Source organism: Trichosurus vulpecula, chromosome 7, assembly GCF_011100635.1.
Source record: "Trichosurus vulpecula isolate mTriVul1 chromosome 7, mTriVul1.pri, whole genome shotgun sequence".
Classification (NCBI taxonomy): Eukaryota; Metazoa; Chordata; class Mammalia; order Diprotodontia; family Phalangeridae; genus Trichosurus; species Trichosurus vulpecula.
The window spans coordinates 101,677,776-101,966,133 of NC_050579.1; the positions used below are offsets into that span (position 1 = coordinate 101,677,776).

The following is a 288,358-nucleotide window of genomic DNA, read 5'->3' on the forward strand; positions in this document are numbered from 1 at the left end:
TTCCTGTTCCCTGTAGCAGAGGTATGTTTTGCTAAAATCATACAAACAATTTCCATCTAAATTTGGGCTAATCAGGAACCGTGCCCGTTTGAGGATCATAACTAGAGCAGGAGCGTTGCTGAGTTTTTGGAGGGGAAAACAAAATCATTGACAATAGTCTCAGGCTCACGTGATGTCAGGACACAATTCTTTTCATGGCTCCATTTCTCATCCCTTTGTTGGTGTTTGCTCTTTCTCAACACAAGGCTGCTATAGTGCCAACGCTGGCAACCAGTGAGTGGGAAATCCATATAAAATGACCCGATTATTTTCCTTTTTGGCAGTGGATGACTCGAGACAGACTTTGGGAGATAGTTACTGAAAAGGCTGTTATTAATGTAGTAGTGAGTTCTTATGTCTTCAAAATGAGTCTTGCTCGGTTTTTTCTCCTCCTGAACATTTTCCCTCCTGAACTAATACCTGCTCATCTTGTCTAGAGTCTAAAATTATTTCCTTTCTTTTATCTTTGACTCTCTTGGCACAGTAGCTTTGTGAATACTTAATAATAGTTTTTTTGTAACTTGCCTTGATCATGACCTTTGACCTAGGTCAACAGTTTTATATAGGTGCCCCCCACTGTCATCTTTCACACTGAGGCAAAAGTATTACCTTATCACAGATGACCAGATGAAGGTTCTGAAGATTTTGTGCCAAAGTATGGCAGTTTCCCCCCTACCTTTTCTGACCATTATCTTGATAAAGCTTTTTGGATACTATCAGTATCAAGACATGCCCAGAATGCCAATTTGTAGGTCATGATTTTGCCATTTTTGGCTTTGCCCACTTACTTGGCCAATTATCTTTGGCTTTACCTTTCTAATGGCATCATTTGGAAAGTGAAGTGATTCTTGTGTAAAAAACAACAATGGGGCAGCTAAGAGGCACAGTTAAGTCGAGCACTGACTCTGGAGTCAGGAGGACCTAAGCTCAAATCCGGCCTCAGACACTTGACACACTTACTAGCTGTGTGACCTTGGGCAAGTCACTTAACCCCAATTGCCTTGCATTCCCCCTTCAAAAAACAAAACAACAAAACAATGCAAACTAGCAAAACCAACAGAAACTTTAGAATCTTGAAGAAGAAATTATAAGTTTGCAAAGCAGCAGAATAATTTTTAAGGTCTGTCTTTTTATTCCCATATTTGGTATAGGTTATCTGGTAACAGTTAAAAGCCTCTTTCAGTCCCTGCATTTTACTTGTGATGCTAGGGTTGTTTAAAATCACATAAAAGAGTCTGCCTTCCTTAATAATAATAGATAATATGCATGGATAGCTACAATGTTCTGAACGTTTTAGTGCAGTTTCATTGATAGCTTAAAATGCACTAATACTTTTGAAACATCATATGTATGTCAATATTAAGGCTCACAAAGCATATGCACCACCGCATTTTATCCTCACAACAGCTCTGTGAGGTAGATGATGCAGATAAAATTATTCGCATTTTACAGATGAAGAAAATGAGGCTGCAGAGAGGTTGTCTCGTGTCTATGGTAGCATAGCTTGTAAATGTCAGAGGTGGAAATCAGAACTTGCTGTACTCATTATACCCATTTGGACCAAAGAGAGCTTCATTGGGTTTTTTATTCAAGTCAATTTGAATGTGGTTAATTGAAGATTCAGCCAAAGTCATGATATATTTGAGGGAACTACCCAGTCTTGGGATCATTGGGTCATCAATTTAAAAATGATTTTTTTTGTGGACAATACATTTTGTAACATCAGGAGTTCTGGGTCATATTGTCAGAGTCTTAATTACTGCAAGGTGAATGGGGCTTTGACCCAAGGCATTGGCATCAGATGGGGCATACTTATTCTCAGCATCATCTTCAGGACATTGGAATTATAGTATAGCTGCCACTCCCATGGTTACATTGCCATGGCACCTCTCTCTCCTACCTTCTCTTCTAACCCTGATGGAAGCATGGATGTAAGTATCAGACTATGGCTTCTCCCAGTGTGACTCTACCTGTGGTTGGACTGTCTTTTGCCCCCAAACTCAACTGTGCTAACCTCAGGTGAAAACATTTCTAATTTTGCCTCTTAGGACCCCCATTATGTTATCACCTCCATTGCTATTATAAGAAACCAAGGAAACGTTTCATAATGTAGCATTTCAGAAAGCAAGTCCGCCCTTTACAAATTTGCACATGAAAGTGGCAAACAATTTCCTAAGTCAGTGACCCATAGACATGTAGGATATCTGGGAGGCAATATTAAAGAGACATTAAGTAATTAGCTTCTTTTAGTAGCTGGTGGCTCCTTGTCATGACTTCTCTAGCCTAATATGGTATTTTACGTGTTAAGAGGTTATGTCCTTAGGTTTCTATCCTCTTTTCCCTGTTTGCAATATGGATCCTATGGATTGGAGAGCTTTTGGGCTGTGCCAAAATAAATGTTTCTTGTTCTGTGTCTTATCTAAAGCAAACAACAGGAAAAAGAGAAAATGATAAATGAAAGTATTCCAAAAATCTCTTAGTCAGTTTGATTGGAAATAAAAGTGAATATAACAATTTCTTCCTCTTTTCTTCCCTTAAATATATTGAGTGTCTGGGGTTTATAATGTGGGAAGGGGAGATGTGTGTTCATTTAGTTGAACAGAGGATTAGGGCTCTGAACAGAGAGAGAGAGTTCTTTTTGTCTGATTTTTGAAATCATCTTAGGCTTCACTGATCTTCTGGCTATTGAGTCTGGGTTCCCTGAGCCTCTCTAAACATGGATTATCCTAAATGAATTTACTGCATGTTTTTCTCCTCAGCTCCACATATTTTGGCACAATGGGTGGTGCTCCAGGAGAGCAAAGGGGATGAGCAAGGCCTTTTATTGAAAAGGTGACTTTGTTATTGGCCAGCTCCAGTGAAATGTGGACTTTGTAAAGGTGCTTATCTTTGAAGGTGCATGGCGATTTTGAGTTACACTTTGTAATGCTTTTGGAATAATATATTGCTCCCCAAAGAAGTTGCTTTGGTCAACAAGAATGCATTTATCCACTTGTCAATCCAAATGAGGTAAAGTACTTGCCATTTAAGAGTGATTTTATGAAGAAAATATTTATAGATCTTCCCTGATCTACTTCTCTTTACTCCCACCTTCATGTATTTGTATTTGTTGTCCTCCATGCCTATACCAGACCCCATTCACATCTCTGCCTGTTAACATCCTTCCTTTCCTTTAAGGTGGAACTCATATGGTACCCTTTTCAAGAAGTCTTCACAGATTATTCAATCATTCAAGCCATTTTAAGTGCTTATTATGAGCAAGGCATTCTGCTATGTATGGGGAATATAAATACAAAATAAGTCAGACTTTGCCCTCAGGGAGCTTATCTTTTACTAGGGGGAATATATCATGTTCAGAGAGAAGTGAATATTGGATATATACAACATAAAATACATGCCAAGATTTAGGAGGAGGGAGGAGAACACCAAACTGTGGGAGAAGGGAAAAGGTCCCTTGACTTATTTGACACTTGAGCTGAGAGTTGAAGAGAGCCAAGAATTGCAAGAGAAAGAGGTGAGGAGGAAGAGCATTCCAGGCATGGATGAGAACCTCTGCAAAGAAAGGAAGACAGGAGATGGAATGGTATACACGGGCAACAGCCAAAAGGCCAGTTTGGCTGGAACACAGAGAGGAAATAATATACAATCACCCTGAGCCCGTTTGTGAAAGGTTTTAAATGCCAAACAGAGTAGTTTTTATTTTAGCCTAGAGGCAATGTGGAACCACTGAATCTTTTTGAGCAGAGAGAAACATGGTTAGGTCTGCATTTAGGAATAACAATTTGGGACATATGTGGAAAATTGTCTGTAGAGGGGATATATTAGATGGAAGAAGAAAAGTATAACAGTATTGTGATAGCCCAAGAGGTGAAGGCCTAGACTAGGGCAGTTGTGGTGTAAATAAAGAGAAGGGGATGATGATGTAAATGATACTAAGGAAGTTAAAGCAGCAAAATTTGTCATTACATTGGATCGGGTGGAGCAGGTGGTGAGTGACAGTGAAAAGGGAAGGACGATGTCTAGGTTCTGAACTTGGGGTGATAGGGGGTATGATGGTACTCTCCCCACAAACTGGGTATTCAGAAGGAGGAGTGAATTTATGAAGAAAGAGAATGAGTTTTGTTTTGGACATATTAAATTTGAGACGTCAATGGCACATCCATTGTCGTGCTAAGCAAGCAATTGGAAATGTGGAAGTAAAGCTCACAGCAGACATGAAGACTAGATTATTAATTTAGGAGTCATTTTCATAGAGATGATAATTGAATCCTTGGGAGTTGAAGAAATCACTAAGAGAGTACAGAGAGAGAAGAAGAGAAGGTACAGGATTCAACCTTGAGATCCACTTATATGTAGCAAATAGGATAATGATAACAGAAAATATTTACACGGTACTTTACAGTTTGAGAAGTGCTTTACATGTGTATATTATATATATTATATGTATATATTATAAATATATATATATATATGTTTATTCTCACAACAATCCTATGAGGTAGATACTGTTATTGATCCCATTTTGCAGATGAGAAAACTGAGGCAAACAGAGATCAAATGACTTTCTTCAGGTCACATAGTTAGTACGTGTTTGAGGCAGGGTATGAACCCAAGTCCTGCGCTCTAGCCACTGCCCAATAGTGCCTGCTATGGAATTGGATGATGATCTTCCAAAGGACACTGAAAGGAACTAGTAAAGGATATAGAAAGAGAACTATGAAAGCATGGTGCCCAGGGAAAGAAAGCCCAGCGAGGTGAGATCATGTAGAAAGAGGGGGTTGCCAATAGTATCAATTTCTGCAGAGAGGTTAAGAAACTGGAGGACTGAAAATAGGCAGTTGGATTCAACCATAAAAGAGATTGTCTCTGATCTTGGAGAGAGAGAGTCATTGAAGTCAAGCGGTGGGAATGGAAGCTGGCCTGAGGAAGCTGAGAAGTGAATGGGGGATTAGAAAGGGGAGGCAATGAGGGTACTTTTTTCTAGGAGTTTGACTGTGAAGTAGAGTATAGGTGTAGGTTAACTTGAGGGAATAGCAGGGTCAAGCGAAGGTTTTTTTTTAAAAGAATAATAGAGAGCCAGGCATGTTTAAATGCAGCAGAGAAGGCACCATTGGGTTAAAAAAAGGCTGAAAATTGAAGAGTGCAGGGACAATTTAAGGGGCCAGTTGCTGGAAGAGGCCAGAGGGGATGGCATCAAAGACACAAGGAGAGGGTTCGTTGCAGCTAGACGTGAATGTCACACCTCTTTGATCTGTCTTTTGCAATGATGCCATCTGACCTTGTTTTACAGTTATTTGTATGTATATCTCATCATTCCCTATGACATTAAGTTCTTTGAGGTCAGTGATTGAGAATTTTTTTTTCATCTTCATGTCTCCCTGATTCCCTTCCCTTCCCTTAACTGAAAATGATCTTTTTCTTTCCATATTCTCCTAGAGCACTTTATTTAAACCTCTCTTTTAGTCTTACCACATCCTCCAACATGCTATAGCCACCTTATTAGATTTAAAGCTGCCTGAAGGCAGGCACAATGTCATTTTCTATCTTTGTATTCCTAGTACCTAACACAATACCTTGCACAAAATATATACCTAATAAATGTTTGTGGGAATTGAATTGGGCATAGTTGGCACTTTGTAAATGTTTCTTGAATTGAAATATATTCATCCACACATATTCCTAGCGATTAACCACAGGGAGTGCCATGAGAAGAACCAAAAAATGTACTACAAAAGCAGAAGGCAAACAGTTTTTTTTAAGCTAGAAGAATGAAATCAATGGTTCCATTGCCTCTGGAAAGGACATGCTCATTGGCTCTCCTATTGTTCCACTCACCCATTCTGTGTCTTCCCAGGTCATGTCTTTGAGACTTGTCTGAGTGGTAGATGAGTAGGGGAGGTGAAGGAGAGGACTTGTCTTATTTTATTTTTATGTCCTTAGTACTTGTCACTGCGATTGGCTCACAGTAAGTACTTAATAAATGCTTTTCATTCGCCCATGATTTTACTTGACAACACAGTCACCAACCTGAAGAACCTTACGGACCTGGAGAGTAATAAAATATCAAGAGGCAGCTTGGTACGGTAGAAAGAACACTGACTTTGGATTCAAAAGACTTGGGTTCATATTCTACCTTTGATACTTACAATTGCACGTTTACGAGATATGTGACCATTGGAAAGTCACTTAACCTCTCCCAGTCTGTTTCCTCAACTGCAGAGTGAGGGGGTTAAATGCAATGGCCTTTGAGGTCCCTTTCAGCTCTAGATATAAGATCTTATATTCTTGTTCAGTCATTTTTCAGATGTGTCGGACTCTTCATGACCCCATTTGGGGTTTTCTTGGCAAAGATGCTGGAGTTGTTTGCCATTTCCTTTCCCCATTCATTTTATAGTGAAGGAAACTGAGGCAAACAGGGTTAAGTGACTTGCCCAGGGTCACATAGCTAGTGTCTGAGGCCAGTTTTGAACTTATGAAAATAAATCTTCCCAATTCCAACCCTGTGCTTTATCTACTGTACCACCTAACTACTCTAAGATCCTATACACATGTTCACAAATACTTAGAATATAGAATGTCATCATTGCAAGACTGAGATCTAGAAGAGATGCCTGAATGAACCACGTCTAGCTGGGGTAATTTCAGAAGGCTTTTTGGAGGAAATGGCCTCTGAGCTGGGACCTTAAGGAAGAGAAGAATTTCAACAGATTTTCAGGTGGAGAAAATCCAATTCTAGGCACAGAAAACAAGACGTATAAATGCACAGAGGTGGTAAAGGGCAGGATGAGATAAAAAGTTATCAATTAATGAAATGAATCCAACAAACCTTAAAGAAAAGTCAATGTTTAATCTAGGCTTCATGACTTCTCAGTTTTTATGTACACCTAGATCCTGAGGGCAAACACAAGGGCTTATATTAGGGCAGACTTCCTGGTGCTGCCCACCCTTTGGACCTGCTGATGGCGCTCACAGACACTGCTTAGTTCTGGGAGTGATCTGCAAAGGCTGTAGAAGCTACTGATCTCTGGCATAGATAAAATCAGACTGTGGTTTCCTGTGACATCTCAAGCTTAAGCTTGGAGGTCAGGCTTAATCATTTTATTGCTATGAGGTTTTGAAGAGTTGTTAAATATGCTAGCTTCTTAGACTCAGATCAGTTCTCTGTCACTGACACATGACCTTCTGGAAACCCACACTTGATCCAGCCATCCCCCAAAATGATTGTCCTATATCTCTACTCTTTTTCTCTGGCTAGATTCCCTGAGAAAGCTGTTTGTTATTGGTGCCTCCATTTCCTATCTTCTAAACCTCTGCATTCTGCCTTCTAAGCTCATCATTCAACTCAAACCGTTCTCTCCGATGCTACAAATGATTTTTGAATTGCCAAATTAAGTGACCTTCTACCTATTGTCCTCCTCTTGGCCCTTCTGTTGCCTTTGACACTGTTGATTATCCTCTTTTTCTGGATACTTTCTTTTCTTTAAGTTTTGATTCCCCTTCTCTTTCCTGCTTCTCCTCATACTTAGCTGACCATCTTCTTCCTCTTTTGCTGGATCTTTTTCCAGGTCATACCCACTAACCATGTGTGTCCCCCAAAGATGTGCCATTTACCCATTTCTCTTTTCCCTCCATGCTATCTTGCTTGGAGAGACCACTAGCTCCTGTGGATTCACTTATAATCTCTGTACAGATGCTTCTCAGATCTATTTATCCAGCTCTGACCTTCAGGCCCACATTACCAACTGCCTACTGGACATCTCAAAATCAATATTTCTTCCCACATCCTCCCCTCTTCCCAGCTTCTCTATTAATGACAAGGGTACCTCCATCTTCACAATCACATAGGCTTGAAAGTTCCATGTCATTTTCACATTTATTCACACTCACCTACGTATCCATTCTGATGCCCAGTCTTGTTTCACCCAACAACATTTATTTTTTGTATATATCACCTTCTCTCTACTCACACAGTTGCTACTCTGGTATAGATCCTCATCACCTCATGCCTGATCTATGGCAATAAATTACTTGCTGGTTGATCTCCTTTTCTCAAGTCTTTCCCCATTCCAATCTATCCCCTACACTGCTGTCAAAATCATTGTTCCTAATCCTAGGTCTATGTCACTCACTTTCCAGCTCAACACTTCTTAGTAGTTCTTTATTACTTCTAGGGTAAATTCTTTATCTAAAACCCTTAACAGTTAAGCTCTAGACTAATTTTCTAGACTTATTTAGGGTAAAATGAATATTTTATAATATTCAATAGTTCAACACCAAATAACATCAGAAAAATGAAATTGACTACATTTCAACAGGAAAAATTTTGTTACTTTACTCTTTAGTAAGAAATTGTTTCCAAAGATGACAGTGGGTTAGAATATAAGCTCATTTCTAACATCTTACTAAAAAGCATGATGGGTTGTTGTGTGATGAGCAGAACCAACTCATAAAGCACTTAGGACTAATGGATGATAAAGCCTTCTTAAAGAAAGTTTGGCAAGATAGCCAGTGAAGCAGAGTCAATCCCAAGGGCTTTCCAGGATGAAAATGGAAGGACTACAAATGTAAGAAAAATGGAAAAGTTTTGTAGGAACCAATTCAAAAAACTGTTTTTTTCATCAAGAATAGTAGAAAAAGCACCTTTGGAGCCTAACATCATAGTCCCTGAGGTGCTTAGATAGGAGGTAGAAATGACACTGAAAAAAGAAAAAAAAACAAGAACAGGAAAATCAATCAGGTTAGATTAAGTATATGTGTAAGAGATTTGCACTGAAGATAAAACAAATGTGAGGGCACTGAGGGACCAATTAACAATGTACCTAAAGGAAGGGAAGATACCAAAAGTGTGGAAAAAATCCAAGACCCTATTAATGCTGAAAAAGGTGGCCAAAAGACCACCACTAACTACTGAACTATGTGCCCATTCTTCCATGTATATAAAATTTTAATGAGTTATCTATGTATTAATTGAGGGCATCTTCAATGAAGACATTTAGAAGGAAATAAGCAGACTTTCACAAGTGATATTCAACAATGAATCACATATTCCTTCACCAAAGTACTACTCTATTTACCTAAGTGTGGCATAGACATGTCCTTGAACCATTTGTAAATTCTGGTAGGCTTCAAGAATGGACCAGCAGGGGTCTCCGTCATCTGAGACTAGCCTAGGGACAGGGAACCTGCGGCCTTGAGGCCACATGTGGTCCCTTAGGTCCTCAAGTACAGCCCTTTGACTGAATCCACCACATGTGGCCTCGAGGCCGCAGGTTCCCTGCCCCTGGACCAGCCTCATTTAACTTGAGGAGGCTTATGACTAGACTGTTCATACCAAGAGATTAGTTTTTTTTTGACTTCAGATTCTCATGTAGGTTGCCTTCTAAGGGCACAAAGAGTCACTGATCTTTCAGTGTAGAGAATTCCTGCACCAATGAAATAACAGATTCTGGAAGTATCAAAGGAAGGAGCATACTTTGAGTGAAGCCCCTTGTCACTCTTTACGTGTAAAACCTCTGAGCAGGAAAATTCAATTAGAAAGGAAATAGAAATGGGAACGTAGAGATCCTGTCCCTGCTGAAGGTGGTGAACAAAAGCGAGAAAGAAAGAAAACAAATCAAGAGATGAAGAGCCTGATAAACAAAAGTTACAAGACACAGCATACACCTGACACTTGCTCTTTGATTCTAAAAAACTGTCTTAAAACCACTCTTAAAAATAGAGTTGTGTTCTACCATTTTCTCCTTTGGTGGTATTGAATGTGGTCAGATTCTTCTGGTGCTGCTTTGCTTACCTTGATTTTCCATTCTTTACAACCTACTCTCTGTTCCGTGTTTAAAAAGCCTCTTTTAAGAGTCTAGTGTGCCCAGTGCAATAGTGTTAGAAACTGATATATGTAGATACCAGAAAAAGAATCTTCTAGTCTTTCCACTGAGCAAGAGGAAGGAAGAGGTTAAAAGGGCAGCCCCTAGTAAATACCACCATATAAAGTGCTAGGGAGGTACCGTCATTGAGTGGTTCATTCAGATGCGAATTTCAGTGGATTATAGAGGTAGAACTGGAAAGACCGAGAGGTAATCTAATCCAATCCTTTCATTTTTACAGAGAAGGGGAACCGAGGCTCAGGAAGGTTAAGTGACTTGCTTGTGGTCTCAGAGGTGTGAACTTCAGATAGGCTATATTGCTAGATTATAGTGGGTGTTTAATAATTTCTTATCGATTAATTGATTTATGATTTAATCACCTTGGAAAAATCGCTGAATCACTTTGTGTGATCAGTTTCTTCACTTTTAACAAGAATGATGCTCCTTCCCTGGGCATTTTTTTTTGGTAGGGATGCTGTGAATTTATGTGATTAAATGAATGGCCAAAATATAGACAACAGAGAGAAAAGAAACCTAGGTTTTATATTCAATTTAGTTCAATCCAATAAACATTTATGAAGTACCTGTTATGTGCCAGGCACTTAGCTGGGAATACAGAAAGAGGCAAAAGACAATCCCTGCCCTCAAGCTCAAGGTACTTACAACCTATTGGAGGAGACAACACACAAACAAATATACATATATATATATATATACATATATACATATATATGTATAAAGCAAACCATATACCAGATAAATAGGAAATAATTAACAAAGGAAAGGCACTGGAATTAAGAGGGGTTTGGAAATGCTTAGTTGGGACTTAAATGAAGCTAGGGAAGTCAGTAGTCAGAGTGAAGGAGGGAGAGCATTCCAGGCATGAGGGACAGTCAGAGAAAATTGGTCAGAGCCAAGTCTAAAATAACTATTATTTTATTTTTATTTTTGTTGAATCTCTGATCAACAATTATGGAGATACCATGTTCCATAACTGGCATTCTCTGGGTACTAGAATAAAAAGGCTGCAACTTAAAAAAAAAACCCCAAGAAACTATTTGAGAGACATTGTTATATCGTGACCCTTGAAGCCATGAAGACTTGGGTTTAAACTTCATCCCTGATACAAACTAATTGTGTGACCCTAAATAAGTCACTCAATGTTCTAAGCAACACTCTAAGATTCTAAGTTTCAGAGAAGGACCTAATCTACCTGGATAGTGAGCTTCCTCACTGGGTAGTCCTTTTATCAATGAAATTATAGGTCAGATCTCTATCCCAAACTATTCCTTGCATAGTCTTTTCTTTATTGAATTTAAAACATAGTCAAGCTACCTTACTTGTTCATTGCTGATTATTCCTTTCCTCTCCCTTATTATTAAGGATTGCAAGAGGAGTGGGCAAGGGGAGAGCAAAATGTGAGGAGAAATGAAAAACCAGATTTCCAAGATGATTCCAAAAGTAACACACAGAAAGGCCGACAGGTTCGGTTCAGTTTTAAAAATAGTAGTCAGGGAAAGAAAGTGTCAAATGACTGTAGCACGTTTTATCATCTCTCAATAAATAATGTGCTTGTTTAAAATATGATTGGCCTCTTTAAACAGGAAGTTGAGAGGATCAGAGTGAATGTTTGTGCCTGGCTTCGAAATTCTGAGGGTACTAAGAATGATTATTCCCTGTGAGCCAAGAATTCTTTTGCCTTTCACAGGACCAGGTCATTCCTGAGGTTGTCCATAGAGTCATGAGACAGAGTTCAGGCACTTTTCTATCAGAAGGGACTTTGCTCAGACATAATCACAGTAATCTTGGAGTTGCATACCAGAAGTCAGTTGTTGTTCTTGGAGGCTTTTTTATTTAACTAGGATTTTTTCCCCCTCTTCCTTTGGTATCTCGCTTTAATTATGAACTTTTCAAACGCTGATAAAAAAATAAAGCAATGCACAAGGAATGACCCATGCTGAAGTCTGGGGAAGGCTGAGGGTGAGAGAGGTTTCTGAGGTGGGGGAGGAAAGGGAAGAGAAAGGCCATGGGAAGAGTCCAGCTTCACTTCTATTTTTTCTCTGTGATACCTCATGTGTAGTGAGGAAATGATGTTTTAATCAAATACCTTTAAAAAATGCTTAGTAGGCAAATGTTTTTGACATGTCGTCATGATGAAAAACACATGCAGATGCTGTTAAATCATGAGAAATATCCTGAGTTCTTGCCTGTGTACCTCGTATGTGTGTAAATATTTAACTAGAGGAACAGTCACATGAGAACCACTCCAAAGCAATCTTGGAGGCAGGAAGCCACAAATGATAGGTTTGAAATTTACCATGCATGGCTTATGTGTCCAGATAAGTACAGCCAAATGAAAAGGCTCGGGGAGGTTTATAAATAGCAGCAAACTTGGGTGGGAAGGATTAAAGGGAATTTTAATAGACTTTTCTCAAGTATAATCTGGGTACTTGGTATATAGACCAACCTGAGCACAAAACCTGTATACGAGTGATTTGTTCAGCTATGTGTTTTGAGTCTTGAATGTATTAATCTTTCAGTTACACAGGCAGCTAAGGCACCACTGCAGGATCATAAACGGGCTTATAAGATTTTTTTTTTTGGACTAGAAGAAAGGGCTTTAGCAGTCATCCAGTCTAGCCCTTTTATTTTATTTATTTTTATATTAAATTTTTTCTCTCTCCCCTTCCTAAATTTACCCCTCCCCACTGGGAAAAAAAATAAAAAATCAACCCCTTGTAACAAATATTTGTAGTCTCTTCCCTTCTTTCCAGTCTTCTTACTTCTCACTTCCTGACATATATTCTTCAATCCAGTGATACTGGTTTCCTGGCTGCTTTAAGAACAAGAAGCATCTCTCAGCTTGTGACACACACACACACACACACACACACACACACACACACACACACACACATATTTTTGACTGTTCCACATGTCTGGAACGCTCTCCCTCCTCCACTCCAATTACTGACCTCCCTGGCTTCTTTTAAATTCCATCTTCTGCAAGAAGCATTACTCAAGCCCTCTTGATTCCAGTGACTTCTGTCATGTAATTATTTCCCATTTATCCTGTATATAGCCTGTTTTGGATATATTTGTTTGCATGTTGTCTTCCCCCATTAGACTGTAAGCTCCTTGATGGCAGGGACTGTCTTTTGCCTCTTTTTGTGTCCCCAGTGCTTAGCATAGTGCCTGGCACATAGTAGGTGCTAAATAAATGTTTATTGATTGATTTAACTGAAAATCAAAGGAAGCCAGGGAAAGGAACTAGAGAGTATGTAGCCCTAAATACTGAGACAACCAAGCTATTCTCTGGCTATTTCTTAAAGTTTCAGTGAGGAATACATATTCCTTGCAAACTCACAGATTTCCCTTTTTATGATTTCTTCATTTGTTTCCTGGTAAAAATTCCTTTCAAAACACCCAGTTTACTTCACTTAAAGAGTTTTTTTCACATCTGGATCTCCATTCTGTATATTGAAGTGGCCTGGTTTGATGATTACAATAGGAATGCTTCAGCTGCATATTCCAGTTCCAATGGGAAACCACGAAGCTGGGATGGAGATAATATGAGAACCCAGGAAAGAAGAGGATAAGGGGAGGGGGGTCAATCAAAGAGGATGGACCTTACCATGATGGTGCATTCCTTTAAAGGAACTATTCCCATAGGGTCTGCTACCTGGCCTTGCCTACCAGGTCATTTTCTTGCTCAGAAACTGATTACAGATTTCTGCCATTTGATGTAAGAGATTAGGATTATTCCTAGTTTGTTTCTGTCGTGTCTCCAAGTTTAAAGGAAGTTAAAACTTCATTTTCTCAACTTTATTCCAGGTATATGGGGCTGGCACATATGTGTTTTGATGTCAGTTGTTAATGCTACATCTTTCTTCAAATTACATGTTCACTCATCAGTGATTATCAAAGGGTGTTCCATGTCTGGAACGCTGGCTAGGTGTGCCTCAAGTGAAACATAATTTATGCTTTCATTTACATGAGCATGCATTATTCTTTGTGGAAAAAAGAAAACAAAAGAAAACAAATGGAGAACAATAGTGTACAAGTTAATAATAGTAACAGATATTTAAATAAGTGATTTACATACACTCTCTCCTTTGAATGTTACTTCTCTTGGTCGACTATAAGCTCCCAGAGGGCAGGGGGAGGATTTTTATTTTTATCTCCTCATTTTTAGCAACTAGCATAGTGCCATGCAGATGGAGTACTTAATAACTTTTCATTGGACAAGTTTTTAGTTGCTGACCTCCAAACTCACATCTCTAGTGGCCTTCTAGAACTAGGTATTCAGTAAACATCTTAAACCTAACATGTCTAAAGTGGAACTCATGATCTTTCCCCCCAAATCCTTCCCCTTCCTACCTTCCTTCTTATCGTAGAGGACACCACCGTCCTCCCAGTCCCTCAGGCTCTCAATCTAGAAGTCATCCTGAACTCCTGTCCAATCTGTTGCCATGGCCTGTCAATTTCACCTGTGCAACTACTCTTGAATATGCCCCTTTCTCTCCTCTGACGCTATCATCACTCTAGGGCAGGCCCTCATCACCTCACGCCTGGTCTATTAATAGCCTGCTGGTAGGTCTGCCCCCAGTCTTTTCCCAGTCCAGTCTCCATTAGACTACTATAATGATTTTCCTAAAGCACAGGTCCCATGATGTCACTTCCTTCCCACCCCCACCACTCAATGGCTCCCTGTTGCCTCTAGGAACAAATACAAAATGCCCTGTTTGGCATTCAAGGCCCTTCATCACCTAACTGTCTCCTATATTTACAATCTTTTTTACTTTCTTCCCTCTTCAATCCAGAGCCTCTAGACCTTTCCATAAACAAGGTACTCTCGCAGCTCTGGCCCTTGCTTCAAATGATCTCCCTCCTCCTCTCTACCTGCTGACCTCCCTGCTTCCTTTAAGAACCAACTAAAATCTCACTTTCCACAGGAAGGCTTGCCCAACCCCTCTTAATTCTAGTACCTTTCCTCTCTTAATTATTTCTTATTTATCCTGTATATAGCTTGCTATGTATATCTATGTATGTATATATGTTCATATATATGTATGTATATATACATATATACACATATGTGTGTGTGTGTGTATATATATATATGTATATATATATATATATGTATGTATGTATATCTGGTGTTCTTCAGGTTGTAGGTTGTAGGTTCCTCACAACATCTCCTGCATCACCAACCTCCTTCTTTCCACTTACACAGCTACTATTTTGGTTCAGGTTCTTATCACCTCTTGCCAATCAATCTTCCTGTCTCAAGTCCTTCCTTATTCCAGTCTGTTCTTCCAGTCTATTCTACACATGGCTGCCAAAGTAATCTTTCTCAAGTGCCAATCTGACCATGTGATTCCCCTACTCAAGGAACACTAGTGGTTTCCTACCAACTCTAGGATACAATAAAAGTTCATCTATTTAGCTTTTAAAGCTCTGATAACCTGACCCCACCCATCTTTCTAGCCTCATTGGTCATTGTTCTCCTTGTCCCCCCACCTTGCCTTCTATGATCCAGCCAGATCTGTGCTTCTCACACAAGACATTCCATCTGTGTGGTTTTGCTCTGACCGGATCCCACATACCTCTAATTTATAGGGTCTTTCTCTTCCTTTAAGATGCCACTCAAGCATCATCTGCTGCATGAAGTCTTTCTAGATCTGCCCAAATGCTAGTATGCTACCTCCCTAACTACCTCGTATGTAGTTATATTTCTTAACTTTGTATGCTCTATGTTATAGATATGGAACTTCTCAAAACTGAGTGGGGCTGAACCAGATTAAAATGTAATTGGGAAATGTTTGACAAAATAAGTAAAAATACAATCCAACATAGATAATGTTAATTTGTAGTTTTCTAAGTTAATATGTGGCCAGAGGGATCCATTTCTATTTGAGTTTGATACTACTGCTATATATGTTTTTATATGTATGTGTTATATCCTCCCTTAGAATATAGGATCATGATGAGTAAGGGTTATTTCATTCTTTGTGCTTGTATCCCTAGCACAGTGCCATACACATAGTCGGCACTTACGAAATACTTGTTGACTGATTGATTCTAGTCCTGGCTCTCCTTCCAGATTTCTGTGTGATCTTAGGTAAATTACATCACTTCTCTGGGATTAGTTTTCTCTTCTATAAAATAAGATTCTGACTGTATGAGTCTAGGAGAAGACATAAGGTAGCATGGGCAGAACACCAGTATGCCGGAAGAGGCAGCAAAGTAGCACAGGAAATTTATGACCGTATATTGCACAATGTTACAGAAAATGTGTCAGTGAGTATGAGGCCACCCTTAACTAGAAATTCTAAGCAAGCTAGAGACTTATGTAGCTAGGTGGCATTTTCACTTGCTTGTCTATTAAAAAAATGGTTCTTTAAGTTTGATTTAGTCATTTCAGTCTTGTCTGACTCTTTGTGACCCCATGTGGGGTTTTCTTGGCAAAGACATTAGAGTGGGTTGCCATTTCCTTCTCCAGCTCATTGTAGAGATGAGGAAACTGGAGGAAACAGGGTTAAGTGACTTGCCTAGGGTCATACAGCTAGTAAGTGTCTGAGGATAGATTTGAACTCAGAAAGATGAGTCTTCCTGACTCCAGGCCCAGCAGTCTATCCACTGTGCCACCTAGCTGCCCTTCATTAAGTTCTTTCTGCAATATTTTGTTCTGAGTTAGATAATCCTTCGTAGGTTCAATCATTCTATCTCCTTCATCCATTTATTTATTTACTAATTTATTTATTTGTTCATTCATCATGTTTATTTGTTCATGTATGTATGTATTTATTAATTTACTTATTTTAAAGCTTGAGTTTAGATCCTGCTTGAGGTACTTAGCCCCTGTATGATTATGGACAATTTATGTACACTCTCTCAGACTCAGTTTCTTCATCTATAAATAGGGCTAATGATAGCCTCTAGCTCACCAGGTTGTGTGAGCCAGTAAGGGGGCTCGGTAGATAGAGTGCTGAGTCTGGAGTCAGAAAGACTCATCTTCCTGAGTTCAGATCTGGCTTCAGACTCTTACTAGCCATGTGACCCTGGGCAAGTCACTTAACCCTGTTTGCCTTAATTTCCTCATCTGTAAGTAAGGTGGAGAAGGAAATGGCAAATGACTCCAGGACCTTTGCTAAGCAGACCCCAAATAGGATCATGAAAAGTCAGACACGACTGAAAGTTACTGAATAAAATGTATGATTTCATGCAGAATCTTTGCAAAACATTTCATTCTCCAACTTAACATAATTATGAGAGAACAACAGGGAAATCTTTTCAGTCTCTCAAGGATATTGTTGAGTGCAAACGTTTTTCCAAAAAATTCACCCATGTGTGTTTTGAGGATCCAATGAGATAACGAATGTAAAATGTTTCATATACTTTAAGGCATTGTGTTGATAGTAGATTTTGTTATTGTTGTCCTCCAAAGAAACATACTGTTCTCTGTATTATATGCTTAGCATATTATTATAACTATCATTTGTAATAGCGATAGCAACAAAATCTCCACGAGCATCCTCATTTTTCCCCCCTCATTATGGCACGGAGGTACCGTAAGTTTCAAAAGACCATGACAGGACCAAAAGCTTTGGCAGGTCTAATCAAGTCTGAAATCAAGAAATTTCAAGTATGGGGCCAGTGACCTGTTTTATGTCTTTAGCCTGAGGACAAATTCAACTGAATTAATTCAACAGGGATTGATTAGGAGCCTTTTGTGCTAGGCACTGTCCTGCTAGGGAGGGGAGAAGGTAACTGTGTTTGAAGTGGTCTCATCTCCGGAAGGTCGGATACTAGGTAATTATTTTTTTCCTTCTTTTCTGGTTTCATTAGGGAATTACTTTTTCCAGTCATAGTAACTCAAGACTATCTCTGGAGGGCTTGGGGAAGCAGGGGTTGGAATGGAGTGGGATATGCTGGCTGTACATGAGAAGTGAATACTCAGATCATTAAAATTCTACATTCTTGAATTATGGGTGGATGATCATAGATTTAGAGCTAGAAGGATATCAAAGAGGTCATCTCAAGTCCTTTCATTTTATATATGGGGAAACTGAGGCTCAGAGCATTTAAGTGACTTGCCCACTAAAGTGACAGAGTCAGGATTTGAACTCACTTCCTCAGATACCAAATCCAGCATTCTTTTCACTGTACCACTGCTAGTAACAATAATGGTACCTGGAATTAGCATGGGACCTTCTTCTTTCAAATGTGCTTTATTAACTTTCTTTGACCCTTACGGCAAGGCTATCTTTATTTTCTGGATGAAGAAACAGATACAGAAAGGTTAAATAACCCAAAGTCAGACAGCAAGCTTGTGACTGAGATGAAATTAGAATCTGTTTTCTTTTCCCTCATCCTCTACCCTATCTAACAGATACAGATGCTCACAATTTATTCACGAAGGAGGAATCATAGGTAAATCTTACTGCTGGTGTTCTTCGAAATTCATCTCAGGCATCTACTCCTGCATGAGACCTTTGGTGGTCACCCCATCTCTCTATACCCTTTGAGCTGCTAGTGCTTTTCCCTCCATAGCTACATTGTATATACTATATGTGTGCTTTGTCTATACCTATATACGTAGATTTCTCTGCTATATTAGATTCTATTATAGACTGTATGTATATATATATATACATATATATGTATATATACTGTATTATATTAGACTGGAGGGCAGGGCTATTTTGTCAGTATCCTTGTTGGTACAGATATTTTCTTATCTATATCTCTTATAGAGACAGAGTACTTGTCTCCATGTGTTTTTATTTACTCTCACAGATCAGTTCCCAGTGATTGCATAGTCCACAGAGGAGACAAACATACTGGGTTGCCTTCTCTTTTTAATGCAAAGAGAAATAGAATTAATGATTTTAGGTGACCATAGCTGATTCAGAGGGTCAGTGGTAGAATGATGTTTCTGGTATTTTTTAGATATTTATGTAAGGACATATCCTGCCTCTTTGACATATAACCTAAGTACTTACAACACTAGTATTAACTTACTCTTCCAGTAAATAAAGCCGAATCTTATTAATTCAGACTTCTCTAATCCTTATCAATGATAAGTGGAGCAAGGGTCATCCTAAAATTTTTATTGGCTAAGTAAAACTTTTCTTTAGAAATATAGTATGTCAATTTTATAATGTAGGAAGGATGCTTGAAACTCTTAAGAGAAACGACTTTTCTGGCATAGTCATCTGTTTTGGAAAATTCTGCTTTCACGTAAACTAAGGCAATGATAATTACAGGTTATTTACTTATGGTCATTAAAATGGTTCCCCTAAAACCTATACATACAGGACTATAGAATAATTGATCCAGAGCTGGAAGGGATAGTAGAAGCCAAGTAGTCCAATTGTCTCTTTTTATAGATGAGGAAACTGAGGTCCAGTGTGGTGAAGTGTCTTATCTATGTTCACACAAGGAGTTAGGTAACGGAGGCAGGATTTCCATAATCTCACTCCAGATTTTGTTAGTGTGGACTAATTACTTAAGGCTGAAAATAGAACAAAATCCACATTTCTGTTAAAAAAAAGAAAAAGGAAAATATATCACATAATTCAGGTCCATGCCTCCATTTAATTTAAATTAAGTAGCCTGTAGTGATTATTTACAAAACCCACTCATATAAGTGGGTTTGAATTTCGGATAGTCATATCACTAACATATTACTTAATGTACCCTCTTAAGACAGTCTCAATATAATTTAAAAAACAGTAAATATTTTGCCCCTATGGGGCAGTTAGGTGGCACAATGGATAGAATGCCAGGCCTGAGTTCAGGAAGACTTCTCTTCCTGAGTCAAATCTGGCCTCAGACACTTAATAGCTGTGTGACCCTGGACAAGGCACTTAACCCTGTTTGCCTTAGTTTCCTCATCTGAAAAATGAGCTGGAGAAGGAAATGGCCAACTCCTCCAGTATCTTTGCCAAGAAAACCACCAAAAGGGTCTCAGAGTCAGACACAAATGAAAAACAACAAGAACCAATCTTACCCCTAAATCACTTTGCAAACCTTGGCTAATTGAAGGTATGTCCATTCTGCAATAAAGGTGTTCCCCTTTCCCCCCCTTTTTTGGTCTATAATTTGAACTATTCTTAGTTTTCTAATTACCCAGTAAAGGTCAAATTTTTGGTAGGTTGTACCTGTGTTTTGAATATCACAACTGACCTTCTGGTTAAAAGAACAGAACCATGTTGAGTAGTAGTAAGCCAGGCACAGAAACTCAGGATAAATATTCTAAGGCATTGCCATCTTGTGGCCTATTGAGAAATGACAAATTCTTTCCCTTTGATCTTCGGTTTCTTTCTATCTCTGGCTCCTTTCCTATTGCCCATTATCATGCCCAGAGCTCTGCCATCCTTTAAAAAACCCTTCACTTGCTTCTACTATGCCCTCAAACTCTCTCTTCTACTTTTCACAAATTCCTGAGAAAAGGCCACCCACATTCATTGCCTCCCTTTCGTCACTTCCCTCTCCTTTCCAAACCTCTGGAAATCTGGCTTTTGATGCCAAAGCTCAATTGAAATAGCTTAGTTCAGGAGGAAAAGCAAGTACCCTGGACTTCAGAGAGAATACAAACAGAAATTACAAGCAGAAATTATAAACAGAGAAAAATAACACAAATCAACAGACAGGCTTCTGTCTGACCATAGCAATACATACATAGTTATCAGAGAGAGAAGCACCAACATCTGAGTTTTCAAAACAAAAAAACAGCAAAAAGTCTCACCCTGCTTACCATTATACATTGGCACATTTTTTTTGTGGGAGAAGGGAGTTTGGAGTCAGTTGTTAAACATTGATTAGCATATCCCTGGATGGTGGGGAGCCCAAAAGGCAATGAAATTGATGTCTAGAGGTTATAGAAGGCTGAGGCATGATTGACTTACCCTTTTATCATCATCAAGGTAGCTCTGTCCTAAGTCCTAGCTCCAATGCTAATTTGACTATCGTTTAAGTAAACTTATGTTCTGAGAAGGAACCTGGCTGCTTTCTGCTAGAATTTTTTTTTAAAATGATAAAGTTATTCATACAATTTTAAATTCTTTTTTATCTTTGGTCCAAAAGAGGAATGTTTTAGAAAGGGCCTCTCTATTCCTCTTTAATTTGAAAATAAGCACATATCAGCCTTTTCTTTCCTCTCTCCTTTTTCATGCAAGAAGGTTCACATCTGACAGACAGGTTAAGGGAAGAATGAATTAAATTTTCAAATGGTTTGGATGCAGTAGGTGAAGGGAGTGATAGAGAAGATTTCAAATCCTAAGATTTCAAATCTAACAGATGAGGAGGGTGGTACCTGATCATTTCTGAATGACCTTTCATAAACTGCCCATATACATAGAGCTCAAGTTTTCTATGGGTCATAGTTGACCTGATTATGCACACATAAACACATTTTAATTGGGATGCAGAAAGTGGTGGTGCACTAGGCGTTTACCTTCTAATTATTCATGCCTCTTCTCTTAAGTTGGATTGGTCATACATGAAAATTAAATGAAAGTTTTTTCTAAACTGAAAGTGCAGGTGGAAAAACAGACTAATTGAGAAGGATTTTCCAGAAGTACTGATGGGATTGATGTGGAGAATCATGACACTTTGAATGAGTCCAATTTTCAGGACATAGTAATCTGTAATTTTGGATTGGATGATTTTGGCCTTATTTTCTCTTCATTTCTAGCTTCTGGGCCAGAAATTCAGTTAAACAAACTTTGATTAAACACCTACATACAAGACACTATGTGGGATGCTGGGGATACAGAGATGAAAACAAAGTGGTCCCTGCCCTCGAGAACCTTATTATCCTGAGGGAGGATGCTGAGAGGTTGGACATGTACATTGTTAAATATAATACAACATAAAGTGTGAAATAAACTAATGAGGAGATGAAAATGAAAAGAAAAAGTAAGACCATTCTACGAAAACACTATTGTAACCTTGGGATATTACAGAAAAGTAAGACATTGCCTTCTTTCAAGAAGCTAGTATTTTAACAGGGGAGACACCTACTGGAGATTTCAGCTGCAAGTCAGATGGAAAGGTCCCAAGGATTGTGGTGACAAGAACTTCCTTTCCTGAGTCTTCAGTAACTATTGGTGCTCAGGGAGGTTACTGTTGCAGCACCAAAATGAGCAGTTTCCAGAGCCTATCTCCCCAGGGGTTGCTTCCTGGGATGATGGTTTTGCTAACTGGGCTGAAAGTAGAACCAGTGGCCTGGGAGTGATGTCATTCCCTGAAATCTGAGACTTAACCTTCCTATCTGTGGCAATACTCATTGGTTAGGAGTGGCAAGGAAAGTGGCCCCCTTTTTCATAGTGTTTGCTCTCCTCTATGCTGGCATAATGTTCTAGGAATATCTGAGGAAGGAGAAGACACTTTCTGACGGGGAGAATAAGGAGTTTCAAGCTCACATCATTTTCCCAGTTGCAGACTTTATTCCATTAATGAAATGAAAAGGAAAATGGTTGAAATACTTTGTTTCACTTCTACACTTTTGCGGGCAGCAAGTTGTACAAAAGTAATTTCACTAATGTAGGCAACTATTGGTAAGGACCCCTTATCTACCAATATAGATATGTACTCTTCTGGAATTTCTAGTCTCTAAATATTTTGTTCAACAAAATCTTGTAACTTTCCACAATATTTTATAGGTTATCTAAATCAGAACAATGACATGTTTGAATACAGCTTTGCTGTGCTTTATATACATTATTTGATCACTTGATTACTCATAAAAAACTGATGTAGACAATACAGGTATTATCCCTATTTTATAGATGATTAATTTCCTCATTGTGTTGTCATTCATAAGTGTCTAAGGTAGGATTCAAACACCTGTCTCTACTGACTCCAAGTCTAGTACTTTTTCCATTATACCACCCTGTTGTAGTTCTATGGCATTCTAGAGTATATGGGGAGAAAAAGTGTGAGATACCCTAGAAAAACAGAGAATGACAGGAAGAGGAGCTTCAGCTTTATTTGATAATCAATAGAGAGCTACTAAAGAGTTGAGGATGGGGGTGGTTCAACTAGATCTATTAATAAGGAAGAAAGTCTGGTAGCACTGTGAAGGATAGATTGAAGAAATGAGAGAATGTAATCAGAAAGGCCAGTTATGAGATTTTTGTAATTGTCTATGTCAATGATTATAAGAGCATGGACCAAGGTGATGGCAGTGTAAATAAAGAAGAAGGAAGAGAAAAGAGGGTTATTATGGAGGTAGAACCAGCAGTAGCTATGTGTAGACCAATGAAAGAAGAAATAGATGATATGGTGGGGCAGTACTATAGATCACCCATCAAGAAGGAGGAAATAGATGATATGTTTGGGAAACAGACCATGAACCAGATTTAGAGGCAAGATGTAGTAGTGAAGGCAGATTTCAATTAGCTAGGCATCTGATGGAGCTCTTCCTCTGCTGAACACAGAATAGCCAATGCATTCTAGACTTCCTTTCATAATAATTTTATTCTTTAGAAGGTGAAGGAAGTGACAAAGGGAACTTCTATTCTGGACCTGATTCTAATGCATATAAAGGAACTGGCTGGAATGAGGAAAAGCTTAGAAGAAAGTGACTACTGTACCTTAGAATTCATGAAAAAAAAAAACAGGAAAGATGGGCATAGTTTCCCATATAGGCTGGAATGGTGTGTGGGTGGCGTTGCATTTCAAAGATTTTGGAAGAAGGGTAAGCAAGATTTTATGATGCAAAATTCTACAAAGGAAATCATCTTAAGGCAAGGCAAGCTCTCAACTAAATTCTGGTTTCAAAAATACATTATTCTGATGAGGAAGTAAAAGGGAAACTGTCTAAAGAAACTGATGTCCATTTATATAAAACTCGTGGACAAGCTTAAAATAGAAAAAAAATTATAGTAAGGTCAGGTTACTGGGGTTATATGCAAAAGGATGTCATGGTCTTCTAAGAATAGTATCAGGAGGCAACTAGGTGTCATAGAGGCAAGGAAGTGGCACACTGGCTAAAGTAGTAAGTTTGGAGTCCAAAAGATCTGAGTTTGAATCCTGCCTCAGACTCTGGGTAAGTCACTTAACTTCTGTCGGTTTCTTCATGTGAAAAAGGGGACATGTTAAGAGATAACTTGGCTGCCACTGATGAATTCAAGTCATTAGTTAGAGAACTATATCCTCTGGGTTTTGAATGACCTGAATGATATGGCTGGAGAGCTGTTGTGAATGATCTTTGAAAATTCTTGGCATGCAGGAGGAGTTCTGCAAGCCTCGAGATGAGTAAATGTCCCATTGGGGTTTGTTCGTTTGCATTTTTAGAAAGAACACACTCTAGGCCAGTGAACTTGATTTCTATTTCTGACAAAATTCTAGAATGAATTATTAAAGAGATAGCCCTGAATTTTTAGAAATGGAAATGATGATAACTAAGAGCCAGCATGACTTCATCAAGAAGAGCATGCTATGCCAGGCTAACCTCATTCCTTTCTGACAGGGTTAATAGATAGGCAAATAAGGGCAACTCCATAGATGTAGTACAGCTGAATTTCAGCAAAGTTTTTGACAAAGCATCTATCTGATCTTTGTAGACAAAGTGGAAAGATGTGGGTTAGATCAGAGGTGTCAAATGTTCAGTCCACAGACCGTATGTGGCCCACAACACTCCAAGTATGATGGATGAGATGAAAATGTAGTTGGGAAATATTTAACAAAATAAAAAATATAATAAAACATAGATAAAGTTAACATGTGACTTTCTAAATGTAGCTTCCAAGGGTCCTTATATATGGAATAATGGCCTTGTTTCTACCACCGAGCTAGATGATCATGCTGTTAAGTGGATTTGTAGCTGAGAAAAAATAGTAATAAATCAGGCAGTTTGTACAAGTTTTAATCTTGTTAGAAAAGATCCAATATATGGGAAAAGATCTCTCATAAATACATACATTTAAAAATATATGAGCGTACACACATACATAGGTCTACGCACATACATGCATACATATACAAACATACATTTAAAAAAAAGAAAATCTATTGGTGCTTATGGGGATAAATTCTCAGCTATTCAGAAAACACTGTTCTGAAGGACTCTTTTCCCTTGGGTTTCAAAGGGCTAACATTTTACTATACCACATTTTTAACCATGACTTTCAATTTTCTTTCCCACCAAAACTTTATTCAGAGTGGTTATGAAGCAATTGTACTGATTTGGGTTTCACTTCTTTCTTCTACTGCCCATGCTATGGTAGTGGTGCTAATGAGCATGGGAAAAAGTAAAATAGAGAGGAAAGAATCGGAAGAAAGTAAATGGGATCATATGTAAATACAATGATGGATTTCTAAGAGTTGAGTTGGTTATATTTGCCTTCTTTTGCTCTGGACCTATGTTCATATGCAGAACTCTAGTGTGAAAAATTCCTGTAGGGATACACATTGGTAACCTGTCCGCAAAATACAGTTTTAGAAAGCTAAAAATCTGAGGCCTCTTGCTCAGGGTCACAGAACTAATATATATCAAAGGTCTTCCTGTCTCAAGGAAACCTTCTAATCACCACTAGAAGGATGCTTTTGTATTTTTCAATACTTTTCTTATTATGAATTTAATATTCATCAATAAGGATGAGCATTTCCATATACGAAGGCCAAAAGATGAGGATCACACATGAAATAACGAATCTTTTGCAATAGAGCTTGCTGTTTTTGCAAAGAATATATAAAATTTAACATGATTGTACTAACACTGCTCTTCTTGTCCTCTGAACCACTTCCTTCTGCTCTCTTTAGGGCATTTTTGAAAGTTTCATTGATGTCCTTTTCTTTGTTTTTTTTTTTTTTGTATTATCACTTTTTTGTATTACTACTTTAACAGACCCTCCATATTATGACACTTTTACAATAAATGTGTAAAATCAACTTGTTCTTTTCCTCTTTAATAATATGGGTTCATATCCCAAATTTTACAGCATTAGTGAATATTTTTCAACATGTAAGAATGAAAATCTGACCAATGTTGGAAGGGCTATGGGAAGACAGGGATATTAATTCATTGTCCATAGAGCGATTTGCTTTTTTCCTCTTAAATAATATAAATTCATACTTAAAATTATGCAGCACTGTTGAATATTTTTCAACACTTAAGAATGAAAGTCTGACAAAAATTGGAGATGCTGTGGGAAAACAGGCATGTTAATTTACTGTTAGAACTGTGAACTCGTCTAGCCATTCTGGAAAGCAATTTGGAGCTATGCTCAAAACGTCTGGGTATACCTTTCGACCCAGCAATCCAGCTACTAGATTTATAACCCAAAGTGATCAAAGAAAGGGGGAAAGGTTCCACAGGTACAAAAATATTTATGGCAGCTCTTTTTGTAGTGGCAAAGAACGGAAAACTAAGGGGATTCCCGTCAATAGAATGGCTGAACAAATCATGGTAAATGAAAGTAATATAATACTATTATGCTATAAGAAATTATGAAGAAGGATGATTTTTAGAGAAGTCTGAGAAGAATCATATGAACTAATAGAATGAAGTAAGAAGAACCAGGAGCACGATTATTAAATATTTCCAATTTATCTTTATGAACTCTGATTAATGCAATGACCAGCCATGATTCTAGAAGACCAATGAATAAGAATGCTAACCAATTACTCACAGGTGAGGAATTCAAGGTGTAGAATGAAGCATATTTTTTGGACATGACTATTGTGGGAATGTTTTCTATGTATATTTGTTACAAGAGTCTTTTTCCCAATGGCAGAAAGGGAGAAAAATAGATTTTTGTTCATCGGAGTTCTTTCTAAAGAATGAAACTCTAAGAACCAAGCTAACATTAATTCATATTTTTAAAGCACATCTGTATGCCAGGTGCTATGGTAGGTACTGAAGCTACAAAAACAAAAATGAAAATAGCCTCTGACCTCAAAGAGCTTATTCTACAGGGTAGGAAATAATATGGAGATAGATAGGAAAACAAATCCAAATTATGTACAAAGAAAATATGTGATTGTTTTTGGTGGGTGGGGTTGTTGTTGTTGTTTCTTCTTTATTATCAAAGAGGACCATGACATCAAGAAGTTGATGCCATGACTCTTGCAAATGAATTGGATTTAAGAGAGGGAGGGCTATGCAAAGTCACCAGCCTCACCTTCTCCTCAAGAACCATCTGTGTCCAACAGCAAGATGTAGTTCAGGACAATGGGAGATGGCATCCAGTGAGTGGGTAAAATGGAAGAAGGTTTAGGAAAAACTTCCACAGAAACTGGCCCTTGAGCTGATTGTTGAGTGAATCCTAGGTGTTTTAAGATGGGGGAAGGGAGGAGAAAGAACATTCCAGGAATGGGGGACAGCCTGTGTAAAGTTGCAGGGATGAGAGATAGAATTTAGTGAACAGAGTACACTGAGTAGGGCATTTTGGCTAGAGTATAGAAAATGTGTATGGGAGTAAAGGGAAATAAATCTGGAAAGCTAGCTTGGAGTTAGAAGTGAAGGTCTTTAAATGCCAAAGACAAGTGTTTGTTTTTGATCTTAGAGTTAGCATGATATGATGGAAAGGGCATTAAATAAAGGGTTTGACCTGGGTTTAAATTCTACTTCTGATACTATGTGACTTCTGACAATTCACTTAATCTCAGTCTCAATTTCTTCATCTGTAACATCAGGGATTGGATAAGAAGGTCTTAAAGGTCCCTTTCAGCTCATTAGATTGTAAGTTCCTTGAGGGAAGGGATTCTTCTTTTTCATATTTATAACCCCCGCACTTAGCACAATGCCTAGCACATATCAGGCAATTGAATGTTTATTGACTGAGAGAGACTTGTGACAGGAAAACCAATTAGGAGTCTACTGCAGTAGTCTAAGAGAATGATCACAAGCACCTGAATGTGAATAGTACAGATATGATATAAATGAAGAAGACAATGGATGCAAATTATGTCATGGAGGTTGAACTGACTAAACTTGGCAATTGGCTGGAACGGAATATGGGATGAGTGAAAGTTAAGTATTAAGGAGGATTCCAAGATTCTGAACATGGGTAACTGGAAGGATGGTGGTACCCTACCGTTTTAGCCTTATTAGATATTCCTCCCTTTTCTACACTTTGCAATCTATCCAACTGTCTCTCAACAAGGACATACTTTCTGTCTCCAAGCCTTTCCCCTGACTGTCCAACATGCCTGGAATATAGTCCTTCTCTTCCTTTAAAACACAGTTCAAGGTCTCTCTTATGCATGAAGTCTTTCCTTGTCCCACCAACTGCTAGTGCTTTCCTTCCCAAACTACCTTTTATTTGGGCATTTGGTATGTATTCAGTTATTCAGTTCATATTTATTCTGTATACACATGCATATTATTACCTTACATATTATTTGTCTTTTCCATTAGAATGTAAATTCCTTGAGAGAAGAGAATGTTTCATTTTTTTTGCTCTTGCATCCTCAGTGTTTGGAATATGGTAGACGCTGAATGCTTGCTGGCTGATTGACAGAAATAAAGAATTTAGGAAATAGTGGTTTTTTTTTCAAAAGGAGGGAATGGATAATGAGTTTGTTTTTGGACAAGTTGGATTTGAGATACCTAAGGGACATCTTAAGACATCTAGGTAAGGTATCTAGAGGAAGTTGTAGGTGTGTGAATATGCAGATTTGGGAGTTATCTGCATAGACATGATAATACTTATCTATCTCCTGCAGTGGAATGTAAGCCTCTTGAGGGCCAGCTCTGTTTCACTGTTGTCTTTTTATCCTTAGGACCTAGCACAATGCCTGGAATATAGTAGGTGATTTAAAAATGTTTGTTGATAGAATGAGTGATTCATTGTGTCCTCTCTGCCTCCTAGTCCCATGTTGGCTAAATAGTGGGCAATGAGAAAATAGTTTATGGATGGACTGATTCGGAAGAAGCAAGGATGTAAGCATTGATATTATCTTCTTAAAGGACAGAGAGTTCAGAACATTTCTACTAAAGAAACATCTAGCTTTTCCAAGAGCTCTCCTGACAAAGTGCTTGACTAAATAGAACACTGTGGTTTACTCCTCCTTTGATACCTGTATGTATGTGTGTGTGTGTGTGTTATGATGCCTGGTCACATTAGTAGGTTACTTGTGTGCTGTTCAGGAAAGGAGAAGAAACCCTTCACTGGTGTTCAGTGCTGACAAGGAGATTGTTTTCCTCTTTATTCTCTTTCAGTTTGCATTGCTATTTAGTTCAATTAGTTGGGCACAGTCCGTTTCTGCTATGAACAAATAAAAATAGCCTCTTCATCTGAGTTAATGTAATTGACTCAAGTAATTCACAGGGTATTAAAAGACTTAGGAGCTATTAGAACTTCCTTCTATTTCTCAAGATTGTTGTTAAGACAGTCTAGATAATTGAAGTAGAAGTTTCTGAATCTTGTCTTTTCCCACTAATAGTGAATTGTAGCTTCAATAATTCTTCACCTAAGTCATAGTGTTTGTGGTTACTGGAGTAAATTAGCATTTTGCCTTTTATGCAGGATTTTCCAAAAGAACTTGGGGTCTTAAACTATCAAAATAGTAGCTATGTACCTTGATAACCGCAGCTTTGATAATATTGTTGATTTGTGAAAGGGAAGTGTCATTTTGCTTCCCATACTAGTTGTTAAATTTAGAAAAAATAATGGGGAAGTATTTCTATGGGCCTCTGCACTGATCTGTCCCTTGAGACTGCATACTCAGCAACTGAGATTAGTAAAGAATGATCTTGAAAAACATCGTAATGCATTGGTATGCTCTCCAAAAATCTGCAGTATGCTGGATAAAGTTGAGGAGATGATAGATAATGCCTCTGCTAAATTAAATGAATTGTACATGACTTAGAGGATTTAGAGATGGGACCATTAAAATCACTTAGTATAACCTCATTTTTAGATGATGAAACTGAGCACCAGAAAAATGTAAATGACTTACCCATGGTCTTTAAGCAATACAGGTAGGATTCAAATCCCAAGATTCACAGGGGACAAAATTCAAGAAAAAGACCAGTAACACAAAGCCCAGGGCCTCTGATGTCTATGCACAAATACATAAAATATGGCTAAGAAGCAAGAAAAGCTGAAAACCTCAATGCAAGTAGGCAAATTTTACATCATATGGAGTACTGAAATTTGGTGCAATCATGACCGGAAGATGACTTTGGAAGGTATGACATTCAAAATTATCCAATAAACAGATGTATCTTAGGTACCCAAGTATAGCAATTGAGTTTGGAGTATAAAAGGTAAATCAAGAGTTACTAAGAGAATATCTGACTGCCTTTGATGAATTCACATTAAGCCTCAGATGACCTATATCTCAGGGTACTGAAATGACTGGCAGATATGAAGCAACTATCAGTGGTCTTTGAAAGACTGGAAAAGTCATCATGGATTGGAGAAGGGCAAATGTCCCAATTTTGGGTGAAGGGAAGAGAAAGGAAAACTACAGGGCAATGAACATGATTTGGACCCCTGAGAAAATTCTAGAAGATGTGATTGTTAAAGGGATAGTTAGGGAACCCTTAGAAAAAAGAAGCAGTGATCAAAGAGCTAGCCATCAAGAACAAGTCATAATGCCTCATAATAACCTGGAAAGACTTATATGATCTGATGCTGAGTGAGGGGAGCAGAACCAGGAGAACATTATACACAATTACAGACACACAGTATCTCTGATGACTAACTTTGATAGAGTTGGCTCTTCTCAGCAATACAAGGTTCAAAGACAACTCCAAAGGACTCATGATGGAAAAAGTGATTCATATCCAGAGAAATAATTACAGAGTCTGAATGCAGATTGAAGCAAACTATTTGCTCTTTTTTTTGTTTGTTTTTGCTTTTGTTTCTGCTTTGTTTCTTCTTTCTCATGGTTCATTCCATTAGGTATAGTTCTTCTTTACAACTTGACTGTTGTGACAATTTGTTTAGTATGAAGGTATATGTAGAACCTATATCAGATTGCATGCTGTCTTGGGTGGGAAGAAAATTTGAAACTCAAAACCTGAGGAACTGAATGTTGTAAACTAAAACTAAAAATTAATTAATAAAAAGATAAAAGGGAAAAAAAAGAATTCATAATGGACTAAACTTTGTTTCCTTTTTTGGAGGGGGGCAACAATCCAAAATTGAGGTACTAAGGAAATAGGACTGATCTAACTGAAATCTAGGTTTTAAACAAAACATTTGGTAAAGTCTCATGCCATTCTGGTAGAAAAGATGGAAAGATGTCCACTAGATGATAATACAATTTGAAGGATTCAGAATTCATTACACAGACACCATTAAGGGTGGTTATTAATGGTTTGATGTGAATTTGGAAGCAATACTTTTATCAGGAATTTGGATAAAGGTATAGTTAAGGGTAGCTAGTTGTTACAGGGAATAGAGCACCAGCCTCGAGACAGAAAGACCAGAGTCCAAAGCTGGCCTCAGATACTTACTGGCTGTGTGACTTTGGGCAAGTCATTTAACTGTGTTATTCTCGGGTTCCTCATCTGTAAAATGAGCTGTAGAAGAAAATGGAAAACCACTGTGACATCTTTGCTAAGAAAAACCACAAATGGAGTCACAAAGAGTAGGACATGACCGAATATCAACAACACAGGCTCTTTGGATATAATTTCCCACCAACTTCACTGCTTTTGGACTTTTTTGGATTTCTCCATCATACCTTCCTACTCCCCACACCCCTTCAGCTTCCTTTTGTGTCCTGTCTTCCCCCTTGGATTGTAAATTAAATTACAAACTCCTTGAGGTCAGTGACCATCTTTTTTTAAACTTGTGTTTGTATCCATATTTTAAGGAAGTGCCTGCCACATAGTAGTAGTCAAATATTTATTGACTATTTGCTAAAACAGTCCCTACCCTCAAGGAGCATATACATATACTTATATGTAAAATACACAAAAATCCAAAGTAGTTTTGAGGAGGGTGGGAGTGTCACCAGCAGTTGGGATGATCAGGAAAGGCCATATATAGGAGGTATTGACCTGAGCTTTAAGGAAATTAGCAATTTATTTTTCTTTGAGTCTCCTTCAGAGGATATCATAGGATTTCCAGCTAGATGAGACCTTAGAGATAGTCCACTCCAACCCTCTCATTGTATACATGAGGAAATGAAAGTCCAGAGAGCTAAATGATTTGCCCAAAGTCACGCAGTTAGGAGGCACCGAAACGCTAACATTTGGGTATTGTTTACGTCTCTCTATTATTCTGTTGATACAAAGAGAATTGGGAGATAAAGTGAGTTAGGGCTCTTTTTTTGGACTTGGCAATGGGAAATCTATATTCATAGACTAGAACCACAGAATGCCAGAGATGGAAGGAGGATCAGAGGTATCCAGCCCAGTTGGGAGTAGAGCAAGAGTTCCTACTACATCATTCCCTACAAGTGGGCGTCTAGTCTCTAACTGAATACCTCCAGAGCTAATAAATTTTGAGGACTACAAGCCTGTGAGATAGAATGACCAAAGTAGGACTCAGACGCTTGTCTATTCCTTGCCTCCCTCCTCCACCCTCCCTTTTTGTTCTTCCAGCTTTCACCATTTATGCTTGTTAACTCACTACTCATGCCAAATTATAAAAGAATGGCAAATCACCATTATTAATATTTAAAACATTAAGAGCATCAGAAAGCATTAAGGAGACATACCATATGGCCTTTAGGCACAGCTATGCAAATATTAAATATAGTTATGATATCATAAGTGTTTAAAGGGGTTTTGGCAATTTAATGCTATGTGACATGGTGAAAGGTAATTTGGCTGTTATTTCCAAGTGAAGGTACCCCACGTGTGGGCTTGTGGGAGAAGGGCAAAAATTAAAATTAAAAATTAAATCTTAAGTGTGTTACTTGAGCAACTTAAAAAACCCCAATGCCATTGTTACCATTTTCTTAAATCTGAATCTGTTCCTTTATTCATTAATTTATTTTTAACAAGTAAAAAACTGAGTTTTGCTGTAATTTCGTACTTTGGGAAAGTTGTAAAAATTAACATTAATCACCCAGAGAGAGAGAAGTTAATGTATTGTTAGAGTAATTTTAAAAACAATTTTGAATTCACATTCAACAGGAGAACATAATGGAAATTTCATGCAGCAGGCTGTGCAGTCTTTAGTTTCATTCCATGGGAAATTACAGCTGTTAAATTAGCAGGAGCTAGCCTCCCCCGTTGTTCCCTGAATGTAATAAAAGTCTGCTAAGAATTAGCAGAAAAAAAATTAATAAAATATGTGCCATTAAAGACTTCAGAACTCAAATATACCCTATTGCTTTCTGTTTCTTGCATGGAAAACTTGGCATTGAAGTTCCACTGATGTTGCTGTATTTAACCTGTAAAACTAATTTAGATGAAGAATGAAAACAGTACATTCTTACTGAATTAGCGGAGTTTTTGAAGGTACTGTCAACATGCTAGAATTCCATGTGAAAGCTGAAAGATGCTACAATTATTTTCCTGGCTGGGTATTTTAATAATCAGACCCATTATTTCTTTATGAAGCTCAGTATTCAGGGCTAAAGAAAAATGTCACTATCATTGCCCGATTGCATAATTCCATAGGCTGGAATCTATGTATCGATTTGAAAAACATCCGTAGATCAGGAAGTGTAAGGGGAATTGTACTAAGATGAAAAGGATAAATGGTTCCTGAACTGACAGATGAATTCAAGTTAACCACCTACATTTTTACACCTGTGTTTGACACCTCACAGGTTGCTTTCCTGGAAGGAACCTTGCTGTGCTCAAGATTTTGTCAATGAATTTTTTTTTTCTTAAAGGAATGCTGCTTCCATAGTTCCTTTAAGATTAGATTTCCACATATCAACTTTGTAAACCCAGACAATTTGGAGAGTACATCTGAGTCTAAACAAAATTCCCCTAAGTCTCCGTGTTATACATGCTAATCTTCTCATTAGTCAGAGGAAATAGATCTGGGAGGAACCTTAGAATTTAATCTAACTTAACAGGGGTAGAGAACTTGAGGCCACATGGGGCCCTCTATGTCCTCAAGTGTGGCCCTTTGACTGAATCCACTACTTTTTCTTCCTTGGTAATCTCATTACCAGATTCCTGACTGACTAATAGATTAAACTATCACCTCTATGCTGATGACTTTCAAATACATCTCTATGTTCTTATTCTTGTTCTCTCCTGTGCACTAATCCCACTGTACATCTAGACCTCCATGTCCCAGAGGCGCCTCAAAATCAACACATCCAAAGCACAATTCATTATCTTTTCCTCTAAATTTCATCTTTTAATAATCTTATTTCTCTCAAAAGTAATATTATTCTTCTAGTCACTCAGGTTAGAAGCTTAGGAGTCACCCTTGACCCTTCACTCTCTCTCATCCCCAAGTGACTAAGTAGTATCTTATACTACCAGAAGTAAAATCTTCTTGATTCTGCCTCTTCAATAATTTTTCATATTCATCTCTTTTTCTCTATTCACACTACAACTAACCACTCTACTTTAGGTCCTCATTACCTCTTGCCTGGACTATTTTATAGCTCCTAATTGTTCTCCCCATATCCTGTTTCCCCCCTAATCTCCCTCCTCAATTTATCCTCCATGTAGTTGTCAAATTTCTATTCCTAATTTGCAGGTATGGACATGTCACCATTGCTGAAGAAATTTCAATGGCTTCCCATTGTCTCTAGGAGAACATGCTAACTATTTGGCATTTAAACCCTTCACAATCTAGCTACAGCCTACCTTTCCAGGTTTATTGTTCTTGACTCCCCATTCTGTACTCCACCTATCAGCTTAACTAGCTTACTTGGTGTTCTCCTTACTTGACATTTCCTTCCTGCCTCACAAGTGATCTCTAATGCCTGGGACATACTCATTGCTCATCTTGCCTCTTGGAACCATAACTCCCTTCAAGCCTCAGCTCAAATGCCACCTCCTGCAAAACCTTTTTTCCCTTATTCCTTCAATTGTACGTGTTTCTGATTATGCTTTATTACTTTGATCAAATATCATTTATTTACTTACCCGTGAACTTGTAAGCTCCTTAATGTCAAGGACTGTCTCATTTGTGCGTTTTAATTCCTAGAGCCTATCCCAATGGCTACCATATTGTAAGTACTTAATAAATACGTGTTGATTAATTGCTAAGTTGAATTGAACCAAATTGTCTAGTTCAAGGACACTTAAATAACTAAGTATCAGAGCCATTGACTCCGTCCTGAATCTATTTTAGTACACTGTTTGCCTTTTATTACGCCATATTTCCTATCTCATCCCTTTCTGAGATGCTTAATTAAATAATCTCAGTATTCCTAAATTTCACCTTCCCACCTACCATCAATTCCTTTGCTCATGCAATGAGATAATCTTTAGGATATGATCTGTGTTTCTGAGCAGGTTGTAGCCAAGTTTAGTTCTGGTAGTTACAGAGTATCTCAGATTCACCTTTTTTTTTAAACTCTAACTCCCTACTGTATATCAATGAGGACTTATGATTTTAAGGCCTACAATGGAACTAAAACAGTTAGTACCTATTTCTTTTAAACAATGAAGTTCACTCATAGCAATGATAATTTCCATATGAATCATTAACCTCCTACTCCCATGTCTCTTGTTGCCTAGGTGATTCTTTCTGGGAAATCAGGCATGAGGAGAAGCAGGTTGTAGTGAGTTACTGGTATGACTTCAGGGTATCTTCTTTTAGCTTTGCTTGTGAATAAAAGAGACATTGGTTCTAGAGTTGGTCTCCTTACCAGTTGTCTCGTTCCCCATCGAAAAATCTCTGCATTTAGCTAAAGGAACATGTTGGGGAGCATGTCTTTTACTTTGTATACTTTTCCATACTTCTAGTGCCAGTGACACTTTTTGGGGACATGACTACAGGTTACGTACTAATGCTTTGGCATTGTGACTCCCACAGAATACATTTTAGTAGATGGCTCCATTTTCTCTCCTGAGGATGGGAGTACTGGGAATGTACACTAGGTTGTATAACATTTGTGACTTCATAATGATTTTGTCCTTCACAAAATAGCATGTTTATGAAGCATTTATTATGTTCCAAGCACTGTGCTAAGCACTGGAGATACCAATACAACCAAATGAAAGAGTCTCTCTAATGGAGAATTCTAATTCTACATTCTAATGGAGAAAGGCAACATATATAGGGTTCCTGGAAAATCCACCACACTTAAAGTCTCTGACATTTTACCATCGTTAATTGATATTACCACAGTAAAGGAAATGGTTCCTATTTTAAGCAAGTACAATTTAGATTTGGTAGCACATATTTCTTCCAGAAAATACCTTTTCTGATGTCTGAAGAATGTGTTTATTAAGTCATCCCATAAAGCATGTGAAAGCTTGGGAAGGCATGTCCATTCTTGGTCCTGTTTTCTGACTTCAGAGGTCAAATCTGAACTGGTTGGTGCACAGTTAGGCTTTTCTAGTGATGTGAACTTTGTGACTTCTGAGATGACCTTTTAATTTATATATGGAAGATATGGTGGGAGAACATACTATTGAGTTCTACTTTTCCCCACTCTAACTACCCCAAGAGAACATTTATGACATTATGCTTCCCTAAAAACCTATCAAGAAGCTTTGCCCAGTGGCTGGGCATCATGGGAATTTTCTTGGCTGGTTGGAGGTAGTTTGGTTTTAGTTGTCTTTTCCTCCCAGTTCTACCTCAGTCTCAAAATCCATTATAATTTAATTTCAAAAATCTTTTGATTTTATTGCATTTTTTCCTATTCCATAGTCATTTCCACTTTAACCTCCCCCATTGAATCCTTCTTTGCAACAAAGTAAAAGACTGATCATTACAATGGTTGAGAATTCAATTGCCTTTTGGTGTTACAATTTGTATCATTGTTGTTATTGAATATATTGTTCTCCTGATTCTATTCACTTTACTCTTCATCAGTTAATACAAGTCTTCAAATATTTCCATGCACTTTTCATATTATTCATTTATTTTTGTCATTTGTCTGGACACGGAATTTCATCAGTGTAGGGAGCCCCTCAGTAAGAAAGCTTACTCTTCCAATGCATATTAATAATGATTCTGAAATTTATTTTATTTATTTATAAAAATAATCTTTAGGCTGTTTCTTGGGGTACCAAGCAGATAAATGATTGGCTAAGGTCACACAGCCCAGTAGGTCATCCTGACTCTAAGACTGGCTCTCTATCCATGTTGATATGCTGTCTCCCATAATTTCTTACAATCCAATAATATTACATTGCATTCAGATATCACATAGATATAGTCATTTACCAATTGGTGGGCTCTCATGGTTTCCTGTGTGTGTATGTGTGTATGTGTGTGTGTGTGTGTATGTGTGTGTGTGTGTGTGAGACTACAAAAGCTTTTATAATTAAATACTGTACCATCTCTATAGAGTAAAGATAAGGGGAATCCTAACCTAGAAGAGGGACAATAAGGGTTGGGGGTAGAGTGAGAGTGCTAGGCTGGTAATGGCATGAGAGTGGGTTGCAGAGGGAGAGACAAATGTGTCAATTTAGCCTACAAATGAACTCACATTTTTGGTCTACTCGGGTGATTAGATGATTTGTTTACTGGAAAAAGGATTCCAAAAATGAATTGGCACCTGCCACAGTGTACTGCCTGAAGTAGATACTCAGAAATCATTTGCATATTTAATGATTGTTACCAAATACTCAACTAGAATGCTGGACTTAGAGTTAGGAAAGCCTGAGTTCAAATATGGCCTCCAACATTTATTACCTGTGTGACCCTTGGGCAAGTCACATAATCTCTATTTGCCTCAGTTTCTCAATTGTAAAATTAGGCTAATAATATCACTTAATCCTCTGAGTTGTTGTAAGGCTCAAATGAGAAGATAATTGTAAAAAGCATTTAGCAACAAATAATAATAAATAATAATTCCTCAATAAAAATAGCTTAGCCTGTAATATAGTAGGCACTATATAAATGTTTACTCCTTTTCCTTCACCTATAAGCAGTTAAACAAACAAATTGACCAACCAATCAAAAGAATTCAGCTAAAGTGTCTGTAAAGGCAAAGTCATTTGGAAATCCATTCCTCTAATGACTGTATTCTTCTCTCTGTCTTTAGTTTGTTTTTTGATAGTCATCTCCAGTTGTCCTGATCTATATCTGGCCACTGGACTCAGATGGCTCCAGAGGAGAAAGTGAGGCTGGTGATTTTGCACAGCTGTCTCTCACTTAAATCCAATTTACTTGCAAGCCATGGCATCACCTTCCTGATGTCATGGTCCTCTTCGAGAATGAAGGACAAACAACAGTTTGTCTTTCAAAGCCTATGACCTAGCCCTCTCCAACCTTTCTAGTCTTCTTAAACCTTCTGGTACTTTCCGTCCCTTCGCATACTCTGTGTTCCTGTGAAAACTTGCCTCTTTGCTCTTCCTCACACATGATGCTCCATCTCCCTTCTCTAAGCATTTTTACTGGCTGTCCCCCATGCTTGTATCTCTCTCTTTCTTCATCTCTGCCTTCTAGCTTCACCAATTTCCTTAAAGTCTCAGCTAAAACCTCATCTTCTGCAAAGAGCCCAGCCCAGCCCAATTTGTCCTTTTAAATATCTTACTTGTATATAGTTTGCATGTTGTCTCCCCCATTAGACTGTGTGCTCTTTAAGAGCAGGCACTATTTTTTAACCTTTATTTTTTACCCAGTGCCTGGCAGATAATAAGAACTTAATAAAGGCTAGTTGACTGACTGACTCTCCTCTTTCATATTGGGCATAAATACATGGATTTTGAAAATAGTACGTCGTTATAGCACCTTATTCTTCAGCCATTGTCTAAGAAATAGCCTGTATGAATACAAGGTGGGGTTATCACAATTTTAACCTTTCCTTCCCAGTGTTAAAAGCCTCTACAAAACAGTTCTCCTTTGTACATGATGACACATTGATAGATGCAGAGAAAGGAAGATCTGAATTCATTCACATACTTTTCACGAGTGTTATAAGCTTTGTGAAAAAAGCCATGGAATTCAAATAGAATTCGAAAGGATTAAAATGTTTATTGCATTCTATTTTTTTTTCAGAAAACCCTCAACTCTGAAGAAGTATCAAACTTAAGTGTCTGAGATGTATACCTAGCCATCTAAGCTTCTTTGAGATTCTGTTTCCATAGCTACAGAGTTTTCGAGTTCATCCTCCTGGTAAGATATTGGGTAGTTACGATGATCAGTTTACCACTGTAGAGTAAGGAGAGGAATTATGGCACAGTGGGAAAAGCCCTAGCTCTGGACTACAAAGACCAGTGGTCAAGTTCTATCTCTGTCATATAAACCTGTATGACCTTGAGCAAATCATTTAACCTCTCTGGACCTCAGTTTACTCATCTGTAAAATGAGAAGATTGAATTAGTTGGCCTCTAAGATTCCTTCTGTCACTAAATTTATGACCCTATGTTGACTCATCCTGCTAGTGGGAGATTTATATTTCTCTTTGGGCAACTAACTGTATCCAGGCTGATAGCTTTAGTAAGAACTTACATGCTTTTTCTTGACTAGATCAGGAGTAAGCAGAATTAGAGTAAGACAGGTCATAACTATGCTTGGATTTGGGATATGTAACTGATTCATCTTAAAAATTAGATAGAACCAAATTTGAAGACTGAGGAGGAGTTAGAGAACAGAAAAGTTCTGACACCTTTTTTTTTCTCCCCCCTCCCCACTTTATAGTGTTTTTTCAAATTACATGTAAAGATAGTTTTCAATATCTACTTTTATAAGATTTTGAGTTCCAAATTTTTCCCTCTCCTTCCTCTTCCCTCCTCCCTCCCTGAGACAGCAAGGAATCTATCAGTTATAAGCATACAATCATATTAATCATATTTCCACATTAGTCATGCTGTGAAACAAGAATCAGAACAAAAAGGAAAAACCTTAAGAAAGAAAAAAACAAACAAAAAAGGTGAAAATAGTCTGCTTCAATCTGCAAACCCCATAGTTCTTTCTCTGGATGTGGACAGCATTTTCCATCATGAGTCTTCTGGAACTGTCTTGGACCATTGTATTGTTTGAAAAGAGCTAAATCTATCATAGTTGTTAATCACACAATGTTGCTGTTACTGTGTACAATGTTCTCCTGGTTCTACTCATTTCACTTAGCATCAGTTCATATAAGTCTTTGCAGGTTTTTCTGAAGTCCTCCTGCTCACCATTTCTTATAGCACAATAGGATTCCATCACAATCATATACCACAACTTGTTCAGCCATTCCCCAATTGATGGATATCCCCCTCAATTTCTAATTCTTTGCCACCACAAAAAGCTGCTATAAATATTTTTGTACGTGTTGGTCCTTTTCCCTTTTTATGATCTCTTTGGGATACAGATAGCAGGGGTATTTCTGGATCAAAAGGTATGCAGAGTTTTATAGCCCTTTGGGCACAGTTCGAAATTGCTCTCCAGAATGATTAGATCAGTTCACAACTCTACCAACCATGCATTTGTGTTCCAATTTTCCCACATCTTCCTCAACATTTATCATTTTCCTTTTTTGTCATATCAGACAATCTGGTAGGTTTGAGGTGGTACCTGAGAGTTGTTTTAATTTACATTTCTCTAATCAATAGTGATTTAGAACATTTTTTTCATATAACTGTAAATAGCTTTAACTTCATTTGAAAACTGAGTTCTGATATCTTTGGAGGTAATTTCCATGAATTATTACTGGAATACTCTCCCAGACTATCTTCTGGAATATTGGGTTTGTAGATTGTGACTAAAAGCAAAAAAGTGTCCATAGGCAACAAATTGTCCCATCCTCCTAGACTTTTCATGTTCCCTTTGCTTTAATTCCTTCAGGAGAAGTATCATAGCTTTTCCAATTAAAATCAAATTATGAAAACTACAGAAGGGATTGAATTCCCTTGTGATATATTAGCTCACTCCTAAAATGGAAACATGGAGTACAGCTCAAAGTAATCCTGAAGTTAATTTTATTAATCATTATTAAGGCACATGATTCTTCTTTGATGAAAGTTTAAATGAAAATGATTCATTGGGTTGTGTGATTATAGCCCATGAGAATCTAATCACCTTTGGATCTAGACTTAGGTTCAAATTGTGATGATATAAGAGTGCTATTCTTTCACTTCATGGTCCGCAAACTATGTTGGTTCACTGTAGGAATAAAAGATGAGTTTTGGGTCCTTATTCAGTATAGATTAGCTGATTGCATCTAAAGTGAAAACAGGTCTAAACAGTCAGTTACAGCTTTTTTCTTTTTTCTTCATCAGCTTTTCTCATCAGCCCCAGTTCATCCAAAGCTTTTTTTTTTTTTTTGCTTTTTGGCAGGGCAATTGGGGTTAAGTGACTTGCCCAAGGTCACACAGCTAGTACATGTGTCAAGTGTCTGAGGCCGGATTTGAGCTCAGGTTCTCCTGACTCCAGGGCCGGTGCTCTACTCACTGCTCCACCTAGCTGCTCCCCATTCAAAGCTTTTGCAATCTCAAACACGATTCTTAGAGGATCCTGCCATGTTTTACTTTTTCATTTATAGTCACCCCTCCCTGAGGATTCTCCTGTATTCTTACAAGCATCTTTCATCTCTGCCTTTGACACAGGTCTCCACTAATTCTTTTCCTCTAATTTTAGGGGCCAAAGTACCTGATTTCATTTAACCCTTAATAATTAGATTAACTTTTTAAGAGGAATATTTACTTTAAAGGTATAACAATAATAAACATACAAACATTTTCCCCCAATACCTGGGGTACAAGGTTCACAGCTAAGCTCATTTTTTAATATAGCATTGGTCCCACTAAGCTCCAAGAACAAAATCCCCCTGGCTTCTCCAGGCTTCCCTGCTGAGCTGGCAGCAGCATCTGGCCCGGAATTCTGGGCTTTCTCATTGCCATGACTTCCTCTCCCAGGTGTGAGATTCCAGTCCTTGTATGTCAAACTGGAAAAGAACAAACAAAACAATACTCAAATTCCAAGACTATTTATTGGGACCACAGGTCCTAAGTGGGAGGGGAAAGTGGATCTTTTTCATACCCAGCTTAGTCTATGGTCCCTATGCTGTGGGTAACTGAGACCTTCACCTCTGGATGCCATCAGAGAGAGTGACTGTGCCTCAGTCAGGTAGATTTAAAGAGGCAGGTTGTTCTGGCTGTGGAGCCAATGTAAAACTTCTCCCACACAAGTGGGAGTATCTCTATCTTAGGTGTTCTGGGTACACACAAAAGCCCCATTACATGTATATGTATGTGTGTATAGCTAGATAGATAATCAAAGGTAAGAAAACGAAGATCTTGGAGTGCAGGTTACTTTGCTCACTGCTGACCAGCAAAGGCTGGTTAAAAGGTTAAAAAAGAGAAAAAATATGCCTTGAAAGTTAGCCTCTGGTTAAGAAGATAATGTCAGAAAATGCAATTTGGATTCCTTGACCGTGATATGAATGTAAGAATGGCAGACTCCTGGCTAGGGTTGGAATGTACCCAATAAGAGCTGGTAAGAATGTATTTACTTTCCACACCCTTTGACCCATTCACTCTACCGCTAGGCATATGCCAAAGTCAAGGATAAAAAAAGTTTTCCATGTACATCAACATATTTATAGCAGCTCTTTTTGGAGTAACAAAGACTAGATATTAAACAGAGGCCCATTGATCAGGAAACATGTGGTACATGAATGTAAAGCAATATTACTGTGTTATAAGAAATGAGGATGGTGAATGCTAAGAAACATGGGAAGACTTAAAAACTGAAGAAAAGAGAAGTAAGCAGAATCTGCAAGTTTTATAAAAATGTAAATGGAAAGAACACAAAGGCAATTGAAACAGAATGTTCTAAAATTATAACAAACAAAATTTGGCTCCAAAAGGACCTCCCTGGCCCCGTTCTTTGAAGATGTGGGAGACTATGGGAATGGAACACTACAGATGATATCAGATTAAAAAAAATTTTTAAATGTGTTAGTGAACTTTGTTGAAGTGGTTTTATTTCCTCTTTTTTATTCTTTGTCACATTGGACAGCTCTTCAGAGGGAGTTGGGGAGAATACACTTGAGTGACATAAAACAAAATACATCAATAAAATTTTTATTTTTTAAAATGAATGTTTTTGCCCAGAGTCTTACAAATCCAATCATAAGAGCTTTAAACTAAAAAAAACAAGCAAGGGGAAAAGAACTGCTATAGATAGATAGGTGGATGGATGGATGGATTATAGATAGATTGATAGATAACACCTTCAGGCTACTTCCAATACTCTTGCTGTGGTGATTCTCAAATACTAGGTGTCTCCTGGGGAGAAGGCCACCCCACTCTTTTCCGTGCCTCATTACAAAAGTATAGTAACTTCATACATACTTAAGGGGGGTTGTATTTGAAGAACTCCATGGAGTGCTGTGTACAGAGGGGAGTAGTTGGGGAACCAGTATATAGCAACATGGATAAAGATAATTCACAGTCCACAGTTTACAAAGCATATTTTTAAAAAGCACATAGTAGGCATTTAAATCTTTGTGGATTTGACTGTTATTTACTTCTTTTCATTTAACTTGTCATGTAGTCCACATTGCTCCCTCTTTTCTATAAGAATACTATGAGAGGCTATTTTTTTCACCTGTAAATTGAAGAGATTAGGTTAAATGGGTTCTACAAGACTATGAGGTCAAATCCATTATAGAAAATGATCTTTATGAAACAGTAAGATTTGTAAGCTTTTGCTTATGGCTCTCATATCCAGCAATACTTGTCACAATAGAATTTTAGTATCATGAAAAGAAATCTCAGTCATGCATGGGAATATATTATAGGAAAATGTAATCATTGTGTACAGATGAATGAAGGTATTTTGAAGAGAAAGAGAAAAATTGGGAAGAATAAGTAGATAGAGGGAATGGGTAAAGACAGGAAGCTAATTAGAAACAGAAAATGAGGCACGAGTGCAGGAGCTGGAGTCAAGAAGGTCGAAGTTCAAATCCACCCTAGACACTTGTTATGTGACCTTTTTCTGCCTTAGTTTCCTGATCCATAAGACGAGGATAGCAATAGCACCTACCTCAACAGGGATGTTGCGAGGATCAAGTGAAGCAACACATATAAAGCACTTTGAAAACTTTAAAGTGTAGCATAAATATTGGTCATTATTATTTCTATTATTATTATCTTTGGCTTTATTTAAAAAGCAACTGGGAAACCAGAGAACATTTATATCAAAAGGAAGAAATAAAGAAAAGTTGCATACTGAGGCTGAGCAGGGAGGAAGTAGATTAGTTAAAATGTATCATGGTAATATTTGTATTAGCTCTTAATTGTGGTCGAGGTGGCAGAAATTAAATGGCCCGATAAAAGATAATTCATATCAGATCACAGATTCAGAGCTGGAAGGCACCCTAGAAATCATCTTGTCCAACCTCTGATGCTCATATAAGTTCTGTTACCTCAAAGTCACAGAAACAAATATTTTTCTTTTTCATGTACAACTTAGGTTTAATAACATCATTGTTTAGAAAATGCTCCAAAATGAATTCAATTCAGATCATAGGATCATAAATTTAGAGCCAGAAGGGACCCTAGAGACCATTTAGTTCAACCCTTTAATTTTACAGATGGAAGTTAAAGTTGTTGTTTCGCTTATTGTTTGTTCTTTGTTCTCAAAGAAGACCAGTGACATCAGCAGGGTAATGCCTTGACTTGCTAGTGAAATGGATTTAAGTGAGGCAGAGCTGTGCAGTCATCAACCTTATTCTCTCCTCCAGTCATCAGAGTCCAATGGCAAACATAAGTCAAGATGACTGGCAATGGCCCAGCATGCAGAGGGAAACCTTGGCCTTTTTAACTGGAAATGAAAGCCCAGAGTATTGAAGGGACTTTCTCAAAGTTATACAACTGGCAAAGCTCAGGACTTTAATTCAGCTCCTCTCACTTGAAATCCAGCTGACCTTCCACTGTACATGGCAGTGTATTCACATTGGGTTTCCAGTAGAAATTTGATTCAATTGAACAAATATTTTAAAGAACATTCTATGCACCTAGTGCTCAGAGTGCTGGGTGCACAGATAACAACATGGCAAGGAGGTAACAATATAGTGGGGATAAGGGAGGAGGAAGAAGAAAGGATAAGTTAAGACCTGTGCAGAAATAAACGTGGTACAAGGTACAATATTAGAGGAGCAAAGGAGAGAGCTGGATAAAGTGTTTTAAGAACATTGAGCAGAGATTCCGATCACTTTCTGTAGAGTGGAAATAGATTAACCAAACACATAGTAGACATTTAATGAATATTTGTTGATTTGAATTATGAAGAATAGTTAAATTTAGTATCAAACTAAATACTGTACTTAATTTTTTTAAACCACTAGGTGGCTCTTTGGATACACTTAAGGGTTACAGGGAAAGCTAACCTTTTAATGAAGGCATCAGTATGAATTCATTAACAATGTATTTCCTGGGTATCTTACTAGATATTTCCCCCAAATTCTCCCTAGTGAATGAAAAAGGACAACCAGAATAGTCCCTATTAAAAGCATCTAACTATAGATGCAGGTACCAGAATCGGGTTTCTGGCTGTTGTGCACCATTGCAGGTTTCCTGGCTGCTCCCTGATGAGCCTTGGAAAGGATCCCTTGCTGGAATCCTAGCAAGGAAGCTAATTAGAAGAAAATACTAAGATCACTGTGCTGGCTATTATGTATAGAAAGTCTTAGCAGCCCAGCAATTATGCTGAGGGGAAACCAAAGCATCAAGTTTAAATCTCTTTCAAATGAGAATGGATCATAAACAGAAAAAGGAGTGATGAAGCCACTCAATTACAATACAGAAAAATCTATTGGATGTTATTCAGGCAAAGGTAAGCCAGTTTGCTGACTTCCTTTTTTTATGCTCTAATTGAAATGTGTATGAAATGCTCTAATTGAAATTTCTCCAGAAAAGGATTAGAAGAGAGAAGATTTAAGTTATCGGTAACTGTGGGAAAGGGTCCCATGACAATGGGTTGCCTGCCAGTTCTATTTGGCCAGGTGAGGATGGGTCATTGGGATACTCCTTAGGCAACCTGACTCCTAAAGAAGCTAAGCCAGTGTCAAGGTCAAGTGATCCTTTTGAGAAGCGTTCAGGAAGCCTTCCTTGAATGCATGGCTGTTTCAGATACAGACCTGGAAGACCTACTCCAAGCAATAAGAGACCTGCTTACAGCAGGGATTGTCTTCTGAGATCTAGGAAAAGGATGAGACAAGAACAATGATTCCAGGGTTTTCCTGAGAGTAATAACTAACTCTTATAGATTCTTCAGAGAAGAGGGAGATCCTATACAGAACAAAGCACTGGAGTCTAGCACTGACAACAATCCAGGATTTCTTTGGAATAGGAGCTAATCTGATGTAGAAAGGCCATTCCTGAGGTAACTGCAGGGTCTTGCCATTCTACTAATGTAGATCCATGGGTGTAGAAAATGGGGCCCAGGCTCAAAGGCCTTTCTCCCATGTCAGCCCCATCCACAGCTAGCTCAAGGGCATGATGGGAATTGTACTTCTGACAATATTTGACGCAAAGTTCACTGCTTTTCCTTTATCTTCTGTTGTGTTGTTGTTGTTCAGTCATTTCAGTTATGTCCAGCTCTGGGTTTGCCATTTCCTTCTCCAGCTCATTTTACAGATGAGAAAGTGAGGCAAGTGGGGTTGAGTGACTTGCCCAGGGTCACACAGCTAGTAAGTGTCTGAGACTGGATTTGAACTCATCCTCCTGACTCCAGGGGCAGCACTCTATCTAGCTGTGCTACTGTGGTACTAGCTGCCCTGTAGCTCCCTTTTGTAGGGAAGAAAAAATCAAAGATTTTGTCAGGCGCTTAATGAGATGCCTTGTGCTTCACTCTGTGGCAAGAAGTTCCACGATGACAGGAGTTGAAATTGTTTGGCTAAAACCAGGTTTTTTAGATTTGTGGATTTTTTTTATCCATTTCTAGATTGTCAAGAGATGACAGCTGAAGTGTAAATTATGAAGGACAAGTGTGTGAGAGCCCTGCTAATCTCTTAATGTGACGGATTACAGTATGTTTATTGCATTGGAAAGTATTTTTAATCATCATAGTTTTTTTAAATAAATTCTTCATGCCATCTGCCAGTTCATTGTTGGAGTATGGAGTCAGAAGAAAGGAGAAACAGTAAAATAACCAGAGAGGACAATAATATAAAAGAGAAAAAGTAGTGAAAAGGAGAGGATAGTTTCTAAAGCAAGTAAAAAAAAAAGAGTCATAGCGGAATATTGGGCTTGAATCAAATGAAGAGTTGGAAAAACATGGATGACACCATGTCCCATGGCCCAAAACATCGTTTTCTCATCCTGTTTCTATTTATTACATAGGATGGAATGTTAGAGTACTAGTTGAAATTCATACTGTGGGCGAACTGACCCAAACTGCTTTTTGAGGAAAGGAGGAAGAGAAAGGAGAGGAGCGGAGCATTTATTAAGCACCAAGGCTTTATTATGTGCCAGATACTATGCCATGTGCTCTACAAATATCTCATTTTATGCTCACAGCAATCCTAGGAGGAGGTAGGTGTTATTATTACCTACATTTTACAATTGAAGAAACCGAAGCAAGGAGTGATTAAGTGACTTGCCCTGAGTCAAACAGCTAGTAAGTGCCAGATTAGATCTCGGGTCTTCCTAACTCTAGACCGAGTGCTTCATCCACTGCACCACCCAGTTAGAAACCTCTGCCTTTAAGGGTAGGGGCTATTTAATTTTTATCTTTGTAGCCATGATGATTGGCACAAGGCCTGGTGAATAATTGGTACTGAATAAATGCTTGTTGATTGATTGCCTGATGCTGGGAAGATGCCAATTCAAAAGATCCATGTACCCAAACTGTAATTCCCACCCACTGAACTCTTGGTTATATTCCTGTTAATGGAGGGATCCCTAGACATTGTGCTGGTGAATGGATTCTAACATATTGTAGTTTTCAGTCTTCTCCTCACCCTAGCATGACAATGGCATGTGTAAGAAGCAGACTTGTTCATTGATTCCCTGTCCTTTCTTTTTCCCTTTCAGGGGAGGTGAATTCTCTCTCTCTCTCTCTCTCTCTCTCTCTCTCTCTCTCTCTCTCTCTCTCTCTTTCTCTCTGTTCCTTTCTCTCTCTTTCTCTCTCTCTTCCTTTCTCTCTCTTTCTCTCTCTGTTCCTCTCTTCTCTCTCTCCCTCTCCCTCTCTTCTCTCTCTCCTTCTCTCCCTCTCTCCTCTCTCTCTCTCTCTCTCTCTCTCTCTCTCTTTCTCTCTCTTCCTTTCTCTCTCTTTCTCTCTCTCTTCCTTTCTCTCTCTTTCTCTCTTTTCTCTCTTCTCTCTCTCCCTCTCCCTCTCTCTCTCTCTCTCTCTCTCTCTCTCTCTCTCCCCTGAATTACTGCTTTCAACTACACCACAACAGTGACGTTCTACTCCTTTTGCCTGCAGACACTCACATCCGGATGCTAGGTCTGCAGCTCCATTTATTGCCACACACGTTATGGGCTTGTTGATCTAAGGTAGTTCTGCTCTAAGAATGACTAGAGCTTTCTGTTTCCTCTTTCTCTGAATTCTCTGATGAAGAGTAACACACTTTACCTAAATGGCTTCCGTGAACTTCGGGCAATTTGTGTACCTGAGTGAGGTCTTAATATTAGTGCTGTAAGTTTAAAGAATACATTGTTGATGGGTTTTCTTTATTTCTATTTTGGTGCTACATTGCAAGGTGCAGAAATGAAATCTTCCACATTTCATTTAAAAGAGAAAATATTTCTAGGCCATACAAACTACCTATCATTGGTGTTGTTTTCATTTCGAATTTGTTTATTACTTTTAGAAACTTGGGTTGAATTTGTTCTGTGCAAAATGTCCTTCATTCCTTCTGGCTATGTGTATGGATCTACTGTTTTTCATCCTATATTTTCTAAAATAAATTGTCAAATATCATTATTAAAAGAAGATGGCTTTTCATAGGATCATAGGTAAGAGCAGGATATGGGACTTTATAAATCATCTAGACTAACCTGCCCATTTTGCAGATTAGGAAACTGAAGCCCAGAGAGGTGAAGGGATCTGACCCAAGTCATATAGATTTATTATCTATAGCGGCAGTGGCAAGATTTGAAACTAAGTCCTTGTACATATATGGAGTCTTTACATATTGTAGTTGTGGTAATTGGAATGTTTCTCCATAGAGTTTTGGAAAAGAAAAGTATCTTTCTCTAAATTCATTGTATTCTTATTTAAAAATGAAATTTTACTGTCATTTCTTCAGTGACTAGTGTGGCCCAGCCCAAGATACTCTGAATCATTGAAACCTATTTATAAGAGCCAATTTTAGAGCTAAGTCTTTGGCTCTGGCTTCCTTCTTATAGCAATGTTTGCTTTCAACTCATTTTTATGAAGAATACATTGAAATGTACTTAAGCTAGACATACCAATAGACTTTAACCCCCAAAGATTTTCAGTAGAGGAAATAATTACTGAATTTTCAGGATCAATGTCGTTCCCTAAAGAAGATCGCTGTTTATATTACTGGGATACCTTGACCCTCATGTTCTCAAATTGGGCAAAAATATCCATTCCTGAGAACACATTTTATAAAGTGTAAAAGAAACAACTTTCAATAGTAAATGACACTTAAAATTGAATTAAACCAGATAAGCCTGGTATTGAGCCCTCTTGTTCTGTTTCTCTGTTCCATTATGATCTCAACCAATCTTCAAAGTCCTGTGTTCCAAAGGAAGTGTAGAAACTCATTATCCATATGTTCTATCACAAGGATTTTTTGTAGTTTTCTTTTGTAATTATCAGTTTCTGAAATTTATTCTCTCTTCCTGAAAATTTGCTGCTGGAAATTTCCTCCAGGTCTCTCCTGTTTTTCTACGATTTCTTTATATATGTCTGGTTTAAGACATGTGGCATGGAACATATGAGTAGGCTAAATCAGAATCACAAACCCCAGAGGAAGCATATGAGACCAAATTTGTTGTATATGATTATAAAACTGTTTTTCAACTTATTTCTCAGGAACAATGATGCTCAATTAACTGAAGGAAGTCTTCTGGTGAAGAGGGACCATTTCCTTGAGAAGTACCATCACTCAAAGGTTGGATCCTGATTGCCTACAGACCAAATTCCAGTAAAAGTTAATGCCTCATAATTTTCTTCATTGTAGTAGATTTAAAAAAATAACTATAAAATATCATGGGAAGTAAGTTATGAAGTAAAATTGTACTTTTTTGGTTATACTGAGATTTTTTTGGGTATAATGACTTTTAGCCAAATGAAAATTTACAAAGGAATATTTATCTTGAATTAATCAACCCCAGGAAAAATGCTTTTTTTAAAGGCACTCTCACATATTGCAGGGTTAGTTGGATTCTACCAGAGTTGGATAATAATTTTAGCATATAACCTAAACATGTACTAAAATGAGAAGTAGCTAGTAAATTCCACTTTAGAGAATACTACCCATAATCTAATAAGCATTTTTACTGAAAAAAAATGACAAAGATTTGAGTTTAATTTCTTCTTTTTAAAAATGGTTTCATTAACTGGGTGCTTTTTAAAAACTATATACTTGGTCCATATAAATAAATTATTTCTATTACCCACAGCCTATATAAACACTGTTTTGTTGATGTGGTTAGGAGAATTCTGCACCAACTAATTCTGAAACAAATATTTTCTTCAGTCCTTTTCCTTATACAAGTCAATGTCAATGAAGAAAGTGCCTGATTGTATACTATTTGCAATATATTTAGAAAGAAAAGAGGAGAGATAATTTTTTTAAAAAATGGTTCTTTTGTTTTGCCATCAAGTTTCTCTTAGATTCCCTATGCCTATGTCCCTTCTTAAAAACTATTTTATTCATTTATTTATTCAATAAAAATTTATAAGTGTCTACTATGTGCCAGGAACTTAACTAGGTGCTGAGGACATAAATACTGCCCTTGCCTTCAAGGAATTTGTATTCCACTGGGAAGCGGGGAGTAGAATGCCATGTTCACAGAGAAGTCAATGTAAAGTCCACACATAGGAATTTTAGTGGAGGTAACACTAGCAACCAGACAATCCATGTGTAGCTTATGTTGCTCACATAGCCTCATGAGCTGAGCCTTGAAGGATACTGGGGATTCTAAGAGACTTAATGGAAGAGGGAATATACTCATGGCTGCAGGATGAAGGGAGGTGGCCTGTATAAAGGCATGGAAATCGGATATGGAAGGTTATGTAAAGGGAATAGTAAGTTGGCCAATTTGATTAGAGTGTGTGTGTGCGTGTGTGTGTATGTGTTTAAGAACACCTAGAAAAGTAATCTGGAGCAAGATTGGGAAGGGCTTTAAATGCATAATGGAGGACCTTGTATTTTATCTTAGTAGCAGGAAGGTTGTTGTCCTTTGTTCTCGAAGAAGACCAAAATGACATCACTATTTTAGAGTTAAGTTGCAATGCGTCCAAGTGAGACTAATCAGACACATACGAACTTGGAATGCTCTCCTAGAGGTCAGGCATAAATAGTGAGCAAATGTGAACATTTGGGGTGGATTCTCTAAATTTGCACATCTCCAGTTTCTTTTGAGCTACTTCAATTCTACTTTGTTCATAGAGCACAGTACCTTCTCTGATGAGGGCACACCATGCTGTGTGGTCCTGTGCCAGTGAATCCCATGTCACACAATCAATTCCAAAGTTCCTAAGAGAGATGTTGAGAGTGTCTTTGTAATGCTTCTTCTGACAACTATGTGACCTCTTGCCCTGTGTAGCAGGACAGTAGTAGCTCTAGGGCAAGAAAGTTGCAAGATTGGTTCTGTGCTTAAGGAAGATCAGCTTCACCACTAGATAGTAGGTAGATGATTTGGAGAGGGGAGAGGCTTGAGACAGCAAAGGTGATGTGAGATTCAGCTAAGCAAGGCAACCAGCATTTATTAAATTCTTAAAATGTGCTGGAACTCTGAGAACACAAATATAAGCAAGAAGACAGTTCCTATCCCCAAGGAGTATACAGTCTAATTGAAGAAGACAACTCACAAAGAGAGCTGAGAAGTAGAATGGAGGTGGGAATATGGAGAGTGGGGAGGAAGATTGGAGGCACCCAGATGGGGCATGGTGTTGAAGACTGGAAAGTCAGCAGCACCACTGGAAGGGCATGAAAACTGGTCTGCCTGAACCCTTTCCGAAATTGGAGGCCCTGGGAGGAAGCAGCTCATCAATGGGAGAAGGAAGCTGGTATTTATGGTACCTAGGGCGAGAAGGCTATAGGCATCCATTGAGTTTTTGGGGTGAAACTGTAACAGTCATAAAACTAGGGTGGAAAATCTCAAACTGCTAGCCCAAACAAAACAATAACGAAGAATGGCTTGAAAGCTAGGAGAAGCAAAGATATGGTTATAGCTATGAGCAGCTGAGGTTATCTATATGTGATGCCTTATTCTTTATTGACTTCAAAACGTTTGTTTTCACTTGCTGATTCACAACAGAGGGGGTGAGAATCAGGTTTGTTCCATCTCTGCCTTCTGCCGATGGGGCAGCTGATTTTTCAACTGTGTGGTGACAAAATTTTAAGATAACAAAAAGTGCCGGTTCCATTATAATGAGGGGATATGTCTTACTTGAAATTTGGGTGGGAAGCATCAATATCTTGTAAAACAAACGTTCAGAGAAAGTTTATTCCTAAATTTGCATCAAGTGCCTGGGAGGTGAGAGGGAAAGTTCTTCCCTGAGATAATCTTAGAGATGTGCATGAAATGTGGTAATTACAGAGTCAAGAAGGGCAGCTTGGTAGAAAAGTGGATAGAGTGCTGGGTTTGGAATCAGGAAGACATCTCCATGAGTTCACATTTGGCCTCAGACACTTATTAGCTGTGTGACCCTGGGCAAGTCGCTTCCCCCTGTTGCCTCAGTTCCTAATCTGTAAAATGAGCTGGAGAAGGAAATGGCAAACCACTCCAGTATCTTTGCCAAGAAAACCCCAAATGGAGTCACAAAAGGGTCAGATAAGGCTGAAATGATTGAACAGCAACAAACAAATAGACCTCATGATAGAGAGAGGATTTTGGAAGGGTATTGCTTTGACAAAAGTGAATAAAGGATAGAATGGAACAAAAATGTAGCATGTAAAAATTATACTCAATAGATTGACCTTGAGGAGATGATTTAGGCATAGACTTTTGTCTTGGTCTCCCATCAAATCTCTAGATTGTTCATCTTACCATTGCCTTTGTCTGTGTTCCTGGTTCATTGATTCCCCCTCAGGACGTGGCAAAAATGCAAAAGTGAGGTATGAGTAGTTGAATTTACAAAGTCAATGGGGAAAGAATTAAGAAACTAAAGCGTGTTTCAAACTTTAAGTGGATATTTTTTGTTGTTTTGATTTACTTCAAACCAAGCTTCAGTGAAAGCCTGGGGTCCTCGGGCCACCTTAGACCCATTTTTGAGAATGGCTTTGATTTGGAGCCAGAGCTGGTGATTTTTAAAAATGCATAAAAGTGTATGTAATGCCTATTGGTATGGATAATAGCAACTGATAATATTCGTATTGGTATAGATAATAATGTATAATAGATAAATAATGAAAAGCAGTATCAACAGTTGCTAGATTCTGCACTAATAGCTGCTCACAGAGAGAAAGAACACAAACATCAGAGAGGAATTCTTGTAATATCCCCCAACCTCTTATTAGCTCAGTGTTTGTTTCCCCTTCTCCACCCCTCAGGGCAGCACTTTCTGTAGTGTGGTCCCCATCAGCTGCCCCAGCCTAGATATCAGCAGGAATCCTCTTCCTGTTTTATACTCTCTCAAGATTTGGTTTTCTAAGTGAGCAACTAGATCCACTTCCTAGGAGCTGGGTAAGGAACTTTGGTCTGATTCAGATTCCAAACAAAGCTGGACATTCATGCACATTTAGCTGCAGTGAAGTTTTTGCAGATTGAGACTGTCATAAATTTGAAAATAGAGTAAAATATTCTTGGAGGAAAAAAATAGCAGATATCCCTTCTGGTTCATGTTACACATTATCCAGGCAACAATGATGGAAATTAGATCACTTTGGAAATTTAATTGTAACATCAACCTACATACAGAGTTTAAGTTAATAAAGCTTAACACTACACTAAGACTTTGAGACATCATGTATTTCTAGTTACATTACCAATACTACTACTACTACTACTACTACTACTACTACTACTACTACTACTAGTATTACTATAGTATCACTACCAACATGACCACCACTATTTACATTGATTCCAAGGTTTGCAAAGTGCTTCATACACGTGTAACACACACACACACACACACACACACACACTCTGTGTGTGTGTATGCCTCATTTGATACTCAAAACAACTGTGTCGGGTAGATGCTATTATGATCTCTGTTTCACAAATGAAGGAACTGATTCTATCTGATCACTCTTGGCTGAACAGTTTGGGTAGTCTGTATCAGGTTGTCAACATTCAGAGGTTAAGCGCCTTGCCCAAATTCACACAGTTAATAAGCATCTGAGATGTGGTTGAATTTAGGTCTTCCTGACTTCAAGTCTATCTCTCTATTCACTATTCATTATGCCCACTTTGTAGAAAAACTATCTCAGACTCTGTGCATGCTGTGGAAATTAAGTAGGAAAAAGGAAGGAATATACTTTGTTGGAAAATAAAATTAGAAGTAAATATTAATTTTGAACTGTATGGTTTGAGGCATAAATTTGGTTTGGAAATGAAGCGGAAAGAAACATGTTAATGCCAGCATGTTGATTCCTGTTGTCATTGGAAAATTTTTGTTTTTCTTACATAAAAAAGGTCACACTATGCTAATACCCTGGTTAGAGTTTCAGAACTCTCTTGATGTTCCATCCTTTTCCAATGCTCTTCAGTTTGAAAATGGGAGGTTTATTTTTCCCTTTTACACTTGCTTTTTCAAAGTTAAAAGTCATGTTGTACACATTCATTTTTTTGGTAACCCACACTCTGAACTAATGGAGGTGGATCAAGAGGGCTGTTCTCTCCATTTCAAAGGCTGGGAGAACTGAGGCAGAGCAAACCGTGACCTTTCTGAAAGCTTCCTGAAGCTTCTTTACCCTCAGGGCAATTTTCCCTTTCTCTGTTACTTTAGCAGTATCAACAGTTGCCAGACTCCACGCTAACAGCTACTCACAGAGAGAAGGAAGAACACAAACATCAGAGAGGAATTCTTGGAATTTTCTCTTTTTAACACTGAAAAGTGTAATAAAACATTTTATCTACAGATCATATTCCTTGGCTGTGGACCTAAAAGAATATTGTACAGACATGTAAAGGAGATGCTCCCATTTTTACCAATTCATTTTTAACTTCTGGGCAGGTCCACAAATTTCCCTGATCATAAAAGCCATTGTATGATTTTTTTTCTTGCAAAAGTAATCAACCCAGAATGTGACATGCTTCCCCCACCACATATTTGCAAGCTATTATGAATATTTTACTTCATATTAATGAAATATCCTTTCTTTGCAGCTTTTATTTCTACTAATTTGACCTCACCCATGGCTGCTGATGGCAATGATATCGTAAGTACATTTTTAGAAAGTCTTAGCTAGAGAGATATTAGTGGTCAGCCGGATGCAGAAGAACACTTAAAATCATAGCTGGATTGATTGTGTGCTTCAATGACTATTTTTTCTCAATTCATTAACTACAATGGAGCTAAATGATAGTATCATTAGCTTCCAGAGGTTTTAGATTCACCAAGTGTTTGATTAGGCTCTCCTCTTTAGCAATCTAATTATCATCTGGCAGTACTGTATATCTGTATTGTATTGTCCTTTGTTTTAAAGTTGGTGTTACTGATGGATGACCTTATTGTGTGAATACAAAGTTCGGTAGTACTAGTACTTTTCTTTCCATTGAGTTACGTTTTCCAAAGTGTTTCCACGTCCACTATCTCACCTGGTCCCACAACTGTGTATGGTTAATAGGGCAGCTGATAGTATCTCTCTTTTACAGATGAGGAAACTGAGGCATAAAGAGGTTAAGAGAATTGAGATGGAACTTATGTTTAGAACAGGACAACTGAAAACTATTCTTTGCTTAGAAGGAACAGATTTGATGAAAACAGGAGGGAAAAGTGAAATGTATGCTAAGGTGATGAAGAAAGAAATGGCAAATCACTCCAGCACCTTTGCTGAGAAAACCCAATATGGGGTCACCAAGAGTCAGATGTGACTCAACAACAAATGCTGAGTTGAATGAATCTGAAGCACAGAAGCAAACTGGAAAACATTGGATTGAGGACAAATAAAGGAAAAACAGATATGATACAATATTGGGAGTACACTACAGATGATCCAAACCAATTAGAGGATCATAGATTCAGAACCAAAAAGGAACTTGGAAATTAATTTTAGTGATCATCCCATGGTCATGCCATTCATATTCCTTGGTTGTAGCTTTAAAAAGAATGCTTTATAAATATGCAAAAGGATGCTTTCACTTTCCCTAATTTAATTTAAAAGTTTGATTTTTCCTCTGGGTTCCTCCCTGAATCCCAGTGCAGAACTAGAATCAAAATCTGGGTCTTTTGACTTCAGATCTAGTATCTTTCTATCATGCCACACTATTCTCTTGAGGAGATGAATAAAGCTTTACTAATACTGATTATAAAGTCAGTATCTAGATATCTACTGTCAGTCTCACGGACAAAAGCAGGGGGTCTGGTTATTTCTTTGCCTTGCTGATAATTTCATTTCTTGCAAAGTAGAAAAAGCAATGAAAGGAACTGCTTCTTTGGATTTAGTTCTGACTATTGAGGAGAAATTGGTCCATGAAGAAGAGTGGGAAACTTAGAGGGGGAAATGAGTTTGCTATTTGGAAAGAAATCAGTTATGCAAAGCATTTATTAAGTGCTTACTGTATACTAGACTATATGATAGGCATTTAGGTGGTACAGTAGATATAAATGAAGAACTATGGTCTAGATGATGGCTACAGTTAGTTGCCTCCTGAAGCTGGTAGAATATCCATACCCAAAGATGATTAATTAATGAATAGATTAATGTTGGAACTGGAAGAAATCTCTATTGGCAGGCTTTCTTATTTGTACTTTGCTGTTCAACATTTTTGCCAACAACTTGAATGAGGATCTAGAAGGTGCACTTATTAAAATTTCTGATTAAAAAATCTGAGCTAACTAAAAAAAAAAACCAAGAACAAAAACAATGTAGTTATGTTAATGGATGACAGAACCAGTATTCAAAATTATCTCAATAGGCAAAAATGATGGTGATATTGTAGGGGTATGTATGAGTCATAGAATCTTGTTCTCTGAAAAATTAAAGTTGAGTCACCTGAAGTGCAGTGGGAAGGTTCAGGGTGGGTATGAACAGGTCATGACACAATACCGCCCAAGAACTGATCAAAAGATGCAGCATACAGGAGGTGATGAGAGGCGTATGACCAGAAAAGAATGTGGGCTGGTCACATGGTGAGAGCAAGGAAAAAGCAATGGACAATGCATTGGGAGGGAGGTGAAATTAGGTGACTTAAATCCACAGGGTCGTAGACATGGAAGGACTACTGGAAGCCATCTAGTATATCCCCCTCATTTTATAGATGAGAAAACTGAGGACCCCAAAGTCACACAGGTGGTAAGTTCCAGAGTCTATATTCCAGTTCTAGGACTCAAAACCTAGAATTCTTTCCAAGGTACTGTGCTCCCAACTCCAAGATTCTATAACTGAGGTCACATAGGAAATTAGTAGAGGTGCATTATTAAAATTTTTAGAAGCAGCTAGGTGGATAGAGATCTGGACTTGGAGTCAGGAAGATCTGAGTGCAATTTACTGATTGTGTCATCCTGGGAAACTCTATTAACTTCCATCTCCCATAACTTCCTCACCTTTAATATAGGAATAATAGTAGTACCTGTCTCTCAGGGTTGTGGCAAGGACAAAATGACATAGGATTTGTAAAGCACCATGCAAACAAAATAAAGCTGTTCTGAATGGCTTACTCAATACAAGTAAATGGTTTCCAGTTTTGGTTTTATTTTTACTTCTTCATCACCATCACCATCATCATTATCATCATCATCAAAAGCCGGGCGGGACTAGAACACGGATTTTTTTACTTTTAGTGCAGGGATCTTACCATTGTGATACATCGTCTGCTTTCTTTTCCCACTGAGCAAATATATTATCTATCAGTCGCTCATTCTTGTAGGGTGGAGAGCTGTTTGTCACTTTTCATCTTATGAGTGTTCTAGGTCAGAATAAGTCATCCTGACTCTGACCTCTGTGTTAAGTTGAGAGATCCATTGTCATTTCCCTCAGCAGCTGTTGTTTGTGCTTCACTAATTTATGTTCTTCTACATTTCTTCTCTCTGCCCTCCAGCAATTAATCTATTCTAGCTTTTTAAAAAATAATTTCCAGGGTTTTTAGAATTTCCTACTGTCTCCTGTCCTCCATACAGTTCAGGCATCAGATCTGTGTTCTGGTTAACAGAGCTTTTGATTTTAGAACTTTGATTCTAGTAGACTGATCATACCTAGAATTTTATTTGTCATGATCCTGTCTTGTTCATTTAATTTGGAGTGGTTAACAATGCTGATGAAACTACTCAGCAACCTTGATTCTATAGATATAAAACAGAGCAGTTGGGATCCTGAAGTCATATTTTTTTTGGTTTGAATACAAGTTTATCATGTTATCTGTTTTGTTTTCTTCATCAAAGTAGCTAGCAGAGTTTTTCAAAGACCAAAACTACATGTAGAACCAGGTGCTTTTAAATATATATATACATATATATAAATATATGTATATATATATATATAATTTTTCCCAATTACATATTAAAACAGATCTTTAAAAACATTTTTTAAAAGTCTTGAGTTCCAAATTCTGTCCTTCCCTCCATCCCTCCCCATCCCCTTCCCTGAGCTGGTAAAAAATCAGATATAGGTTATAAATATGCAATCATGTAAAAAATTTCCATATTAGTCATTTTGTACAAGAAGAATTGAATAGAAGAAAAAGAAAGTAAAAAATAGCTTCAGTCTGTATTCAAACAATAAGAATAATAACAAAATCCATCTGGAAGAACAAAAGGTCAAGGATATCAAGGGAATCAATAAAAAAATGTGAAGCAAAGTAGTCTAGCTGTACCAGATCTCAAACTCTATCATTAAATGGTAATTATCAAAACAATCTGGTACTGGCTAAGAAATAGAGTGGTGGCTCAGTGAATTAGATTAGGTACACATTACTTTATTGTAAATGATCATAGTAATCTTGTATGTGATAAACCCAAAGATCCAACTTTTGGAACAAAAACTCATTATTTGACAAAAGCTGCCAGGAAAATTAGAAAAGAGTATGGCAGAAACTAGGTATAGACCAACACCTCACACTGTATACCAAGATTAGGTCAAAATGGGTACATGATTAATGTGTAAAGGGTGACACCATAAAAAAATTAGGAGAGCATGGAATAGTATATTTGTCAGATCTTTGGAAAAGGGAAAAATTTAAGACCAAAGAAAATATAGAGGGTATTACAAAATGTATAATGGATAATTTTGATTATGTGAAACGAAAGTTTTTGCACAACAAAACCAACATAACCAAAATTAAAAGGAAAGCTGAAAACGGGGTGGGGGGCAGAATTTTGCAACACGTATCTCTGATAAAGAACCAGATGCTTTTAGAGATCTCAGGGTATTGGTCGTCTATAGGTTCATTATGAGTCAACAGTATGATTTGGTAGGCAAAAAAGGTTAACACAATAGCTTACATTAAGAGAAACATAATGGTGCCTAGAAGAAGAGAGGTAACACTTCCATTGCACTTTTCCCTGGTTAGACCACTACCAGAGTAATGTGTTGAGATATGGACTGCAGAGTTTAAGAAGAACATTTCTTCTAGCTATCGACCTGGGTCATCTCACCAATTGCCCTGTCCTGTTGCCACTGTCCCAACTCTCCCTACCTGGACCAGCACTCTGTATTTTGCACTAACAGTCCTCTTGTGGACTTTAGACATATCCTAATTCCTGAGGAAATTAATCCATGAAACTCTTGAACTCTCACCCTGTGAGTAAACCATCTTGCTCTGGGACAGAGAAACTTTAAACTTACTTACCCCACTATATGTAGGTGGCTACCATACCATACCTAACATCCTGTTTGGCCTTTTTTTTGCTGTAAAGGATTTTATTTATAATAGAATCTTATGTGCTACAAATGCTACAATGTAGAAAAAAGACTAGAATACAGTTTTAAATGGAATTTCAAAAATAAGTTAATATCAATTTCAGAAACAATTATAGATTTGAATGATACACGCTATTAAAATCTCTTAAATTAAACCAAATAAGTGATGTCTAATCATTCTGGGTGTACAAGAATACAATGATTGAAAATGCCTAATGTGAAAATAAAAACCATGAATTGAGGAATTTAATGCTTTTGAAAATAAGGCCAAGATTACGTATGTGATACAAAATATTTCATATTCCTTAGTAAATATTTTCTCACTTCTCATGCAGTACCACTTTTGAAATACATAACCTCCCCTTATCCGAATTCTAGCCATACTAAACTGTGGACTTCAATTTTAGTATTTTATGATGTATTCAAATGTAGCCATGAGTTGGAAAGGTAACCTACTAGGACAGAGCCCATCAGAAATGTAGTTTCTGCTACCACCTTGACCTATAAGCTCATCATATCTGTACATAATTGTTATTTTTGTCACCATTTAGCATTAAAAATCCCTGCACTTGATAAGCAAACACTAGTAAATACTTCAGTACTGTGTATATGAACCAGAGTTTGTCTTTATGAATTACTGAAGTAGATGTAACAACTGTTTTCAATCAAGATTAAGAGCACGGTGATTAGGTTTGCTGATGAATTTTTTTTCTTGGTAATTTGTGGAGTGAATGAAAAGAATCTGGTCACCAGTATTTAAATTTACAGCTGTATAATGAATTCTCCACTATTTGAAAAGTAGGAAGCTGAAACTCAACCTTCATTTTCTGGACTCCATACCTAGGAAAGAGATACCCTGATTGAACTTTTTATTTGGCCTTCATAATCCTAAAAGGTTAAAGTTCATTTGCATTAAGTAAAAGCCTTATTACACTGGTGTAGTCATTACCCCTGTTATATATAGGCTTTGTTTCTTAATATCAGCAATTTTCTATATAGCCACTACATACAAAGAAGACATCATTTGACTACCAATAAAATTGAACTCACAAACTATTAAGGTGCTTTATGCCAGGTTCTTACCATTAATTCCACATATTGTCCCATAAAGATTATTTTGATTGCTTTTTTTATTCGTCTAGTTTTTGGGGGGGGGGAGAGCAGAGTGGAATAAATTTTGCCATGATCTTATTTTAATACATTTAAATAATGATTTATTAATGTAGTAAGTGAAAAGTAAATTGCAAAGGAAGCTTTCTCAGCTAGATGATTAAGTACAGTGCTTCGGATTGTTCAAAAGTATATTGTTTGACTATCCCTAAGTTTTCACAGCCAAAGCTATCTAGTACTGTGGTTACTTATTGACAGCTTGGCTAAAGTTCTTAAAAATACTGCAAAAGCTATACCTAACAATCTTCTGTAATGGTTTAAAAGAAAAGTACCACTTAAGTTGAATGACAAAAACAGATGTGCAGATACACTGATATGCTAACACGATTGCAATTTATCAAAAGACATGTAAGATCAATTCTTATGTATTCAAGAGTTATTAAAACATTAGTGTTTTGGCCAAGCCATATTTATAAACAGAAGTGGACAATGCAAAATAGTTGCATAACTGATAATGCTAGACAGTCATGATATGGTAGGTTCAGTTAACCCCATCTGTCCAAAACTTACAAAAAAGTAAAACCCCTAAAACTACTTAGCTAGCTTAGCAATGCTAGCAATACAGTTCGATTACCTGTACTATTTGCCTAAATTTCAGTACCTGCTATAATAATTGTTCTAATATTTAAAACCACATCTAAAGGATAATGCATAGCCATCTACTAATTGGCATATTTGTTTATTTCACATTTAGATAAAATGTCTTTATTTTACTTAAGTTGCAAAACAAATTTCAACTCTGATTGCTTTGCAATGAACTTTACAGTTCTCAACCTGCCTCCCTACCACACAACATGCTATATGAAAAAAGTTACTAACTGAACTACAGATATTAAATACTGAGAAAGTTAACAGGTTCTTGTAATTTATTTTATTTAACAATCTAGGAAGTGCAATTTCAGGTACAATAGGAATTCAGGAATCTCTGTAGAGCTGTTGGTGTAGAGAACCTTGTAGGTAAATTACATACATACTTTTGATAGAACATGTGATGGAATTTCTCTAAAATTAACCTCATTGGTTTCATTTTCAGCAAACTGACCAGGGCCACTTAACATGGCCTTTATTGTTCCTCATGTTAAAGCATGCTCCCTTTGTATAATAAATTCATGACCATTGGAAGATATCAATTTCACATACATAGCATCTGGGCCCTCACATCTGCTGTATGTTTTCTCTTCTCCATCCATTATCTCCTTATGAAATTATATTTTGTTTCCATAGGAATTTTAACAAAGCACCTTCTTGTCAGTTCTGCAGTGGCCGTAGCTTGGTCCTCACTCGCCACCACAGTCCCTGCTCCCAGGGCTGTCCGCTTTCCCCTGACCATTTCCCTAGGCCATGTTGCTATGTGCATATCCCACTCCTTCTCTCCCCCTACCTTTTTACTTCTTGACTTAGGCGTGGTAATCAAATCTGTTTTATCATTATTTCAGGAAAGAGGATTGTCAGTTGGCTGAGTTGTGGATGAACTTGCCATCTGTGATTCCTTTGATGGAATGACTCTCTAGCTCCCATTCTCTGTCTCCCCTGTTAGAATATAAGCTCCTTGGGACCAAGGACTGTCTCACTTTCTGAACTTGTATCCCCAGTATTTCCTAGAACCCTAAATTAGCATAGTGTTTAGTATATAGCAAGTGCTTAATAAATACTTTTTCTTTGTGAAGGAATAATTATAAATAATAAATTCTAAATAATAATAAAAGTAATAAATCATTTTTCATTTCATTATGAATGAATTCAATTTGCATCACATGAAGAATAGGGTGACCAAGATGGTAAGGGTATTGTAGGACACGTCATATAAAAACAAGTTTAAAAAAACTGAGGATGTCAAGCCTGAAGAAGAAAAGACTTAAGGGCCACACAATTGCAGTCTCAAGTATTTGGATAATTGTCATGTGATAGAGTGGTTATATGTGCTCTGTTTGGCTCTAGGTTTGAGAAATAGGAACAATTAGTTATCCTTTGATTACAGAGAGACAGATTTAATCTTGATACAAGAACAGACTTACTGATAATTTGTTGCTGTCGTTGAGTTGATTCAGTTGTGTCCAACTCTTCATCACCCCATTTTGGGGTTTTCTTAGCATAGATATTAGAGTGATTTCTTGTTTCCTTCTCCGGCTCATTTTACAGCTAAGGAAACTGAGGCAAACAGGGTTAAGTGACTTGCCCAGGGTCATGTAGCTACTAAGTGTTTGAGGCCAGATTGGAACTCAGGAAGATAAGTCTTTCTGACTCCAGGGACAGCACTCTATCCTCTGCTACCCCAAAGTGAAATAAACTGCTTCTTGAGGTTATGGAGTTCTCCTCATTAAAGGCCAACAACAATAGGCTGAGATGATTACTTGTAGTAGCAATTCTTGATCAGGTACAGTTTAGGCTAGTAGGTCTCTGATGTTCCTGTCATTTCTAAGATTCTTTGAACTCTTTAAGAACAAATTATATCCTTTAGTGCATTGGAACAGGACTTTTTAAAAGCCTAAGAGTCCACATATTCATAACACTGATGAAGAGCTAAAACCACAATCTAATGGACTGTTAGAAGTGGAAATTCCCCTAAGTGCAATCTATATAATCTAATGATCTCATTTTAGATATGTGAAAACTGCCCGTAGGAGAGAGAAACATGACATCCTAGGTCTTGCTGGGAGTTAGTGGTAGAGCTAAGACTGGACCTCGGTTTTCTTGACAACTCCATTCTCTTTCTACTATACCATACTGTCTCAGAGTGAATTTATTCATCTATAGGTTCTGGATCTTCATGCAAGGAAAAAAAATGTTATTATTATTTTGACATTGCTTATAAAGGATTTTAAGATATTCATGATATTCTTAACTCCCATTTACTCCATCAATATAACAACACTAATTTTGTGATAACTATATCACTGGAAAAGAGATGAGCAACTTCCTATATCCTTTTGTTCCTAAAAAACTATTATTAGAATTATTTAGTCCAAGACATGCATTAGTAAAGGGATACTTTAATTATGAAAGGAAAACACAGACTCACTTCAAAAAACATGGGATCCAACAGGAATTTGAGACATTACCTATTCAGTCTCATTGCTGTCATTTTCTTACTCTAAGTCTAGCACCTCCCAGACTTAGTCTTGCCGTGGAGACATGCCACACTGAAATGCCAATACTGAAAGTTGCAAGATTTTAGCATCTTAGATTAGAGTTCAACAGTAATTACTGAAATAAAATTCTATTTTTGAGGAAGGAATTCAATCGCTCCATTTCCTTTAATTAAATCAGTGGCTTGTATTAAAGTTATTAAATATTGGAGGTTGTGAACAATGTGGATGGTGGGGGGAGGAGCACATTCTTGGTGAGGGTAACAGCATGGGTAAAAACACAGAGGTGGGAAAGTATGAGACTTATTCAGGGTACTCTGAGGTTTTCTTTCCTTTTCCTCCTCCCACAGATCATTTTACATATTTTTTTCAGTATAATATGCTTATAATGTCTGTTCTTATGTTGATATTTAAGTAGCAGAACAGTGATAATAATAATATTAAATATAGTTGCATCTTGCATTTCTGAAAAGTTGTATGTGAATCAAATGTTTGTAAATTATTATTTTGAATGCACTTGTGAGCTTTTTAAAAAGATGTCCTGTTTTTCATCCTTTTTGCAAACTGAAAGATTACATTCCAATCCAACTTTTGTGTAAGTCTGGAATTTCATGTATTGAATTTACATAAAGCAGGATGGGTTTTTTATATTTTTAATAACCAATACTATGGCAACAAGAAGGGGTTATGAATCAACCAGTCAACAAAGCCCCCTGTTGTTCCAGGCATCGTGTTAGACACTGGGCATATAAAGACAATAGTGAAAATAGAAGTTGTCCCCAGTGAGCAAAGAAAGTGTATGCATACATTGGCACAGCAGGAAGGGAAGCATCAAGCCTTTAAATGAGCCACTTTGTGAACTTCTTTTTCTCTCTTTGGTAGGTAATTCCTCTCCCCCAACCCCACCTCCTTTTCCCCTTTTTGATGACCTGGAGTTAGAGCAAGCTTGTGTACGCAGGGATGCTTCACTAATATGGTCCTATTCACTTTAAAGAGGCTCACACATCTGGAAGGGGATGACACCATACCCTTTCTTTTCTGCTATGTCACCGGCTGACTGAATTGTCAACTGCCATCAGACTAGCCAGAGACAATTTAAATTGGTGGCTATATCCAACTAGTGAATGTGATTCTTTCTGACAGTTCAGCCATCATTGACCCGGGATGGAGGAATGCTGAAGGATGCTATCCAAATCCTGCTGTCCTCTCTCCCTTTTCCCCTCTGCTTGTCAGACACAGGAAGAAGGTTGCTGGCAGCAGACTGAGGATGTAAAGCCCTGAAATGCCAAAGCACAGGCAGACATTACTGAATTCTCAGACTTCTGATGCCGACTCCCTCACTACTGGTAGGTACCTAGAGGGAAACAAGAAAAATGTAAGACAATACCTGCTTGTCCTCCAGTAGCTTACCATCTAATTATTTAATTGAGGAGATAACAAACAAACATAGAGCTACTAGAAAATTCAAGGATACATAGAACTAAGTCCTAATAAGAGAAGAGGTCTTCGAAAGTATGTTTATATCCCCATTAGAATATGAGCTCCCTAAAGGCAGGGACATCCTTTCCCCTCACCCCCCACTGCACCAGTCTTTGTATTCTCAATGCTTAGTGCAGTGTTTGGTTATAGTATGTGTTTAAAAGACAGTTGACTGACAAGTGGAGGTGAGGCAATTTTTAAATGCCATTTCAAAAGGAGTTAGTTGTTGCTTAAGTGGAAGTGGGTAAAAGTGTAGGCTGTGGGTAAATGACTTATCTTTTCCACTTAACTTTTCTTCCTTTGGGAGATGTTTACAATTTCATGACAAGTTAAAGTATGTGATAACAATTCTTCTTAGCCTTACTGCTAAGTTAGCAAAAAAGGCAGAACTTAGACTGCAGAGTACTTAATGGTACATGACAAAACCAGAAAGGAAATATATAAAAATAAAGTTAGTTCAGTGATTTCACACTCCTCTGAAGTGTTTAGGACACATATTCAGCAAATCCTATCATAAAAGCCAGGAAATACAGCATCTAAAGTACTTAGAGCCCCATAATGTAACCTATATGTCACATCTCATTTTCCTTTGATTAGACAGAGTGCTATTTCTTAATAAAGCATTTATGGAATGAGGAAAAGTACACGCTACTCAGCAAGCCATCTTTCTTCATTTATAGTAGATAAGCCGTTGAACTGAGAGTCTGGAAGATCTAGTTTCAAAGCCTGCCTTTTATACTTAGTGTTCTCTATGACCCTAGGGCAATTCACTGCTTCACTATTCTCTTTTGTAAAATGAGGGTACCAGTATTTCACCGCATAATCGTCGCAGATTTTGTGCCAACTTTTTTTTTTTCAAAAAGTGAGGTGAGAACCATTATGTGAAGCTTTCTTTAATTAAAAAAAATTGTGCTGGCACTACTTAAAAATCATTTATTACTAAACTGCATTGATAGCAGACAAACTGTACAGTTTAGCTAACATGGGAAGATGCAAGTCTTGCCATATCACATGACTTACTCTTGGGCGCTTCACCTACCCACCCACTCCCCTTGTGCCTATAGGTCTTCATTGGGTTGAGTGATAATACTCTTAGTACTGCAGCACTCTAAACAAACCATTCAAGTGACTTTCGGAAATACATTGACAATGCTGGTGGGATGAGAATTCTAGGCTGGCAGCTGGCAATGCGCTAGAGATAGATGTGTATCCATATGCCACTGGTGAATGTGTTGCTGCTCTGTTTACCTTTTAAATGACCTGATGAACATAATTTTATCATGGGACAATTACTCAATGAAAGGTTATAAACCAATTTTTGGGCTGAAAAAACAGGAAGCAAGATTATGTGGTGAAATACATTAATAACAGCTACCTCCCAGGGTTGTTGTGAGGATCAAATGAAATAATATATTGTGAAGAACTTTGTAAACTTCAAAGACTGATATAAATGCATTACTATTACTGTCCTTGATTGTCAGAGCCTTTAATTGGAAATAATAATTTTCTTTAAAATATATATATATTAAAACTTTTTACATTTTTTAAAGTTTTGATTTCCAAATTCTATGTCTCTCTGCTCCCTTCCTCTCCCCCACTCCTTCAATCAGATATAGGTTATTCATGTGCAATCATGTAAAACAGGAAATAATAATTTTCTTTATCAGAATTTTCTATTTTAAAGGTAGATCCTTAGAGCTATTGAAGAGTATTCATGAATATCTATATTTAATTTTGTTTTCTTTGTAATCAATATGCATATATATATATATATATCTTTGGTGTCATTGGGGTACAGATTGTGGACTTAAATCTTTTCCCCTCCCTTGAATGCTTATTATATTGACTCAGAATATGCCTACATGGTAGTGAGTGAGGGCCTTGGGAATATGTAATTGTAAAGTTTTGTTATAAGTTAATGAATGATTATACAGCCTATGTGTGAAAATCAGTCTTAGTAATATACAGTCACAACTTGACTGTGGAGTCAGCTAAATTGGGAGGTGCAAGACAAACAAACACAATTTTTGTGCCTGAATTATTCAAGTGAGTTTTATTCCTGTACTTTGACCTCAGTTATATACAGGGGTACCACTGTATTTTGAATCATCTACCTTTGAGCAATGACTAAACTTGGAAACTTCACAGAATCACAGACGCAGAGTGGGAAGAGACCTCTATCCCATCTTGTCCAATACATTCCCTGAAGAAGGAACCCCTCTATAAAATAACCTATGGATTAATGGTCACTTAATGGTTATCTTGTAAACCTTCAAACAACAACAGCAGCCAACCATAACAACCAAGAACATAAATAATAGGAAACATTGATTATTTATACAATGATTCCATTGTGATAAAAGGTTTGGCATTGCCACAGTGTCTCGTACTCATCAAATCCTCAATAAATGCTAGTGTACAAAAAAAATTAATAAATTACACTGTAAAGTTTAATCTTAAGGTAGCTGGGTGAATCCTTTCTGTTTTGTCTATAATGTTTCCATTGAGAAGAGGGAGCCTCGAATCTGGACAAGGTTCTGGCAATTAGTTGTGATCTTTGTTTGAAAACCATTATTGCACAACATCTCCTATCTGTCACAAACCCACAAGGGTGACTTACTTCAGACTGACACTGAGTACATTGGTTCTACTTCCTGTTTTGAGAAATAAGATGTAGCTGACATTCACTGAAGTTCTTAAGACAGTATTTTGTTTTCCATCTGAACAAATTCAGCTTTCAGGTCCTTGGAGTATAATAGTAGCTAACATTTACACAGTGCTCTAAGGTTTTCAATATGTTACCTCACATATATCTCACAATAACCCTGATACTATTATTATTCCCACTTTCCAGATAAGGAGACTGAGACTGAGTGGGGTTCAGTGACTTGTAATAGTTCATACAACTAGTGAGTGCCTGAAGCAGGATTGAAATTCAGGTCTTCCTGACTTAAAGTATGATACTCTATCTATTGGACCACCTGATTGCCAATTGGAAATTCCAACCTGATTGGAAATTCTATGATTTTCAACTTACAAAAGCCTATTAAGGATGGTAGGAGGGGTATTGTGGGGAGTTACAACCAGTTGGAGAAGTTCTTTGGATTATATACAAGCTTGGATTAGAAGGACCACTACCAGTGTGGATCAAAGTTTAAGGCTTCAGAAAAGAATAAATAAAATGCCATATGTATTTAAGAAATTAATCTGTAAACACCAACCCAATTCCTGATTGGAAGACCTGGGTTCGAGTTTCACTTCTGATACTTTTTGGATTTGTGACCCTGATCAAGTCTCTAAGTTGATAGGTGTGGTGACTTATAGGCAACTTTGTAGTACTGTAAGATGCAGAGAAGGTGCTAATCTATATTGGTAGAGGGAGTTTCTTCATTGAGAATTCTTTATACCAGTGCAATGATAGGTATGGAAAAAAGTATAATTTCCCCAACGCAAGTCAGTCTGCTCTCTTTCCCTCATTGATTTCAAGGTCCAGCTCAAGGTCCATCTTTAGTGTCTGAGAAAAATGGCTGTGCATTGGTGAGAACATTGAACTTGGAGTCAGGAAGTTCAGTTCATTGTTGTGTCTGACTCTTTGCGACGTCATTTGGGGTTTTCTTGGCAGATACTGGAGCAGTTGGCCATTTCCTTTTCCAGCTCATTTTCCGGATGAGGAAGAGGGTTAAGTGACTTGCCCAGGGTTACACAAGCTAGCAAGTGCCTTAGGCCACATTTGAACTCTGGAAGATGAGTCTTCCTGACTCCAGGCTCTGCACGCTCTGCACCCTGCCACCCTGAGTTCAAATTCTACCTTACACACTTAGCTGTATAACCCTGGGCAAGGTACTTTACCTCTTCTAGCCTTGGTTTCTTCATCTATAAAATGTGATAATAATAGCATCTACCTCACAGAGCGATGAAGATTAAATGAATTAAAGTATGTATAGTGCTTTGTAAACTCTAAAGTGCTATATAAATGCTAGCTATTATTACTATGGACTAATTCAATGGGATGACCATTCAACTGCAGGTCACAATATGGCTAATGTACATTTTGCATCTACTTGGTTTTTCTTGAGTCGATTAATAGGCCAATCAGTTTCAAGTGTCTATGAATCTAATTGAGGAAGTGCTTTAGTATTCTGGAACTTCATTCAATTTATTAATTCCATAAATATTTTTAAAGTGCCAGCTATGTACAAAGCGCAGTGCTAGGCTCAAATACCAAATGCTCAAATGAATCTGTGATTTCATCACTGTAGCCTCCAACGAGGATCAACCCATCCAGGCTTGATCCTCCTGTATTACTCTCATCCATATCGTCCTATAAATTTGCTGTCAGGCACTAGAGTGGAGTGACCCAATGTGCTGGTCTTTGAGTTTTCTTGACATAGAAAGAATAACATTGGAGTGCTTAAACTGTTCATAAGTTGCTTGGCCTATTTCTTTTCTGCTTGTGCATTTCTTTAACATAATCTGTACCGCTTCTTAATTCCTTGTACATAATATGTCCAGCTTGTTTATACTTACCACGTGCCTCTCCATTATGTTTTGAGTGATCTGCAGCTTCATCCAGAGAATGTAATATTCTTCAATTCATAGTAATGTAACATTCCCAAAAGATTAGGATTGAAAGGATTGACACTTATTTCAAGGAGAAATCTGAGAGAATTAAAAATATGACACAGTTTGCTGAGGGTAATCTCACCTGCTGTCTTTTTGCTGATCAATTATGGATGGATGAATCACATTGTCCATTTTCAGTGTCTGTCTAAGATGTGTATACTGATGGATAAATTCTATAGGTTGTCTGCCCAATGGGTTTTCATAATCAGAATTATAGGCATTCCTTATCCACTTGTTTTTATTTTCTGTGGGAATTGTTAGGCCAAACATGTTAAATGGTTTTGAATCTCATTTAGAAAGTTCTGAACTGTTTCAAGGATTGCTGTAATCCGCATAATGTCATCTGTAGAAAGAATCATCTGGAGGATTTTGCCATATATAACAAAACCTTCAACTTGGACTGTACATTATTTTTTCCTCCACATCAATGGCATCCCTTTAGTGATCAGGTATCTTTAGTGAACAATTGATATAATGTCCAGACAGTGTCAGACAAGGTTATTTCTGTTGCATTTTTCATGGAATCTTGTATAATTTTGTCATATGCATAGGAGACCCCTTATAGGACGTTATACTTTAAGAAGGTATTTTGCTGGACCCAAACAAATGCTCTTTTTAATAATAGAAAACAATTAGCATAGCGAGATCCTATATTATTTACATCTTTCAAGTAATAATAGATTGTAAAGATGTAGTCTCCTGTAAAATATACCTTGTAAGAGTCTTTCTGTTGCTTTTTCGTACCTTTATAAAGAGTGCTCCAATGACTGCGTAGCCCATCTATTTATTGCTCTCTTATCAGTGATCATCCTTCTTGGATTCTTTTTTATTTTTACATTTTATATTTAAATTTATTTTTATTCTGAACTTAAATAAGTGGAACATTTTCCTATACATTGTAGAATTGTAGAGCTTGCTTTTCTTTTGAAGTATATAATAAATTCAATACAAAACTTTGAAAACTGTCCTTATTGTGATGACTTCTGGTTTCCCTCCTTTCTTTTTTTTTGAAGGAGTATATGAGAAATACTCTGTTGCAATTTTCCTCTCCCTTCAACTTACCTCCCAAAATGAAAAAAAACCCAAACCTTTGTAATAGATATCCATAGTTAAGCCAAACGAATTCTGACATGAGCTGGGTCCAAAAATGTGTTTCATTCTGCGTTCCAAGTCCAATACCCCTTTGTCAAGGAGCTAGGTAGCATGTTTTTTTCATCAGTCTTCTGCATTTATGGCTGGTCATTTCATTGCTCAGAGTTCTTAAGTCTTTCAAAATGATTTTTCTTTTTAAAGTTGTTAATGTATACACTGTTCTGCTCACTTCTCTCTGCATCAGTTCACATAAATCATTCCAAGTTTCTCTGAAACTGTCCCTTTTTGTAATTTCTAATGGTGTAACAATATTTAGTTACATTAATATACTATCATTCTTTTCCTAATTGATGAGCACCCCCTTTAGTTTCCAGTTCTTTGCTACTGAAAAGAGCCAGGTATAAATATTTTGTACAGCTCTTTCCTTTTTCTCATTCTTTGATCATTTTAGGGTACAGGCCTAATAGTAGTGTTGCTGGGTCAAAGGTTATGCCTTCTTGACTTCACTGTGACTTCTGACTCTATTAGTCAGAAGTTACTCTTTCCTTCTGGACGCACTCTCCTCTCTGTTTCCATGGTACTAATCTATCATGGTTCTCTTATTAACTCTATCACTAATCCTTCAAATTCTTTCTGGCATGATTATCATCAGTGCTCCCAAACCCCACCCCCTTTGAGTGGTTATACCACAGGGCTCTCTCCAAGGACTCTACTCTCTATCTCTTTGGAATTTCATTAGTGCCCATGAATTCAATTATTATCTTTGTGAAGATGATGTCCAAATCTCCATTTTAGCCCTTATCTCTTTCATGATCTCTGTCCCTTCTTCTCTATTTGTTGGTCATCTTTATTTGAATGTCCCACAGGCATCCTAAATACATAATGCCCAAAACAGAACTCATTATCTTTCCTTTAAATTTTTGCCTCAACTTTTTGTTTTTGCTGTTTTTGTTGGCATCACTATTTTCCCAGTCACCCAGTTTATAAACTAGGAACAATCCTTAATTCTTCTTTCTCATTCATACTCCTACGTTGCCAAGACTTGTTGATGCTACCTACACAACATCTCTTGTATCTGTCACCTTCTCTCCACTCCCATAGTGGTTCAGGGCCTCATGAACTCTCCCAGGGAGTACTGTAATAACCTTTTAAAAATTAGATTTCCTTCTTCCATTCTCTCCCCACTCCAATCTTTTCCCTACTCATCTACCAAATTGATATTTCTAAAACACATTCAACTTTGTCCCTTCCTAATTTAAGAAACTTCAGTGGCTCCCCATGGCCTCTAGGATCAAAGACAAACTTGTCTGTTGGAACATTTCAATCTGGCTTCAGCCTATCTTTTTAGGCCGATCACACATTGCTCTCCCCAAAGTAACTACATGCTTTTCTCCATAAATAGCTTTTCATTTCCTGCCTTCATGCATTTACGCTCTTCTATCTCCCTTTTATTACTTCTCCCTCTTGGAACCCTTACTGTTTTTCAAAGCTCAATCCAATGGCCATCTCTTTGGAAATACCTTTCCTAATTTCTCTGATTGACAATGTGCTCCCATTTCTACTAATCTGCATTTATTTTGTATATTTAACATCTTGTTACAATAATTAACTTGTTTAAAGCCTGGGGCAATATAATGACCTTTAAGGCCCATATAGTTCCCTCTTCTGTACTTTTAGGGAGTTTATTTTAGATTAAAAGTTTTGGGTTCAATCTTTGAGCCACTAGTTAGTAAAATTCAGGGGTATTCAGGGAGGACTAGCACCTCTGCTGCGAGGGCTTGCTGAGCCCTTTCTAGGGTCATCTACTTGTGGTGTCCAATTTCACCCAGCTCTCACCTGTGGCTCCAAGAAGTTGTAGCATGTGTAGTGGTCATGGTAAGCCATCTGGGCAGATGGGCTAAACCAGGCTTGAAGATAACCAACTGGCCTCAAACTTGTAAATGAATCAGGGAGATGTCTACCCTAAGCATGTGAAGACTTCCCCCCAGTGGAAAGGGCAGATGAGAACAATTTGTTCCAACAGCCATGAAGGTAGTTAAAGCAAATACTGTGGACTGCTTAAAGCCTGATCAGGCATCTAAGATGCCAAGGTCATCTACTATATCCTAGGCCATTGCCAGTTGTCTTGACTTTTGTTCTTGTCATTGGTCTTCAATTGCTCAGGAAGAGAGAGTTAGGTTGATGACTTTATGCAAATTCCGCCTCACTTAAATCATAATTCACTGCAAATCAAGATGTCACTTTTGATGTCATTAATCTTATTTGAAAAATAAAGGATGAACAAATAAAATTTGTAATATTTAGACAGAATTTGGGCTCTCTGCCTAAATTTACATTTCTTTCTAGTTCTAGTTAACTCTTGGCCAATTTGTGGTTAAGGAAACATTTAGATTACTGGAAATATTTATGTAATGAACTAGCAGATCATGTCATATCTGTAGAAAGAAAATCACTGGGAAGGAAAGTTGGAGAAAGAGTAGATTTTTTCTTGGGAACTCCCCCAGTCCTTGAGTAAGTGGCATCAACTTGGGTGTTTTGCCCTGAGATGTCTATCGAGTTAATATTCCTTGATATTGTCCTTTTCTGCCACAGCTCAGTCCTATCAACTCTCTTTTCTCTGGTTGCCCCAAGACTGTTGGGTTGTTTTTTGTTTATTTGTTTTTTTGCCTTAACTCTGTATAAAGTGGCTTCTTCCTCTCCCCTTCCAACCTCCAGAATCCCTATGTGGTTCTGAGATAACACTTTCCCTTTATACAAATTGCTGAGGGGATGGCCAAAGCTATCAAGTAATGGATTTGATTGATTCCAAGCAGTGAATAGGTCTTGTTCACATCATCGGTTTAATTCAAGAAGTATTCTTACTTAATAAAAGTAATCACTTGTAAGTGAGGGAGATAATTAATTGAGTCCCACCCTTACATATCTATCTATCTATCTATCTATCTAATATATAGCTATATATCTATCTATCTATCTATCTATCTATCCTTTACTTGTTTGTGGACATGCTCTATCCCCACGCTAAAATGTGATATCCTTGAAGGTAAGTAAAGTTTCACTTGTGTATTCCTAGCACATATAATAGTGCCTTGTATATTATAGGCACTTAATAAATGCTTGATGATGTTATTAAATTATTCTCAAAAAAGTTTATATAGATGGGAAAGTAGGCATATCTGTCAGTAGTTCTCAATATCTTCTCAATCCCTTTTATTTTGGCAATAACAAAGTCTGTAATTTCTTCCCCCCACGCCTTTAGGATATTTAGAATATTTGCCTCTTTCAGGTACCTTGCCCATTAATGCCTTGCTGTCCTCAAAATTGTGTCACTCCCATCACAGATCTCCTCTGTGTATATCTGACCTAGTTCAGATGCTTTTCCCATTTCAGTTTTTTTTCCAGTGCTATTTCCCCTTCCTATCTAATCACATCTGGGATTGTGATGCATGCTGGTTTTGCTGTCCAACGGTGAAAAGAGTTTGTTGGAAAAATCTTTACTGATATTTTACACCTTTCTTTGGTTCATTATTCTTCTTCCCATTTCATCCTCAAATGCCTGATGGATGGAATTACTTACTTTGGACTATTGCCAAGCTTCCTTTAAACTTTTTCCCTCTGTGGCTTCTTGATGTTTTACAAGGTAATAGTGCTCATAATCTTTCACCATCCATCTTTGTAAGAGATTTAGTCTTAACTGATATTGTACTTGGTCATCATATTTCTTTGCTTGTCAAAGAAATTAAATAAGTCAGGCACTAGGACTAGGGATATGAGGGTAAAAACAACACCACCTCTGCTGTCAAGGGATTCATTGTCCTTACAAGGTTATCTATCCCTCAATAAGAGTACTCAGAGTGATGAACCCTATCAAACATAAATCACTGTTTCCTTTGGATTTTGCACCAGACAGCTGAGTTCTGGTCTTACACCAAAAGGCAAAAACATGGTCCTTGCCATCAAGGAGCTCATATTCTAATGGGAGGTGACAATGTGCAAAAAATTGTACTTTCAAGTTATATACAGTGTAAGTGTAAGTCTTTATATCCTTTGTAGGCTCTTAATAAATGCTTATTGATTGAACAATTTGTTGTTTAACTGAGTGTGAATTTTCAGGAAGTTAGTAAAAATTAGAAAATATATTTTTGGATTTAAGAAAAAAATATGAGAATTATCAGTTACTCAGAAGCTTTATATCTCTCTATCATGAAAACTTCCTTCAATAAGTTGTAGGACACTGAACTTGGAAGCACCATACATCCCAAAGAATAAAATTTACTATAGTTTAATTTCAGAAAAGGACTGGTTTCCAATTTGGGATTCTGCCTTCCCACAGTCAGATTATTGACTAACTAGAGCAAAGGTCAAGAACAAACTCAAATTAGAAGAAAGTATAAAGCTCAGAAGATACTGCATGAAATTGCAGCAGTTTCAACCTGACCTATTTAAATAAGCTATTGACTCTGATAAAAGGGAAATGGATGTGGATTCTGAGTATTCATTTCTCAGAATAGTTAGCCAATATGAAGGAGGCCCAAAGGACTCAGATAAACCTTGGTCCCCTTGCCAAGTGAAGAGACAAGTGCCAAGACCAGTGCCATAAGCCAATTTTCAATACATTATGGAGAGCAATGGAAGTTTATGAATGGTCAAAAGCAGTGGAAGGGAAAATAAATCCATAGAAAGCTTAGCATGAGACCCAGATAGGCCAGATTATCCCCAAGGGTATGTAGAAATGAAACTGAAAGAACAGCAAGTATCCATGAAAAAGAACAGATTTGCTAATGTTTTATAAAATGATTTATTCTCATCATTGATGACAATGGAACCACCACTTTTGGACTCAACACCTCAGTATCCCATGTGCTATACAAAGAAATGGACATAGTGTTAAGAAAATGAATTTGGGAGGAGTTGATAAATCTGGTGAAATATATACAGAAGAAAACCATATTAGAGGTGACAATTTTAGAAGAATGCAGAAATATATTTTAAATATCTCAAAAGTTATCCAAAAATATGAAAAAGGATAACAGATGGTATTATTACTAAGAAAATGGAAACCCAGGAGACATTGGCAACTTAATAACTCATATGCCTACTTTATCATCTTAATAAAATCTTTAATTGGATAGTCTATGCATGTAAGAAGGGTATCTATGATGAAAATATAAGAAGGAAACAAGGTAGACTTTCATGGTTAATATTCCACCATATATCACATCTTCTCAGTTATGCAATTTATTGAGTGTTATAGAGAACACAAGATTGTACTGTGCCCATCGGGCATCGTATTGCTTATTGTTGCTAAATAACTGATTTCAACGGTACCAAAATTATGATGGGTATAGGATTGGGAAGTATAAGAATGAGGTGTGATTTTTCCATTGTATACTGAAAGGTACTTTGTACATAGTAGGTCCTTAATATTTGTTGAATAAACAACTGAATGATTTTTTCCCCCTGGCTTTGTGCTCCTCAGAAATGGCTCTTGCTTACCTCTTTTTGTCATTCTCTTTTGCATTGTTGGCATTGTAGTGCCATTGCTCTTAAATCCCTCCCCTGAGAGCCACAATCTTTTTTTCTAGCCTCCTTTCCATTATGAATTCTATTTGTCCAGGAGCTTGTTCAAAGCTAGGTTAAATATACTTGCCTTACAGGGGTGTTGTGAAGAAAACACTGTAAACCTTGAAGTTCTGTTATTATTAACCAATCTAATGAACTTATCTGGGCCAAAGTTTTAATGAGTGCTAATCATTTCCTGTGTTACTTCTCTCCTGTAATTTGTTGCATCTTAATGGAGGACTCCTGGAGACAATATAAAGAATGAGTTCTCACTTTTTTTTTGATCTAAGAACCCCTTTACACTCTTAAAAACTGAAGACTCCAAAGACCTTTTGTTTATTTGTGTTATTTCTATTGATATTTATTGTCTTAGACATCAAAACCAATAAAATTTTAAAATTCATTTTAATTCGTTTAAAAATAACAATAGACTCTCTGCTACATGTTTACACAGATAACAATTCTTAAATGAAAATTACTACATTTTCCAAAACAAAAAAAAATTAGTGAGAAGAGTGGCATTGTTTTACATATTTTTACAAATCTCTTTGAAGCTGATCTAATAGAAGACAGCTGGATTCTTTGCTTCTATTTTCAATCTGTCGCAATGTGTTATTTTGGTTGAAGTATATGAAGAAAATCTGGTCTCACATAGATATGTTATTGGAAAAGGAAGGTTTATTTTAATAGCCTCTACAGATAATTGTACACATTTTTCTTTGATACACCAAAATTCTAGGAGTGGTAGGTAGTTCCTTAAAGGTTCATTGCAATGTGGTTTCTGACGTTTCTTAGCATTATTATGAAAATTTTTTTGATGTCATGGACCCCTAAAAAAGTCTCCAGGACCCCCAGGGGTGGTAGGACTATGCTTGGAGAACCACTGATCTAAAGTAATTTCCTTACTGGTATGGGTTTAACATCAAGTTGACTAGTCAGTGGGGATGATATATCAAGGGTAATGGGCTTGGCAGTGGCTTTGAATTAGCCTCAGAACACGTGATTGCTCAGAGAAGCTCTTATCCTGGTAATAGTACTACTTACATACATACGTCTCAGGGAACTCATAAAAAATAAGCAAATTCCTTTGTTGTTGCTTGTTCTCAAATGGCAAATCTTGGGATTTCGAACTGGATAGAGCACTGCACTTGGAGTCATGAAGACCTGAGTTTAAATCTGACCTTAGAAACTTACTAGCCTTGTGGTACTGGGCATGTAGCTTCTCCTCTGCTTGCCTCAGTTTCCTCATCTGTAAAATGGTAATGATTATAGCATCAGTGACCCTGGGTTGTTGTAATGACAAAATAAGATCTTTGTAATGTGTTTTGCAAACCTTATTGTGATAGATATTATAGCTACTTATCTAATTCAAAATTGTTTTTTTGTGTTTATTTCTTTTACTAGCCTTAGAATAGAAATGCAATATATGAATATTAAAAAAGTCCAGGAAATTGAAACCAAGCTGTTTATTTTCATTATCATTGCTGAAAGAAATATGACTTTGAATTTCAGAAAGCGACTGAGTCTTAAAATATTTTTAAAAAGTTCAAAGCATTCATGTCTATTATGCCTACAAGCATCTTGTGTCATGCACCTGATACTTGTACAATACAAGAATACACATCACAGCAAACTGTAAAAAATTACTTACGAATTTCTCTCATTGAATCTTCAGTTCCTGAGATTTTTCTTTGGGCTATGCATATTCCACACTTATTAACGTTAAAGGGCAAGTCATTACACATATTGATTCTGTATAAGTAATGCTGAACAAATGCAAATTTTAAAAGTGGGAGTTTCCCAAAGAAGGACAAATGAAGGACATTTGCTATAGAGAGAAGTTAGAGGAAGACAAGAAGGGAACTATTGGCTAAAATAGCTTTTGTGTTTTCTACATTAATGATAACTGGGACTTTAAAAAATTGAATCATATATGTGTGTACAACATAATTACATCTCAGATAAATTTGAAATGCAATAAACCTTGTCCATTTTCATATAATATCTATATGTACATATATAATATTTGAAATAATATTTTAAGGTAGAGGTTGACTGTGAATTTATCCTTTGTAGAATATATTTACAGCAATGAGTCTCATATAAGGAGAATATAAAAGGAAATAGGTTTCAATTACAACAGGAGAGGTTAAGTTCAAATATGAAGAAGATTTTTTGGATAGGAAAGTTGGATAAATACAGATGTGTTACCAAGGAAGACTGGAATTTCCCTTTCTGGAAGTTATTTACCTGATGTGATTTTAGTACAACCCTATAAGATGTGGTTTCAATGACAGTCCTGTAATTGCATAACCTGTCTTGTAACCCTTTCAATGTTTATTTAAAAGCCAATAAGCCAATCAGCACTTAGAAACTTTAAGTAGTGAGAAGGGTTAAAGGGTAAGACTTCATTTTCCCAGCTCAGGAGAAAATGAAAAGTCTTTATTATTATAAATACATATCCGTTTATATATTTTCCTTTAAAGAACAGTATTACTCTCGACTCAAAAGTACTAGTGAGAAAAAACTGCTTGTGGGTGGAAACAGGAAACATTAGTGATAAAAACAAAGTAACATTTTTTTTTCACGTTCAACTCTATGTACCTCAATTCTAATTAGCCCTTTTTATGCTTCAGCTGGTAGCTTTCCTTTATCTCCAAGTGAAGAATCGTTATTGTATTTTGTATTTATTTTATTGTTTTTGAAGATTCTATCCTGCACGTGAACACCACCACCTCCTCCCTCCTTCTCTCCTTTACAAATGTTACAACATAATCAGAAATTTCCTCTTTTCTTTCCTTCCTGCACTTCCTGCAGGTTCCCTTGCGTCAGAAGCCGAGGAAGAAAACTCAAGGTATTGTAATAAGAGCTCTCATTTGGTCCTTTATTATTTATGGCCATTATTATCATTTTGGATGTCTTCTTTGGGATCCGATTTTTTTTTTTGCCTGTCTGAATATCGTGAGCCTGGGCTAGTTGGCAGGCAGCTTGACTCGTGGTTATTTTTCCATCGCTTCTGAGAAATGACGACATGCTGTTCCTTTGGATTAATCCCTTGTGGTATGTCAGTAGGGCTTGGAGATAGTAGAATTGAGAGCCTGGGAAGTAGCTTTACGCTTAAATGGGCATTAGCCCGCACACTTCTATTGCATAACTGCAGCTCTGGTGGCTGGCTGCATGCGGCTAAGCTGTGCAGTCATATGCCGGGTGGTCTAATGCACTTTATTTTCTAATTTACCCTGTCCAATGGCATGGAGTTTTTTTTTTTTTTTAAATACCACTCATATGCTGAGCACTGTTCCTTCCTTGTTGTTTCATTTGTGATACCTTTTATATAGAAGGGATGCATTTTGAAAGCTAAGGCACCCAAGGAGGTGGGAATTTGTATGGCTCAGACTTGTTCTCCAGGGAACTCTGGGGTGCGTGATATAGCAACTTAGAGGCATTGGCTTTAAGTAATTGATTATTTGAACAGGATCTTTCTCGGGCTTCCCTGAGCACAGAATAATCACTTCATTCTTGGTTTGAATACTGTGCAGGTTTCTTCACAATGAGCCGGAGGAGGATATCCTGCAAAGATCTGGGACACGCTGACTTCCAGGGGTGGTTATACAAGAAAAAGGAAAAAGGCACCTTCCTCAGCAACAAATGGAGAAAGTTCTGGGTTGTGCTCAAGGGGGCATCGCTGTATTGGTACGGCAATCAGATGGTGAGTGCGCTTTCCCCCTAAGCCCCTGAGCTCTGCTACCTGAGAGCTGCTGCTGGGGCAGGGCATGGCTCCAGGGAGTCCAAGGGCAGGCTCCACTCTGAGCAGAGGAAGTGATTCCTCAGTGGATTGACTGACACCTTGTAGAACCCCTTCTGCATCAGTAAAATTGTGAGAAAGGTAATCTTGTTTTATCAAGACAAAACCTCTCCACCGTGCTTTTGCCTTAAAACTCTAAGCCATTTGTGGATGGGGCTTTCAGATTTCATCAGTTAATTCTGGAAACGATTTCCTTCATTTCAGATGAAAGATACTCAAGGATGATAAATAGAAAAGGAAAGATAAGAAGAGCAAAACTCCCGGGGGGGGGGGTGTCTCTGCCTAATGGGCGCATGGCATGTATGTTGCAGATTGTTGATTTAAGAGAGACAGTTACAGTTTATACATTACTTTTGCTCTCCTCTTCCTCCTCTTCTTCTGTATTGTGAAACTTGTTATCAGGGTAGTTAACAGCTATTTCAACTTTGTGTTTTGTCCTGTTGTTTAGGGTTTTGTCACAGATGGATGGCATTAAGCCACACTGTCCCTTTCTTGTAACATACTGCTTTGCCTGCTCTTGATGAAATGCTTGGGAATTCAGTCAGCCTTTAACAGCTTGATTAAAATATTATGGCCTGCTTCACAAACCAGATTTCAGTTGTATAGGGCCAGAAATAAGTATGTTTTAGAAGGAGTCAATATTTAGAATTTACAGTTGTGTAGAACTCTGTTTTCCTCACTTCTGTCTTGCTAGGCTGATAGTATTATTTCCGTTTTATGGATGAGAAAATTAAGGCTCAGAGATTAGCTGGCATATCTACAGTTACATAGGTAGTATTAGAATTTAGAGTTTAAACTAGGTCTCCTGACTTCAAGTAGAATAGTCAAAAGATCACTGGCTTTGACTTCGGAAAACCTGGATTAGAATTCCACCTCTGACAATTACTACCTTTGTTAATTTGGGCAAGTCATGTAACTTCCCTGGGCCTCAGTTTCCTCTTTTGTGAAGTGGAGGGGGATTAGATGACATGGCCTCTGAGGTCCCTTTTAGATCAGTGATTTTATAACTCTAGGTCTAAGGTTCTTTCCCTTATATCATGCTGACTCAGAGGGAAGGCATCTTTTTTCCCATGAAATCGTGAGCACCTTACTTATATGTTATTAAATGCATATATTAGCTATAAGTCTTTGGAAGATAGCATCCGTTAATTAAAAAAAGCACCCTTCTCTACCAAACATTAGGAATTAAAAAAATAATGCTCTCCAGTGGTTATGTCTATATTCATATGCATGTGTTAAGCTTCCTAATTTTAGAGCATGAAACTTTGTACATGAGTTGATGGATTTCCAACAAAATGCTAGTATTTGATTGTGGGCAAAATCTTGAGCTGACACACTTCACTTACCAGGTACCTATAAAGGATGTAATTTTAAGATATTATATTTCACTGGATTAGAGATGATAATAACAGCTCAAATTTATAGACATTTTAAGACTTACAGAGTGTTTTTCTCAGCACAATCCTGTAAAATAAACAGTTTATTTTACAGATGAGGGAACTGAGTCTGATAGAAGTGAAGTAATTTACTTACATTCACACAGCTAGTTACGTAGTAGATTCAAGACTTGAATCTAGATCTAACCTCAAAGCTAATGGTCTTTCTATTATACTATACTGTCTCAGTCAATAATCTAGATTTTACAGATATGCAAAAAATATATTTTCCAGGAGAAAATAGGTTAGTGGGAAACTTTGCATTCTAAGGAATATATATGAGAAAGACAGAGTGGCTTAGTGGATATGGTACTACACTTAGATACAGGAAGATCTATTTTCAAATCCCACCTCAGGCACTTATTAGAAGTGTGACTTTGGGAAAATCAGTGCCTCAATTTCCTTATACATAAAATGAAAGAGTTAAATTTGATAGCCTCTAAGATCTTTTCTAGTTCTAAATCAAATCTTTTGCCTATTGCTATAAATGTGTTCTAAGCCACAGGGATTAGAGATGTGCTCTGGCTGGTCCACCACTGACTCCTTTTGCTTTGATTTTTCCTTATAAAAGGGCTGCATAATTTTGGGTAGCTATTCACTGTTTTATGTGTATTTAGCTTCTCTTATAGAGTTGATTAATTGGGCCATAGGTTTGAAAGAGCCCCTCATTGAGGAAGAAAGTAAGTTCACAATTGTCCATATACTTTTCTTCCCTGTCCCTGATGTTACCCTAATTTTTCAACCTGGAGGAACAACACTCAAGTTCCAGAACATTAGCTTGGATAGTTATGATGACCAGTTTCAGACAGAGATACTGCTAGCACTTTTGTGGGATTTATTACATTAAATTGGTCATTTATAGAAAAGATACCTCCTCCTCTGACCCCACCCTAATTATTTTTTTTTCTCATGGAGGAAGAGTCACCAGTGAATCATTAGTTGACATTCATAATCTGGCCATCAAGTATTAGTGTAAAGTACAAAACAAGAGTAGAAAACACATGCTTTGTCAAAGGTTACATTTATTTTCAGCCTCTAACAGAATTCAGTTTTAGTAATGTCGTTGGGAGCTGTTCTTTTGGTACCTCTGATCAAGTCATTAGACAAGGTCCTGAGCCACCTTCTTTCCTGTTTCCTTTCAAATTCTTTATGTTTGCCCAGTGATGAGTCCTGTCACTCACTGGTTCGTTTCTGGGTTGGTTGAGAGAAATGAATCCTTCTTTCAGTTCAAGTTTAAGTAAAAGGATTAAGGTCACCATGATTTTTCTCAGAAGTTTTATGTTTAAAAGCAAGAGAAGTAGAACTGAGGTCTTCCACAAAAGCCCCAATTTTCCCAAGAATAGCCCTGACAGAAAGTGGTACATGTAGCTTCTCTAGGGAGGTTTCTTAAAAATTTGCTGTGCTTAATTCTTTCAAAATCCCAAACCTTGATGGGTTCATAAGGATATGGCTTAAATTGGGGCACTATTTCTCAGTATCCCAGATCTAAGATTTTTTTTTTTCCTTTTCTGCTTGCATGGTGTAATTGGTTGGGGAGGTTCAAGCATATATGCCATGGAATACAGTCTCTTTAAAATGGTTGTGTTTATGGAATAATAGAAAGAGCAAGATTTGAAATCAGAGGAGCTGAGTTCAAATACTACCTCCACCACTTAGTATCTGTGGGAACTTGGGAAATTGATTTTGTATCTCTTTCCTTTCATTTCCTCATCTGTAAAAATGAAGGGAATTTGGGATGGGGGGAGACTAAATGACCCAAAAACTATAATTTTTTAACTTAAAGGAGAAAAAAACTAAACCAAACCAGCTTTGCAGGGTACTCCCCATTTTTTAAAAATAATATCCCATGAAGGTCCCAGATATAGAAATTTACATGAGTTGGATAAAAATGTCGCCTTTGTAAAACTCTTCTTGATCCTTGGTATATGGGGACTTAAATGGGTTTTGTATTATAATCTAGACCAGTGATTCTCAAACTTTATGGGCTCAGGTCTGCTGTAAAATCCTTCAAATTATTGAGAATCCCCCAATAGCTTTTGTTTATATGGGCCATAATTGTTGATATTAACTGTGTCATAAATTAAAACATCTTGGTATTATTGTGAAGATAATTTTGACCTTGTTGGTTCCCCTGAAAAGGGTCGCAGGGACCCTGAGGCATCACATGCTGAGAACTGCTGATTTAGACAATTTTTAAGCTCAAATTTACCATGGACTTTCCAAAACTTGAAAATGACAGCGGCTACAGGGCCTACCCTCCCTATCTAGTAGAACTAGGCAATGAAGATGGATTTGAGAACATGAAAACAAGGATTTGGAAAGAAGGAAAAGTGAAACTACCTAAATAAGCATACGTCATTCCCCTTCTTAAAAACTTCTAGTAGTTTTGTATAATAGAAACTCCTTAATCTGAATTTTAAGGACTTTTACAATCTGACTCCCACATATCTTTCTTCTAGCAATTCATACTACTACTCTTCACAAATTCTAAATTCTAGCCAAATTAAATTATCTTTTTCACACCATTCTCTAAGTCTGGAATATATCCCTTCTTCATAGCCGACTCTCAGAATCTTTCAAGGCTTAGTTAGGGTGCCACTTCCTACAAGGAGCCTTCCTTGATTCTTCTAATTCTTGGTGCTTCCTCCTTACTCAATTTTTAGTATCTTATATTTATTTGTGTGTATTTTGTTCCCCCTTCCATCTCCAGGAGAACATCTTTAAGGGCAGGGACTGATTCTTCTTTGTTTTTAATCCTCAGCAGCTAACTCAGCGCCTGGCACATGATGTGTGCTTACTACATTTTAGTTGAACTGAGTTGTTGAATTGTGAAAATAATTAACCATTTGACCAGCATTATTAATCACTTGTTAAATGCCAGATTTGGTAGTAAGTACTAGGGATAGAAGGTACAATGCAAGAAGTCCCTTGCTTTCAAGTAGTTTCTATTTTGCTGTGGGAAACAATATATTCACAGTTAAGTAAATGAAGTGTATGTATAGAATAAATTTAAAGTGATTTGGGAAAGGAGGGAGGATTTTACCAATGATGAGAGTCAGGATGAGCCTCTTAAAATAGGTCAGCCAGTCAGTCAACAAGCATGTATTAAGTGTTCGCTAAATTCCAGACGCTTGCTGGGAGCTGGCAAGTTGAGCCTAGCCTTGAAGGGAGTTTTGGGTCACAAGAGGCAAATGTGAGGATGAGATCATATTGGGCATATGGACAACCTGTGCCTCTGCAGAGTCAGGAGATAGAATGTTTTATAGAGAGAACAGTAAGTAGGTCAGTTTGGTTGGACTATAGAATTGGTGATAGTGGACAGAGAAGTAATGTTTAATCACCTGGAGAGACAGGTTAGAGTCAGTTGGTGAAGGAAATGTCAAAGAAATTTGCATTTCATCCTAGAAGCAATGGGGAGCCCCTGGAGCTTCTTGAATGTGGGATTATCTCAGTTATATTTGTGCTTCAGGAATATCAATTAGGTAGGGATATCAATCTCTGAGTAGAGAAGAGATTGAAGAGGGAGCAGACTGGAAGCAGGGAGGCTTACACTATCATGATGAGACTATGGGGTGGTTGCAACGGGAATGGAGAGAAGGTGACCTATAACAGGGATGTTGGGGAAGAAGAATTTATGAATCTTGTTGATTGATTAGAATTGGAGTATACATATATATTGTGAACCTGGGTGACTAGAAGAATGGTGATGCTATTAACAAGAATAGGGAAATTAGGGGGAGGTGAAAATTTAGGGGGAAATGCAGTGGGTAAAACTTTGGACATGATGAGTTTCAGATGCCTTTGGGTCGTCCAGCTAGAAATGTTAATTAGGCAGCTGGAGATGTGGAATTAGAGCTCAGGAGAGAGAACAGGACTGGTTAAGTAGATCTGGCATTAACATAGAGATGATGGTTGAATCCATGGTTCTTGTTCAGACTCTTTGTGAAACTATTTGGGATTTTCTTGGCACAGTAGATAGAATGCCAGGCTTGAAGTCAGGAAGAATCATCTTCATGTGTTCAAATCTGGCCCCAGACACTTAAAGAGGAGTCTTCTGTCAGGCCTGACATTCTATCCACTGTGCCGCCTTGCTGCCCACCAGTGAGATTACCTGAGTGTAAAGAGAGGAGAAGGTACAAGATTGTATTTTAGGGTATATCCATAATAGGGTGTGGAATATGGATAAAAATCTTACGAAGGAGACCAAGAAGGATTGGTGAAAGAAGTAGGGGGAGAACTGTGGGAGAGCAGTGTCACAGAAACCCAGAGGCGAGAGTATCTAGAAAGAGTGGGTGATCAATGGTATCATTTCTTGCAAAGGCCAAGAAAGATGACAATTCAGAAAGGTCATTTCATTACAGATTATTGGTGACCTTTGCGCAACTTCTGTTGAGTGGTAGAAATGAAAATCAGATTACAAGAAATTGAGAATAGGGTAAGAAGTGAGAATTTTTATTTGCATTTCATTGACGTTACTTGCTTCTCTGTAGCTGGAGTTCTTAATTTGGACTTGCTTAAGTAGTCAGTGGATAAATTTCCATGGGCTCCAGGAACTTGGGTGGGGAAAAATAGCTTATTTTCAGTAATAGTTAACTGAAATTCAGCATTTAGTTCAATCATTTAAAAACATTATTCTGAGAAGTCCATAGACTTCACCAAACTGTCAAAAGGGTCCATGACAATAAAAAAGTTAAGAAGCTATGTTCTACATGGCATTTTTTTTCAGACAATAGAGAGACCCAAATAGGAGATAACACCTAAAATCTTCTTATGGTGAGTGCCATTCATCCCACCCCATTAAGGCTTTGTGTTTGGCCCCCTTCTCTCTTTATACTTTCTTCCTGGGCAATGTCATGTGCTTTTATTATTTTAATTACCTTTTCTTCTTGGATGATATTTGATGTAATCTTTTATCAGATCTATCTATCTATTTTTCTATCATGTACCTTTCTATGTACCTCTCTCTATTTATATATCTATCTATATTCATATCGTTCTATCTTTCTTTCTATCATCTATCTACATCTCTCTCTCTGTCTCTCTCTCAATCTCTCTCTCTCTCCTATCTCTAGCCATTGTCTCTGTCCTGAACTCCATCACCAAATTCCTTTTGGACCTTTCAAACTGGATGTCCTGTAGGCATCTCAAACTCGCCATGTCCAAAACAGAACTCGACATCTTTCCTTCAAAAGCCATCCCACTTCTGAACTTCTCTGTTTTTGGGAAGGGTACCACAATCTTTACAGGCTCCCAGGTTTTCAATCTCTTATCTTTGACTTCTGCACTCTCCATATCTAATCAGTTGTCAAATATTGTCATTTCTACTTCCATACCATGGCTCTCATCTGTCCCGTTCTTGCTACTCCCATGGTCACAGCCTTAATTTAGACCCTTATCATTTCTTAGCTGGACTATTATAATCACTTTGGTCCTCACACCTTAATTTCTTCTCTTCTTCAATAACTGCCAAAATGATTTTCTGTTAAGTGTAAGTCTGACCAGAACAGGCTTACCTAATACATAAATCTTTACTTTCTAACTCCTCTGTTTAGCTTTCTAAGTCCTTTACCACTTGGTCCCAACCTACCTTTCCAACCTCATCATATCTTACTCTCCTTCCTTAGTATTCTAGCTGTGCTAAACTAGCCATCTCTCTGTTCTTCACATATGGCTCTCTTCCTTTTCCTTAATTTTATACCACTTGTCCCACATGCTTGGCTTCATACTCCCTCTTCACTTCTGCCTCACAGGGTCCTGAATTTCTCCCAATATTCAGCTTAGGCACCACCTAATACATCAAGTTTTCCCCAGAATATTGCCCTTCTTTTCTAGAATGTCTTGTATTATTATTTTTTCTATGTATACTTCTACAGGTGTGTGTTGTCTTCCCAGATAGCATATAAGTTCCTTGAGGGCAGAGAGCTAGCTGATGCAGTGGATAGAACACTGAGCCTGGAGTCAGGAAGATCTGAGTTCAAATTCAGTCTCAGATACTTGTTAGCTGTGTGGCCCGGGACAAGTCACTTAAACCTCTGTTTACATCGGTTTCCTCAGCTGAAAAATGATGATGATAATGCTTACCTCCCAGGGTTGCTGTGAGATTCAATTGAGATAACATTTCAGTTTCAGCACATAGTAGTGCCGTATAAATGTCAGCTATTACTAGCAATATTATTTTTGGTCTTTGTATCTTTAGTTCCTGGCACATAACGAGTAGGTGCTGAATGAAGGCTTGGTGATTAAACAGGGGCAGCTGGGCCTGGAGTCAGGAAGACTTGAGTTCAAATCCAACATCAGACACTTACTAGCTGTGTGACCATGGGCAAGTCACTTAACCCTGTTTGCCTCAATTTCCTCATCTGTAAAATGAACTGATGAAAGAAATGGCAGACTACTCCAATATCTTTGCCAAGAAAACCTCAAACAGGGTCATGAAGAGGTGGACCGAAATGACTGAAAAACAACAAATCTTCAGTGCCTGCTACATAATGAGTGGGTGCTGAATCAATGCTTGGTGATTAAATAATTCCTTGATTATGTATGTGTTATGAGTGTCTGTACTTACACAGTGTGTATACATATACACACACTCCCATTACATATTTTATTGTTAAAAAATTAATGTTTTAAAAGACAATGGAAAGGAACCCTACTCTGTTGTTAATTGCTCTGGGTCTTTTTTGGGCACCTATGGAGCCATTTAAGCAAACTAGTCTTTAAAATCACTTTACTCAAAATGACTTCTAAATTCTTAATTACATTAATTGAGTGCATTTGTGATGTCCATTGAAAACAGAAAGGCAATCTATTCTAGTTCTTTCGTTATAGGTGAGAAATCTCACTGGGACACATTGAAATTAGTCCAAATTAAAAAAAAAAATCAAGTCGCCAGGATCACTCAGTACGAGTAAATATACCAAATCCCACAATATGCATTTCTACCTCAGTGCATCCTGGGAAGTTATCCAGAACTTGGTAGGAGGACCAGGTTGTTGCTGTGGGATGTAGCTAGAGTAAGTAATGGGTAGGTGGTGGTTAGGTTAGCCAGGGATCCTAAATTTAGCCTTTAGGAACACAGTTAAAAAGGGTTAATGGTAAAACTTATTATATCTTCTATAACTACTAAAGACTTTTAAGGCTGTTTGGGAAAGTAAGGTGTAGGAATGACTCTGGCTACCTCCACCACTTCCAACATATAGCTCAACTTTCCCAGTTGGCAAAACCATGTTATTTTTTTCTCCCAGACTTGTAGTTCTACCTTTCATTCATTCTGTGAATAATTATTAAGTGCCTGCTCTGTGCAGAGTGCTATGTTTGGTGCTAGAAAGCATATAAAGATAAATAAGATCTTCCCTGTTTACAATCTATTAGGAAGGAATAAGACATGATGCAAATAACTTTAACCTAAAATACAAGTGGGTAAAAGGTACAAATAAAGTACTGTAAGGAGGTCAAGGATGAGCTGGCCTTCACATCCTTATTGGAGGGCTAAGGGGAGGCTTCATAGCTTAGGGATCGTTTGGACTGGGTCTTGAAGGATAAATGGGATTTCAGTAGGTAGAAATAAGGCAGTAGGGCAGCTAAGTGGTGCGATGGATAGAGTGCCAGGCCTGGAGTTAGGAAGATTCATCTTCCTGAGTTCAGATCTGGACTCAGAGACATACTAGTTGTGTGACCCTGGGCTAGTCACTTAATCCTATTTGCCTCAGTTTTCTTCTCATCTGTAAAAATGAGCTGGAGAAGAAAATGGGAAAAGTATCTGTCAAGAAAACCCCAAATGGAGTCATGAAGAGTCAGACATGATTTTAAAACAACTGAACAAATAGAGGGAGGGAGTATTCTGAGTGTGAGGAATACGTGAACAGAGGTGCAGAGGTAGGAAAAAAGCTAAGCTATATTCAGAAAATTTCAGCAATGAGCCAGGGTTGTATATTCTAGAAATAAGTAGCAATTGACTGAAATAAATTAGGTGTGGACAGACATGAAGGTGCATTACAACAATATTGCCTTCTAACTATACCTGTAATAGGCATTCAGATTTTTAGGTTACATTTTTATGCCTGTGATTTCCAATGTCCATCGTAAGAAGGTTGTCTAGTAAAGTTGTTTGCAGGAAAGCAGCTTGGTGAATGGGAAAGAGCATTGGATTCAGTTATGAAAACTGGATTTGATGTCAGAAGAACTAGGTTCAAATCTTGACTCTGACATTTACTAGCTCTATGGATGGTTGTGTGGGGGAGGGGGGAAAGAAGGGGGGAGAGAGGAGAGAGAGAGAGAAAATATGTATTTGCTGATGACATAATGGTATACCTGGAAAATCCTAGGGAACCAGCAAAAGAACTGAACCTATGACACTGGTATAAGAAACTTTAACTATTAGTGTTGACTGGTACCTTCTCTGTAACTTAGAGACTGAGAGACTTGTCTAGATCACTGAGGGGTTAAGTGATCTGCCCAAAGTCATGTGACCAAAATGGGTCAGAGACAGGACTTGAAAGCAGATCTTTCTGGTTCTGAGACTCTCTCTATCCACCATGCCTTGTAATCTTTGCCAAATCATTTGTTGTTGTTGTTTAGTTGTTTTCAGTTATGCCCTCTTGGGTTTTTTTTGGCAAAGATACTGAAGTGGTTTGCCATTTTCTTCTCCAGTTGATTTTACAGATGAGGAAACTGAGGCAAGCAGGGTTTTTACAAAGCATCAGTTACCTTATCTATTAAATGAGAGCAGTGGACTAGATGATCTCAAAGGTTCTTAATCTCTGAGCTTCAGTTTTGTTATCTTTGAAACAGGCATAATAATACCTGCCCTGTCTACTTCATGGGGTGGTTGTAAGGGTCAAATGAAATGATCTCCTATGTAAATCTGTTTTCTAAATTTCCAAGTACAGTAGAACATTTTCATGATTGCCACATATATCAAGAACACTTTAATATATGTCTAGTAGAGATAATAAAGTATATTTACATTCATGCCAATGTATTATATAAGATGCCTGTCATCTGCTTATATTCAGAAAATGTTACAGATTATGCTAGTTCTTCCAGCTGGCATTTTACCACCTCATATCACTGAGGAACATATGTAGACCATCACAGGGTGTCATCAGAGTATATACATGGATATGTCTCTGAATCATTCCCTGTAACAAATAAGCCTTCTCATTGCAAAGTCTGTGTGATTGCAAGGAATGGTGAGTAGGCCAGGATTTTGTTTTAAATGATGCAAATTCTGGAACAAGGGTATCCCTCATTTAAAAAAAAAGTAATCTGTACCTAGCACTAAGTTAAATTCTACACAAAAGAAATAGTGGAATGGAAGCTCCCTGAGGTCAGAGATTGTTCCATTTTGGTCTTTGGACCTTCGCTCTGACCATAATTTCTGGCACATCAATCAGTAATCAGTATTTATTAAATAATTAATACAGTTGAATTTAATTTACATTACAATCTGTAATTTAATTACAGATTAATAGAGTATTTATTAATACTAAGTATTTATTAAGCACTTACTGTGTGCCAGGTACTGTTAAGCCCTGGGGATACAAAGAATAACATTTAGAGGGTACTACATTGATAAACATGCATTGAATTCAATTGAACCGAAGTAAACATGGCCCCTAGGTTAGAAAGAGCTTAATAGCAAGTTGGGGATGAGCTAGACATAAATGAAACAGAGACTAATTCAAGGAAACCAATATATATGAGTCAGACTGTATATACCAAGTGCTGGAGGAATTGAATAGGGGAAGAATCATTGTGAGGTAGATGCGAGGGCAATGTGGCTGCAATATATCCAGTGCTGTGCTGGGAAATATTTAACAACTGGCCTTCTGCAACAAAATACACATGTGATACCCTTTTCAGTTTAAACTGCATTATTAACATTTACTGTGTCTCTTTATTAAGTCCAGAGTCCAGGGGTGGGGAACCTGTGGCCTTGAGGCCACATGTGGCCCTCTAGGTCCTCAAGTACAGCCCTTTGACTGAATCCAAACTTCACAGAACAAATCCCCTTAATAAAAGGATTTGTTCTGTAAAACTTGGACTCAGTCAAAAGGCAGCACCCAAGGACCTAGAAAGTGGCCTTCTATGTCCTCAAGTGAGGCCCTTTCACTGAATCCAAACTTCACAGAACAAATCCCCTTAATAAAAGGATTTGTCCTATAAAACTTGGTTTTCCAGCAAAGGATGGGTGAACATTTATTGGTTATGTTGTAGAGGGGATTCTTGTCTGGGTATAGAAAAAGTGGGGGTGGGTGGGTGGGTGGGATGTTTTTTGATAGGGACAACAGCACTAGGAAAGGAATGGAGATTTGAATGAGCCAAGTATTTGTAAGGAGTTTGACCTGACTGGTGTGGAGGGATCTTTTGGAGACTATTGGGGGATGACTTGAATGAGTTGGGAACTATTGATGAAAGGACTTCAGTGTTAGACTGAGGAAATGAATCTCAGTCAAATAAGCCATTCCTTTTTAAAAAAGGGCTCTACTTAAAATCTTGACTGGTATGTGACTTCTGCAGGTGTGCCTTCTGCAATCACAAACCCTTTTAAACCTTCCTATGTGTATTTTTTTTCTGAGCTGCTGTGGTAAAAACAAAACAAAAGAAAACACTGGCACTTGGTCTCCAATCCTATGATAATAAGCTCCTCTGTTCCCTAAATAGACTAATCTGAGCTCATACTTAAAGTCTTTCTAGATTAGTAGATACATAAGTAAGTACATAATGAGAAGACAGGACTCATTGGAAAAGACCCTAATGTTGGGAAAGTTTTAAAGCAAAAGGAAAAGGGGATGACCAAGATGGTTAGATGATGTCACGGAACCAGTGAACAAAAATTTGGATGGACTTCGAGAGATAGCGGAAGATGGAAGGGTCTGGTGTGCTATGATCCATGGAGTCACCAAGAGTCAGATATGACTGAATGACTAGACAGCATAAACTGGCCTAGCCTTTGAGAACCTAGGCTGCACTACGGTGTGTCATCAGAGTTAATGGAGGAACAGAGGCATGTAGGATAGACTGGGGTAAGGGAGGTGGGGGTGGGGAAGAGAAGCTATGGGTGGGAGACCAGTTAGAAGCCCATTCCAGGAATACAGGCATGAAGTGGTCAGTCAGTTAGCCAGCAGGCATTTATCAAGTGCTTACTATGTGCCAGGCATTTTTCAAAGTGCTGGGGATACAAAAAAAAAAAACTAAAACAGTCTCTGTGCCCCAGAAGCTCACGTTTTAAAGAGAAAACACCATGAAAATAACTGTGTACATACAAGATAGATAAAAAGTAGTTGGAAGGCAAAGGAGTTGGAAAGTCCTCCTATGGAAGCTGGGATTTGAGCTTTGTCTTGAAGAAAGATAGCAGAGCCCACAGGTGAAAGTGAAGAGGAAGAGCATTCTAGGCATGAGCAACAGCCAGTTCAAAGTACAGACTGGAGACAGAATTTTGCATGTGAGAAGCAGCACACAGATCAATGTAGCTGGAATATAGTGTGTGGAGGAGACTGAAGTATAAGAAAAGTATTTTTTTTTTTTGGTGGAAGCAATTGGGGTTAAGTGACTTGCCCAGAGTCACACAGCTAATCAGTGTCTGAGGCTAGATTTGAACTCAGGTCCTTCTGATGCCTTGGCCAGGGCGGTGCTCTATCCACTGCATCACCCAGCTGCCCCATATAAAAAAACTTGAAAGGTAGAAAGAGGCCGGAGCTTTAAATGCCAAATACAGATAGATCCTGATTAGTGTGAATAATGATCCTTCCTGAAGTGGTTACATTATTCAAATCCACACTATATTTCCATTGGACTGGAATGAATTACCCCATTTGAAATGATTATAACTTCCAATAATGTGAATTCTAATACATGTGACTACTAGAGGGGATTCATTATTTGCCGTTATTGGGACCTAACTCTAGAGGACTTTTTGATCATGCAGGTAATAGAGACACACCAGAGTTTATTGAATGGTGGTAGAACAAACATAGTCAGACCTATCACTGGCAGCTAGATAGATGATTATTAGAGATGAGAGATACTTGAGAAAGGGATCTAAAATAGAGGGCTATTGTAGTAGTCCAGGGGAGAGGTGAGGAAGTCCTGTACTAGAGGGGTGGCTAGGTGATATACTGTATATGAGACATGCTGTGAATGTCTGGGACTGAGGTGGTACATAGGGGATTTGAGAGAACACTCCAAATGTAGAACCAAATAGGACAGAGTAATGAATGGGATATAGGAGCGGACAAAGGGATAGAGGGTGTTTCAAAAATCTGGCTAGCAGCTTCTGTGGGGGTTTAAGATCCACCCACAGCCAGCACCCAGAAAGCTGCCAACAGCACAGGTTCTTTGGATCTGCTTAACTAAGGAAAGCAAGGTGAAGGGGTTGACAAGCTTACTTTAATTCAGCATACAAATATCATTCACTTAGCTCAGGTGAAAAAGACCAGCACACTGAACTTCAGAACAAAATACGACCAAATTACAAATATCAACAGACAGACCTTGTCTGATTCACATCCCAATACATAGTTACCAGAGTTCAACAAAGTCTCAGCATCTGGGTTTACAAGCTGAAGGGCTCCTTAGCTACAGCTGCCCGGGAGTCTCCTCATCAACACCATCTAGAGAGCCCTGCACAAATGGCTCTGTCCTCCCTTCTTATAGGGCTTCAGATGTCATCAAACGTCATCTGGTCTTCTGAATGACCAGAACTTAGGCTGCTATGATTGGCTCCTGAGTTGGCCCCTCCTCTTAGGACCCTGGGAGATTCGCATCCACATAGGTTAGGTTAACACCTAATAGGGCATGGCTCTGGAGTTAGCACCTCCCTTTAGCCAGCCCCACCTTGGGCCCCACCCCAGTCACCAATCCGCACCCACATAGGTTCCACACCTAATAGGGGTTTGGGCCTGGGGCTTAGCACCTAGTAAGGCTCAATGAAATACACTGAATTACTCAAAGCAAACAAAAGCCAAACTCTTCAAGGGCACTAAGTGCTAAGGAGTCCATTTTGCTTACCAACACAGAGGGTGAAGTTTATATAGGGGCAGCCTGGTAAAACCATGGCAGAAGTGAACAAGGTCCTTATTAGGCTGAATGAGTGAATGAGTGAAATTTGACAACATGAAAAGTAGGGACTGGTTATACTTTTTATCACTGCTGTCATTTTAATTGCAGGCAAGTGGGAATGAGTGTTTTAAAAACTAGCTGATAGTTTGTTTAGTTTCTGCAGGGAACATGAATCTGCTACAGTGTGCTAATTATTCTTCTGCTTAATGGATAATTGACTGTCTCCCTTTACTAATGACTTACAATGCATTACAGTTTGCTGTGTCAGGACAGTCTCTGAAAAGAGGTGGAGGTTGATGCAGGCCATTCTTTAAACTCTGAATAATGTGAGAACAGATTGCTTATTTTCAGATTTTGCATTTGTCTCTTTTCAACTGGATAACTATTGTTTCTCCCTAAATTTTCTAGTGAATTTTTTTCTTTAGCTTTCTTGAAACATTTATGTTATTAAGTCCCTGTTTCTTTGTCTCAGCTGGGAGGGAGGGAGAGAGGGAGAGAGGAAGAGGGAGAGAGAGAGAGAGAGAGAGATTTAGAAAAAAGAATGATATAATAGAAAGTTATTGGATTTAGTGATAGGAAAGAATGAGTTCAAGTCATGTTGACTCTGATTCTTTTTAAATATTAATTTTATTAATATCTTTTGGGTTTTTTATATTGTCTACATTGCCTAATGTATCCTTCCTTTCTCCCTCTCCTACAAAGCCATCTTGTATTAAACCAAAAGAGGGAAAAAAAAAGTCCGGCAAAAATATAGACCACTTCTGTAAAGTCTGATATATAGAGCATTCCATACCTATTCCACCCCCACCTCTGCCAAGAAATGAGGGAAGTTCCTTCTCACGTATTTTCTTAGGGAGAAGCTTGCTTATTATAATTTTATTGCATTCCATTGCAGTTCCTTGGTTGCTATTGTGTTATTCATTTGCATTTTTGTAGACAATGTATAAATTATTTTCTTGGTTCTGCTTACTTCAATCTATATCAATTCATTTGTCTTCTTATGCAACTTTATATTCATCATATTCGTTGTTTCTCACAGCACAGCAATATTTCATTATATTTAAGTACTGTATCTTGTGTAGACATTCTCAGGTTGATGGGCATGTACTTTGATTCCAGTTATTTGCTGCTACGAAGAATACTGCTGTAAATGTTTTTATGTATATGGGACCTTTCTTTTGATCATTCACTTCCTAAGGGTGTATACTTAATATTTTGCCACTTAATATCTGTTATGTTTTGCAACGTACTAAATCCTCCTCCTCTGTAAAATGAGAGGCCTAGGTTGACTTGATGTTCAATGTTCTTTCCTACTCTAAATCTATGACCTGATGATTTAACTGGCACTATTTCCTTATACTATACTTATACTTATAAGGAAAGTATTGTACATAGAAAAGTCATTATTTTTGCATTAATAGAAACGGGATTAGGTACTTGATCTGATAAAGACTTCTTGATTTGGTGGTTAGGAAGGGCTGTAATAGGGCCAATTTACAAGTAACTGCATGGAATGCTTTGCTATTTCTCCTAATCTTGGAGCTCTGTAGAACATCAGGGCATTCTGTTAAGCTTTTAAGGTTCATTCTCTAGTATTCTATGCTGATTCTAGCAGAATCCATCTTCAACTACTTGTAACTGGAATGGCCTTTGTTTTCTTTGAGCGACTCAGCTTACCTCATTGAGCCTCTGGACGCTGTGGCTTGCTCTCCCGGGGCAGGAAGTCCAGCGAACATACCAGGAATCAATTTCCTGTGTGATGAGTCATGGGGCTGGCTGAGGGGAGGTGTTAGCTCCAGAACCCGGTCTACGCTAGGGGAGGGGCCAAGTCAAGAACCAATCGGCTCTGGTCATTCAGGTGGCGCTTGATGATGTCAAAAACTCTATAAGAAGGGAGAGGACAGCTTGAAGCTTTCTCTTTCCTCTTCCGGTTGGTGTGGGAAGCAGCGGCAAGCAAGCGTGACTCTGGGCCAGCCCTTGCTCTCAGGCTGAGCCCAGATGTTGGTAACTATGAATTGTATTGGGTCTGTCTGTTGATATTTGTAATTTCTTTGTATTTTGGTTTTGAGGTTTGGGGTGCTGATTTGTTTTTCCCCCGAACTAAATGAATGTTTTGAGCCTCAGGGTGCTGGTTTTTTCCCCTGAAGTAAGTCAATGAATCTATATTTGGTCTGTCTCTTGATGCTTGTCTGTATGCTCCCCTGAACTCACCGAATGCTAACTGAATGCTGGCATTTTCCCCTGAACTAAATGAATGTTGTCTGTATGCTAAGTGAATGGTGGATTAAAGTAAGCTGGTCAACCCCTTCACCGTGCTTTCCTTGTTTAAGCAGATAAAAAGAACCTGTGCTTTCCCCGGCAGCCTCCTGGGTCCCAGCAGCCCCCTGGTGCCGGCTGTGGGGGAGGGATCTTACTCCCCCAGAGAAGCTGCTAGCTGGGTTGTTAAAACACTACTTTTCATAGCCTGTACATTAGCTATTCATCTTTCAGAACTTTTCTTCTTGTCTGGAGACTCCCATCATATCACACAACCACAAAATTACAGGATTTCAAAGTCAGAAGGGACAAAGTGGATTCCAGCTGAATCCATACAGGAAAAGGAATCTCCATTCTAACATACTCAACAAGTCATCATCTAGCCCCTTTCTGAAGACCTCCAAGGAGGGCTGGGGGTCCACCACCTTATCGAGTAGCTCTCTCTACTTCTGGAAAGCTCTAATTTGGGGGAATTTTTTCTTGGCCTCTTGACAACTTCCACCCTTTATTCCTGGTTCTGTCCTATGGGGGAAACAGAACAAGTCCAATCCATGATAACCCCTTAGATACCTGAATACAGCTATCACACCACCCCCCTCCCCCATGCCCAGCTGTTTAACTAATCTTTATATGTCATGAATTTAAGGCCCTTCATTAGCCTGGTACTTAGCTTTGTGGATAGTCTCCAGTTTATCAATCTCCTTAAATTTGATACCCAATATTCCTGATGATGTCTTTCAAGGGCTGAATAAAATAAGATTATCACCTTCTGGTTTGTGGAAACCATTCCCTTTATAGGGCAGCTAAGTGTTGCAGTAGACTTGGAATCAGGAAGGCTCATCTTCCTGCCATCCTGGGCAATTTGCTTAACCCTTCTGCCTCAGTTTCCTCATTTGTAAGATGAACTGAAGAAGGGAATGGCAAACTCTTCCTGTATCTTCGCCCAGAAAACCCCGAATAAAGTCATGAAAAGTCAGACGTGACTGAATACCAACAACATCCCCTTCTTAATGCAGGTTGAGATTGCATTAGTTTTTTTGGCTGTCATATCACACTATTGACTCAAAATAAAGCTGTTTTTCTAATTGTAGGAATGTCCTTCTTTTATTCAATCCATAGACTTTATCAACTCAGAGAATGTTTGTGTTGGGGGAACCTTAGATACCTTCTTCATCCACTTCACTATACAGATGAGATATCTGTGGAACTTGAACCCAGGCCTTTTGCCTCTTGACTTTAAAACTAAGAGAGCAATCTGGAGGTGGTGGCCAAAGTTCCTATTAACTACTTTAAAAATATCAATTTTTTTTAGATGTTTCCTCTTAGGGACTTGAGAATGGTGACTGAATGAGATGGAATGGAGTTTAGAACCATAATTTGGAATTTTTGCACACGGCGTAAAGGGAGAATCAACTAAGTTGGGATGGTTAGGAGGAGGCAGCATGCCTCAGGATGCCGGGAAATCGCCATGCTGCTGAAAAACTGGCCACTGCTGGAAATGCTAATAGAAGCAAAAGGACCTTCAGAGTTTAGCCATTGGTTGGCACAAAGTGTGTCTGGAGTTGGGGCTGTCTCAACCTTTAAATTTTGGACATCCTGGAAAAAAATATTTCAGTTATGGCTCTGATATAAAAAAAGCACAGGACTGGGGGTCAAGAAACAATCTATGTTTGAGTCTTGGGTCTTCCCCAAATTAGCTTTTATGCATTTAACCCTTCTTGTGCTTTTGACTCATCTGTAAAATTGGTATAATATTTCCCTGCTTTACCACATGGAGGTTTTATGAGGATCAGATAAGATAACTTATATGAAAATCTTTGAAAAATTCAAGGTCTTGATAAATAGGCAGCATTATTGTACCTGAAGAAGAGGTGTGCTTCTGAGCGTTGGGTGCACGAATTATTTTTCTAATGATTTTTATGTAATAGAACGAATTTCTGCAGGGCAGCTGTGGTATCTCCTATTTTTCACTATTCTAAAACTAATACCCTTGTCCATCTATATAGGATGGTTTAGTTCAGCTAACAAGAGTATAGATGAACTGCCTCTTAGCATCACCCCCATGTTGTCATTTTTAATCAAAAGGAAGTTACATGTCATACATTTTTCACTGGCAAGATCGATGCACATTCCTCCAGACCCAGAGATGAAAAGTCCCCAGTGGGATACATTCTGAACTTTTACTGAGCTCTGATGGCTTTATTGAGGGGTAATCATTTGGAGAAGATTTCCTGCACCTTTGGATCAAGCTGTATCACACATGAGGGACACAGCTGCTTTTCCAGCTGAGCTCACTGATAAATTTGTCTGTGATGGTTTGGTACATTTGGCTTGTTTTTAACCACCCACCTGATCCTTTCCCTATTTCTCAGCATGTTTTAAAGAGATTTTTAAAGAAAACAAGGGTAGCAGAAGACATGCAAAACAATGAAAGTGTTTAAAAGGCAGTATTTTAGGAGGAAATTAGTTTCAATACAATATACATTCATTTGCTATTTATTAAGCACTATTATGTGCAAAAGCTTAATGCCATATTCTGAAGAAGATACAAAGATTCTCTGCCTACTCTTTTTAAAAATTTACTTTTTTATTTTTTGCTTACCCTGTTGAAGCTTATAAACTAAAATTTAGCTAAATGAATGAAATAATTTTTCCTAGTCATCTGGTCAGTAAACATTTATTAAATGCCTACTATATGCCAGTTCTGGGGACAAAAATAAGTCTAAAGATGGTCCTTACCTTCAAGGAGCTTACAGTCTAGAGGAGAAGACAATAAGCAAACAAGTATGTACAAACAAGCTATATATAAGAGAAATAGGAAGTAAATAAAGGAGGGCATTAGAATTAAGAGGGGTTGGGAAAAGCAGAAGATGGGATTTTTGTTTGGACTTAAAAGAAACAGGGAAGCCGCTAGACAGAAATCAGTAGGGAGAACCTTCCAGACATGGGGGAAAAGCTGGAGAAAATGCCCAGAGCAGGGAGATGGAGTGTCTTGTTTGTGGGACAGCAGGGAGGCCAGTGTCACTGGATCAAAGAGTTCATGTAGGGGAGGAAAGTGTAAGAAGATTAGAAACATAAGAACTTATTATGAAGGGCTTTGAATGTCAAAAAGAAGATTTTTAATTTGATCCTGGAGTCAATAGGGAGTCACTGGAGTTTATTGTTGGGTGACATGGTCAGACTTGTATTTTAGGAAAATCACTTTGGTGGCCAAATGGAGTGGGAAGAGACTTGAGGCAGTTACACCCACCAGCAGACTATTGCAATAATTTGGATGAGGTGATGAGCCGCCCTGCACCAGAATGATGGCACTGTTAGAGGAGAGAAGGGCGTATATTCAAGAGATGTTGCCAGGATGAAATCCGCAGGCCTTGGCAGCAGATTGGATATGGGGAGCAGGGGTGAAGAGATAGTAGTCTAGGATGACTCCTAGGTTGCAAGCCTGAGAAATGGGAACAATATATGGAATATGTGTGTTCTAGAGAAGCAGCTTTTTGAGTTCAAAAGCAAACTGAATTGGAAGTTAGAAGAATATAATTCCAGTGTCAGTATTGTTCCCAACCAGCTGTGAGACCCTGGACAACTTCTAGCCTCTCTGGGGCTCTGCTTCCTCCCCTAACTCCGAGCCTTAAAATTTGATGACAGGCAGGGCAATTGAGGTCACACAGCTGGTAAGTGTGTCAGGTGTCTGAGGCTGGATTTGAACTCAGGTCCTCCTGACTCCGGGGCTGGTGCTCTACTCACTGTGCCACCTAGCTGCCCCCTTTTAACAATTATCTTTTTAACTTTTTATTTATTTATTTGATGAACTTCTTAAAGAAATTGCAAAGAAGGGCATTGACCGCATTTCCCAAATCAAGGAGGATATGTTTGCCCTTCCTCACTAACAAGGTTAATCACTGGAGTACTTGAACATCTGTTCATAACCCTTCTTCTTCTCTTCCCCAGCCTCTTCCCCCCCCCACCCCCATCCCACAGATGGGCCTTTTGTCCTTTTGTGGCAAACATAGATCTGAAGACATTAGAGTTCTCATGTCACATTAGAACCTGTGAAAACAGCTGTCTTTGACAGATTTGAAAATTGTGATTAAGATGCAAATGTAAACGTGTGAAGACAGGTGTCAGTGTTACCCTGAACACTTCATGCTTCCTCTTTTCTTCCCACAAGTACTCTTTTGTTTTCTCAGTAGCTTTTATTTCTTGGGTCCTCTGTTGCTACCAATGATGGCTGCTTGTGATTTATTCTGAAGCACAGGATGTAATTTATACAGCAACTGGGGAGTTTAATCAAATTTGCTCCTACGCATTCAAGATATGTACGTCTCATTTAGTCTTTTATTTGGCAGCTCTCTCTTCACATCTTTCCTACATGGCCAACCTGGTGACTGTCGTTCTACTAAATCAAAGATGCTCATATCAATTTATTTGGTACGATTTAGTGAACGCACAGAGCTGGAAGAGTTTAACCATGTGTAAACTAATTTTTTTTGAAAAAATAAATACAGATTGCAGGATGGTTCATCATGCCATGTACATATAGTTCTTTAAGGATTAGGAACCTTTTTTTTTTCTTGTGGCAGCCCTGTAGATCAGTAGTACAAATGTTATCATCCCCATTTCATTGATAAGGAAACTGAGATTTATGGAGATAACTCGCTCCTAGCACACAGCCATGGGTGGCAGAGCTTATGCCACCTATATGTGAATATGAATATCTATTCATTGTAGCATATGAATTCAGTTAGGAATATGTTGGTAAATGTTTAATACTTATCTCCAAAAAATTGCACACAACACACTTTAAAGAGTAATCTACATTATTAACATTTTCTCTGTCATTGAAAGTCTAGACAACAAACAGAACAATGAATCAAGTCTTGATTTGTAGCTGTTCTAAGGTATAAATGTTCATTTTCAAAATGTAACAATTGATTCTCTCAATTAAATGGTATGAGCTGGCTCCAGCACATCCCTGAATTCCAACCATCTGGATTCAAAGGTCCATTCTTTCTGCTGCTATACTCTCTGTCTGTCTGTCTGTCTCTGACTCTCTCTCTGTCTCTTTCTCTCTCTCTCTGTCACTGTCTCTGTTTCTCTATCTCTGTCTGTCTCTCTCTCCCCCTTTATTGAAGATATAAAGAAAAGGGGCGTTTGTCTACTGTAGTTGAAGAGGCTAGGGTCTGAATTCCAAGGGTAAAGAGACTATACGTGCTTGGATACCAAGGTATCTTCCCTGCCTTCTGTATTACGGTAGAGGTCAACTTCATCCTCCCAGTCTGTCAGGTTTGCAGCCTAGGAGTCATCCTGGATTACTCACTCTCTCTTACCCCTCCTGTTCAAGCTGCTGCCCAGGCTTGTGGATTTCACCTTTGCACCATTTCCTGAATATGCCCCCTCCTCTCCTCTGACACTGCTACCACTCTAGCACAGACCTCATCACCTCACACCTCGATGACTGCAATAGCCTGTTAGTGGGTCTGCCTGTCTTAAGTCTCTCCTGTTCCAACCCATTCTCCATTCAGCCACTTAAGTGATTTTCCTAAAATGTGAATCTGATAACGTCTCCTCCCCCACCCCAATTCAGTAAATTCCAGTGGCTTCCTTTTGCCTGCAGGAGCAAATCCAAAATGTTCTGTTTGACATTCAAAACCTTTAATAACCTAGCCCCCTCCCACCTTCTATTCTTCTTCAACCTTACTCCCTAACATGGAGTTTTCAGAAATATTTGACACTGGCCTCCTTCCTGGCCCACAAACAAGACGCTCCATCTTGGTTCCAGGCATTGTCTCTGACTGTGGCCTGTGCCCAGAATACTCTCCCTCCTGCACTCTACTTACCTCTCTGGCTTTCTTTAAGTATCAACTGAAATCCTACCTTCGGCAGCAGCCTTTCCCAACCCCTCTTAATTCCACTGCTTTCCTCTGTTAATTATTTTCTATTTACCATAACTTGCTTTGTATTTATTCATTTGTATGTTGTCCTTGCACCCCACATTAGAGAGTAAGCTCCTTGACGTCAGAGACTGTCTTTTGACTCTTTTTGTATCCTCAGTGATTACCACAGTGCTTAGCACACAGTAGGTGCTTAATGAATGTTTATTGATTTGAATTGAATTTTATTTATCTGGATCTTGTAGTCAACATGTGAGTCTGAACTTAGAAGAAGTAGTAGATCTGTGATTTCATTGGTATAGGGAACTACCTTCTTCGTGGGCAGGTTGGTTCTTTCTCTGCAACATTCTGTCTCAGAGAGTGGGTCAATGGGGTCTCCACTGACAGTTTAAGAAGTGCTGAAGGGATCTCGAGTGGAAAAAGTTTAAGAAGCCCAGAACTCTAAACCACTGAGAGGTTGAGTGACTTGTCTAGGGTCACACAGCCAATACTTGTCAGAGGTAGTACTTGGCTTCAAGCTTAGCTCTCTACCCAGTCCCTGAGGCTGCCTTGATTTGCATTTACAAAATAGATGAATTAGAAGATGATTATGAGAAACTTCTTTCAGAGTTTCGCAAAGAGATTTATTGTAGACTTCCTTTACAAGGTAAGGTCTCCAATTGACTTTATTTCTGAGGAGGATGCTATATTGGAGGTGATTATGATCTACATGTGCTGATGAGGTTGAAAGACCAAGTGTAGCCTTAATTATTTAACATATTATTCAGTTTAAAAATTTAGATTTCATTTATAGCTTTTCCAGGAATGCAAATTCATTGTGTGGAGTGAGCATTCTTCTCTCTATTTGATGTTCACCAAATAGTTGTAAGATTTTTAATATTCAGACTTTAAAAATGAAAATTATAAACATATCAGGATTTGTTGGGTTTGAAAAAATTAGGGTTCACATAATTAAGCAAGGATATCTTTGAAGCCAAGTGGATTGGTTATAAGGTGAGAACTATCTGCCTGTGGGCTACTTGGTTAAATCTAGTCTAGTTCAGTTGAGATACAATTGTATCCATTGCATGATTTTTGGTAGGAAATAAGACAGAGGCTTATGGCTACTCAGCAGAATTACCTGTGTTGTTGGGCCCCATTGTGAAGTCTATGACACCCTATTTGAGGGATACTTTCTGGGCTTGGTTTTTCCAGACCTTTCTTTCCCTGTCCTGAATGGGAACCTATTCACCAACACCCTCACAATTAACATTAATTTACTCTCTTTGTCAAGGTTTGGTGAGGTGTATGGAAAATGAAAATGTTTACTGTATGAGTATAATGTTCTATATAGAGGCAGCTAAAGGAAAAGGTATGATTGAAACACGAGGAAAAAATGAATCCCGAGTTCCTGACTTGTGGCTATCTGTTATATCCCCTTGACCGTGTTGTAGCAGGCAGTTATTTTTTTTTAAATTATTGTTCAGTTGACCCGGGGTCCTCTAAATTACTATAATTCTAAAGATGCTATGAAATCTCCCAGGATTAAATGCCAATAGGCAGGGTATAGAATTTTCTAAAATCACTCTAGCTCTTCTAGATTCTCAGGTTAAAAATATTGAATGGGGAGGGAAGGCTGAGGCTGCAGATTGGGAGGTGGGAATTCTGGTTGCAGGGAGCTAAGTGGATCCACTTGTCTACACTAAGTTTAGCATTCCTGTGGTGAGCCCCTAGAAGTTGGGAGGTACTAGGTTGCCAAAGGAGGAGTGAATCAGCCCAACTCTGAAATGAAGCAAGTTAAACTTTGTGTGCCAATTGTAGCAGTGCTGGCTGTGAGAAGCCCCTTGTACTTCCAGCAAGGGAGGGATAGGGAAACCTAGCCTTTAAAAATAAAAACAAAAACCAAACCAAACCAAAAGGCCAAGGCGGGTGGGTGGGTGGGTGGGTTGGAGCAGATATTGAAAATAAGTAAATTGTGTAACAAATCAGTGTGTTGAAGAGCAAGCCACTGTTGTGGGAAAGGGAAGAATGAGAATGATTAAAAAACCAACCCTCCCTTGGTCCCTCCCTCCCTTCCTTCCTTCCTCCCTTCCTTCCTATACACCCTTTCCTCATAGTTGTAATTTTACATAATTATAAAGTTGAATTTTAAAATACAGAAGTAGGGCTTTATCTTTATTCACGTAAAACTTCACCTTATCTGTCTATCTATCTGTTTATCTGTCTGTCTGTTGATCTGTCTATCTCTCTATCTACCTACCTACCTGAAGCCACCTGGAATTTAGGTGAAGATAAGCAAATATTTTATATTAACACCTGTACCCAAGGCTTCCATCCCTTAATGATTAATCTCAAATTACCATATGATGTCACATTTTTATAAATACTAATTAAACTCAGTGTTATGAATGTTATATTCAAGTGGCATAGACTCCAAATCATCTTATTTCAGAATCAGTAATTGCTACATCAAGAAATCCTTTCTTATATACCCAAAGCTTTGTTCCTAATTTTTTTCTATTATTTTCATGTTCCTCTGTTTTCTCACTACTAGAACTATTTTTTCTACCTTTTAAAATTTTAACTCTAGAATGTCAGTCAGCAAATCAGCTGAATTCCTATTGTGAGGTCAGCATTCCAGTATGTATTGTGGTAGAAATGAATAAGGGTAATTCCTGTGATATCACAGTTCCAGGGGCCAAATAATATTCTGCTTTAAAAAAAAGTGTCGAGGTTAAAATGTTTGTACTAGTGAAACTGGTATTGTTAGCCCATTTGGTTTCTAGAACTTTCCTGCTATTTGTACCTACAAGTCTCATTTCACTGTAAAGGAAAGAAAATTAAACTTGGAATCAGAAAACTAGTCAAGTTCTATCTTTCACTTTCTGTATGACCTTGGAAAAGACTCTTTGGGGGCAGCTAGGTGGTGCATTAGATAGAGCACCAGACCTGTGTATCAGGAGGACCTGAGTTCAGATATGACCCAAGACTCTTACTAGCTTTGTGACCTTAAACAAGTCACATAACCCTATTTGCCTCAGTTTCCTCATCTGTAAAATAAGCTGGAGAAAGAAATGGTAAACCACTCCAGTATCTTTGCCAAGAAAACCCCAAATGCAATCATAAAGAGTCAGACTTGACATAAACAAATGAACAAACTACACACACACACACACACACACACACACACACACACACGCACACAAAATCTCTTCACTTTCCTCATCTTTAAAATCAGGGAGTTGGATCAACTAATCTCTAAAGTTCTTATCAGCTGTAAGTTGTGATCTTCACAGAAACTTAATAAGAAAAAAGACATTTTTTAAATTACCCCTACTTCTACAAATGAACGAATTGAGGCTGTGAGAAGTTTTGTGGCTTACCCAAGTTTCCATAGCTAGTAAATAATAAAGACAGTCCAGATCTTTGAACTCCAAGGACAGTTCTCTTTGCTGCACATCACACTGCTTCATAATAAAGCTTCCTTTATTAAATCTTCTAAATTCTAAATTTAATAAACACCAAAATGAAAAAAGAACACTTGCATATACAACGTGAACAGCAAAATAATTTATATGTGAAGCTACAGAGCTCTATCATATATATCTATATAATACTGTTTAAAAAAAAGTTGCCATTCAGTAACTCATCTGGTGATTAATTAAATCTACTCCTTAGAAACTGCTTTACTAGTAAAGCACAGGAAATTAGCTACATCAGGAAGAAGGAAAAAACCCTTTAGAAAATCTATGGGGAAGTCTGAGTAATAAGTGGTTTTAAAATTTTATTTAATTTTTCATTTTTATAGTGGGCTTTAAACTGTAGTAAAAGCTTTCTTAGAAGGGCTTAGCAATTTCGAATTTGATTGCTTTGGTGAACCTTTGCCTATAAAAACACCTTTCGATGAACAAGTATAGGTTATTGGAACTTCTGTTTACCCTGCTCAAAAGTTAATTACAAATAGCTCCTTTGCATAGTTATTAGTTTTGTTGACATCTTTAAATTTCTTGCATGTCATCCTAGCAAGGAAATCTCAGCATTGCTATTCTAGGAAAGGATGAGAAAGAATTGGGTTGTTCATGCTAGTGCTGGAAAGACAACATGGTTGGGGGTCAAGGGAACAAGATTAAACCCTGACTATCCAGCCACTGGATGGATGTTGTTCTCATTGATATAGTTTCTTTCTTTTTATTCAGTCAATCAAATATTTAGTATGTGCCTATTATATTTCCTGGCTCTGGAACTAGGCTGTGATACTATATGGCCAAATCATTCAGCCTCTCAGAGCCTTAGTTCCATCATTTGTAAAATGGGAATAATGATACTTATATTACCTAATGACAGATTTGATGTGAGAAAAGTCATTTTAAACTATGAAGATGTTATATATCTAGTTTTAAAGCTGGAAAGGATCTTAGAGGCCATCAAATTTAGAGCTCTCATTTTATATGTGAGGAATGAGGTGAGTAGGTTACTGGGCTGATAGATGTTAGATTTCCCAGGTTTGAGCACACAGCTCCTAAGAAATCTAAGACAAAATTTGAACTCAGGTCTTCTTGACTCCCAACACAGCACTAGGCTACACCACTTAGAATGCTATGGATTTCAGGGAGAAATTGGGAAAAGTTCTGAAATGAGAAAGAGTAAGTAAGGAGGATTTTGTTATCCTTTTTAGAGTTCGATTTCTCAGGATCCATGGCCATGGTAATGTCTAGTTTCCAGGTGCTAGATAATAACTCCTAGGATAGTCTCAAGGATCCTAGTAGAAGGTAATTCCTAGAATCATAGTGGTAGACAGTCTTACTGAGACTGCGCCATGAGATATGGGGGTGACATAATTGGTATTTACTATGCTTGCAAAGAATGATGACATTGCTAAAGTTCACCTGTTAGCTAAAGGTTAGCAAGATTCCTTCTTTGTCTGTTGCCAAATAAAGTAAGTGGGCACTGGTCAGTGAGTGGTGAAACCAAGGGGAACCCATAGGGGAATATGATAGTGTGATGCTGTGTGTGGCTCATCCGGTGCCCACTGAAGCTTGAGGGGATTTAGGAGAGTGCATGAGCTGTGCCTGCCTCAGTGGACCCTATCGAGACACAGGGACAACTTGATTCTATATCAAAGAGCCTAGATATCATCTTTCAAGAAATTATCAAGGAAAACTGCCCTGATATTCCAGAGCCAGGAGGTGAAATAGAAATTGAAAGAATCCACCAACTGCCTCCTGAAAAAGATCCCAAAAAGAAAACTCGTAGGAATATTGTTGCCAAATTCCAGAGCTCCCAGATCAAGGAGAAAATACTGCAAGCAGCCAGAAAGAAACAATTTGAGTATTGTGGAAATACAATCAGGCTAACACAAGATCTAGCAGCTTCTACATTAAGGGATTGAAGGGCTTGGAATATGGTATTCAGAGGTCAGTGGAGCTAGGATTAAAACCAAGAATCACCTACCCAGCAAAACTGAGTATCATGTTCCAAGGCAAAATATGGATTTTCAATAAAATAGAGGACTTTCAAGCTTTCTCAGTGAAAAGACCAGAGCTGAATAGAAAATTTGACTTTTAAACACAAGAATCAAGAGAAGCATGAAAAGGTAAACAAGAAAGAGAAATCATAAGGGACTTACTAAAGTTGAACTGTTTTGTTTACATTCCTACATGGAAAGATGATGTGTGTAATTCATGAGACCTCCATATTAGGGTAGCTGAAGGGAATATACATATATATATAGACAGAGGGCACAGGGTGAGTTGAATATGAAGGGATGATATCTAAAAAAATAAAATCAAATTAAGGGATGAGAGAGGAATATATTGAGGGAGAAAGGGAGAGAGAGAATGGGGTAAATTATCTCACATAAAAGTGGCAAGAAAAAGCAGTTCATTGGAAGGGAAGAGGGGGCAGGTGAGGGGGGATGGGTGAATCTTGCTCTCATCGGATTTGACTTGAGGAGGGAATAACATACACACTCAATTGTGTGTCTTACCCCACAGGAAAGGAGGAAGGGGATTAAAAAAGGGGGGATGATAGAAGGGAGGGCAGATGGGGGAGGAGGTAACCAAAAGCAAACACTTTTGAAAAGAGACAGGGTCAAGGGAGAAAACTGAACAAAGGGGGACAGGATAGGAGAGAGCAAAATATAGTTAGTCTTTCACAACATGAGTTTTGTGGAAGTGTTTTACATAATGATACATGTGCGGCCTATGTTGAATTGCTTGCCTTCTTAGGGAGGTTGGGTGGGAAGGGAAAAGGGGAGAGAATTTGGAACTCAAAGTTTTAAAAGAAGATGTTCCAAAAAAAGTTAGTTTTTACATGCAACTGGGAAATAAGATATACAGGCAATGCATCATAGAAATCTATCTTGCCCTACAAGAAAGTAAGGGAAAAGGGGATGTGGGGGAGTGGGGTGACAGAAGGGAGGGCTGATTGGGGAATGGGGCAATCAAAATATATGCCATCTTGGAGTGGGCGGGAGTGTAGAAATGGGGAGAAAATTTGTAATTCAAATTCTTGTGGAAATCAATGCTGAAAACTAAAAATATTACGTAAGTAATAATAATAAAAAATGCCCATTGCAAGTACCAGTTTTTTTTTCTTGAACAATCTGTCATCCATGTCCTGTTTCTTTCTATTAGTTTGACTAACTGAAGTAAGAATATAGTTCTTAATTTTTAATCATAAGAGCCACTGGATACACAAAGAGATTCTCTCAGGGTTGTCTGGTCTGTCTAGCTGATGTTACTCTCATTCCTATAATTTCTCCCACTTCCTTTGCACCTCACAATACACTTAAAAATTAATTCATTTAAAAAATTGTTGCATGGTTGTATGCCACAATCACTCTCCTTAACTACCACTCACCTCACTGAACTGTATCTTATAATAATAACTGGCTAGCATTTCTGTAGTGCTTTATGGTTTGAAAAGTACTTTTAAAGATATCATTTTATTCTTATACCACCCCTGGGATACTGTATCAACAATGTTGCTAGCAGCTATTGTAGGGGTGAAAGACCCAACAAGACCAACAACGAGCACACAGGAGGGCTGCTAGCACAGTTCTTTGATCTGCTTTTCTAAGGAAAGCAACTTTAAGGGGTTAACAAGCTTACTTTAATTAAACATACATATATCATCCACTTAGTTCCGGGGCGGGGGGAAAGCCAGTGCCTTGAACTTCAGAGCAAATACAAACAGAAATTACAAACAGAGACAATATAAACAGATGAACATTTCTGTCTGACCAAATCACAATACATAGTTACCAGAGAAGCACCAACATCTGGGTTTTTCAAAGCGATGGGGCAACTTCAACCAGAGTCTCATCACCAACACCCTTTCAATGAGTGTGCCCCCAAAGGCAACATGCAAACCTCTGAGTTTATATACGCTTCTTCAGGTTCAAAGGGCGTCACAACAATGTGACTCAAACCCATGACTTAGGCCTTCCCTTGAAGTAAGCAGGTCATCAGAAACTCAAAGGCACTTGATGGTCTCAGCATTCCAAAAGAGAAGACAACAAAAAAGTCCTACCCTAATTACCATAACAGATGCTGTTATCCCCACTTACAGATGAGCAAACTGAGTCAGGTAGAGATGATGGGGTCTTGCCCGGTGTAACACATTTAAGGAATGTCTGAGGCAGAATTAGAACTCAGATCTTCCTGATTTTAAATCCTGTGTTCTAGCCAGTATGCCACTTATTTCTTCAACTGTTGCCTAATTTATAGGTGCCCAGTTTCTTTTCAGTTGTTATTTTTTATGTGGTACTAAAGTGCTGCTATAAATATCTTGGTATGTTTTGTGGTTGTTTAGTCATTTCAGTCGTGTCTGGGGTTTTATTGGCAAAGATACCAGAGTGGTTTGCCGTTTCCTCCTCCAGCTCTTTTGACAGATGAGGAAACTGAGGCAAACAGGTTGAAGTGATTTGCCCAGTCACACAGATAGTCAATGTCTGAGGCCAGATTTGAACTCAGGTCTTCCTGACTCTGGACCTAGAGCTCCATCCATTGCATCACCTAGCTGTCCATCTCGGTATGTAGAGGACTTTCATTCTTTTTTTGACTTCTGTAGGGCATATGTCCAGTAAAAAGTGGCATCATCAGTTAAAGCCTCCCACTGCCTTTAGCGTACCTACTTCTAGCATCCTGGCTACTTTTTCAGGGTTCTTGCAAATGCTTTTGCAGCCTCACTATGAGAGTCTTCATGTGCTACTGTGATTTAAAATAGTAACAACCACTATCCCTTGCAGGCCAGTCTTCTGATGATAGGCCTGTGTGAGCCGGTCATTGAGACTGGTAATCTGATAGCAAAGCTTATTGCTGAGTCAGCTCGATAGAGACTTTCAGAGCTTGGACTTTTCCTGGCAAAGCCCTCAGGAACCCAGGTTGCCTTCATCCCATGATGAAATCCCAGAGCACAACCTTGGTAGAGACTTACAATACACATAGAGAATTGAAATACATATTGTGGTGACTTGTTTCATTATGACATAAAGATGACCCTGAGTTATATCTATAGCAATACATGGAATTGCAATATATGCTATAACATTATACATATGCATACATGATATAGCTATAATATATATTGCAGTACATGCGGTCGAGATGATTCATCGTGAATGGGTCATCATGTCATGCAGGTGACCCTCAGTTTTATGTGCATATAAAATAATACACATATAGTAGAAACTTGCAATATATTGCAGGATATATGCTGCTGCATATACTATGCATTACATATGCATGTTATATGTATTTCAATATATGCAGTGTAGCCTTAATGGACCTCTGTGTATATAATTGTATGTATAGTTTCAGATACGTATTTTTTTATTTCGTTGGTTTAGGGAACCTCCAGTGAGGAAACTCCTTCTGCTAATGAAGATCTACAACTGTGCTCAGAAAAAGTCTTAAAAAGTTGTTTAGTGTTTTGTGGCTTCGTTGTTTCAGTTGTGTTCAACTCTTCATGACCTCATTTGGGGTTTTCTGAGCAAAGATGCTGGAGTGGTTTCTTTCTCCCGCTCATTTTACAGATGTAGAAATGAAGGCAAATGGGATTAAGTGACTTGCCCAGGGTCACACAGCTATCACATACCTGAGGCCATCTTTGAACTCAGGTCTTCCTGACTTCATGCCCAGCACTCTATCCACTGTGCCATCTAGCTGCCCATTGCCTAGCGTAGCAGGAGGTTAAGTAATACCTGTCTAGGATTATACCAGGATGTATCAAAAGCAGGACTTGATTTTACTGACTCAAAGGCTGACTCTGCATCCACTCTGCCAAGCTGCCACTCATTTGTAGTACATAAACTACTTTTAGTAAATCAGAATTTGTTCCCAACACTAACATTATTTTGAATTCTAATTTCAATGCAAATTAAATGCGTCCTTGTGCCAGCTTTTTATTTCCCTGAATGGTTGATAAGATTTTTCTCAGTTCCTTTTCTTTGATTTTATTCTTATAGTTTCATTTCATAAACGTTAGTTTGAATATTTCTGAACCTAGTTTTTCTATTATAATTTAACAAGACCTTGTTCATCAAAATTGGACCATATTTCAATTGTTCATGTTTTAGTGAAAGACCATTGAGTCCCAGACCGCTTGGAGATCCTTTTTTTTTTCAGCTTTGGATTGCTATGGGGTTAGGTGATAACTTGTCTGAGAATCACTGGCACTATCTGCAACAGGGGTCTCTACTCCAATTCATTTAATTCCATTACATTCAATGGGCATTTATTAAGTTCCTGCTGCATGCATAGTGTTATGCACAATTACTATTTGGGGGGCAAATACAAAATTTAGAAAGATATGATTCGTTCCTTCATTGATGGCATCTCAGAATGAGCATTCGATTGCCTGCCAGCATCTGGAACGTAGGAGGGGACAGGCAGAAATTTCTTGTCTCTCAAATATTAACTATCTTATTCCTGCTGATTATATTTGGAGGCTTATGTTGTGGGTCAAATTACTACTAGTGACGATAACATTATTCAGTCATTCGTAGCACTTCACAGCTTACGTTCCCATTCATTCATTATCTTAATTGATCTTTACAGTAATCTTGTGAAACATGAAGAGCGGAGGCGATTCTCATTTGACAGATGACCAAACTGAGTCCCAGAGAAATAGAATGACTTACCCAAAGACATGCAATAAGTGGGGTTGAGTGTATCACAGTGGTCTCCTCTGGCTTTTGTGTAATCTATTGCTATGCCTGTCCAGAGTAGTTTGGCTTCATTCGAGTCTGTAGGAACCAAGAGATGGGATGTGTGCAGACTCTTGAGTTCAGATATCATTCAGGAAGTGGAAAACACCCCATTCACCATAGCTACATCCAGTGGACCAAAGTTTGAATTTATTTTATATTTTTAAAGATTTGAGATACTATATGGAAGGACCTAGCATATGGGTCATATTTAGCAAGGAGACAAAAGCAGGCATAGGTCCTTCCACTTGGATCAGATTGGGTGGGCCATGTCTTACTGTTAAACTGCAATCTTAAAATATTAATTTTAATGTTAAAAAAACTATAAAGTAAAACAAGAGGAAATGCGTGTTGTGCTGATTTTGAAGTCAGAGCACCTGATTCAGATCCTGCCACACACTTCAGTGTATGACTGGGGGTAAATCATTTTCATAGAGTTGGACGGGCTAGCTTCTGAGGTCTCTTCCAGTTTTAAATCTATGATCCCAGGAGTTGATTATAGAAGACGAATACTATTTTCCATTAACAAAGTGTAACATCGAAAACTTTCCCCATAGTGTGACAGCATAATGTTTGGTTTCTTAACATATACTCCATGAGGAAAAACCTTAATATCTTGATGCTTTCATGCTCCTGAGTGTCTCTGCCTAGCAGATACTAGAAGGCTTTAATGTTTGTAGATAATAAGATATCTTAGCATATAGTATTTAGTGACATGCTAACTTGTATTTGTGTTTGTGTGATGTTTCTAAGATTTGGAAAGCACTTCATGTATATTTTCTCATTTGATCCTGGACAACCTAGATTTTTTAACCCTCATTTTACAGATGAAGAAACTGAGGATGAGAGAGATTTGGTGACTCATCCAGGGTCACACAGCTAGTCAGAAAAAGCATTTGAACCCAATTATTCTGACTTGATGTCCAACATTCTATTCATTACAACATATTGACCTTCATTAAGATTTAATCGTATTGCAGCCATGTTTCCTTATATTTACCCTCCTTCTTAAAGTCAGATTGTCTAATCATAATAAAACACACTGAGGATAAGTGCGTCTAATTCAGATTTGTGATTTGTACTTCTTTCAGTCAGAGAAAGCTGATGGATTTATCAACTTGCCAGATTTTGCTGTGGACAGAGCTGCTGAATGCAAGAAAAAGCAGTAAGTCATCACACATCACAAATTCCTGCATGGCTCCACATTAATATTCACCTAATTCATGTTCATTGTGCATTTGGCTGGGTGGGATCCTGACTTCAGAAAAAGTGTGGTGGTTTAGAAGTTAATAAAGGGAGCAGACCTGGAGCCTGGAAAGGTTGACTAGGAATAGAAGAGTTTCTCTTCATGTGTATTGGACATTGGCATTCCAAGAGAACTGACCAGCTTTTTAATAGCCCCCCCATACAATTCTATGGTGGAGCTCTGTGTTCTGTGATGCAAGGGAACTCCATAAGCAAGTCCTTCTACAGAGGTCAGGAGACCAGATGACAAGGTTCTATGCTAGTTAGTAACTGAGATTCAGCAGACCTCCCTCCACATGATTGTAGGCATGAAGACAAGTAAGACCAATGCTGTTTTCTTATTTAAACTCTTTGTGAAACTATTCACAGCATGAATTGTCACTTATCTTCCAAGCCAGGTCATAAATCTTAGGCTAGCTCTCTGCTGAAAACAAGTGTTTTGAGTACAGGTACTTCACTGGAGCTGGAAAAGGGACTTAAGGACATCTAGTATATGCCTCTTATTTTGCTGACAAGGCCTAGATAGGTTGTGTAGCATGTACAAGATTACAGGACTAGGTAAGATGCAGAACTGAGACAGGAACCAAGTTTCCTGACTTCCGATACTCTTCCTTTTCTATCCTAATGTCTCACTAATGCTTCCCTCATGATTCCTCCTCCTTTCTCCTCCTTCCCCATGCCATTTTCCCCATTCTGTCTTTCGCTTTCAATTAATCTGTTCTCTAGTTCTATCAAAAGTAAGCATTCACCAATGGTAATAGTTATCCTAGCTTATAATACAGTGTTTCAAGAGCCTACCCCAGGTTTTAAACCTTTAATGGGGAGGTTGCGCTGCGTGGAAGGTACTAACTACCCTCTAGGTGTTGGGGGCTTTGCTGCAGCAGGATGTGTGAATTTTTGCATTGACCTAGGTGGCTTTTGGTTAGTTAGCAAAGATGGTCTGGCCATATGGCCTGGGACTTCCGGTTTAAAAGCTAATGTGGAAATAGCCACTGAAAAACTTTTGCTGATTAATTTCAGCATTTCAAGCTTTAATTGAAACTGAGATGAATATCAATTTTATTCTTTCTTTTTGTTAAAGTGTGTTATGTCTGTCATGAGTTTAGGATGTGTAGAATTGGTTGTTACTGAATAATTAAGATATGAGAATTTTATATCTGTTTGTCTACCCTGAACTTTAATTACAGCAGGTTGTAATACATGTATTTTTTATTAATGGAACTCCAGAAATTATTATGTGACCCATGTCAAATGTGACTAACTGGGCAAGGCTTTTAACTTAGGACCCTCCCACAAGGGTCTGAAAGACCCTTTTGGAGTTAGGGCCCTGAAACTCAGGTGCCTTTCCAAATTTCCTGTGTATGTTGGAGGGATCTTGATTGAAAGATTTGGGACAGTTATTCTAAAATGAACCTCCTTCCCCTGAATCTTTTCATTGTCTTAAACATTGACAAACAATATACTCTTGACCAAATGCAAATGGTATAATCTTATTTTAAAGAAAATGTCTTAAGTATTAATTAACATGATTTATTCTCTTGATGACAGGAGGAATTGACTCATACCTTTTTGTGGAAGCCAGTGAATGGAATAGGCAGCATTTAATTTGTCTGAATTACTTTTTAAACTGGAAATAGAAAGGTGGAAGTAGTATCATTTTTGCTGGTATAGCTATGAATCCATCAAATTTTATTCTACATTAACTTCTCATGTATCTTTGTTGTTTTCCCTTCAAGTGCTTTTAAGATCAGCCACCCGCAGATCAAGACTTTTTATTTTGCAGCAGAGAATATGCAAGAAATGAACATGTAAGTAAATAAAACAGCTGCTTGTGAGTTTTTATGGGCATAGACAAATTTTGGTGACATTTTGGCATTTTGAATGCCAAACAAGGGTCAGGTTTTTTTTTTGTTGTTTTTATTTCTTAAAATTCAGTTTTTTTAAATTAATGAAAATCTAACTTCTCTTCTTCTTGTTGAAAACAAATCCTTGTGATAAGATATGTATAATAAAGCAAAACAAATTCCTTCATTGGCCATGTCCAGGAAATTATGTGTATCAATCTGCACTTCGAATCCATTACCTCCCTGTCAGGAGGTGGGTTGCATATTCTTCATGGGTATTTTGGAGTCATGTTTGGTCATTCCATTGTTGTTATTGTATACATTGTTCTGCTGGTTCTACTTAATGCACTGTGTATCAGTTCATACAAGTCTTCCCAGGTTTTTCTGAAGCTGTTCCCTTCATCATTTTTACAGCACAATAGTATTCCTATGGGTCAGTTTTGATTTTAAGTGTATTTCATATTTCTGCTGCTTCTGATATTCCCATCCTTGTCTTTTTCAGAACCTATCTGTTGTTTTCATATTCTTTCTCTAGAGTCTAGAGTATGGAGGCCTAAGGGCTAGAAAAGAAAGTATAGCTGAAAATTAAGTTCTTTCAAATTAACCTATAGGATACTTCTGCAGGAACAATAAATTAGGAAAGAGGAAATAGTGGCCATTTCAAGGTGCCACTGTTGTTAATATTATATAAGCTGTGAAAATCAGAGAATTAGGAAAATGAGACTAAATGGAACCACGAGTAAATTTCCCTGTTTTCAGCAGATGCTATCTGTGACATCTCAGCTGGTATCCACCATAGAGCCATATGGAAGTGGGCATTTATTAAATACTTTTTGGTTGTCACCATGAAATGCTTGAAGATTTTCTTGGCAGAGTACTCCACAACCTTCTGCCATATCCCTTTGACAAACTTGCTGTCAGAAAGATTTTACTCTTAGTATAAATTCTTTTCTCTAATTTAAACCCATTTCCTTTTTCTGTCTTTTAAAAATGTACACAATAGATACTCAGATGGTAGTATCTCTCTGGTTAATATCAGTGTGCAGCTAGAATGGATTTTAATTGATTGTGAACTTATAGGGTGCGGCAAAATTTGTAAGATGAGATTGCCTTACTCTCTTCACATCTGACATTTGTATATTGCTTTTATATTTGTACATCATTTCACCTCCTTGCTCCCAACACATCATATCTGATGTTTGTATATTGCTTTCTTATTCTTTTTGTTTTATTACCTGTTTTTTGCTAATCACCCAATCAACAAGCATTTATTAAGCATTTATTTATGCCAGGGATTATGCTAGATGCTGTACAAATACAAAAAATGAAACAATCCCTACTTTCAAGGAGCTTCTCTAGGTTCATCGTTGGTTGTCTCCAGAGAGACCAGAATGGTGAAGGACCTTGAGATTATTCTATATGACGATTGGTTGAAGGAAATAAAGATGTTTAACTTAGAGAAGAGAAAATTTAGCGCATGGTAGAGGAAGGACAAGACATCAGCTCCATGTATTTGAAGAATTATCATTTGGGAGAAACATTCATTTTTTTCTGCTTGGCTCTAGAGCTAGAGTGGATAGAAGTGGTAAAAATGCAGATTTAAGCTTAATGTAAGGAAAATTTCCTCACAATTATGGCCAACCTAAAATGGAGTAGGCTGCTTTGGAAGGAAGTGGGTTCCTACCAGTAAATGTTTAATAGCTGGCTCTTCCAGCCTCTCTCCCCCTGCCCTGGGCAAAAAAATCATGGTATCAACTTTTAAGTTTAATTTTCATCGTTAATATTTTTGTCTACCACTTTCTCAAGTCTAACTCACAGAACAATAAATCAAGCCCCAATTTGTAACCTTTGCAGATTTCTGAGGTATAAATTTAGCAGTTTTTCCAGAGCCAGTTTGAGCTGGGCTTCCCCTCACAAGAGGGGATTTGTTGAGAGGATTCATGTTCAGAACTAGGAATTCAGGGCTTCTTAAACTTTTTCCACTTGGGACACCTTTTTGCTTTTCAGCAGCATTGGTTGACCTTGTGTGGCCTGAGGGCATGCGCAGTGCAAAGTATACATACTTTGTGTTCTGAACCAAGACTGCAGTGAAGTTGTGCTACGCAACACAGGGGTAACAACTGCCAGAAACACCTTAGATTCATTACGAATTAGATTTTGAATTAATTTTTGGTCGTTGTGTGTTCAGAAACCTTGTACTGTTGCCAAATTTTTCATGACCCCATAAGGGGTTATGACCCACAGTTTAAGAAGCTCTGAGAGATACCTGCCAACTCTCAACATTCTATGATTCTATGACCTTCCCCTATGGTCTCTTCTTACACTGTCCCCACCTTCCTGTCAAATATCTGCAAGGGAAAGTAGTAAAGATATGGCTTATATCTTCTGGCTTGCCAACAACATTTACTTGTTAGTACACTGAATGCAGGTCACACACTTCCTGATTGTTACCTCAACTGTCTGAGAATCAAGTTTTCTGGTCTAGAAAATGAGGGGATTGGACGATGAGCTCTAAGGTTTCTTCCTCATCCAAATCAATGATTGATTTTATGACCTTCCCTAATATAGAATAAAGAATGGTCCCAGACTGTTTTTTTGGTCTTGTTTAGCAAGCATGTCGTACTCTGAAAAAAGGATAAATCAATGCTATTAAGTCTAAAAACAAAGCATAGAAATTTTTTAAAAATTAGGAGTTATTACTATTATTAAACAAATTTATGGATGTCTTTGTTTTTACATCACATCTTTCCAATAAATTCTTATTCTCTTTGCTTCTAAAGTCTTCCCTTGCAACAAAGATTAAAACAAGAGGAAGAATCTAAAATTAAAAACAATTCAGTGAAACTGACCAACCCATTTCTCATATCTGACAGTAAATTGATTCTTCCACGCCCATATTCTCCCACTTCTGCAGTGGAAGGAGGGGAGTGCATTTAACAATTCTTTTCTGTGTTCAAGCTTGGTCATTATAATTACAGAGCATTCAGTTTTTTAAAAACCTGCTTTTATTGTTTACATTGTAGCCATCGTGCCTATTGTTTCTTGAGTTGTTTTTTTTTAAACATCTGAATCAGTTTACATGTCTCTTCATTTCTCTGAATTATTTATATTTCTCATTCAGTTAGTGGTATTCCATTAGATTGAGGTACCACAATTTGTTCGCCAATTGAAGGAGACCTGGTTTTATTTCTTTTTAATAAGCAAAGTAAAAGCAGGAGTCATGAAGAAGGCTTGAATGTTAAAGTGCTTTTGATTTTCGAAAGAAATCTTAAGTACCATTTGCTAGCTTTTGCTGGCTAAGGAGCATATTCTGTGTACTTGAAGGTTGAAGTTACTCTATAATAGTGAGGGGCAGCCCTGGACAAAATGCTGAAATAGATGAAATTTGCATTTGGTTCCCTCTAACACTAGCTTCGATCCTCAATGTCCATAATCTCCCCATGATGCCTCTCACTTGACCACACTGGCAATATTAGGATAATGATAACTACCCTTCTCTTACAGGGTTGATTCGAGCTCCCCTGAAATAATGTCTATAAAGGATTTGGGAACAATATAGCATTCTGCATGTATTGGTGATTATTTTCGTCTGCTACACAAAGCTCCGCATCCCCAACTTCCTTTTCCCCACTTTCAGATTGACCTGTACTGTCTTATTCCTTCAAGAAATCTCTTTTCCGTGGACAGTGGGTATCAGTTTGCCAATCAGATAAACAAATCCCTGGCAATGTTTTAGCAAGATCAGAGGCAAGGGATGTTTATTCATTAAAAGAGCAAAAGTGCCCCAAGGAGACCCCATTAGATCAAAGACTATTGTGGCCTGTGGAAATTATATGTGCCGTTTAAAAACAATGATCATATTTCTTCCATAATGTATTTGTTCCAAAGCAAAGAAAAATGCTGCATTCTATCACATTTACCAAATTAAAAAAATTACTAAAAGAATGTAAGTTAATGACTTTTTAGAAAAATGTTGTATTTTCTCATGTTTACCAAATTAAAAATATGAAGAAGCAAGCACGTTTTAACGATTAAAAAAACATCCAACATCTGCTTTTTATGAACTAAGGACTTAATGTTTGGCTCCAGCACTGTAGTCTCTAGCAACAACTGGTTTTCTTTCTTTTTACCAACTTATTTTTACCCTAACCTTAACAAACATCAAATAAAATGGGCATTTTGACATACATAACAGAACAGAATAAGGGTAATATACATGAAACTGTAGATCTCTATTTTTTAGTTTTCGTTTTAAGCATATAAAAAAGAGCAACTGTCATGTGCAAAAGAAGGCACATTTAGATTTGAGTCATGTCTGAAAACACTGATTCACAATCAGGTTCCTACACTGCATGGCACCTGCGTTAAGTGGGGAACTAATCTTGCTGAGTCTTGTGAAACTGTATTAGAAATATTGTTGAGATGGCAAAGGGGAACCAGCCCCGTCCCCAGTCTCCAGCACCACAGCTGCCACATAAAGACACCCAAGCATCAGAACCAATTTATAAACCTCTTTTCACTGTCATGTCAAAATATCAAAATAATTCTAGTTTATATTTATTTATATAAATATATATTTATTATGCATATTTATATATATATTTCATATATATATATATTTTAGTCAGAAAGATAGCACTGAAAATTATTGTGGCTGCATGTGTTCCCTCACTCTGAGGAGCCAAATTAAGGCATTTTTTCCCCCAACTCTAGGAAGGCCATAAAGGAGTAAAATAGCCTGAGAGCATAAGCCTACCCAGGTCATATGGTATTATATGATCCTCTCTCCTACTATTTTGTCTGTGATATTTAATAAGTGATTCAGTGATAATTCTGAGACTGAAGAGAATCTAGCTCATTTTGTAGTGCCCTGATTTTTAACCAATTGATAAAATCTTCACTAAAGTTCTCCTCCAGGCCTTCATCAGAGTGTGTAGCATCAGGATTCAGAGTTGATGTTGGCTTCTTGTATGCTAGGCAAATGAAGCTTACACTTAGAAGGTACCACTTAGGTTCAAAGGTTTTAGTAACTGATCCAATGACAATAGTGTTGTCTGACACCTACCTTAGCTAAGCACTGAGAAACTCATCACTAGATTTGCCAGGCATGGGATGATGAATCTTTTCAGCTTCCACTGTTATCAAGGTTTACCAGGTCACGGAGGATTTATTATGTGTAGCAGTGTAGTAGATAACCGTATCGACAAAGTCACTGCATTTTTGAAGCATCGATGTAGAAGAAGTAATGTAAATATTTCTTCAAATCAGAACAAATACACTTAACAAGAAATAGAGACCACTTTTAGGTGTCATTTCCACTTTTGGAGCTTTGTCTCCATGGGTAACAGCTTTGTTTGAGTAGCTGCATATCTATTCTAGGGGCTGGAGGGAAAAATACTTAAGGTTAATAGAAACCCTTCCTGTTTTGCAGTTACCCTCAATTTAAAACTACATGGGGAAGTAATTGCAATGGGAAGAATCAGTTTCTAAACTCAGTCTGGGGGTAGAAGCAGGCTTTTCTGCCAGTATCTGAAATAAGAATGCTTGGATTTTGTGCGTTGATGTCTCAACACCCGTGCTATGCTAGCACACACATTCACATCAAAGGAATGTACAACAAACACCCAGGAAACATCTGTCATCTTCCCTCTCCATAACTGTGTGTCCTTTTGTGTAACCATTCATTTAGCCACAAATAGATGCTTTCTTATAGCCTTAATATTTTAGAAAATTCTTGGTGAAGGGAATGATCTAAGTCAGTGAGTTCTAGAAGCTCAGTAGTCAAAAGCTTCTAATCAAAAGCCTATTTCTTATAATTGGTTTTGTGTACATTGGTGATTGAGGCTGCAATGTACTCTCTCTCTTTCTCTAAATATATATTATATATTATATACATTATATATATATACATAAATATAGTATACGTATACATCCATTATATAAACATAATGGATAGGGTGCAGATGGTGTAGTGGATAGAACACCAGATGTGGAGTCAGAAAGACATGAGTTCAAATCCAGTCTCAGATATTTGTTAGCTATGTGACCCTGGGCAAGTCACTTAACTCTGTTTGCCTCAGTTTCCTCATTTGCATAATGAACTGGAAAAGAAAATGGCAAACCACTCCAGTATCTTTGCCCAAAAACCCCCAAATGGAGTCATGAAGCAGTGGACACAACTGAAAATGACTGGAAAATAATAACAATAATGAATGGGGATGGACAGATGTATGGTGTGGTGGTTGTTGTTTTTTCTGTTGAAGCTCTAGTAGATTAGTGTGCTTTTATGAATTGGGAAACCCCTTCCTTATTTCTGTGAACTCTTCTCAAAACTTGAGATTCTTTTTTACCCTTTCAAGTTTTAATCGTTTCATCTACATTGGATGAAATGAAACAAGACTCTCACATTATCAGTAAACTCAGATTTTTGCCATTATGGAGTTCTAAACAGGCTAATCACATGTTACCTTAACACTCCTGAGCAGAAAGTGATCAGGCTCCCATGTCACCATGTTGGTGCTGGCGTCAGTTTTCTCTTTAAATGTCCGTCAAAGTGATTGCTCTCTCTGAAGCCTAGAATTTGTGCAATTGCTATTGTTTCATTTGTTGTATTTGTACCTTATAGCTCCTTGGACAGTGTCTGGTTCATGGAAAGTTCTTAAAAAATGCTTGTTGATTGATGGATTATTAAAGTCTGTAGTCCTACGGAAACCGCCATGGTTACCTTTACCCTACTGCTGGCATGATTCAGGATTGGCTACAAATGATAAGATGTGGAAGACAGAGCTTATTTGCCATGATATTGAATCTCTTGGTTTCCTTTCTTCCTTCCTTCCTTCCTTCCTTCCTTCCTTCCTTCCTTCCTTTCTTTCTTTCGGGTGTTTTGATAAGCTCCAATGTAACATGGTACTGGAATGTTAATAAGCATAATCCTAATTGAGTCTGACTATGTCTAGCATTATCATAAAATTTTAGATTTTAGAGCTTGAGGAAAACTCTGAGATTATGTATTCTAATTTTTCCCTCTTATTGATCTGAAAACCATGATGTGGAGAAGTCAAATGACTTTCCCAAGGCATCATACAGGTAGTAAGTGACAGGGCTGAAGTCTTAATCCAGGTCATCTACTCTAAGAAAGTGTCATTTTGTTTACAGCTGAAATTTTTAAAATGAGGCAACTGGGGAATGTTCTCTCATAGAAACATATCTCTGCTTTAAAAGTAAATGGAAAACATGATCTCCAAATGTTGGCATTTTAACTTTTCAAAAACTCTTATCTTTTATAAATTAAGGGATACCATAAATTAAATCATAGTCATATTTTAGTAATTAAATATGGAAATATCTTTTTAAAGTACTATATACACCCCAAATCTTTCCAAAGAGAACCATCCAGTCATTTGTAGTCAAGGAGATGTAACTTTGATGATCAACCGAGTCAAGTATTTAGAACTTAAAGTGATAACAAAATATTTGGAATGGACACTTTCAAAGAAAGTTTTATTTACTCTTACTTAGCACTTAGAATGCCCTAGAAATACAACTTCATTACTGTTCCGAACCAATGGGCCAGTTATTCACAGTCAAGGATGGCCTGAATACAAAAGTTATAAGAAAGCCTTAGGCTCCCATTTTGTAGGATTGTATGAAGGTTGTATATCTACATCAATGAACTACCAGCCCTTCTGGAAAAAAAATCGTCTTGAATTATTTTGCCTCTTTCTATTCCCATGCAGATACTGGGTTGAAATTGGGATTCACTTTAGCACCAGGACTGAAGTAATCTCTTGCTGCAGATGTTTGGGGAAGAAGACTCAGTGAGGGGGTTTGAGGCTGGGGTACCAATTTGGTGTGGGGGCATTGGGCTTCTCTATGATCATTAAAGTTTGCCATCAAATTTTTTGCTTTCTATTTTGCATTTTAGGTGGTTAAATAAGCTCGGGTTAGCTGTAATCCGTCTTGCATCCACAGGAAAAGAAGAAGGTATGCTCTATTTTAAACCTATGGGTATTTATAGTGGGAGGTGATTAGGGGATGAAAATAGAATGGGCTCTTATGCAGGTAAAATGAACATAACACATTTGAACTTCCCTAAAAATTAGGGAGGAAGAGAAGAGGAAGAACAAAAGGAAAGAGGGAGGGAGGAATAGAGATGAAGAGAGAGAGAAACAAAAGGAGCAGATAGATGAGTGTGCTGAACTGGCCAGTTTGTATTGGCTATAAGTATGTTTTTACCCTTACTTCACCCACATAGTAGCTGTAGATTTCATTGGCACTGAAAGCAATTGCCAGTATAAATGTTTTATTTCCCTACTTCTGTAGTTATGACAGCTCAGACTCAGACAGACACCCCTTTTACTGATCTAGTCATGCTCTCAACCCGACAACATTCCATCCTACGGTTTCCTCTCTTGTATTTTAGCATATGTGCTAGGTGGGTATGCTGCTAATTCCTGAAAGAATGGACTAATAAAGGGATGCCAGAACCTGAAATGATGCTAGTGGGAGGTCTCATCATATGGGTCTGCCTAGAGCTTTCATACTTCAGAAGACTTAAGAGTCTCTAGTCCTTTCCAAGTAATCACTAGATTTTAGTTTTTAACCTGAGGTCTGTGAAACTGTTAAATTTTTTTCCTAGCTATATTTTCATGTAATTGATTTCTTTTGTAATATTACACATTTTATTTTATGCATTTAAAATATTATTCTAAAAAGGGGTCTGCAGGCTTTACCTGACTCCCAAAGGGGTCCATGATGCAAAGAATATTAAGTAGCCCTGCACTAGAAGGAGCCAAGAACAAAATTTAAACTTTTAAATGAAAAGGGTATAGAATCTTCAACCTAGAAATGGAAAGATTCTCCCTCTTCTTATCCATGTGCTGCAACTACCTGTTCTAACCTGATCTTAAAACCATTTGGAGAAAGCCAACAATAAAACCAGCCCACTCGTCCTCATTTTTGTTTCTCCCTCTTCGAAGTAGGCAGCTGCCTAGGCATGGCATTTTGTGCAGGGGGAATGAATTTTGTGTGTGTTGACCTTTGTAAGAAAATTAGCCAGAAAACTATCTTAGCTGATGCTTTATGGAATAAGCAGTGGTGAGATATATATATATATATATTTGTGGCTATATACATATGTATAGCTACATATATATGTATATATAAATCAAACCCCCAAAACAATTGAGTACTTCCATTTTCATTGCAGAATGCTACAGTGAAAGTGAACATGAGGATCCCGAAATAGCTGTGGAGACGCCACCCCCTCCCTACTCTGCTGAGCCTCCATCGCATTTGGTGTGTGTAATAGTAATTAGCCTGCTTGTCATAGCTACAGTGGCATTAACGTCATTCCACCCTCTTTGTGTAATGTATCGATGACTAATAACTTTTAAGTGATGCAGTAAGTTAATGTGTCTACCAAACGGGCAGGTGTTTATTTAGTCATTTATAACCCTGGGGTCCTCCTGGATGCTGATTTGCAGCCTTCTCCATGGCAACACACTGATATGACAAAGTCAGCATCTGTGTGCATAAGTGAGTACCTCAGATATGTCATTATTTCTAAAATGAGAGTGCAGAGGACTCAGACCAGAATATTAAAGGCTTCCAGGTTACCAATTCAAATCCACATTAGATTGTTAATGAAGAACCCCAGTACTGAAAAATGTATTCTTATCTGGATCACACTTGCAACATGTATTAGAAGGGATGATAATAACTGCTTATTTGTGTGACAACAAAGTGCAAGTCTCCAAGTTCAAGGCTTAATATGCATATTTAAAAATAGATTTTTTATCAGTATCTTTTGTTTTTCATTTTCTTTATTGCTCAGTAAGGATTTAGTAGGTAAATGTAGGTTTGCGTAGAAACAGGCTTATGTGTGTTTTCAGTTGCCCAGCTATACTTACCAAATCAATTCCTCCCTAACTTGCTCCCAAGGCATTATATTACTTGTCTAAGAAAACAGAGCTTTATATCAAAACCCATATACACTTAGACTCCATCTCCAAATAAACTCTCATGTGCCCTCAATATAAGGATACCAGAACAGCAAAAACTGTTAAATTTTGTTTGGGGTCATTCTATGCTTTCTCTTAGACTCAGTGGAAATTCTTTTAGCCTCTGGGCACATAGGGAGACATCTAATTGTCATTTACAGTGTTGGTTTAATAAAGCTGTTCTCTCTGGGGCAGCTGTCTTGCAGTTTCCTTATCTAAGGGCTTCATTAATTTTCTTCTTTTAGCAGTAGTACTTGCAATTTTTATAGTTTATCACAAAGGGGCAACAGCCAGCCATAGGATTGTAGCTCTATAACTGTAAAGGACCCTCCCTGCCCTTATTTCAGAGGTGGGGAAATGGAAGAACAGATGGTTTAGGTGACTTGCCCAAGTCATGGCCATGTGGTCCAGTTGGTAAGGTTCAACTGCTGAGACACAAAAGTTTCACTTTTTATCAATCAACAAGCATTTATTAAGCATCTACTGTGTGCCAAGCATTGTGCTAAGCTCAGATGATATAAAGAAGAAGCAAAAGCAGTCACTGCCCTCAAAGAATTTACATTCCAATGGGGGAGACGAAATATAAAAAAAAAATAGTCCCACTCACAAAAGCTACTAAGAATGAAGATATCCTTAGAGGGGAGGCTCAGATGACTGGGGGTGGGGAGGAGAGATAGACAGACATCTCTACAGTTAAACTTATGTAGCAGTCACACATGAATGGTTAAATAATGAGGTTCTTTAAACTGATTTATGATACGAAGGAATGTCCTTGGTAATAGTTATCATTTCTTTATTGACTTCTAGCTTTGTCTAATCTGAGTCTTTTACCCCTTGAAAATCCATAGCAGTCTTGTTTGAGTACCTCCTCTCTTGAAATCTACCTAACTTGAACTGAATACCTAATTTTTCCTCCATAGTTTGCCTTTTAGTTTATTTCTCATTAAGAATAATCATTCTCTGATAATCATTCCTAATTTTTCCTTCATAGCTTGTCTTTTAGCTTATTTCTCATTAAGAATAATCATTCTCAGGGGCAGCTGGGTGGCACATTGAGTATAGCACTGGCCCTGGAGTCAGGAGGACCTAAGTTCAAATCTGGCCTCAGACACTTGACATACTAGCTGTGTGACCTCTGTTAGATGTTGTTATTATCCTCATTTATAATGAAACTGAGGCTAAGAAGTTAAATGACTTGCCCAGGGTCTTCTTGACTTCACATCCAGCACTCAAAGAACTTTTTGATGGTAAGGGTTAATATCCGTTTGAATGAGTTACCAAAAAAAGTGAAGATATCACATTCCTTGGGTAGGATAAGCATAAATCTGTAGTTTCTCAGAATCCTAGAGGCCGTCTAGTTCAAATCCATACGTGAGCAAAAATACCTTCTATGACTGCTCTGAAAAATCGTCATCCATATTGCTCAATCATTTTCAATTGTGTCTGCCTCTTCGTGACCCCATTTGGAGTTTTCTTGGCAAAGATACTGGAGTGATTTGCTGCTTCCTCCTCCTGCTCATTTTACAGAGGAGGAAACTGCAGTAAACAGGGTTAAATGACTTTCCCAAAGTCACACAGCTAGTACGTGTCTGAGGTCAGATTTGAATTCCGGAAGATGAGTCTTCCTGACTCTAGCCCTGGCACTCTATCCACTGCTCCACCTAGCTTCCCCAATCCTCCATACTACCCTTTAAAAATTTCCATTGAAGGAAAATTCACTATCTCTTGATGTAGCCAAGCCTACTTTTGGATAAATCTGTTAGCAGGTTTTTTCTTTTATGAAGCTTAAATATGATTCTCTGCAACTCTGCCTCCCCTCCCCCGCCACTCATAGTTTAGCAGTAACCCTTAAAAACAAGGATTGAACTATCTTACCTCTCATAGGTCTACATTGCCTTAGAATTTTGTTGGTCTCTTTTTTGAGAATTACATTATAGACTGAAAAACATTTGGTGGTGCCATTTCTTACTAAGGAATCTTATGCTAATAAATCACTTTCATATAGTTTTACAATTTATGAAGTAGTTGTGTACCTGTAACAACAATGTTGCTAGCAGCTGCTGTGGAGGTGTAAAGCCAATAACACTAGCACACAGGAGGGCTACTAGCACAGGTTCTTTGATCTGCTTTTCTAAGGAAAGAAACTTTAAGGGGTTTGCAATCTCACTTTAATTAAACATACATATATCATTCACTTAGTTCAGGGGGAAAAGTCAACCCCTTGAACTTCAGAGCAAATACAAACAGAAATTACAAACAGAGAATATCTAAACAGAGCAAATAACACAAATCAACAGACAGGCTTCTAGTTGTCCGACCAAAGCTATACATACATAGTTACCAGAGAGAGAGAAGCATCAACACCTCAGTTTTCAAAACCGGGGGCTCCTTAACAGCTACCCAGAGTCTCCACACCAACACTCTTCCAATGAGTGAGCCCCAAGCAAAATGCTAACCTCAGAGTATACATACCTTTCTTCAGGGACTGAGGGCTTCATACCTCTCCAGGGCTTCATACCTCTTGTGAACTAATTAGCAAAAGAGTGTGGGCCCTTCTACAAACAAAGGCAAGGCTCAATCAAAGGAACTTGGTTGCCTTAGTGCTAAGAAGCACTCCAAAAGAAAAAAACACTAAAAAGTCCCGCTTTGCTTGCCCTTACAGTACCAAGTGAGGAAGAGGATGCAAGTTTTATCATCCCCATTTTATAGATGAAGAAACTGAGGGCAGCTAGGGAAGTGCTGCAAAAACCCAAGTGTGCAGACATAAGAACCTGGATAGGGGAATTGGGAATGGAAAGAAATGGAGGGATGGATACAAGAGATATCTTCCTATTCTACCGCCAGTAAATCTAAATTAAGCAGACTATAAAGACAAGAAATCCAGGGGCTTTTAATTCTACTTCAGTGATCTTTCTAGTATAATTTCTTATATTATATTTCTTTACATTCTCTACAATGTCTTACATATAGTAAGTGCCCAATAAATATTTGTTGCTTCTTTAATTCAATATAATTTTTGATATAGTAGAACATAACATCCAGAAGGTATGGGTTGAAAAGAATTTAGATTTTGATGAGTTCTCATGCTGCTTTCTGTTATTCCCCTCTTATCTAAACCCTTAAGACCCTCATTTGGAGTACATAATTCTGGGAACTGAAGTATTGAGTTTTACATATTAAGAATTTATTCCTTTTTGTATGGAAGGATAATTGCCTGAGTTAAAAATTTATATAATAAGACCATTAGCAGTAGCACATGAAGTTGGGAGGAGAGATTGCTTTATTTTAAGACAAGAACATATTGTTATGGGGTCAACTTTATCCTAAGAATCTTGATCAAGTTCTGGAGATTCTGAAGCTAGAACTATTTTGCCAAAGAGTCAATAGGACCTTGAGAAGATATCAAATGAAAAAGAAACTTGAATTGTTGAGAGATAAATGGTAGGCTTGGTCATCTTTTACCCAAAATGATTTGAAGTAAGCTTGTATCTAAGGTTCTTATGTATGGTTTAATGGTCCCATTTCTATTTGAATTTGACACCACTGGTCTGTAACCTATTTCCAGTGATGTCCTACATATCGGGTATGGTATAAAATGTATCACCTAGGAAATGGAAAATATGATTAGAAAAAGAGGTATCTGGTAAGAGAGAGGGAGGGGGAGAAGGAAGTAGAGCAACAGAAGGAAAGAGAAGAGGAAGAGGGAAGATGAAGGAGAGAGAAAAAGACAGATTTGTGGAAAGCTTGTATTATACCAGTGCCCAAAACATGTTAAGAAAAACCTAGAAGAAAGGCTTCCAGAACATTGAGATTTATCCTGAGGATATATGGGAGAACATGGAGAAGAATCACACAAGATAAGAGAAAGTAGAAAGGATGTATGGGACTAGGTATGGGGATACATGCCTGTAATCCATGCTATTGGGGAAGCTGAAGCTGGTGGAGTACTTGAGCCTGTAAATTCTTAGCTGCAGTAGGGCTAAAGCTGATGAGGTGTTTGCACTAAGTCTGGGACCAACATGGTGGTCCCTGAGTAGAGTGGGATCACCAGACTGCCTATAAGGAGGTATAAACTGGTACAGGTTGGAAAACATGGAGTGGGTTAAAACTTCCATGCTGATCAGTAGTGGGATAGGATCCATGTGTGCCTACTATACTTCCAGACAAGGTGAGATAGTTACAGTCTCTCCAAACCAGACCTGCAAAACTTCATAGTAGGTAGGGACCAAAATTAAAATCAGCTAAACTTATTTGGGCCTCAGATAGGTTTTTAGCAATTCACTGTTGATGTATAGGTAACTAGAGTTAGATTGACGATGGTTGGTTGCCCTGGGTCACGTGACAATTAGGAGCAAGTGTGCAGTGGTGGACTGTCAGAAATCCTTTGGCAGGCTGCAAGTGGCCTGCTGGCCATATGTTGTGCAGGCCTACAGGAGGCCTGCTCTACACACACACACACACACACACACACACACACACACACACACACACTAAAAAGCAAGCCAGAAAAGATATTATAGCACCAATAGAAGGTATATCTACATGAAGGACATCTAAGAGCCGCTGAACTATTACAATACTAGTTAAAAAGCTCAAAATAGTATAGGAGAATATTTTGGTTTTGAAATAATTGCTTATCATTCCATTGAGATGAACAATTTATGCTGCATCACATTCATCCTCTCAACAAGCCTATATGATAGTTATTACCAAGTATCATGACCACCTCTGGGATGCTAATGATGCAATGACATGGGATGATTTCAGTCACAGTACCTTCAGGGATCCCAGTCCCAAAGCATCAGTGAATTAGCAGTAGCATCTACTTTGTAGAAATAGCCTCAGTTGAGACTTCCTTGGCAGGTTATAATAGTTGTGAAGCTTCCAAAGAGATCGTTGGATCAATTTAGATAAATGTTGAACAGTTTTGTTTCACTTTTTTGAAAGAACACCATCTTCTATATTTGCCAGCCAGATTTTGTTTTCATTTTCTCCCATTTGTGAATAACACACATGGAAAGCATTGGGTTGAAATAATATTAAGTCTTTTGTTTGAACAAATGAAATTTATGAAATGTAATTAGCCCTGAGCCAGAGAGCTAAACTAGTCAGAACTTCGCTCTGTCTCTTATGGGTCAGTTATAATTTTAGCAGAGATAAAAAGGCTGATGTGAGTAGGGGAAGAAAGCAAAAAGGGGTATATTTTCCCTAAAGACATTTTTTTCTGAAAAATTTCAAATTATTAATTTTTGAAGGGAAAGTATGAATAAAATACTATAAGGGGCTTATATTCTCCTATTGTATCTCTTACTCCCTTCAAATAATTAAAACAAATTACGTAACTGGAAATTTAAAAGTAGAATCATCTTTAGTATTTGATGACATCTTTTCTCCATTCACTGACATCTTCTTTATTCACTGATGCCTTAAGCGATTTGCATGTGGCAATGAAAATAAAAATCCAATCTCACAGCATTCACATTTTTTAGATAAAGTCTACAGAGTTTAATCAATGAACCAACAAGTGTTTGTCTGTGGATAAATGGTTATATCATCATTAAAGGTTTTATTAAGTTTGTCTTGACTTTGTGTCTAGTTAGGACTATCATATTCCATTAAAACTAAAAATGTGATTGGTTCTCCTTGTGAATATGGAGGTTTGTGATATATATACGAAGGCACTCTGTCTCACAGTCTAGTTTTCTTCTTTGATCAATAAGTTTTTGTTTATTTTGACCTTGGGTTGGTGGTATTTGTTCTTCGTGTTTGAAAAGTTGAATACCCATGTACTGACTGGATTAAATCAGTTCTGATTTGCCAGAGTTGCCTTATGTTGACATGTTATCCTGCATTTTTGTCATGTGAGCTGCAACCATAGCTAATACGTTTTGCAAGAAAACAAAATAATACTACCTTAGTCTAAAGCCATGTTTATCAAATGGTGCTCCAAGGAATCATAAAGCATCCCACAGTTGATTTTTTAATGAGCTGCCTTTGATGGAACATGAATGAGTGGTCCAAAGGACCACAGGTAGCATACAGATGCAAAGCCCAGAGATGTGCTTTCATCAGTATGGGTTTAATGGTGTGGAAACTCCTACTGATGCAGATCAGCAATTTATAATTTCTAGTCTTAATAGGATTGCCTGAGGTGTTGAGAGGTTGTGATTTGTCCATGGCCATATAGTGGCACATTTATGTATGTATGTGTGTATATGTGCGTTACATATACATATTTTTCGTGGAAGGAGATTAAAAAAAATAGTTCAAGGACTCCTTTCATTGTTTTGCAACTTTCAGGTAGGCTTAAAAAATTCCAAGCATACAAATTTTTATACTGGTTATCAATGTTTATATCAACACTTTTGAAATTTAATATCTTACAAATATATTAAATATGCTATCTAATCTCATATGAGCCCTTATGGACCTCTGTGGTTTGTTGACTCCACAGCAAATTCCCTGTGGTATTTCCCAAGTCTACTGCTCTCAGTCCTTCAACTCTATTCCTGTTCCACTCATTCTCAACAGTTGGTCTCATTTCTTGCTTTACTGGAAATACTAACACCCAAACCAAAAAAAACAACACACTAAACCATCAAAACAAAAAAAACTTCCCAAAGCCATCTAACATAAACTCCATTTCCCTCATCAATGCCTTACACTGTTTCTAAACTCTCAGCCATTTTTTCCTTATATTTCCTCATCTTTTCTCTCATAGTTCAGAGTAAGAAATGTATTAATCCTTCACAAGATATTCTGCTCTATCTTTACTTTTGATTTCATTCCAGGGCCTGTTCCATCAATCATACCCTCTCCTTTGCATCTTCATTCTCTCCTACTAAATGCCTCCTTTCTTTCTGCTTGGAAACATTCTCAGTTCTCCCCAGTCAGCAAAAAGCTTTGCCTTCAATTTTTGCTCCTCCTCATTTCATAGTCCTGTTTCTGTTTCTCCTTTCCTGGTCAAATTTCTTGAAAGAGTAGTTTATACTCATTGCTTTCATTTTTTTATCACCCACTTCTTTGTACCTTGCAAAGATGAAGCATTGCCCACCTTTATTATACAGATAATTTCTCACAAAGTCATGTCCTTGTTGCCAAATATAATAATTTTCTCATTTTCCTGGGCTTCTCTATGTTTTTGATAGTGTTCAACACCTTCCTTGAAAACTTTTGTCCCTTGCCTTTCATGCTGATGCATTATCTGGTTCTACTTCCATCTCACTTTATGTCCACTACATCTTGTATCTTTTGGTGGATCCTCTTCTTTATCTCTAAATTCATTGGTGTTTTGCCTTCAGTGCTCTTTCCTCCTGTTCATATACTCTCTCCCTTGGTTATCTCATCCATTTAGAATCACAAAATTTCAAGTTAAAAGGGACTTCAGAGGCAGCTAGTCCAACCTGTGGACAACAGAAATCACCTCTATACCATACCTGATAAGGCATCAGCCAGTTTTGGTTTGAAGAATTCCAGGAAAGGGAAATGTACTACATTGCAAAATAGTCTATGATATGTTTGGTTAGCTCTAATCCTTAGGAAAATTTTCCTTTACATCTGGTCTAAATTTTCATCTTATCTCATGTTCCTTATGCTTCCTTCTGGGGCCAAGTAGCACAAGGCTCATCTGTCTTCCAAATGACAACTCTTCAGATACATTAAAATAGCCCTCACCTTCATACTAGACTGATTTTGAATCCCCCCTGTTGCATATTATTGCTCACCACTTACCGCATTCTGCTTTATATTGTAGTTATTTGTTTACTTTATCTTCCCCCTTTTATATTACAAGTTCCTCCTGGATCTTACTTACATTTTTATGTTCCCTATGCCATTGAGACATAACGTCTTGAATACAATAGGTACTCAGTAACTATTTTTGAATGAGTAAATGAGTTAATAGATGAAATGTAAAATTCTTTTGCTGGGTTAGAAATGTGTTTACTTTCCTATGTATAATTGCAGCCAAGTTGTTTTTAGCCTCAGATGTTAACTTTGAATTTTACAATATTATATTAAAATCTGTATTACAGTGTATGTTTTTCTACACGAAAATGAACATGGTAACTAAATGATGCTTTTCTATGTGCCTGATACCTTTTAGTGAAGAGGCTTACAGAATTTGGCACAAAGAATTTAAGTGCCTTGCCCAACATTCCATGGAGAATTAATGGAAAACATAAAAATAAAACCCTAGGCCCATATTCTCTGGTTGTATTTCCATAATGCTAAAATAATTGGTCACTTCAATGAATTTAGGGTGGGAGAAATGATGAGATTAATTTTAGGATCATTAAACAATCTGATTGAACATGGCATTTATCAGGAACTACCTTGAATCCATTATATCTCCAGCTGGAATATAAATTTTCCATGCCTTAGTCATCTTTTTATCCTTGAACAAAGCATGCATGGGACACACATTTATTGAATGGATAAATGAATGGTTATTGGGCCATTATGCAGATGTAACCATAATCATCTCCATTTAATCAGTAATTTTGCGCAAATTAACAATAACACATTTTCATAGAACCTTTATATTCATTTTCTCACTTACCCCTCAAAACATCTCTGTTCTTGTTGGTTGGGCAAGAATTATGATCTTCATTTTATGACTGAGAGAACTGTGATTGTGACACAAATATTTATCTGCAGTCAGTCAACTAGCATATGTTAAGTACCTGCTATGTGCCAGACACTGTGCAAGTGCTGGCAATACCAAAACACCCAAAGCTAAACTGAAGGGTGAAAAACAGTTCTTGCTCTCAATGAGCTCATGGTCTAATGGGGAGAGACAACATACAAACAATTATGTATCGACAGAATAAATTAAGGATTGTCTCCTAGGGAGGTCACCAAAATGAAGGAAAGCTTGCTTACATAGGGTATGACTTTAGGCAAGAAATGAAGGAAGCTGTGGAAGCTAGGAGGCAGAGATGAGGAGGGAGGGTACTCAAGGAGTAGGGGATGGCCAGTGAAAATGCTGAGTCAGGAGGTGAAGCGTCTTGTTCCATGAGCAGCAAGGAGACCAACACTTCTGAATTGCAGAGTATGTGAAATTAGGTTAGGGAACCCTCCTAAGGACACCCAGGAATTTAGTTGCAGAGCTAATGCTAGAATCAAGCCCTTCTCATTCTTTTTCTAATGTCCTTTCCCCTATACCATAAAGGAAACAAATAAACACCCAGTTAGAAGTAGTTATTACTGCTGATCAGTTGTTTTCCAGTGTGTCTGAGTCTTCGTGAGCCCATTTGAGGTTTTCTTGGCAGAGATACTAGAGTGGTTTTCCATTTCCTTTTCCAGCTCATTTTATAGATGAAACTGACACAAACAGGGTTAAGTGACTTTGCTAGGCTCCTACAGCTAGTAAGCATCTGAGGCTAGATTTGAACCCAGAAAGAGGAGTCTTCCTGATTGTAAGCTTGTTACTCTAACTACTGTGCAACCCAGCTGCATTAGAAGTTGTTATTAAATAGTCTTATATTCAATGATTTGACCAGAAACCAGTGAAGGAAAATGTGTTGCCTCCTGCCCTTTGCCATTTAGTTATGCTTAGTCTCCTGTTTCTCTTCTTTTTTTTCTTTTTTATGTTGGCTTTGACTAATTTCTCCTACAGTTTGTATGCTGACTCATGCCTTCCTGATTGCAGACTCTCAGTGCTTCTGTTTGATTAATTTTCACAAGATCAATTTCATGTTTTCAAATAGCTCAAGGGGAAAGAACTTGCCTTTAGCTGATGGTTGAACCAAGTTTCTTAAATAAATAGATGTATCATTTACTTGGGAATAAAAAAATGTTTTGAAAACAAGAGAATGTGGGGAGAAAGAAATTTTGTCTAATTTGGCTTTAAATAGCACTAGTCAAATGAAAAAAAATGGCATGATTTCTAAAACAGATCTTTTCAATTTTGCTAATGTTTTCATGAGGGAAAAATGAGATTACTTTAGATTTAATTGGCCATACATGACACTCAGCCTATACTTAAAATTTCTTTTGGTTTCTTTGGCATCTGGAAGAAGTTTTGTGGGAGTTAAAATTCCTGAGTCACAGGGGTTAGAAGTGGGAAGACCTGCCTGCCACAAATGTCCAGGACATGTTAAGTTAGAAAGCCTTGTGGGCAGGGTACATTCGCTTTTATTCTACTACTGGATATATAGATGAACTGAGGAAAAAAAAGAGAAGTCATCCCAGGCAAGTCAGTTTCCTCCTTTGTAAAAAGAGGGGATTTGATGCAATATTTTCTAAGGTCATTTGGTGATCCTTCCTACCTGTGCCAGTCCAGTATTGATTACTCTGTTTCTCTGCCAAAGGAGAAAGTTATAATGGTTCAGTGAGTGAGTGGGTGTCTGGGACGTGCATCATTGACTCTGGATGAAGGCATTATTCCATAAGGAATCCAGATGTCTAGTCTCTTCTCTGATGAGTCATAGATTTTCTTGTAACTTATAAATTTTGCACTGAAATGTTTATGATGCTTTGAATGAATAAATCATATTGAATCCTTGCTGGGGAAAGGACATTTGGCTAAAAGCTATCTGGGCACCTGGTAGCTATAAAGCTTCAAGCCTCAATTTAATTTGTCTTTTGTAAATGTTTCTCTGTTGCTTTTACAATAGATTTACATGAAATTTATCCTTGGCAGAAAAAGTTAGTCTCTTATTTTCCTCCTATTTGCTTGCTTCCTCTGTGGCCCTACCACCTTTCTTTGCCTTCCTCTGTTATTCTTCTTGGTCCCCTGTTCTTTCCCTCCCCTCCTCTCCCTCCCTCCATCCCTCCTTCCTTCCTTCCTTCCTCCCTTCCTTCCTTCTTTCCTTCCTTCCTTCTTTCCTTCCTTCCTTCCTTTCTTCCCTTCTCTTTGTATCAATATGCAAATTATCTCCCAAATCTTAAAAGAGATCAAGTGTTGACATTGACGTTGTGTCTGTGTGCAATCAATAATATTGGTTTAGACTTATCTGGCACCTTGAGACTTACAAATTAGTTTGTAAGTAGCTAGTCTGATCCTCACTATAATCCTATGAAGCAGGTGATGCAAAAACTATTAATTTCCATTTTACAGATGAGGAAAGTAATTTCCAAAGAGATTAACTCCTCTGTATAATACCACCAAAGGAAAGTACTTGTACCATAATAGATTTTGAGCTGGAAGGAACCACCCAGGTCATCTAGTCCAACCCCTTCAGTTTACAGATGAGGAAACCAAGGCCCAGAGAGGTTAAGTGATTTGCCAAGGTCACATAGGCAATAAGTAGGTAGAGCTTGGATCTATCTACATGCTCCTGCTTCATATCCAATGCTTTTTATATTCTACTACTTTTCATAAATACTCCTTACCAAACTGTAGACAGTTAACACAAATTCTCTGGTTCTTTAAGCAGGGTTTTCTGGTTTTGACTGTCTTAAGGAAGCTAGGTAGTGTGTCAGTTAGATCACTGGGATGGGAGTCAGGAAGACTTGATCTCAAACAGGTACTCAGATACTTCTTGACTATGTGACCCTGGTTGGCCTAGTTGTCTAACCTCTTTATGTTTGTGTTTCCTCATCTGTAAAATGGAGATGAGAACAGTAGTGCCTATCTCACAGGGTCATTGTGAGGATCAAATGAGATCAGTGTAAAACTCTTTGCAAACTTTATATAAATGCTAGCTATTATTAATATACTTAGGAGGAGTGTTGTCAAAAATCCTTGTAAACCGGGAACCTTAGCAAGGCTTGTGCTTTCATCACATGAGAAAAGAATCAGCAGGAGCCACAGGAAAAGCTTTTTCCTGATCTCTATTTAGAATAGGAAGTAGAACATGTAGCCACAGCAAGCTACAAAAATAACTTGCAACAGGACATGACATTGGATTGAACTGGAATGAAGTGTAGTTTATTATATGCTGATATTAATTGTTCTGGATCTTGCCAATGAATAAGCTTTTCTTGGACTGTTATTTGAACATTCCACTTGGTATGAAGTAACTCCTGTATATCATTATGGTATCATTTAGCAAATTGTTTCTTTTTGGCATTAAGGGTACTGAGAATCCAAGCAAATTCACATACTTCTTCCTCTGTCCCACTAAGGTATCCAGAGGAGGAATTTTTTATATCTACACAAATTTATTTTTATTAAGAAAGATGAGTCAATTTAGGTTCCTAACCAAATGCTTCCATGATTTGTCATTTTTTTAACTCCCTGGGAAAAGATTCTAGATCAGGGGTTTGTAACTGTTTTTGTGTCATGGACTCCTTTGAAAGTCTGAGGTAGTGAAGTCCATGGACCCCTTCTCAGGACAATGTTAAATGCATAAAAGAAAATACACAGGATTACAAAATAAACCAATTACATTGAAATATAGTTTCAAAATGGAGGCAGCTAGATGGCATAGTGGATAGAGTGCTAGGCTAGAGTCAGGAAGACTTGAGTTCAAATCCAGCCCCAGACTAGCTGTGTGACCTTGGGCATCTCTTTTAACCTCTGTTTACCTTATTTTTTTCCTATGAAAAGTGGAGATAATGAGAGCACCTGCCTCCTGTTGTGAGGAATAAATAAAATAATATTTCTAAAGGGCTTAGCACACACAGCACCTGTACGTAGGCTATATAAATGCTAGTACTTACAATATGACATTCTATAAGCTAATAGAATAAATGATTATGGCATATAATCACGACTATATATATATATATATATCATCATTGTTACCTTATTTACAATTATCAAATTATTTTAAAAAGCAAGCTCACAGACCCCAAGGTAAGAACACCTTTTACATTTTTTGGCATACCACATAGCTGGTATATAGTCAGTAAAGAATATACAGAACTATCTGGCATTTCTGATCTTTGTCCTCAGAGCCCAGAATGGTTTTGGAACCTCAGGGATCATAGATGTAGCTAGATCTGGAACAGGCCTAAGTGTTCATCTCATCTACCTTCTCTCATTTTATAGAGGAAGATGTCAAGGACTAGGGAGATCAATTGACTTGTCCAAGGAAATGTCAGAAGTGAGATTTGAACTTGGGTCCTCTGACTTCAGAAACACTTCTGCATGAAGCCTGCTCTATTTTAGAGGAGAATCAGTCACTCTTAGCATATGTTTAAGGGTCTACCATGTACCTTGAGAGGAACTATAATAATTTGGCTATGTCCAACTCTTTGTGACCCCATTTGCGGGTTTTCTTGGCAAATATACTAGAGTGGTTTGCCATTTTCTTCTTCAGCTCATTTTACAGAGGAGAAACTGAGGCAAATGGGGTTAAATGATTTGCACAGAGTCACAGGGCTGCTAAGTGTCTGTGGCCAGATTTGGATTCAGGAAGATGTTCCTGAATCCAGCCCTGGCATTCTATTCACTGCGCCACCTAGATGCCACAGATAACAGTTCAGTCTGTGACTTAGTCACTTCTTTGTTGCTGTTAGCTGATCTTAATGGGAACTACTCTTTTTTATGAGACAGTATTGATAAATAGATGAAAGCACTTTGTAAACCTTGAAGAGCTATATAAGTGTTGTTATATAAGCTGTAAAATAGGGGGTTCATATTGGCCTGAACTATGTCACTGACCACTTCCTAACTAGCTCCAGTCTTTGCTATTTTCTTCCTTTTCATGTTTCTCTGAGGTTTCCCTTCAATATCTGTATATTAAGTGATGGAGACAAACTTATTTTGTTTGAGGTAGGCTCCGAACAATGCAAAAAACTAAAGAAAAAAAGCTGTCAAAGATGAGTGACATCAACAATGAGTAGGGAAGGTGATAGAGGTCTTTACCTCTTAGGATAGTGAGTTGGTGGCTCCCCAAAACTGTTTGAAAAAAAGTAACATACGGACCTAGCTTACTGATGTGAATCAGACATAAAAGAACAACTATCCTCTGTTGTTATTTTTATTTTAGTAACGACTCCCATTTCTATAGTGCTGTAGGGTTTATGAAACACGTTCCTTGAAATAATTATGCAAAGTGGGAACTCAAATTTTATTATCCTCATTTTCCATAGGAGGAAACTGAAACTGTAGGACGTTACATTAGCTACCTGAGGTCATCCAATTAGTAAATGTCAGCATAAGGATAAAAACTCCTATCTTTTCTGACTACTAAGTGAATTTTTTCCTGCTATTGTACAAATTCGGAGCAGCTGTAGCAGCTAGCATTTTATATAGTGCTTTTAACGTTTGCAAAGTGCTCATTTCATCCTTATAGCAACCCTGGAAAGTTGGCTTTATTATTATCTCTGTTTCAGATTTAGATAAAGAAGTTAGATAGAAATATACAGATATAGACACTGAGGCAGTCCGGAGGTTAAGTAACTCATTCGCAGTTCTATAACTATTGTAGACTTTTGGAATACAAGGAGAAATGCCCACTACAAGTACATATGAGAAAGCTGTCCAAACTGCATGCTGTGAAATTATAATGCCCACCCTCAGCTCCAAAGAAGAGATAGTGAATACAACTCCCCCCATTTATTTGTAGAGATGGGGAACCATCAATGTGGAAAACCAACTATGTCATCAAACTTTTTTAATATGTTGATCAGTTTTACAGATTTTTTTCTATGTTTCTCTTCATTATTTTAAGGGGTGGCACTCAGAGAGAATGGGATTGAGTTACTGTAGGAAATGTAGGTGACATAAAAAAAGAGATAGCAATGAAATTTATTTTTAAAAATCATGTGTTGGATATTTTTTCTTTAGCTGATGAGCTGATATTTTTTCTTACTTGTGAATAATAGGGTCCACAGGAAGCATCTTCATCCTCACTTGTATTGAATGAACCATCCTGTTCTCTTTCTTCCCTGGAGAGTTCAGTCAAATCACCCAGCAGTTCTTCTTCTTCTACATCTAAAGCAGCAGCCTACCCAGAAAGGCAGTCTTGGCTTGACATTGTCAACAGTTCCTCTACCATCGAAGATGTGGGACAGTCCATAATGGTTCAGATCCATTCGCCTGCTCTCCCAGAGGCCTCAGAAAATGGCCTTGTCAAATCTGAAAGTGGATTTCTGAACTCTTTGTCAAGTGAGGAGACGTCCTCACTGAACAGCAGTTTAGATCACCTCTCTGTTCCTGATGACACTATAGGACTCAAGACATCAGACAGAGGTAACTACATTGAAGATTTGTTTCATATGTATGCACATGGTACACACACTATGTCCACACCCCCACATGTTTTATGTTAAAAAAATCTTATTTCTTTGTAGAAGTATAGCCCGGTGCCAGGCACATGGTAAGTCTTTAATACATGCCCGTGGACCTGACTTAACTGTAGTGATGTATAAATGTGAATTAAGAACTTTTTAAACTATGGTTATTATGACTGAATAACAAGATTATTGAGTTGGTTATCTTTTTCGATTCAGTGTACACTTGATAAACTCAAGACTTAGTTCATAACCTTCAAGTATTTTTCATGATTCTTGATTAATAATGCAGGCCAATGAGTTATTTCAATTTGACGAGTGCTTTTTAAATACGAGTTGTAATTCTAGGGAATGATTCTGATTTCTACAAGTCACATGGGAAAGCAGATTTTACATGCCATGTATACTGTATTGTTTGTGGCTGGCTGGTTCAGGCTTGCTCTCCCTCCCTCCTTCCCTCCCTCCCCTCCCTTCCTTCCTTCCTTCCCCCTCCATCCTTCCTCCCTCCCATCCTTTCCTTCCTTTTTTAATAAGATCATAGGATCCAAAGATGTATACCTAGAAAGATATCATCCAGTCCAACTGCCTCATTTTACAGAGAAGGGAACAGAGCTCTGGAAAGAAGTAGCTAGTTCAAAAATCATATAAGTAAGCTGAGTCCTCCATAGGCCATTTAATTCTACTCTGTTCTGAGATCACACATATACTTAGTGTGTTTTAGATTGTCATTTCTTAAACACAGAGGAAAATGGCAATTGTTAGCTCCAGTGCAATTCAAGTAATTAATTAACAAACATTTATTAAGCATCTACCATATAGCAGGCCATGTGCTGGACGTTGGGGATATGAAGAGAAAATGAAACATTCCCTGTTTTCCATGAGCTCAGATTCTACCAAATCCACTGAGGTTGTTGCATACTCAACTCAAGGTTTAGTCTATTGTCATTTGTAGATGTATCTTTATATGTGAAGGATAATACGGTTTTATTATTTATTCTCTTTGCAAATGAGTTTGTTTTCCATATATATATATATCAATTATGTTATTAGCTCCCATACACTAGCTAGTTGTAAGTCTTCATTTTTGAAATAGGAACAACTTCTCTGTTAAAATTCACTAAATTCTTTGGCCCATCTGACTTTTCTGTTTTTTTTTTCCATCTTCTAGCTGACAATCAAATCTAGTTGACAAAATTCTGAATACATTGAATTTTGATTTCTATGGTATACCTTGAATAGCGCTCCTATGAACTAAGGGGTACTGACCAAAATACTGTAATGTCAAAGTGCTACAAAGAGCTTCCAAGATCTGTTGATCCCTGTCTCTAAATTGGGGACATGGGGAAACCCCTGAAAAAATACCTGATTGTATCCTGGCCTAAAGGATGGTGTTCTCATACAACAATTTGGAGGATCATAGATTAGAGGGTCATCAATCTAGAACTCAGAGGGACTTTAGAGGTTATCTGGTCTAACTCTCATTTTACAGATATGAAAACTGAGAACAAGAGAGAAAAATGATAGCAAATTGTCACATAGGTGTTAGGTGGCAATTAGGATTTGAACTAAATAGCTAATTGAATATTTGGCTTCAGGATCTTTTTCACAGTTGAACATTTTTGAGTGATTATATGATGATAACTGGTTAGTGGGAACAAAGCATTTCATTTATGGTTATAAAATTGTGAACTTGGAGTATGTCAAATAAAAATTTTGAGTTTAGTTTTCACAGTAGAGTAGCTAGGTGGCATAGTAGATAGACTGCCAGGCCTAGAGTCAGGAAAACTCAAAATCCTTCTGAGTTCAAATCTAGCCTCAGACACTTACTAGCTGTGTGACCCTGGACAAGTCACCTAACCCTGTTTGCCTCAGTTGCTCTTTTATAAAATGAGCTGGAGAAGGAAAAGGCAAACCCTTCTAATATCTCTGCCAACAAAACCTCAAATAAAGTCACAAAGTGTTGGATGTGATTGAAACAACTGGACAACAGCACCACAATTTTCCCAGTAAATACCTTACTCTCTAGAAAAAGAAAAATGATTTAATTATTTGCACACCTTGGAGGAATAATGCTGGTTTTCAAAAGTCCCAACCCATCTACGGGGTCACAGTCCTTTACTGGAAAGAAATGTGGTAAAGGCTTAAAAGACTATCTTTGCATTGTTTGCTATGAGATAGCCTTGTAGCTTGAGGAAGGGCTCTTTGGGATAGCTGGTCTTTGGGCCAGCTCAGCAGAAAGGTCATGGGAAGGCTTCTGTTGTTCTTATATCCAGGTCACTTCAGGAGAGCTCACAGGACAATGTTGGACTATGTATCAGTAGCCCTTTTCATCAAGATATTTTACTGAAAGGAGGAAAAGGAAATCCTGGAATATTTTGTTTTAGGGGACTTTGAAGAACAGTGTAGTCTGTAATCTCTGTGCACTTGTTTAAACTGCTTGCAGAAAAGACATTCCTGTGGAGAAAAATAAGAGAGAAACAAAACTGTTTTTCCCCTCATTTTGTTGACAGTTGCCATATGTTGTAGGTCTTCCTTCCTTCCTGTCTTTCTTTCTTTCTTTCTTTCTTTCTTTCTTTCTTTCTTTCTTTCTTTCTTTCTTTCTTTCTTTCTTTCTTTCTCTTTCTTTGTTTTCTTTCTCTCTCTCTCTCTCTCTCTCTCTCTCTCTCTCTCTCTCTCTCTCTTTCTCTCTCCCTCTCTCCCTCTCCCTCTCCCTTTCTCTCCTTCTCCCTCCCTCTCTTCCTTCCTTTCTTCATTCCTTCCTTCCTCCCTCCCTCCCTTCCTCCCTCCCTCCTTTCTCCCCTCCCTTGCTTCCTCCCCCCCTCCCTCCCTTCCTCCCTCCCTCCCTCCTTTCCTCCCTCCCTCCCTCCCTTCTTTCTTCCCTTCCTCCCTCCCTCCATTCTTTCCTCCCTTCCTCCCCTTCCTCCCTCCCTTCCTTCCTCCCTCCCTTCTTTCCTCCCTTCCTCCCTCCCTCCCTTCTTTCCTCCCTTCCTCCCCTTCCTCCCTCCCTTCCTTCCTCCCTCCCTTCTTTCCTCCCTTCCTCCCTCCCTCCCTTCTTTCCTCCATTCCTCCCCTTCCTCCCTCCCTTCCTTCCTCCCTCCCTTCTTTCTTCCCTTCCTCCCTCCCTCCATTCTTTCCTCCCTTCCTCCCTCCCTCCCTTCTTTCCTCCCTTCCTCCCTCCCTCCCTTCTTTCCTCCCTTCCTTCCTTCCTTCCTTCCTCTTTCCTCTGATGTCTATGGGTTTTGGTTGAATTCCCAAAATAGCTAAGCCAAGTGAAGTAGTCACTATGGAAACTGTAACCCAATCATTTGATCACGTGCACTTAGCACTTATGTTGAGGAATCGAATTACATACTGTATGCCTCCCGACCTTTTTAGAATTGCGTCTGCATTTCTTGGGGAAAGGGAAAGGGTAGGTCAGGTCAGAGGGTAGCACTGAATTTCTGTAATTTTTGGAAACTTTGCTACTGTACTGCTATAAAGAAGAGTCCTGGAATGTCTGTGACTGAGAAGTGTCACATTGTTCAGGTTTCAAGATAATAACTGAAGTACCATGTGTTCTTGGTCAGGACTTTGGTTGCAGATGAACCAGAAAACTGCTATCCCAGCTGAATGCTGTTAACCTTCACTTTCAAGCTTGCTTAGAGAAGGGCACATTTAGCCTAGGATAGACATTAAAAAAACAACAAAACTTTTCAAATCTTTTATTCTACTAGCGTGGATAACTTTACAAAATGCCAGTCAGTACCTTTTCCTTTTTCCTTTTAAAGAAAAACAGTTTGGATAGTTTTCATTTTTATATCACCTTTGTTTCCAAATATATCTCTCCTCTACCCCAAGAGCCATCCCTTGTATCTAAGAATATAAAAGAAAAAATGTTCAGCAAAATTTACCAACATATTAACTAATTCTGACAGTGTACCACACCCATAGCCCTTAATAGAGAGTCTAGTTGGGAAGCATATGTATGTGTATGTATGTATGTGCATGCATGTGTGTCAGACACACGTATGCTTCCCAAGTAGATTAGACACACACACACACACACACACACACACACACACACACACACACACACACACGCTTCCCAACTAAACTGGATTCCTTGAGGGCAGGGACTGTCTTTTGTCTCTTTGCATCACCAATACTTAGCACAATGCCTGGCACATGTTGAGTTGTTGTTGAGTCATTTTTAAGTCGTGTCCAACTTTTCATGAGCCTGCTTAAGATTTTCTTGGCAAAGATACAGGAGTGGTTTGCCATTTCCTTCTCCAGCTCATTTTACAGCTGAAGAAACTGAGGCAAGCAGGGTTAAGTGACTTGCCCAGGGTCACACAACTAGTAAGTGTCTGCGGCCAGATTTGAACTTGAGTCTTCCTGACTCTTAATAAATGTTTTTGGAATGAATAAATGAAATTGATCATCAAGCCTCCTTTTGAGACAGTTTGCTTTTGGATCAGCTACCTCCCAAGGCATCCTATTCCAGTTTGAGATAACCTCGTTAACAAGATTTTTCCTTCTATTAAGTAGAAGTTGGGCTCTACAATTCCATCATTGCTTATAGTTTTTCTCTCAGGGTCTAAGTGGATCAAATCTAGTCCATCTTTTACATCGCAGGCCTTCAAAGACTTCAATAACCATTGTCTCACCTGGGCTCTAAATTTTCTCATCTCTATACTAAGCATGCTCAGTTCCTGCAACTGATTCTCAGGTGCCATAATCTCTGGGTCTTTAAGTTTACTGTTTATCCTGTTTGTTATACATTCCAGATGATCAGCATCAGCTTTTTTTGTGAGGGGGCTGGCATGTCAAGCCATCAACTTGTGTTAAAAATTTGCAGTCCACTAAATCCCCCAGCCAGAAGTTGGAAGTGAGAAAGGAGGGCATGCTAGACATAGGACTCAGAAATCACATCTACCGATTCTTGCAGGTATTCTGTACAGTAATTTAATTTGGCCTTGAACTTATCTCAACTCTTAGGATCTGCCTATTTATTTTTGTATCAACTTCTGATTAGGTGTGAATGTTCTGTTCACTCCAGTCAAAAGGTCATTTTCCTCAGAAGAGAAAATAGAAACCGAGTAACAGTGTTCTAGTTCTGCCTTCTCTCTATCATCTGTTCTCAACATTCTATATACTTTGAGTACTGGTCCTACCCCTTCTTTGATACTCCTCTTTTCCCCAGTATTTTAAAACAACAAAACACATACACACAACAGTTGTTCTTTACATTCTCCATAAAGGATCCACCCAACCTGACAAAAGTCTTTGACTGGATCCTTTATTTGTTTTTTTTTTGGTACCAGTCCTAGGATCACCACTCATTATCTCTTATTGTTATTAGTTGGGATAATAGGATTTAGAACTAGATGTGGTTGCCTACTTCCTTTTCAGGACATAAATGTCCATGATGAAATATTCCGTACAGCTCCTCAAATGTACTTCACTTTTGATATCGTGCTCTAGCCCAGGGGTGTAAAATATGTTGCTGCTTGCTACATTCCTAGTGTAGCCCTGAACCAGATTAGAAGGCAATTGGGAAATATTTAGCAAAATAAAGAAAAATATAATAGGACATAGATAATGTTAATATGTGGTTTTCTAAGTTGATATGCAGCCCACGGATCCTTATGTATCGCTTAGTGGTCCCTATTTCAATTTGAATTTGACATTACTGTTCTAGCTTACTTACATCTACCATGCTTCTTTTCATGACTTTTAAATTATCTTTTATTCTAATTCTGTTGATGATTTGGCATAGTTAAATATCATATAAACATTCCAATTCTGTTGATGATTTGGCTTAGTTAAGTCTCATATAAACCTCTTTATAGGCATATTTTTATCCCCAATTGCTTTTTCACTATTTGAGATTCATAACAATCTAGCATCTGTAGAACCTTCTCAAGGTATATAACACTGATGGACCAATTCGATGAGTTGTTCATACCAACTGCCTGTTTTATGTTGGACCGTACGTATTTTTTATCTGTGCTGTTGTTTTGCACATAAATGGAAATCCAATCCTTTTTGAATCATTGTGGATTTCATTGAAGTGTTTCTGTAGTGTTCTTGGGCTCTGACTAATGAATAATATTGTTTTTGAATAAAGGACATTTGGAGAAACTGTCCATCAATAGGAATCCTTTTTCTACTTGGACTCTGCATGAGGCATCTTCCATTTTAGTGCTGAACACCCTAGATGTGCACATCCCCCTCTGTTTTACACCTTGCTTCATGTTGCCACTAGGCAGATTGTTGGAAAATGTCAGTTTCATGATTATGTCTTAGAATATTCTATACTTTTCACCATATGTGTGGGAGCTAGTGTGTTTTATGAGAACCTTTAATTTTAACTTTTATATTTCAAATCAGTTTATATTTCAAATCATCTTAACTCATTACTACAATACTAGTACTTTACTAACCAAATACATTATAGTAGTCTGTTGTTGAGGGAGAAATCTCTTAGTTTGATGGTAAGTTTCTAACATCACCACATTTAAAGGCCGTGTGTAATGGGAAAGGCACTGGATTTAGAATGGGCCAACCTTGCTTTTGATCTAGCTCTTCTCTTTAGTTCATGTGACCTTGACTAAGTCATTGAGCCTCTTTGTATTCAGTTTATTTATCTGTAAAATGTAGTTGGACCAGAACATTTTTTTCAGTGATTAATATTATTTATCTTTAGATAAAGTGGGAAAGCATCTGCTACGTCAAGTCTATTATTTTATTACAGTTTGGTCTATAGTTACATAAATTATTCTGTTTTGCCTAACAGGAAACAACATTTAGATTTAGCAGCATATATTTTGCGAATGATTGATAGAAGAGAATTATTTACAAAGAAAAAATTTTCTTGTGTTTTTTGTTATGGATTTTTTGGGGCTGTTGAGTAAAAAGGAGGATGCTAGATTTTGAATTTGTTTCTTTTGACCAAAGGTTGTTAAATTCCTATCAATAAAAACTAGCAACAATATAGTTTCTTAGAAACTATTATCCTTGCTAGAGAATTGATTTTAGTGACTTAGAACATTGTTGATGGAGGAAAACATTTACAAAATTTACACAAACCTTTATTTCCTTTAAAAATTTAAATATCTCCCCTTCCCTCCCTTCCCTTCTCTCCATGAATCCCTATTACTTTATGTATTATGACTACCTATTATGAGTTAGACACTGTTTTAATAATTAGGGATGGGGGGAAGGAATTAGGGAGTGATAGATAACAAAATTTTTTTAAAAACTATTATCAGAGTGTCTACAATATAGAAAGGTAGTTAAGACTAATAAGAATTATACAAAATAGAATCCTCAAGTGAAGGTCTAAGTATCATAGGCATTCATTTTGGATTCATTTTTTATAGATAGAAACAAAGTACTAGGAAAATCCATCCTGTCATCTATTCATTAAAGCAAGGATTAACCTTTTTGGTGTGTGAAATGTACCCTTTTGGCAATCTGTGAAACCTATAGACTGTTTCTCAGAATAAAATTTTAAGATGCACTAAATACAATGCATAGTATTACAAAGAAAACCAATTATCTTGAAATACACCTATCAAAATATCTTTTTAAAAATGACAAGTTCATTTTTGTTATTCAGTCTTTCAGTTATATCTGATTCTCTGTAACCCTATTTGGGGTTTTCTTGGCAAAGATACTGGGGTGGTTTGCTATTTCTTTCTTCAGCTCATTTTACAGATAAGGAAACTGAGGCAAAAAGGGATAGGTGACTTACCCAGGGTCACACAGTTACTAAGTGTCGGAGGCTGGTCTTCCTGACTCCAGGCCTAGTGTTCTATCCACTGCCAAGTTAAGGAGAGGGTGGAGAAAAAGTTGTAATAGTAATGTTGGTCATAGAAACAACATTACAAATGTCTTATCCTAAAGATATTTATTTTTTTCTGAGTCTGACTACAGTGGCAGAAAAAAAGAACAAAAAAAATCTTTTGAATCTGTGACATTATACTAAGATGTTTGTTTCAGTTTTTAGTAGCCCACTGTTTACTTTGTATCTTTGAAGCAGATGGGATTTTGACTTTGAGATTTGAATAGTTTTAAACGTACAAGTAGAGAAGAGGAGAAAATACAATAATCATTCAGTCAATAAGCATTTTTTAAATGCTTATTATGTGTCAGGGCAGCTAGGTGGTGCCATGGATAGAGTGCCAGGCCTGGAATAAGGAAGACTCGTCCTCATGAGTTCAAATCTGGCCTTAGACACTTACTAGCTGTGTGACCCTGGACAAGTCACATAACCCTGTTTGCCTCAGTTTCCTCATTTGTAAAATGTGCTAGAGAAGAAAATGGCAAACCACTCTAGTATTTTTTGCCAAGAAAACCCCAAATAGGGTCACAGAGAGTCAGACATGACCGAAAAACGATTAACTCACAAATGCTAAGAACTGGGACAAAAAGAAAAGAATAGTACTTGCCCTTGAGGAGCTCACATTAGAGGGGGGAGATGAGATGCAAACCACTATATATGTAGAAGATATGTACAGCGTAAGAGGAAGATAATTGCAGAAGAAAGGAATTGGGAGGAGGACCTAGAAAGTTCTGAAAGGTGGGATTTGAGCTGAATCTTGAAGGAGACCAGGGAAGCCTGGAGTTGGAAATGAGAAGGGAGGATATTCCAGACATGGGGAAAAGCCAGTGAAAAAAATATGGCATCAGGAGATGGAGTGTTGTGGTTAGAGGAGCTGGATCATAGAGTACATGGAGAGGCGGATAAGGTTTGAGAAGACTGGAAAGGTAGCAAAGGGCCAAACTTGGTTGTTAAAAGCCAAACAGAGAATTTTACATTTCATTTTGGAGGTAACAGTAGGCTGCTGGAGTTTATTCAATAGAGGAGCAGACCAATGAGTTAGCAATGTCACTGATAGCTGGGAATTAGAATGGAGAGACAGACAGGAACAGTCAATAGGAACAATCACTAGGCCTATATAGTTGGCAGTGTAGCCAACTGAGAGTTGCTTCTTATTTCAAATAGTTCTGGTAACATTTTAAAGTAGAAATTGCATTTTTTCCCTTAGAGATTTAGATTCAAATACATATAGCTTTTGGCAATATCGGCATCCTTAATAATGCCAATAATACCACCACCTTCCATAAATGTGTTCCTCCAACCTCTCATTATTATGTGCAGGTGACCCTGGATTTCAGATAGTCATACCAACAGAGCACAAACTCCAGTGGTTCCTGTCTCACAGGAAAGGCTTAGGGTGTAGGTTGGACAATGGATGGATGAATAAGAACAGTTGTTACAATCCTGTGATTTTATACGGGTGATGGGAAGAAGTATTATAGAATGGATAGAGCTAGTCTTAGGGTTAGAAGGGCCTGCCTTCTAGTCCTACTTCTGGCACATACTAGTGATGTTTGTGACCATGGTAACCTCCCAAAGACTATAAGGCGCAGAAGGTAAGAAAGAAGGTCTGCATTGGTAGAATAAGGTAATCACCATATTGATGAACCATTATATTGATGAAAACACTGGCATAATTAAGAAAAATACCCAACAACTCTCAGTATCAACATATACAAACAAAGCATTTTCCTTACAACAATCTTGTGAAGTAGAGGGTGCAAAGTTTTATAGTCCCATTTTCTTGATTAGGAAGCTGAAGCAGAGAGAAGTTAAGTGACTTGCCTAAGGTGACAACAGATATTATTAAGTGGTGGAACCAGGATACAAACTTAGTTCTTTACTGACTCCATCTCTAGCATTCTTTTCATGACTCCATGCTGCCTCTCTTCAGCCTAACTGCTCCTATCCAGAAGTACCAAAAGGCCTAATTAGAGAAGGGGTCTAAAGTGATTTCTGTCCATAAAGACCATATGCACAAATATTTATTTTTAAATTTTTATAGATACAATTGACCAGAGGCTCAATACCTTTTCATGGTGATGCTTGCCTCCTTCTTCTCTCATTTCCTTTTCCTCGTTATGCAGCTTTGCATAACACGCAGTAAATCTGATTTTCTCTTTCTCGCCAACTCTTTCCAAGTTTCCTTTGTTCTTTCGGGGCTATAATTATCTTCCACGGGACATCATTAAACTTCTACAATCTCAAAAGGGCTTCCTTTGAATTGTGATGTGAAAAATGGCAGATGAATTCCCTTCCTGTCTCCCAAAGGCAACATTTCTATTCGAAGTGGAAAACAAACAGCCCCATTCCAGTGAGCACAAGGGAAAACTTAGCCAAAAATAAGATAGTGGAGGAGGCAATGTTAGAGATCATCTCTATATGGTGTTTACGACAGCCAAATGCAAGGTCTATTAGTGTTTCGTTGCCTTGTCAGAGGAAGACGATAGCTTGGAACGTGTAGGAGGAAAAGGAATGAGCATCACCTTCACACGGGCTGATAAACTAACATGAACTTGGCAATGGGTGACTGCTAACCATATGCCAGAATTGTTATTTTATCATCGTTGCTGATAACATTCAAGGAACATAAAAATCAGTATATTTTAGCCTTCAACCCTTGATGTTTCCCATTATTATTATCATTACAAGGGATAATTGACATTTACATGGCTCTTTAGGGTTAGTACTTTGCATATATTATCTTATTTGTTCCTTAAAACAATCCCCATGAAGTTGGCAATTCAGATATTATGAACACCATTTTATAAAAATTTTATAAAATGGAAAATAAAGGCTCAGAGAGATTTTTAGCATTTTCCCTCCTGTGGGTCTAAAGCCCAAAATCCTGGTCCCACTTGGTGTTAGAGGAGTGGACAGGGATCACATTTTAATGTCCCTTCCAGCCCTCTGAATCTTGAAATGTCCCCAAAAGACAGTTTCTATTTGTTCTACTACCCTTACACACACAAGTTGGGCATTACTTCAATATTCAGAGAAGAGATCAATAGGACCAAGAGATAAATAGGGCCAAACAAGATCTGAGAGTTTCTAAGACTCTAATTGTGCACTAGGAAGAAGGGAGTAAATATTCAAATAAAAAGATAAGTGGAACAAAGAAAAGGAGTAAGAGAGGGGAGAAAGGAGAGGGCATGTAGAAGAGAATAGAATTGAGTAAAAGAGAAAAGAGAGATCTCTATGCTGGACCCTATTCTCTGTTCTCCCTACACTCTTCTTTGGTGATTTTGGCACCTCCCCTAAGCTCAATGTTCATCTCTATGCTAATTATTCCTAGATCTATATATCCAGCCCTAGTTTCTTTCTTGAACTCCAGTGCTAGCTACATCACCAGCTACTTATCAGACATCTCATACTGCATATCCTCCAGCTATCTGAAACTCACTGTATCTAAAACAGAACTATTATCTCCCTACTTCCACCCCAAACTTTCAAAATTCCCTACTACCATTAAGGGCACTACCATTCTTCCAGGCACCAAGTTTGAAACTTTGGTGTCTTCTTCAATTCCTCACTCTCATTCATCTAATATAGCCAGTCAGTTGCCAAATCTTGTCATTCCTACTTTCTGAACATCTGAAGCAAAGCAGATTTATCATGCAGTGGATAGAGTGCCTGCCATGGAGTCAGCAAGATGTGCTCCATTTATATTTATATATTGTGGAAAGCCCTCAGCATGCTGTGGGTACTGTCCATTGTAGTGTTATGGGAGGATATGGATAAAAGCCTTAACTTCTCTGGGCCTCAGTTTCCTCACTATTAAAAGAAAGGGTTTGAATTCTAAGATCCCTTTAACTCTAAAGCTATGATCCTATGAATTGCTTGGGATAGGAAAGCATCACTAAAGAAGGTATCCCCATTGGTGAGATCAGGAAAAAAAGTATGAATATATAAATGTTCTAAATTGAAAGCAGACATGCATTTCTAATGTGAAATCCCTGATCTATCATACTAGACTCTGAGGACAGAGAGATTGAGATTTTCTTCCCTCCACTGCTCATTTTCTATCATAGGAAAATAATTGCCCATACTTTCATTTCCCCATCTAGAAAATGTTAGTCCTTTAACCTGCTTCACAAAGTGCCTTATGAGGATAAATGAGATTTTGACTATAAAGTGCCTTCTGTGTCCATGGAAATCAACACTGTATTATCATCATGTAAGAATATGGGCTTGATGAGGAAGGGTAGCAATTGCAATTGAAACACTTGGATTTCAGACAGGATCCATTTATCTGGCTTCAGAAAGCAAAGGAGGTGGAAATAATTAACATGGCTTCTATTTCAAATGGAAGAGAGAGGAACGGATTACCCTGCCAGTTTTATTGTCTTGGTCATTTTAAGATGATGGGATACAATGAGGTATTTATTCCTAATTCAGTAAAGAGAAAAAAAAACACACTGCAAAATAAAGTGAAAACTTTGATATGATGGAGAAAAATGAAGGGAGCGTGGGGCAGAAGTAGAAAGAACTCTGGATTTGGAGACAGGGACCTAGGCACAAATCTGTAGCTCTGTTACCAACTATCTGCATAACCTTGGACAAGTCATTGAATTTTTCTGGGCCTCAGTTTCTCCATTTAAAAAATTAGAGTTTTGTCCTAGATGATCTCTGAGGTTCTTTTCAGATTTAGGTTTATGATCTTATGATTTAAGGGAGAAATCTAGAAGGCATACATTAAAGGCATGACAACTGGTGGACTTCTTAAGAGCAATAATCCTATGAGAATCTAGAATTCTTTGCCTTTAGCTATGTGCCCCTTTATCCCCTCTGACACTGCCACCAACCTGGTGCAGGTCCATCCTCCTCATCTCATGGTCTATTTCAATAGTCTGCTGGTTGATCTCCCTGCCTCAAATCTCTCCCCACTCCACTCCATCTTCCACTCAGCTGTCATGCTGATTTTCTTAAATTATAATTCTGACTATGTCCACCCCCATCCCTGCCCCCATTCTACATTTCGTCAACTTCATTGGCTTCCTATTGTCTTTAGGCAAATATAAAATCCTCTATTTGCCTTTTAAAGTCCCTCATAGACCTGGGCCCCTTCTACCTTTCCAGTCTTCTTAGGCATCATTCCCTTCTATCTCCCCACCACCCCTCCACATGCTCCACATTCTTGGGACACTGGCCTCTTGTTCCTAAAGTATGATGTTCCATCTCCTGACTTTGGGAATTTTTACTTGCCTCTTAGGCCTGGAGCTCTCTCCCTCTTCATCTCTACCTCCAGGCTTCTATCCTCAGTGCATCCTGTGTATCCTCTAGTCCTTAGTACAGTGGCTGGCACATAGTAATTACTTAATAAATGCTTGCTGACTTGACTAGTGGGAAGGCTCTTTGGTGCAGTGTGTATCTGTTTTTATATTTGTTCTGTGGACTTTTAGGTCCCATGATCTAGTCTGTTACCAGGTTTCATTATTATTGTACTCTTAATTTCCTGGCCTGTGAAGACCTAACCATCTGCCATTGAAAATATTGTAAATATAAAATGCCAAATATAAAGTGTTGTGTTAAACCACAGTGTCTGATATATAGTAAAGAACTTAAAATAATGCATATTGACTGACTGATTGGTTGACTTTGCTTTGGTTATAACAGTGGTATGCCCCCTGTGTTTATAATACATCTTTGACACCATGATATGAAAAGCCAGTAGCTGCTCTTAAAAATTTAACCATCTACATAGCGTGGTACGGTTTACAAACATTTAGATACATTTTCTCATTTCACTCTTAGAGAAATGTATGACTGAGAAAGAAGGTGATCTGGTCATGTAGCTAGAGAGAGGGGTAGCTTACAGTCTGAGGAACTCTACTGGTATCCATGCACTGTCAAGAGAAATAGAAGAATGCTCTCAGGATGTCGGGTGAGAGGCAACCTGGGATAGAGCATAGAGATCTGGATACAAAGTTGACATGAGTTTGAGTCTTACCTCTGATCTATACTGTCTATGTGGTCCTCCTTAAATCATTTATCCTCTTAATGTCCCCAGGTATTCCAAGTTGCAAATCTGGATTGATGGAGGGAATTTTCTCTCTAGAATTCCCTAAAGCAGTGAAACCACAGGTGTGAATGCCCCTCCCAATTCTCACATTAACTCTGTGTGCTAAACAGTATCACTAATAACACCCTCATTTATAAGATGAGAAAACAGGCTTCAAGTGATTTGCCCAAAGTCCCATGGCTAATACGTGACTAGGCAAGACTACGAAGCCACTCCATCCTTGCTCTAAGTTCAATGTTCTATTCGATAAGGGGTTTTGTCTTTATACTCCAATACCAGCATTACGATAGGGTTTCATTGTCCTCGTGGTTTGTGGCTGCCACTAGTTTCAAGTTCCTGGAAGACAGCTCCACAACACTCTTTTTAGTTTTAAGTTTCCTTTAATGGAATCCAAGTTGGAAGTTACCAAGAGTAAACTAATAAGTGATTATTGTGCCTCATTGGTTACTTCTCTACTACCTGATAGAAAATGTTACCTAAATTATGTACCTCCTGATAGAAAAGTATTAGACTCAAGGCACGAATTGAGATATATTTTTTGAACATGGCTCATGTGGGAATTTATTTTGCTTGACAATGAATAACAAGGACTTTGTTTTTATTTTTCTTTTCAAATGGGTTAATGAATGAGAGAGAAAAACAGATTCATTTGTTAATTGAAAGCTTTAATATTTAATGTTAGCAAAATTTATCTCTTAAAGGTTATGTTTTGTCAATTTTCATTTTATTTCAGTGGATGTTAGTCTTCCTAAATCTATTTTAACATTTTAGACAATTCCAAATCACGAATGCTAACTCTTTTGAAACTACTAGATAATGCCACTTGGACTCTACACCACCTTTCTATAACACTAACAGTTTCACATTTCCATATGGCCCCTTCCTATTTCTGGGAGCATCCAATAGAACAGATATGCTCTATTGATGTAGAATTCTTGGAAGCCCTGATTTTGCAAAACTGGGTTGGGAGACCCCCTGAATGTTAAACAAAACAAAACAAAACTCAATTACCAGTGCCCTTGATTTCAAAATGGAAGTGGGGGAGAGTGATAAGAGAAGACAACTAGTTTTATTAATATAAATTCATTAGTTTTAGAAATGGAAGATATGAGATTCACAGATAGTTATTTTTACTACTTTGGACCAACTCTAGGAGTCCTTGTCCAATATTCCTCTGTAGATGGCAACATGGGATTTTTGCCTGGATCAAGTTGTTTCAAGATATCAAAAGTTAATTTTGTCTTATAATAATTTATGATTTCCCAAAACTTGATATGATATATACATCATTAATCTTAGCATTAGCCAAGAGCAATTTCCTTTTCTGCTATGGTCAGTAGTAGTGACTTACTGGATTTACTGGGTTTCTAATAGAATATATGGAAATAGATCCCAGTGAGTTTAGCAAAACATTTGACTACATTGATTAGAGTCTATTTGTGAACCAAATAGAAAGATGTGAACTGGATAATACAATTCATTGAATACGTAAATTATTCACCAATGGAAACCAAAGAGTATTAATTAATGAATCAGCATCAATCCAGAAGGTGGTCAGAAGTTGAGTAACACAGGACAGATTAGTTCATTACCAGCCATGACCTGGAAAAACGATCCAGCAAAGAGAGGTCAGATAGGTACAAGGAAAACCAGGAGAGAGCACTGCCACAATTAGAATGCTGGGTCTCATTCTGTTCAACAGTTTCACCAGTGATGTGTGAATAAAGGCATTTGTTCAGTGGATTTACAGACAACGTGAAGCTGTGAGGGATAATTGATGCATTGAATGATGAGCTTGGATCCAAAGCTGATGGTGGCCTGGAAACTTAATACCTGAAGCTATTAAGAGGAAATTTAATACAGAGAAATGAAAAGTCATATACTTGGATTTCAAAAGGAATCAATTGCAAACGATAGGGGAGTTGTGCCTATAAGCAGTTCATGACCTGAGGGTACCATGATCTTATTGTACCTCATGTTCCATGTAAATATGCTCACTCCATCACAAAAACTAATGTAATCTTAAACTTCAATAGTAGTTCTATTGACCAGAATAAAGAATGTGACAGTCTCATTGTGCTTGGTGGCAGAGTGGAGGATGGATTGGAATGGGAAGAAACTTGAGGTAGGGAGACCAATTAGAAGGCTATTGCGATAGACCAGGAGAGAGGTGAGTAGAGTTTGAACTTGAATATTGTTGGTGTGAATGGAGAGAAGGGTATGTTTACAAGAGATGCCGTGAAAATGATAAGCTTTGACCACAGATTAGATATATGGGGTGAGGACAAATGAGGAGTTAAGGATGATGATGAGGTTGTGAGCCTAGGTGGTTGCCTAGATGACAATGATCCTGATAGTGAAAGAAAGGTTGGGAAGAGGGGAAGGTTTTGGAGGAAAAATAATGAGTTCTGTTGTACACATGTTGAATTTGAGATGCCTATGGGGCATCTAATTCAAGATGCCAGGTAGATGGCAATATGTGACTGAAGGTCAGGAGAGAGATTGCAACTGGATATCGAGATCTGGGAACTATCTCAATAGAGATGATAGCTGAATTAATGGAAACTTCTGAGATCCTCAAGTGATAAAGTATAGAGGACAAGTGAGGGGACCCTAGTACAGATCTGTTGGTTAGTGAGCATGACTGGGAAAAGATCCTGTGAAGAAGAGAGGTCAGACAGGTACAAGGGAAACCAGGAGAGAGCAGTGTCACAAAACCCTAGAGAGAAGATGGTATCCAGGAGGTGAGAGTGATTGAAAGTGCCAGAGATGGCAAAATAGCTCTAGAAGGGTGAGGATAGAGAAAAGGCTATTAGATTTGACAATTAAGAGATCATTAAAACTTTGGAGAGAGCAGCTTACAGTTGACAGAACTAGGAGTCACTGATGGAAGTTTATGAGGCAGCAGATTTTAATTAAAGATAATGTGGAGGGGGTAGGGAGTTCATAATAAAACTGCCCAGAGAGTCATTTGGGCTCCTTTAACTATCACTGGAGGTCCTCAAGCAGAGTTAGACAACTAATTCCTGGGAATGTTGTAGAGGGAAATAATATTTCAACCAAATGACTTCTAAGGCTCCTCTGAACTCCAGGATCATGTGACAACAGATTTTTTTAGAGGGAATTATTACAATTTGTTTTTCTTATTATGCAGAATTTTTCTCTCCTCATTTGCTTTCTGCAAGTTGTTACATTATTTACTTTAGTAAAACATTTAAGTCATGAGCTGTAGTTACCCTTATTAAATGCAACTACCAAGCTACTTCAAAGCATCGCAAAAAATAAATTTTCTAGGAAGCAGTTAGGTGATAGAGTGGATAGAGAACTGGGCCTCGATTTCTGAGTTCAAATCCTCTCCCCTCTGATATTTACTAGCTGTGTGACCCTGAACAAGTCACTTAAATTCTGCCTCAGTTTCCTCAACTCTAAAACTGTAATAATAGTGTTTACTTCTCAGGGTTGTTGTGAGGATCAAATGCGATAATATTTGTAAAGCATATACCAAGGTACCTGGCACATAGCGGATGCTTAATAAATGCTTGTCTACCTCCCTTCCCCCTGGACATCTGAAAATCCTAGAGTCCTAAGTCCAAAAGCTCCTCTAATTTTGAGACATTTTTTTCTTCTGATCTTAAGAGTTAAAAAAGATGTTGAGAATTTAGTGGACTCCAAGCTCAAACTAAGATGATCTTAGGCTGAATTTGGAAAAGCCATGTCCAGGTCTAGGTTGGCAAAGTCCCACTGAACTCTGCCTTAATCAGACAGCATTAGAAATCTCATACTGAGTTTTGTTTACCACATTTTAGGAAGCACACAGACATGTTGAAGAACATCCAGAGGAGGGAGACCAGAATGATTTTGGGACTCAAACCATTCCACATGATTTTCGTTTCATATGAAGATTGATTTAGGAGACCAAGGATATTTAGTGTGGGGAAGAGAAGAGATATGGGGAACATAATATTTATCTTCAAGTATTTGAAAGCCGACCACGTAGAACAGAGATGTGCTCAGCCAGAGATGGCAAGAATAGGTATAAGGAGCAGAGGGACAAAATTATAATGTCATAAGTTTAGATCTGGAAAGGACTTTAGAGGAAGAAATTGAGTCCAATTCCCTCATTTAAGAGATGAGGAAACTGAGCCTCATACAGGTTGAGTGATTTGTCTATGGTCAAACAGCTAAAAAGTATCTGAGGCAAAATATGAATTAGTCTTCCTGATCCTAAACCCAGTACACTATTCATTACACCACTCTACCTTTCCAGGAGTGAAAAGCATCCTGACAAATAAGGAAGGAAAGAAGGAGAGAAAGAAGGATAAAAGGATGAACAGAATGAAGGATGGAAAGATGAACAGAAGGAAGGATTTTTAAAGTACTACAGTTGAGGAAACTAAGGCAAACAGAGATTAAATTCCTTTCCCAGGATCACATAGCTAGGCCAGATTTAAACCTAGGTCTTCCTGAATCTAGGTCCAGTGCTCCAGGCCTAGTTGCCCAGGATATAGCTATACAAAAGTGAGGAATGTTTTTAAGCAAAGACTAAGTAACTGGCTGCTGAGTAAATGGCAGAGACTACTCCTGTTTAGTTACAGATTGGACTATGCAGCCTCTGGTTTTCTTTCCAAATCAGAAAGCCTGTGATTCTAACATTCTTACATTTTTAGCCTAACTCAGAGATGATTGTCATGACTTGTTACTTCTGCCTTGTTGGTCTCATCCATTGTGGTGACAGTTACACAAAATCTTTCTTGTGTTGCATGTGCACAGGCCCAGTCAGGAAGGCTAATTGTGCCCACATGTAGCGTTAAATGGAGTTTTTTGTCATTGTTCTTCCAAAACTGTTAAGAAAAACAAAGTATTCAAGGCTGCGTGCCTAGCACTCTGTCCTATTTTTGTGAGCTTCTTAGAGAGAGGTGTTGCATAATCTGTATTTTGAAGAGATCTCAATGCTTAGCAATTTTGTTAACTCTTTTTGTCAAAAGATTAAATTAGTCAAAAGATTTAGTATTTCATCAGTGTGATTGATTGCTGAATACTAGGCAGTTAGGCGATCCATTGGATAGGGTGCTAGGCCTGGAGTCAGGGAGACGTAAGTTCAGATGTTGCCTTAGAAAGAATTTATGACCAAACGATATAGAGAACATTATGAAATGCAAAGTGGATAATTTTGATTACATTAAATTAATAAGGTTTTGCACAAACAAAGCCAATGCAACCAAGATTAGAAGGGAAGCAGAAAGCTGGGAAACATTTTTTTTTTCCAGTGAGGGTCTCTGATAAAGGCCTCATTTCTAAAATATTTAGAGAACTGAGTCAAATTTATAAGAATACAAGTCATTCCCCAATTGATAAATGGTCAAGGGATATGAATAGACAATTTTCAGATGAAGAAATTAAAGCTATCTATAGTCATATGGAAATATGCTCTAAATCACTATTGACTAGAGAAATGCAAATTAAAACAACTCTGAGGTGCCACCTCACCCCTGTCAGATTGGCTAATATGACAAAAAAGGAAAATGATAAATCTTGGAGAAGATGTGGGGATATTGGAACACGAGTGCATTATCGATGGACTTGTGAATTGATCCAGCCATTCTGGAGAGCAATTTGGAACTATGCCCAAAGGGCTATAAACCTGTGCATACCTTTTGATCCAGCAATACCACTTCTAGGGTTGTATCCTAAAGAGATAACAAAAAAGAGAAAAGGACCTACCTGTACTAAAATATTTATAGCAGCTTTTTTGTGGTAGCAAAGAATTGGAAATTGAGGGGATGCCCATTAATTGGTGAATGGTGATTGGCTTAACAAGCTGTGGTATATGAATGTAATAGAATACTATTGTTCTATAAGAAATGATGAACAGGCAGATTTTAAAAAAAACCTGCAAAGATTTACAGACAGAACAGAACGTTGTCCACAGTAACAGTAGCTCTTCTTAGCAATGTAATGATGCAAGACAATTCCAAAAGACTCATGATGGAAAATGATGTCCATATCCAGAGAATGAACTATAGCATCTGTATGTAGATCGAAGCATACCATTTTCTCTTTTTTTGTTTCTTCCTCCTGGTTTTCCCCTTTTGTTCTGATTTTTCTTTCACAACATGATTAATGTGGAAATAAGATTAATATGCTCGTACATGTATAGCCTATATCAGATTGCATGCTGTCTTGAGGTTGGGGGGAGGGGAGAGAAGGAGAAAAAAATTTGGAACCCAAAATCTTGTAAAAAGTGAATGTTGAAAACTATCTTTGCATATAATGAAAAAATTAAATACTATTAAGAGGGAGGGAAAAGACTTTAAGAAAAAAAATGCAATGGCTTAAAAAAAACCCAACCCCCCCACAAATGTGGCCTTAGACACTAGCCGTGTGACCCTGGACAAGTAACTTAATCTCTATTTGTCTCAAGTTCCCCATTGTTAAATGGGGATAATAACAGCACCTACATCAAAAGGTTATTATGAGGATCAAATGAGATAATATTTGTAAAGAATTTAGCTCAGTGGCTGGTACATTGTAGGTGCTTTATAATTGCTTATTCCCCCCACCTCCCTTTTCCCTTTGTATGGTAGTTCATTGAGGGAACTGGTTTTTAGTTTGGAGAAGATTCAGGAGGGATATGATAGTTGTCTTCAAGTATTTGAATGTGTTGTCATGCTGAGGAAGGATTAGGGCTTTGTTGTTGTTTTGTTTTGTTTTCTCTGTTGCCTTAGAGGTTAGAACCAAGAGTAAAGGGTGGAAATTACAGAGTCCAATTTAGATTTGATGTCAGGAAAAAACTTTCTAATACCTTAAAGGTGGAATGGGTTACCTTATGAAATGATTGGTTCTTCCTCCTCGGAAGTCTTCAAGAAGAGTCTAGACAACCACTTGTCAGGTTTGTTATAGGGGTGATACGCTATATGCATTGGATATGGTCTCTGAGGTCCTTCTATACTCTCCAAATCAGTGATTCCCTGTCATAATTGTTTTTCTTTATAGAACAGACAAAAGGCCACGAAGATGATGAAATGGAAAAGCTTTACAAATCTCTAGAACAAGCCAGTTTATCTCCTATTGGGGATCGAAGACCTTCAACCAAAAAGGAGTTGAGGAAGTCATTTGTCAAGAGGAGCAAAAACCCATCCATCAATGAGAAACTCCACAAAATCCGGACGTTGAATAGCACATTAAAGGTAAAGCTTCTGGCATTATGATGGGCTGATAGGATATTTAGCTCTGGGGAAAGTCCCTCAGGTGGTATGGGAGCTCAAAGTGAAATCTTTGTAGGATCATTTAATCCTGAGTGTCTTGTGAGGTTTTGTGTGTGAGGCAGCTAGTTAGTGCAGTGAATGGAGTTCTGGACTGGAATTCAGGAAGAACTGATTTCAAATCCTCCCTTATGTCGTTACTAGCTTTGTGGGAAACTTATTTAATCTCTTTCAATCTCAGTTTTCTTATCTGTAAAATGGGGATGATAATGGAACCTACAGGGTTATTTTGATGACCAAATGAGCTAACATGTAAGATGTATTAGCAAACATGAAAGAGACATGAATGCTATATAAAATATATGTATAAATTATAATACAATTATATGTGTATAAATTATATATATATATATATATATAGCATATATATTTATATTATAGATAGGTACAATGACCCCTCTTCAATAATCCTTGCTTTACATAGTCATTTTGATAGAAAAATCCCAATATATGCCATTAGTTCCTTTCATTCATTTGTTCTGGGAAGCATTTTTATTGTTCAGTCATATCCAACTCTTCATGACCCTGTGGGTATTTTCTTAGCAAAGATACTGGAGTGATTTGCCATTTCCTTCTCCAGCAGATTAAGGCAAACAGAGGTTAAGTGACTTGTTCAGGGTCTGAGACTGGATTTGAACACAGGTCTTCCTGACTCCAGTCCCAATGCTCTATCCACTGAGCTACCTAGCTGCTTCATATCTAGTAAGCATAAGGAGTGACATTAGATTCATAAGTAAAGTAGAGATTAGCAGCATGGTGTAGTGGATAGAGAGATACCTCTGACGTGTACTGGCTGCGTCCCCTTGTGACAGTCATTTAACTTGCCTGAGATTAACTCACTACAATTCTAAGTTGCAGAGAAGATTCAGATCTATACTGGTACGGGAAATTCCTCACTGGAGTTCCTTATGCCAGTGAAATCACAGGTCTAGTCCAAAAAGCCAAACAAAACAAAAATAAATGGGATAGAATCTGTGGGATGCTGATTGTTGTACTAAAGGATGTCATTTTAATTACTCCACATGTCATTGAAACCTACTACAGGTGTGACCATAGGTATGTATCTGCTATATTCTGACCAAGGTCAGATTGGTGCCTCTTCTATTGAGTGATTTGCAAAGTCACTGGCTTCCAACTGAAGTTGCTTAAAGCTGGGGATTTGAATGAAAGGCAGGATAGTGAAACGTGCGCATGTGTGATCATGGAGAAGCAGATGTTTTCATGACATGCTAACAATGCACAGGATGTACCGGAGTTATTTTGGGTCCTCCTGTAACTAAAATGGTTCTTAATAGCAACGACATCCTGCTTCCACATAGGCATAGTACCATTGATGGGAGTCTTAGAGACTTTGGAAAATACTCCCTGGAGTGAGAGAAAACATTTCAATTCTGGAGAGCTTTGATAGATCAGCTTGTTTATTTCCTATTTTTCCATCTGTTTTAGCATCATGCATTATGAGTGAGCTACCAGGAAGCATTGTAGCAGTGCAATGATATGAAGCAGCAGAGTTAGGGGCTCAGCTCAGTGGATATTAAGCAGGCTTCCCTTGTTGGTCAACAAAAGATGAAATCATCCTAAAACATCTATTTGGAATTCCTTCCCTTTGTAGTGAGACTAGGAGAGAAGGGTTAGGGAGGTATTGTAAAGAGTAAGGGTTTGATATTCATTCTCTCTAAAATGAGGGGATGGCTCACCCCTTGCTAAACCAAGCCCTGGATTACTCCCACCTTCTGCTTCCCCTGTTCCTATAGACTTGGAGAAAGTCACACAATCATGCCGAGTGCACTATAAATTCGTATTTTCTAACCTCAGCTGGATGCTCACTGCAGCAGGACAATCTTTTTATTTCTTCCCAATTGATTCCTTATCTCACTTTCCAATGAAGCTATTCCAAACCTTACCTTTATCTACAAGTCTTCTACACCTCTTCTTCCTCCTCTCTCTCAGATAAAATCTCATTTCTTATTTTATTGAGACAGTTAAGGCCATTTACCATGAACTCTTTTCCCTTTCTTGTCACCTAAAACCCCTTGACTTTATACCCCACTTTCTTCTCATTTATTCCAGTCTTCAGGAATTTAGTGGCATTTCTTCTTCCCAAGGCCAACCCTTTGACACAGGTCCTGGATCTCATCCCCTTCAGTCTTCTCCAGCATATTCCATGCTCCCACAAACATATCCCTTCCGATGTTCAATCCTTCCCTATCTCTCCTACTTCCTTACTGCCCTTAAATATGCTCTACTCTCCCCTATCTTAAAAAAAATCCCCAAACCTTCACTAGATCCTACCATCTCCTCAAGTTATTATTCTATATCTCTCTCCTCTTGTTATCTGCCAAACTCCTAGGGAAAAAATGTCTATACGCATTGAATCCTCTTCCTTTTGGCTTGCTCACTCTTCAACTCTTTTGGCTTCTGAACTTATAATAACTGAAACTGTTTGGTCCAAAGTTAACAATGACCTCTTAATTGCCAAATCTTATCAGTTCTTATCTTTCTTGACTTCTCTGCTGCCTTTGACATTCTCCTACTGGATATTGTCTTCTCTATGGGTTTTGCTGGCATAATTTTTTCTTCTGTCTAATCACCCTTTTGCTGACTTATCATCCATATCATGCCCTTTTCTCACTATGGCTATTTCCCAAGGTCAGAACTGGCTGTTTTCTTTTCTCTAGGTACATTTTCTCTCTTGGTGACCTCATTAGCTTCCATAGTTTTAACTATCATTTCTAACTGGTGATTCAAAGATCCATATATCCCACTCCAGTTCTCCTATATCACCAACTTCCAGTGGCCTATTGGCCACTTCAGACTGGATGTTCCAGAGAATACTCAAAGTCAACATGTCCAAAATGGAACTGTTGATTCTTTCCTCAAAACCAACTCTCTTCTTCTCTATTTTTGTTGAGGGCATCACTTCCAATCTCCCAGATTTACCCTCAGGTGTTATTTTCATCCTTTCAGTCACTTTCACTCCACATGACCAATCATTTGCCAAATCTTGATGTTTCTGTCTCTATAACATCTCTTTGGTTCATCTCCTTCTCTTCATTTGTATATATACCAGCCACAGGTGTTCTGGGAAAACCAATATGCAAGATATACTTTTAAGTTTAATCCAGATTATTAATATTTTCTGCAATCACTTTCTTAAATTTAGATAATCAGCAAAACAAATCAAGCCATAGTGTGTTGTTTTTACCAATTTTCAAGGTATACGTTCTTACTCTGAAAATTTAACAATCATGAGCTCATCCTAGCCGGCTCCGCCAAATCCTTGCTACCACCATAAATTCAAATCCTCATTATTTCTCATCTAGATTATTTCAATAGCCTTTAAATGGACTTAAATCTCACTTTTTCCCTCACTCTATTGCACAGCTGCCAAAGGAATTTTTGTTAGCTACAGATCTGACCTAGTCACTCCCCTTCTCATTTAACTCCAATGCCTCCTTATTGCTTTAGGACCAAATATATACTATGGTTGGTTTTAAAGCCCTTCTCAACCAGGCTCCAAGCTATCATTGCAGCCTCATTATACAGTACTCTTCCTACTAATCTCTGTGATCCAATCAAACTGGCTTTATCTCTGTTCTTTATACAAGGTACTCCATCTCTTGTTTCCTAGTCTTTACACTGCCCATCCCCCATGCCTAGAATATACTATCTCTTCTCTTGGTCTCATAGAAGCCCTCTCTTCTTTGAGAACTAACTGAAGCACCATTTGTGCATTAAGCCTTTCTTCCTCCCATTAGATTGTATTCTCCTTGAGGGAAGGGACTGTTTTTTTGACTTTTTGTATCCCACTGCTTGGCACATAGTAGATACTTAATAAATGTTTATTGATTGATTGATTCCTCCTTCTACTGATTACCTTTACTTACTACTTTGCATTATTTTTATTTTGTATATATTAATATGTGTACATGTACATTCCTCCCTTAGAATGTAAGCTCCTTGAGAATAGAAATGTTAGCGTTCTTTTTATTTGTATCCCTGTATCTTAGCAGAGAGCCTGACATATACTAGGTATTTTATTGCTTGTTAATCCTTTGACTAATAAGACTGAATGGCCTCTAAGGTCCCTTCTAGTTCTAAATATATGAATTTATGGTTAACATAAAGTAAATGAAAAGACAAGCACAACCTTTATGATTAACGTTGGGGTATAGGATTCTTGTCCACTTTATAAGCTAACAATATTCCTGATAATAATTCAATTTTTATATAGTACCTTCCCACAAATACCCCCATGAGAGCAAATTGAGAAGTTAGATGACTTGCTCACATTTGTAGTTAACAATTGTTAGAGTCAGAGGAGCCCACATCTTCCACCTCCAAATCCGGTGCTCTTTAGGTAACACTGACTCTCCTGTTCCATAAGGCTGTACAATGGGTAGTTCATGTGTCCCAATTTGATCACAAGTCCATCTAAACCTTTAAAACGAGCTGGAGAAGGAAATGGCAAACTACTCTAGCATCTTTGCCAAGAAAATCCCCAAATAAGGTTACGGAGAGTTGGACATGAGTGAAAAATGTCTACACACACACACACACGCCCTAAATCTTTGTTATAGTAGGCACTAGTTGCAGGAACATTTTGTGGGTCTCTGTTTTCTTCCAACGAATATATTATATTCTTTAGGGCAGAGAAAATAGAAACTTCTTAAACAGTGGAAGGAGCTCTAGACCTGGAGTCTGCAAGACTGATTTAAATCTGGCCAAAAAGGCTGTGTGAGCCAGGACAAGTAACTTAACTTCAATTTGTCTCAGTTTTCTCACCTTTACAATGGGGATAATCATAGTACCAGGGTATTTGAGGATAAAATGAAATATTTGTCAAATGCTTTGCAAACCGTAAAGGGCTATATAAATTCTAGTGATGAAGAAGAAGAAGAAAATGATGATGATGATGATGATGATGATGATGTAGTCCCTGGAAGTATTTTTAGACTGTGACAATATAGTCATTGTCCCCCTATTGAGGTAATTATCTCCTGTAGATAACTATTTCCTGTAGTTCTCCATAAGACTCAGTTCTCACTCTTGTCAACAGAAGTCCAGGTTGATAAAGAAATATAAATTACTTAGCAAAGCATACTCTCTGTTGCCCCCATCTCCACTCCTCCCCACTCTGTAATGGATCTTTTCTTTTGATTCAGTCTAAACTGCCACTCACTCTACACAAGTACAGGTGAAGCTATTTCCAAAGCTACCTTAGGCCATGTAGAAAAGAAGAATGTAGGCCACTGGGCCTGCTTGGCTACAACCTGACGTAGCTAGCCCTACTAGTCTTGTTTATTAGGCAGGAGGACTTATGACAGTTTAGAAAGTGGCTATGAAAAGCTTAGAGCACAAAAGCTCCTAAAAACTTAGAGCACAAGATGAACTTCACCTTTCACTGAAGTGAAAACATCAGCGAAGAAAAATCTCTTCCTCCAATGCCTCATTGTGGTGGGCTGCTGACCCTGGCTTCTCATAGACAATGCGGATGGAGTACATTTCCACCGAGCTGGAAAGGCTTCTGTGATGGACTGGGGCAGGGGTGGGGAGCCTGTGGCCTCGAGGTCACGTGTGGCCCTCTAGGTCCTCAAGTGAGGCCCTTTGACTAAATGAAAACTTGACAGAACTAATCCCCTTAATAAAAGGATTTGTTCTATAAGACTTGGACTCAGTCAAAAGGCTGCACCCAAGGACCTATAAGGCCATGTGTGGCCTTGAGGCCGCAGGTTCCCCACCCCTAGACTAGGGGGCTCTCACTGATAGACTTCATCTGCTGTGGGAAGGAAAGGTCCAGATTACCACAGCAAGGAGGGACTCATTGCCAGAAGTCCAACAACACTAGAAAATACTTTTTTTTTTTTTTAGTACAGTAACCCATTAAATAATGCAGAAAAGCTCTATGAAATGAATGATTTTTATAGTCTTCAGAATTAGCAGCTTGAGTGTAGACAGGGCAAACAGCAGAGAAGTTTCATGAACAAACAAGGAAAGTGCTTAAAGCAATAGTTCGTATTACCCATAGGAACATTCCAGCAGTAAAGACAAATCCCTTCCCTGACTACAAACTACAAAGTACGCTCTTAAAGTACATTCTTTCAGGAAGTTGGAAGAATTTACATACATTTCTGTGAAAAGCCATAATATAGATCCCCAGGCATTCTTGGGTGACTTCCATGTTTGTGAATTTTTGGTTAAGGCTTTTTTAGTTTTCACTCACCAGTGATATATCCATCTGATTAGTTGATATTGTAGGACTGACTGAAAGCCTCACTAGAAGCATGCTCACCCATAAAGAATGCTTAACACTAATTATTCAATGGTGGAAGACATTTTCAGTAGTTAGGTCTTAAGTCTAACTGGAGGGTGACTATTTGCCCTGTGAAATAAAAGTCAAATATTTCTTGTCCTCAGCTTTGAAAACTACTAAAATTACTATTTTCCAGAAAATCAGGTACAACATTCAGAGTAGTGGGGAAGAAAACCCCAAAATATTTATTCAACCATCTTGAGTTTAGTACCATACATCAATGCAGTCATTCCATAAATGTTGGCATAAATACTATTTTTTTCTATTCACTTCTTTCTTTAATCCCTACCCCTTTCCCTTTCTATTCATAAATCTAGAGATGAGACAAATATGGTAGAAGTTTCTTAGTAGAATACAAGGGTAGTATGAGTTTTGGACCCAACAGAGAAGCAAGATTCTCTGCCCTTCCCCACCCCGATATAGTAGTTATATTTGTGGTTGAGTTGAATGCTTTTAAAAATATAAACAATTCTTATTTTGTAAAATTTTTTAAAAAGGCTAGATATTTGAAGAATAAAGTTGTTAAGTTTTCTAAGCAATAGAAATATCTTATGAAAAATGTAAAATCCTTGTAAGTACCTGGCACGTAATAGGCACTTAAGAAATTTTATTCATTAAAATATCATGGTGTGATTAGAACACACTGTCAATCTTAATGGAAGAAAAGTTCTTTATAAGTTTAAAACCTAGATCCTGGAAACACCATTTAGTTTAATTCAATGAATATTTATTTAGAGGTATTATGGTGTGATGGTCTTTCCATTTCTGAATCTGAAGCTAGGTTACTGTAGCACCAGTGTGATACCCATAGCAGCTACGGTTGCTATGAATATGCCAGTGTAGTTCTGAATCGCAAAATATAACACACTTTCTTTATTGAAGGAATAACCGAAACATTTATTTAAACATCAGAAAGCCAAATCCCAACACCAGAAAGCCAAATCCATCATAGCAACAAAGAAATCTATGCACATTAGCAATTCAGGGGGCACTGCCATCCCCAAGCCTTCCCTCTGTTAAAGCCTTCCCACAAATAAGGGCAAAATCACTCTCTCACTCATGCTAGCTGCTGCTCTCTCTCTCTTTCTCTCTCTCTCTCTCTCTCTCTCTCTCTCTCACAGCTCTGACTGCTCTGTCTCACTTCCTCTCAGCTCTGTTCCAACCTTCCTGTTCCACCCCCTTGGCAAGCTCCTCCCACCACAGGCTCATGTGATTCAGGTTTCCATGTGACTCAGACTTCCATGTGACTCAGGTCACGTGGACCTATTCACGGATGGGAAGATCTTTAAATTGTATTAACCTTGTAGTTATTTAAAAGTTCAGACTTTGAGTTGCACTACATATGAACTTGGGCATTATAATCATTTAATCATTTACTTAGTCAATTAAGATTAATCAATCAATAGGCATTTATTTAGGAATTGCTACCTACCAGGCACCACGATATGTGCTGTGGATAAAAAGACAACAAGGAATCAATCCCTGACCTTAAAAATTTCCCATTCCAATGTGGGAGAGAACATGCATATAAATAGATATATACAAAAATGTGTGTATAAAAAATAGATATAATGTAATCTTGGGTAAGGGGCCCCAGTATCCTATTCTGTAAAATGAGGGAGGTGGCTGTAAAAATCTCTAAGATCCCTTCTCACTCCAAATCCTGTAATCCTATTGTAGCCAAGGCTCCAGGGAAGATATAAAGATGAATGAAGGAGCCTACATGCTAGAACAGGGAAATAATCAGAACTCCCAAACATTTTTCTAAAAAAACTGAACTTGAGTACATAGGAGGGGCAAGTAGTGCTTCTCTTAAAAAAATAAGTCTTCCAGGTCCCTCCAGATGTACTTACCCTCTACGTATATGACTTAGAATCAGAGATTTAGAATTGAATGGGCCCTGAGAGGTCATCATCTTGTCCAACGCCTCCCTTTTATGGATGAAGAAGCTGAGACTAAAAAAGGGATAATGTTCAGTTACTTGCTTAATATCACACAGTCAGTAAACGGAAGATTAAAAATTTGAGCTTAGCATTTCTGACTTTAAATCAAGTACTTTATCCCCTGTGTAATCTCCTGCCCAAATTTAGTTGACCTGCCTATTGTCACTTTAATTTTTCAACTGTACTCTTTCCCTTTCATGGCTTCTAGGCCAACTATGATTCTTAGCTTCAGTTCATCCACTCGCCTCCCCATTTCTCATTCAAAAAATCTTAAATAATAACAACTCACATTTAGGTGGCACAGTGGATAGAGCACCAGATTGGGAGTCAGGAAGACCTGAGTTCATATCCAACCTCAGACATTTATAGGCCCTGAGAGAGGCACTTAACCTCAGTCTGCCTCAGTTTCCTCATATGTGAAACAGGAATAATAATAGCATCCACCTCCCAGGGATGTTGTGATGACAGAATGAGATAATATTTGTAAGTGCTCTCCAAACCTATACAGCACTAGGTAAATGCTAGCCGTTGTCATTACTGTGGGCAGCTTAGGCAGCTCGGTGCATAGAGTATCAGGCCTGGAGTCAGGAAGACTCATATTCCTCAGTTCAAATCAGGCAGGCCTCAGGCATTTACTAGATGTGTGACCCTGGGCAAGTCACTTAACTCAGTTTGCCTTGGTTTCCGCATCTGGAAAATGAACCGGAGGAGGAAATGACAAACTACTTGAGGATCTTTGCCTAGAAAATCCCATGTCATGGACAGTTGGACATGACTGAACAACAACAAAAAAATCCACTTTGTTAGGCAACAAGGGAGATATAAAAAGTGGTCCCTGTTTTCTTATAACTTCTAATCCTCTGGGGAACAGGGAGGAGCTGTGTGTCACCTAAATACAAGTAACAATGATAAAGAAAAAAAAATGTGAGGTTAAAGGGATGGCATTCCTTATTGGGGGAATAAGGCACTTACTGCCTTGTGAAGGAATTATAGATTGAGTTGTGTCTTGGAGGACTTGTCGTGTTTCAATAGGTGCACTTAGAAATAGGGCATGCCTGAGGACAGAGTGATGCAGTGTTGATAGCACTACTAGGAAATCAGTTGAAGGCTCATGTTTTGCTGATGGTGGGTCAATAGCATCGTCTTGGAAAGCATGGTTATTTATGTTAGCAGATGGGATGTCTAACGCATATTTTGTATTATCTTAGCTCATGATGGGATGAAGATCCCTATGTCTTGGGTATACCTATATGATCCCTGGCACAAGGCAAATATTCAATGCATATTTAAAAAAAACTTGCTGATGTTCTTTGCATAATACATAAACGTTTTGAAGCCAATTAAACTTCAGCAAATGGATGGAATTAGTACCAACTCTATTTTATTTCTAGAGGTTAATGCAGGGATCATGCATTAAAGTATTAAATAATTATAGGGTATATAATTTTTTTTCTTGGCCATTACTGACCATTTATATTCACATATAAATTTACCATTTCTTCTCCTCATCCTATAGCATGAAAATACCTTCCCCTACCTTCTCCTCCTTTATCCCTGTCTCACATAAAGGAGGTGGCCTTTTTCTTTGCTAAGACTAACTCCAACATGAACCCTTGGTCCTGACTCCCCTTGTCTTCTCCAGCATATTGCCCCACTATCATCCTCACTTTGTTTCTAATCTTCAATCTCTCATTGTCTACTAGATGCTTCTTTGCTGCCTACAATGTCCATATCTACCTCATCCTTAAAAAAAAAAAAACCCTCGCTTGAATCAAACCTGCCAGCTATAATCCTATATTTCTGTTTTCTTCACTGTGGAAGCTCACTTCACCCATGGATTATTTCTTACATTGGAAACTTCCCACTTCTGAGGGCTCACCTTCTAATTGGCTGATTCCTCCCAGAATCACCAATTCAAGGAGGAGGTCCAGATCAAAGATGTCTTCATCTCTCCCCAGGTTGTACTGCGCATTCATCTCCTCAAGACTTTCTTTGTGTCTGGTGCATTCTACCTCCTTCCTCTCCTTTTAACTTCCTTTTATGTGTTGTTTTCACACATTATTAGAACATAAACTCCTTGAAGATAGGGACTCTTTCTGCCTCTGTTTGTATTCCAGTGGCTCAGCACAGTGCCTGACACATAGTAAGCAATTAATAAATGCTTATTGATTGATTGACTTGACTGCTGGACTCTGCTCTCTTTATCAGCTCACCTCCTTGAGAAAGTCTTCTATAGTAGGGTGGGTGCCTTCACTTCCTCTTTATCAGCTGTCTTAGATTCAATTCTCATTCTATGCAGATGATTTCTATACATATATATCCAATATTAGTCTTTTCTTTTGAGCTCCTGGCAATCTCCAATTGCCTTTTGCACATCTTGAACTAAATATCCTATAGGTGTCTCAAACTCAACATATCTAAAAGAGAACTCATTATCTTTCACTACAACAACACTCCCCATTTCTGAACTTATTTATTGATGTTGAGGGCACCCCTATTCTTCAGGTTACTCCCGTAGCCTTGGTGTCATCTTTGGTGCCATCCACATATCCATCAGGTTGCCAAATCTTCTACCTTTCCAACACCTCTGGTTTGTGTTTCCTTATCTCCAATTAAGTAATTACCACCGTAGTTCAGTCCCTCATCACCTCACACCTGATATACTGAAATAGCCTCCTGGTTTGACTCCCTGCCTTAAGTCTCTCCCCACTCCATGCTATTGTTCACTCAGCTGCTAAAGGGATTTTCCTATAACAAGAAAAATCATGATACCCCATTCTCACCTGATTCCCCTCAATAAACTCCAGTGACTCCCAATCATCTTCCAGATCAAATAGAAAGTCCTCTCTTTGGCATTTAAAGTCCTTCACAATTCAGGCCCTTCCTGCCTTTCCAGTCTTACATTTTACTTCCCTCCACAAATTCTATTTCTGTTCATTTCCACTGGCCTGCTTACTATTCTTTACACAAAGTACTCCATCTCCTTTCTTTTTTTTAAAGATTTTTAAAATTTCAAACTTACATACTAAAACTTAAATCACATTAAGAAAAGAAAAAAAGAAATATTATAACTGAAACAGAATAAGAAAAGAAGAAAAAGCATTGCCAAATGCACAGAGAATGTGAGGATTCAAAATATACAACAATAAATTTCCATTTCAAGAAAACCTATAAAAGAAATACTAGTGCATTGTGTTCAGAGCTGTCCATCTCTGCTTCCTCATAAGTTTTCTTTTGTTCTCTGCTGTGCACTCCATCTCCTTTGTCCATGCGTTCACACTGTCTGTGCCTCAAAGCTATGTCCTCACCTTTACCTCTTTAATTTCCCTGATTCTCTTCAAGATTCAGCTCAAATCTCACTTCCTGAATGAAGCCTTTCCCAGGTTCCCCAGATCTAAATGCCTTGTCTTCTGAGATTACCTTCCAACTACTCTGTATATGTCTTTTCTATATGGAGTTCTCTTCATGTTACCTCCCTGATTAGAAGTGGATTCTTTGAGGGCTGGAGCCATTTTTGGTTTTCCCTTTTATTCTTAGCACTGTGCTTGGCACATAGTAAGTATTTAGTAAATGCTAGTTGATTGATGAAAGAGTAATTTTTCAAAGGACTAATCCTGCCTCTTTGGATTCTATGGAAAACATGACTTAATTTTTAATTTTTATTTTTTCTTCTTTGCCAGTGTAAAGAACATGACTTAGCCATGATTAACCAGTTGTTGGAGGATCCAAAGCTGACGGCCAAGAAGTACAGAGAATGGAAGAGCACAAACAGCTTGTTGGTTCAGGAGATCTATCAACAGCAGAGTGCAAAGACTTCCACGGAAGGGCCTTACCTGGAGCCTGAGGGACAACCTTCGTTTACCCATGTTGAAAGTTCTATTTGAGATCAAGCCAGAACTCTCTCCCTACCTTGTTTTATCCTCAGCAACCCTTTAAGCTGCTACAAAATCTTACATTTTCCTTAAAAGGAGACCTAAAAACTTTTTCCCAGAACCTCAGATCTGGCCTGATAAGGCGACTTCACTGGAAGCAAATTAGCTAACGCATGGAATCGCTTGTTTAAATGACCATGTATCCAATTGAATCAATCAATTTAATTCAGTTACATATGATTGAAGACCTTCTATATATGAGGTGCTATGAGAGGTGAGGAAGTGAGGAGGGGGTGGGACAAGAGATTCATGCTATATGATCTGCTTTCAAGGAACATACAACAACAATCTGTGGAATAGAGAAGGGATTCACTCACGAGTGATTTTGATAATTTCATGATTCAATCCCTCGGTAACAGGAAGAGAATGTAAAAAAGAATCTATCTGATTGGTTTTTCGTCTTTCCCATGACACTGTTAAATGGGAGGAATGCAGTATAAATGCTTTTTTTTTGTTGTTGCTATTTAATTCCGAATCTTGTCTTTGGGGTTGCAGATCACCAATCTCATTTCCACATCCACTTAAAGGGAATACATTGGCATTTAAAAAAAAAAGAAAAACTCAGGAGAGAGCTATTCCATGGGAGCAATGTTCTATCATTTGTGGACTCAAAGGACTACTTGACATTTTCAAATTTCACACTGGTTGGGGGAATTCTACAGCACGTGGAGGGATGTTGCTTGTGCCACTTGGGGACATCTGTTTTCTGACTTTTTTTCATCAACTGCAGGACTTAAACATGCATTGGGAAAGGTGTGTCTGCTGCCTGTAGACTTGACTATGGTACAACTACAGGATTTGTATTTGTGTCCAGGTGTTCTTGGATCCACACAGCAAGGATATTTCTGGCACCTGAAGGTTTTCAATTTCTTTATTCAAAGGAATGAAAAAAAATTGAGGAAATTCATAATTGTTTTTATTTTTGTAAGGTTATCTGTCACTTTATGGCCCATGTGAATATATAGCTATGTACATATAAATATGTATATGTTTGTTATTTAAGTCTATTTATAGAAGTCCAGATTTATCAGTGTTAATAAGATCATGCTATTTTTCCCTTATTGAATTGCCTACATGTTCTAAGTAGACATGTTTTTTAATTTGGGAAAAAATGGGGATACTAGTGAGTTGTTTCATTCTGCTGTGTCAACTGAAGTTGGGAGTATTTTCAGGAAACCCATAGGATATATAGGGGGACATGCCATATATGTTGTTTGGTTCCTCTATCCTCCATTGTAGCAATATAGTATAATGGAAAGCACACTGTACCAGGAAATGGAAGATCCGGATTAAGGATATGGCTCTATCATTTATTAGCCATGGAATCTCAGCCAAGTCACTTGTCTTCCCTGAGCCTCTGTTTTCCCATCTATAGAATGGAGCCAAGAATAGTGGACTAGACAGTCCCTTCCAGCTTTAACATTCCCTGATTCTCTTTCCCTATTCATGTAGTGACATTCACAGAATCATAGAACCTAAGGGGTAGAAGGGACCTCAGAGAAGCTCTAGTCTGAACCCACACCTGAACAAGAATCTTTTCTATGATATAGCTGGCAAGGCATTACCTCACCTTTTCCTAAAGACATCCAGTGATGGGATACCAACCACTCCCTGAAAAACAGCCCATTCTATGTTGGAAGAGTTCTAGTGATTAGGCAGTTTTACATCGCACAAGGCTGCCCATCTCTTTTTAATCTCATCCATTTCTCCTGGTTCTGGCCTTAGGGACCAAACACAAAAACTCTTAATACCTCATTCATTTGATATCCCTTCACACATTTGAAGAGAGATGCCAGCTATTTGTAAAACAAATCAAAATTTAGTTTAAAATTATTTAAATTGGGATATTTTGGCCAGAGAGGTCTTAGAGTTCATGATATTTTCATATAACCTTGTCATTAAAAAAAAGGAATTCTATGTTTTGCTTTATTGTAAGGAACCTCTTCCTTTGATCAGGTCTCTCTCACATTGCTAAGAATATTCATACATACATACATATATATGTATATATACACACTATGAATATATATTTATAATTGCATTGGTTGTAATTATAGTCATATTATATATGTACATATGTGTATATAAACTTTGTATATATTTACGATTATATATTTCTGTGCATATACAAACACACATGTAGTCAAATGCCAAACAGATGCAAATACTCCTGGAATAGCATTCTGATTAAGATGTGTTAGTAATCCTAGCACTCCTTGTTAAAGATGAACTTGGTTTATCAGAGGAACAAGATGAAGAAAGAAGCTGTTTGATTCAGGAATTATCTAATCGCTGTTCACTAGGACAACAGCCAGGGCTCGCTTTGGTCTTACATCAAGCAGACCATTGAAATGGCACATTCTATTTCACAACCTAAACATTAAAAATGTAAGGAAACCCCTAACCTGCACCTATTGGTTAAATGCAAATATCCAATCAATTAAAACAACTTCAGGCTCCATGAGGTTTAATGTGGTCAGCTTTAAGGATGAAGCAATCTTATTGTGAAAAGGAAAGGAAAGGCAAAAAGAGCACCTCTGTAAAGTACAGTTAGGGTAATAGAAACGACACTAGCATGAGAAATGCTTGTTCTGTCATGTAGATAAATTTCTATGTCTCACTGTAGGCTTTTGATAATAAATAAGTGCTACGAGGCAGCCCCAGTGACCTTTAGCTGCATACTCTAATACCACTATTGAAATTGAAGAGAGAGCCAAACCTTTCAAAGATTTTCAAAAGTCATCTGTGATACAGCCCTATAAAGAATTTTGATAACATCCATTAGGGGTCAAGGCGGTTGTGTCAATATCCCACCTGAAAATTGAAATTCCACATGTTAAGTCCTGCCCTTGTGTCTATCTAGACTAGGGTGGTGGTGGTTGGGGGAATGTGTGGAACTAGACCCAAGGAGTCAACTAAGTGTCATTGGTTGTAATTCTGAGAATTATTACAAATGGACACTAATTCTTACTAATATTTGAAGCTTTCTTTGTTGTAGAAAGGAGTTATCCATAGGCATTACTCTTTACAAACTTTTTTTTTAAAAAAGCATCACGTGATGCTTAAAAAAGTTGTCATCATGTGATGACTGATGGATAGCTCAGGTACTCTCACTGATATCCTGTAATGTCAAGGGGACATAAGGAAGGCCCTCAGGCTGTAGGGTGGATCTCCTGCAGTGAATTTAGGAAAGGACATGGAAAAGGATATCTACAGGATGGATAGGCATGGATTAAGAGAATACCCAAATCAGTGAGATTACTGATCAAGTGGAGGAGAATAAAGCCAGCATACTGTTGCCCCCTTTCTTTTGAAGTTTGGGTAATGTTGGAAATAGATCTGCAAAGTTGAAAACCTTGTCCTGTCCCAGGTAATGGTAGCTTTGCATTACTGAATATAGGAGGCATCTGACCAAGAGTCAATCTAATAAAGTTGTTATGTAAGGCCTTATTTCTGGCTCTCCAGATAGCTCCCTGAGGAAAGCGTGGAAATTTCTTCATCTGGTGTATAAGAAGGCTGATGGAGGTGAATATGTTTGTATTTCTTCAAAAAACTGCTATAGTTACTTGTAACACCATCAATGGTCCAACTTCTTTTAGGAGTGTTTGTAGAAGTTTGCTCAAGTTAGGTCACTGTGGGTTAAAGGATAAATGGAAAACAGCATATTTTTAGAATTTAGGTCCTCGTGTATCCCATAACTAACCAAAACCAGTGATTCAGAGTAATCATGGTGCAGAACTTTCCTTTGGTAGGTGAGGTCAAAAGAGGAATACCCCCTGGGTTCTCCTCAATCCAGACCTGACTCAAGAGAGGTCATCTCAGAAGATGGAGGGCCAGCTTTAAGATTTTCTGCCACTCTTCCTCCTCCTTCTACAACTCACAACAGCATGCTGTTCACAGGAGCCAGCTCCAGAACACTCTGAAAAGTATGCTTCGGTGGTGACATTTGGGACAAGCCCTTCAACTACCCTTTGGGTCCCATGAGGCCTCTTGCTGCATATGTCATAGAGAACCAGTTCTTGGAAAGTGAAAGGTTTGAAGAACATTGCAAAAAATACCCAGAGACACATTTTTAAAGGTTCTTAGAAGACCCAGGAAGTATTGATATTTGGAATAGAATTTAGATGTAAAATCGATGTGAAAAACAGAAACTAAGGAAGAAGAGACAGTTTGACATTAATTAAATATACATTGAAGGTCATGATGGTCTAGTCACAGAATCAAAATTTTACAGTTAGGAGAGATTCTTAGCAGCCAGATAGTCCAGCTCACACCCATATTTCTCTACTATAACATGCCCAACTTCTGCTTGAAACCTTCCCTCCATTGAAGGGAAATCCATCACCTCTTGAGGCATTCCATGCCATTTTGGGGCAGCTCTAACTATTAGGAAGTTTTTTTTTCCCCTGGCATTGATCATAAATATGCCTTTTTGCAACTTTTATTCAGTGCTTCTGGTTCTGCGCCCTGAAATGAGATATTCTCTTTTACTTGTGAAGGCAAAGAAAACTCTCTTTCAAGTGTAGTGGGAATTCATTCCTTCCTCCCTTCCCCCTCCCACCACAATCCTAATAATGAATTATTTTATGAATTGGGGTCAAACCATTTAACTTTCTAATATGTTTCCTCCCATTTTGTTAAGACCAATTATACCATTTATTAGGCATTTGGAGATCTTTGAATAAAATGGACATTAAAAAAAAACTGATGGAATCCCACTTTTTCTGTGAAGAGGGAATTGAGAATTGCCACAGATTATTATTTTGACCAAGACCCCTAACCTCAATTTCTCCATAGGAAAAATTGTTTCTCTTATTCCCCTAGAAATGTTATGGAAATGAATAGGACAATCAGATGTTCAAGTAATAAGCCTTTGGACTTCGAAAGGTGCTATATAATCCCAAGGGATTGAACATAACCAAATTCCACACTTATTATTAGTAAATATCTCTATAAAATGTATTCCCATGAAATGTTCTCAGAAATACTTGTATTAGATATAGATCCACACATATTCTAGGCACTGAAGATCAAACTATCACTCCATACTAAAATAGCTATCAGGATCCAAATGAAGTGCTAGGTGCAGTCTTTCTCAGACTTAAAAGTACTATCAGCCCGTAAGTTCTATGAGGCCAGGAACCGTCTTCAATTTTGCATTCTTGCCAGGACTAACAAATAATGGGTGCTTAATAAATGCTTATTGGATTTGATTGTCAAATTTGCTTTGGACAGTTCAGTCCATGTTCCTCTTAATACAGCCAACATGTCAGTATTCTCATTTCAAAGTAAGGAAACTGAGTTTCAGTAAGGTAAAAAGGTGATGTGCTTTTAGCATAATGATACAGAGGAAAGAACACTAGATAAGGAATCAAGTTACTTGGATTCTAGTCCCAGCTTTTCTCCTAATTAACTGTGTGATTTGGAGCAAGTCATAGATCTTCTCTGGGGCTCAGTTTCCATATGAAAAGCAAGGGCTCTCCGAGATCTCTTCAATTCCAATATCCTAAGACTCAATGATTCAGAATTGTAGCTCAGATAAACAGAATGGCATTCTGCTGGGGAGCCAGGTTTCTCTTTCAGGTAGAGTCAGTGAAGCTATTCTATGATAGATGCTCCAGCCACAGGCATCACCATCAAAGACCGTAGACTTCTACGAATGAAATTCAGCTGTGGAAGACTGTGAAGCTGTGGGTTTGCTTTTTTGTTGTAAGTCAGGAAGTGGCTTTCCTGCCTTCAGTGTAAATACGTATCTCTCTCTCTCTCTCTCTCTCTCTCTCTCTCTCTCTCTCTCTCTCTCTCTCTCTCTCTCTCTCTCTCTCTCTCACACACACACACACACACACACACACACACACACACACACACACACACACGAAGAGCCCAGGCTGCCTTCAATGTAAATAGGTATCTTTCACACACACACACACACACATACACACACACACACACACACAGAGTCCAGGGAGCATCACAATGATCTTCACAAATACTTTGCAACTTTATTTGTTGTGAAAAGGAGAACTAAGCTGTTCCAGACTAACTGCACCTAAAATATTGAGACATGTCTAAGTGGACAATTGTTTTTCAGACATCATGTCATACAAACTAGGATGGTCTCACTGCATTTTTTCAAAGTCCTTGTATGGTGGGCAATGTGATACTTAGAACCACATGGATGAATGTTTTGACCCTACTGTCTGATTGTTCCTGACTGTTCCTAGAAATATCCCAGACTCCCATGTTGTCAAATCTGAAATAAAATGTAGGAAGCATCACCTTATGCTTTTAAATTGCATTGCCAAATGTCTTTTTAAAATGTTGAACAAAAGAAAATACGTTTAGTAAAGCAACACAGAAGGACTGGCAGGAAATTTCTCAAAACAGCACTTGCTGTTCATCTACTTCCTTGTTTGCTGCTGCGTGCTGGGAAAGAAATGTCAGTTCTGGGCTGCCTCCTTGTTCAGGCGGTTTCTTCTACAAAGGTTAGAGTGACCTCTTGTGGATATGAAATGAGCTTCCCACTTATCTGAATAAATAGAATAGCCCCACATAGTCATTGGGTTTCACATTCTGTTGGTACATGTTAACTTACATTGTTCTGCAAATAAAGATTTAATGATGTTGGGGAATCTGTTTTCAAATGATTAGCTTACTGTTGTCTTTTCAAAGAATGCATGTTTTCAAATTTGCAAGAGCTTTGGAAATATTTCCTAGCATTCATTAGGTTTGACAAAATTGTATTTCTGCTATAAAATTTGCATTGCATATTTCTCATTGCTTACTTCTTTACCATTCCTAGGTGTTCCCAGTTTTTTCTAGTATCCCTGGTATCATTAAACTTTGAGGTTTAAATTTACAGCAAAAAAAGAGTTCCCCTAAAATAAGATACTCCCCAAAATATCTGTTCTGGAAAGCATTTAGAGAGTTCTCTAGTTTAATCCTTACCCATGAATAAATGCTCCCCCCCGGTATCTATGATATAATCTAACCTCTGTTTGATTTGATTTTGAAGGTACCTTGGAGCTCTACTCAAACATCCTCTTTTGACTAATGGGAAAACAGGGACAGGGGCATAATTAACTTCCTCAGCGGTGGTATAAGCAGAAGAGGTGGAATTCAGATGTGTTTTGCCCTCAAGTCCTGTGCTCTTGTTTCAGGCTGCATCTTGTATTGGCAACCAAAAATGGGCTCCTTAGCACTTAGTCAACAAGTGCCCTTGACTAGTTTGGCTTTTTCCCCTGAACTGAATGCTGTTTGTATGTTGGACTGGAGTAAGCTTGTCGGCCCCTTCACCTTGCTTCCCTTGCTTAAGCTGATGGAAAGAACCCTGTGCTTTCCCGGTCAACCCCTTCACCTTGCTTAAGCAGATTGAAAGAACCTGTGCTTTCCCCAGCGTACCTTACACCCCCCGCAGAAGCTGGATGGTTAAAAGCAGCTCCCGTTGGAGCCAGAGGCTGCTACAGCCACAGCCGAAGCTGAAGCAGGAGCTGCCAGTAGCAGAGCTGACCTACGGGAGGAAGCTGAACAAAGACTTCAGGCCAGTGGGTAATCTTTTTACCATAGAGGGGGAAGCATGATTTTGCTTTACGCAATCATGCTTCTCTGTAGCCTCCTGGTTACTCTTTCAAGGCGTACTTATTGGGCTTGGAAGCTTTTGATCAATATATCAAAATGGGGTTGCTGGTTCATGGGTTGGTTACTGTGGAGCCTAAATATATGTTTTGATTCTTCTGCCTTCTACTTTGAGAGTTTCTTATATCCGGCGGTTCCGAACCTTTCAGACATGTTTATGATCCTTTTTGAGATTATAAACTCTGCCCTCCTAATACACATCTATGTTTCTTTTCATCCTATTTTCTGATTTCAAGAAGTTCTCCAAATATTCTTATTTACAGATTGCATTGTGCCCCAGAAAAGGACAAAGTCCTGTTGACAAATTCCATACCAATAATAAGATGAAGAAATGGATAAAATGTTGCAAAACTGAAGAGGAAGAATGAAAAATAGAAAAATAAAGAAAAAAGGGGGCAAGGGAAAGACAATTAAATAAATTATAGTCTATTCAAATAATGGGATCATAGATTTGGAGCCTGAAGGGACCTTAGAGGCTGTCAAGTCCATCCCCTCATTTTATATTATGAAAACTAAAGCCTTGAGAGATTAAGTGACTTGTCCAGGTTCCAAGTGTCCAAAGTGCTGTCCTTCCTAACTTCACATCTATTATACCACAGGAATACGGTGGTTTTACAAAATCAGAAGTGGCCTTGCCTAAATTTCTCCAAAGTGGGGGCCTTGGTCTGATTCCAAAGTGTGTGATCAACCAGTCCAAAAGTGGCAGGGCAGTTCAAATCTCGCTCTTGCTTCAATAGACAAGACAATACAAAACAACAACAACTTATTTTCCAACACTCACCCACTCTAAATCTGCCCTTTCCTTTAGTTGTGCAATCTTCCGAATTTCCTCCTTACCCTTCCCCTTCTGAGCTAAGTGTCAGCCCCTCATGGCAGTTATCACTTAGATTAACCATTATTCATAGCAGCTATGGAAATGCCATTGGGAATATTCCGTGCCCACTCCCTGACCTTCCTTCTCTTGTTCTCTCCCCTGATTGCTTTTGCAAGAGATGCTCAGGTTTTCACCACTTTGGTGTCATCTTCCATTTTTAAACTTTCGCTCATGTCCGCTTATACCTGTACCTATATGTACACCTAATCAGTTGTTAAATCTTGTTGATTCTATCTCTAAATCTCTCACACCTGTTACCTTCTTTCTACTTACACAGCCAATGCCCTAGGTATCATCTCAAGCCTGAATTACTGCAATAGCTTCCAGACTGATCTTCCTACCTCAAATCTCTAGCCTCTCAAATCCATCCTCTGGTTGGTTTTTTTTTTTTGTTGTTGTTGTCCTTTGTTCTCTGAGAGGAACAAAATGATACTACTATGTTGGAATCAAGTATAATGTGTCTGATTGTGGCTGATCAAACCAGTATGAGCTCAGCAGGCTCTACCACATGTTGGGTACGAATAGTCCATATGAACATTTGGAGTTGAACATCCTCTACATAACTGCTAAAGTAATTTTTCCTAAAGTGAAAGTGTGATTCTGTCACTCCCCTACTTAATAAATTCCAGTGACTCCTTATAGACTGTAGGAGGTGGCTAGATGGTGAAGTGGATGGAGCAATGGCCCTGGAGTCAGGAAGACCTGAGTTCAAATCTAATTTCAGACACTTACTATGTGTATGATCAGGTGCAAGTCATTTAATCTCTGCCATAGTTTCCTTGACTATAAGATGGAGATAATAACTTGTAAAGTGCTTTTCATTGTGCCTGGAATGTAGTGGCCACTAGGTAAATACATATTCCCTTCTTTTTCTTTAGGATCAAATGTTATTTCATCATTCTATCATTCTTTTAAAATATTTTTGTGTAGGTTTTAAAATGTATGTAGTTACTAACATAGTGATATGTATACGTATAATTTACAAACAAATAAATCATACATATTTGGGTACATACTCAAAATATTTTTACTGGTAGACCATATGACCAAAAAACTTTGGACCACTGGCCTTGTCAGTCTAACTGGGTTGAGGAATGAGGCAATTCTTTGAATTTTGATTGTATCTCCTCAATGAGGTGTAAGTGAATACCCTTGCTCTAATATTTGCTTACTGATACCATAGTAATGATGATTTATTGAATCATAGGCAATTATATATCTGAGACAAACCAATAGATTTGACTTTTAAATAGGAACAGACAGATCTAGGAAGAAGAGATCAAAGAAATAGAGCTGAGAGAACCAAGCCTAGGTAGAACAGAGTCATGAGAAGCTGAGAGCTGAGAGAAGGACCTTTTGACCCATGTTGTCCCCAGATATATCAGACATGGAAATTTAGAAGCTCTGATCCATAGAGAAGTTGTGAAAATTTAGCATGAACAGAGAAAAGAGCTGAGAGAGGGGCTATACACACAAAGTGAACTTCCATCTTTGGGGCTAAGGGTTTTCTTGGGATCTAGGCACATGCAGACCTTAACTCTTTAGGAACCCAGGTCCAATCTTTGTGTTTGATTTCTCTGTCAACTCCAATCTCTGAGGTCTCCACTGTGCTCTCTCTGCCTCCCCTCCCCTTTTTTAAATAAACCAAATCCAAAGGTAAAGCTCAGACTCACAATAGTCCTAATTCAACTAATCATCCTCAGTGGCAACAGCACCCAGGAATGAGTACTCATTCATATCCTATCAGGGAGACATAATCAAAATTGATGGGGAGTTGGTGGTGTAATATTAATGTGATCAAAGATCTTCCCCACCCATTCAATAAGCCTCAGGTGGTCCTAGGTGGGAAAGGCTGATTACTAGGTGCTAAACCAAGGTGGGAGTGAAGCCCCCAGGGCCCTAAAGGGAGTTGTTAAGACCAGAGCCAACCGTATGTGCACTGAGTTCTAGTCAATCATGAATTCAGCCAATCAGAAACCTGAGTTCTAGCCAGTCAGATGCTGGCTAGGACTGTTATAAAAAGAGAGCCCAGAACTGGGAGCGGCAGAATGGAAAGTGGCAGGATTCAGAAGCAGACATGGAGAGAGAGCCAGCATTGAGAGACCGCAGAGTGGAGATTGCAGAACAAGAGAGAGTTGTGGAGATCAAGGAACTTGGAGTCAGCAGACCTGCAGGAGAGAGTGCTGAGCAGAGAGTTAGGATTTGTGAGTGATTGTTTACAGGACAGCCCTAGCAAGGGTGGGGGTGGGGGGAGGTTACAGTATGGTTTGGCTATTTGCTATAATACTTTGTTATAATTTTCTTGTTGCTACCTTGAGGTGGGCTTACTGCTTTTGGAATATAACTGCTACTGTATGGAATGGAGTTATTGGTCCTGGTATTGGATTCTCTTGTGTCTAAATAAATGTTATACTCCTCTGCCTTCTGTCTAGAGAATTTCTTATACTCCATGATTCTGAACCATTCAGGCATATTCATGGTCATCTCTGAGGTCATGCATCTTGCCTTACTGCTATAGATGGGGACTCTATACCTTGCAAAAGGAGATATCTGTAAAGCCAGAATAAAGGCTTCATACATTAACTTTGTTAAGTTAACTGAGCCATTCCTGCTCATATAGTCCACACTCCAAAACACAAAACTAGAATTATCTTTAGAAAAATAACTTTTTGAATGAGTGCCATATTTATTTAGGAAGCTGAGTTTCCTGTCATCTTTGTCAATTTCTTATGTATCCCATGCTCTATGGCACTTATCTCTCACATGCCTTGAAGAGTCAGGACCCTAGAGCCTGGCTATTATGTTCCCTCAGAGGTCTGAGATACCCTTGAGGAGCTGGGACATGTATCTTTTCTAATGTCATAACTCACAAGTCTCCACTGATATGCTTTTCATTGGGATTATCAGTTGGGAATCATATAGTTAGCCAGACTTAAGTAGCTTTCAGAAAGGGATATTTACTAAGGTGGTATAGTTGTTAAAAACATCCCATTCAGGTGCCACATAATCTCCCACCAGGAGGTACAGAATCCAGAGGAAAGTGGGCTTCAGCTTGTAGTATACATGTGGTAAAGGGATAGCTCACAGCTCCTGGTGGCTAGAAGTTCTTTTCTCCACTTTGTAGGGTACTCAAGAGGTTTTTCTTAGTCAGGGTGTAGCTTATCTGTGGAACTTTTTGTAGAGCTGCAAATCTATGTTTATTTTATTCTTGGCTTTCAATGCTGACAGTATTAGCTGATCTGTCCATGCTTCTTGGAGATAGATGGGAAGATGAAAAGTTCAAAATCCTCCAAACCCTTCAAAACTTTCAAGGTGCTCCTCTGGTCAAGGAGAAGGGAAAGAGAACAAGGGTAAAAGTAGAAATGCTCTCGTCCCCACCCAGCAGCTCATTCTCAGAGTTTTCAGCTGAAATACTATTTCTTTGTTTTCTGTTTGTTGGAATCCAAATCTCTACCAGATGCTCAAATAACCAGAGTTCCAACCTGGTTCATTTTCTAGACCACATCATAGCTTTCCCAATAGGGCATATTCGACAACTGTCATTTTCCTTCTTTTGGTCACTCTTGCTAATCTGGTAGATATGAAGTTGAACTTCAGAGTTGCTTTAATTTGTGTTTCTTGAATTATTAGTGATTTGGAGAATTTTTATATGGCTAGTTGTAGCTTGAAATTATTTTTTAAGAGTTATCTGTTCATATACTTTGACCATTAATTTAATAGTGAACAGCTCTTGTTCTTATGTATTTGGATAAGTTCCTTATATATCTTGGATATCAGACCATTATTTAGAGAAACTTGGTGCAATGATTTTTTTTCCTAGTTAATTATTTCCCTTCTAATTTTAACTGCAATGATTTTGTGCAGGTCTTAAATTTTATATAGTTGAAATTATCAGTTTTATTTTCTATGATCTTCCTTATCCTTTGGTCATAAACCATATCCATAGTTATAAAAAGTATCTCCTTCATTTGTTCCTCTAATTTGTATAGGATGTGGTCTTTTTTGTTGTTGTTTCCTTTAAATTAACTTATTTAATTTTAGTTTTCAACATTCACTTCCATAAGCTTTTGAGTTTTAAATTTGTTCTGCCTCCCTCCCCTCCCTGCCATGTTGTCTTTTTATATGTAGGTCTTATGTCCACTTGGAGCTTATCTTTGTGTGCAGTGTGAGATGTTGCTCTAAAACTAATTTCTGCCAGACTGCTTTCCCATTTTCTCAGTATTATTTTTGAAATAAGGAGGCCTTCTCTGAGTAATTGAAGTCTTTGTAACACTTTGAACACTTTGTAACTACATTATTTGGCTTTGTATGCTAGGTACCTAATTGCTCTTAATTAACTTTTCTATTTTTTTAACCAGTACTAATTACTACTTTGTAGTATAGTTTGAGATCCAGTAGTGCTGAACCCCATCCCACTTTCCCCCACTGTTTTCTTTGAGGTTCTTGATATTTTTTATCCTGATTATTATTATTATTATAAGCATTTTTTCTAATTCTATAAAGTAAACTTTGGGTAGTTTGGTATGGCACTAAATAAGTGTATTAGTGTAGATGCTACTATAATTTTTTATTCTATTGGTGAAACCTAATCATGAACAATTAATCTCTTCAGTTACTTAGTTGGAATGTTTTGTAGTTGTATTCATATGCTTCTTATAGGTCCTGGCTAGAAAGATTCTCAAATATTTATACATATATATATATACATATATATATATATACACATATATATGTTTTAGTTTTTTAAAATGAGATTTCTCTTTCTGCCTCTCTCTTTTTGATAGTTTTATATATGAAGTGCCTATTCCATGTTTAGTTAGCATTGCAACTATACCAAATAAGGAATAAGTCTCAGTTTCTGCTCTTATGGAAAATAAGCTTGGTTTGGTGTTTTCATTATGTTTTTGGTCATGATGTATGACTTCTTTGGTGAAGGGAACTCTTGGTGAGGAAACTCTATCATTACAGATGGGTAACTTTTTAGGAACTTTTAGAAACTCATAGGGGTCATAGAATGATTAAGTGTCTTGACCAAAAGTCATACAACCAATATGTGTCAGTGCCGGAACTTAAACTCAAGTCACTGATTCCAAGGTCAGCCCTCTATCCACCATTTATTTATTATTTATCCTGTATATAGTTTGTCTGTGCATAATTTGTTTTCTTGTTGTCCCTCCCATTAGATTGTGAGCTCCTTGAGGACAGAGGCTGTTTTTTGGCTCTTTTTGTATCCTTCAGTACTTGGCACAGTTCCTGGCATGTAGAAAAAGCTTTATAAATGTATATTGACTGGCTGAATGATCAAATCATGCTTCCTTAACATTCTAGTTGGGGTGACAAAACATATGTGTGATAAGTCAATAATTCTATAAAAATTCTATAATCATATAGAGATAATTTTAAGAGAGGTTATAAGACAGTATGATTAATTGACAAATAAATATTATAAATAGCAGGTACAGTGAGTTCAGAGTAGGAAAGAACACTTTAAGTTGAGTTCATTAGGGATGACTTCCTGAATGGGGTAGGATTTAATCTAAACCTTGGTAGGTGGTTTGGATTTTGTATGAGCAGAGAAATCAAGGTGAAGAGATTCCTGGAAAGCCAAGACAAAGGAATCATAAGACCCTGGATATAGAACTGGAAAGGATGTTAGAGTCCATCAGGTTGAATGATATCCATTTTATGGCTAACAAAATGGAGTCACAGAATGGACATATAACATGTCCAAGATAGTATAGCTACAAAGTATCTGAGATGGTATTTGAACTCAGGTCTTCTTGACTCCAACTCCAGGACCCTATCCATTATCTTGCTGCCTCTTAGGAAAACAGGGTTAGAAAAGAGTTAAGTTGGGAAGAGTTATGGTATGTTTAAATATATATATATATATATACACACTACATTTTTTTTAATCAGCAAAAATCTCCTTTTTCTAGTTGAGAATGAAAGAAAAGCAAAATCCTTTTTACACACATTATAACCAAGCAAAACAAATTTCTGTATTGGCCATTACAAAAAAACCACTAAATTTCATTCTGTACTCTGAGTCTTTCATCTCCCTCTCTCTCTCTATCAGGAGATGTATAGTATGTTTCATCATTAATACTCTGTCATTATGCTAATAAGAGTAGCTGATTCTTTCAAAGTTGTTTGCTTTTATCATATTATTGTCATTCTATAATTTGTTCTTCTGGTCCTATGCACTTCACTTCGCATCAATTTTCATAATTCTTTCCAGATTTCTCTAAAACCATCCCCTTCATCATTTCTTGTAGCACAATATTGTTATATTATATTCATATAGCATAACTTGTTCAGCTGTTCACCAATTTATGGTCCAATCCTAAGATTCCTGTTCTTTGCTACTTCAAGAGGAGCTACATATTTAGAACTACATACTTAGAACTTGTTTTGCTAAGGAATAATACCTCCCTTAATCTATATCTCTATTCCTTCTTTTCCCTCCTTTTTCCTTCTCCCCTTTCCCTCATATTTCCTTATTGAGTGAAATGTATTTTTTTTATCCATCTCTCCTTGTCTCTTTCTCTGTCTCTCTTTCTTTTCTTCCCTCCAATGACCGGCTCAGAGAAGAGTGAGATTCAAGTGTTAATTTCTTCCCACTTTACCGCATCCTTATTTGTGTAGATGTCTACCCTGATTATATTAGATAATTTCCCCTAATTTCGTTTTTCCCCAGTGTATTCCTCTTTTCCTCTCTATTTTTGTCTTAAGATCAAGACATAATAGAACTACTACCAGATCTCCTTTATTAGACTCCATTTATGACCCTACATGATGATGATGTAAGGGGGAAACATCCTCTAATATTTGAACATGAGCAATTTATCCTTATTTACTCCCCTAAGATGGTTTACCTTTTCATGTTTTCCTTGATTCCAGTGTTTGAACTTCAAAGTCTATGCAGCTCTGGTCTTTTCATCAGAACTTCCTGGAAGTCCTTAATTTCATTAGAGGTCCGTATATCCCCCTACAATCCTGTAGGGTTTGCTGAATAACTTATTCTTGGTTGTAAGCCTATGTCCTTTGCCTTTCAGAATATTGTATTTTTAGCTCTGATCCTTTATAGTGGTGGCTACTAAATTGTATATGATCCTGATTGTGGCTCCTTGGTACTTGAAATTCTTTCTTTCTGGCTGCTTGCAGAATTTTTCTTTTACCTGGATACTCTGAATTTTGACTATAATATTCCTTAGAGTTTTAATTTGATGATTTTTTGTTCAGGAAGTCATCAATGAACCCTTTCTATTTCTACTTTGTCCTATGGTTCTAAGATCTTTAGACAGTTTTCTTTTGGGGTTTTTTGAAATATGATATATAAAATCTACTTTTGGTCATGGCATTCAAGAAGTCCAATAATTCCTAAATTTTTCCCCTTGATCTGTTTTCTAGGTTAGTTGTTTTTGTTTTGAGGTAGCCTAATTTTCTCCTATCTTTGAGATTTGACTTTGCTTTAATATTTCTTGTTTTCTTATGAAGTCATTGGTTTCTACTTAGTTCATTCCAAATTTTAGAGAGTTTCTTGCTTGGACAAGGTTTTGAAACTCTTGGTCCAAGCTACAAATTCCCTTTCCAATTCTTTTTTTCAAGGCTCACCTTGATTTTGCACTTTTAAAATTCTATCATTTTAATTTCATTTATTAAAAAACATTTTAACTCTTTTAAAAATGTGTTTTATCCCTTCCAGGAATTCTAGTTGAATCTGTGTCCAAGCTGTTATTTTTTTTTTTGAGACTTTGCTTGAGGATATTTTAAAGATGTTCCTTCTTCTGGGCTTGTGACTTGAGTATCACTGAAAACAACAGCCTTTGATGGTGGGATTCTTTCTGTGTTTGCTCATTCTTCTAGTCTACTTTCTGACTCCAGATTCGATGCTAGGGATAGGCTCTGCACACTTCTGGAGGGAAGGAAGATCTGGGCTAGTCCTATTATAGTTTTATTCTTCAACTGAGTGGGACTGTGGATTGCAAGTTTTCAATCTTCTCAAAATGGATGGATCCAGGGAAAAAGTCTGATTGCTGTCCCCCTGTTCTGAATGTTGCAAGTTCCTGTTTTGGATTTGAATCTGAGCAATAGTTGACTGCAGTTGGATTCAGCCACTATCAGTCAGCCAGAAGGTTCTGTTGAGTTAGAACATAGGTTCCCAAAGTGAGTCATACTGTTCCCTGGGGGGCACTGGAATGTTGGGGGGGTCAGTAGTAGCCTTGGATGCAGTTGTGGGGCCTTGAATAAAAATAAAGGTTAACTTAACCCCAGGGGGGTGCTGAGGAATTTTTTTTGAAAAGGGGGTGGTAGGCCAAACTCTGATAAAGGAACAGAACTGCCAGCTCCCTTTTGGTCTCCAATTCCTGCCCTGGTTATTCCTCTGCAGGTTTCATATGGGGCTAGAAGCTGGAACTGAAACACTAATCCGCTCTTGGAGTCTAAGCCTCACCACTCCTTCCTTTTGAACTTGCTCCTTTTGCAGTACACAGCCTAGAGCATGACACTTCTCTTTACCCCAGAATGCCAGGCCTAGGTCCCCTCCTCTACCTGCCCTTCATCTTGACCTGAAACTGAGGTAGTGGGTGACTAAGCTGTCAAATGGTGCCCTATTCTTGTCATGGTGCCCTGGTATGGATCTGGGACCTTCTCTTGTCTTGGTGTGCAAGCTTTTCCTGGATACTAAAGTTCTCTTTGACTGTTCCTAGCCAGATCCTATTCCCAGTGTCCACAGATCTTTCTGTCTGTCTCCTTATGCCAACATAGGCATGAAAAATGACTCATTATGACTTTTTTTTGGAGGGAGGGGGAAATTTCCCTATCAGATTCAGTCTGCTACATTTTCTAGAACTCTTTAGAGGAGGGCTTTTTTAGGGGGTTTGGTGGGCAGAACTTCATGCTTCCTGCTACTTTTTCATCTTGCCTCTCCCTAGACAGTGAGAAGACAAATCTGCCTTCATGTGGGGAAGCAATAGAAGAATGAGCTGGAAACGTAGATTGGAAGCAAATATTTCTAGAGCCTAGTTGAAAGGATATTATACTTTTAATTAAGGTGACACAATTATTCGGTGGAGCTTTGCAGGTATGTTGTCTAGCTATATACTCAAATGTAGGCATTTGTTTGTTGACTTGACTTGCTGAGAGAAAGATGCCTGAAATAGGGATTTGGAGGTTCCATCTAGAGGATGTTGGAAAAATCACAGATTTAGGGGCTGAAAAGACAATCCAACCATTTTGTTTTAGGCTTGTGACTTACCTATGGTCTTACAAAAATACTAAGTGTCAGATTTGGGATTTGACCTGAGGGTCCCTGACTATAATTTCTAGAATATTTCATTTCTATCTTTGACCTGCGCTGGGGTAGAGGGGCTTGTCCTTTTCAAGGCCCTCTCAATTCATCAGCACATTCTTGGGAAGACAAAAGTTAATAAATATAAACAATAGAATATTATGTTATTTTAAAGTTCTTTGTAAAAATCTGGAAAACAGCCCAAACTCAAACTGGTTATAGTTCTCAAAATTTTATTTTTCTTGGGGAAGATAAACACCAAAATTCTTTTGTTGTAACAGTGACAGTGTGTTGAATCCTAAATCACTATCTGTTCATTTTGCCTGACTCTTATTCACTGAATAAATACTGGTAATTGCTAATTGCTTTTAGAAGAAAACTGACTCATTGCCTGAGGAGTGACTTACTATCAATGTTTCCATTCCTTTTCTCTGCATTTCTGTATTCAAATTGGAGGAGGTGTTACAGGTGAGCACGGCAGCCAATGCTGAGATTAGTTGGCCCTTCCTCAAACATCCCACTGACCAGACAAATTCAAGGATTTGTTTTTTTTTTTTCTTAAGGAGACATCATCCCTGGCTTGATGAAATTAAAAATGTAGACAAGGTGATTAACTTTTATCATTTCTGGCTAAAGTACTGTGCATTGGTGGGTTGGCCTGGCCTTTCCTTTTATATACATTGGAGGATGCAAAGTGCATTTGTTTAACTTTTTAGTACATTCAATGCTGGACCCTGATCCAAGTTTGTATTCTGATTCCAAAGATTTTTAAGTAGTGTTCACTCTGATGGCTCATCAATAAATGTCATAACCAGGTTTCCATTCATGGTCACATCATACCAAAGCAATCTCCTGGAAATACTGCATATCTTCTCTTTCAGAAAAGTGTGAAATAAAAGATACTTTCTTTCAAAGGGTGAAGAAGCTACCTCAAAGGACCCCACCTTGTGGATGTGAATAAAGAATATGCTTCCAGGCAAGACCTTCAAGGAACTATAAAATAAATGGCCCATTGAAGATGGTTACAGGGACCTTTGGCAGAACTCCCAGGGAAACCAGCCAAGAGTTTGTGCCATGACTGGCCTGTTGTTTGCTCTAAGCTAAGAGAAAATTTTGAGAGCTAAGAAGTTTTAATGTGGCATTGAAATGAGCCTCATTTACTTTGGCTATGATTGACCGTCAAGATGAAATCTTTTGAGAATTTCACATCTAAAAAAAAAAAGTAGATGAGTCCCACCTGGGATCCAATCTCATCTTCTAGGTACAGTGCCTCTTAAACTGTGGGTTGCAATGGGGTTGAAAAAAAATTGGCAACAGTAAAAGGTTTTTTTCTGAACTCACAACCTACCAAAAATTAATTAAAAATTGAACACGTAATGAATCTAAGGAGTGTTGGTAGCACTTGACCATATTGAATTGTGCAACTTCACTACAACCTTGGTTCTGAACACAAATTGTAGGTGCTTTGCACTAAGCATGCCCTCAGGCCACCAAGAACAGCTGCCAAAACGAAAAGGGGTGGGTGCCAGTGGAAAAAGTTCAAGAAGCCCTGTTCTAGGAGACATCAACATAGTCCCTCCATCCCAGCCAGGAATATCTCTTCACTGTTCCCTATATATACCACTGTCATTTTTAATCTCCCTGACTTTGTTGATATTGCTCATCCTTTTTCATCCTCTACTTATTTAAATTTAAAGCTTCCTTCAAGGTCCATCACCTTTTGGAGGCTTTTTACTTCAATTAGTGATTTTGCCCTCATTTTTAAAAACAATCCTCTTGCATGTATAGTACGTAAAAAAAATTGTTTTACATTTGTTTGAGGGGGCATGGAGTAGTAGAATAAAGCCCAGCAGATTTTAAGTCAGAGGGGAGAGAACAGAACAAATATCTCTTTAGAGCCTACCATGTGTCAGGCACTGTGCTAAACACTTCATAAATTATTTAATTTGTTTCTTACAACAATCCTGGGAGGTATGTGTTATTATTATCCTCATTTTTCAGTTGAGGAAACTGAGACAGGCAAAAGTTAAGTGACTTGCCTAAGGTCACAGAACTACTAAGTATCTGAGGCTAGACTTGAATTCAGGTCTTCCTAGCTTCAGGTCCAGTGCTCCATCCACTGAACCACTTAGAAAACCTCTATTATTACCCATATGACCTTGAGCAAGTTATTTAAGTTTCCTGGGCTTCACTTTCTTTAAAGTAAGATATTCATCTTCTAAAATGAGACACTAGATGGCTTGTAAGATTTCTTTGAGCACTGCATTTATGAGCCCATGACTAAATGACCTTGAAGGTCCCTTTCCATTCTAAATCTATGATCCTCCAGCTTGTATTGGATTATTCTTTTGTTCTCCCTCCAACAAAAGATTTGTAATGTAAGCCTTTTGAAATTGAATTCCCTATAGTCTGTAATATTGTGCTGGGCATTTAGCATACTCTTGCTCAATACTCACTGTTGTAACTTAATCTACGCATTTTTGAACTGGAAAAATTGAGCTGAGTTGACATGGAGTTTACCACTTTGTCATGATACTCTCTCCTTATTGGTGGAGAAGAATGCCCTGGCCTTCAGGAGGAATGGAGCAAGGCTGGGGGGGAGGTGAGAGCACTAGCTCTTGGACAGTAAAGGGAGTCTCCAAAAGAGAATTCCCTTTTGAGTCCCCCCTTAGGACTCCTCAGGGCTTTGTATGTCAGGTGGCTTCTGGCACTTTGGGGTTCTAGCTTCCAGAGCAAAGATGGAAGAGGCCAATCCCACTTCAGGCTGCTAAAGGAAAAGACTCTGGGAAGAAGACATGAGGGGAGCTAGCAGTCTCCATCATGTCCCTATATCCAGCTTGCTAAAATTGGAGACTTTGGGTAGTTTTCTCTTGGGTGAGATTAAGGGCACCCTCTCTGGGTTGAACTGAGTTATCTTGCTCACAATGGGAGAGCTCCTTTGCTCTGTACTGTCTGGTACATATTCTCCTATGTGATTTCTCTTCTGCTACAATTTGGATAAATGGCCTTCTTTGCTATTTGCTGTACATATTTATTGTAGAACTGGTATTAGGTGGGAAAGGAATGAAGCTTTGGATATGGAGCTTGGTGTCCTCCTTCAACTAAAATGACAAAGTGATCAGAAGTTAGATTGAATCCTTTTGTATTCCTTACATGAATAATACTTAAGAGAGTAGTTAGACCCTGGTACCACCTATCTCTAGGGAGTGCAGAGTGGTGGCTTCTGGCTCCAACCTTTTGTTTTCCTTTCTGGCAGGAATGAAAGTTTTCCTTGGAGAAGAGTGGAAGGAGAAAAGGCTAGGAGATCTATTCTGTTTCCCTTTGCACCACATGACAATTAGACTCACCACTCATGCTGTTACATAATATATAAACATAAATAAAACAACTGTTTCATAAATAAACATATGAACAAGGATTAGTGGTAATTCTTATCCAAATATGTCATAGAAAATGTAAAACTAAGAATAACTGGTGAGTTTTGTCTTTATTCTTTCCTCCCCTCTATTCCTGTCTCATTACTATCTTATTGAGGGAATAGAAGTGGTTAGTAGAGAGGGATGCTCTTTTTAGTTTTTATGGCTTAAAAAAATTCTCTTCTGCATTAGGATTCTAATAAACTACTACTCTAAGAGCTGTGACTAATAAACTACTACTCTAAGAGCTGTGACTAAATTCTTTTTTGAATCCAAGGTAAGCACCTGAAACCAAGACCAGTGGCATGAAAGGCACCTTCAATTGTGTGTGGGAGTGAGTGGGTAGGGGTGCAGGTCTGTAATATTAATGGGGGGGTGGTGTAAGATCTTCTCTGCCCATCAGTAGGCCTCATGTGGAGCCCATTAAGGGAAGCTTGCTTGTAGGAAGGCGTGCACACCTTTTGTTAATAAGATAATTAGGCAATGGGTTGTGATGCCTTCTGGCACTTAAGCGATTAGCTGAAAGAGTGTATATTGTGAGAAGCGAGCTTTTGCTTCAGGGGCTCATGAGAAAGATGTTGTGATTTCCCTGGTCGAGACTCTGAGTGGCCATATGTTCAGAGCTCCCTGACTCCTGTGAGGTAAAGGCTCTTTCTATTCAGTGGTGGATGTAAAGCTTTGATTCAGGCAGTAGAGCCCTGTCTGTTGGTTTATTTCTCTTTTCTGTATTTCCTGTGTTTGTATTTTATGTGATTAGAAAAGAAAGATTGTTGACCCCTGAAACAGCTCTCTTTCCTTAGCAAAACAGGTAAAAGAGCCTGCACTAGCAGCTGTCCTGGGTATGCTAGTGTGGTTGCCACTACAAGGGCTAATACCACCTTGTGGGGGGAGATAAAGACCAGGACATTGCCGTTCCTGCTTCTGGGGAGATGGTTCCCACATCAGACAGCTGGTAGCTTCAATAGGCAAAGCTGGATGGAGAAGAACCCATGTTAAGAGGAGAGAGTGGCAACGTGAAAATTGGAGTTACAAGGAAGTTAAACCCTGTAATTTGCTATAAGAAGAAAAATGGGAAACTCACTGAATACTTATCGTCACTCTTCTACAATATTCTGTGATGTTTTCTCCTGCTCATATTCCCAATTAATTTTTTTTTTTACCAGCAGAGACCCTTCCTATTGTACACCTTTCCTACTTTCACTCCAACGTCTAATTAACTCAAACTGGAGTCCTATACACTTCATCTAAATGTCCCTTATGTTTTTGAAGAATTATTTAAAAATTAAATTGTTTTAACATGTAATTTGAGAAAAATATTTCCTTTGGGGAGGTGAATAAGTAAAATAAAAAAAATGATGCTCTTGAAAAAAGAATTATTTCCAAATTAAAAAAAAATCAGTTTGGGGGGAAAAAAACCAACAAGGGGAAACATCTCTTCTATAAACAGAGATGTTCCTTTTAAAGTTGATTTAATTCTTAGGGTTTGAAGGAAGCAAATTCTCTTTGAGTAAAGTCCAAATATCAGATGGAGTATGTTTAGCCTACGATCTGAAGCTCCTTTCACAGGCCAGATTAGGAGAGTCTTCACTGTTTCAGAGTTCCTGGACAAGCTCTGAGAGGTTCTGGGGGCGGTATGAGGGATATTCACACAACATGTCCTACAAGATAGTTAAAGATGAAGTAGACTGATAATTTGAGGCTGTGTCCAAATAATGCATAAAAAATTAACAAGTGAAAAAAAAAGATAAAGCCAGTGATTCAGGGGCTGTTTCTTAAAAACACCAAAAACCTTAATATTTTTATGTTAAGAAAACCAAACCAGCTTAATCATTCCCCCCCCCCCCCCGCCCCCAGTATTATGGTCTAAGTTCCTGCGTTTGCTACCTTCATTTCTTCCTTCTCTTCTTCATTCCTCTCCAGGCCTCACTCTTGACTTTTCAAACTTTTTTCCATCATCCCTCATGGTCCAGCAGCCTTCCCATACTGGAAGATTCTTCTGCCCCTGGAGTGGGGTTGGATGGCTCCTCTGATTTGTTTTCCTCTTAACACCTTTATTTTAAGGAAGGCCCTCCAGGCCTGCCACATTTGTGTCCAGGGTAAGCACCCAAAACCAATACTACCTTCCCCCTCCCACAGCCCCTTTACTGCTTCCTTTTATGTGTGGTCTTTTCTCTTCAAATGTAAGCTCCTCGAGGGTTGGGGTTGTCTTCTTTTGGGTTCTACTTATATCTCCAGTGTTTAGTACCATGCTTGTCATGTTTTGAGTGCTTAATAAATGCTTATTGACTGGAATTGATTTTCTACCTGACTGGCTAGTGACTTTTGTCACTGAATGGCACGACATCCAGATGCAGAATAGATTAACTCATCCAAAATGACTATGCAGGTCTAGGGGTTAAGCCTAAACACTCTAGGCTGTACTGCAGACAACCCAGAGCCTAGCAAAATGGGCCTATTGACAGTCCTTTTGCTGAGTACAGTTGAGGTACCCACTCACAACATTCTTCACTTACCTAGGCTGTGACTGTCCCCAAAACCGACTCAGAAAAAAAAAATCTGAGTTTTCTTTAGGCACAGACACAGCCTGTGTCCTTGAGAGACTACCCGGATATGCTAGATGCCTTCAAAACAGTAGGAACCTTTTTAGAGTTAGGGTGCGGGTAGGTAGGCAGTGGTGAGGTGAGAAAAAAGGAGATGGAAAAAAGTATAATATAAAATCCATTCAGCAGGCATGAAAAACCTTGGTATTTACATAGTTCTAGTAGTTCCCTTGTTTAATTTAATTTTTGTATAACTTGCATTTACTTCTCTGTCTGCTTAATGTACACATCAAAAGCAGGATTCCAGTCTTTTGGTTAAAGAGCCAATGCTCTTTCTACTTTAGAACTCTGTATCACTTTTCACTTGCTTTGCCAATAAGGAAGTAAACTATTAATATAAATTAAATAAATTAAACTATTAAGTCAATTAACCCATTAATATATATTAAATCAAATGAACAAGCAGAATTCCAATTTTTTAAATTCTAGGTCATTATTTTCTTCAATTGTCATCTTCATTATCAATAATAGAGGCATGGGACATATTTGGGGATATTTTTCTTTTCAAGAAGATTAGTGTTGGTCATCCATTTTCTGTGTAATAAAATTATGATTAAACATTATTTTGATATAATTTGTTTCTGCTAAAGAGTATTGATAGAAAAGCTGGATTCTACATTCTGAAGTATCAATGAATCTTAAAGCCCACTCTACTCTTAATCCCATTTAGTTTATTATGTGAAGCTTTTTCCAATTTTCAAATACCAGTAGGTTAAACAGATGCATTAGAAAAGGTAGATAAGAATTGATTTTAATGTTATAACTTTGTGTAATTATATTTTGTTCCCTGAAGTATTTAATATTTCTCTATAGATTACTAGCAACAGAAGTTAGAGCTTTAGGGACCATTTTAGTCATCATTATTTTGGTGCTGAAATTAAAATATTTCCACAGCAAAAGAATGACTATAAAAGGTATTTGCTAAATATCCAAATCCCAAGTTCAGAAATTATCGAATATCTTTCCAACATTTTAATAGAATTTGGATCCCCAGGCTCTTTATTCTGCTACCCAAACCTGTCATCTAAAAATACCCTCTTTATGTTGGTTGACGGACTCACTGCCAGAATGTTGGGGGCGTCCTGTATATAATTTTTTTTCACCCAGATCTGTGAATTTATTGATATAAAGAACTCCCTGTGAGGAACCTACCTCTATCAACGCAAGTTTGCATTTGATTGGCAATATTGAGTCTTCTAAAAGTTGCTTGAAATATTGAAAATTTAAGTTCATGGTCATGCTTCTAGTATGTGGCAAAAGTTGGATTATATCCCATGTTTTCCTTAGTTTTATGATAAGGAAAAAATACAGATTGGCCTCTAAATTCAGTTTTCCTTTATTCGTATATGTATATATTTTTGTGCAGAACATGCAATAAAATCACAGCACATTTATACACATTGTTACATATCCCAGCACATTGGGAAAACACAATGAAAAAGTTTCAGAGATTTATAAACCACAGACTTATACAGTCAAATAACAAGAGTAGAAAATTATTCTCTAGATACACTGAGTCTATTTAATGAAGATCTGATGGATAATTGTAAGTGCTCTAAGATGACTTTACACTTGGATTCAATTTCTCCACCATTGGGATTTGGCAGATTTCTGAAAATTACATCTGGTCAGCTTGTCCCACATAGAAACATTTATGTCTGGGTAAAATGTGAAAGACGGTGACAATTTACAGGGGCTTGGTCATTATGGTAAGCATGGGTGTCCATTTCTGAACAATTCAGAAGACATTGTAGGGTGGGCTGGCCAGGTTGACAAAAATGCAAACATTATTGCCAAAAACAACTAAATGAAAGGAGCCAAGTTCAATTTCATGCTTTTCTCCTCATGTTGCATAACCGAAATTCTGCAAGTATTTTATACACATACTTCCAGAACGATTTCAGAAACTTCTCTGGAAGGTACATTTTTTTTCTTTTGGTTTGACCTCTGGTTTCATTGGTGTAGGAAACTTCCAGTGTGGAAATTACCTCCACCAATGCAGAGCAGCAACTTTGCTAAAACTAGAATACTGTCTGATACATTGACAGGTTAAGTGATTGCCCAGGGCTGCATGGCCAGAATTTAGCAGAAGCAAAAATTGGAGCCAAATCTTTTTGATTATAGGAACATAGAATCATTATAGACTTAGAGCTGGAAGTGACCTTGGAGGCTCTCTTCTCCAGCCCACTCATTTCATAATTGAGGAAATCAAGGCTTAGGTTATTAAGTGACTTTCCCCAGGTTGCCCAGCTAGTGTCAAAGGCAAGATTTAAACTCCAAGTTCAGTAGTCTATCTACTGGGTAAAACAAAACAAAACAAAAAACAAACCCAGATTATTCTTAGGACAAATTTTTTACTTTCTTTTTCTTTTCTTTTTTTCTTTTTGGCCAGCTCTTTTTGAGGATTCCTAAAGCTGAGCTTCACCGAGGGTTCTTAAGTACATTGTACCCAATGTTCAATCTGATTTCTCATTCTATTTTGAAAAGATTTGGTATTGTTTTCCTTGGATGGGACACAGGAATCTAAAACTCACTGGCATTCAACTTTTTATTTTTTTCATGACGTTTCCATATGTTGCTACTTAGTAACATCTTAAATACTCTGGTCAAAAAGATTTCTCTCCAACAGCAACCCGGCTGTCATGCTAGGCTGGGGAGACGTACTGGGACCCTTCCTGCTTGAGAACTCTGACCCACTGGTCAGAACTTAGCAGTCAGTGAGGATTCTGTGTGTCTTCTGGGGAATTAGAAGCATTGGTTATTTCAGGTGAACAGTGTCTTGATGAACTGTAGGTGAAGGGTTCAATTTAAAGTCAGCATGTAGGTTGGGAGACAATTTTATTGTCAGGTATATAGGCTGAGCAGGACAAAACTAATTTTGCCAAGTTCCTTTTTAAAAATACCTGAGCTAAGTTATTCACAGGCTGCTTTCTTTAACCTAGTGAACTCATTAAACTCATTGTTCCTCCTCTCCTTTTTTTTTTCTTGTAACTAATTAGACCAGGGCTGGGGACCGTGCAGCCTCAAGGCCACCTGTGTTCCTCTAGGTCCTCAAGTGTGGATTTGTTCTGTGAAGTTTGGATGCAGGCAAAGGGCCCCACTTGAGGACCTAGAGGGCCACATGTGGCCTTGAGGCTGCAGGTTCCCCACTCCTGACTTAGACAAATTCCTCATCAAAGAGTTATTAGCTATGTGAACATTAAATTCAGTTAGGGGATGGTCCAACCATCAAAAATACAGTACTTTCCACTCCTTTGGGGGAGAAAAAAAATCATCTTATGAAAAGAGACAATGCACTTATTGATTTGTTTAGAATCCTGCATTTATCTTGTCCATTTACTATGACTTTTACTGTTCTGGGCCTCAGTTTCCTCATCTATTAAAAGAAAGTGTTGGACTAGATGGCTCTTCCTAGGTTCCTTCTATCTCTAAATCAAAGTACATATTTAGAGCAAGAAGAGATATCAGGGGCCATTTACAATCTACCTTTGTGCATTTCTTGTGGGTAGTAGGGGAGAATTTTTAATTCTTCTTTTAAAAAAATTTGTACACAAAAATGGATCTCATTTTTCTCTACGTATCAAAGTGAAAGCTGTAAAGCATCTGTTCATCTGCAAGTTTCATTTTCTAAAAATTGTTTTGTTGGGTGAAAGGTCCAGAAAATGCACTGCTGAGGCAAGAAGGCTACTGGATTTACCATGGATCTGGCTGGCTCAGTCACTTGGAGAGAATTTATTGCATCCTTTCCTGAACCATACTTATTGGGTGATCATGTATTGATTTGTATGGTGCTACATTGGTCCTGGTGTTTGCAGTGATGGGAATAATTAAGTATAGAATGTATTCTGCCATCCTAGAAACTTGATTCCTCTGTGATTCCTTGTGAGAGAATGATTCATTGCTTCAGGTAAAAAAAAAAGGTGGGGGGAGGCAATAAAAGTTTGCCCTAGAGAAATATCTTATGTTGATTGAACTCTAAATGAAGATATCCATTAAAAATAAACAGATGGGAGTGAATATATCCATTAAAAATAAACAGATGGGAGTGTTACCAGTTTTCTGATTTTTTTATTCTACAGCTTTGTGTCCATAGGGCAAATTGAGATGTGTTTAAAAAATAATTAAATAAAAGCAACACAGTTTAGGTGAAGGAACTGGGTAAAAGAGTCAGAAATCCTCCATTGGAATTCTGACTCAGTGGCTCATTGTATAAACTCAGGCAAAAAAGTTCACTTCTCTAGGCTTCAGTTTCTTCATCTGTAAGAAAAGGCGGGGGAAGGGTTGGACTAAATGATACCTAGAATTTCTGCCAGCTTGAAATCATAGCATCAGTGATTGGAACTAAAGGGGAATTCGGAGGCCCAGTGACCAACGACCTCATCTTTCTGAGGAAGAAACTAATGCCCAAAGTTACATATGTAGAAAGCAGTGAAACTGGGCTTTGACTTCAAGTCATTTAACTCCATATTCAGGAGTATTTCCACTGCATCCTGCTGCTGTGATCTTATGGTTTTGATGACTCTAGCAAGCTAATCATTATAACAAAAGCCCAAGCTGAGGGTTTTTTAGGGGTGTGTGTGTGTGTGTGCGCGCGTGCGCGTGTGTATGCACATGCATGTGTGTGGGTGTGTATATGTTTGTGTGTGTTGGAGATTGATCTCTTCTACATAGATCAAGTTAAACCTGATAACTGCCAAGTCTCCTTGTGTTCTTTTTTTAAAAATTTATTATTATTCCCTTGTGTTCTATAAGAGATTTCAAATTATGTCTATAGACTATCAAAATAACTGGTTAAAAATGGGAAAAATTCAGCCAAACTGGATATTTGTCATCTTGTATAAAACTCCTATGGCTTTTAAAAAATTGAATTCAGCCAAGTCGGTGCATATCTTTAGATAATGTCTAACTAACACTGTTAGTGTTATGTAGCTGAAACACAAGAGCTGGTGGAGGCCAGAAGAAACCTTCTTGATTTGCTAGACATAGTCTTCATAGTTAACATTATTTCAAGGTTTTCAAAGCACTTTACAGATAAGAACTCATTTGACTGTCACAGAAATGCCAAAGGGCAGTATTATTATTGCTGTTTTACAGATGAGGAAACTGAGGCAGAGAGAGGTGGTTTGTCCAGGGTCACATAGCTAGTAGTGTCTGAGGCTGGATTTGAAGTCAGGTCTTCCTGATTCCAGTTCCAGCATTCATTCTATCCATTGCACCACTTGGCTGCCTCTCAGTGTGTATGTGTGTGTGTATGTATGTGTATGTATGTGTGTATGTGTTTGTGTCTATGTGTGTGTATTGCATATGTGTGTATGTGTGTGTGTGTGTGTGCGCATGTGTGTGTGTGTGTGTGTAGCCAGATTGGTCTGGGAAGTTCTCATTTGCTATAATCTCTTCCCTACCTCTACCCCCAAATGGAACATCACCTCTTTCCTCTTTTTGCTTGTGAGAGCCCAACAGAGTGCATCTGCAGAAGGAGGCCCTATCAGATTCCATAGCAGGGACAGTGGGATGGCTTTACCCATCTCCATGATCAATACTGAGCAATAGGTGAAGTGATTTTTCAGTGGTATTACTTGTTCTTTGTGATTAAGTAGAGACCAATAGCACAGCCATGCCATTGTATCATATTTCATAGGATTTATATGATTTGGAGAAGGTAGCAAGCCTGGAGAAAAATCTAGTTTAGGTGAAGAAATAGTGGTCCAGGCAGACTGACTGATACAAAGTCACACAGGTAATCAATTTTTGTTCAGTCGTTTCAGTCATGTACAGCTCTTTGTGACCCCATCTGGAGTTTTCTTGCCAAAGATACCATAGTGGTTTGCTATTTCCTTCTCTATCTCATTTGACAGATGGGGGAACTGAGGCAGAGTTAAGTGACTTGCCCAGGGTCACACAACTAGCAAATATCTGAGGCCAGATTTGAACTCAGGAAGATTAGTCTTCCTGACTTCCACTCTGCCCCCTCACTGCCCTTGGTAATAAATAGCAGTGTCAAAATTAATCATAATAATACTTAGCATTTATATAACACTTTAGTTTTTGCAAAGATCTTTACGTATATCTCATTTTAGCTTCACAGCAAACCTGTGAGGTAGGTTCTATTGTTGTCTTCACTTTGCAGATGAGTAAGATGAGGCTGGGAAAGGTTATATGACTAACCTAAGGTTACATAGCTCGTAAAGGTCTGAGGATGGTTCAAATAGCCTTGACTCCATCTCCTTCATTCAAAAACCACTCAAGTCTCTGATGACTCCAAATCCAGTGTTCTTTCTGATACAAAATTCTGCTGGTTTACTTTTCCTTTTAATGAAGGAATTTATTTTCCACTAGAAATGCTAGTTATAACAACAGTCAAATTCAAGAGTCAATGGAAGCATGTGGGAGATACCTAACATTAGGTTCAGCAGTAGAGAGCAGCTCCCATGAACAGGAATGTTGATGGACTACTCAATGTGTTTTGTCACAGTGGAATTTTGTAGTAAAGAGTATATCATTTGAAATAAATAGGATTGGCAACTAGGTGGCACAGTAGATAGAGGACCAGCCCTGGAATCAGGGAAAACCTGAGTTCAAATCCAGCCTCAGACATTTACTAGTTGTGTGGCCCTTGGTAAGTCACTTAACCTTGATTGAAAGAGACAGACAGAGAGAGAGAGAGAGAGAGAGAGAGAGAGAGAGAAATAAGTAGGATGTTGGCTAGACTTTGGAAATCTGATTACAGAGAGATTTTTTTGGGATGGTCTTTGTTGTAAAAGGATTTAACCTTTCTATCTTTCTCAAAAAGGAGGGATTTCATAATCAAGAACATAGAAAACAATTTAAATATCTATATTTCTCTGTAAGCTGAGTCTGTCTAATAAAGTAAAATAAAATACTGGATACTGGAGCATATATTCTGTTAATGATGTTTTTTTTTCTAACCCTACTGGAAATTATAGGTAACATTCATAAGTTATAAGAAAAGCAAGAGAATATTTAACATTTTTGGCTATTGTAAACATTGAGTTTATAAAACTCTAGAAATAACTTGATTTTATCTTGTCTATTGTAAATGAATGCATTAGCCAAAATAGAAAGTAGGTTAGGTTGGGTACCATACCTTTTGTCTCCCATGGGTCTCTGCAGATACCCAAGCCTAGGCCAATCAATTTCCCTTGAAAAAAATTAAATTGGAACTGATACTACAAAAAGATTGCCTGGCCACTGCTGTTGTAACCCTCCTTGTGATCTAGAGGGACAGATTTGAATAGAATATACATTATAGCAAAAGAGAATCACAGGAGGCCATTGTTGCTTTTCTGGTTTCTGAATGGAATCCTACAGTGAAGCAGAAGGAGGCAGACAGGCAGGAGGTGATTTGAATCAGTTTTACCACCTAGCAGGGAGCCAAGAGGTAATGAGAATAACCTGATGGGTGCAAAATCTCTTATATAATAGTTAAAAATATAGCAGCTTGAGCTCTCTGGTTGGATCTACACAGTCTAATCAAGGCAGATTGTCTGCAATTGTCTGGTGAAATTGGGGGCAGGTGAATGGCCAAAAGCTGGCATTGAATATCTCAGCCCTCCTGTGGTTCATGTAGGCCTAGGTGATACAGGTCAGTGCCACTCATTTTGAAGGAGTGTTCTGTGTAGGAGAGGTAGGAATAGCGGGTCTTTAAAAATAACTCTTAGATGACAAGCAGAATGTGAATGACGTAAAATGAAATGTTCTAGTTCAAAGCTAGCAAATTGCATCTCCTTCCCTCCCTCCCCCCAAAAAGTGGTCACCAGGTTGGGGAAAGAAAAGGTCAGGGGGACTTAATATATTAGTTTATCAGCAAACTCACCAGGCAATTATCAAATGTGGCTTTTACTGTGCCTCACTGACTGCGGCCACAGAGGAATTTCTGGTAGAATCTTCAGATAAGAATTACACATTCCTAGAATGTTAGTGCTAGAAGGGATATTAGGCATCATTCTAGACCATCATCTTTATTTTATAGAAGAAGTGATTTGTCTGAAGTCACGCAGTGAATTAGTGGTAGTCCCAAGTCAAGAATAGTCTAGTGGCCTATCCCTAAACTGCATTGCCTCTCTACTAATTTCTACAAATGATACTTGAATATTGACCTTAGAATCACGGATATAGCTCTGGAAGGGCCTTCACTGGTCATCTAGGCCAACCCACCTCATTTTGCAGATGAAGAAAGGTTAAGTGATTTGTCAAAGGCCAAATAAGTGGCAATGACACAGCAGGGATTCGAACCTGGGTCCATATCTAGCAGTTTTTCTAGTGTACCATGCTGCCAAGACAAAGGAAGGAAAGTCATATGCAGTATCTGACTAGGAAAATCATAAAATGCTAAGTCAACCTGTTAGTATTTATTAAGGAAATCTTATGGAAATAGCAACCTTGTATACATTTGGGGGGGGGGAAAGAGAAGACTCAGCTTCTGATTCCTCTACAGAATCAAATGATGTTTACATCTTCACCTTTAACTGTCAGTCCTGGTCAAGACTCCAGCCTCCAGTCTAGACTTACCTAACTCAGCCCTATATGTCTTGGGTGGGGTGTCCTCTTTCCTGTTATGGGCCCCCACCATAGTCTAAACTTGGTTGTCCTGGTGTCACAACAACTTAATAGAGATAGAAATGTTGCAAAACATGAAGAATGACCTTGCACCCTGGGAGCCCATCCCCAGAATGAAGCCAGGGAAAGGGAAGGGAAAAGCTGAACTGCAAATTTGGTGAACAGTCAGACACAACCCTCTGTCACTCCCCTCCCACACTGAGGTCTTGCTGGAAGGGTTAAGTCATTGCTGGTTTTCTCCTGCCCATCAAGACCACTTCTCAGAGATCTCATTTCTTTGTGCTTTTCTTGGTGGGTGAGGTCTATAGCATTCTTCATAATTTTCATTTCTCTCTCTCTCTCTCTCTCTCTCTCTCTCTCTCTCTCTCTCTCTCTCTCTCTCTCTCTCTCTTACACACACACACACACACACACACACACACACACACACACACACACATCATTTTTTCTTTCTCTGGGAGCTTTCTCCCACTGTTCTTTATATCTATCAAGGACTGGATAGAAGCAGAGGTCTGAACCATTCGACCCATTATTCTCAAATTCAGATGACTCATACTTTTCAATAAAGCAAGGGCCTATGTTCAGTTATACCCACTAAATAGGACACTTCTTTAAAGAAAGATAACATTTCTTCAGCTTTTATCTCCTCATGCTCTCAACCCTTTCCCTCCTTCCCTTCCCACTCAACATCTTATTATTTTATGTTCCTTAAACATTGTTCAAGATTAGTTACATTGAGACTGTGCCAAAAGATGCCAGTTAAGCTTCCCATATTCAGAGCTAAAGCATTGTAATACAGAAAATTACTTGGAGGAGAAAGTAATTGTATTTTTTTAGGACAACCTATTCTCCTGACCAGGATCCTTTCTTAAATTGAACAATAAGGCAGAAAGAATAAATTTGAATAGACAATAATCACATGAGTAACAAATAGTTGCAGATTTCTACCCACCCTCCCCTTTTAACCTCCCCCCCCATTTAATACACTGAATAAACCCTTTGATAGCTTACTGACATAACCTGGGAAATTTGTTTTTATAATATTCTCTTTCAGAAATGCTTCTGTTGCTAAACTTTGCATTTTCCTATATTTTTTCTTTTTTTCTATTTCAGTAGATAAATTTATTTCATAATAAAAGGATCCACTCATTTCCCCTTCAGTGTCAATGATTTCTTTGTGACCATTAATTTTTTTTTGGTGGAGAGGGTAGGTTTGGACCTGTGATTTCATCAGTATCAGTCAGTTGGTCAGTAGCACATTCTCACTAAGGAAACTTTATGGATGTAGATAAATAATTTGTCAATATTTTTATTCTTAGAGACTGACCTCAGTCACTTAGAGGTTAAGTGACTCACCTATGCTCACACAGTTAACAAGCCTGGTGGTGTATTCACTATGGCACATTGCATCTCATGTAATTGTAATAAATACAAATATACTTTCTTCATTGTGGATAATGAAAATACTACAAAGAAAGAAACATGATTTTCCATTTCCAAAGGGTTAGTCCTTATTCATATGCATGATGGATGAGAAATACTTATCATCCACAAAAGTTGTTTTTGTCCTTTGTTCTTGAAGAAGACCATGACATCAGGAAGATGATGCCATGGCTTGCAAGTGGATTGGATTTAAGTGAGGGAGGACTGAAAAAGGTCACTAGTCTTACTTTCTCCTCCAGAGCCATCTGGGTCCAGTGGCAACATATAGGTCAGGATGACTGGAGATGGCCCCATCCACAAAACACATGTTATTCAAACATATCTAAGGTTCGAATGGTTAGAATTTCATTGAGCTATAGAGTTGGACAAAGCCTAATGAAGAGTGATCCTCATAGTCCACCATGCCTGGATCTGTGGTTAAGTTTAATTTCAATGGTCCATGGAAGAAAAGGAGGACTAGGCCTTCCTCAGGTCTGGTGATTTGCTCAAACTCATGGCTATGAAAATGACAATGAACTCAGGTCAACTGAGGTGAAGATATCAAATTCTGTAGCTCCCTTCCAACTTTGTAAAGATAACCCTTACTACTATTCAAAGAGCTCTTAGGCATTTCTTTTTCCTCCTGTCTTTTCCTATGGTATGAATAATCATGTCACCTGAAACTGGAATGTGATTGCGAATATCCACCTGGAGAAGGCAACAAAATATTAAATCCCTTCATTTGTCTTCACTAGTTCTACTTGATTTTAGTTTTCTTCATTAAAAAAATCAAATGTGTATAATATTTCTCCATAGTGTAAAGCCTCATATTATGCCCTAGCTACGTTTTACCCTGCGGCTGTTTATTTTCCATGGGCAAACACTTTGCTTGCTTGAGGATGTTATTGTAACTCACATCCAGCAGCATTTTTGGTACGTGGGGGCAAGGAATCCGAGAAATGACTCCTGCCCCTCTGGGTTGGCGTGGGAGTAGAGAAGAGAGCGCCTAGACATTTTTTAATGTATGAGAGTGAGTCATTGGGATGGTATGCTCTTGGCATCTCTCTTGGAAGGTTGCTGAGTGACCCTCTCTGTCCATTTTAAATAGAGTGAAGAGGAAATAATTTTGCTGTCTTGCTCCCCTTTAAAAAGTTAAGGTACAATTCCAACTTCAGATGAATCAAGATTCCACTCCCTAATACCTACAAAATGTGCTAAGAGACGTGCAAAAGCAAAGAATATTTGGGTCAAGTATGGGAGAAGAAGGACTCTTATCATGTAGGTTCTTTTAAACTTTTGAGGAGGATCCAGGGTCACTTTTTTCTATTCATTTGGATGGGGAAGGGAAGTAATTCCAGACATAACAACGTGGCTTTGGATCTTCGTAAACATTTTTAAGACATAGGAAGGCTGAGTAATAAAGGTGAAGGGAAAAGTGCTGAAGAGGTCCTTTTTCATGTGGTGATGGAAGGCTGATTGAAGAAGGTGATGGAAGAGATTAATGTTCCTGCCAGAAACAGCTTCTTGGCCATGGAAGTTCAAGCTGTCAAAGAACTGTCAAAGCCCACCGTGGGAAATGCTTGGCTGTTCAGGATCAGGGTTAGGATAATATTTAACAAACTATTTACAGGAGCCTAACCTTAAGAGGAAGCCTGGGCTTTGGGAATGCCTCAACCTGGATCTTTGGGACATTTTGACTTGTGGAATCCCTTGGGACAGGCAAGGTCCACTAGGGTAGCCATGAAGACATGAGAAGGTTCTAGAAGAATCATGATACAAAAGAATCTTGACAGCCTAGAGAAATGTGATGAATACACAATGAAATTTAATAGGAATATATGTAAAGTCTTGTACTTGAGTACAAAAGAGCAATTTCACAAACATAAGGTGGGTAGACATAGTTAGCAGTTGTTCTGAAAAAAAAGATGTGGGAATTTTAGTTGACTGAAAGCTTAATATAGTTGGCAGTGTGAGGTCGTAGCAAAAGAATGTACATAGGGAAGGCCTTTGCCAACAAAATATCTATATTCTTTGAGAAAGGGCCTGGAACTGTGATTTCATTGATACAGGAAACATTCTCTGATGATGCAGGTCAGTACCTTCTCTGCAGTTTATAATTTTTAGACAATTTCCTAGAGAACTATAGGGTTGACTTGGCTAATCACCCAGCCAGTTTGTGTCAGAGGCAGAATTTGAACTCAGGTATTCCTGGCTTCCAGGCCCGCTCTGTTGACTACACTAGTTGTCCTCTAAAGTCCTTAAGATAAGCATGGTTAAATACATTAGCAAAACATGAGTTCCCTGCAGTTAGAAATGAATAAAGTGGCCTATACAATATTCAAAAGGTCAAATTCCTCAGCTATCAAATATATAAAAATACTTGGCTGGGTGTTTTATGTCTTATGATAAGGCCCTGGGGAATGATCATCTAGGTTTTAATCAGAGATGAACTTTCTTCCCAGTCTTTAGCTAAATGCTGCAGGATGGGGTCATTGTTATCTATGGATGCAGATGCAGATTTAGGTTATGTCAGAATTCTGGCTTATCTGAAGCCTAATGTGAGAGCTCTGGAAAATGGAATGTTGTTTGTCCCTGCTCTATGGCCTTAAGTGAGCACCTTGTGAATAACCAGAATCTGTGAGTAGAGACAGATGTTACTATCAAAATTCAGGCTATGGAAATGAATTAATTTGCTATTTGAAGCAGGTCCGATTCATAGCCTTTTTTTAGAAGAGCATACTTCATTTTTAATATGGCCACCTGTCAATTTTCAATTTTTGTAAGTATTTCCAGCAATCCAAATTCTAAAGCTCTATTCACCGCTTTAGGTAATGCCATTGTTGGATTTAGAAATGACAGTCTCCACTATTCCCTGCTAATTTAACAGAAGCAAAGTTTATGTTAATGCTTTTTAATTTCTCCAAAGGGCTCCCCAAGATTGGTAGTCTGCACTTGGTAGACTAGAAATTCCTAACCCCTGATCTTTGACAACCCTGAGAGCAAAGCTTTTGATAAAGTATCTTATGCCAATTTTAGGAAGAAGATGGAGAGGTAATGGATTAGGTGATAATATAATCAGTTGGATTCAGAACTGGCTAGCTGTACTTAAAGAGTGGTTTTTAATGACCACGGGTTAACATGGCAGGAGGCCTACATTAGAATAACCCAGGAATCTGTGGTTGGTCTTTTGTTGCTTTACAGTGTTTTCAGTGACTTGAATAAAGCCATAGATGGTGTGCTCATAAGATCTGAAGATGACACAAAGTTGTGAGGCATAGTTAAACACTGGAGGACAGAATCATGATACTAAAGAATCTTGACAGCCTAGATAAACATGATGAATACACAATGAAATTTAATAGGAATGTATGTAAAGTCTTCACAAAGAAAAGATAGGTAGACATGGTTAGACAGCAGTTGTTCTGAAAAAAAAAGATGTGGGCGTTTTAGTGGATTGAAAGCTTAATCTAGTTGGTAGTGTGAGGTCATAGCAAAAGAAGCTAATGTTGTCTTGAGCTTCATTAAGTGGGATGTAGTTTGCAGGAAGAGGGAAGTGACAGTCCCATTGTACTCTGCTTTCATCAGATCTCATCTGTACTGGCGCCATTGTTCAAGAAGGATATTAAAAATTGGAGTGTCCAGAAAAGAATAGCAAAGAATGAAGGGCCTCAAGTCCATGTTTTATATGGAAATTAGTTGGATAAACTTAAAATATTTAGCCTGGAGAAGAGAAGATGACTCAGGGGAATATGACAAATTAATTATCATCAACTCTTTGAAGGCTGTCATATTGAAAAAGGATCAGATTCATTCTTTTTGGCCATAAGGGGTAGAACCTGGAGTAGTTGGAAGTTGCACCGAGGCTAATTTAGGCTTGATGAAAGGCAAAATCTTCAAAATCAGAGCTGTCCAAAAGTGGAAAGGAAGGGCATGTTCCTTTTCTCTGGAGGTCTTCAAGCAGTGACTGTATGACCAGTTGTCAGATATGGTATAGTAGAGATTCTTTTCATGTATGGGTTCAACTTAATGGCTCCTGAAATTCCTTCTAACCCTCAAATTCTATGATTCTATGATCTCTACCAAGAATTATGGTAGATTCAAGAAGTTCCCCTTACTATTGGTATTCCTACATCGCTCTTTGTGTGGCAGAAGTAGGTGATTATGGAAAGACAAGTGTCACTTATTTTTATAAAGAGGAGAACAAGAGCAAGGTAGGGTCCTCTCTTGGGGCCTGGGTCTTGGGAAAATGGCAAAGCCCCCAAGATTCTTGCCTTGGTTTAATCAGTGATGCTGGGTGAGGGAATAGCAACAGGGACAAAGTTGTAGCAGAGATTGAGTGAGAGTAGACCCCCCCCCCAACCCAGATTCCCAACTGAATTTCCAGATGCTCTCATTTTGAGATCAAAATTTTCTCTTGCTATTTGCTATTGTCACCATTTTGGGGGGAGGAGAAATTTAATATGTTGACTGTGAAGTAGGAGCAAAAGCAAAACAACGTATCTTCTTCAGAAACATCAGTTCATTAAGTATTACACCACATTATGGATGGACAATTTAAAAAATCCTACTATGTTGTTCAGCTTAGAATGTCTTTCTGGGGTCCTTAACCTTGTATGGTCTATAGATACTGTTAAATATATTAAGAATAAAGTCAGTCGTCTGACCCATTGATAAATCAGGGGGATTTCATCAATAAAGATGAACAGGAACAATTCATTGGCAACTAATAAGGATGCTCAGAAACTTCCTGTGAGGAGATAGAGACTTAGTAAAATCCTTTTTTTAAAGAAGTAGAATCATGTGCCTTATTGATTACCATCGAAAATGTTTAGTGGCCACAGCAAAAATAACATGACTAAATATTATGTCTCCAGATATGGCCTAATTAAGTGACAGTCCCCCTCCCCCCCCAAGCCCTCTCACTTTCTACACTGATCTGATGATATCATTATCCATTGATAAAATGCATGTTCTTTTTTTTAACAACATTTATGAATGTCCTATTCTATTTTATTTTAACAGCAATGTCTGCTCCTTGAGGACAGAGATTGTTTCCCACTTTTGTCTTTGTTTCTCCTGAGCCTGGTACATAGTAAATGCTTAGTAATTTCTTGTTATTTGCTTGCTTGCCTGTATGCCTCATCATGGGGTGTAGATAGCCCTTGGGTCTGAAAAGCTCTGACAGCAAGCTTCAGTTTGGCAGATCCTACTAAGTTGGAAAAAGCTTCAAACTTTTGGCTCACTAGTCTACTGGGTGTTCTTAGGCTTAGCAACTTGGCTAAGTTGTGAGAGGTTCATCACTGTGAAATCAGATGCCTTATTAGGGGATGAATAATTCAGAAGACCACCTAATAAGACACAGGAGGATCACGATCTACATCAGTGGAGGGAGCGCCTACATCAACCAAATTCTAGGTCCTTGAAACATTGACATCAGTATAGTTGAGAAGAATTAGTCACTTTCTTCAGTGAAACTATTGGATGCTATGAAATACAGAAATATAGTTGCTTACTTGCAATACATATATATATATATATATATATATATATAATTTTTCTCATTCTTTTAAAAAACAGGCTTTGAATTATTCTGGTACTCAAAATAAAAACCCTAAAGAGAATGCATATTTATTCCAAAATAGACAGGCTGAGAGAACCTAGGCCATTGATCTTGCTCCATGTAACTTATAAAACAAAGGTGGCAACTGGAGAATTCTTGTCAGAAGGAATCATTAAGGCACACATCTGGACTTGAGTTCCCTTACCTAGTATACACTTTCATAGTTTGTGAACATGAATGTACACAAGCATCTGATCAGATCTGAGACCATCAAATTCACCACCATTGTCTTCATGAAACCAATGGTCTAGATTCCAACCTTGTGGCTAAGCCTTGTTAGATTAATCACATTCAATAAAAGAGACTACCTTTGACAGTCTTGGAGAAGCTTTGGTCCAGGATGTTGACAAATGTCCAGTCAGGAGCAATGACTTAACCTGTACTTCTATTTCTGAGCATTTTCTGTAGGGAAGCCAGCCAGCATTGTTCCCTCAGGTTCTGATAGCTAGGATTTATCTGGTCCATTTAATCAATGTTGACAAAGGCTCCAATGTGGATTATCTTTTGACAGGAATGATCTGATTTGGAATCTACAGAGACTGAATGAAATGGGCAATTTCCAAACTTCTACTTGGCCTTGTGCTATATAGGAGTCCAAGAAAGCAATATTTTTAGGATGTTTCTACATACACGATTATATTTTTTCTAAAAGGAGTCATGAAATACACCAAAGATCAAGGAAACCAAAACATTATATTATTTTACAGGGCATGGCCTTCATGGCAATGTCTCTGTTTACCAGATATTGAATTTAGCCCTATGGCAATCACCATTCCACATTTGGTAACTACACAGATGTGACCAGGTGATCACTGATTGTCTTTCTCTGGGATCAGCAGAATTTTGCATCTTGGATCCTACCCTACCTGTTCAGTACTCACTTTGAAAAATATAAAGTGCTCTGGCAGCCAATGCACAGTCAAGAGAGACACTGTCATTTCATAACACTGACTGAAAAAAGGCATAAACATTCTGAGCTGGGTGAAAAAAAAGGAGAAAATAATGTATGCAGGGAACGATTTGGAAAACAATGCCGAGATGAAGAATGCACTGTAATGGTTGGTTGCATTCACAGATGAAGTGATAAGTTTGAGTATACTTCCATGGGAGAGAAATGATTGCACATTTGGGACTGGGAAGCAAAAATGCCATAAGGGTAAGAGTGGAAAAATACCCATTACGGCTCTTAGGAAAAAGATTAATGCTTTGAACGCACCTGGGAATTTCCCTTTCTGCTGCTGACACATTGTCCTTTCCCAGATTGCCACTCGTGTTCTCCTGTCCCTCTGGTGCAATCATGGAGCTCTGGGGGTTTTTGAATGGGGGGAACAATAAAGTAATAGAGGAAAAAATCCCAAACAAACCAAATTTCTGGCACTAATCAAAAGCCCATCCTCAGTCAGTATTAAAGACTCATATATATACATATACATACATACACACACACACACACACACACACACACACACACACACATATATATTTGTTCATCAAACACTAATAAGATTTGGCCTTTCTATAAAAAGGTACTTTTATGCTCAGAGGTAGCTTTTACCTTACACATTACTGTGGTAGATACACTAACGAATGGTATTTTCAGTGATGTGGTCATACATATTTATATGAAAACTAAGGACTATATACAGGCATTAGAATCATTTGCTGAGATGACCATAATTCACATACCACAGCATGGTCTGGCCCTGGTGGGTCTATTCTTCATGACTATGTATACTTTCCTACAAGGCTGAATAGCCTGTCCCCTTCCTTCTGACTGCTTGCCATAGGTTGAGTACCCTTCAGATGTACAAAGAAGAGTCGTCAGAGAGGAACAGAAGTCTGATGCCTCGGGAAGCAGGCATTTCCCTTCCAGACAACGGTGCCCTCCACACATTCTCATAGCAACCTGCTCAGACAGTGGTGCTGGTGTCCAGCTGCTTTGAGCTTGAGCAGAAGACCTTGTCACGGCAGTGGGGCAGTTTCAGCTTCCAAGTTTTCTAGCTGAAAAGAAAGAAATTGCAGATTCTGTGAGCAAGTTCTCTGAATATTAGCAGATGAAATGCAAACCCTTGTTGCTGATATCATGATGGGAACCATCCAAAAAAGACATATGATAAGCCTACACCAGAGGTGGGGGCATGGGACTATGGAGCACTAAATATAACGTCAGACTTTTTTGATGAGTTTGCTTTGTTGAACTGTCTCTTCCTTTTTTATTCTTTGTCATATAGAATTGGGGCATAGAGTGACGAACTTGGAGTCAGGAAGACCTGAATTCAATCCTTCTTCAGACACTTACTAACTTGTGTGTCCTTGGACAAGTCATTTAATCTGTCTTGGCCTCAGTTTCCCTCATCTGTAAAATAGGGATAATTATAACACCTACTTCACAGGTATATTGTGTCAAATTAAGTAAGAAAAATATGCAAAGTCCTTTTCAAAACTTAAAGTGCTACATAAATTTTAACTATTATTATTTTATTACCTTAATTGTGAAGGCTGAAATTGGGAAATATAGGTTATATAAAAATAAAAGACATCAATGCAATTTATTTTAATAAGTATATAAGACCATGGTGAGGCACATATGTAATCTCTGCTACTGGAGAGGTTGAGACTGGTGGATCCCTTGAATTCCAGAATTTTTAGCATCAATAGGGCCAAAGTTAATTGGGTATCTACACTAAATTTACCACCAATATGGTAAGACACTGGGATCAAGGAGCTGTCTAGGCTGGGGTGAACCAACCAAAGTCAGAAAGGGAGCATGTCAAAGCTTCTATATTGATCAATAGTAGGATTGCGCGTATGAGTGGCCACTGAATTTACAGACCCAATACCCAAAAAAGAAAAATGTAGGTCTGTAGGGTCATTAGCATATATTGTCTACTGAGTACTCTATAAAGCAGCAGTTGTACATCAGTCATCTCAAAGCAGCCACAGCTCTTTTTCTTACCCTAGAAGACAAAAAGTGACAAACTTTAAGGTCCCTAAGTTACACTATCTTCGTATTTGCTGTTGAGCACTTGTGTCAGCTTCATTAGAAGAGACAGAGTTTAAACACATTTATATTTTAAGAAATTGGTTTGCAAATGGAGCCTCTGAGTTTCTATTTGACACAGATCATCTAAATTTAGGAATAAATAGGCATGGAAGTTGTATTTCCATTGTCAACTCTTCTATAACTTATAGTCTATATAAATTGCCTGGGGGCACCAGGGGATAATTAACTTGGTCATGCTAACCCAGCTAATATGTCTTCTCATCCACTATCCACATGTTGCCTTTCATATTTGTCTTCTAGTGAGAAATAATTGCGGCATAAAGAGGGAGTTTTATGGCTAAGAAGAGAATGACTGGCTGTAAAAGTTGAGCTATGACTTTGAATGTGTCTTTACCACTGTCACTGAAGTCTTATTTGGGCTGATAGAACACTATATATATATTAGATTTCCAATGATTATGTTAGATGAGTTTTGGGGACAAATTGTTTAGATGAAGAAAAAATAAAGTAAATGAACAGACAGCCTTGCCATTTATTCTGTGTTATTAAGCTCTAGCTCAGTTCTAAATAATGATGATAATGAAAATCACAATAATAATAAAATTCTCAGCCAGCTGGGCCTGATAGCGTAGGGTATCAGGCAAATTCAGAATGTGGAGGAATATACCATATCTGTCTCCAGTCCCTTTGTGAGCTGAAAGAAGGTTAGTGATTTCTGAAGAGTTTTCCTCTTGGGGTATAGGAGAAATAGTACACGAGAGACCTAAAGTTCTTTCATACCTTTCACTATGCCTAATTGATCTCCTGTTTCCCAATCAATAATTTAATTAATCAACAAACATTAATTAGGCACATACTACATGTCAGGCACTGAACTAGATTTGTGATATAAAGACAAAAATGAAACAGTGCCTGCTCTCAAGGAGCTTTACATTCTGGGGAGACAATATGAATATGTGTAAGTACAAACAAAATAAATATAAGGCAGTTTTTTTTTGCAGGAAGGCACCAGTAGTTTGGTGGGGAGGGGGAAAGGAGATCAGGCAGGTCCTGGTGTCAAAGGTGTGCTTGAGTTGAGTGCTGAAGCAGGGCTGAGGTGAGGATGAAGTGCATTCCAGGCATGGGGCACAAAGATGGGAGATGGTGTGTTGTGTGTGAGCAACAGTAGGAAAGTCAGTTTGATTGGACCATAGAGTGTAGGAAGGGAACTGATATATACAGGATGGAACTAAGGAAGCTCTTCTGTTCCTTACCATTAACTTTCTTAATCTCAGGAAGAGCTACAAGTCTTTCATCCTTCACTTTATTGCTTGTGCCTTTCCTTTGAGATTACCTTACATTCTCACTGTATATCTTGTAGATACAATTTTTTGCATGTTTTATCCCCCATTACAATGTGATTTTTATTAATTATCTCTAATTTAGCCCATGTATATCTTATTTGTACATAGATCTCTTCCCTCCCTTCCCCTTTCCCCCTTTAGACTGTAAGCTCCTTGAGAGCAAGGACTATCTTTTGCCTTTCTTTGTATTCCGTGGTACTTAGCACAGTGCATGGCACATAATAAATGCTTATTGACTGACTGACTGAGAAAGGTAAAACCTATTGTTTTTTTAAGGGAGAGCAGAAAAAACATACATATATATTTCAAAGGGACATGCTCTTATACCTCTTGGTCTCAGTTGCCTTATAATAAATATCATTAAGTGGATTTGTGGAATTCAATTGATTAGGAGTCCTCTGATCAGCCCCCTGATAACAAATATTAACTAAGTTTCCAAACACTAGGTTCATATATAACAAATGGGTCATCTAAGTTCTGAGGATGTAAAATTTTGTTTGTGCATCTAAGTTGGATGATCATACAGTTTCCTCTTTGTAGAATTGTTTTTATGGAAATTAACCTGCCTTTATACAGCACTGTTTTGTTTTTAATTTTATTGAACTAAAATCATATATTGTTTTTGCCTTGGCTACCAAACAACTTTTTAAAAGCTATCTGAGAAACAGATATTTGAAAAGGCTCCATCCGCCATCTGTCCCATCCATTACATTTTGAATAAAATCATAGAATGTTTTCGAATAACCCTGTAGGCCTTATTTTCCTATTGTGTAAAATGGGGTAGTGGGACTGGATGATCTTCAAAGTCCCTTCCAGTCGCATCATCTTAGGACTGTTCTGACTTGCTTAATGAAGCCAATCTCAGTAATTTGTTGCTGATGGTTTTTTAAAACTATGTTATAACTATTTGAATGGTGATATTAGATAAGACTCTCTGATAATGGCTATCGCATTCTGAAGCCCCAAGGAGAGAGCTCAATGACTTGTTTTTTAATGGATTAAAGCACAAACTTCCAGCATTGCAAATTTCTATCTGTGGCACAGTAAATGCTCCATGCAGAAAGAATTAAATAGCTCTCTCTCTCTCTCTCTCTTTCCCTCTCTCTCTCTCTCTCTCTCTCTCTCTTTCTCTCTCTCTCAAAAATACAAAACAAAACAAACAAAATATAGACCATCTTAAAAGTCTTAGCCTTGTATCTAGATTGACTCAAATTCAGTCATGCCAGGGGATTTCTGACCAAAAGAATAAATTAGGAAACATGACAGAGAATAAGGAAAAGGCAGAAGGAGGAAGAATAAGAGTAGTATAATCTGGTTAAATAGATAATTATAGGGTGTTAATTAAATGCACATTATTTCAGTCAGGAATGCAAAGGAATCACAGAGCCTACTGAATTCGCTGTTTTTTCCTACAGACAAGAAAGGGTATTTATTTTGAATTTTTTTTCAACATTCTGTCCTAGCTCTTGTAGAAGCTGTAAACAGTTTTAATTGTTGAAGAAAATAATTGTTTAAGTTTGGTTATCCACATTTCTGTTTATTAATTTCTACTTTGGTCAGGCATTTCAGAGGCCTTTTGTGTAACCCAACCTAGTGTTTGGGAACTTGGTTGATATTTGTCTCGGAGGGTTGATTGGGGGCACTCCTGATCAATTGAATCCCACAGATCCACTTAATGATATTATAAGACAACTGAGACCAAGATGCATAAGAGCATGTCCATTTGAAATCTGGGGAATGGCAAACTCAACTGATCAGAGATGCCCTGAAACTCCCTACTAGGTTAATTACTAAAAGCAATGCTTCCCTAATGCTTGGGGTAGGAGAAAGAAATTAGATGATCATTGAATTGGAGTAGAAAAAAGGGAAATTAACCTTCCCAAAGACTGCAAAAGTTCAGGTTTCTTTGCTTCTCTGATGTATAGTTCAGAGCCAGAGAAGCAGAATATATCTGACTTACCAAACCACCAAGAAACACTCTTAAAGGAACTACTATGTATCAAGTACTATACTAGGAGCTGGGAATTCTGTGTAAACTGTGCTCCAATTTTTAAAAATGTTAAATCTTCCTTAGAACCATTTCTCTCTATTTTTTACCTCCCTACAACTTTTCTACATCTCTATCCTTGAAGTTATACATTCATTCATTTATACATTACACACTACATTCATTACATCATTATATATTCATCTTATTATAAATCTTTACAATGGAAGGGACCATTCAATCATTCATCTTTAATATAAAATTATTCAACACAGAAAATAGATAAAATCCTGATTATAGTTTTATTTTTCCCTTTCCCTGTTTTTGGCTGCATGAAGACACTTTTCTATGTGTAAGAAAGTGAACGGCATCATTTATATAGATCTCCTCCAGCTCTTAAATGTGAAAATTTCTAAGGGGCCTTGAAGTCAGCGAGTCTACTACACAGAAAAGAGATACCTAAAAAAGGAAATAAGGAGAAAAGGTGAAAATAAGGAGAAAAAAACATGAAAAATTCTTTTATTTCTCCAGTTTATACGTCCAAAGGATTTCCAGTTACACTGAGCTGTTGAGCATCATGTCAAGGGCCACACAGTCAGTATATCATATGCAGAACTTGAATCCAGATCTTCCTTACTCCGACCCTGTCTCTATAGCCACTACTCCTCATTGCTTTTCTGTATTATAGACAAAAATAAATAATACTAAGAAACCAGGGAAAAACCCTAAAGAAACAAAAGAGCATCAGAAGTGAAGTTGATTATGTATCTGATTACTCAATTTTAACTTGCCTTTTATCAACAATATTTATTATTAGTTTATGTGTTCCTAAATGGAGTAAAATATTAAAATGACTAATGGATTGTTGTTTTTCTAATTTTCTTTTGCAGCTCACATAAAAGGTAAATGTTGGTACTAATTCCCGAAGCTCAATTTTTGGTGAAACCAATGAAAGATATGAAATGAAATTCCAACTGAAATTCCAAGTTCTTCCAACTTAAAGAAATAATAACAACCAATTATTCTATTTTATCACTATACCTAATATTTTGTGGAACCACATATTAAGCATGGCAATAATTGGACAAAATTATAGTACCTAATGCAACCCATACACTGCCTATATTCCATTCAAAAAAGAAACTATCTTCAAATCTCCATATTATATGTGATAGAAGTAACCTATTCTCAGAGTTGTTTCTAGTTTAATTGGCAATAATAATTTATTGGATTAAGTTAGACCATCTATCTTCATTGTAAATGCCAATTTATTTTATAAATATTCTTAAAAGTGTGAAATCCCCATTTGTGGAAATGAAAATATCATCCACTGATGAGCCCAAGAATGTACATATTAGCAGATTTTTTTTAACACAGACCAATAATTGGAGTTGACAATAGTAACAGAATTCTCACTTTAATGAATCTTCACTGTGGCTGAGCTTTGGCCTATGTTGGGTCTTTAATCATATCTCTATATTCTTTTTCTCTTCTCTCCGTAACTGAACCAAGGCTTTTGAAAACTGGTCCTTGAATAAATAAACCTTAAACTTCAATTTTATTGGACTTAATCGGACTCTAAGATTCCTAAATTTGCTAAATCTAAAGCAGACTAATTTTAAAGTTAATTATCACCTACGACTCTAATTAAATAAATCTTGTAAATCTTGTCACCACTTTGAGCCTGCTTTAAAAAAATAGTAAAAGGTAGAGTTTGTCAATGATCTCCAAGGTCCCATTTAGTTCTAAATCCTATGCCCCATAAACAATTTTTTTCTTCTAATTCTGTTTATATTCAACTCAGAACCTGGGATATACCTAACCTAAATCAGTTCTTCATCAGTTCATCATTCATTTTAAAACTAAATTTGCTCTAATACTATTATACCAGGAAGAGAGAGGATGAAAAGGGAAGAAGGAGAGAAGGAAGGAGAAGGGGAAGGCAGAGAGAAGAGGGGTAGAGAGAGGGAAGGAGATACAGAGGGAAATAGAGACAGAGACCAAAGAGACAAAGAGACTCAGAGAGAGAGAGACAGAGAGACATACACAGAGAGACAGAGACAGAGAGACAGGAAGGGGAGAGAGAAAGAGTTGGAGAGAGGGGGGGAGAGAGAAGGGGAGGAGAGAGAAAGAGAGAGAGAGAGAGAGAGAGAGAGAGAGAGAGAGAGAGAGAGAGAGATTGAGAGGGGGGGAGAGGGAGAGGGAGGGTGAGAGGGAGGGAGGGGAAGGGAGAAGGAGAGGGAGAGGGGGAGGGGGGAGGAGGGGAGAGAGAGAGAGAGAGAGAGAGAGAGAGAGAGAGAGAGAGAGAGAGAGAGAGAGAGAGAGAGAACAGCTGTTACCATGGTTTTACATTACAGAACTGAAGGGATGAAAATTTTGGCCTTGTTGATCAAATGTGTGTTATATTCTAGCTCTGCAATTTGTGAGCCATTCTCATTTAGGGCTTTTGTCATGGGCTTTAAATGTCTTTCCCCACCATTTAGCCCTTGGCAGATGCCTTGTGAAAGCAGAGACCCAGGATATGGGAATACTCTAGTAGCCATTAAAAATTCATCTCTGTTTTAAATCATCTCCTAACTGTAGATAGAACTAAGTTGGATGTGTCAATTATAATTCAGAGTCTTTTCTGTCTTCTGAAGTCTTATTCCTGGGATTGAAATGACAAAAAACCAGAACAAACTATTTGCTTATAAGATTTCCAAATTTGTAAAACAACAAAATAAAACAATAATATATTGGAAAAAAAGGGCTAATTGCTACATGTACGATATCTTAATTTGATCAAGGCTGTTGTTCTGACCTGGGGCATCTAGGTGGCATAATGGGTATAGTACTGGGGAAGAATTCAGGAAGATCTGTCTTTAAATCCAGCCTCGGAGAATTAGTAGTTATGTGATCCTGACAAAATATATAACCTCTGTGTCCCTCAGATTCCTTATCTTTAAAATGGGAACATTAATAACACCCAGGTTGTTGTGGGATTAAAATTAAATAATATTTAGAAGGTGCTTAGCCTAGTTCGTGATACATAGCAATTATTTAATGAAATATTTCCTCTGTCTTCTCCTTCCTTCTTCCCTCCTTCCCTTCCCTTCCTTTCTTTTTCCTTCCTTCTTTCCTTCCTGTTGATCAATTCATTCACTTGGTAATCAAATATCATAGAATGTGACATTAGAATTTGATAAGACATGATAAATTATAGTCAGGAATTCTTAACCTTACATGTATAAATTTTCTTTAAAAATATTTTGATAACTGCATTTCACTGCCTTTTTAATTCTATATATTTTCTTTTATAAATAGTACTGCACAGGGATCAATCATTTTCCTGGGGTCATGTTTAATATTGTCATAAATCCACCATAGAATAGAACCAAACTATATTCAATAAGAAAGTTTTGTCCTGAAACCAGACTGTGGAGGCTGATAAGGAGGTGTCAGAGAAACAAGAATGATGGCCAAAAGAAAGAGTTAGAATTTAGAATATTGTCGGTGAATAAGAGAAGTATTCAGGAACAGAACAAAGTTCAATAGTGGGCAGGCGAAAGGTAATATTTTATGGGGAAAAATCAATTTCACAAATACCATATGGGAAATTATGGGCTATGTGCAAGTACATCTCATAAAGATCTAAGGGTCATAAAGATAATAAGCTGTGCATGAATCAGTATTTGCTGAAAGAGTAGGTGATTCTAGAGTGCACCAAAATGGGATGGCATAGGAAAGCAATGAGGCAATCTGTTCACTGTGTGCAGCCTGGGGCATGTCCTCATTAGAGTATGATGACCAGCTCTGCAGATTCACAGTCTAAGAGGGATGCCAAGGATTTGGAGATTATCCAGAGGCTAAACTCAGATGAGGAATGCCTTGGGATATATGAGGCTAGAAAAGAGGCTCAAGTCACCGGGATAATTTAGACTGGAGAAGATAATACAGAGGGGAAATTTATAGGATTTAGAGCTATAGGGTGACTTAAGTATCATCTAGTCAAACCATTTCAGTTTATAGATGAGGAGACAGTCCCAGAGAAATGAAATGATTTACCCAAGGTCACATAGCTAGTAGATTATAGATGCAAGTCCCCTGATTCCTCCTCAGAGGCTAGATAGCTGGCCATCTGAACAAGTGGGGCCTACTTTTCCATTGTTATCTCCATGTCCTGAAATATTTAGATTCATCACCATAGACCCTTGTGTCTCCACATTTCATTCTGAGGACTAAATCAACTGATTTGACTGGTTGGTTTTGTTTGTTTTTGAAGATAACAGAATTACGTTATGGTGTTGTCTGATCACTAATATAAGGACCTTAATTTTACCCATATCATATATTCTTTTGGTATGTAGCTTCAACTGGTATTGAAGTCCCAGAGAATTGTTCCAAATACACGTCTGTGCATAACTGCGTTGATACTAATAATGATGATACTTCACTAGAGATTAGAGTGAAGAACCTTGGGTTTTTCTGAATTTGCAAATGCTGCTGCATTTCCCTCTCTCATTTCCTGGTGGCCTTGCTCCCCTGTCTGACTTTCCCAGCTGGACAGTTTGGGAAGGCAGCCAATTCTTGGGCTAATGCATTTCCACTGGTATCTGTTGTAACTCCGAAGAGATAATGATGAAGACAAGCCATAATTGGATTTTGTTTTAAGGCAGACCTTTTAGTTACCTCAAACTAAACTTCTCCAATTAGCTTATTTTCCCCCTTAATCTGCACTGTGCTGGGACCATGTCAGTATAAATGTTTCAGTTCAGAGGCACATCAAGGTCGTTGTCAGCATGAGGAGAGCCTGTTTGCTGCCAAAAGCCTAGGTAATGCTTCTGTAGCCAGGCCACATGACCCACAGAACAGAATGGGAGCCAGAGCTGGAATTCAGATGTGAAGAGCTCCTAGTAGTGAAGGGCTACCCTCCACCAAAGAGCTCACTCTCCGTAGAGACAGAGCTTTTGCCAGGAGCAAAGGCAAAGACCAGAACATGGAGTACTCTGATGCTTGCAATATGTGATTATCATGCCAGTTAAATGTAATAAAACAATTCAGCTTAAATTTAGGTCTTGGGGTTGGATCATCATAATAATAGTAGTAGAAAGCATTTAAATAACAAGCTTTGCAAACCGCTTTAGGAACACCATCTCAATAATCTGCACAATAATCCTGGGTTGTAGATGTTATCACTAACCACATTTTACTTTTGGGGAAATTGAGTTAGACAGTGATCAAGTGGCTTGTCCAGTGTCACAAGAGCTAGTAAGTGTCTGAGGGGAGAATTAAACTCAGGTTTGTCTAGATTGCAAATGCTGTGATTTATCCACAGCACTACCTAACTGCCTAATCATATAAATCGTATTCTGTAATAACCCTTTACTGTAAGATTTCTTAACCTTTTGTGTGTATCATGTATATGTGTGTGTGTGTGTATGTGTGTGTGTGTGTGTGTGTATGTGTGTGTGACGGACTCTTTTGGCAATCTGGGGAAGCCTTTGGATGCCTTCTCAGAGTAACATTTTTCAATGTATAAAATAAAATATATAGAATTAAAAAGAAAGCTAATTATATTAAATTATATGCATGCTACATATAGTTACATATATACATGTGATAACTGTATTTATTTATATACTATATTTACACATGTGTTATTATATGGTGATATATATGTGTATGTGTACATGTGCTTATATCATGTGTACATAAATAAGTTCATATACCCTAGGTGAATAATTTCTGCAGTGTATTGGGTTTTGGAAGGTCCATTCAAACTTTCCTTTCCCTAAAACACTGGATATACTTTGAATGGATAAATCTTGTAAATCTTTGAATGGACCAGTGGAAGCCGGAAAAGAAGAGAGCCGAGAAAAAGGAACTAGGTTGAAGGGATTGCTAAAAGAATACCAAAGAGGCAAATAGGAAACATCCCGGAAACAAGCCACTTCTACCACCCATGCAACTTTTAATTTTTGAAATAGAAGTTGAAACAAATAACAATAAAACACACACACCTGTATACCTTCATTTTCATTCATTTTTGCAGGTTGGCAGTCTATTCTACAGACTCTCTTGGGAACAAGAGTTCTTTTCATTCTTTGAGAACTGGTTAATGTCATTAACATGAAGTGGAATCAATACCTCTGTGTAGCAAATTCATAGGTGCAATATGGCTTTGACAGTAGCAGCATCCTATTCCCTACAGTTTTGGCTGGATAAGAGTATTGAGGAGGTTAGACTTTCTCTCTCTAAATACATAATGCCACCAAGGACAGTGCCAAGGTGAGAATGATTTCAGATGAAAATCGCAATGGTCAGAGACACATATGAAAATTCATAAAGTTCTGAGAAAAGGAGACATAGATTCATAGGGTTTTTAGAGCTGGAAGAAAACTTAAAGGTCACTTAGTTCAAACCCCTCTTTTGATATATGAGGAGACTGAGTCCCAGAGTGATGAAGCAGCCCAGTCTAAGCCTAGTCAGTAACAAGGCCAAGGCTACAATTCAAGGTGTTTTTTTTTTCTTGAAACTTTGGGTGCAAAGCTATTCCAATATGTTACAAATATATAAACTCATTCTAATATTAGAGATTTGGAATGAGACCCTAGAGTGGAACTATTTTCCTAGCTATGCTAGTGATATGAGGATGCCATAGATTAAAAAAAGTACTATAGAAACTGACTGAGACATAGGAAAAAAAATGATTGTTTCAGCTACTAAGAGGTTTTTCTTTGCTTTTTAAATTTAAGTATGTTTGTACTTGTGTGGCTACACACAGGAACATATATGGACTTACTAAGTCTGGAAAGATAAACTTCCTTACCCAAATACACACACACACACACACACACACATATGCACACATGCAGACACACATACACACACATAGACACACCAACACAGACACAAATACTCCAGACCTCCATCTGAAACTTCACAATTGGAACTCAGTAGTAAATTATGAAACTTCCAAATCCAAGTCACCCTCATTGGGAATGAATGATTCTGGAGATGACATTTCAACCAGTAGTCATACCTGATGGTTAGTCCTATCCACAGTGTTGGCAGTGGAGGGGTGGTCCCGAGTGTTTTGGCGAATTCGAGTTGAATTTTGTTGCTCGATGGTGGAGGAAGTAGGGATGCAGAACTCTCTGAAGCATCTCTTGAAGTTTTCATCCAGGAATGCATAAAGGACTGGATTAAGGCAGCTGTTTGTATACCCTAGAGCAATGCAGAAGTGCCAGGACACAGTTTGGAAAGTAGTTTCAGGGATGGTGACCAAGGCTTTGATGATGACGTAGATGTGAATGGGGGTCCAGCAGACTATGAACACAGCCACTACCACCAACACCATTCTGGTGATTCTTCTCAGGTTTCTATCCTTCTCTTTGGAGCCAGACAGCATGCGGACACTCTTGAGGCGTAAGATCATCAGGCCATAACACACGGTAATGATGAGGACGGGCATGATGAAGGCAAAGATGAAAACACAGATCTTCAGCAGGTTTTCCCAGTACCAAGTTGGATGGGAAAATGTGAGTGTGCAATCAATGGAACCTAAAACACAAGATTTATAAAGAAGAATGAGCAATGGCGTGGCTGAATTTCTTTCATAGTTTTTATCATTGCCACTGCCGTTTATTGCTAAGGACCCTTGAACAAAAACTAAGGTTTTGCCTACATATTATAATGAAGTGGCTTGCTTGTCTGGGTATATGGGGAATGTTGTTTTGGTTTGAATTTTTTTGTCATGATTTTTCTTAGATATTCAAAAGGATGTGTGATCTCAGTGATGTGGGCTGGGAGCTGAATCACTGGAGGGAATACCACATCACTGAGTGTAAGTCTTGTCCTCCCATAATTTTGTCATGAGAGTTCTAGCCAGGGCTATACTGAAGCCAGTTCCTACCACTCTCAAGAAAATGACTGGTAAAATTTCAATGTGAGAATTTGCACTTTGGAAATAGTGGAACACTACAAATCAGGGCTTGATTAATTGTTTTAGGCTCAAAGTTATGAAAAAAATGTTAATAATATATATATATTAAACTGAGAAGTGTGGAATACGTCCCCCGACTGAGAGCCAGTTGTTAAACATTTATCAGCATCCCTGGTTCTAGCCAACAGAGTAGGAGCCTTCTTATTTTCTCTTGGTGATAAAAATCAATCAAAATCCTGGTAGCTCTTGCCTACAGACTTCCAGGCCACCCCTATTCTTTTCTCCTTGCTTAGCTCACTGTCTCTCTCCTTCCCAACTCTTGCCTCTGGCCAGGGGACTTCAACATACATATTTACCCCCTCTCAAACACTCTAACCACTTAATTCCTCCACCAACTCATTTCTCATGACCTACTACTCCACCCCAACTCAGCTGCACACAAAGAGGGTCATACGATTAATCTTGCCATCGCCCACAAATTACCAACTTCAAGAAGTCTGAAATCCCCTACTCCCTTATATGACCATAATCTTGTAGCTTTTCACCTCTCTTGCTCTCTTCTTTCTCTTATAAAACCATAATCTTTGTCTGTACCATGATGGCCGATCTTTTAATGCTTAATTCTCTCCCAGGCCATCACCCCTTTGCTAACCACTCTCTCTTATTTTTCCCATCTTGACCCACTGGTGAAACGATTCAACTCTCTATTGTCCTTCCTTCTTGAATCCTTATTCCCCTTATCGTTTCACTGATTGTGCCCTACCCAAGCCTCAGTCTTGGATCACTTCCTCCATTTACCACCTTTGCTCTTAGATGTTACTGAATGAAAATGGAGAAAATCATGTATTGGATCTACTACAAATTTATGTTACACGACCTCAACTGGGCTCTCATTGCTGCTAGGTAATCCTTCTAAAACCTGCCTTGTGATTCACTATCCCACTCTCCACTGCAGTTCTTCCAAACCTTTTCTCCTTCCCTCGGCTTCCCTCTACCTCCCCCACATTCTCAGCTGAGAATTTTGCCTCATATTTTACAGAAAAAACTTGAGGCCATTTTCCAGTCTACTTATACTTGAGTCCCTTCCATCTATTTTTTGATCTAGGGACACTGGCCTCTCTGGGAATTTTCTCTGGCTGCTCCCATGTCTGGAATTTTCCCCTCTTCATCTACGCAGGTCTACTGGTTTATCTGGCTTCCTTTAAGGGGAACTTAAATCCCACCATCTACATGAAGCCTTTTCTATCCCCTCTCAATCTCCTCTTAAAACATTTTCCATCCCCTCTAGTGCCTTCCCTCTCTTGTTTATTCCCTATTTATCCTCAGGAATGAAGATTGTACATTTACCTTTTTATACGCCAATGATTTAAAAAATTAAAGAAAATCTTTTGTCCCAAATCCTTTTTGGACTCTTGCCAACCAAGTAGTAAATACATTTCTATAATATCTCATTCTGATGGCCCATGTGCTTCATTGACATCCATATGGTATCACAAAAATTTCGAAGGCCACCAGCACATTGGGTGGATCCCCTCTAGTGGGTTTACAGGAGGACATGGGCAATAATTATTCAGGATTGATGAACATGGATAAGTTGCCACCTATAGAAGGGAAGACCCATTATCAACAAGGTTACAGTTTTACTAGAATATTGAATTTCCCTTGACTGCTGTTTTTGGGCTGGATCTTTGATTTTATAGGAAAATTTCTTCTTCCAATGCAAGTTGGCCACTAATTTGTAAAGTCAGAGTCTTAGAGTTGTCTAGGACACTGAAATGTTAAGTGACTTCCTTATGGTCACAAAATTAGCCTATGTCACTGGCAGGAATTAAATCTAAGTCTTCCTAAATTCAGGGTTGGCTCTCTCTCTTCTACATCATGTTGCCTATCAGAGAATTAGAGCAAATACAAAATCAAACATTGATCAAAGCATATTACCACCTCCAAATTCTGCTTTAATCTGCCCACATTTTATACTGTACCTCCTCCCTCCAAACCACTACCAACCTTGCCTGTATTTTGTGGTTGCCATGAACATGACTGGTAGACCTATGGCTGAGGAAAGTATCCAGTTGCAGACGTTGACAATTTTGGCATTTCGGGGAGTACGGAAATCCAAGGCCTTGACTGGATGGCAGACGGCAATGTAGCGATCGACACTCATGGTGCAGAGAGTAAAGATGCTGGTGAACATGTTATAATAGTCTATGGAGATTACAATCTTGCAGAGGATGGTGCCAAATGGCCAGGTGCCCATCAAGTAGTTGACACTTTGAAAGGGCAATGTGCTGGTTGCTAGGGCATCTGCCAGGGCTAGATTAAAAATGTAGATGTTGGTGGCTGTCTTCATCTTGGTGTATCTGGAAGAAGAAGGAAGAGTGGTCATAGACTCAGTAAAATAACCAAAAGTAATTTAACAAAAATTCTAGTTTCACAAGAGTGCAAAGAATATATCTTGCCTTATTCTTGGTTACAAGGCAAGGTTATAAGGTGGTTTAGGAGATAAAGCATCAGTTTCCAAATCAAGAAGACCTAAGTTTGGCCTTGATCTCTTACTCTGTGACCTGGGCAAGTCACTTAACTGGTGGCTTATTACTGGGCAAGTCTGCCTCAGCTTCCTCATCTTTACAATGGGGATAATAATAGTACCTGAGGAGTACTCCCAGGATTGTTGTGAGGATCAGAGGATACTTATAAAGTGCTTTACAAACCTTGAAGCTCTATATAAATGCTAGTTATTATTATTATAATAACATTTTTATAGGTTGATAGACTCAAGAACCTTAGATCTAGGGGGGACTTTAGAGATAATCTGGCCTAATGCTTTCAGTTTATAGATAAAGACATTGAGGCCTAGAAAGAATTAATGATCTGCTGCAATGAATGTTTGTATGTGTGTAAAAATTCTATTTCACAGACACGGACTAATAATTATAATTTATTTATATGACATTTGAAATTTATATATGATCTTTACATAAAATAAGGTTATACACAAAACAAGGCAACTGAAGCTCATGTGTGGTTTGTAATTTAATCTAAATATTTCAGAGATTACCTGTCACAATTAAATGTCATTAAATCTAATGTAGTTGAATCTCACTGGCTGAGGTTAACCAAAATTTTGTAAGAATTTTCCTCTTCAGCTTTTTGTTCTAATTATCAGTAACCCTCTAAAAACCTTCAGTGGTAGGGTAATATTGAAAAACTTGTACTGAACTGACTAGTGAATCTATGAAGCAAATATTTGGACTAGCTAGTTTAGAAAGCCAATGTAAAAATAATGGTAGCTATTAATTATATGACACTTTAAGGTTTGCAAAGTACTTTACTTTTCTCATCTCATATATCTTCATCACAGCCCTTTGAGGTAGATGGTGTTTATCCCTGTTGCAGGGATGATGAAACAGGCTGAGAGAGGTTACTGACAAGTGTCCCATGGCTGGAAAGTGTCTGAGGCAGTATTTGAATTGGAGTCTTCCTGTCCAATGCTCTGTGCCACCTAACTACCTAGCATATGACAAGACCCTGTGATTTCCTTGGTGTTTGAACTTACTCCATTCCAACCTGTTCATGACTTAGTAGATATATTCTACTGAATTGCCTGAAGCACATAGAGATTGTGTTCTTCTTAAGGTAATACAGCTAGTATATTTCTGAATGGGATAAGAACCCATGACTTCTTTGACCCTAATATCTAAATTTTAATCATTACTTCAGGTAATTTCTTCAGAAATTAATCTTTCATAAAGAAGAATAAGGGAATAGAATTGTCTTTAACTTGAGCATTTTTATTTTTTTTGAGGTTTAAAAAAAACAAATTAATGAACACAATTTTTAAGAGTTTCTTTTCAAATAAAAAGAAATTGTCTATGTGGCTTTAAGCTTTGATATTACTGGCTTTGATCAGAAGCAGGTTTTAACGATGTTTCTGAGCAGAAGAGACAAGAACACTATTGCTAGGTAGCCATTCATTACAGACATGGCTGGTCTAAAGACCTCCCTGCTGCATTAGTCACTTTTCTACCAAGCAGAATCTACATTTTATACCTTATCTTTATCTATAATAGAGTGTTTTATGTTAAATATCAGCTCTTTCACTGTCAGCTTGGTGACTCATCATAACACATCTCAGCCTATTCTCTTATCTTGGAATTCAGTGTTTCTTGCTGTATGGTTATTTAAATTATTTTTTAAAATCATTTTCTCCTTCGCTGAGATGAAGTTGAATAAAATTAGGTTCTCTGTCATATGTGTCATGCAAAGTAAATTGCACATTTATCTACTGAAACTATCCCAATTGACATTAAAAAATAACTAAGGCACTGCTTAATTTTTCTCCATTTAAAGCCAAACGGCTCTTTTCAGAAGTGACTCAAGTTTTTTTTTTTTTCCTTCTCCCAATTACTCACAAATTGAGTCACTGGTCTTTGTCTACATAGCTGAAATATAATCAGTCGTGCTCCAGAGATTCAGTCTTTCTAATTCCTTGTGGCTTATTAAGCAGGCCTTTTGAGGGTAGGGTGCGTACTGCAATATCTCCTTCCCCAGATTCATAAGCAGCTAGATGGCATAGTGGATATAACGATGAATTTGGACTAATAAAGACCTGAATTCAAATCCCTGTCAAAATACTTCCTATCTTACTTGCTCTGAATCTGGGAAAATCATTTAGCCTCTCTTAATTTCCTTGTCTGAAAAGTGGGAATAATGATAACACCCACCTCCCAGGATTGTTGTGAGAATCAAATGGAATGATATTTGTAAATCACTTTGCAAATCCCCAAATACCATAAAATGCAGCTGATCAGAACAATAGACTTATTTCAATTATTTCCAATCCTGCCATAGTTTTATGAACATGATCACTATGGAATGATAAGTCCATATTGCTAAATGCTTGGCCAGGCATGGGAGTATATTACTGAAGACTGAGTGGGAACCACAGACCATAAAAAAGGAGATTTGAGAGAAGGAAGAATTATATCAAGAAAGTATTCTGATACTGAAAGTGGGGACCCTTGGGTGCTGTTGCAACTTGAGTAATGTCCAGATCAATGTCCTGACACAAACCCAGAGTAATATGCGTCAGCAGCCAAGTTCCTAATGCAGGATATCATCATTCAAAATTGACAGAGGATTTGTTCTATTCTCAAATTTTAAAGTAAGTTTGTCCCTGTAGTCATAGTATCTCCATGAGAGTTTCCTTATTTTCCACCATGTCAGCAGCTCACAATTTTGAGTAAAGTTACTGGCAGACATAAAAAGTCATAGATGTGGATCTTCAATCAGCCAGTCAATTAATAGACCCTTGTTAGGCATTTCATACATGCCAGGCACTGTGCTAAGTGCTGGAACTCAATTTGGGTCTTTATCCATGGAATGTGTGGCCATAGATAATTTAAGGCCAGCCTTGTGCAAAACTGTTTGTAGTAAGGACCTGTCTTCATCTGTACTCTGGACTTCCAGGGCAGATCATCATGGAATCTTCCAGTGTTCTCTCAGGCAGCGGTCCATGGTCCTTTCCTCTCCTTACTCATATTATCCACATCAAAACTTAACTAGTTTGCTTTCCATCCTTATAAGGGCCTTATTAGGTGACTGAATAGGTAAACTGATAAACTAATTCACACTAATGTGTCAGTGGATTTATGAGTTAGTTCTCTCAGGTAATAAGTTTGATTTTTAATAAAGTCCCTCCATTCTAAGGGTGAGTACAATGGTCAGAATTTTGGGAACTGTGTCAGATGATGGGACACATTTTAGAGGATTGGTTGTTGTCCTTCATTCTCAAAGAGTACAAAATGACATCCCTATGCTTGAGTCAAGATTCGATGTGTCCAACTGTGGCTGATCAGGCCAATATGAGCTTGGAATGCTCTACCACAGGTCAGGCACAAATGGTCCATGTGAACATTTGGGGTGGATACTCCAAACTTTTGCGTCCTGCATTTCCTTTGAGTTGTAACAAATTGATGTGAAAGGCTGGCTCTATATGCACATGTTTGATTGTGAGTGATCAGACTGGTTCTTGTAATAAGAATGATAATAATAATATTAAATGGATAAAGAGCAGACTTTGGAGCTAGGAAGACTGTTTCAAGGCCTTTCTTAAACACACACTGGCTGTGTAAACCTGAGTAAGTAAGTCAATATCTCAATGCTCCTAAGCAAATCTCTAAAATTATAAATTGCAGAATATGTGTCAACCCTCTTTGAAAGAGAGAGTTCCCTTACTGGGAATTTCTTATGCCAATGAAACCACAGGTTTATTCACCTCCACCCCCCAATTGTAATGATAATAACAATAAACTTCATTTGCATGGTGCTTTGCAGCTTAAACAGATGTTCTCACACAATAATAGTAGTAATAGCTAGCATTCATAAAACGCTTTAAGGTTTTCAAAGCACTTTACAAGTGTTATTTCATTTTACCCTCACAACAACTCTGGAAGATAGGTGCTATTATTGGCCCTGTTTTACAGTTGAGGAAACTAAAGCAAACAGAAATTAAGTGACTTGCCCAGGGTCACACAGCTAGTAAGTATCTGAATTCAGATTTGAAGTCAGGTCTTCCTGGCTCCAGGTCCAGAGTTCTATCTATGGTGCCACATTCTGGGGGATGTAGTGCATGATCCAACTGAAATTCCTTTCTCCAAAGTTGCTAGTTATTGCTAAATTGCCTCATACTTTTGACCTCTTTGCAGCCTTTGACACTGTTGGTCACCTTCTCCTACTGGATACTGTCCTAATTCTCCTAGTTCTAGCCATTGTCTCCTAGTTCTCCATCTACCTGTCTTCTCTCTCCTTAGTCTCCTTTTCTTGATCTTCATCCAGGTCATGTCCATTGACCATGGGTGTTATCATAGACTCTGGGATCATAGACTTTGAGCTGATAGGGACCTTTGACCTCAAGGCTCTGACCTGAGACCTCCTTTTTTCTATTCTATACTATAGTGATCGACGACTTCATCAGTTCCCATGGTTCAACTCATCTCAATGCAGATTATCGATTCCTAGATCTATAAATCCATCCCTAATCTTTCTCCTTGGCTCCCAGTCCCATATCACCAATTTTCTTTTAGACATTTCAAACTGGATTCCCCATAGGCTTCTCAAGTGGAAAAACAGAACTTTGCATCTTTTCCTCAACTTCCCTATTACTATATTGGGTACCCCCATTCTCCCAGTCACCCAGGCTTATGACTTCATCATTATCCTTAACTCCTTACTAGCACTCATTCCACATATACAATTTGTTGCTAAACTATGTCATTTTTATTTTCATAATATCTCCAATGTATGTCCATTCCTTTCCATAAATATGTAAATACTTATAGATATATCCACCAATTAAATGTAAGCTCCTTGGGAGCAGCAACTATTTCATTATATCTGTAACACTTAGGCTAGTGCCTGGTATGCAATAGGTGATTAATAAATATTTGTTGACTTCTTGATTAAGTATTAGCCAACAGCCTTATATTAGCCCTTATCACCTTTCACTTGGGCTTTTGCAACATCCTTCTAGTTGGTCTGCCTGACTCAAATCTCTTCCCATTCTAATCAATCTTCAATTTAGCAACTAAAGTGATTTTCCCAAAGGACAAGTCTGACTATGTCATTGTATTCCATAAACTGCAGTGGCTCCCTATTACCTATATGATAAAATATAAACTCTTATTTGACATTTAAAACCCTTCATAATCTGATCCCTTCATACTTGGCCAATCTTCTTATGCACACGTGTGTATGTATCACCTATTTACATTGTTATTTTCCTATTGTGTCTCCAAATAGAATTTGAGCTCCTTGAAAGCTCAAATTGTTATCTTTCTTTTTATTCTTGTTGCTTAGCACAGTGCTTGGCACATAGTATGCGTTTCAGAAAGCCTTGTTGATTGACTAACTATAAGAATTATCATTACTATTTTACAGACCGAACAGCTAGTCCATGGATGAATGGGGACCTTAGGATCACGGAAGCATAACTTTTGAACTTACAAGAACCTGGGAGACCATAGAGTCCAACCTCCTTATTTTACAAAGGAAGAAACTGAGGAAAAGTGATTTTTTTTCATGGTCACACAAGTAGGAAGCAACAGAACCCAGGTTCTCTAACTCAAAACCCAGCCCAGGCTTAAATCTAGGTTTAGTGATATTTTTGTTGCCTTTTTATTGAACTTAGTCTGGTTCATGAAAAGAAAAAAAGGTATGTTCAAGAGTTTTTTTCCACCAAAAGTTCCTTTTGAAATCTGCCTTTGAATTGACCATGAACTCTTTCTGACTCCAGAAATAAAAATGCCTTTTCACTAAGGATGAAATTCTGAAAATTTTGGAAATGAGGGAAAAACTGTTTTAGAACCCAGCTGGCCATTCAGAACAAGTTCTTTAAATAGCCTTGTCTCCAGGTCTGGGATTCATTGTAAAAGCAGAAATGAATGGGAAGTATAGCAGGACACCTGCTCTACTTTGGAGCCACTTTATTTTCTGTGCTGTTGTCAAGCCAGAACAGTCTAACTAATGATGTTTTGCTGCTTTTCCCTAACGCTGCTCAAAGAGAGGCTGTTTTTTTTTTTATTGAACTCGCTAAGTATTTACTATGTGTGTGTGGCCCATTATTTGTTCTGTACCATATGCCACTTAAATTTCTCACATCTGCCTCACATTTTATGTAGGTTTCACCTCTCAGAAAGGACAAAACAAAGCACATCTCTGCTTTAAAAAGGAGAATAAGAATGACAAGGGAGTTCCAAGAATTGCTGTCCATTTGGTTCAGACTCTTCATGACCCTATTTAGAGTTTTCTTGGCAAAGATCCTGGAGTAGTTTATTTCCTTCTCCAGTCATTTTCTAGATGAGAAAACAGGGGCAAACAGGGTTAAGTGACTTGCCCAGGGTCACACAGCTAGTACGTGTCTGAGGTCATATTTGAACTAAGGAAGATGAATCTTCCTTACTTCAGGGCCTGGGCTTAATACACTACAACACCAAGCTGGCTTAGAGAATCCCTACTTAATGCCCAGAATTTGTGGGGCAGATCCAATTTAATGAAATAAAGATGTGTTACCCCAAAGTGTAGGAAAACATAGAGGGGGAGGTGGAGCCAAGATGGTGGCTGGTAAGCAGGGACTAGAGTGAGCTCCGTTACCGAGTCCCTCCAAAAACCTATAAAAAATGGCTCTGAACCAATTCTAGAATGGCAGAACCCACAGAACAGTAGAGGGAAGCAGGGCTCCAGCCCAGGACAGCCTGGATGGTCTCTGGGTGAGGTCTATTCCACATGGAGCTGGGAGCTGGGAGCTGGGAACGGAGTGGAGCAGAGCCCAGCCGGAGCAGCGTGGACCATCCAGACCAGAAGCCGGGCGGAGGGGGCCCTAGCGCCCTGAATATGTGAGCTGCGGCAGTTACCAGACCCCTTGACCCACAAACACCAAAGACTGCGGAGAAGGTTAGTGGGAAAAGCTGCGGGGAGTGGAAGGAGTTCGCGGTTCGGCTTCCAGCCCCGGGGGCAGCGGAGGTGGGGCAGCTACAGCTGTTGTTACTTCCGGCTCCAGGCCCACCTGGTGGGAGGAATTAAGTGGTGGATCAGAGCAGGAGTGCACAGCCTGCTGAAGATCTAAGCCCAGTTCGGGTTGGGGGTTCTTGGGGAAGGAGCAGTGCGGGTCTGACAGAGCTGGCACCTCCCCCCTAAACGTGGAACATAGAACTCGTTAGTCTACAAGCAGTCATACCCCACTGAAAAACTCAAGGGTCAAGTTAGTTGGTTGGGAATATGGCCAGGCAGTGAAAACGCACCCAGATTCAGTCTCAGACTTTGGATTCTTTCTTTGGTGACAAAGAAGACCAAAACATACAGCCTAAAGAAGACAACAAAGTCATAGAGCCTACAACCAAAGCCTCCAAGAAAAACATGAACTGGCCCCAGGCCATAGAAGAACTCAAAAAGGATTTGGAAAAGCAAGTTAGAGAAGTAGAGGAAAAATTGGGAAGAGAAATGAGAAGGATGCGAGAAAACCATGAAAAACAAGTCAATGACTTGCTAAAGGAGACCCAAAAAAATACTGAAAAATACACTGAAGAAAACAACACCTTAAAAAACAGACTAACTCAAATGACAAAAGAGCTCCAAAAAGCCAATGAGGAGAAGAATGCCTTGAAAAGCAGAATTAGCCAAATGGAAAAGGAGGTCCAAAAGACCACCGAAGAAAATACTACTTTAAAAATTAGATTGAGCAAGTGGAAGCCAGTGACTTGATGAGAAATCAGGATATTATACAACAGAACCAAAGGAATGAAAAAATGGAAGACAATGTGAAATATCTCCTTGGAAAAAACCACTGACCTGGAAAATAGATCCAGGAGAGATAATTTAAAAATTATTGGATTACCTGAAAGCCATGATCAAAAAAAGAGCCTAGATACCATCTTTCAAGAAATTATAAGGGAGAACTGCCCTGATATTCTAGAGCCATAGGGCAAAATAGAAGTTGAAAGAATCCATCGATCGCCTCCTCAAATAGATCCCAAAAAGAAATCTCCTAGAAATATTGTTGCCAAATTGCAGAGCTCCCAGATCAAGGAGAAAATACTGCAAGCAGCCAGAAAGAAACAATTTGAGTATTGTGGAAACTCAATCAGAATAACCCAAGATCTGGCAGCTTCTACATTAAGAGATTGAAGGGCTTGGAATGCGATATTCTGAAGATCAATGGAGCTAGGATTAAAACCCAGAATCACCTACCCAGCAAAACTGAGTATCATGTTCCAAGGCAAAATATGGATTTTCAATAAAAGAGAGGACTTTAAAGCTTTCTCAGTGAAAAGACCAGAACTGAATAGAAAATTTGACTTTCAAACACAAGAATCAAGAGAAGCATGAAAAGGTAATCAAGAAATGGAAATTGCAAGGGACTTACTAAAGTTGAACTGTTTTGTTTACATTCCTACATGGAAAGATGATGTGTATGATTCATGAGACCTCAGTATTAGGGTAGTTGAAGGGAATATGCATATATATGTATATGTTTATGTATATATATAAGTGAATGTGTATGCATGTATATATCTATGTGTATATGTATGTATGTGTATATATATATGTGTGTTTATATATATATATATATATATATATATATATATATATATATATATATATATGTAAAAGAGAGAGTGCAGACACAGGGTGAGTTGAAGATGAAGGGAAGATATCTAAAAGAAATAAAATGAAATTAAGGGATGAGAGAGCAACATACTGAGAGAGGGAGATAGGGAGAGATAGAATGGGGTGGATGATCTCGCATAAAGGTGGCAAGAGGAAGCAGTTCTGTGTGAGGAGGGGAGAGGGCAGGTGAGGGGGGAATGAGTGAACCTTGCTCTCATCAGATTTGGCCTGAGGGGGAATACCATACATACTCAGTTGGGTATCTTACCCCACAGGAAAGAAGAGGGAGGAAGTTAAAAAAAATAAATAAAAGGGGGGGGATGATGGAGGGGAGGGCAGATGGGGGTGGAGGTAATCAAAACAAACACTTTGGAAAGGGGACAGGGTCAAGGGAGAAAATTCAATAAAGCGGGATGGGTTGAAAAGGAGCAAAGTGTAGTTAGCCTTTCACAACATGAGTATTGTGGAAGGGTTATACATAATGATACATGTGTGGCCTAGGTTGAATTGCTCAACTTCTTAGGGAGGGTGGGTGGGAAGGGAAGAGGGGAGAGAATTTGGAACTCAAAGTTTTAAAATCAGATGTTCAAAAACAAAAAAGTTATTGCATGCAACTAGAAAATAAGATACACAGGCAATGAGGCGTAGAAATTTATCTTGCCCTACAAGAAAGGAAGGGAAAAGGGGATGAGAGGGGAGAGGGGTGATAGAGGGGAGGGCTGACTGGGGAACAGGGCAACCAGAATATAAGCCATCTTGGAGTGGGGGGGAGGGTAGAAATGGGGAGAAAATTTGTAATTCAAACTGTTGTGAAAATCAATGCTGAAAACCAAATATGTTAAATAAATAAATTTAAATTTAAAAAAAAAACATAGAGAGGAAGAATAGTCAAATAAGCACCTAAATTATCCTGTGGTTGCCCTGTCTGAAAACCGGGCTGTGACTATCTTTCAAGAATAGGATGTGCTTGGAATACTAATGTGTTGTTGGTGGAGTTGTGAACCGATCCAATCATTCTGGAGAGCAATTTGGAACTCTGCCCCAAAAGCTATAAAACTGTGCGTACTCTTTGATCCAGCAATACCACTACTAGGTCTGTATCCCAAAGAGGTCATAAAAAAGGGAAAAGGACTCAAATGTACAACAATATTTATAACAGCTCTTTTTGTGGTGGCCAAGAACTGGAAATTAAGGGGATATCCATCAATTGGGGAATGTCTGAACAAGTTGTGGTATATGAATATAATGGAATACTATTGTGCTATAAGAAATGATGAGCAGGTAGATTTCAGAAAAACCTGGAAAGACTTACATGAACTGATGCTCAGTGAAGCAAGCAGAATCAGAAGAACTTTGTACACAATAACAGCAACACTGTATGATCACCTATGATAGATTTAGCTTTTCTCTGCAATGCAGTGATCTAATTTTAAAAGACTCATGATGGAAAATGCTATCCATATCCGGAGAAAGAACTATGGATTCTGAATGCAGATCAAAGCATACAATTTTTGCTTTCTTTGTTTTTTTCTTTCTTGTGGTTTTTCCCTTTTGTTCTGATTCTCTGTTCACATGACTAATATGGAAAAAATCTAATATGATTGCACATGTATAACCTACATCAGATTGCTTGATGTCTTGGGGAGGGAGGGAGGGAGAAAAATTTGGAGATCACCACCTTATAAAAGTGAATGTTGAAAACCATCTTTGCATGTAAGTGGAAAAAATACTATTAAGTGGGAAAAAAGAAAACTACTTATCTATTGGATCATAAAAAAATAGGCTGTTCTATACAAAAGCCAGCCATTGATGTAATGGAAGGGGCTATCCAGTGTTATTTTGGGATTGTTCCTCATCAGAATATTTTTCATTTACTCTATATATGCCTATAAATATCCATGCTATCTGCCATGATATATGTAAAGCTTCTTGAGAGCAGCTATTTTATTTTTGTATCTCCAATGCTTTACATAGGGTCTGGTATACAGTAAGTGCTTAATAAATGCACGTTGACTGATTGATTAAGAGAGTGTGTAGATAAATGCTTATTATGCTATGATTGAACAGGAGACATTTCACTTATTTCAGTGTCTCAGAACAGAAAATAAAGAGATCAGATTTCAGATAAGCCAATTAGTGTTGTAGACTGGAGTATTACTCTTTTTTGGCCTTGTGGCTTTTGGTTGGAGGAGTCAGAGGGAAGTTTAGATATCTAGAACAGGAAATGAAATAGAGAAATTTCATTTTGTTATTGAGATTGACTGTCTATCTGTGTTTCTGCATCTCTCTCTTTCTCTTATCTCTTCTTCACCTCACATACTTTCACACGCAGAATTCATTCAATAAACATTTATTAAGTGCCTACTATGTGTCAGACACAGGGCTAATTTAAAAGACTTAAGTGGCCATCTATTTTGACAAATGCTACAAAATTAATCTTCACCACAACATACCTAAATGGTCATCTAGAATTTACTTAAAGACCTCCAATGGATTCTATCTTAGTAAATGTTTAACAACTGACTCTTTGGCAGGGGATGTATATATTAAGTTTAACCTGCGTCATTAACATTTTCCGTATCATTTTCTTAAATCTAGACAACCAACAAACCAATAAATCAAGCCCTAATCTGTAGCATTTGCTGCCAATTTCCAAGGTGTTAATACGCACACTGAAAATTTAACAATTGGCTGTCTTGAACCTGTTTGAGCTAACTCCAACATAGTCTTTCCTCCAGTGGAGGTGATACCTGGAAAAACACTACTCTTCCATACTTAATGTAGGATATTTGACCATCTCAGACAGAAAATAATAACATTAACTAACATTTATATAGTGCTTTAAAGTGTGCAAAGTATTTTAGAGATATTAGCTCATTTCAATTGATCCTCATAGCAGCTAGCATTTCTATAGTGCCTTAAGATTTGCAAAGTGCATTACAAATATCATCTCATTTGATTGTCACAATCACCATTTTACTGACAAGGAAACTGAGGCAGGGAGAAATTAAGTGATGTACCCGGGGTCACACAGCTACTAAGTAACTGAGGCTAGATTTGAACTCAGATCTTTCTGACTCCAGATCCAGGTCTTTAAATACTGTGTCATCTTTCTGTGAGATAAGTTCTATTATTCCCATGAGGAAACTGAGGCAGTGCTTGGTTAAGTGACTTACTTAGGGTTATACAATTAGTGTGTGGGGGGCAGAATTAGAATTCACTTAGATTCACTTCCAAATGAAATCATAGGGTGGCTCGATATTAGCTTGAGCATCTTGCTGAATGATTTTTTGGAGTCATTCAATTCAACCAATATTGCTTAGTGAAGCTATGTACAAAGTGCTGTGCTAGTCACTAGGAATACAAAGACAAAAACAAGAAAGATCCTTGCCCTTAAGAAAATGACATATTCTCCCTCCTCTTTCTGAAGATACACTATATTTTTGTTGTTCAGTTCTTTCAGGCACTTCATGACCCCATTCGGGGTTTTCTTGGCAAAGATGCTGGAGTAGTTTATTTCCTCCTCCAGCTCATTTTACAGATGAGGAAACAGACACAAACAGGGTTAAGTGACTCACCTATGGTCACACAGCTAGTAAATGTCTGAGATCAGATTTAAAAACTCAAGAAGATGAGTCTTCCTGATTCTAAGCCCAGCTCTCCATTTGCTGTGCCACCCAGCTGCTCACAATGTATTTGCTGTTGAATAAATAGAATAGACTTTCAGGACAGAGAGAGCACTAACAAGGTGGAGGTGGAAGTGGGGGCTAGGAAAGATTTGGAAAGACTTTTTGTAGATGGCAGATCCTGAGCTGAGCCTTGAAGAGAGGGATTCTATGAGGTGGAGGTGAAAAGGGAACTCATTCTGTGCTTGTCATCCAATTTGGCTGGAACATGGAATCTGGAATAGAAGTAATATGAAATCGAGACAGTGGAGGTTTGTAAATGTCTAGCTGAATAGTATGTATTTTGTCATTGAAACTGACTTACTGTTTCACTGAAACACTGAATATTTTTGCAAAGGGTAGCATCATCAAACTTCTGACTTTGGAATATTCCTTTGTCAATAGTGTTGTGGGGAGGGCAAAAGCTGGAAGCAGAGGACTGATAAACAGAATGGAAGCATATAAATATATAAGCAAATGTAGGTAGATTCAGATATAGAGGTATACGAATATATAGATATATAGCTACATAGATATAGCTATATATAGATACATGGAATACATACACATACATACATATTCACACATATTTGTTTCTAATGGTAGCCATCTCTAGGATGGGGGAGAGAGGTGAAAAGGGGGAAAAAAGAAATTTACATGATAACTTTATTATATATTTAAAAAGAATAGCAAGTTGTACATAATAGATTTGCAGTTTCATGTACAATCATTTTAAAAATTGTGTTATGGAAATGCTTGTTTTATTCCATAAATTAAAAATAAAATAAATAAAACTAAAAAAAGCTGGAGGCAGAGAGAGCAATCAGTTGGCTATTTCAATAGTATGTATTTCCATGTAGGCGGTGATGAGGGTTTTTCAGTTGTAGCTCTGTGAGTGGAGATAAGGGGAGGGAATATGGGAAATGTAAAAGTGAGATTGAAAAGCTTTCACAATTGATTAGATCAAGAGGTGAGGAACAGGAAAGAAACAAAGATATAGAGGTCTGCCAAAGCCAAATGCTAAATTTGCTGGGGAAGCTCTTACTGCTTGAAAATTGGCAAAAGCTACAAATCAGGCCTTGATCTGTTGTTTTGTTGATTGGCTACACAAGTGATGGAAAAATATTAATGAGGTAAATTAAACTTAAAAGGGCATCCTGCTTATATAATATCATATATATGCGGGTCCTATATATATGTATATTACACAGATATTATATATCCTGCATATATAACATAATATATTTATATATGTGGATTCTACATTTTTAAGTTTAATGTATATTATTAACATTTTCTCCATCACTTAAATGTAGATTATATATATATGCACTATAGACTAAATACACACACTATATATGTATATAATATATAATATACATATATTTATGTGTGTATATATATATATATATACACACACATGCATATACACATATCTGTGATATATATCACATCGTATCTGGTTGTTAAGCATTCACCAGCATGCTCTTGCAAAGTTGATTCAAAAATTGTGAATCTGGGTGACTAGAGAGCTGAATAGAGGGAGAAGAGAAGAGACTTGGAGGACACCCACTATTAGTAAGTATAAATCACAGGGATGAAGATCCAGCAAAGGAGACAGAGAAGTGATAGAATAGATAGGAGTTAAGCCTAAGGGGAGCAGAACATGGCCTACATAGTGTTGGGGGTAAAACTGATTGACAGCCCATCTACCCTGCTCTTCACCACAACGTAGCACCACACCCCCACTTCTCCTAGAATTACATTTAAAAACTCTCTCATTATAAGAAAGTATATAATCGTATAGCCAACACTGATAAAATGATCAGTTGTTTAATTAGATGGATTACTTATGTCTCTAAAATGAGTTCTTGCACAAATAAATGTATTATCAAAGTAATTAGTCAAAAGTCTCAAATACATATTAAAATAGCTATATCATGAGATTTGAAACTTTAAAGCCTCTGTTTGTAATTGCTCTAAATGACATTTTCAACAGAACTCTTAAAGGTTTCAGTTTTAAAACATATATTTGGGAGTTTTAACTTGAACTATCTTAATTGTATTTTTCAAATATAAGAAATGTGTATACTAGGAGAAACCAATCCTTCAACATAATGCAACAATTGGTCATAATGCTATCTTAATGAAGCATATTTATCTTTGCAAATGATGAATTTAAAACAGATATTTACCTACTATTTTTGAAGGCACATAAAAGAAACCAGGATTTCTCCTCTCTCTCTCTCTCTCTCTCTCTCTCTCCTACTCTATCTGATACACAAACATATAAAAATTCACATACATGTGTAGCATAGATTATAATTTCCTAGAGGACAATAACTATGTAATGTATTATTGTATTGTTTTGAATAAAGCTCTAGTCAAGAAGTAAATATTTAACCAATATTGTCATCTTTAACAATATCCAGAGTAGGCCAAGATGGCGGCTGAAAAGCAGGGACTAGCGTGAGCTCCCCACCAAGTCCCTCCAAAAACCTACAAAAAATGGCTCTGAACCAATTCTAGAATTGCAGAACCCACAAAATAGCAGAGAGAAGCAGGGCTCCAACCCAGGACAGCCTGGATGGTCTCTGGGTGAGGTCTACCCTGCACGGAGCTGGGAGCTGAGCAGAGCAGAGTGGAGCAGAGCCCAGCCTGGGCTGTGCCCCCAGACCAGCAGCTGGGCGGAGCGTGCCCTAGTGCCCTGAATCAGTGAGCTGCAGCAGTTACCAGACTTCTCAACCCACAAACACCAAAGACAACAAAGGTTAGTGGGAAAAGCTGCAGGAGTAGAAGGAGGTGGCGGTTTGGCTACCGCCCCTGGGGCAGTGGAGGTGGGGCAGTTACAGAACTATAGCTGCAGTTGCTTCTGGCCCCAGGCCCACCTGGTGGGAGGAATTAAGTGGTGGATCAGAGCAGGAGTGCACAGCCTGCTGAAGTTCTAAGTCCAGTCCGGGTTGGGGGTTCTTGGGGAAGGATGAGTGCTGGTGTGGCAGAGTTGCTGCATTCCCCCAAGCATGGAACATAGAACTCTTTAGTCTACAAGCAGTCATACCCCACTGAAAAACTCAAAGGTCAAGTTAGTTGGTTGGGAATATGGCCAGGCAGCGAAAATGCACCCAGATTCAGTCTCAGACTTTGGAATCTTACTTTGGTGACAAAGAAGACAAAAACATACATCCAGAAGAAGTCAACAAAGTCAAAGAGCCTACATCAAAAGCCTCCAAGAAAAACATGAACTGGTTTCAGGCCATGGAAGAGCTCAAAAAGGATTTGGAAAAGCAAGTTAGAGAAGTAGAGGAAAAATTGGGAAGAGAAATGAGAAGGATGCGAGAAAACCATGAAAAACAAATCAATGACTTGCTAAAGGAGACCCCAAAAAATGCTGAAAAATACACTGAAGAAAACAACACCTTAAAAAATAGACTAACTCAAATGACAAAAGAGCTCCAAAAAGCCAATGAGGAGAAGAATGCCTTGAAAAGCAGAATTAGCCAAATGGAAAAGGAGGTCCAAAAGACCACCGAAGAAAATACTACTTTAAAAATTAGATTGGAGCAAGTGGAAGCTAGTGACTCTATGAGAAATCAAGATATTATAAAACAGAACCAAAGGAATGAAAAAATGGAAGACAATGTGAAATATCTCATTGGAAAAACCACTGACCTGGAAAATAGATCCAGGAGAGATAATTTAAAAATTATTGGACTACCTGAAAGCCATGATCAAAAAAAGAGCCTAGATATCATCTTTCAAGAAATTATCAAGAGGAACTGCCCTGATATTCTAGAACCGCAGGGCAAAATAGAAATTGAAAGAATCCGCCGATCGCCTCCTCAGATAAATCCCCAAAAGAAATCTCCTAGGAATATTGTCGCCAAATTCCAGAGCTCCCAGATCAAGGAGAAAATACTGCAAGCAGCCAGAAAGAAACAATTTGAGTATTGTGGAAACATAATCAAAATAACCAAAAATCTAGCAGCTTCTACATTAAGAGATCGAAGGGCTTGGAATACGATATTCTGGAGGTCAATGGTGCTAGGATTAAAACCAAGAATTACCTACCCAGAAAAGCTGAGTATCATGCTCCAAGGCAAAATATGGATTTTCAATAAAAGAGAGGACTTTCAAGCTTTCTCACTGAAAAGACCAGAGCTGAATAGAAAATTTGACTTTCAAACACAAGAATCAAGAGAAGCATGAAAAGGTAATCAAGAAAAAGAACAAGAAAAAGAAATTGCAAGGGACTTACTAAAGTTGAACTGTTTTGTTTACATTCCTACATGGAAAGGTGATGTGTATGATTTATGAGACCTCATTATTACAGTAGCTGAAGGGAATATGCATATATATCTATATATATCTATATGTTTATGTATATATATGTATATGTGATGTTAGTGTGTATGTATGTGTGTATATATATATGTATGTGTATATATATATATATATATACATATATACACAGAGAGAGAGAGAGAGAGAGAGAGAGAGAGAGAGAGAGCGGGCACAGGGTGAGTTGAAGATGAGGGGAAGATATCTAAAAGAAATAAAATCAAATTAAGGGATGAGAGAGGAATATATTGAGAGAGGGAGATAGGGAGAGATAGAATGGGGTAAATTATCTCGCATAAAAATGGCAAGAAAAAGTAGTTCTGTAGGAAGGGAAGAGAAGTCAGGTTAGGTAGAATGAGTGAATCTTGCTCTCATCAGATTTGACCTGAGGAGGGAATACCATACATACTCGGTTGGATAACTTACCCCACAGGAAAAAAGGAGGAAGAAGAAGATAATAAAGGGGGGGATGATAAAAGGGAGGGCAGATGGGGGTGGAGGTAATCAAAAACAAACACTTTTGAAAGGGGACAGGGTCAAGGGAGAAAATTCAATAAAGGGGCATAGGTTAGGAAGGAGCAAAATATAGTGAGTCTTTCACAACATGAGTATTGTGGAAGGGTTATACATAACGATACGCATGTGCCCTATGTTGAATTGCTTGACTTCTTAGGGAGGGTGGGTGGGAAGGGAAGAGGGGAGAGAATTTAGAACTAAAGTTTTAAAAACAGATGTTCAAAAACAAAAAAAATTTTTTGCATGCAACTAGAAAATAAGATACACAGGCAATGGGGCATAGAAATTTATCTTGCCCAATAAGAAAGAAAGGGAAAAGGCGATGGGAGCGGAGTGGGGTGACAGAAGGGAGGGCTGACTGGGGAACAGGGCAACCAGAATATATGCTATCTTGGAGTAGCAGGAGGGTAGAAATGGGGAGAAAATTTGTAATTTAAACTCTTGTGAAAATCAATGCTGAAAACTAAATATATTAAATAATAATAATAAAAAACAATATCCAGAGTATCCACCAAAGTCCTAGTCTGAAGTCTCATCAAGGCATATAGATAGCCATATCAAAATTATTGCTTGTCCCAAGTAATTCAGAGCACACTATTAGTCAGAATCAATCAGAGTCAATAAACATTTATTAAACAATTAAATATCTACTATGTGCCAGATCCTGGGCTAAGTGGTGGAGAGAAAGGCATAAAATAGTTGCTGCCCTCAAGGAGCTCACAATCTAGTGGAAGAAGACAGCACAAAAAAGCTGGAAGTGGGAAGGGACAGTACTAGGCTAGGGGCATGACAGAGTCCTGCAGCCAGAGTGGGAAATGATCTGAGAGTGTGTATGATACAGAGCTGATTTAATCTTACAGAATGATAAGTTTCTGGAGATCATAAAATCCAAGAGATTAGTTGGGGGGGAAATGATGAGATAAATTCTCTGGTTGTTTTTAAAGAGAGGGTCTAACTTAGATGTCAACTCTTTACCTTCTCCAACCAGAGGGAGAGATGAACCCCAGGGCCAGGGCTAAGGAGGTATGAATTTCAGAGCTGATTTCATTTTGCAGAACGATGAGTTTCTGGAGATTGTGAAATTCATATGATAGGCTGGTTAGCAAGAATAATATTTGTCTGATAGATCAGTGGAAAACTCCCCCCTCCCTTTTTTAGTACTTCTGACCTTGATGAAATACTTACACTGTTCTTCTGGAGATGGAGAGATCCTAGCTAGATAAAACTAGAACTTCCCTCCTGTGTGTTTGGTGCCTTAAGGGCAGCAAACGTGGATGACTGAACATTTTGTTTCTCTTCTGAGTATTTTAATAGTATTGACAGTATTTATTGTCAATATTGACAATATTTAAGATTTATTGACAGTATTTAAGGCAATTTTAAGGGGCCATTCCAAATTAGAAGGTACCATGGTACCATGATAATATTTTCCTCTTCAAATTTCCCTTATGTCAAAATTATACATATTTAAAGGAGATCCAAGAAGACTACAATTCACCTCCTGGTTGATAAATATTAGCTACCTATTCTTTGAAGCCTTATTGCAAGGATTTCTTTCTTTCCAAATACTTGGGCACTTAATTCCCAAAATTCCAATCAGAGTAAAATTAAGGCCAATGTCATTAGCTCCTGGAGATTTTCACTTCATTACAACCTTGTATTTATAATGACTGTTTTCCATCCAGGAATTACATAGTCTTTTGTATTTTACCCATTAAACTGACCTAGGACTTTTCTAAGAAATGGAAAGCAGGTTGTTGAATGTTTTCTAAGTATTTTCAGGCGCAGCTATATTTTGCTTTTCCTGCAGAGAATTTAATAGCACTTGTTGGGAGAAAATATGAGTCATGAATAAACCAGTGATTTTGGTGAAGCAAATAATCCTCATTAGTCTTCAAAGCCCTGTTCTTTAGTCATATGATGAAACAATTCCTATTGAACCAACATTAATGATGATGTCTTCACATTTGGGGACAGACTTATTTATTCAAAAGGATACGTTTATTCACAAAATGTCTTACACTTATTTAAAAAGATTTTTTTTAAAGTAAGGAGATTCCTAATATGATCAAAACTCGAAACTGTAATATAATCTTGTTAGAGTTTCAAGCAATATCTAAGAATTTCCAAGTGGAGTATAGGCATAGTTTAAAGTATAATTCTTTTTATCACAAATGGTTGTACTTTAAGTTCCTCTGGGCCCTGTTCATTTACATCTCTTTTTCTCTACTAATAAGCCTTTTTTGTCTTTTTCAATCCTTCTTCCCTCTTCCTCACCTGATCTCTTAGAGACTTTTATCTTTCTGAGACCACAGGGGTCACCTTCCCCTCATTGCTTACCCTTGATTTGACCCCCACAAATCACACATTCCTCTCTATCTCCCTGCTGCATGCATTTCTCCTCTTTCATGTACCATATCATTTTGTAATGAAGTCTCCCCCCAAAATGATTCACTGGTTAGCAACTATCACCAGGTTCTCTTTAACTATTACTTCCATTCTGCTTTCATCCTTACCCCTATCTTCTTGTGTACATTTAAAAAGATTTTTTTTTTTTACTGATCTCTCTGCTGTCACTCTGTCGCTGTTGTCTTTGGCTATTGCCTTTATTTACTCCTCCTGAATTTCTGTTTTGGGGGTTGTTTGAAAAGCAAATAATCTCTTCAGTTCAGGTTTTATTTCTTTTTTTTTTGAGGGTGGAAGGAAGGGCAGTTGGGGTTAAGTGACTTGCCCAAGGTCACACAGCTAGTAAATGTGTCAAGTGTCTGAGGTTGAATTTGAACTCAGGTCCTCCTGACTCCTAGCTGCCCCATCAGGTTTTCTTTCTAAAAAATATTTAAAACTCTTCTTTATTATTGAATGTCTATCATTTTTCATTTATGGTTAAGCTCAGATTTTCAGGGTAGATCACCCTGGGTTGTATCTTGAACTCTATTACTCTTAGGAAGATGTTCTTTTTTTTTCTCCTCACTTTCTGGTGGGTGAAGAATAGTCTTGTTTTATTTGAATTTCCTTTCATCTGTATTTGAAGTTTTTTCTATTGGTTGCTTACAGAATTTGTTTCTGAATTGAATTGTTCAATTTAACCACTATGTGTGTTGGAGTTTGCAGTCTAATTTTTTTTCTGGAGGTGACCTTTGAATTCTTTCAATTACTATCTCATTTTCTATATTTATAAATTCACAAGACATTTATCTTCTATTATTTCCTGCATGGTGGTGTTAAGATTTTTTTTGTCCTGTCATGTTTTTCTGGGTAATCTATGATCCTTAGCGATCTATGTCTCTAAGCATCCTAGCTTCAAGATCAATACATTGTACTTGCAAAGTACATTTTTTCTCTTAATATTATTTTTTGTTTCTCTTCTTCTAGATTGTCCTTCACTTCTGTATATTTGAATTCCCAATCTATTGTTCTTTCTTTTGTTTCTTTGGTGAGATTTGCCATCGCAAACTATAATTTTTCTCTTTTGCCCATTATTTTTTCTGTGCAGGCCAAAAATTCTGCTCTTATAATTCTCGTTTCTCCTTTGAACCTTTCAGGAATGATAGTTATCAGGAATATTGTGGTTCCACATTCTCCCCAAATTCCACAGGGTTCTCTGACTTGTCAAGTGCTGAATCATTTTCCTTTGTTTTGCAGTATTTATTCATAGATGCCTGAACTCATTTACTAGAGCTGGAAGTCATATTTCATTCTATTATTATTGTTTTCCTTTTCAATTTAATCTATTCATGTTCAAGGTCTTTGAGTTTCCTTCTTGCTGAAATCTTTGGTAATTTCAGTCTCTCTCTGTGTTCCCCAACTCCTCGATTTTTTTCACATCCCTCCCTTTCTGACTCTTTTTCTTTTGATGGTGCTTTTCTTGGGGGAGTCTAAATCTTAGAATGTCAATTTTGTCTCATGCTGGGCAAATCAATGTTCACTAGCTTAGGTCTTTTCCCCAAGTGACTTTTGGGTGATCCCAAGTGGCCCCAGCTGGATGCTGTGCTCTACCTCAGGCTTAGTGAAGTACTACACAATCTCTCCCACTAATCCCATGCTGTCTCTCCCCTACCCCCACCCCTGCCAAAGTGTCTTGTCCTGGGAGTTTATCTAGCTCCCTGTGTTCATTAGCGCTCTGGCCCAGCACCAGCAATTCAGATCACTCAGGGTCAGTGAGTTGGTTTTTCTTTTGGATTTTGGGTGTCTTAGACCATGGTGAAGCCAAAGTTGCTTTACTTTTGGTGCACAGTTTCTTTTGGGGGGAAGTTTTGAGAAGTAGTGATGACCAGAGAAAATGTCTAGTTCTCCATCTTGTTATGCGACTGAGTGATCCCCTTCTTATCTTAGATGCACTGATTTTGTTTGTTAAAAGCTTTATAGCTTCATGTAATCAAATTTATCTAATTTTCTCAATCTCTTGTTAAGAATATATTTTTTACCTTTAGTCTCAAAAGTAGTATTATCTGCTTCTCTTTACATTTTTTTTAATGAAATGATCTTTGGTATTAAGATTATATATCCAAAAAGAAGATTATATATCCATTTAAAATGTATTGTGGAATATGGCTTAAGATATTGATCCAGTGCCTCTTCCCTTTCAAGATCTTGTTCCCCCATCCTGGAAGACAGGTGACTCAGATAACTGATTTGGCAAAGGAAAGTTCTAGGTAGTAACTGATTTGGAAAAATAGCTTGGGCCCCAAATATCTAGAACACAATTTCAATAATCTATTTTCACTGAGAAATAAAGCTGAACTCAGAAGGATGGGCTCTTTGCCAGAATAACAACTGTGTCATTACAAATAACTTTTGGAACTACCACCATTGAAAATAAATGTCCAACTCGTTAAATTTAAACGAAAATTGTAATCGATTTCCACTCTTACTTCCTTGCAGATTGTTTCCATAGCTCTCTCCTTGGCTTTGGATGTGAAATATTATATTTGTTGAAGACAGACCTTCTGTCCTTTTATCCAGGTCTTATCTGTGACTAGTGCTTCCTGTTCCAGTGACCACAACTCCCAGCTTCATGTATCAAGATACCCTCTACAATTGCTGACCTTCCTAGGAAAGAAATACGGCACTATGAATGACAGTTGACTGCAAGAGTGGTTTCAGTTCTGGTAGTAAGGTTAATAGCTGCACAGTAGGGAGCACAGGTTTTGGGAAAGGCTGGAATTTTAGAAGAAATCATTACCTTAACAAGACAAAATGTTTAGTGAAACAGGGAAAGAGAGGTGGTGGTAAATTATATTGTCCACATAGGCTTTCACTATATTTACAGCTAGATCATTCTTTTCTCCACCCTTCCATTTCCCCCATCTCCTGCCCCAAACTAAACAAAGTATTTTGATAACTTCTTCAGGGGGCAAAAATTAACCCACCAAAATTGAAAGAGAAGAAGGAATAAAGTTAATGTTTTTTTGTTAATTATTGGGGAGGAGTTGATATATTCAGCAAGATTTGATTTAGTTTTCTTTCCAATTTTCCAATAAGGTAGAAATGGCTACTTAGTTCTCATAGGTCTTTAAGTCAAGGTTATATACACTGCAATATAATTTCTTTAGATTTTATTTCCAAAATATATGAGTCTTAACACTTTTTAACTTATAGGAAGGCAACCCATAATGGTTTTTTAATATAGCTTTAATAATTTAATATTTCTAATATTTTAATATATCTTCCTGTATATGCTATAGTTAAATCTCTATGTTTTTGGATAATTTAATAGTCCTGTTAAATGCATACATCCCTATGGAGGTAAAATGCAAAGAATCAAGGGGTACAGAACTTCCTCTGTGGCACTGCTACAGCCTTATACCATGATCGTTCCCCTTGTCTTGCTAGGCGTGGGAATAATAACAAAAACACCTTTTGAGTGACACAGTTTGAGGTTCTGTGGACTACATTTTGTGGCAAATAAATATTTTTACTTTTTAATGCTTTTAATATGGTTTCCAAATCATAGCACATTCCATTTATCTATCAGAGTGCATTATTTTCTTTGCAGCCATTTGTTATTTCATCTACCATATAAAACATTCGAATCACTAACGGTGCAAAAGATATTTTCTAGGTTGGTTATATGTTCAACTATGAGTGCAGCATTGTTAAATTAAATATTAATTGATGAACAAACCTTAGAAAAAAATCCCAATTTACCTTATAGGTATCATCTACAATACCTCTTCTGATTTATACAAGTTATGTCTGTATTTCATATTCATGTTAGCTAACATAAGAATCAAACATCTGTGGCATTTAGATGAAAGCTTTAATAAAGTCATAGTCATATTCCCTCCCCACCTCTGTCAATAAGATTGTTGACCTCAAAAAAGAGAGATTAAGTTGGCCTAAAAAAGATATTGATCTAAGCCTAATTTAAGTCAGGTGGATTTCTACTTTTTCCATCAATTTTTAATCTAATGAGGAGTTCTTTCCTAAGTAATTTATGTTGTGTTGTTTATAAAATAATGAATTAAGCTTCATTGTTTCTGATTCTTTTTTATGGAATCTTATCTATTGATCTACTTTATTTTTTAGCCAGTACTATAGGATTTTGAATAACTGCTGCTTTATGATATAGTCTGAGGTCCAGAAATCATATTTACCTTTTACCCCTACATTTTAAAATGATTTCCCTTGATATACTAGATTTTTCCAGATAAATTTTTTATTGTTCTATTGAGCTCTTTAAAGTATTCTTTTGGTTGCTTGGTATAGAATACAAACTATAAATTCTTTTTTGAAATACTACATTTTTATTATATTGGCATGACCCAGCTATGAGTACTGAATATTCCTTGAGATATTGAGATTATTTTGAAATGGATTTCTTTAGGTGGAGAAGTCTTCCCAAACTAGCTATATGAACTTATGGGAAATGTAGTCCATATAGAAAGTGTTATTCTTCCTGTCTTGGGAGGGACTGAGATTATCAAGAGTTCTAAACAGAGTGCAATGGCAGAGAAGCAGAAATTCAAACATGCTGATTTTTGGTTTTGTAGAGGAAACACTCTGAGCAAGCAGTTTGAATTGAGTTGAACAAGTGATAATGAGTGATAATGAAGGGGGGGGGCGGATAGAATCTAGGCATTGAGGTTGTTTGGCTAAATTGGCAACTTCTCCTACCTGCTGGGACCCTGATCAGAGGTATAGCTGAAAATAATTTAGATTTTGCTGAACTGTTTCTCTTGGAGACATTTGAGAAAAATGGTGACATGTTCCTTCTCTCTTTCTCATCCCAAGAAGGTAGATTTACTCCAAATGTTTTTTGTTCATAGTCCCTGGTACAGTTAATACTTTAAAGCCAACTCACAATAGATTTTTGCAGATCATATAACTCCTTTAAATTGTCAGTTTTCCTGGACTATAACTACATATTTTATTTCCCGATAACTTTTTATTTCTTCTCTGTTGATTTCAAGTTTATATTGTTAATTTTTAATTCTTTTCATAATAATAGCTAGCATTTATATGGTGCCTAGTATGTGTCAGGAACTATGCTAAATCCTTTACAAATATTATCTCATTCTTCTTTTTCTGCTTCCCTGGGAAATAGATGCTATTGTTATCCCATTTTTACAGTGGAAGAAACTGAAGCAAATAGAAGTTAAGTGACTTGCCTGAGGTCACATATCTAATAAATATCTGAGGCTGGATTTGAACTCATATCTTCTTGACTACAGATCCAGGACCCCATCAACTTTGCCACCTACCTGCTTTATTTTCCTATATATGTCTCTTTCTAAGTTTACCAATGGTTTATTGGTTTTTATTAAATTTCTAAAAAGACCCTTAATTTTAAATAATTTCCTATGATCTTTTATATCAAGTGGATCTATTTCTCCTTTAATTTCACAGTTTTCTTCTTTTATCTTTATTTTGCAGTAATATTTCATTGATCTTCTAGCTTTTTATTTATATATTCATATCATTAATCTTTTTTATTTTGCTAAAATATGCTTTTCAGAGACAATATTTCTTCTGAGAAGCTTTTTTTAAAAAAAGTTTTTTATTTGTTTCATGTTACCACTAGTTTTAATATTATCATACTCCTTTCATTTCTTCTTCAATTTACTCATTATTTATCATGTTTATCATTCTTGATATAGTCCTATGGCCTGTATCTTTTGCTTATCTTCCTTGGACTATTTTTTAATCAATCAATTACTGAACATTGATAAGCACTTACTATGTGCCAGGCACAGTGCTGAGTGCTGGGGATACAAAAAGAGGCAAAAGACAGTCCCTGCCCTCAAGGAGCTTACAATCCGATGGGAAAAAACACTATGCAAACAAATCTATACTAAAACATCTATATACAAGATGAAGAGGAAATAATTAAGAAGGAGAAGCACTAGAATTTAGAGGGGATGGAGAAGACTTCCTATAGAAGGTCGAATTTTAGTTGGGACTTAAAGGAAGCCAAAGAGGTTAGCAGTCAGAGGAGGAAGAGCATTCTAGGCAGGGAGGACAGTCAGAAAATATCAGGAGTCTAGAGATGCAGTGTCTTGTTTGAGGAAAAGCCTGGAGGTCAGTGCCACTGTATTGAAGAGTACATGTTGTGGAATAAGGTAAGATGATTAGAAAAGTATATTGTATGTGTGTGTGTATGTGTGTGTGTGTGTGTGTGTGTGTGTGTGAGAGAGAGAGAGAGAGAGAGAGGGAGGGAGAGACAGAGAGGCAGAAAGAGACAGAGAGAGAGAGAGAGAGAGAGACAGAAAGAGGCAGAGAGAGAGTGAGAAAGAGGGGTACAGAGGGAAAGAGATAAACAGAGAGACAGAGATAGAGACAGAGAGTGAGATAGAAAGAGGGAGAGTGACAGAGAGAGAAACAGAGACAGAGGGAGTGAGAGAGAGGGAAGAGAAAAAGGAGACAGAGACAGAGAGACAGAGACAGAGAGATCCACAGAGACAGAGACCAAACAGAGAAGGGGAGAGAGAGAGAGAGAGAGAGAGAGAGAGAGAGAGAGAGAGAGAGAGAGAGAGAGAGAGAGAAACAGAGACAGAGAGAGTGAGAGACCACATTATATTATCATAGGATTATAGAGTTAGATCTGGATGAGAGCTTAGAAACCATTTAGTCCATCCACGCATTTGATGGACGAGTACACTGACTCTCAGAGAAGTGAAGGGACTTGTCCTGGATTTCACAGCTAGTAAGTTTAGCTGGAATTTGAACCCAAGACTCCAAATTCAGTGTTGTTTCTAGAAAATCATTTAAAATCTGGTCTTTGATAACAATTAGTTGTGTGACCCTGGGCAAGTGTCTTTGTCCTGTGTGCCTAAGATCCTAGGACTTACCTATTAAATTTGGTGAATTTATTATTTTACCTAGAATTCCCTAGGATTTACTTATCAAATATTAGATGGATTGTGCATCTCATTTGGTAGAGAGTTTTCATACTTGGGAATTCACCAGTTGACAAAGTTTTGGATCTTTCTTGCTTTCTGTTATGATCAGAATAGGTTGAAGTTTATATTTCTACTTTACATTTATTTATGAACAATATACTTATCTAAGAAACATTCATATTTATGATCTAGTATATAATAATTTTAAAGGCACCCTGTGATACAGAAAAATATGTATATTATTTAATATTCACATCAAGAAGATTTCATAAGTCTTTCAAATCAAGTTTTTTTCAGTAGTGTACCGTTATGCTGTTTTACTTGCTTGCTTATCTTTGTATAAGAGGAATCATGTTATTTTATCTTTTTTTTCCAATTTAATTGACTATTTTTTAAAGAATGTAAGTGCTGTGCCAATTGGTGCATATATATTAGGTAATGATATATATTCATTTTATATGGTGTCTTTACAGATAATGTAATTTCCTTGTTCATCTCTTTAAATGTGAATTTTAATCATTCACTTATCTGAAATTATAATTGTAGTTCCAGCTTTTTAAATTCACTTAACATAACATTTTGCTCTAATTACACATGGAAATTCTGCAAGTAGTTCTATTTTCAAAAATGTGTTGGTTTTATCTTTTATCTGTTCCATGCCCCTTTTAATTTTATTGGGGAGATCAATCTATTCACATTTAAGCTTAAAATTGTTTGGTTTCTGTTTTCTTATGTTTAATCATTTTGTATTGTTCCCCCTTTCTGGCTGTTTTACTCCTACTAACTTGATCTGATATCTTATTCATCTATTACTAAAATTAGAGATTTTCTTTCTGTCTTTTTTCCTTTCTTTGTCTCTTTTTTTATTGAAGTTCATCATTTTGTATGGAAAATTAAGTTCAAATTCATTGGATATCCTATTTTTTGTGTGAAATCTTATATTCTTTGCAATTTGAAATATCATATTCCAATTCCTTCTTTGATTTCTCACATGCAGTGGACCATACGAATTGATTTTCCTTTTATTTTTGAAGGAATTACTTTTTATCATCTATAATACTTCATCTGATGTTCAAATTCTGAAGTTCTACCACTACATTTTGTGATGAATTAACTTTGGGGATTCTCTCTGCCTGCAATCTGTATATTCTAACATCTAAATTTTCCCTCTGATTTTATTTCTGTGCAGTTTTCTGGGAATTATTTCCTGCAGTAGGAGAACAAGAATTTTTAATTAATTGTGATTTTCTAAGAGTTTTTTTTATAGAGTATAGGCCCTGAAGTCAGGAGGACCTGAATTAAAATCTGGCCTCAGACACTAACTAGTTGTGTAACCCTAGGGAAGTCACTTAAGTATGATTGCCTCCACCCACCCCACCAAAGGAAATTTTTAAAATTTCAATTATCAATTAAAAATTCAATTACCAATTCATTTTAGCTTTCAAAGAATTCACATCTGCTTCCAATGCTGCTATCTTTTGAGTCTGTTCTCTCAAATTTTCTACCATTTCTATAATTAAGAGATGCCATTTTCTTATTTTATAACATCCACTGTTTTGGAGAGCTTACCTAGTAGGTATTCTAAATTTTCTACTCTTCTCACTGATTTCTTTTTTGAAAATCCTGATTTCTATTCTCCACTCTGCCTTAATTGTCATACTTATTTCTTCTTTTGATGATTTAAAAAATGTTATTTGTCCTCTATTGTTCCAGTATTTCTGGTGGTTGTATAGAATTTGTTGGCTTGTTTTTTTTCAGTGGCAGTTTCCAGGTCTCATCATTTAGTGAATAATTGTGTTTTCTCATTTTTCCTTCTTTACTTGCTGTTGGCATCCATCATACCTTTTACTCTTCCCCGTTCTTTCTTGTCCCATCTGGCATTGTATCATCAACCCTTACTTTTTGGCTCCCTCCCTAGACCCCATCCATTGTCGCTCAATGTTTTAGGTTCCTACAATTAGACCTGGTTGACTTTAATGATAGCATTGACTTTAATGGCCTCATTGCATTGTGTGTGTGTATTATGGGTTTTGACTAGATTCCTGACACATAGAAAACTCATAGGAAGATGACTAGAGCTTAGTTATTCTATCTTCTTTTTCTCTCAAGGAAGTTCTTCCAATTCTACTTCTGTTTGTGCTCCTGGCACTCTCCTCCAATCTGAGTTGTCCTATCAGAGGTCTTGATAAGTTTTATGCTTTCCCTCTTTTAAGATTTGGGAATGGGTGGGGACTCACTGAGTCACTTTCAAGGAGGTATGCCAATGTGCTTAAACTTAGACTTGTAAGGTCAATCTCATGGGATTAATATTTGTAAAGTGTTTAGCACAGTGCCTAGAATAGAGTAGGCACTTGATAAATACTTGTTCCCTTTGCCTACTCCCTCAAGGCCATGTGTTTTTCATGTAACCATCCACTGTTATTTCAGAAGGCTTTATGCTATTTGGAGGTGTTGCCCATTTTAATCTTCATGCTGTACTTTTAATAACTTTATTTGGGGGATTTTGGGGGTTTGTTTTGAAATGTGGAATGGGTGTTTTGATGAGAAAAAAAATCTCCACCATTTTTCTAGATATTTGTTTTATACAGTGTATTACTGTGAATTTCTGAATTGCCAAGTAACAAAATACTTATTTGTTGAGTACAAGATATGTGTGGCTGATGTATTTTAATATGAATTAAGTAGCATTGGCTTGAGTATCACAATGACTTTTGTGGGAATATGATACATTTGCTCATATAAATTCAGTTCTCTATTGTTCAAGGCTCTAATGGTATTTTAAACTGAAGAGATTCCATTGCTTTCATGCCATTTCTCTTTTCCTGAATTTAAAAAAATAGGACACCAATAAAAAATAAAGCTTCAGCACCAAATTATATTCTATCTTTAAATTGCCTAAAATAATTGAATATTTTCAAAGATTTAGTTGTGAAAGAACCTTTTTCAGAAAACTCCCTTCAATATATGCATTCAAAGATAGTGCTTCAGGGGCACATTGATGTATCCTTAAATGTACCCCTAGAGAAGTATGCAGATTTTCATGCTGAGAGTTCCTGGATTCTCAACAGATTGCATAGAATATTACCACACCAAAGATACACTCCACATAAAATCCACTTTAATCTTTTGCTATCAGGAAAATAATGTTCAGTACATCCATTATGGAACATAGGAACTGTATCTGTGATATCATTTGTAGAGGGAATTCCAGGATGAGGACTCTCCCTCTGCCAATACAAGTCGGCACCTTCTTTAGAACTTATCAACTTAATTAAAAAGTTAAATGACCTACCTAGAATGATGGAGGGAACAAGTATCAGAGGTAGGTCTTGAACCTGGGTCTTCCTGGCTTTGAGACTGGCTCTCTACTATGCCACATTTACTCTCATGTTCATGATAATAAATAGAAAACCACAGTAATATTTAAAAATAATTTATATTGTCCTGGAACAGAGACTACCACCGTCATGTGGTAGGAGCAACATCTAAATCCCTCCCCTGATGCAGGTTACACTAATTTTTCCCTAAAAGGTATTGAGACATTCCTCAAGATTTGGTTGGTTCATTGGACTAAGAGCTCATACTGGTTATGTCACTTCCTTATTTCTTGAGCACAAAAGCAGCCATAAAGGCTTAGTACGCGGAGTGTTTCAGAGGCTTGTCTGGTAGATTCTGTTGGATAACAGAGTCAAGGAAGCTTCACTCAACAGAATCAACTTGAAGAGTCCTCAAGGCCCATCGTCGTTGAATATCTTTCTCCTGTTATGGCTAAATAAATACGGTATTGATGGGGCTTAATACATGCCTATTGTATTGAATTAATAAGTCTCTGGATTTTTACCTTAAGCATAAATAAGCTATACTTTTTCAGCAAAATGGTAGAAGCTGTATGAAAGATCCCCAATAAATAATATTTAATTTTAACTGTTTCCTCCCTATCTGTTCTGGAACATTTGCATTATCAGAAGCACATTCATATTTAATTTCATTTATTTCAGGTTGTTGCCATTCCAGAGACTGGCATACTCGTAAGGCTGAGTAAGTATTAAATTATAATGTCGATAATAATTCTCCTTGTTCTTCTTGGCAGTTACTGCTAGGGTCGGATTTTCAGGTTAGATTGCCTCCAACATTTTTTAATTAACATTTAATACTCCCCCATGATACAACTGACTTCTTACTGGCACAGGACCCAGCATATAGTTGAATACATTGTTTTGATGAAAAAGTCTCTTCCTTTCTTTTAACTCTTTAGTCAGGAAGGCTCCCCCTTTTTTGGAACAGATTCAAGTCCTTAGTGACAATGGAATCTGGCAAAGTGAGCTTCTTTAATTTAGAAGGTTCCTACAAATCTTCTAGTTTAGGAAGGTGACAGGTCGTGTTAGTATATAGTTTAATGCATCATTTGGAAGAAAAAGTCTTTCCTCTTCTCTTAATTCTTTGCTCAGGAACACCCCCTTCTGCCTCCCCCAACAGATTCCAGTCTTTAATGACAATGGAATATGGCAAAATATGTTCCTTTAATTTAGAATGGTTCCTATAATCCTTCAAGCTTAGGAGGTTAACAGGTTTTATTTTGCAAAGTTGTGGAAAAGGTAATTAAAGAATGTGGGAGGAATGGAGGTCCCATTTAGCCAAGTCTTGGGGCAATTTGTTTATGAAGCCCAGACACAGAATTTTATCATTGTTCAGTCTTCCTGTTCTCAAAACATTCGACTCACATTAAGTGGCCAGGATTTTTGCTAGGATGATACAATACAGATGTCTCACAATTTCAAGGCTTACTGAATGAGTGTCACCTCACTCTAAGTGAGTACACGAAAAAGCCTTAGCCTAAAAGGGCCAGGGTCTCCCATTGCATCTTGGGTCATCTCCAGTCATCCTGATGAATATCTGGTCACTGGATCCAGATGGTTCTGGAGGAGAAAGTGAGGCTGGTGACCTTGCACAGCCCTCCCTCCCTCACTCAAATCAAAGTCAACTGCAAGTCATATCATCATTTCTCTGATGCCATGGTCCTCTTTGAAAACAAAGGACAAACACAACCTTTGAATAGACCCAGCTGCCTGAATGGGGGACCCAGCTAGTTGGGTCCTTTCTCCCTCTCCCTCTCCTTGTCCTTTTCCTTCTCCTCTCCAAAGGAAGGTAAATTGTGATGGCCAGAAGCTGCCCGCTTAACTTGGGGTTTACCGGCTAGATTTCTTTCTTTCTTTCCTTCTTTCCTCCTCTCCTCCCCTCCTCCCTCCCTTCCTCCCTTCCTCCCTCTCTTTCTTTCTTTCTTTCTTTCTTTCTTTCTTTCTTTCTTTCTTTCTTTCTTTCTTTCTTTCTTTCTCTTTCTCTCTTTCTTTCTTTCCTTCTTTCCTTCTTTCTTTCCTCCATTCCTCTCTTTCTCCTTCTCTCTCTCTCTCTCTCTCTCTTTCTTTCTGTCCTTCATAAAACCTTTAACTCAGTTCACTCTGAAGCTCATAGATTGGACCACAATAGGTTCCAGCCTAAGCTCCACTTAATGGCTGTATTTTGGGCCCTCCTGGCTTACAGTGAATGTCAATGGTAACTGTTTCTTTTTGGAACAGCAACCCTGAGGGTCTTCCCCTCCCACCTTAATTTTTTTCTTTTTCTCATTAAAGGGGCCATCCCTTGACTCCCTTCTTAAAGAGCCCTATTCACTGAATGGGCTTTACCTCACTCTGAGTGAGTATATGAAAAGGCCTTAGTCTAAAAAGGCCAGGGTCTCCCATTGCATCCTGGGTCATCTTCAGTCATCCTGATGAATATTTGGTCCTTGGATCCAGATGGCTCTGGAGGAGAAAGTGAGGCTGGTGATCTTGCACAGCCCTCCCTCACTCAAATCAAAGTCTACTGAAAGTCATGTCATCATTTCCCTGATGCCATGGTCCTCTTTGAAAATGAAGGACAAACACAACAACAATATAACTTCTTGGAGGTGTTATGGTTAGGGTCTTTCATTAAGTTCACATTAACCATTCAAATGAACCAAAAGCATTTGTCTATCTAGAGAAAACATTCCAGACAGAAGTTTTATCTAAAAGATTACATAAAACCTCTCAATATGGTAAAAAAAATCAGTCAATCAACTCCTGATCAGATCACAAGATTTAGAGCTAGATGAGACCTTAGCAAATATCTTGTCCAACCCTTTGGCTTAGAAATGAGGCATCTAAATCTCAGAGAGATTAAATAACTTGTCTAAGGTTGTAAAGTAGGGCCCAAACCTGTTGATTCCAAATACATTTCTTATGGTGTTGCTTATGAACTGGTGTGCTTCATCAATCAGCCAGATCTCAATTATCTTTTAGAAAACATGGCATAGAAAGAACAATTAGTACAAAATCTTCCCCCCACCAAAAAAAAAATCCTGGGGCATATTGTCCAACAAGTACACATAGATTCATGTGGAGAATGGACATTAACTGAAGGAAATAGGTGCTTACAAAGGCTAAACAGACAACTTCTGGCTACTGAAAGTTCCTTCTTGAGTCTTTAGGTAACATTCTTCTCTGGTGCTCATACTCTTTGAAGTCATTCCATTCTTCCCTTTGAGGCTATCTTTTGCATTTGTCTGAGTCTGAATTTGTTCATGTTTGTCCTAGGTCTGTCATTTTATCCACTATGCAACACTACCTCCCAGTTACTGTCTCCTACTGGTCTAGTTTTTCCAATAACACAGTTTATGGGGGAAGATAAGGTCTAAAACTCCCTCCGACTTTACTCCTCCCCTTCATTCTTGCTCTCTATTACAGACAAAAGGGTCTGCTGCCTGAAGGCACTCCTGAGTATCTAGTTCTCCACTTCTTCACCGAGTTACTAATGAACCAAGACAGCTGCTCAAACTCCTGCTTTATTTAAGACTCACTAGGGTCATAGTTAGTTAATTTAGTTAGTCAGATTTTTCCTTCCTTACCCATTAAAAGGGGTTCACACTTCATAAAGAGATCATGGGGTGTACACTGTCTTCTTTTTACATTTATAACTTCATCAGATGTGATCTCCTTTACATTTAACTTCATGTACCCTATTAGTTGGCTTGATGGGGAGCCTCACCTTTATACTATACTCCATGCTGAATATTTTCTATCCCCAGAACATCAAGTGGAGTGCTTTTGTAAAAGTCCGTAGTCCCAAATCTCTAGTGACGTGGGGGAATTTAACACTGCCCTTTTCAAGTGTTTTCTGTGTCTTCCTAAAAAATATTTTAGGAAAAGTCTATGTGGCTGGGGTGGGAGCAATACTTTAACTCCACTTCTCCCCTCCTGGCAAGTTGGGTGAGTTTTTCCTTCAAAGGAATTGAAATCTTCCTTAAAACTTGATTGGTCAGGGTGGCTTATGGCTCAGGCTATGTACAGCTCTTCCTGGTCACCTGAGTACAAAATAGCCATAAGGAGATCCAAATGCAATTTGATGTTTGTCTGGCAGAACACAATGGGCAACTCATAGACAGGGGAACTTCGCTTAGTTGAATTGAGTAGGGAGTGTCCTTAATGCATGTCTTTGTTGAACATTTTTTTTTCCCTGATATGGCTAAATAGATCTTTTGTCCACTATAGAAAGACCTGTGAGTATCCTATTTCATTCTAATTGTTAGACATAAATTACTGGACTACTCCAGGATGATAGCACAGTTCAGTGTTCCTCCATATTTTCAAATACATGCTAGTACAACTTAATAAAAAGATAAAATTTTCTTAGGTTACCATTTGCCTTAGTGCCTGCAAAAAGCTTTTCCAACCCAAAGTTGAAAAAAAGGACAGTGGCTCAAAAACATTGATGTCAAGTGAAGAAAGCTCTGTATGTTCTACTTCACCAACTAGCTCAAGTAGAAAGCAAACTGAACCCAGAAGTAAAGCCTTTTCATCCATACAGACTCCTAGGGTATAGATATACCCTGCAAAGGGTGGCAACACTGCTAGCCAGCCTGAGTCCTCTTTACGTTTAGGTTTTATAAGGCAGGAGTATGGTTTTGATGAGAGTTATGATAGATCCATAACCTCAACTAGCACTCATAGAGGAACAGGCAGCTTTGAAAGCTGAAGAAGAGAAAAGGCCAATGGTGTTTTAACAATCCATGTGATGTGCACCTTGCATGTAATTTCATATATTCATTAATGCAATTGTTAATTGTTACATGTTCAGTGTGCTCCTGTTTTGTTACTATTTTTCTCTCGTGTATATTTATTTGATTTTTTTTTTACTAGCACTATGCATGGATCACATAGTTTGTTAACTATGCTTGGTTGTGCTGTTAACAATGTGCACACAATCTGGCTATTTTGTGTAACCAACCAACATTTTTATTGTTTTGATTTTATTTACTATTATGCATATGGATAAGTAGTATTACTAAAACACACATATGCAATATTTCCTGCTCATAATTCAGACATGTATCTGCCAAAGCAGCCTAAGTCATTCTTTGTATTGTATAGATTCAGTGAATGTATATTCGCTGTGAATTATATCCAAAGGTAATTTTCTGGGACATTAGGTTAATCATCCTAGTTCTATTAAATACTAATGTAATTTGACTTATTTATTGCATAATTTCAGGTGTCAAGTGTTCTATAGATAATTTTGTAAGGAGCTGCAAAATTCTAAACTCCAGAAGGAATGAAACAGAGGTTTGAGATCTTATTGGCATCCTAGGATTTAGACAGAGGGATAAGAATTCCTTCTCAGCTTGGAGAGCATTTGGGATCATTACGATCTTTGAACCAGAAGATGGGTTTGAGTCATGCCTTGAGTTCTTATAGGGACCTACAGACTGTGAAAGGTATATTTGTGAAAAGGGAAGGAGTAAGGATTGCAAGAGCTGAATGGAAAGTAGTATCAGCCATAGCAGTCCCAATCTTTGAATTAATGAGCTGTGATGGAAAGATTCAGAGGTACAGGGGAAAAAATTGAAAGGGGAAGTGGAAAGGGAGAAATTGAAAGGAGTCTTAACTGCAGTAGAGAAGGGAAATATCAAGGCGACCTATTAAGCCCTGTAAGAATCTAGGAACAGAAGATGTGACTGAAGCTACTGGTTCCACTCATCTTTTCAAGGACTAAGGGAAATTGCTTTCACATAAAAATCTACTCTTTCCTCAGTTTCCCCTTCCTGTACCTGTCCAGTACACACACTTCAATACAGTTAGCTTTCTTCATCTACCTAAATGTTTCTTGTATCTTGATTTTGTCTCAAATATAAAGAGTCTGGGGTAAGCTAGAAATACACAAAATTAGGCCAGAGAACCAAAATGTTTGCTAATCTTAGTCATTTTTCTTCATTGGAGCTCTAAGCTATTGTGGTGTATTAATATTTTTCATTGGAAACCCATAAAGCAACACAGGCTTCACAGGGAGTTGAAGGATATTATACTGGCCCTAGGGTGCTAGCTGTTATAACAATAGCTAATTACATCTCCAACCACTGATTTGAAAAAAGAAATAGGCAGGGTGGAAATAGGAAAAACCTAGGTGAGATCGAGCTCTACTTTTTTTTTACACAAGATGAGATAGCTGAAAGGAAAAAGTACCTTTAGCAGCACCATCCATTAGTGTCACTTAAAAATTATACGCGTGTACTTCTGCACTATAATCAGAGATGAAATAGAAGGAAGATCACAAAGAGAAGAAAAAAGGAAAGGATTTTCAAAGATCATTTTAACAAACTATTTTCTTCAACAAAGACAGTAGAACCACCACACTTGGACCCTAATATCTCAGTCCCAGATGTGCTTATGGAGGAGGTAGAAATGCCATTGGAGAGAACAGAAATAGGTTAAAGCAGCTGGATTAGCCATAATGTATACAGAGAAGGTCAGTTCTAGAGGTATCAAAATTGTGTATTGAGAGACATATATCTGAAAGAGGGGAAGGTACCAAAGGAATGAAAAAAAACCATCAGAACTTATTAAAACTGAAAAAGAGAGTATCGATAACTACCAAGCTACATGCCTACTTTCTATCACACAAAACATTGAGTTATCTATACATGAATTAAGAACATCCCTGCTAAGAGTATTGTAGGGAACAAGTAGGCTTTTGCAAGTGACATTCAACAATGGAACATCTTTACCATTTTCCAATTAACTGACAGAAGTCTACTGTTGGTTTTAGAGATCCAAGACAGGTTGGACTATGTCTTTAGTTGTCTTTGTACAATAACAACTAAATAAGGCAAAACATATGGGTTAGATGTAACTGCTCTTTTACATTGAAATGGAGACATTCTAAAATGATATTACTCATGTTAAGGTAGGGAAAATGTAATGTCCCATTCTGTACGCCACAACAGAAACAGAGCGATAAAAAAAATTCAGTGGTCTTCTTTACCCAGCAAGATGTGGTGGAACTTCCAAATGCTAAGAACAGCATTCTTCAAAGTGACCACAGGAAGATGCATAACAACTTTAAAAATGTGTTAGTTACATAAACTCCAAGACAGTGGGAAAAAATCGCAGATTTTCTGTTTTAGCGATGGCATGATATAGGGAAGGAAAAAAGGGAAGCTGCTACTTATCAACAAAATTAAAGGATTTGGGCACATGGATGGTGAGGAAGAAAAGGAGTGGGGTTCTAGTGCTATCTTTGAGGGCACATTTTATATTTGCTAAGAAGTTACTATGAATGCACGGATGACAACATTAATTTTTTCCAGAAATCTACAAATGATTGACGTGGGAAGTGCCCAGTACAAGTCTACAAAACTGCTCTTATTTAAATTAGCCACACATCAAATTCAATAGAGGAAAAAAAATCTCCTTCTGAAATACTCTGATGTTCTTTTCTTATCTTTCTCTTAATCACTGGCTAGGTGTAGTAATGAAGACTACTAATCACCAGTACCAAATGGAGGATCAAGAACTGGGCACCTGGAGGGGTGGCATGGGAATGCAGAGAAGAAAGGGGGAAAAAGAAGTACTTGTCATCAAGAACTAGCCTGCTTACTCTCAGACATACTCATTAATTCCTCAGCACTAAAGAATCCAGTTGTTTAATCTTTCTTATCTGAATTGAAAGAACTGGGAATAATCATGGTATTTAAATAGTGCTTTACATATATCATCTCATTTGAGGCTCACAACAATCTTGTGAGGTAGGATGTAATGGTGATATCCTTATTTTTACAAATTAAGAAACAAGTTCAGATAGGTTGTGGTTATACTCAGGGTTATACCACTTGAAAGTGACTGAAGCAGGATTTAAATCCAGGTCTTCTAAACTTTAAGCTAAAGTATATTATCCACTTTACCACACAATGTCTTAATGGTGATGAGGCTGGTTTTTATGAAGGGGAAATCTCAGCAATAGAGGATTTATTTAATGACTTTAGCATTTTAGCTTTGTGGCAAAGTCACCAGGTGAATATCTGAGCTCCAATCTGGTCCTGGGCTCACTTGTGTAACATTCTCTTAAGTCACCGCTTACCCATATGTAAATTGGAACATCCAAAGTTAGCTGGCATGGTGGATAGAGTACTTGGAGTCAGGAAGATGAGTTCCAAACCTGTTTCAAACACTTAGTAGCTGGAGGAACGTCAACAAGTAACTTAATCCCTCTCAGCCTCAGTTTCTTCATCTGCAAAATAAGGATTGTAATAGTACCTAACTCACAGGGCTGTTATGAGGATCAGATGAGATAATGTATATAAAGTACTTTGATGAACATTAAAGTATTATATAAATGTTAGCTATTTTCTTTATCCTCTTATTACTTGGCAAGGGACAATGAGATAAAGAAAATATTTTAACCTCTTAGAAGGATCCAAAGAGAAAAATACAATTTTATTAGTGATAGCAATAGTAATAATAATGTGCAAATTTGGAGTTCTATCATAAATGGATATACTTATAAACATGTGCACTTAAAATAGAATACATTCTCTTCTACAGAAAGAAAAAGAAATAAGGCATCAGTATGATGAGGAGGTTGGACTTAATGATCACCCCCAATGTCCCTTCCAACATTGAAGTTCTATAATTCTAAGTTAATATAGCATAGGAGTGTGATTGACCTTATGAGGATATGCTTCCAAGGTTTCAGGAGGACCATGTTTTGAGCATTAATCAGCAAATAGGTCCTCCTTTACCCCCCTCATTTGTTTACCTCCCAGAGGAGACAATTGGAAAACAGGTAGGAGAAAGAAGTTTATTTTCCTCAATTCCCAGTAGGATATTTTTATTGCACCCTCTCATATCCAAAGAGTAGCTGATCAAGTAAGAATTGAACTAAGAACAGAACACATTGCTGTGAATATGATAACCAAGATTTCACCAGTCCTTCAAGAACTGGAATATCCTTTTCCAAAGAATTACATAATTGTCATCCAAAAATGTTCTATTTAGTTTAATCTTCATGTATGAATTGAATCTACATGGCCAATTTGATTCAATTGTCTATGAAATCTAACTAGATCATCTTAAGAAAATACATCATGTCCTCAAACATATAATTGCTTACGATCAATCTTGTCAAGTGAGGAAAAATAGGTTGTTACTTCGTGACTGCTGCAAAGATAATCAACATCTATTTTACTCATGCTGTGCTATATGTGGTTATTATTTCTCAAAGGTCAACTCGAGTTGTGTGTAAACCAATTTTAAAATGTGCTCAAATGTTATCTAAGACTCAAATGTCAAATTCCAACTTTAGAATCTCCCACATCTATCTGGACTTGCCTCAGCGTTTTCAAAGTAAGCTAATGACATTGAAAGACATACATATTGCCCATTTTTTATTCTCATGGACTAATGCAGGACAGACCTTTCTTGTCTTGGAATATTTTGTACAACATGAATAACATGTTGACTTGTTTTGCTTATCCATATTTTTTTTTTGCTACAAAGAAGAATTCTATTTGGGTGGTGAGGGGATAATACTGAGAAGTGACTGTGTTCTGGGGGAAAAGACACCTATAAAATATTTTTATTTAAGGATAACATATAGCAAATGCTATTTTAAATACTAAGTGAACACTTCTTCATTTTCATATAAAGCACTGATGGTCATCATCTCAAAACTACCCCTAAATAAGAACAATGTTCTTTCATAGATTTTGGTGGCACCTAATTTGAGACAAAGCTATTTCTTACAAAGTTATGTCTTACATACAAACCGGAGACGAGATTACATAGCATTACAAATACTCTGAGGCCTGTTAAGTATAATTACAAAGTCATTTATATAAATATGTAGTTATGATGTAGTTACATGTGTTTACAGATGGCAATTTTCCCTCATAATTTAAAAACCCACACTCAGGTGTTGAATACTAAATGAAGGTACGAACTTCGATGGTGTTACATTGAATACATTGCACTTTTATCCAGACTCTAGAAGATTTAGAAAATGGATAAGAAAAATAGACTTACTTGGCACATTTTCATTTCCATATATACTAGGCCACATTTTCATGGTCACATGCAAGGAGAATTGATGTAGCTGGCTACATACTAAAGCATGAATCACCTGGGGATCTGATATATTTTAGACTTGGAAATTTGTTCTTCTGATTAGAATTAGCTTAAAACACATTCAGACAATACTTGTAGTCGTGATAAACTGCTAGTTCTCTGAACAAAACTGTATTTTCTCCCATGTTGCCATAGAATGCAAGCTTTTCATTTATATGTTTCTGAAAATAATCTTCACACTTCTAAACTAAAATTATACAGACTTTTCATATGCAAAATGAAGAAAAGGAAATTAGTGGGATAATTCATGCAAAATCTCCCTTATTTTTTTTCTTGAGTTTAGCAAAAATCTCTATAATCAACCAGTTGATGGATATTTATTGAGTAAGTCAACTAGCACTTTTGAAACACTATATGCCAGTATAAATGACATACTTTTAATTCTTATCTATATCATTAACATTTTCTTTATCACTTTTGTCATTTTAGGCAATCCACAAAACAATAAACCAAACCCCATATCTGTAGCATTTGTTTATTTCCAAGGTGCAAACGTTCACACTGAGAATTTAACAATCAGCTTTTGAGAGGCTGTACAAGCTAGCTCCCACCTACCCTTGGATTTATGTAGGTTCTTAAAGATTAAGAAGGATTTGAATGGGCAGAGAGGAGTATGGAAGGGAATTTCAGGTGGAGGGAATAAAGTGAACCCTAAATGTTGAGGTGAGAAAGCATGAGATATATTCAGGGAACTATGAGTAAATCAGTTCAATCAATTTTATTCCAAAGCATTCTTTTTAAAATAATTTCATATATATGTGTGTGTGTATACATGTATACATATACATATATGTATATACATATATATGTGTACATAATGTGTGTATATATATATATATATACACACACATACACACACATACCTGAAAGACTTTTAAGTTATTGACATTTTCTCCATCACTTTTAAAAGTCTAGATAATCAATAAAACAACAAATCAATATCTGATTTGTAGCATTTGCTGATTTCCAGGTGCAAATGCCCATACTACAAATTTAATAATCCATTCTTTGGTGCTGGGAAGAGATGGCTTCAACATAAGCCTGCATGCATTCCTTGTAAAAGGCATTTCAGGACCAATGTAGTCAGATGGTTTTGCACTTCAGTAGAAAAGTCATCAGAAGCTTGAGTTATCAAGTAGCAGGAAAATTAATGGCTAAACAAGTCATTTGGTGGGAGGGTACAATTAATACTCAAAATAAGTAGCAGAAGATTAGTTAAAGTAATAATTGACACCTACATTATAATGACTGGTTATGAATGATAGTAAGTTAGGAGTCAAAGGATCTTAGAGATAATGTAGTCTGATGCTCTTATTTTAGAAAAGAGGAAATTAAGGTACAGATTTCTCAAAATGACTTCTAATTGTTTAAGAATAAAACCCAAACTCCTCGATTAATTTTTAAAGGCTATAGAATATGACACCCCACCCCAAGCTTTCTTCATTATCCTCTCCCCTACTACTCCCCACATATACCTCATGATACTGTTAAAATAATTAACCATGAACAAGGCCTTCACTCTCCTGACACACCAAGACTTTACTTATATAACTCTCTCCATCTGAAAAGTCCTTCATCCATATCAACAACTGTCAAAAGCCTACCTAAAAGTTCAAATTCAAGTGCTATTTTACCAAAATCCTAATTTTTTGTATTTGCATGACATTATAAAGTTTTCCCCAAGTCAACTCAATTCCACCTTCTAACATCATCTCCAACACACACCCTTTCTTTTTAAAAATCTCTACAACAGCATTATATTCTGATAGGTATTATAGCTATTTATGAACTCATTTTGTCTACTAGGTTGTAAAATCCTTTATGCTAATGTCATGTTATTCATTTTTATATCCATTGCAGAATCTTGCATAATTACTTACATTTTATGCCTTATATTAATAATAATTCAATAAAATATAAGGCCAATAAAAATTTGTTGACTTGATATCAAAACAGTTGAGTTCATGATGAAGTACCCAATTGTACTTCGAATGCCTTATGCTGTAATCAGGATATTTTGAGGCTTAGATTTACAAAATGAAATTAACTAATTCATACATTGTCTAAATAAATTGTATAAAATGTATGTACATATACATAATAAAAAACAAGGGCACCTATATTGAATAAATATATGTAGAAAGTAAGTCTCACGTTTATGTCTGGACTCTTTTACATTGGTGCCTTTGATACCTGATGACATCTATAGATGTCTATAGAGAGAGACAAAATATCTCAGATCAACTAAAAGCCTCTTTAGCATTTGTCATGCAACCTCAAACTCTTTTTAGTGTCACTATATTAACATAAATATTTCAACCTATTTCATAAGCTCTATGGAGGTCATGATAAAATTCTCAGTGCTTCCCATATTTTCTGGGAATAAAATCCTCAGTCTTTGTAATTCTCGTATGTAGCTTTCCTGAAGAACTCTTTAAAATGTTCTGCTATGATAAATTCCATCATATATACATTATTTGTATATATACACATATATGTTATATATATATGCACATATATACACATATATGAATACACATACACATATATACACACAATGATGATAACTGATCAATTCTATACAACTAAAGTAAAGATCATCTGAGAAATTAAGACAATGCAAATTCACATTTTGGTCCTTCAACTGCTTGGACTAGATAATTCATTGATTCTTTAATTTTTGGCTGTTTATGTTGTTCAAGTTAAATGAATAGTTATATATCTTCTCTACTCTTTATTGACTAATCAGCTTCTCAGAAGCTATGTGTATTCAAAAACAAATATTTACAATGTGCAAGCCACTGTATTCTATCCAGGGAATACAAAGTTAAAAATATGATCCAAATCTCACCCTTGAGGAGTTTGCAGTTGTGTGTGTGTGTGTGTGTGCATGTGTGTGTGTAAGTGTGTAAGTGTGCAAGTGTAAGGGGAGATGTGTGAAGACATATAAAATGAATAATTGGGAGAATACGGTTGCTTTGCTTGTCTCTAAATGAAGTGTAGATACAGGCTTTGCCTCTTCCTGCTTTTATTCCCTTCACAAATGACTGCTAGTATTCTGTTTGGATTACTTAATAATGATCATTGCCATAACTAGAAGAAGTATATGGTACCTATTATGATCTTCAGTCTTCAAAATATAACTGGAAATTTTGTGCTCCTAATAAACAAATTTAGTAAGGGTCTGCTTTCTTATTTTCATAACATTATCTAGCCCCTTTGTCTTTAGTTAAGCAGACAAATCTTTTGGAAAAAAATAAATCACAAATAGATGACCTTTCCTGGGGATATTCATACATGTGGGTTATATTCTATTGGGTTAATTGTTGTCATTAGCTAAAATGGGTCTGGAACTGCATCAATATTTAAAATGACTGTGGTAACAGCCTAGGTTTTTCTCTGGCCTGATATGATAGCTAGATATTTTCCAGAAGAAATGAAGCATCTCCTAGAAGAGACATTTTAATCCATCATTTTGTCTGATCATTTTACTGTTAACCTCCACTTTCATAGAACCTAAATTTTAAATGATCTTTAAAATTTAGGTTCTATGAAAGTGGAGCTTAAGTTCTAAAGGTTAGATTCTGCTGTCATCAGTGACTGAAATGTTCATTCCTCTTTGAAATACTCTTCTTGCCTGTACTGATAAGGCCCCAGATCAGGTTTTTCTCAACTGCTTTTCTATAGACCAACGTAGACCAGCAGCACCATCATTAATTTTTTGTTAATCTATAAAACTTTTACCACCATAAGACCTTCTTGAATCCTATGAACTTAAAGCATTTGAGTCATCCTCCACTTGTTCCCTGTTCCTTCTAAAGCATACCTTTCCCCCAACTCTAGATTTCTCTTTCTCTCTAGCTTGTAGCCTCTATCCCTGCCCTCTAATAATCCTGAGGTCATGGAGGGGATGGCATGGGTCCATGGCAGGGAATTTTGCTGTCCTGAAGTACAGTTTGGATCAGGAAACCCTGATCTAGATGGTATTTTTATGATGTTCCTTCTCTGAACATATGTCCTTTATTTTTGTGCAGGAGGGAGAGCACATTTTTATTAAATATTTCAAGGACAAAGAATGTCATGACTCACTTTTTGACTTACAGTTTGTAATCACCTTGAGGACAGGAGTGATGTCTCTTTAATTTTACTTTTTAAAAAACATAACCTTGTGTTTGCATAATTACGATATTTGATAAAAGAGTATAAAAAACTTTTGGACTGGAAGGGACCCCAAGGATCATCTAGCCCAATCTTCTCTACCTATTTTTATAGTGGGGAAACTGAGGCCTGAGGATAGGAAATGATATGAGCAAGGTCACACAGAGAATTACTGTCAGAGCTGGGATTAAAGCCCAGGCCTCCTGACTGAATCTAGTGCCTTTTCCACTACATTAATTTTGGTCATAATCAGTATAATGTAGGGAATATGAACAGATATGAAAAAGGATACTACCATATTTCATTCTTAGCCATTTGAGCTACATTTGTTCCTTGTATTTTCTTTTTCTCAGAAGAATTCACTCAAATGTATTGACATGGTCTAGTTACCCATGAACCAGAAGATGAGCTACTGGGTTATTCAGAACTATTTACACAATTAAAAATGCTACCAAGAAGTGAATATTCCAACAAAAGAAAAATTCACTAAACTTTATTATTATTATTATTATTTTGGTGCTTGTAAGACTCCTACCACTCAATATCCTGGAGCTGGCTAAACATCAGTAAAACATCTAAAGCCACATCTGCAAACTCCCTTAATCCTAGAGTCAGTATTTTTTATTTCATCTACCTGTCAGTGTTGGTTTCATCTCAGCTGCATAACAGAATCACCAGTATGTTACTGTGTTTCCTTATTGATTTATATACAGTGTTCTATGATGTTTTCTTGTAATTTACTTTATGATCACAATGTATACATGTAGTGTTTATTTCTTTTGACTTTATATTGAACTCTTACTATTGTCAGGTATTTGTTTAATCCTATTAAATTTAATATTTGATCAAAATAATTGTAAGCATGTTCTCTTAAATCTCAGATGAATAAAGTAAAAATATCTATTCTTGCAATTAAACTTCATTGTTACTGAAGGTTTTTGTTTGGGGTGATTCTTCCAAATAGCTGTGCAATTATTCAGTGTTGTGGCGGGGGGATAGAGCTTATTATCACTATCTCAACAAGCCATAGTGATACCCCTCTTTGCTAGGCAACAAACATTCTGAGGTGATTCTGGTAAAACAAACTTACCCAACTCACAGCTTCATCCTTACAAACTGGCAAAAGATTACCTTGGCTGTTTCACGGAGATTTCCTTCTCTGAGGAATTTATCTTTAGAATTTAAAGAACAGTTGAGAATGGAGAAAGGGGGATTGAGAAAAGACCAGGGAGACTCACAAAAAAGGGAGACTTCATATTTGAGATGAGAGAATTTCCACGTATTCAGTCAGCTGCTTTGAGATTTTCTCTGTTCAGTGCCTGCGATGCTTAAATATGGGATAATTCCTTTCTACATCATTCCTACTAGTTGATCCTCACTGATCATTCTACTATTTGGATAAAAATAGTTACTGTCCCTAATAAATAGAAAGTGAACTGAGAGTGATGTTAGATAGCTAAGAACAATTCAATGCCATCATACTAATCAGCTATGTGCCCTTGTGTTAGTTACTTAACCTCTCTGTGCCTCAGTTTCTTCAACTGTAAAATGGACTCTAATGTACTGTCCAATTCTAAAATCTCATAATTCTATTAGCTTTCTGTGATTTAATTACTAAGCATCTCTCCTTTCTATTTGAAACTTGTGGCTTTTATTAGTGTAGATGCTAAAAGTTCCTTGCTTCTTATCTTGGATAGGTAGTTTTACTTTATAGTATGCAAAATTTTTAATATTATTTAACTTTTTCAAAGATCTCCCCTCTTTTCATCATTCCATCTGTTGTTTGTATTACTTTCAATAGATGGTGCTCTTTTCTTGGAGATGTTACTGCCATTTTATTCCTCTTTAGAAGATTAGAGAAATTAATTTTGTGCTTAGCCAATCATTAATTAAAGAAATGTCATCTATAAGTACAGAAAGAACTATTTTAGGTAATTTCTAACATTGTGGAGATGAAAGTGTTCTTTAATCACTTTTAGGTGATTAGAGATCCTCACTGAGGAAAATTATCATCTATTGAAAGGTTAAAGCAAACATTAGAAATAAATCTTAAATGTCATACTCCGTACCAATACATATATGCAATATGGTTAAAAAACACCAAATCAGGAACTGGTATTCAAATGTTAATTTGAGAGAAATACTTAACATTAAATCTTTGTAAATTGTAAGACATTTTCATCACTCCTCCCAACCACAGCACAATTCTAAGCATTGAATATACACATACACACTGCTAAGACCTGGTCTACTCTCCCAGGAAATTTGGAGTTTCTCTGTTTAAACAGGAAGTTGATAAGACATATCTCAAGATGAGGTCATTGAACACATGAACTTAATTTTCAAAGTGTAGTTTGGAATTTTCTCCCTAGTAACACTTTCTGTCACTTTAAGCAGCAGAAATTTGGCATTGATCCGTTATTTCTAAAAGGTTTCTTTCCTCTCTTTCAGAAAGAAAAAAAACAAATAAAATAATTATTTTAATTATACCACTAAAACCTCTGTAATAGTTCATTATTCCATGAGATTTTCATGCAGACTTTTCCAATACCCCTGCAGCTGCTAGCTGCCTATTTCTCCAGCATCAATGAAGCTCACAACAACACCCTAACATGCTTGTTCACAACAGAAATCTATGTTTGAGATAAAGCTCTTTAGGACAAACTTTAATACAAGCTGTCTTCTCATGGACTTAAAGGGTAAGGGGCTGCGGGTCATGATGGAAGGTTGACAATGGAATGGAATGTAGTAAGGGCTGTCTGTGGGAAAGGTGACACCTTACAGGATCACACCTGGGAAATCTAAACCTCTCCTACTCCCCAATTAAGGAAAAACAACTAGAATCCAACTACCACTCTCTTCAAGTAACTCTTCTTTCAGCTCAGGGGGAGGAAGGCTACTTTTCTGTCTCTTCACTATCACCTCTCCCTCTGCTTCCATTGGACTCTGAGTTCGAAGGCACTGACCTGGGCTATGCTTTTCAGTCACTGCTCGTCCTCTGACAGTACACCTTTGAGTTTCACAAAATTTTGATTCTCAATTAGTAAGAGAAACAGAAAAGCGAGCTTTCCCTTTTATCCTGCACCGCTTCCCCCCACCTCCCACCCCACCTAGCTTTCTCCTACTTCCCCAGTGTATCTTCTTTCTTCCTGCTGCCAAACCTACCCCACCCCCCCCCCCCTCCCCCTCCCCGGTTGACTAACAGGATTGAGTGTCTCAAGCGTGCTCCTTTTGCCATCGCGGCCAGTGAACCAGTCCACGGTTGGGCCACGGGCTGCTTTCTTACCTGATAATCACGTACATAACCAGGAAGTTTCCAAAAAGCCCCACAACACACACGATCGAATAAAGGGCCATGATGGTGATGGCGGTGACCATGGAAGGACTTCCAGTCGGTGGACATAGGCTGCCGCCCGCAACCCCGGGCTCGGTGCGGTTGGGACCGCTGCACGGGTCGGACAGGTTGCCATCCAGGCGGGACAAGTTCATCCATGCACCGGATGGCGGTGTTGGGGAGCAACTGGAGGTGAGAGACGAGTCAGAGCAGCCAGTGGAATTGGCTGGAAAGGTAGTGCTTTCCATGGTTCTGACGGAGGTCTAAGAGTCCAAGTTCCGAAGGTAAAAGCCGCAGTACTAGTCTCACCAGGCTGCTACTACCGCTGCCACCGTTCTTTTTGCTGCTCACGGAGAAATCCGATTGCAGCAGGGAGAAGAGAGCCAAGCCAAAGAAAAGCGCTCTAAACATCTGACATTGTCTTCTGCTAGTAGCCCCCTCCCATCTTGTGCATGCACACTGAGGCGCAGCTCAGGAAGGGGGGTAGGAGGGGTATGAGGCTGGGTGAGGAAGAAGGAAAAGGAAGGAGGGTGGATTTGCGCAAAGCTATCCAAGTAGTCCGGTCTCCCCACTAGGCTCTCACATGTGCCTGCATAAGGTTACGTGTGTAAGTAAGGTGGGTGGGTAGAGGAGAGAGGGAGAGAGGGAGGGAGGAGGAAGGAAGGGGGAGGGAGGGAGGGAAGGGGGGGAGAGAGAGAGAGAAAGAGAGAGAGAGAGAGGAGAAGAGAGAGAGATAGAGAGAGATGAGGAGAGAGAGAGAGATGAGGGAGAGATGAGAGAGGAAGGAAACGGAGAGGGAACGTTCGATACTTAGATTCTCTCAATCTAGCGTTTTTTCACTTTTAATATGGCATGAAAGACATAAGACATTGCACCACAATCCCTAAACCAGCTCTACTCCTTCTCTTGCTATCTGTTGGAGATGTGACAGTCTGCTCTTCTATCTTATTGCCATAGTCTAATCTCATCGTTTTCTCCCATATCTACGAGAATGGAAAAAACAACAGACCTTTAGCATATCTAACTTAGATCCCTCAATCTCCCAAGCCTATTTGAAAACAAAAGTCCTTCTTGGATAAACAAAGGAAAAGCAGAGCAAGTTTAGCTGAGGTAGTGGTTTCATTCATTCCCCTTTCTCCACTGTTCCCTATGAAATCAACTTAATTCCATCAACTACTTTTCTTCTCCAGTGTTAAGGGAGAGAAGATGGTGCATAGCAGTTCAAACCATATATAATATGGAAGTCACCCAGGAGGGGAGCCAATGTGGAATTGATCAGAATAAGATATCTTCCAAAAGTGTTATCTGCCAGGTAAAGACCTTCATTTGTCACTTTCTAACAACAAAGAGCATTATAGACTATCAGATAGCAATTGGCTTGTTTTGTCTGACATAGCATTTACTTTCAATGAGGCTTTTACTGTCTGCATTTAGAATAGTTTTCCAATGGAATTTAAGACAATCTTCCCTTGAAAAGTTATAGGAATTATCTATTACAAAAGACAAAACAAAACCAACCACCAAAATAGAGCATGAAGTACAGACAAGTAGTTTTGAGCCCCTTATGGTCTGAATGGCATGTATGAATTGTCTTAGAATTATCTGACAGTAAAAACTTTCATGGGCTAGAAGTACTTTTCTGAGGGGAAAGCTTCCATAGACCAAATATGAGGCAAAATGGTGCAGTGCAAAGAACCCCAGAGGGGGAATTAGGAGACTTGGAGCCTAGTCCTGATTCTGTCATTAGCTTTGTAATCTTTGACAAGTTATGCCTATCTTAGCCTTTCCCCCCATCTCTTATTTAGACCAGAGGGTCCATCATAACTCTCCTGAATTGAAAACTCTTTTGTGTGCTGCTAAAAACATCATTCTGTAATAGTCTGAGGTAAAAATATCATGGAGGTGGGGAAAGATTAAGAATAATAAAACTGCAAGGAATCTCACAAGATTATCTGGTCTAGCCAAGAAGAAAAGTAATCATTGCTCCTGTTTTGCAGATTCAATTATTTCTGGAATATCTTTTTTCTTCTCCAAGTCAACAAATAACATTTACTTTGGGGAAGGCATGTATACAGAAACTTGTGCCCATTCATTTTTAAATGAGAAGATTAACCCAGAAAGCACCATATTTCCTCAATTCTTCCTCTGATATTGGTAGATATTAACTGAATTTTAGGAGAAAAGAATTTCCTAGAAGTTGGTAAACTCAATTTTTAAAATTATATGCTTTGGAAACAGGAAACTGTAACTGACACAATGATGTTAGGTTATTTCTACCATTCACACATGATTAATTTGTATTAGCATATCTAAGTTTCATCTTATTTTAGACTATAGAACTAAACAATATGAAATAAGAAACCTAAAAACTATTGAAAAATTTATGCTTTATAATGACTCCAATTGAAAGAAATGAATCTTAATGGAATTATTTTAATTTTACTATTTTTTTGCACTGTCACAGGAACTCTATGACCATTTAATCATAAAGGTTATATAAGCCTGGAATACTCACTTCCTGTATGATCCAGGCATGACCATTTGACTTCTAATGTAAAATTACTATCATAAAACAAACCAGCTGTTATTGATCTTTCAAAACAACATTTGTCTATATCTAAATAGTACCTAGAATAAGGATGTGAACGTTGTATGGCAAGAGTATGCTATTAATTAAGGTTCCTATTATTAACAGTTATTTGGCCTTTATCTTTATCCTATATATCTGCAATGTAATGCTTCTTGTGATTAATTATTGAGAATTTCCATTAACACTGTATGGAGATAGTGCATGCAACTTTCTTTTTTTGTTTTAATCATTTATTTACTTTTAGTTTTCAACATTCACTTCCATAAGACTTTGAGTTTTAAATTTTCTCCCCTTCCCTCTCCTTCCCCCTCCCCAAGATGGCATACAATCTGATATCTGATATACTTATACATTTATAGTAAACATTTCGCTTCCATTTGAATTGTTTGAGGAAGATTCTGAAGGTCACCTTTCAGGATAAGGTACCAGACACTGAGGGTCCTTACTGAACTAAACTGCCAAGCATTCAAACTCTGCTTCAGAGAGTGCAACTCCAATGGGTTGGCCACGTTGTTTGAGTGCAAAATGTATGCTTGTCAAAAGACTATTTTGTGGAGAACTAACACAGGCCAAGCGATCACATGGTGGTCAGAAGAAGCGATGCAAGGATACTCTCAAGAACATCTCTCAAGAACTTTGGAATTGATTGTGTGACATGGGAGGCACTGGCACAGGACTCCTCAGCATGGCATGTCCACATCAGAGAAGGTGCTGTGCTCTATGAGAAAGCAGAATTGAAAACAGCTCAAAGGAAATGTAGGATGCACAAATGTTAGAATATCCACCCCAAATGTTCAAACGGATTATTGCGCCCAACCTGTTGTAGAATATTCTGAGCTTAATATTGTTTTGATCAGCCACAGTAGGACACATGAAAACTTGACGTTAGCTTAGTGATGTCATTTTGGTCCTCTTTGGGAATGGAGGACAACACCACTTTCACATTAGTCACGGTGTAAGAAGATTAGAACGAATGGGAAGAACCATGAGAAAGAAGAAACAAAACAACAAAAGAAAAGAAGAGCAAATAGTATGCTCCCATCTGCATTTAGACTCCAAAGTTCTTTCTATGGATATGAATAGCATTTTCCATCATGAGTCTTTTGGTGTTGTCTTAGATCTTTGCATTGCTGACAAGAGATAAATCTATCAAAGTCAGTCATTGCACAATGTGGCTGTTACTGTGTATAATGTTCTGCTGATTCTGCTCCTTTTCACTCAGCATCAGGTCATGTAAGTCTTTCAAGGTTTTCTAAAGTCCACCTGCTCATCATTTCTTATAGCATAATAGTGTTCTATCACATTCATATACCACAATTTGTTCAGCCATTCCCTTTGATGGGCATCCCCTCAATTTCTAGCTCGTGGTCACCACAAAAAGAGCTACTAAAAATAGTTTTGTACATATGGGTCTTTCCCCCTTTTTATGATCTCTTTGGGATATAGACCTAAAAGTGGTATTACTGGGTCAAAGAGTATGCAAAGTTCTGTAGTCCTTTAGGCATAGTTCCAAATTGTTCTCCAGAATGGTTGGATCAGTTCACAACTCCAGCAATGCATTAGTGTTCCAATTTTCCCACATCTTCTCCAACATTTATCATTTCCTGTTTTGTCATGTTAGCCAATCTGATAGCTGTGATTGTGGTGCCTCAGAGTTGTTTTGATTTGCATTTCTCTAATCAATAGTGATTTAGAGCATTTTTTCATGTGACTATAGATAGCTTTAATTTCTTCCTCTGAAAACTGCCTGTTCATATCCTTTGACCATTTCTCAACTGGGGAATCACTTGAATTTTTGTAATTTGACTCAGTTCTCTATATATTTTAGAAATGAGACCTTTATCAGAGACATTGACTGTAAAAGTGTTTCCCATCTTTCTCCTTCCTTTGGCATTTTCAATTTGAGATCTCTTTCAGGAGGTGATTGGTGGATTCTTTTGATGACTATTTTAGTTTTCCTTCATAATTTTCCTGAAAATGCTATCCAGGATCTTTTTTTATTATGGTTTTCAGGTAGACCAATAATTTTTAAATTGTCTCTCCTGGATCTCCTGGAGTTATTTTATGTTTTCTTCTATTTTTTCATTCATTTGTTTCTGTTTTACTGATTCTGATTTTTAACAAATTATTTTTTTCTATTAGATTTGTACCTCCTTTTCCATTTGGCCATTTTGCTTTTAAGGAATTCTTATCTTCAGTGAGTTTTGTGTCTACTTTTCTATTTGGCCAATTCTACTTTTTGGGACTTGTTTTTTTCAGTGTACTTCCCTCCCCCACCCCAATTTGGTCAATTGTATTTTTTAAGGACTTGTTTTCTTCAGTATGCTTTTTTTTCAATTTGGCCAATGTATTTTTTAAAGAGTTACTTTCTACAGTCATTTTTATCCTTCCTTTTCCAAGCTATTAACTCTCTCTTGCATACCTCTCATTTCTTTTCCTGATTTTTCTTCTACCTCTCTTATTTGACTTTTAAAATCCTTCTTCAGCTCTTCCAAGAAGGCTTTTGGGCTTGAGACCAGTTCATATTCCTCTTTGAGGTTTCAGATGTGGGTATATTGACAATGTTGTCCTCTTCTGAATTTGCATCTTAATCTTCCCTATCCCATAATAAGAATCTATGGTCATTATCCATTTCTGCATTTTGCTCATGGTGTTTGCCTATTTCCTGGCTTTTAAAGTTGAGCTCTCCTGTTGCAGCACAGGGGTCACTGACCTAAGCTTCTTGTGCTGGGAGTCCAGGACATGGTCATTGGCTTTGTTTTCTATGGCCTCAGGTGCTGGCAGCTGGAGCTGTAAAGGTCTGGCAGCTCACCTGGTGCTGAGCTGGGGTCAGCAATGCTAGAGCTCTTAGGGTGGGGGTGGGGAGTCTGGCCCCTGGGAGATGCCTGCTCACCTAGGCTTCTTTAAAGCACTTGAATGCCTGGCTGCTGGAGGATGCCTGCCAGCCCAGAGCTGTACCTCCACGAGTTGTGCTTCTTGGAATTGTGTTGAACCACCTGGAGATTTGGCTGCAGGAGAATGCCAGTGCATGTGGTGGTTTTCCTAGCTGGCATCTATCAGTTTTACCAGGCATCTACCAGCAGAGGCCTGTGCTGAGGCACTTGGGGGTCTTGGTGTTGGCACTTGCCTACTCTGTCACCCTGGGCTCAGGCTCTCTCCCTGGTTTGCTGAGGTGGGGCTTGCCTCTGGCTTTCTGGGATGTCTCCCATCTTATACTGCTCCCCTCCCCGAGATCGAGAGGAGCCTTTCCCATGAATCCCCCAAGCTTCCTGGGCCACAAGATGGCTGTAACCCATCTTTCTGCTGGTTCAGCCATTTCAGGGTTTTTCCCCTGGGGTGATATTTTTTGGGCTTTCAGAGGTCAATAAGGAAGGGCAAGAGTAACTCAGTTCTTACTCTACCTTCTTGGCTTCTGGAAGCAGAAAAAATGCATTGAATGTTTTAAGGAAGAGGTACATTATAAATGAAATAACAACTTACACGTATTTGGTGCTTTAAGATTGTGATGTGTTTTCACAAATATTTGCACCTCACAATAACTCTGGAAATTATCAATTTCCAATTTCCAATTAGCCTCTCTCCTGACTGTTCCATCCTAGTGTCCTTTCTTTCCCCTCCATCTCTCCCCCTTTTTCCTTTTCTCTATCTCTTTGTCCTCCTCTCTCCCTCCCGTCCCATTCTCCTTTCCCTCTCCCTTCATTTCCTCTCCTTCTCCTTTGGGTATTTCTAATTTATCTCAGATCTTTGCAATAGCAAACTAGTGCTTTGGGAAGAGTTAGACCAGTGACCATGGTTCTAGGACCACTGGTTCCATCCTACACAGAGATGTCTTTCAAGATAGGTACATTTGGTCAGAGTTTTCAGGAAATCATTGAAAAAACTAATTTGGAATATTCAGATTTTTTTTAATTGCTACTGGTCTGAATATAAGTAGAGTTCACTTCTTTCTCCTCCCACAGATCAAGTTATAATATATACCCTGAGTGTGAACTGTGATAGAGGCTATATTTCATATATCCAAATATTCAAATAGATCTGGGAAATCATTGATTTGTGAGTTCTGTCCAATGATGCAGATCAAAATTGATTCATTGCTGACTATCTTTGTGTGACCATCATCCATATCCTATGGATAGTTTAGCATAGGGTCATTTACCCAACATTACGGAAAGCTTCTGTGCTTTCTTCTGCTAGAAAAATCTTTTGGGAATCAGTGGACCATTCTTACCATCTCCTGTCAACCCTTATAAGCACTTGCCATGTGACTATACCATCTTTTCTTTCTTTTTTGTAATTCCAATATAACATATTTTATTTTTGTTCTTCTAAGAATTCTTATTGAGCATATACTACAGTATGCTCACATCCACCATATACCTTCATTGACCTATGTGATAAGCTTATCTTTAGTTTCTTGGAAGCAGTTGGTATTCTCTTTCTCTCCTAACCTCTACTTCTGACTCTCTGCACTTTGACACTTATGCTTTAGCTGCCTCCATACTCTGGAATTATACTCAGTGCCTTGGACTTTGATACCCAAGGAAGTTCCTCCACTCCTCTTGCCCCTTTCTCCAATTGTTGGCTTTCTTCCCCGGGGCCTTTATTTTGGGAAGGTGCCCACCCAGACTGGCCATCCTTTATATGCTCTCACCTCTGCTTCTGAGTCTCTGGACCTCACCACCATCCTTTACCCCCTCTCTAGTCCTTAGTTCCCTTGTGTGTGTGCTGCCTTCTCCCATTAAAACGCAAACTCTCTGAAGGGAGAGACTGTCCTTTTTCACTTCTATTGGTGTCTCCAGTGCTTAAAGGGACAGTGCCTGACACATAGTAACCACTTAATAAATGCTGGTTGCCCTTCTATATCTCTGTTTCAGGTCTCGTTGTCATATAGCAACATCAAAAAAAGATGGGCCTTAGCTTTTGTTGAAAGCTCAGGGTCAGTAAAAGTGCTTTGTAGTTTTGAAAAATAATCCAGGCTACTCTTCTCCTTTCTGCTCTGGGACCAGCATATTGTTTATTTATACTAGTTCTGCCAGATATACGTACTCTTGGATAAACTTTATGAGATTTCCATTCAGATGCATGTTGTAATCTAAGCAATATATATCCTTCATCCATTTGGTCTTCCATATGCAGATAGACAGGCCAAATTTATTTGATTACAAATCTCTTCCAGGATTGCAGTGGCTTGATGTAAATAACACATTGTCTTCATAATCCAGATACAGAAGGGAATCTTTTTTTCAGTGTTTGCACTGCACCAAATTTCCTCCATCACAGTGTCAAAAACTTTCAGAGAACTGATATTTCCCAGGTTTATTCCTTGCCTGATATTTATTATCCGAGTTATTGGGCTAGTTTATTTTTGTTGTTACATCTTCCAAGGAATCCCGAATGATCTTGATCCATGCATGGAATAATTTTCAGTAAATGTCTTTGTTATTTTTCTTTTAAAGATATTTCATTTTAGGGATACTTGCTTTTGGGGGTGAATCATATATGCAAACTAATTTAGTAATTGTATCAATGTGAGTTGTCATCATTATCATCATGATAATTTTTATTATTAATCTACACTTGGAAGATTGTGGGACACTGTGGAAAGAACACTCGCTCTAGTGTCAGAGGAGATGATTAAAATTCCACACATGATATCCAGTATTTTTTGACTTTGGGTAAATCACTTAACTTCCCTGGTTCTAAGTTCCTAATCTGTAAAATGATGGGGTGGGCTATGTGGAGTGTTCAGGGAAGACTAGTACCTCTGGTGTGAGGGCTTGCCGAACTCTTTTCAGTGTTGCTTATCCATGTTTGGGGTCTGCCTGTTACTCAACTCTCACCTGTGGCTCCAAGAAGCTGTAGCTTGTACAGTGGCCACACCCCAGTGAAACCATCTCAGTAGATGGTCTAAACCAAGTTGAGGGTAACTGGTGGGCCTTAAACTTGTCAGAAAGTTAGGGGGATGTCTACCCCCAAGCAGGTGAAGAATTCCTCTGGTGGAATGGATGGATGAGAGCAATTTGTTCCAATGGCCATGAAGGCAATGGAAGCAGGTGCTATGGAATGCTTTGAACTTGGTCAGACCTTGAAGATGCCAAAGTCATTGACTGCACTCCAACCAATTGCCAGTCATTTTGCCGTTTGTCTTTCCACTGGACTTTGATGACTCTGGAAGAGAGGAATGAGGCTGACAACTTTGCACAACTTTGTCTCACGTAAATGCAATTTATGAGTCAAGACATCACCCATACTATTTCTACTAATTTACTATTTCACTATGTTATAATTTTACTATTTTACCTACCATGGAGTCTGGTGGCACTGGGTGAGTGATATGAAGAGTGGGGTGGTGAATGTGAATATACTGAGAGGTGTAGTCATAATTCTACATACAAGTGGACCAGGGCAGAGGGTCATCTCACTGAACTAAAGCAGCAGTGGGATTTTGGCAGCTTCCTGGGTGTCTGAGCAGCTTTTCAGAGGATTGTACTGCTTACCTCCTGGCATGATAGAGGGGCTAGAAAAGGTGCCCTAAAAATGTCTGCTTTACCCAACCCTGGCCTGCTTACCATAGCAGACAGGGATTCCACCTTGTGGTTGAAACACACAAAAATGTACAAGAAGTTTTGCCAGATGATTCCACTCAACATTGGTACACGAAATGTACACGTGCTCACGGACAACATAAAATCCAGTAGACCTGAAAGACAAACAGCTCTTTTTGAGAGAACTCAGAAGGTCTGGCATTCAAATAGCAGTCCTGAGTGAAGCTAGGCTAGCAAATGAAGGCCAGCTTACCAAAGTGAGAGCTGGGTACACTTTTTTTTCCTGGGGTGGCTGCTGTGATGAGGTGTGCCATGA

General features: G+C 37.9%; 2 protein-coding genes across 4 annotated transcripts; one reads left to right on the forward strand and one right to left on the reverse strand.

Moving 5' to 3' along the window:
- The first annotated feature begins 39,000 nt into the window (after positions 1 to 39,000).
- IPCEF1 (interaction protein for cytohesin exchange factors 1) lies at positions 39,001 to 177,210 on the forward strand. 3 transcript variants are annotated; one of them, XM_036766661.1, is made up of 12 exons: positions 39,001 to 39,034; positions 49,859 to 49,937; positions 55,327 to 55,379; positions 79,847 to 79,883; positions 80,569 to 80,738; positions 114,760 to 114,833; positions 116,650 to 116,721; positions 124,682 to 124,740; positions 125,966 to 126,054; positions 141,480 to 141,846; positions 162,770 to 162,963; positions 174,975 to 177,210. In XM_036766661.1, the coding sequence occupies exons 3-12, from the start codon at positions 55,356 to 55,358 to the stop codon at positions 175,176 to 175,178; spliced, it is 1,290 nt and encodes a 429-aa protein (XP_036622556.1). In that variant the 5' UTR covers positions 39,001 to 39,034; positions 49,859 to 49,937; positions 55,327 to 55,355; the 3' UTR covers positions 175,179 to 177,210. The 3 variants fall into 3 exon arrangements, with proteins under 3 accessions (XP_036622556.1, XP_036622557.1, XP_036622559.1); XM_036766662.1 differs by lacking the exons at positions 39,001 to 39,034; positions 49,859 to 49,937; positions 55,327 to 55,379; positions 79,847 to 79,883 and adding an exon at positions 80,010 to 80,089; XM_036766664.1 differs by lacking the exons at positions 39,001 to 39,034; positions 49,859 to 49,937; positions 55,327 to 55,379; positions 79,847 to 79,883 and adding an exon at positions 80,380 to 80,448.
- A 39,369-nt stretch (positions 177,211 to 216,579) lies between these two features.
- Positions 216,580 to 279,161, reverse strand: OPRM1 (opioid receptor mu 1). Its single transcript, XM_036767328.1, has 4 exons — positions 278,860 to 279,161; positions 230,928 to 231,280; positions 228,018 to 228,538; positions 216,580 to 216,663 (listed from the first exon to the last, which is right to left on the reverse strand). The coding sequence occupies exons 1-4, from the start codon at positions 279,153 to 279,155 to the stop codon at positions 216,625 to 216,627; spliced, it is 1,209 nt and encodes a 402-aa protein (XP_036623223.1). The 5' UTR covers positions 279,156 to 279,161; the 3' UTR covers positions 216,580 to 216,624.
- Positions 279,162 to 288,358: the final 9,197 nt, after the last annotated feature.

What these genes read in the sequence shown, in the direction of transcription:
- IPCEF1 (XM_036766661.1), top strand. Translation starts at nt 55,356, where the DNA reads ATGGCTGCTGATGGCAATGATATC. An exon ending in ATTGGTACGGCAATCAGATG is followed by an intron (nt 80,739 to 114,759) that starts GTGAGTGCGCTT and finishes TACTTCTTTCAG; the next exon opens with TCAGAGAAAGCTGATGGATT. An exon ending in CGTTGAATAGCACATTAAAG is followed by an intron (nt 162,964 to 174,974) that starts GTAAAGCTTCTG and finishes CTTCTTTGCCAG; the next exon opens with TGTAAAGAACATGACTTAGC.
- OPRM1 (XM_036767328.1), bottom strand. Translation starts at nt 279,155, where the DNA reads ATGGAAAGCACTACCTTTCCAGCCAATTCCACTGGCTGCTCTGACTCG. An exon ending in GTTATGTACGTGATTATCAG is followed by an intron (nt 231,281 to 278,859) that starts GTAAGAAAGCAG and finishes TTCTTCTTCCAG; the next exon opens with ATACACCAAGATGAAGACAG. An exon ending in AACCACAAAATACAGGCAAG is followed by an intron (nt 228,539 to 230,927) that starts GTTGGTAGTGGT and finishes CTTGTGTTTTAG; the next exon opens with GTTCCATTGATTGCACACTC.